Here is a 288358-nt window from a genome sequence, read left to right on the forward strand (position 1 = left end):
ACTCAGTTCTGCTCATAAGGCTTTTTGATATGGAAAACATACTTGCATAACCAATGCATGTGTGAAATGTAAACAAAACATGTAAGTACAATAAGTAAAGATTTAGGTGACATGTAGTTCATATAGCTGCTGATTGGGAAACACATGTAACACACCCATCAAACGGTAGAAAGCTTGTTGTACACTGTTTCAAGGAAACCAAAGCGAAACAGTGCAAAACATTTTGAAATTAAACGTTTGCCACACTCTGCTGTGTTGACTACTTTCAGTTTAATCTATGTGCGTACATAGTGTCTTAAGGTGCAGAATGAAACCTGTGGGAAGAGGGAAGTTGGGTGGTGGCTGTCTATGTATTTTAACAGCAACTGCCACTTTCGACATTCAGTCAGGGTCAGAAAACTCTGTTTAAGATTTTTTTGTTCGCCAGAATCAATATATACGCACACAAAGAAAAATGCTTCAATACTGTTTTTATTTTGCAGGCAAACGTATAAAAAAGGAACAGGGGCAAAAGTGTCCTTCTCTGTGTCAATGATTTCATTTTACATTTCAACCAGATATCAGAAGTGTAATAAAAAAGATTAGATGTTAGCAGATCAAAATTTATTTCATATGTGTCACTGTACTATCTGATGGATTTTTTTTCTATTAGCTGACCTGAAAAGATGATAAAAATCACATTCAAGCAGGAAACTTGCAGATGAACAAGTTCTGGCCTGTCAGTTATCAAAATGAAAGTAGATACAATAAGATAAGAAAAGAGAACTGTAAGAAGGAATTCAGACAAGCTTGTTTTTTGCGGAAGTTCATACAGTGTGAAAAGAATAAGCAAACAAATCGTTATTGTGCCAGTTTGAAATGTACCCTGATGGGGGAGCATACCTGCTGTCAAAAGCACAAGAGAACACCTATTTTATATGCCATACTAGAAAAATGGTTGGATTGAGTAGGAATGACGTGCTATGACCCCTCTTAGCAGCTCAACTGATCATCACAAAACAATGCAATACAATTTATATGCATATATACAGTCAAAATATGTATTGCTACACGAGATATGACTTTGTGCTGACATGAATGCAAGAGGCACTCAGTGAGTTGTTTTTTTAAGTTGCCAATTATTTTAAGATTTTATGTTGCAAAGTTAGAAAACAAATCCTATTTCCAATTGTCTGAACATTTTTAAGAATTTTGAAAGTTGGACTTGATGAATAATTTCAGTGCATTTTAAGACTTTTATTGGAACCATGCTTTCAAATAAAAAAATATTCAAACTTTATACAGGAGTGAGACATGGGCCTTTATTTGGCTTAATTTTTTTTTTTTTTTTTGATACATATTATGATATTTACAAAGTCTAAGTTTACCTTTTGTTCTTTTTTAAAGACCCTATCAGACCCTAAAATGGGTGTTTATTATTTGGGAACCCTCAGACCCATATTTTCAAAACTGTATGTTAGCCTTATCTTTGACAAAAGTTAAGATTTGTTCTAACATGAAATTATTGGACAACATGTATTGCATGTAGCCAGCAGGGAGTATAGCTCTATTTAGTTATACATCTAATGTTTTCACAAAGATTTGTGGTTACTTTAGTTTACAGAGGTGAATTGATCCCTCAAGTAAATTGAAACCAGGATGGAGTGGCTCAGTGAAAGTTGTACAGACTGTGTACAGGTGGATCACTGTTCCAGAGGAGACCTCAAAAAAGGACAAAATACCAGCTGGCCAGTCCAGATACACTCCTATGGTATCTCTGTATGTTCTTCGATCGAAGTGCTGACAAGAATTGTTGTGATTAAAGGAGCCGTTACCAAACCAGCACCAAGACTTTTCATTATGTCCCAAAGTATAGTCTCCTGTACAGTCTCCCATCCTGTCTATACTTTTGTACGCCACTCCAACATTAGCTTTAACACACTCGACCTCCCAGTAATGGCGCCCGGTCAGACCCTCCTCACACAGCACTTGAAAAGTAGCAAATCTGTCTGGATTTTCAGGATATGGCTGCTTCTCACTAACATATGTTGCCTTTTTGTTCTCTTCACTCAAAATTATAGTCACGCCCGCTGTGTTGGGGTCCAGTGTCAGATCACAGGCATCTGAAATCAAAAAGAAAGAGCAGTTATTTAGCGGAGTATTTTTGCTGTGTAAGTGTGATCTCTGATTGTTTAAGTATCATTAAATAAGAGGTGTCTTACATCACAGTCAACAGATTAAGACATTGGAATAGAGTCAATACAACTATCAAAAGACCACTTTCCCTTTCTATTATGCTGAAAACCACACGAGTCACGTAGACAAAATCCGCAAGACTTTATGTCTCTAAATGTGCTGCAGCTAAGCCGCAGCCAAGCTGCTCTTGAGCAGCGCTGCTCTTGCAGGCTGTGTGGCTGTTCTAACCTGTAAACACGACACTGCAATAAAAAAAACAACAGGTTCTGGGGCGCCTGGTGGCTCAGTGGATAGAGTGGTGCCCCACATATAGAGGTAGTGTCCTTGCCGCAGCAGCCGCGGGTCCAATTCCAGCTTGGAGCTTTTGCTGCATGTCACTCCCTTTCTCTCGCCCCCTTTCACACTTAAGCTGTCCTGTCCATTAAAGGCATTAATCCCCAAAAAATAATCCTAAAAAAACCCTAACATGTTCTGTGATAAAACGGATATCTGTGATAACAGGACAAAAGTCCACAGGTAATCAAGCTAATCCATGAATGTGCTACTGCTATTCAACTCCATTGTGCATTCTCTTTTTTGTTTTTTAACATTTGAAGCTTTTATTTAGGTTTTCAAATGAAGCTGTCAATTTATTTCATCACATTTATAATATCATTATAAAATATATATATATATAAATATATATATTCTTACACTTTCTCAGTAGCTTTGGGTCAAACCAATATTCTTCATTTTGGTCCACACTGATGGTAAATAGAGAGACAGCAGGGAACAACATCAAAAATATTGTTGCATAGACACTTATACTCAAACAAAGTGAATCTTGAATAATAAAAATGTGTAATATATGAGTAGAACAGTAGACAGTAGGCTGTTTGAGCATACTTGAGTTTTTCCAGACTGCAGCGTGAATCTCTCTGTATTTCGGTCAGCAGCTCAACTCCTCGACCTGTCAGGTGATTAAAGCTCAGGTCCAGCTCCCTGAGGCTGCAGTGGTCAGACCTCAGAGCCGAGGCCAGGGCAGCACATCCATCTCCTGTCACTTTGCAGAATGACAGCCTACAGAAACCAAACCACTGACATTTTAGGTGTGTGGTACATGCCCTTATCAGCAGCAATTTCCACTTGTTAACATGACAATGACCCCTATTTGATTCGTCATTTATCAGGCTCTCCCTTTGGACTTGTAGCACCATGCATCACACAAACTGACACTTTCAAAGCAGGAGGCAAACAATACAAAGGGTAAGCTAAGTGTGTGTACCCTCTACATAGAGAAATTATGTTTAGAGGTAAATTTGAAACTCCTTTTTAAGGCTGTATAGAGGAACAATACTGCTGTGTTGGCAATTTCAAAATGCAGAATCCGTTTATATCAAATAGTAAAGTGAAAGTGAATAAGAGCTATTTATTACACTGACCTGAGTGTTTTCAAAACACAGTGTTGGTTTATCAGAGCGTCACAGAGCGCCATCACTCCTGAGTCCTGCAGGTCATTGTAGCTGAGGTCCAGCTCCGTCAGGCGGGAAGATATGGAGCCGAGTGCTGAGGCCAAAGTCTTACAGCCATCCTCAGTGAGTCTATTATGTCTGAGACTGAAAGACAAACGCAGGAATATATATTTAGTTCAAACTGCTGCCACTGTGATACACTCCCAGGTAAGATGATGATTTTTTTTCCAGGTTTATCTTATTTATTTTTTGTATATATTTTTTTTAATCAACAGTTTTGAGAACAGTACATTCAGTGATCAGTACTAAAATTTACAAATGAAAATATATGAGACAAGTAGGCACGAACCAGACGGACAAAAATCAAATCAAATCAAACCAAATAGACACAGGTATAAACACACACGGGTTACTTAATTAGTTACATAATAAAGCTTTAAAATTTGCAGAAATTAATAGTTTGGGTTAATTCTTTTAAATTGTATATAGTTTATATGATGTTTATCTTTGGGAAGGTGGTACCTCACCTCACAACCCAGAGGTCCTGTGTCCATGCCTCGAGGTCAGAGCCAAGTCTGATCTGGTGCGGCATCTGACCTGTCAAGACATGGACACAGGACCTCTGGGGTACCACCACATGCCACGGAGGCTCAATGGGATTGGCATCTGGGGAATTTGGAGGCCAGATTGATGCCTTGAGCTCCTTGTCATATTCCTTGGGCTAGTTTTTACAGTGTGACATGGTGCATTGTCCTATTGGGGGGCCACTGACACTGATGGGTGTACTTGGTCTCCGATGGTGTCTGAGGGGGTGGTGCATGTTAAGTAAAATCCATATAAATGCCAGGACTCAAAGTTTCCCAGAGAAACATTTCAAGGTACCAAAATAACTGAAGGTATTCACGTCACATCAGTGGTTTTACTGTTTTGGCTGAGCGGTGTATATTTCGGTTCATTCTTTTTCTATTTTGAATGTTTTCAACAATCTTGTACATACCTCAGTACCTCCAGAGTGCAGTTTTCATTCAGCAGCCAAGTAGAGAGAATCTTCATTTCCGCATCTTTAAAAATGGTGTAATTCAATTCCAGCTCTCGGAGGTTACTTGGGTTCGATGTGAGTGCTGTCACCAGTTCCCTGCAGATTTCTGTAATCCTAGAATTTTTGTTCAGTCTTTTGGTGCAGAGATGATAAAAATGCCATTATGTTAAGAAATACAGAAATTGGTTGTACTGTCTGTCTCTACCAAACTGATTCATGATCCAAAATAAGTTGACATCAGCTAGCTGCATAGTGGTTTCAGGATTAGAGCTTTAACAACAATGATACATCTATCAAGAATTACTTATTCAAAGACAACTGGACTGGCATTTTTTAGCAGGACAGCAATTTAACGATGTGGACCATGTTTTTGTAGAGCATTTCTGCCAAATGACATGGCCAAGAACCTTTTATTCTTACTTAATTTTTTGAGGGAAGTTGTGTGAAACTTACCTGAGCTTCTCCAGTTTAGGGCTGCATAGCCCAACAGAAAGAAAAGGGCATAAAAAATGTTCCAGTATGTTTTCACTCAGCTCCAGTTCTTTTAGATTTGGGAGGAACAATTTGACTGCTGATGCCATACTTTCACACTGTGTTGATGAGTGCCCTCTACCTGAGAGACTACACAAAAGCACATGAAATCTGTCACATGAATGCATGTATAAATGTTTCTGGACAAAAGGGTTAACTGACCAACTGACAGGTTGACAGACCAGCCAACATTGCCTTCCCTAAGGCCATGCTGCTGGCATGACCAACACTGACTGAAGGTGTATGCAGTTTAACATTATTGTCTTATGTATAGCCTCATCCTAGGTTGACTATCTGTATGCACATTATCTGTTTTTGTGTATTAATCCTACAGGATAAAACACAGAAGCACAGTTAAATGTAGAAAAATGACCTCTTTTTTATATATTTCACTTTTTACACAAATGTATGGCTAGAATGCACTAAAAAACAACAGAGAAGAAAAAACAAGTAGCAACACAATACAATTAATGATGGCTTTACTCACCTCAAAGCTTCAAGTTCACACTGAGAGTTGAGCAGCCCATCAATGAAGGTGTCTACAGTGTTCTCATAGAAGTTAGTGTTCGTCAGGTGTAGTTCAGTTAGCACAGAGTTTGGCATTCGAAGAGCTGAGGAGATTGTTTCACAAAGCCATCTTTGGAGACACACCCCTGAGATCCTGCAGAGAATTAAAAAAGATCAGGTAAAGTTTTGAAACCAACATGTGTATTAAAGTAATCCTATCATTTAGGTCCCATGGCACACAACATCTGTTTTGCTTTATTGTATGTTTGTTTTTACTAAATTAAACAATTAAAATAAAACATTTCTATTCTATTCTAAAAGTTTGGAGCCCCTACGGCACATGAGAGGAGGAAAAAAAATTGATGGTTGAAAAATATAAAGATAATTACTTTTGCATTTTCCCGAGAAACTTTTGTGTCCGATTTGTCAAGAGGTCTGCGTGGTTATACTGTAGCAGCCTTGTGTCCTTTCCTTTTTAGACAATTTAAATAAGGTGAACCCAAAATATTCTTAGGAGAATGCTTGAGTTTTTTTTTTTTTGTTTTTTTTTTAGTACTTCACCCATCCATTTTTTCCCATCTATTTTTGTCTCCCCAATCTTTTTTCTTTCTCTTTTTTTCCACCCATCTAGGTTTTTCTCCCCTACTTTTATTTTGTTTGTTTTTTCGCTCGTCTTTGTTTTTTCTTTGTCATATTCCCATAGATGCTCTTTGACAGAGTGATTGCATGCAACACAAATATACTACTGTTTGGTAAACATCTCACCTCACTTTTCTGCTGTTCCTCACAGCTGGGAGAAGCCTGAAAATACCTTTTTCTGTTGGTCTGTATTTCTTCATGTTGAACTCATCAAGAGGTGTATTTGACATTAGAATTGCATCGGCCAGAGCTGAGCACTGAACTGGGGTGAGCTGTGTTTCTGGGACGTGATCTGGTTTCAGAAACTTCTGCACAGTATCGTGAAGAGAACTGTCTTTCAGCTCAATCAGGCAGTGAACAAGGTTCAGACATCTTTCAGGTGAGCAGTCCCCTAAATCTATTTCTAACAGACTTTTCCTTATTTCCGCGACAACTGCAGAGTGTTCCTCTTCCTGCTGAATCAGGCCTTGAAGCAGTTCTTGTGTTGATTGTAGGGACATGCCAATAAGGAACCGAAGGAACATGTCTAGTTCTCCTGTGTTTCTCAGAGTTGAATTAGCAATTGAAATTTCTATCAACTCATCCAAAGGTAAATCAACTGGATCTGCATCCAAGGTAGACTTCAGTTCCTCAACAGACCCTCTGAGGAGATAATCCATGAGGCTTACAGAATCAATTTTCTTTCTTGCAAAGCTGCGGTACACAAAGAGAGCAGCAAAGTACTCCTGGACTGTCAGATGCACGAAGCAGTAGAGTTTCTTTCTGTTGAAGACACTCTCTTCTTTGAATATCTCCGTGCACAACCCGCACTGAACTCCAGCTTTGTGTATGTCAATGCCATAGTTTTTTAGATCATTGCCAGTAAATATGATTTTGCCTTCATTCAAATGCTCAAATGCCATTCTGCCCAATTTAAAAATGAATCCTTCATTCGACTCTAAAATCTCTTCTGACTCATCCTTATGTTCGTATTTTTCTGCGGCTACCTGCATTTGAATGCAAAGGAAGTGCGTGTACATCTCAGTGAGAGTTGTAGGTATCTTTATGTCTTCATCTTGATTCTTGTCCATTTTGAGCAGCAAGTACGCAAGAACTTTTGCCGCAATCCAACAAAATATGGGTATGTGACACATGATGTACAAGCTCCGGGACATCGTAATATTGTTGATGATTCTCTCGGCAACGGCCTTGTCCTCAACTCTCTTCCTGAAGTACTCTATTTTTTGTGGATCATTAAATCCTCTGACCTCAGTCCACTGGTATACATGCTTGCGAGGGATGCGCTGAATGGCCCCTGGTCTTGAAGTAATCCAGACGAGAGCAGAGGGCAGGAGATGCTCCCGGATTAGGTTGGTCACCAGAGTGTCCACTGATGATTCCTTGCTGACATCTGTCAGTCTTCTGGTTTTTTCAAAGTTCAGTTGAAGCTGGCTTTCATCGAGACCATCAAAAATGAACAGAACTTTGTGATTAGCAAATATTCTTGCAACTGCTATGCTCTTAAGTTCTGGATGGAATTCTCTCACAAGTGTGACAAGGCTAAACTGTTCTTCTGTGACCAGATTTAGCTCCCTGAATGGTAGCACAAAGATGAAGTCCAAGTCCTGATTGGCTCTCCCATCTGCCCAGTCAAGGATGAACTTCTTCACAGAGACAGTTTTTCCAATGCCGGCAATTCCTTTTGTCATCACTGTCCTGATAGCTCTCACTTCACCTCCGTCTTGCCCAGATGAAGCCCTAATTTCTGGTGTACTTGTAAAGATATCATTGCAATTGATTTTCGTGCCCTCTGCTGTTTGACACCTCGCCTTATCTTGAATCTCCCAGATCTCGTGTTCTGCATTGATACGTTCACTCTCTCCCTGTATAATGTGAAGCTCAGTGTAAATTTTGTCCAATGATTTTGCATCCTTGTGATCTTTATCAGTGCCTTCAAACTCAAATCTGAACTTTTCCCTGAGATATGCTTTGTGCTTTGTGATGACTTCCTTGATGACATCTTCCGCTGCAATGAAAGAGTATCAAAACATAATCAGAACAGTTTCTTAAAGACCACATCAGTATTCTGAACTGTCTACTAGTGATGGTGCAAAAACTAAACACAATAATCTTTTTGATCGACTCTTTTTAGTGTCCAGTACATACAAGGGATTATACATCCGTAATGTGTCATAATGTGGTGCAGAAACAGCACCGAATGAACAAGTGAGGACCAATTAAATCAGCCTAGTGTTGAGACCTCAAGGCCAATAGTGCATTCACACGCTCCTCAAATGACCATTTTTCCAACTTTGGTGTGCTAATGAGCTTTAAGTTGTAATGTGAAAAAAATGGATGCTACAAAGATGTGTTGTATCTTATTGATCAGAGCATTTAAACAACACAGAATCAGAAACAACAATCAAACAAACAGGTTAGCCATGAAATATGAACAGGACCTAATTATTCGGATTATTCTGACACTACATCAGTGCAGCACAAGGCTGTGGAGGGATGTCTACTTCTTGCCCCTCAAAGAACAACAAATCTTGAGCTTACAGAACTAACTACAAACAAGGTGGTTGCTGAATCTATGCATTTAAATTAATATTTTCTCCTTATTAAAGTTTTGTGGTGTGTCAAATGTAATTTTTATGGAGTGTGAGAAATGAATACATATTTTGCAAAAGTATCAAAACTTGAAAGGTTCAAAGGGTCTGATACATTTATATACATCAATTCAAAGCAACCAATTCTGTGAAAAGAATCAGTTCATCCATCACAACATTTGATCTTGTTACTAATGCATTAAATTGCAACAATGTTTTATTACAAAACTGTGCTATCACATAGACCTTGGTCAATGTTTTATGGCTGAATACTATCTGTCATGGTTGCACAAGTCGGGTTATTACGACACTAACCATTCTAAACATCAGAACTGATGAAATGACATAAAGATCAGAGTCCACACACTAGAATATGCTCCCATACCACAAAGGTGACATTTTGAGCAACATGCTCTTCACCTGACACCTGATGAAGACTTAAGCTTCAAAAAGTCACCTTCGTGGAAGCATCTACTGACTGATCTCTTGTCCATCACCTAATATTTTAATTGTCTGATTGTGCATGCTTTTGCATATTTTTTTAAAAACTCTTAAAAAAGACCTCACGTACTTTCACATGTCTCCGGCTGAATGTCCCGGAGGATGTTATAGAAGGCAGATTTGGCTGTTACAGTTGTGAGGGTCTTGTAGAGCTCTCGCATCTGCTGCTGGGTGGTCCTGGCGGCCTTGATGTTGTCGTACATCTCTTTATGCATCAAGTTCTGCTGGAACATCTGATCCGCTATTGTTATCACTAAAGTAACGTTCTGAATAAGCTTAGCCCTGTTGTTGTCCACCCAGTCAGCTTCTTTAGTAAAGATTCAAAAAACAAAGACAATGTCAAGTTATCATATTTTGACAGAATTTAATAATGTGCATATTTTCGTGATGCAGTATTTTATAATCAGCAAGTGAAATCAAGATGTAATTCTCAAACTTGAACTCACCTTTCTCTTCTGTTGTGGCTGAAGTAGAATCACTGGTTTCAGAGTGGCATGGACTGATAAATAGCAAAAACAATGTAAGAGTTAACAGTTAGCAACATTTAGAACTACATGTATTGGTAGCAATTGTCATTTATGTACACATACTAGTACTGTTTTAGTGTCTTACCTCGGGTTGTTAACTTTATCAACAGGGTATTCACGTGCCAGAGCACTGCTCCTCTCACTACGACCGCTTTTTTCAGAGGAAGTTTCTCCTTCTTGCCTCCTTGAAGTCTCCTCTTGTGTTGTCTCCTTTAAAGCTTCTCCCTCCTTCTGCAGAGATGGCGGTCTTTGGAGGAGAAAAGATGTTTCACTACTTTTCACTACAATTTCTCATTTTGAAAGTATTAAAATGTCAACTAGTTTGAACAAATAACATACTCCACTACAAACATAGCTGTCCTGAGAACAGCAAATCTTGGTTTCATTTTGTAGAGGGTTGATAGATACAAACTGCTTTGAAAGTGAAAGTAAAAAACAAGAACATTTTTAATCTGCATCCATTTTGTATTAATAATTAATTTGATACCAAAAGGGCCTTAAATGTGATGCAGTAAATTTCTAACAGTTGCAAGTTTTTTTTTCATGCCAAACACGCAATAACAACCTTCTTGTGTTGCAAGTAAAAGCAGAGTTTGTCTGATTTGTATTTTTATTCCTCAAAACTCTGAAACAAGTCTTGATGCTGTTGGTTTTACCAAAAAGCTATGTTAGATATTTAATTTGAATATTATTCTGCAATTTTCTGTATACATACATGCTGCTCTTTTCACTACAACTGCGTTTCTCAGAGGAAGTTTCTTCTTTCTGGTTCTTCTTGCTTTTCCTTGAAGTCTCCTTTTCTGTTGTCCCCTCTAAGGCTAGCCCCTCCTCCTGTAGAGATGGACTTCTTTTCTCTATGGTAGAAACATCATCTTTCTTTCGGTCAGGTTTGTAACTGTCATGTTCCTTGTGTTTATCCCTCTGGTGCGCAGAGCTTTTGCCCCCCATGACGTTGTTTCTTCAGTGTCAGCGCAGTGAATCTGTGATTTGGAAGATATTTAAATGCCAACAAATTTGGACAAATAACATGTTCAGCTACAAATATAGCTACCCTCAGAACCGCAAAACTTACTTTCGTTTTGCACAGGGTCAATAGATACGCATTGCCTTGAAAGTAAAAGTAAAAAATCAAAAATGTTTTTGATCTGCATCCATTTTGTGTTTATGATTAACTTGATACAAAAGGGGTCTTATACGTGATTCAGTAGATTTGTAACAGTTGTAAGTTGTTTTATTCACATTAGTGCACACAATAACAAACTTCTTGTGTTGAAAGTAAAAGTCTGCCTGGTTTGTATTTTCATTCTTCAAAACTCTTAAACAACTCTTGATGCTTTTGATTTTACTGAAACTATGTAAAATATTTAACTTAACTAATCATCTGCATTTTTCGGGATACGTTTAAATATCTATTTTCACACAAACAGGCACAGATACATTCAATTAGGTAGTTTTACCTTTCTGTCAGAGGTCCTGTGGTAAGCTGCAGCAGGAAATGAGCATGTTGCGTTTCCATTAGGGTGTATCAACAGTGAACAATACTGCAAATACAAAAGACAACTTTGATCAGATACAGGAAGCCCAACAGTTGGTGGGCAGACCAAGCTGTGTGTGAATTTTGAGTGTGTGTGAATTTTGAGTGTGTGTGAGTTGCAGGAAGGAGGGTGGAGAGATAGAGAGGGAAAGGAATGCATCTATTACAACACGGAAACTCTGATTCCAAAGGACTGACTTAAAATGGTATTTCACTGAAAACTGTTTACTTGACACATGATGCAGAATTATTAGTCTTCTTTAAGATTTTCCAAGAGTAGAATTACCTCCTCCGTATTCCTCCAAAAATCAATAGAGGTTACAACTATAGTTTACATCCATGTCTCTGAAAACATGCACGCTTCACACACATCTTCCTACAGCTACAATCGGGACAGTTTCAGGGTGTGCACCCAAGATCAGTGACACAGTACCTGATCATATGTCTCCATTTCTGTTTCTGAGATATGATCAGATGATCATGATCATGGCCAGGAAAGTGTTTTTGCACAACATTATGATGTCAAGGTTGAAGCTTACTTTGAACTTTTGGATATAAAATGCCATTGCTTCATCATTTTATTCTTTTAGACATCTGTGTGAAATTTTGTCAGAATTACCATTTGAATTCTTGAGCTTTGGCCAAAAACATGTTTTTTTGTGAGGTGACTGATCTTGACTCATGACTGACCAAAAATTCTAATGAGATCAGAGTCTATTTGGACATTTCTGCTAAATTTGAGGAATTTCCTCATGGCCTTTTTAGATATTGTGTTTATGAGAATGAGACAGATGCAAGGTCACAATGACCTTTTGACTACCAAAATCTAATAAGTTCATTGTTAAGTCCCAGTGAATGTTTGTGCCAAACTGGAAGAAATTCCCTGAAGGCCTTTTAGAAATATTGCGTTCATAAGAATGGGATAGATGGACGGACGAAAACATAATGCCTACAGCCACAGTTAACAATGATGTGGAGGCGTAAAATCAATGTATGGACGCGTACTGAAGCAGTCCCTCTCAATTATCACTTTTGACCCAGTGGAGGCGTGTGGCAGTGTTTTTTTCTGCAGAGACTTTGCCCTCTGCTGGTATTTTCTTATTTTTTGTGTCCGATATTTTATGGGCAATTAGACCCACAGAACTCAGGTGAGGTTGGGCCTTTATGAGAAGGCAGCAACCAGGTGCCAGGCCATAAGCAGCAGGCATCCAGGAGACACAGCATCGAAAAACACAAATATAGAGAGGCAAACAAGCTGTTGTGAATGAAGTACCTGAAAGCCATACTTGAGTACAAGTACAGATATCTTACCTAAGAAATTACTTTGGTAGAAGTTAAAGTCACCCAGCAGAATATTACTGTAATAATAGCCTTTAATTATCTGATATTTATTGTATTTAAGTATCAAAAGGAAATTAAAGTAATTTTATCATTAAATGCACTTAAGTAATGAAAGTAGAAGTTGAAGGAACTGCTGTTATTAAAAAAGCAAGCAGTCAAAACAAGGTCAATTTGAAGGATTTAAAGAACAAAATCCAATTTTTCCTTCTCTCCTATTACTTTATTCATACAACACCTCTTCCTTTCTTCCTTCCTTCCCTATTTTGTAGTAAGTAACTAACATGCGTAGGGTAAATGGAGTGAAGTAAAAGTAAAATTTGACAGAAATATAACAACTCAAGTACAGATAGTCCCAAAAATACTTAAGTACTGCAATTATTATTACTTCATTACATTACACCATTGAAAACAAGAGTGAATCTGGCTGAGATTGAAAATGCTAGAAGCAAGGGGGCCAGAAGCAGGGAAGGGGGTCATAAGCTGACCGTACCTCCCTACGTGACATTCGCTTGAAATCAAGGATTGCTGTATCACAGCTAGAGTGATCCCATCGCAGGATGGTCTCTAGTTTTAATATCACAGTTGTTTAAGTGCATTAAAAAACCGTAAGGTTGTTATATTTTTGCTCTGCAAAGCAGATTTTAGTGGAGGCAGGAGGCAAAATCACACCATCCTCCCATCATGGATTTATAAGTGCCTATAAAAAGTATCCCCCCTTAGGACTTTGTCATGCTTTATTGTTTTACAACATTAAACTGCCAACCAACAATAAGACCATAATCTCACCCTTGTACTACAAGACACAACAAGTACTAGTAAAGTGTCAGTGGTGCAGCCAAGTGTTTTGAGTTTCAAAATAATCATTGCAAATAGATTAAACATTTAGAGAGGAAAAGTGAAACTATTCAGCCTAGTAGACCAATGTCTATCACTGTGTTTATCAGTGTTTATTTGCACATAGAGCAGGACGTAAGATTGGATCGGAAGTGGTCTCCTGAGACACATGTGGAGATGCATTTTAAAGCGCATTTTTCCACACCTGTCAGCAGCAGTTCTCCTCTGCTTCCTTCTAATCACATGGAGAGCCCTGTCTCTGCTTGCTTGTGTGTCTCTGGCTGTATGTCTGTGTCTGCTCGTCTCTCTCCCTCTCTATTCAGACGCAACTGACAAACATTGTGGAATCGCTGGATACATATTTATCATTTATCACAATCATATCATGTCATATCTAATACAATCTTTACATTGTTCAAAATTGAGTATTCAGTGTTTTTTCCGGCCAGATTTGCAAGCAGCTCATGGAAAAATAGACCAGATGCGAAACTATCGCTGCAGATCGCAAGCCTGTTGTGGAGCTTGGGGCCGCGTCGCGTCCAGTGTCAATGGTCTGATAACTCAACACGGGCACCGAAAGGAAGCAGGCAGCGCTTCATGGAAAACTGTCTGCATCTAGTGTGTAATGCCAGGTGTGAATAGACAGACATAGAGCTGTCCACTTGTGATTTAATCACCCGACACACATGTTAATATTTGGTATAAGCAGAGCCAAAGTCTATTTAGAGGCTCCACAGGCCCTAAATTTGAGGTTTGAGCTCCTGTCTGTCAATCAATAAATGCTATACCGCTGTTTGTGACTCAGACCTTGAGTGGAATATGCTCTCCTCTGATCCTCCTTTTTAGCACAACATTAATTTTAAGAATTAGGTAGCAGAAACTACATTAATTTTATAGATAATCTGTGAAAAAGTAGTAAATTATTAGAGTTTGAAGGTAGAAACTTAAACATAAAAGCTCACAAAAATTACGGTGAGGAGTAGACCTATGTTATTTAAAGTACATATTTATGAAAGGGGTAATCCCACGCACATCATCCATTTTACAGGAGGAAGGGGACTAAGGAAGCAGGTCACCATTCTGCCAACACTTCACTTTAAAACTTTAAGGAACGCATTTGCTCCTTAATCACTCTCTCTGCTCCACCTCTGCTTTTTCTCTCTGGCTTCTCTGCACCATCTTTTTTTTAACCTCGCCCTCTTTTCATAAGCTCTCTCTCCTCTGCTGTCAGCTCTAATTAGGCCACTGTGTGTGCCCGTACGTGTGTGTCAGTGTGATTGTGGGTTTGTGTTTTTAAGTGGTCTTAGGAGGCCCATCACTCTGCTGTGCTTCCCCACAGGGTCCCGCTGGTCGAGGGAGACACACACATACACACAGACTATTGCTGATGCCGGGAGCAGGCTTTTGCTGTGGGTCTAATGACTCCCTTTACAGTTGCACTTCCACTCCTTCAGACACAGCATAATATCAAACTGTGGCTGACCAACGACACAAGCACAACAGCAGACCGTCTCAGGAACCTATAAGCCTAAATGGTTACACATTTATCAGTCTATACAGACTTTATACACACATTCTGGTCTGTGGAAGAGATATTAACTCTGCGGTCATGTGCCCTGTAAAGTAATGCAGGTAAGACAGATGTAACCCAGGTGAGTACAGCTCATTATATGTTGGGAGGAGCTAAATATTGAGTGAAAGAACCTCAAGTGCAACACAATTAAAGTCAGGCAAAAGTAAATTTTAGTTATGCATCACATTTACAAAAGAGGGAACATAAAAAAATGTGTCCCAAGAGAAACTCCTCCTTAGATGAGTTGGTTTGGTGCACTGTTCCTATACCTCTAAGAGAGTGGGATTTAAAACTTTTTAAGACTTTTTGAAAGCTACAGAATTATATTGAAGACAGCGTTTGAGTAATTTTCCATTAGCTAAAACTTAAGGGAAAAACATGACGCCTACTTGAGACAAGAAAGATTGTTACCCAATTATTTATTGCAACATAAAATATGATGTTTTGGTGAGGCATTCTTTATTATTTTGAGATTTTACAATTCAGCATAAATCTTACTTCCCATGTCTCATCATTTTTAAGACTTCTGAATGATCTATTTAAGACATTTTAATTCCAATCAAGGCCTTATTTTTTTAGATGAATTGATTCAATGCCTTATTAGACTTTTAAGGATCCGCAGGAAACCTGGTTTGGTGAGCATCTTAGTCACTGTGTATTTTCCTTCTGTTGAGTTTTCTCTGCAGTTATGAGGGAAAGCCTGTATAAAAAAGCACGATTAGTGGGTCTTTATCAAGCCCCCAGGAACAGTGCCAGGCCCTGAAGCTGGCCAAACTGTGGAATTACAAACGCTGTGTGGCTCACATGATGCAACTGGGCCCAAAAATATTTTAGATTGTGAGAAAGACGACTGTAAATCAGCATCACAGTCACCACAAAATAAATCTTTTCACTACAAGAAATTGATCCATTTGGTCTGATAAAATGTTGAAAGTCTACATGAGCCGCAGGAGTGAATAATTTGAGTTGATAAGTTGATAGCAGGCTTTGTTTTCTGGATCAGTGAAAGCAGGCGACCCTAAGTGAGTAACACTAAGCTGAACTTGCTTTTTGATACAGATGTCAAGACTTAAACTCTGTCTGCACACATTACGTATGTCTGTTTAAGTTGGTACAAATCAAGGTGACTGGTACGGTCCTACCAGAAAGGAGATAGTTCATCGGGTTGTTTCAGAGGTCCTGTTACTGGTTCAAGCTGGGATGCTCGCCTCCTATGGAATCTCCGAATCTTCTAAACTGGATCTCACTCGAACCTGTGTTTAAAAAAAGAGGCTTATAGTCTCTTCCCTGTATTCCTCAGAGGTTTTATTGTGTATTTTACAATACCTGCTCATTCAGTTTAGGGTTGCAGGCAGGTTTGCAGCCATCAAAGCTCCATTTGTGCCAATAGTTTAGACACCTCGACACATGGTAAGCCAGACATTCAATGGACGCGCTCCAAAAGTATGGAGGACCAACCTGCCTTTATAGGGAGAAAAAGATTCAAATGCATCCATAAAAAGATTAAATACATCTGAAAAGTAAAGAAAATTTGACCAAAAAAATGTATGCACATGAAAATTAAAAAATGCACAAAATGAGCAGTAAATCTATCTAAAAAAAAACTTTATCTCAAAGTATCAGCTCACAACATTAAAGGTCAGTGTGTAGGATTTAGGCAGATATACTGGCAGTTTTCACACACCATGGAGGGGCTGCCACTGTAGTTAGCAGCACCTCCATAACGTGCAGTGTTTAAAAAAAACCCCAAAACAACATGAAACTGCTAAGATCAGCGTTTTTACTGTTATTTCTGTGGATAATTTAGCTGCTGTAAAGACCTCCTGAATGTCTAGTTTTTAAATTATCAGACAATAAAGGTGAGTATTGATTAGGAAATGCTAGGTTAGCATCCATCTCCGCCATGCCAAGCAGTGTCAGAAAAACACTGATCTATAACATGAAACTGTTTTCCATTTGTTTTAAAGGAGCAGATGTCTGTGGATAATTCAGCTCCCACTAAAAACCTCCTGAGCAATAAACATTTAAGGAACGCTAACCAGGATAAGTTTCAACTGATTGCAAACTGCAATCCTCACCATTAGATACAACTAAATCCCCCTAAATCTTACACACTGGACCATTAACTCCAACTTCTGTCATGGATTCATACGCTGACTGAACACTATTTGCCATTGTTTAGAGGTTCAGTTTGGAGAAGAACTGGCAGATAAAAGGCTGAATAGCACTATGTATGATTTGGGTGAACTGGCCCTTTAAGGTCCAGCCAGGTCTGTATGTAGGCTCATGCATCTTCCAAATTTTGAGTGACTGTGCCAAGCCTCTGTTGTGACTGATAGGCATTGTGTCCTGTCGTCTTCACTTACACGTACTGAATGTGAGACCTCGAGGCAGAGCGGGAGAGTGAGGAGATTGTCGACAGCTGCCAGCTGGCAAGAAAGCAGAACTCGATCAAGCAGGAAAAGGAAACATCTGGCGCAGCAAGTCAGAGCACAACCAGAGCTTACTGTGTACTTGTGAAAAACAAAAAGCACTGATTTTTTTGTAAAGAAATTAAAGAGTAGGGTGAGGGTGTCATCAGAGAGGAAAGGCGACGGCATTACCTGAAAGAAACCAGCTACATGAAAGCCAGATCCAAAACAGAGAGCCAACACCTCCCTCTGTCAGCTGCTTGTGGGCTGATCAATGGTACAGTGCAAATTAATACACTGCACATGTCCAGTGTCAGTTGTTTAGTGTGTGATAGCAAACTAAAACGCCACAAATGATGTGCTTGTAGTGTACACACTGCTATCAACATAGCTTTCACTGGTTGTTAAAGTCAGCTGGAATTCACCTACAGACAGATATTGTCACCAGACTTTTAATCATCTCAAATGTTGTCGAAAATTCTCTTTAATAGTAAATGGACTATACTTGTATAGCGAAGACTTTTCTAGTCTTTTCGACTACTCAAACCACACAGCAGTGGCAGAGGCTACCGTACAAGATGCCACCTATAGGTAGTAAGCATTCATACACATGCACACTCCGATGATGCGGCATCGGGAGCAAATTGGGGTTCAGTATCTTGCCCAAGGATACTTCGACATGAGGACATGATCCAATCAGAGGACGACCACTCTACCTCTGAGCCACAGCTGCCACAATGTGGTGTGTGGTGCAAAGACACAATTAGCATGCTCAATGAAATCTTTTAGGTTGGTTGTATACACGGCTTCCGTCTGACCAGCAGCAGAGTAAATAATACGAACCAAGTATTTGATTCATTGTATAAAAAAAAGAGAAGCAGGAATCTCAAATTTTGTGAAGCTGTGACATCCAATGTTTGAGTTTTAAACAAGAGGCGTTCCAAAACCATTCTGCCTTCAAGATTACCATTTCCAATACCTGAACTTGCATATTGAGTAATGCCAAGCACCGATCTGATAACAATGGGAAAAGAAAAAAAACCCAGCTGCATACTACTAGCCCTGAAAGGATGTAAATTGATTGATATTGTTATATGAGGCAGCTCAGTTTAAATCCTTTGTAAAACACAGATACATGCATACAGAGAATGAATTCTGTAGAAATTACCAAATTGTGGTTATTTTGCTAACAGTTAACATTACAGTTTTTGCTGGAATCAACTTTTTGTTGTTCTAAAACAGTAGTTATTGCTGGCTGCACAGCGCAACTTGCTGTGTAGGCCACTGTTTTGAAGCAGCAAAAGAAGACTTGATTTCCGCAAAAACACAATTGCTATGGTGCATAGACTTATGAACTAGCTGATGAGCAATCTAGCATTTTAGGAAATGGTGGAGGCATTTGTGGAAACTAGTGTTGTACAAAAATTGAATGAAAAACATACATAAAAACATTGTCAACTTTATTATCTAATTTAAAAAATTATCATTTTGTTATAGATTACTAACACTGCGTGAACTCTGACTTTGTCATATTAATGTGACAACTAATGGTTGTCTGTTTCTTTATGGATTAGTAGCCGTCTGCATTAGTGGCAGACAACCAAAAGAAAGAATTGCCTTAAACATGGCTATATAAGACGCGATCAAGTCTCATATCACAATATCGGTAATGATATAGAAATAATGCCCAGAGGACTCTGGGACACTGTTGCATATATACACCTTATCCTGGTTATTGCGCACTGCAGACTTCTTAAACAGGCGCTGCTTCAGCCAAGTAACCTGACAGAAATACATTGTAAACATACACAAGGGGACATCCAAAAACAACCACACAGTCCCGATGTATCAACCTCAAAGCACCAGGAATTGTTACTTCATGAGAAAACTTGGTAAATCCCACTTGATGAATCCTCATCTATCATCTGTCCTTTGACCCCTTATCCTGCTCCCAACTAGTCCGGTATGGATTTGGTTTCAACTTCACTGTAGGGTCCATATCGGCCAAACTTGTCTTTTCCTATCACAGCGACACACATCTTGTGCCCGGGCTTGTACTTGCTGACCATCACGCACATGGGCAGAGGTTTGGCCTCTACCTCACCGAGGGTGGTCCAGTCTCGAAAGACGCCGCTGCCCTTTTGCTTCTCCATACAAACGAATATGCTGCAACCGGGACAGAGAGAGAGAAAACAAGAATGCGTAAAAATTAAGCAGCTAAAAAAAAAAAAAAGAATAGAAGGGCAAAGAGAGCTGTAGTGGAGACCACTAACTGACTGCACTCTGCTTCCATCTGGTGGTCATACGTTGACATAAGCAGAATATTCCTCATACAGAAGTGTGTCAATCTTGACATCAACCCGACTCAGTGTGAGTGTTAAGTAGGCTTGGGCTTTATCTACTTGTATTTTTTCATACCTTTATATCGTCCTCGAATTTCACCGGGGTATACGGTGTCTGGGGGTATCAGTGTGCGGCGCTAAATTGACAGTAAAAATGGTCTTTTGATAATTATATTGACTTAATGCCATCTGTCACAGAAATGACAAAATAAAAATGTCTGTTTTATTCAACCTTTCCTGTTTTAGTTTCAAAATAAAAGCACTCAAACAAGATTCCTGTGTACAGAATCCCCTCCGTTTTTGACACAAGGCATTTTACAGTGAAATATCTGCAGGACTGTGTTGTTGACATTGCAGTAGCTTGTACAACTTCATAAATAATTGAAGTATTTGCTTTTTAATTGTGGACATACAATAGTGATAACAGCACTGCAACAACACACGCTGTCAATGTGAACACACACAGCCCTCTGCTGCCTCTCACCTGTAACTATCCATGGGCGGTGCAGAGGGGTCTTCCTCCTCTACCTTCCACTGCACAGAGAGGCTGGCAGGTTTCCTGATGAGAGCCAGACGTACTTGTAGTTTCTGGGGGATGTTGTATGAGGCCGCTTCCATGTTCAGGGTGGAGGGGAAGGTGTGGGCAGGGAGAGGAGGATACAGGGGCCGTTGCTTAGGGTCAGAAAAGCAGAGAGTCAGTGGAGGTTAATGCAAGTAGCAAAAACTCAATTGTATTACGACTGTGGGTTAGCGAGAGCGACCGTATTACCTGCTCTGAGTCTGTGTGCATGGGTGTTACTGTTTTGCTTTTGCAAGGTGAGAGACATTCTGCTTTCACCTTTGCAGCCTTTGGTTCCTCATGCTGCTTGGACTCCTCAACAATGTCCATTTGTTCCTGCTCGTCTTCTGGCTCTTTCTTTATAAACTTGTTGATTCCCTGTATTTTACCACATGACACACTTCAGAAATCGAAATAATTCTTTCACTTACTTGGGTAGTGTGTCATTAGTTACACATTACATCTTTATGTGTGGCATGTTTTGAAGAAGATATATCAAATAATGAAGCATCTCACCTCATAGCCAACAGAGCCATGATGGCTTTGTACCGCAGGCGGAGTCTCCTGACTTAAATCTGCTACGGCAGCCTTCAAAACTTAACACGGATTATGTGCAATGACAAGTAACAGGGGAAGGGAAAGGGAAGAGTAAAAAAAAAAAATTAAAACAATGTGGTTATTAATTCATGTACTCACTTACTTACATTATTTAATTTGGGTCATTATAACAGCTTATTGCGTCAGTTTTCCTCACTGCATAGTGAAAGGATGTCACCAGGAGCTACATACAATAAGATGGTTTAAAGTTGAGCTATTAAAACATTCCCACTCAGTACAGAACCATCTTACCCTCATTATCAGCATGCATCTTCTTAAGTGACTTTTTTGTGGTTTCCTGGACAGGAAAGGATAGACCAACTTAAAAATATAGACATTTTTCTTTCTTTTTTCCCCCCGAGCATTTTGAAAAATAATTTCCCAAATCTATTAATTTCTTGCAATTTGTGTGTCATTTCTTGCTAAGTTGCTCACTGACTTTCCCCCCCATTTTTTCAAAAGAAAGCAAGCCAATTTTCTGAGGATTCAAAGGTTGGAAAACTTATAAGGCATCTGGATGCAGCAATATTAAAGTGATGTCGATCCAGGTTTCAACGGGTCAAACAAGGAGACCTTTTCACAATTAACACATCTGTATTTAACCCATTATTCCAAGATAATAGCTGCATCTTTACCATCATTCTGAAGAGGTCTCTGCTCCTGTCCATGCTCTTTTTGTCAACTGAAAAATAAACTTTCAGAAAATAAACACTTACGCAACCCACAAATGCAAATATTCAATAGCATGCACACGCTCACTGAGCTCTTACCCTGAGACACGGTCTCGGTGGTTTCATCCTCAGAGTCTTCCCTGCAGAGTTGGACATCAAATCAAATCGTGTCAGAATCCAAATTAATCCAAAGTACAAATTCACCTCAGGACCTTGATGAGGTCTAATGCGACTGAACCTGGCTCTACATACCTGCTGATCTTGGAAACGTCTGATGGCTGAAAGGCAAACATTTCTGTTCAGATTACATGTGGCAGTTTCATCTCAAACTGAACATCATTATTAAGAGTTTCTACCATTACATTTTCTACTTTAAGTAACCACACAAACCGGACAAAAATGTTATTGTTATATCAAGAATCTTGTTGTGTGTCCCAGCGTGTTCCCAAAAATTGCAACCGTATGAGTCAAACCTTTCTGTGTGTCTTTGTGATTTGGGCAATAGCTGCTTCTGCTCTCTTGGTTATCGTGTTAATTTGAGTCTGAGGAAGAGAAAAACATTCTGTAAAGATTTTTGGGATTTAAATCACCAATTCAGCTGTGAAACATACGCACAATAGATTCATGTTTTGTTCGTTGGGTTCAAAGTGATAGCACTTTAGCAGTATAACAAAAACATCGATTAAAAAAGGTGAGTGTGATGACGATAGTAAAAATCTGTGTACAATTCAAAAGGATTAAATCTAATGGGTAAAAAAACTGAGAAAGAACAATGAACAATGTAAGTAGTAAGACAGCAGGAGAATAGATGCTTAAAAGATTTAACAGCAGCTGTCAAATTAAAAAGGGTCCGGGGAACGTGAAAGGATCAAAACAAAAGGAGAGAAAATGAAAGGTGAATATGTCAGATGTGCAATTACGCTAAAAATGTAGTTCATGCAGAATTAGTTGAAAATGTGCTCCACTATATCCACCGACCTCCAGTTTTTGCATGGAGCTTTCATAGTCGACCTCGCGGTCCAGCTGTTGAATAGTACCGATTAAACCCTGCAGCTTGTTTTCCCTCCTTTTCACTAAAGTTTGAACCTCCTGCTCGATCAGTGTCTGCAGCTGTGGACACACAAAAACACAAGATGGCAAACGCACAAACACAAGCGCATGGAGGAGCTGCACTGATAATTGAACAATATCGTCTCTTACTACAGATTGGGAGTATTTAATGTCTTTATCACTGGTGCCAGGGAAGGCTGAAGTGGAGGACGACCTCTTCATTCTTCACGCATACGCACAGACAAACACACACACACACACAGAATTGCAAGATTTAGTTGGTGTTCAGCGATGATGTCTATAACTCTAAATTGAAGCTTTTTTTTCATTTTGTACTCTGCAATTTGTGGAAATACACCCCAAAGCAAAGCAAGACTGATACATCTCTTTACATGAAAACACTTTAAAACTGCAAGAAAAACAATTACCATCAATTGGGTGAAACCTAACCTTCCCGCCACTGCTCAATGGTTGCAAAAAGTCAGACAAGTTTGTATGATGGCGTGCATGACAGCTCAACTACGACTAAAACTCCCTGTTTTTAAAAGGAGACTGGCATCAGTGGTTGACTATCTTGGTTAGAAACCTTTTTATTTTCCTTACAGTTTTTTGTGTTTTTTATAATTTCCAGTTGTAGATGTTTGTATGTATTTGTGGGTGTGTATGTTGGTGTAGGTGTGTGTATGTATATATACATGTATGTGTGTAAATATTTAAATATGTATGAGTATGTTTGTATGTGGGTATATGTATATGTGTCTGCATATTTTTTTAAACTTTTATCCTTATTGTTTTTAAAGAAAATTATTTAAGTATTTTGAAGTTTGGTCATTCATGCACTCCTGCATGTATATCTGCATGTAGGTACATTATGTAAATCGGCATGTGTGTAGTATTCGATGTGTATACACACGAGTTGTGCTTAGGTGTATGAATATGGATGGATGCGTTTAATTGTGTTCATGGAGGGTGTATACATGGGTGTGTGTGTGTGAAAACAAATCTAATGGCGACAACTCCAACTCCTCACCTGACAAAACAATCAAATCATTTTCTTCACAAACTCCGTGTATCATGAGGTGAGTCAGTAGATTTACAAATGCTCCTTTAAGGGGTGAAGTATTCCTTTAATGTGCTTGATGCACATTTACACTTAACTGCACATCCTTAGCGTCCCTTCAAACAGACATTTGATCTCTGAAACTGCTGTCTGAAGTCTCTACAAGGAAGTTGCTTTTAAAATACTTAAACTGTAAAAATATGCAGTTATTAGGTTTAAAGCTCACATACAAAGAACCAACATTTGTCATATTGATTCTCTTGTACTGTAAAGAGCACTGCGCCATGCTTAAGTGTTTTGTGGCTAACACACAGAGGAATATTTTAAAGCAGTCAAGTGCATATTTATTGCTATGGTGTATGGGGTACGCTGGGTTTTACTGAGACAGATAACGATAGCCTGCAACTTTATGTTTTATATTGTATAACAGTATGAGCACTGGATTAACCAGATGGCAGAACAATGCAGTTCAATTTCTATTTGCTGTGATTTATCATTAATCTTCAGATTTAAAAGGGCTGTAACTCAATTTTTACTTTGCACACAATGTAGAATGGTCAATGTAGAGGAAGGAACAGACAAACACAGTCCTCCCAAACAATTTGGGAGGCAGCCACTTGTCGCTACAGAGATTCACAAGATCTATCTCCTCAAATCCATCTTTTACACAACGCTGAAACCACTTGCTTTACCGGACCAGTGAGAAAATAAGCAGCAGGTCGTGCTAACGCTGGGAAAATAAAAACAGAATCATGATTACAGTCAATGATTCCACATTCCTGCTCAAACTCTAGACCAATTTGAATACATTTGAGAGTGACAAACATTTTTAAAGCTATTCTATGATCATGAACTTGTTGAAGGTTAACTCACACGTCCAGCAGATTCAGAGCCATCTCTGCATCAGATTTCCAACCCTTGGCTTTTTTCAGTTGACGCCAACTTTCACGTGCCACTCCAATGTTCACTCGACCGTCTACGTGCTTCCGAGCAGAAAGTCCGCATCCCCCGGGTTTGCTGGAAAGCTTTACCTTCTTTTCAGACGCTCTTTTGACGCTCTTGCAACCTTGAGTTTTATCTTTAGCGCGCGCCATATTGAGTGCACATGCAGGACGCTGTTGTGACACTGTCCTCAGTTCATCTGCTGGCAACAACAACAACAACAACATCTACCGTTAACTCTATGATGCGATATGTGCTACGACTGAACAATATGCTGCCCACGATAACAGTATAATGATACACACACAGTGTTGTAATGCTATATAGTAAGACAGTTTCCTACTGTTCAGAAATCTGCGTAACGCTTTGAAATCTGGATCAAAATCATTTATCTTGTGCTTTGTTGAGACACCTTTCACAAGCTATTTAACCCTTGGAAATCTAAGCTAATTGGTTGGATAACTTTCAAAAAGGAAGTGAGCAATTTGGCAAGCAATGTCCAACAAATTGCAAGAAATGAGTAAAAATTAGAAGTAACAGTTTTGTTTTTTTAGGGGGGTCGGCGATTAGGATATTATCAAAAAAATAAGGAAAAATGATTTTAAATTATATATATAAATATTCAATTTATATGTTTAAAATTATGCAACAGAAAAAATGAATACATACATATACTGTGTATATATTATATACATTACTATTTTCAATGCAGTTGTATTTTTGTATTACCATTATTATTACTTTTTATTTATTTATCTTATTTTATTATTATTATCATCATAATTATTATTATTAGTGGTAGTAGTAGTGGTAGTAGTGTTTTTATTTATTTTATTTTTATTTTCTTTCACTTATTTTATTAGTATTATTAATTACTATTATTACTATTAATTTGTATTACTTGTTTCTGTTGTATTGTAAGGTTATGTTGTCTTGGACCCTAGGCGTCAGCTCATGGGGGATCTTACAGACACACACACATTTTTAATTTCAGCACTTTTTTTCTATTTTTTCACTTTTCTTTTAAGTGTGCTTACTTTTATCCTGTGCCATCAGGGCCTGCTGTAGGCATGATGAGGGCTGCATGATCTGCATTAGTGTTTGGGTGGGTGGGACTCGAGAAGCATCCACATGAATGCCAGAACCAAAGGTTTTCCAGCAGAATATTGCAATAAAATAAGATGATCAACCGCTAATGATTTTACTAAGAGCGGTCAGCGTCAACACATTAATCACAATGCGATTAATCTTACATAAGTGCGTTAATCGCAGAAGATCCTGTCTAACATTATTTTTCGTTTCATTGTTTTACTTATTTTAATTTTGTAATTCGTACCCATTTCTTGCTAATTTTTTTTCTTTCATTGCTCTTTGCTTGTAATGTTTTTGAACCCATCTGCTCAGGTTTCTAAGGGTTAAAAGCACCTTATAATGTATCATTGTTATTTGCTGCATATGCAACGCTGTTTGTTTCCAACAAACAGATAACTGCACAATTTCAAAATGTAAACGTTTATCTCAGCCGTTTTACTAACGTTAAATGTGAATTCAGAAAAGTTTTCTCAGCAGGCTAACTAACAAATAAAAACCGGCTTCCTCTCGCAGTTTACTGGTATATTTGGTGTTGATGTTGACAGCATTACGCTTTGGCTTGTCAACAACAAGCATTAGTTGCTAAATTAGTTGTCGGTTGGTTTGCTGAGTAACTTAAAGTAACTTCAGAAAACTTTAAGGAGGGTTGAATTACCGTTAGCTGAGGCTTTTAGCAAAACACTCGTATGTCCTGTCCTTAAAAGAGCTTGTAAGCTCGTGACTGGTAAATTATCCAACGTTAAAGAAGAAAATATGCAGCTAGCAGACACTTCTTACCTTACAAATACTTAAAATGCTGTTTTTGTACAACTTGTGACTGCAGTGCCTCAAATGATACTGGTTTTGCCAATAGGTAAAGTTCCGGTTCAATTTCCGCGCGGCTGCAAATACTTCCGGTCGTACTTTCTCCAGAATAAAAGCCTCATCTAAAAAAAAAAAACTTCTTTTCTTTAAAACAAAGCAAATACATTAAAAAAAAATTCCACCGGACCTGTGATTTAACTGTATACTATTATTTAATATATAGCTCTAAAAATAATATACGAATAAAAAAAATACATGCCCTCAAAATCATCCACACTGTACAATGGATACAGTTCGTCTGGATTGTTTATCCTTAATGTGTGTGCATTTATTTTTAATTTCTATAGACTATCCAAGCTATCTCAAAATTCAAAACAGTAGCATGCTTTAAAATAAACACATAAATAAAGAAATTAAAGCATCATCTCCAAAATTGTTATCAGATTAAAAAAATGAAAAATTCCCTGAAACCAAGCAAATCTATGTCAAAATAGTCCTTCTGACATGTGACAGGTTTTTGTTTGTGTTTTATTGCCAAATGCGTGTTTGATTTTGTATTAATTTCAATTTTTGTAGGCGTCCCAGATTTCTTGACACATCACTGTTTTGTTTTATTTGAGGGTTTTTTTGCAACTCAAAACAGAAACTGGATAAAAATACAAATAGAACAGAGAGGAAGGACAAGGATTGTGGGTGACCGAGAGAGGTTGGCAGAACTTGTAAACATCCTCATTGCAATTATAGAAAATTAGTCTCATTACATACTGTGTAATTGCTGTCAGCCAGACTTTTCCCACTGCCACTGAGTCTTTTAGCTTTTAAACACTGAAAATAAGAAAAGTAGTAATTCAGCATCGTAGCATGGAAGAGAGGAAAATATTGAACTTATTGGCTGTAAGAGGGCAAGGGGACACCCACAGCGTATCTTGAATATAGATGGATACTTGACTCTGTGACAGATCTGGCACACAAAGAAAATTTATTCATTGTAAAATACATTTATTGAGATCTACATCTGATTGGTGGGTCAACAGTAAAAAATAAGCACCTTAAAATTCTTGCAGGGGAGATAAGTCTTTGTTCCTGAATCTGTCGGAGGTTTGCCCAGTCTAATGTTTCGAGATTTAAGCAGCAGGATTCACCGAGCCGGGACAAGTGCATTCTTTCCAGGAGTGCCTCACAGGAGCTTGTAGCAGTCTGCTCTGTAGACTGAAACCATAAAACTATTGCCTAAACATTGTGTAGTTTTCTATAAGTCCACTAGGTGTCAATAGCAGACAAACATTTTAGTTTGATGACAAGAATACATGAAAGCACAGCATGGTTTTACAGATAACAGAAGCAGCCACTGATGTTACAACACCGGCCAAAATTTAAAGCACATTGTGATATAATTTGCACAAAATTGTAAAGGCAAATGAGCCTGTAACATGCAGCAACACTCCCATTTAACATGAAAAACCTAAAGCCTTTGTCAAGAGCTTTTGTATAAATCCTATGCAGATAAAAGAAACTGTTATTCAATTTAAGTTCCTCAAAACATTGACCATTTCAACATGTCTCCATCATAAAGCAACATGATACTATCAGTCAATCAATGTGGAATTAATACTTCATTGAGCATTAGAAACATTTCAACAGCAACAAAACATGTTTAAAAAACAAATTCCCTATAAATACAGTTTTGACTTCAACAACTCATATGCTCATTTTTCACTGTGGTCCTGTGGTTATTTGTATAGATCTATATTGACTAAGATACAGTACATCTACACTGACATAAAACACAGGAAAACTATCACAACCATAAACCAAAAACATTTTAAATCCAAACCAAGAGTAGCTCTGATGACTCTTCGAGGTTAATGCTGTGGTGACTCTGCATGGAACTTCAACTCAAGTATTACAAATTTTGATTTCTTTTAAATCATCAAAAACGAAAAAGATCCAAAGTTTACATAATCTGTAATAACCCCCCACAATTGTCATTTCATTATTGCAGCAACTTACTTTAAATCTAAATATAAGTTAAAAATGGATTTTCTGAAAGACAAAAACTTGCATGCGAACAGGAGGCTTATTATTCAGTGAAACACTCTTTAAGATGACAACTTCACAAAAACCTACGAACAAACATCACAATCTTGGCCTCCAATATGTTGTTTTGATCATTTTCAAGTATCATCTTGAGTTAGCAGAGCAAAATTTTCACCTCCATTTCTTTTCCCTGAATCTTCATTATTGGTGAGATAGTAAATTATGAGGCTCTGTGGTCCAAATGTTGCCAGACATGAACACATTCCCATCACAAAACAACCCAGTGCACCTCGGATGGACCCATTGAGTCCAAGCTGAGTGCATTTATACCCCACTGGTCTCCCTTCACTGTTAAACACCTATAAAGAGGAAAACAGCCGCTGTGGGATTAAATATTATCTTTATATTGCCATGATGGATGAAATTAAGTAATTCTGGGAACTGATGGCAGGTACACTGTAAAATTGAACAAAACTGAACAAGTTTATTTCATTAAAAAAATGTAGGTAGGTAAGTAATTATAACTATTAATCATGGGTTATGGTGACTCTATATCTAATTGTTAAGTTTACTTAAAATGTAGTTGTGTTTACTTATTTTGTAAAGTTGTGCAACTTAAAAATGACAAGTGAAATTAACTTAAACTTTCTAAATGTTAGCTACTTCAGTAAACCAAGTCGGTCTGACTTAACCTCATCACAATGAAGATTTTGCTCATGATGGAAATAGGATATGCAAATTCTGTTTTGCTGACTTGTTAACAACAAATACAACTGACAAGTTTGCAGTGGGGAGTAAACAGATATATAGCACAGTAAACTTACTTTACTAAAGTTGCTAACACTTTGAAAGATTGTTAATTTCACTGTTCATGTTTAAGTTGCAACAACTTCACAAAATTAAGTTGTTGCAAGTTAAAAATGACAAGCGAAATTAACTTGTTCATTCTGAGTGTTAGAAACTTTCGTAAACCAACTTAGTCTGACTTAACCTCCTCAAGACAAAGAAGACTTTGCACATGATGGAGTTGGGATATCTGCGAGATCTCTTTTGTTGACATGTTTAAGAAGATACAAATATGATTCACTAGTTTGCTTTGGTTTCTTAGGTTGGTTACATTTAAAAAGGTTACATTTATTTAACTTGTCAGTTTCAAGCTAAAACAACTTAACAGTATTAGGTTGTTGCAACCTAAAAAGGACAAGTTTGAACAAGTAAAAGAAGCTAGAAAACAAGGTAGAGCAAGTCAATTTCACTTGTTTATACATTGCAACAATTTCACAATATTAAGTTGTTGCAACTTAAAAATGATAAGTGCAATCATCTTGCTATTTCTAGAAACTCCAGTAAACCAAGTTAGTCTGCCTCAACCTCATCATGAAAAAGATAATTTTGCAAACAATGGAGTTAGAATATCTCCCTGCAGCAACTTATCAAAATTATGTTGTTGCAATTTTAAAAATGATCAACAAATTAGAACAAGTTAAAGTAGTTCGACAACAGGGTAGAATGAGTTCATTTCACTTATTATTTTTAAGATGCAATGTAAACATAACTTAAGATTAATAGTTATATTTAGTTCCCTTTTTAAAAGGTAAGTAACCTTTTTCTTTTTTATAAAATAAGATCAACTTGTCAGAATCTACAGTGTGCAGTACATTAGGACATTTATTGTTGTTAAACGTCAGAGCACTATGTGCAGGGGGTTGTTAGAGATGTTTCAATTATGGACCAAAATAACAGTAGCCCGGCCAGAGAGGGAAAAAAACTTAATTACTTCATACATCCTCAGTCACATGATGCTAAGACACACAACAGTGTTTTTTAACAATAAATAGCTTTTGTCTTTTTCTCAGTGGATCCATAAACAAAGAAGCAAAATAGTAACATAGAAATGTTCATTCTTAATTCAAGTTTGCGTGATCCTATGTTGTCATCTGAAATCCCGAATATCACAGCACATCATTGGTTCCTTTTTCACCATTAAAACACAAGTCAGTAACAGAAGAATACAAACGAGTTAAAATCCTACATATTATACCTAAACTAGTAGCTCACTACACATCCTGTATGCTATGGTTAACATAAGATTCTCTATTTTTTTCCTTTTTTAATGTATAATTTTAGTATTTCAGTCTTAGAAATAAGCTTTTGGCAATTACCTGAACTATACATACACAGCAAATATGTACAAAATTAATTCCATTGACTATAGCTTCACAAAAAGAGAAGTATGGACCTCTTGGAAAGTCCCAGAAAGACAAATCTCCCCACTTGACTTTTAAACTTTGTGATCAGATATTTCGGACAGGTTCCTATGAATGGTAGGAAGCAGGACGAGGAGGAAAATCAGTATGTAGGAACACTGCTCATGTCCTGTGTCGTGTCTAAGGGAAATGTTGGAAAAGGATAGTGAAGGCATGTTCTCACTTAATGCAGCATGGAGCCTCAGGGACATTTTCTATCCAGAGCAGCGAGTGTGTGCTGAATGCAGCAAGGCGTATGTGCGGTGCATTTTGCACTTCATGCAAATGAATCTATCCAACACATTTTACCTCACTGGCAAAAGTAAAATTACACTTTTCAAACTAAAGATCAAATGTAAACCATGGTGTGATTCTTAGATTAATTGTTTATGGAAACATGTTTTAGGCTGGTATGCAAAAACAAAGACCACAGAAAATCACAGAGGGTCTATCCAGTCGACTGTTTGCAGTGTTTCCGAGGCACTGATCTGGAAAAAATTGTATAGTACAGCCTGTGAACTGAACACACTCCTGCGTGAGTCCTTGCCACATTCTGTGAGAACCATGTACCATCAAGAAGGAGAAGGGTGTGTGACTACTTGGGGTTTTTAGTATGTGTGGTGGACAAAATATATGTTGCTGAATGCTTTTTTGGTGAATTGTCTGGTTCTGAACCTGAAATTTGAAATTATTGTGGATTTGTGGTTATTCCTTTATCTCCAGTGGAATAATAAAATCTTAGGGTTAGAAAATGTGCATGCGTGTTTGTTGAGGAAAAGTGTGTGTCTATTTATGTCCAAGTGTTTCTGTTTGTATTTTATAATAACTGCATCAAGCCCATTGGATCTATTTGCGCTTCCTGAGCACCAGGTACATGAGGCCGCTGATGAGAGTCATGGGGAAGCTGATCCAGGCCAGGATATAGGAGGAGCCGTAGGAGCCTTGCTGAAGACTGGCCACATGGAAGCTGTCTTTCTGAGCTGTGTAGATGGACGCTGCGATCATCACACATAGCGCTGGGAGGAGAGGAGAACGGAAATTACACTCAGTAGTTGAAAAAGGACTTATTCATATTCTGAAATATTCAGCCATCTTACTATCCTGCCAGGTGGTGCAACTTGTAAGTTTATTTTATTTTATTTTATTTCAAAGGGACCATGTACAATTTAAACACAATTGTTACCATCTGATGCACCGTACCAGATTCTAGCTTTCAGCTGATTCACATCTGCAGTCACTCGGCAGGTAAGAACAAATACACAGCTTTGATAATACAAAGTTGTACAAGGAGAGGAGAAAAAGAAAAGACACACACGACAAATAATACATATAGCACACAATAAAAAGTGATACAAAAAAGAAGACACAAGACAGACAATACAACATAAAACTACTATTGTCTACAACTTTATTACTGGGTGAGTGCAATAGTGTCGTGTGCAATGTGTGCAATTTGTACTAATTGAAACTGTGACTACGTGCAGTTGCTTATCTGGTGTTGTTTCTGTTCAGGCTGTGCTTTTAACGTCATGGTGCGAATATTGTTTTTGTTGTAAATGTGGAGGCATTATCTGTGCAACACTGAGTCCAAGACAAATTTATTTGTTTGTTAATTTGTTTTCTTCTGTTTGGCACTGCTTTTTGTCTTGTTTTCCCAATTCTTCATCTGTGTGTGCGTGATTCTTACGTTTTCTTATGATATTATATATTTTGACAGTTTGAAATAAAGATTTTTTTTAAAAAGGGAAGTGGAAAGGAGACCATAGTGACAGAGCACCAGCTAGAAGGATGACAGAAGCTACAGTAGCCCCTGGAGTCGGGAAAGATGCTCACCTGCAGGCATCAACTATTACATGTCAACAGTTTTTATGTAATTCCTCTCACTGCCAGAGAGGGGAGACAAACATTTCATATTCCAGCTTTACGGATAACAGATTTTACTCTTTAACACTTGGACTGGGACTCAACATAGTCCTCAGCTAAATGTGTACATCAAGTGTGAAAAAAACTTAAAAACACTGCATTTAAATCAACAGATGTTTCCATGTTTTGGGACCTTTGCTGATCTTTAAATGTTAAGTGTGAAGTATCATACCAAGCCATGTGTGTACGCTCTCAAGCCAGATTCTAAAATTTTACATTCAGAGATTGCATTCTTGTCTGACCTCAGGAATGTGTGGACGTAAATCGAGCCATAACTACAACACTGCGCTGGATTAGCGCTCATTAATTGGATCCTGGCTGATGTGCACACTCAGGAGAAAAACAAGTCACTGATGTCTACTGCCTGAAAACAACATTCACAAAAGCTGCACTGACAAGTTGCGTGTGTGTGTCTGTGTGTTTGTGTGTCACTCACAGGCCAATAGCTGGATAATAGCGGTGAAAATGAATCTTTCTCCCTGTTGGAGCCTGAAGAGCTGAAGGATGAAGACGAAGAAGCTGACGCAACATAAAATGGTGGCCAGGATCATGGTAGCCTGGACGGCCTGCAGATAGGCTGAGGAGAAAGGAGAGGAGGCGTTACACACACAACACAGTAACCAACCAATTTCTAATAAGATATAATGATGATAACATCTTATATCAAACAGATAAAAGGTCAACTTCACTGTGATATCATATTGGTATGCAATTTTTCTGTCTGGCCATTATTCAGCACCATAAATGAGGAACAAAAGGGAAGATGTTTGGTTAGATAGTGAATTGTAGACACTAATTTTGGCTGGCCACCTTGAAACTGTGCTGACTGTATAGATCTTTTGTGCTGCTGGGAGAAGATGTGCGTAAATCATCCATGTTTTCACAGACATGGATGTAAACTGTAGGTGCAACAACCACAAGGCAGTAATTCCAGCTTTCTTTTAATTTGTGATCGTAGCAACATGTGGCACAAGAGATATTTATTCTCTATTTACCTACTTGCTATTATGTTATTTCATACGTGTGTTTAAATCGTTGATATTTTTAAAATGCCTACGTCTGCTGTGATTCGTGGGTGCAACAAACACACTGTCTTACCTGCATCAGCAGTATGGCTGTTCTCCACAGGATAGCAGGTGGAGTTACAGGAGTACCAAAGGTCAGCGTAGATCACATCACGTCCGGGTGGCGACACCACCCACCACGCCTACATCAGGAAGGGACACAGATATGGTTCAAATGATGACAATATCCCATGTGGCCTTGCTCTGTTTCAAATGTATGGCTTAAACTCACATTGTGAATGGTTGAAACAAAGAGGAGGATGGCTGCAGCCAGGTGGAAGAGGATGATGAAGGCTAAGATGATCAACATGGCTGCACCTCTGTCTGGTCAGGCCAGGTAAATATCTCACAGTCAGTCGCTGTCTGCGTCTCTCACTGGCTGATTTGGTGGATGACAGTCCTGCTGGATGTTTGCTTGTGTTTATGCTTGTTGTCACAGGCTGGTTTGCAGGGGAGGATCAAGGTCCTTCACATGAAAGGAATCTGTTGGGAGCAACATATATGTAATACTTTAATAACACACACAAATACAGGAAAGGTTAATCCCCTGTGTGTTTATAGCAGACATCAAACACACAGATAAAGCTTCCCAGTGCTCGGCTGCCTCAGATGTTTTGTATGAATTTGTACATATACCTACAACTCATAAGAAAAAAAGTCACTCATTCATCACTCATCATGTGCTGTTTTAAAAAATGATTTTGTCCAAATGATTGATCTAATAAGGATGAAACAAGACTAATGAATAAACACTGGTCTTTCTTTGTACAGTTTTGCAGCATTTGTTTTGCTCAGTATTTCTAACCATTACAGCACTGAAAAGTTTAAAAAGAACTGCTGAATATGTAATAGAAATGCAGCATTTATGCCAGCTTTAATATGGAATTTTGTCAAATTTAACTGAGGGAAGAAGGAAATAGTGTAAAGACAACTCAAGTTGAGTCCATATGCACTTTAAACAACTATCACATCTGCAACCAATTACCACAATGCATTTCCAAACAACTGCCAAGAACGCAGGGTTAATGAAACAGCCAGAGAAATATTTGTAGTCTCAACGTCTTCCCTCAAATTACAGAAAATGCTACTGAGATGTGATGAAGTGTGTATGTTGTGTCTATATGTATGCCAAACCATGTGTGCGCTTGAGAGTGTGTATGCAAGAGGACAGTTTGTGGGAGTGTTTACTCTGCCGTGATTGAAGGCCTTAATCCTGACTATGACTTGTTGATAGAAGAGAGGAGTTAACTGTTTACATCTTGAAATGGTCAGTCGGCACTCTGTTCAGTCAGTGTAACGCAGAATATAAGATGCTATGTAGCATGGCGACATTAGCAGACAATTTGATTCAACAGTCCAAAGAGTGCCGGTGCACTGAGATACTGAGAATGATGCATGAGAGGTTAAGAGTCCCTGAAAATGAACCAAAAACACTTAAAGCAACATCATGCAACTTTATGTTGATTGTTGAGTCTCATTCCCAGATTGTCAAATCCCGACACATTTGGTTGATGGGCAGACAGAGGCATCAACCCAAATCGTTAGTATTTGGGAATGACACTCAACAATCAACTAAAAGTTGCTTAATGTTGCTGTAAAGGAGCAGTGTGTAAGATTGAGTTGCATCTAATGGTCTCCAAACTCACGGTTAGGATTCCTTCATTGGGAGGTTTTCACCGGGAGCTGAATTATCCACAGAGGTTTATTTCTCTTAAAAACAAATGAACCAGTTGATTAGAACTGGTAAAAACATTAAATAAAGCTGTTAAAAATACTCTATGTGTTTCTCCGATGCTGTTTGGTACATTTCAGATGTGCCGTTGGCCCAGCACCTGCAGATGTGTGCTCACATTTTTTCTTTGATAACTTAAGATGCAGAACTTCAGGAGGTTTAAATGAGGCAAATTATCAGCAGAGGTCTCGTCAAAACAAATGGATTGCTCATTTAAACCAGTAAAAACACTGAAGAAAGCGCTTTGACATTAAAAATATGTTTTTCAAATACTCTTCAGCTTGTCAAAGAGGAGCTGCTAACTACGGCGGCCAATGCAAAAACGGAGATGTCCCTATCTAGAGAAAGTGTTTAGTTTGTCTGTTCTGGGCTACTGTAGAAACATGGTATTGCATCATGGCGATCTCCATAGAGAAGGACCCCTTCCCTATGTAGACATAAATAGCTCATTCTAAGGTAACAAAAAACACTACAATTCTTATTTGTTGAGTCTCATACCCAGGTGATTATACTCTAAAAAAATACTCATTGTATTATATACTCATTTTCTGCCAATATATCCCCCTAAATTCCGCATACTGGACCTTTAAGGTGCTGGGTCAAATGCTTATCCTTTTACTTTTCTTTTTTTTTTTTACAACATGACCTTGTGGCATTATAACACAAACCAGATGTCCAGAAGTGTATGTCTTCAGGCAACACTGTTGACAGTCATAACAGGTGTGTGTGTGAGCCTCCGCTTAAGATACGATCGTCCCTTGAGGCCTTGATTTTATGCCTGCACTCTTTCCGTACGGATATCCAATATTTTTGTTTGTTTGTTGCTTTCCTGTTTGTGTTCACATACACTACCAGGAATTGTCTTGAGGGGGAAAATCCATTAAAAATACTAAATACATCCAGAAACTCATTAGTTTGTTTGTCCAGGAAATGGCTTTGCTCAGCATTTAAAATGCTTTGTCAGCATCATTCTGTTTAACATTTATCCTGCTACAAAAGACATTCTTAAATCTAGAATAAGATTTTCTATGACAAAATGTTTCCAGCACTACTCAAAAGGCTGTTTTATAACATCACATGAATGCAGAGTAAAGACTACATTTCTGTCTGTGTACACATCAAAGTCAGCTCAACAACCCTGTGGGTATAGTGTACATTAAATGACACGTGTGCACATATATACACATATGAACTTCATTTCAGTAACTGGCTTAACTCCCACCAAAGAAGCTGAGCAGGCAGGGACACAAACATGTTTAAAAGCACATATGAGTGCATGCACGCACACATGTACACATACACACAGGGAGCCAGACAGTAGTGGAATTAGCCCTCTCCGCCAAAATGGAGTCGCAGTAAAAACAGCCTGTCCCCGCCGACAGGAAGCAGGCCACGGGTTTTTGTGTGTGAGCATGAGGCTGTGGGGTGTGCCAGAGGATAGGCCCTGTCTGAGAGGAGGGGGGGTAAGGAGCTGAGCAAGCATCAAAAATTAGCTTTACACATTGATTATAAGACACGGGGGATAGGGTTTAGATGGCAAACAGTTTTATCTAGCCAAATGCTCCTGATCATAATTCTCAGAAAATGAAACTTAAGTAGGCAATAACCTGCCAACACACATTTTAATTTGCACCTGAACCTTGTGAGGAGAAATATGACTATCACACAAGCTCAAAAGAGCGTGTGCAAACCTGCATATAATGTGAAATTATGTTTTAACTGTCCTGCTGCACATTGTGGATGTATACGGTTTGTATAAGTTAGAGCACTGGTTCCCAAACCGTGGTCCCAGTGCCCACTAAGGGTTGCCAAGGATCGTGCGGCCTTCTCGATTTTAAGGAATGTAAGAAAACCTAAAAAAAAATATATATATATATATATATCCATTAGGCAAATATTTCAGTACTTTTTCATTTCTGTGGAAAAATGAAAAAGTTTAGATACTTATTTAACATATACAGTTAAAAAAAAAATCTCACAGAAAAGAGCAAAGTGTAGACCTGAACACAAGCTACATTCACAGAGCCTTCACAAACCCTCTTTACACTGCCTGTTCAACGTGGGACTATTGTGCCATTATGTTGCTTTGGCGTTCTTTACATAAGTTGTGATCGCAGAATGGGGGAACAGAGTTGTCTCACCTCTGAGATGGCAAGGGAGGTGTTAACCGTGCCTATTGGCAAAGCTGGTAGGATGGGACCATGGACAGCATGGGTGTGACATTTTGATGGCATGTTACTCGCGCAACCTACCGTAGATTTAATGATGCTGGCATGTTATCTAAAATCACGCACTGGAGCGGCATGATGCTGCTGTTGTTTGGTTCTGTGTAAAAATGCAAAAGGCGGCATGAATAAGGGACTTTGTAACTGCTCTATAGCGCGATCTCTGTGTAAAAAGAGCAGTTAAAACAACTAAATAGCTAAAAAACAATTTCCTAGCAAAAGGAAAAGGAAAACAGAAAATTTGTAAATTAAATAAATAATAACAAGCTTTTTAAGTCTGTATAATAGCTAAAAAATTACCCCAAAAAATTCTAATGCAGAGAATCCTATAAAAAAAAATCCTACAAATATCAGGAAAAATAATCTCTGATGCATTTTTCACAGGAAATAATCTGCTCAAAATTCATCATAATTGCTCATCTCCACAAACTTTCTGCAGGTCAGCATTTGAGTTTATGGTTAAGTTCATAAATTGTTCTTTACTGTTATTGTAATGCATTGAATATAATCTGGAATATCCATAAAAATGTTACCTAATCAGGGGTCGTCAGGTGCTTGTTAGGTAAAAGGTTGGGAATCACTCATTAAGAACTCCATAAAGAGACAACATCTACATTTTATATTGTTAAGAAAGTGTGTGAACATTGAGTATAATGGTGTGTTAGTGACAGGTCACACTGGGTTGAAATGTGAGACACAAGCTTATTTTTAGGACTGGCAATGGCATGCTGGAGGTCTGACTTCCCAGAAAAATGGCCAATTATAACATTTCAATCCTGGTGTCTCTAGGGTGAACGATTAGACATTAGGCCTAATGTTACAGTGCAGCGTGAGACCAACAAAAATGGAGCGGCTAAGGTACGGTAAACACCAACAATTTATTCTCTGCATCCACTGCAAAGCATCTTTCTGGTATTTGAGTCTAATCTGACCTGCAGGAACATTCTTTGGAGCCGCGAGTAATCTCCGAGACACGTACACACACACTCGCGCGCACACACACACACACACACACACACACACACACACACACACACACACACACACACAAACACAAACACACACACACAGCTGGATCTGATTCCATCTGCAGCTGCTTTCTCATCTCAGTGGAGAGAAGACGAAGGGAGGAGCGAGGGAGGGAGGAGACAGAGAAAGACGAGAACCTCATTGGAGGGAAATGGAGGGAAGCGAGAAAAACAAAAACAAGAGCGTAAACACACCCACGTACTCTGATGTACACAAAAACATATAAAGCACACAAAACCGCATAGATATATAGCCTGCCAAGAAACTCACAAAAATGAGAGACTCACAGACACAGCTCAGATGATTAAAGTAAATCCAAACCATGTAAACCTCAGACGTAAAAGCCTGGTGATGACTGACGGAGCCGACACAATGTGCACCGCTTGTGTAAATTACATGGATATATGATGCCCCTTTGTGTGTGTTCTATTTATAGATTTTCCACTTTAATTGTCCAGCTGTAATGATCATACGGCAATTATGCTGATTTATGATTGTCATTACTTTTGGTCTCTTGCGTTCAGGTCTAAAAAAAAAGAAAAGTAAAGAAAATAAGGTAACACTTTATACGGGTACGGAGAAAAAATTGAATTGTTTACTCTCAACAAACAAGAAATGATACATAGACTCTACAAACCATTTGTAGGTGGACTATTCGAATAAAATTTTACTGAAAATTAGGGGTAGACCGATAATGGTTTTTCAGGGCCGATACTGTTACTGACTATTAGTAGTTAATGAAACTGATAACTGATATATGGAACCGATATGCATTTACAATAAAAATGAAATCTTCCTGTCAATATTAAGAATTTGGAATATGACAAACTCCAACACAAAGCTTTGTTTAAATGCCTTTAGCAAATGTTTAATCAGAATTGAAACTTTCAACATCATATACAGAAAGTACCCACAAACTCTTTTTTTTTAATAAAGTCAAAGTAAAGGTTCCTCCCATGCTGACACTTTCTTTGCCATTTTTAATTAAATAATTTCATTGCCAATCATTAAAATAAAACGCATGTGCAGATAATAGGCAAAATGCCAAATATTGGTCTCAATAATCGGCCAACAATTATCTGTTGACTCCTGCTGAAAATAGGACAACATATGGGTGGATGATGAACCAGTCATTCGTCCATTACTTTAATTTTATTGAGCAAACTTAAAACAATACTGCTAAATAATAATTAGGGATGCATCAATTCAGAAATACTGAAACTGATATTTAAAATTACAATTTGTCTGATAGCGGATAATGATGTTCTCTTGTTGTTACATATTGCTGTGACATCAAGAAAGTTCTCCTCTAAACAACTGGATATATTCATGTTTCTCACCAAATACAAATTTTAGAACACATTACATTAGAACACATCATGATATGGTGATAATTCATCTTTGCTTAATACTCATTTTAACTGAATAGCGCTTGAATGCATAATAATGTAACTTCGTAATGTGACCTCTGTGAGCTAACGCTCCCTGAGGCATCTTCGTCATGGTAGCGGTCCGGGGAGAATCTCATCGTCATTGGCCACTGCCATCGGTCAATGCTATCTTATTTGCTGATAGGCCAATGAAACACACACTTTCAACACGCAGACAAACGCACACACACACACACAAACATTGACCTAAATGTGGAGCCTGGTTCTCCCCGGGGATCCTTGGGAACGGTGTTGCCTTGCAGACGTGTCACTCAGCACTGATAGTAAAGTGTGAAAGCACTGATACTCACCTCTGACACCAGGCAACAGCTGCACACACACACACACACACATATGCACACAGGACACTCATCCACATGCATGCTGTATACATTAGCCCGCTACCTCTGGTATGCATAACAGAGATATTTCATGCCTTATCTATCATAACAGAAGTATGCACACACTGAGGGGTATCCCACAGTTGTGGTGTCAATCAGCAGAACAACAGAGTCCTCATCATCCAAGTTAGAGATAATCTTTATTCACCTTACATCACTGAGGTCATTGATCACTGAATTTCCATGCACTGATGTCTAACTAAAAAAGAGCTACTGGCATTGGAAGAGAAAGGTTGCAAACTTTCATTTGTCACTGTGCACTAAAATAACTTAAGTTTTTCTTTACAAAGAAAAAAAGAAACCAAACCTGAAGCAGTGCTTTTTTTAATCCACTGCATAAGCATTACAGCACATTTCATGTCACTTTACTGCAGGGGTGGGAAGTTATATTTTCTGGGGGGCCACACGAGATACCCAGATTTTTGCTGGAGGCCAAGGAAATTTTGTCATGCCATAACCTGTAATTTTATCACTAGATTAAGTGATAGAACGCATACTGTGCACTTATTCTTTATCATTTATTACAGTGAAAGTCACTCTAAACAACATTTTATTCAGGGAATTAAATGTAGGAGTCTTTAATCTACTGTACAAGACTGACTGTATCCGTTAATAAAACTAAACTGAACAAAAAAAAATCTCTCAGCATGCAAAAAGATTGAAAAAAAAACATGCACAGCAGGTCCAGAAAAGCAAGGTTAAACATGATAAAAAGATTTTTTGAAAAACCAAACAAACATCCAAACCAGTGCAAACCTGACCTAAACACACATGCACATGTAACTTATTTCACAATTTATCAAACAATCAAACATCACTTTCTGTATGCTTATTATCCCAAGTTTTGTTAATGCTTGATATCACAGACATCTTGGCACATGGCTACACACACAGGAATAAAAAATTAAGATAACTATACTTTTGTGTAATCACACAGATAGACTGATGGATTCTGTCAGACTTCAGCCACCTTTCCTGACACACACTGACACTGACAAACAGGCTGCCATTCCTCCTCTCCACTCAGCCTTATAATAGGAGGCTGGGGGACTGCAGTGCAGGAGTGCAAGTGTGTGTGCGTGCGTGCGTGCGTGCGTGCGTGCGTGTGCGTGTGTGTGTGTGTGTGTGTGTGTGTGTGTGTGCCGGCTGATTCCCTTGACTGGTGGAAAATGCTGACTTTTAATGTCCTTTTTTTACTCTTTTCATAAAACACAAAGCCACAGACTTAACTGGGCCTCTGAATCTCACTCCCCCGTCTCTCTCACTGTCCCACTCTCTCTGTCTCTGTATGTCTCTCTTTCTGTCTTTGGCCATGGAAAAACTAATTGAGGAAGAGAAAAGGGGATAAAGCTTCCAGTGGAGCCCTCTGGCCCCTTGTGAGGTCGCACAGTTTAAATTCTTTATTCAACATTTCGTCCTCTTAACTGTGACTTCTGAATAGTTGTTGGGATTCATGAATAGAGGACACTTTGTCTTGAGTGCCTCATTAATTTTTCAGGAATCCTTACCATATAATCCAGTTTACACTAATGCAACATTTAACTGACACCTTGCTGTGTATTTGTTCAGTGAGGTCAAGAGAGCTTGAAAAACTAAATATTAATGTAATTGAAGTAATCTAACAAAAAGGACCAACTTTGAATAATAAGTATATTTTTTTTTAAATTCAAACACTCTGCTCTCTACTGTCTTTGCAAATGGGATCAAATCTGTGTTAGTAACACACAGTTTTAGAGGAAACCATAGAAGTGACACTTTGCAGCAACGCCCTAGAAAAGTGCCAAAATCTGTCCCTGTTCAAGATCATACAACAACAGCATACAACGATGGAGGCAGGGCCCATTCATTCCTATTAAGTTGTTCAAAGGGACATGAAACAAAAACCAACCTTCCGACTTCCAAGGTAAAAAAAAATCAACCTGGATCTTCTGGATCATTAAATCCCCAGAGCAAGGGCACTTGAGACTTCCACAGGCCGAGCGGCTAACTTTAAGCCCTGCGCTAACTTGAGTGTAGCTCTTCTAGTCTTTCCAAACATTATTAGACTTAATGGATCTCATCTCAATTGTGAACGAGTCATTTCACAAAGGGTTTGGATGGTCAAATAACGTACCTACGGATCTACAGACATCTTTTTCCACAATGACAGTCTGTAGGAAAAAGTCTGGCGTCCAACATATTTTCATAGACCATCTCTTATGATATGCTATGAATTTGCAACACTATGTCCTTAACATACAGTTACATAATTAACATGCCGTTACAGAGGTCATGTATGGTTAGGTTTAGGCGTTTCCATGGAAAAGTCGTGGAGGAAAGTTTTTTGTGTTCGATCCACCACAGCAGTATGCTCCATCACTGCTCAGGACCACTTTCTTGTTAACTCCCGTTACCACATTTATCACATGATAAATAAAATAAATTCGCATTCATTTTTTGCGCAAGCCAATTGTGAGAATAGCCTGTGGCATCACAACCTGGACGGTGTCAATCCAAAGTTTGGCCACTAAGTCAAACTGGCATTAAAGCTTGCTGCTGTTCCTGGGGGCTTGCAGGGCTATTAAATGGAGGCTAGGACGTGCTTTTTGACCCCATGGTAGCTATGGGGTAAAGGGATGGTGACCACTGGTGCTGTTTGACTGCACTCTTCTTAGCCTTCTTGGGTGCGCTGAGCCTGACAGAACTTTTTGGGCACACTCGAATGGATGGCGGTCATAAACATTCCAACATTTTCATATAGAAAGCATTTGTTTATGGCCTTTTATTAAGGATCTTTTCAATAATTGCAGAATTGTAATTCTCACTTGTATCTTTCTAAATCTATTTCAGCCTCAGGGCAACTGTGGACACCTCAGTAAAACCAATCAGTCTTTCATCTAGTAAAGACCAAATTTTAATGTACATGTTGTACCTCAATGATATGATGCAATATGATGCTGTTACTTCTCCTTTTAACCTTCTTGCCAGCCACCAGGGAACAATCGAGAGATTTTTGCTTCACTTTTGGTAAACTGTCATGCCATCCGTCTTTATATACAGCCATTGGTTTGGACAAAAATGCATTACTTGAAGCTTGACGAGATAGATTTGCATGTAATCATGATCATGATCCCGCAGTTCTTGTAGGATCTTGTAGTAACTCGAGAATCCAGCTACTGTACCAGACAGAGCAAGTGCATGTCGAGTTGAGACTCAGTTTCTGAGGTCAAGAATGAACCCTCATGCTCATTTTCGTTTTTGTTTTCCCCAGGAATGGCCTAGTGTGTGTGTGTGTGTGTGTGTGTGTGTGTGTGTGTGTGTGTGTGTGTACACAACAACAGCCAAGCTAAGGCTTATTTTTAGAGAAAACACAAAGGCACATCTTCCTTGGAGCAGCGCCAGTGACCAAACAAAGCTTTGTTAAGGAAAAGCACACAGAAACCTATAGACACCTACAGGCACAGATGTACACACACAGTTTGGTTTAAGGATGTATGACAAGTCATCTAAGTGGCAGTGAAGCAAGTGGAGAATTATAAATATAACCAGATTGCCCAGTGCGACAGCTACAATCCTTTACATTGTGGATTCACTTGAGCCCTTTAACAAACAAGAACTGGCTGCCTCTGAAAAAAGCTATCAGCCATGTAAAGCAAAAAGCGAAACTGGATGAAAGATGCAGACACCTTTGCTATTTGCTCATCTTTTTTACAAGTAAGCCAAATATTTGACAGTTTGGCTTGAGGGTGTCACCAGAGGATAAGCCATGTTGGATTTGTTCCAAGTCAGGGGCTAGATACAACAACGTTACATTTCTGGGCCATATGTTGTATCAACACTGCTGTCACATTTCATTCATCTCTTTCAAATAGTGACAAAAAATCCAACCTTTTTTTTTTTAAACTAAATTTGGGGGGAAAAAAACATTGTATCCCATATGAACGATAGTTTTGGTGTTTGTGAGGTTAGACCGTCACATAAGGGGAGGAGGCTAAGGCTAACCGGCTTTGTATTTGATTTTATATTTTGGAACAGGAGCGTTTATTATGAGTGCTATTAGAATATATTTACAGATGGAGCAGCAGGACACCAGCCACAGTGAATCCAGTGAGTCCATCACTGACGATGAGATGGAACTATTATTGAACGTGACACATGAGTATAAGTGGGTCTAGGTGGTTGAAAACAGAGCGTTGCAAAGCAAAAACGGCGATATGCCAATACTTCATCAGTGCGGTAGCAGAAGCAAAATCACCTCGGAGCTGGATATGTAGAAAATGTCACGTCACCTACACAAGAAAGATGAAATCGCACAAGGTATGTAAGTTAAGTCTAGCTTTCATGTTTTGGCTTGACCCATTGTGACTGGTAAGACCCAATTGGGAAGCAATTGCGGGTGTCTCATCATTTCCAGAAGTCTTTGTTTCCAGCCAGACTAAAACACAACCCTGAGTTTTAAAACTAAAATGGGGTCAGCAGCATGCTCTATGTTTTGGGGGTTCTGGAGTAGCATTTGGAAAGTTCCAGACTTCCAGATCTAAATTTTTTAGACTTTGCTGTTCTTATAGTCTAAACTGTGCTATGGGCTTCATGCTTACAGTATCATGCTCTCACACTTGCATATTAACATGCTTAAAGTTAGCATGTAATGTAAAGTTTGGGTGGAAACCGAACATTAGGTTTGTCATCCTGAAAGGACACTCACATCCTAATGCAACAGTGTCACTTTATTTCTCACATTCCACACTATAAATAAGAGAGGAGTGGAATGTCATCTCTAAAAGGGGCAGTGTGCAATTTAAATTGAAATTCAACATGTGGAAAATGAATTATAGGTGCACACAAAAGATGCATTCACAGCCTAAATCAGTAACAACACTGTTGCTTCAAAATGATTTTTTTTTTCATATTGGTCATGAGGCTGTTTTATTACTGGTAACACAAGCCTCATAATTTACTTGATCTTTCACCATAAAACCAAAATCTATCATTTTCTTCACATGAATTTATAAAACACTGGCTGCTTTGAAATAAATATTTCAGCTATGTTGAGTTTTGTTAAATACCAGGAGAGAGAGGCGAATCATTGTTCTGCAAAATGAAGCCAAAATTGTTGCAAAGGAAAACGATGTGTGTGAGGGTGTGTGTGTGTGAGTAAGACATGCCTCCGTCAGGACACAGGAACCTAACAAACTGACAAATGCACACACAGATATACACACACACACACACACACATAACTGCTTTCCTGCTGGGTTTAAAGACTTCCCTCTGACGCAGGAATTCTTTCATGTTGGACACTAACATGGTCTGTTAGGTGTGTGTATAGGAGGTGCGTTTTCACACACATTCCTAAACTGACAGCGCTGAGTAATGACTCCCACATGGCGGAGAGATGTTGGGGGACACCTGATGGAGAGGTAAAAAAGAAATCTAAATCCTCATCTGTTTACTATCCCCTCACATTCTCTTCATTTTCTATTCTACTCTCAGTCACTTCACACTTGTTCACTGATAGTTTTCATCTGTCAGCACCTTTTAAAACCTCACACCCTCGACTAATCCCCCTCCTATCAAATATCACACACCTCCCCTCCTGCTGCATTCAGTGTGACTGAAAATACTTTCAAATTAACACTGACACTCTGCCTTTAATACGCTCAGGCATTGTTGTCACATTGCATCCAAAACAGCGAGGGTGAAGAAGGCAAAGGGTTGCAGCTCTGTCCAAATACTTCAGATGGAGAAATTTGTTCTGCTTGAGGAGAATTTAACCTCTGCATGAATCAAACTGCAGTTACAGACTGATAAAGGTTTCGTGTGTAGGATTTAGGGGGATATACTGGCAGAAATACAATATAATAAGGATGTTAGTGTATAATCACCTGACATAAGAATGTATGTGTTTTTGTTATCTGAGAATGAGCTGTTTATTTCTACATAGACAGCAGGTTCTCGTCTATGGAGATCTATGTTGCTACTATGTTTCTGTCGATCTCCAACATACCAAACAGCATCAGAGAAACACTGATTTGTAATGTGAAAACTGCTGAATTCAGTGTTTTTTCATTATTTTCTATCACCTGGTTCCTTTGTTTTGGAGAGGAGGATATCTCTGTGTATAATTTGGCTCTTGGTAAAAACTTCCTGAACATTAACACTGAAGGAATCCCAACTAGGAGAAGTGTCAGCTGGTTGCAATTTTCAATCCTTGCCACTAGATGACACTAAAATCTCCCTACATCTGCCTACATCTTACACATTGTTCCTTTAACCCTTTAAAACTTAGCCTTATTAGCTCAGCTTGGCTGCAATATTCACTGCATGTAATTAACATGTAAACGCAGACAGTCCTACTCTAAGCATCTATTTCTGTGTCATGTTCTGTTAAAAACAAACTTTTCATATCATGCACACTGGACAACATATAAGCTGATACCGATATATATTTGTGATAGGACAATATCGCCTGATAAAACTGGCTGACTGATATATCGGTCAGGCTGTACTGCTAGATGCTGCAAACTCTGCCACTAAATGTGCCCTCTGTAAATCGTGGGAAAAAGCTTCCACATTACACGCCGCACGTTTTAACTGTCATTCATTTAGCGGCTCATTTGTGGCTCTTTAACACTTTACTTCACACATTTGTGTGTCTGATGACTGCGGGGTTCATTAACTCAATTAAAAGCTGGGTGAGAAGAGAAGTTAGATGGGCTGCAGATTTTTTAAGACTGGCTCCAGTCATTTTCAAGTTACAGTTCATAAAATAGAAAGTTTGACATTCTATAGGACTTAATGTGACGTGATATTTAAAAAATGAAAAATTTGGAGGTTTTTCACTTCCAGTTTTTGTATAGGCTCTAGTCATTTTCAAGTTCCATTTCATGAAATAAAATGTTTGACTAAATGTATGTAATACAAAAAAGGATTTGGAGGTTTTTCATTTTATGTTTTTATGAAGTGTCGTGTAGATCTTGACCGCCAGCATCACATGAACAACATGTGTGAAATCAGTGTTGGATTAGATTACAGTTTCATGTTTAGCACCAGCTTCCTATAGAGCAACTTGGAGAGATCCAAATTTCACCATCTCCCTTTTATTTCGTATTCAGTTATCTCTGCTTTTATTCGTGCACTGTGTGCAAAATAGTGTTGTCAAAAATATCAATTTATCAATACATACTGATAGGCTACTGAATATTTAAAATGGTTTCATTACTCATTTTCTGCAGAATCAACGCTCAACACAGTATTTGCTACAGCCATTCTGCTGTTCTCTGCAACTAACCAAAATAAGAAAAGTTGCTGTCATGTTATCACTTTGTTGAATTTATCTTTGATAAAAATTACAAATTTTAAGGTCTCAGTGTTAATTTCCCCCAAGGCATCGAAATTGGTATTGAATATCAGTATCTTTCAAAGTATTGTATCAAAGTTCGACATACTAGTATCGTGACAACACTAGTGCAAATTAGTTTATGGCTGCATGACAGCTCAACAAGGGGATGCAAATTAATTTCCAATAGTTGTGGAGTATTTCTAACCTTCCCGCTTCAAATGGCATTTAATCTTCATACTGTTGCCAAGGGCTTTCCCCAGAGTGCATTATCCGTCATGCAAACATTGCATGAAGAGAATCAGTCTCCATTTCTGCAGTTTATTTTATAAGAAATTCTCTCACCATAAAAAAAAAACATAGACTAAATTGTTGTTTTCAACCACAAGAGGGCGCCAACAATGAAGTGAGAATGCAGAAGTTATCACCTGCCTCATCAGTCAACAATGCAAGACAGGAGCGGCGGTATTCAGCATTATAGTGCAAATAAAAGTATTTACATGGGACCTGAATGTGATTTAAACAAATTCTGTTCAATAACAAACGGACACTCACATAATCCTACAGAGTCATTTAGTGTTACCATATGGGCATGTTTACAGATACAAAGTAACATCAATTCAGTGAAAAGTCTACGAGGAGACGCATTTCCTGTGTCCATTAAAAAAACTCCAGCAATTTATCGTCCCTCCAAACACACTAAAACATTTCATTCACAGCACTCAGACACACACACGCACACATTGGTGGCTGACAACGCCCCTTTCATTTCCAACGTTTGAAACTTCAGCAGAAGTTATGATGTGTAAAAATACCCACAGGGGGAAAACACGGCAGCAAAAGCTAAATAAAACCACTCCATGATGATTTTTCAAAATAACACAACTTTTCATAGCTCTTACTATACAAATATCTAAGCATAGTACCAAGTATTTTAGGAATATTGTAGGCTATCTTAAAATACGCCAGAAGTAACGTTAAATAAATACAGTTGGAGGCTTAAAACTCACTATAAAGGCATTTACTAAATATAGGCTAATAGTGTTTTTGGTATATTAAAGATACATTTCAAAGTCTCGTTGGATTTGAATGGGACATAAATCTCTCAGAGAAAGTTCCGTGCAAACAATATGCAAAACTAGAAAAACTAAGTTTACTTACCGAGTTTGGACCGAGAGGGAAGCAAAGCTGTTCCAGGTGCTGAGGGTTTATGTGAAATGAAGGGAGATTTAAAGAGAAAAAATGGCAAAAATACTGGGGGGAAATCCTCCAAACTTGGCGACACAGCAGCTGGAGATCTCGCTGGTAGTCCCACAAAAAAAAGTAAGAGACGCACGCTCTCTGGACCGGCTGTCGTGAGCGCGCGTGGGAGGGGCTCGAGGGCTGGACCTGGGTGTAGTTTGGGATTTAATGTGCTGTGAAGTGTGTGTGTGTGTGTGTGTGTGTGTGTGTGTGTGTGTGCGTGCGTGCGTGTGTTTGTGTGTGTGTGTGTGTGTGACTGGTGACAAGAGTTAAGACTCGGCGGGAAAAGTGACTATAAAAAAATAATTATGGCAGTCAGAGGGGAAGTTTAAAAAGTCTGTGTTTCCTCACATGGCAGACAGACTGAGTGGGAGAAAAAAAAAACAAACGACAGAGGTCAGACTGGAGAGGGAGACAAAGGAAATTAAAGGATTAAAGGGGATGAAAAGTCATGAAGAGGAAGGCATGACGGTTGGAAAGAATAGTGAAAAGGAGTGAGAGGGGAATAGTGCTAAAAAAAAGAACAGTGAGAAGAAAAGCAGCCAAAAAGTGATTTCACACTGTTGTATGAATTAATATTTCTATTTCATTCATATTAAAGGCCCAAGTGGAGATGTCATCTTCCTGCTTTTGTATAACCCTCACCCTCTCTTTTGTATTGTTATTGTAATTTGTGACTTTTATGGTAGATTACAACAAAGAAACACCTAAAACTAAAAAAAGTGTTACTTTTAGTGCTTGTTATGTATCTGCAATATTTCTATAAAGAAAATGTGTTGCCAAGTAAAATACTATAGAAACTTTGGATGTTCAAATGCATAAAGAACTCCTATCACAGAGATGGTAAAATGGGACAAACATGTTTGTTTGTTTTTTTAATGTTTAAATCAATTCACCAATTCAGTCCTTAATTTATTAAATTATCAATGTAACCTAACTATTAAATGAAAAAAAAAGTTAAACTTTTTTGCCATGTTTTCTGTTGCCATTTTGCTGCCATTTTGCTACACGCATGAGTGCTTTTGTGCATGTAACAGTGATGGCTAGTATTTAATTATTTAGGATGACACAGTCCAACTGCATCATCTTTAATACTTTTCATACTTTAATTACAAAAAAATAGAAAAAATGCCAGTAAAAATATTGGGCGGCACACAATAACATAAGTCATGGTAGCCTGAAACATTATGGTTTCACTACAGAAAAATGCCCCATTCTACCTTAATTTTTTTGTCCCATTTTACCTGAATGTATCTTGAACTCACTCAGAACTATTTACCATAATAAGGAAACTGGATTGGTGGAATTATTTGACTTAAAAGTCAAATGCAACATCCTATAACCGTTTTTTGTTGTTTTAGTTGCTGTGACCTTCTCACCAAAAACAGAAAATCAACATGACTGGCCTTAAAAGCTCTGGGGCCAATGATTATTTAAATCTTTGTTGTGCCCATCCAGGTTATCTCAGACCAATCAAAATGATTGTTTCATGTAAAGAAAATTTGTATTTAAATACACTGACATGTTTGGCGATCGGCTGCCTATATTTAAGTGCCCAAAATTGAAAACCTTATATGTCCCATTTTACCTGCCTTCAATACTCCTTTTTCATTGTTTAGGTTTTTCTGTGCCACGCCTCCCAAAACAGGGTGGGTATAACACTGACAAGTTAGATTTTCTGTTGATACATTTGAGGGTTTCTGCAGATGGCACTCCTTTCTTGGCTAGCTATCAAAACTCAATGTAATTTAAACATTTCCTCTTTTCATCTGCTGCCAGAAACGCAAGACACACCACATCTTACATTCATGGCTTTCATGTCTACAAAAAAAAAAAAAACATTCATAAAAAGGCTACGGCAATAAGCATTCAGAAAATTAGAAAACATGTTTTTCTGTCCCTCTTTTGCTTTCATCCTGTTCCTGTTTAACAAAAAAGGTTTCATTCTTTTTCCACTCAATGTCAAACCCCAGCTGTTGCACTTAACTTGTTTAACTTCATTTTCTGCAGTCATTCTTGTGCACAAGAGCATAATTAGTCAGAGTCCTCAAGTGCTTCTATTGCATCATTTCATCCCTGAACTGTTACAATTTTGTATTTTTATTTTTTTGCACAGTATGTGATGCTTGTGTTCTGTTGTTGTTTGTTTCTGTAAGTTCTGTGTTTTTAAGTTATTTAAGTTGTTCTTCAGAATTTGAGGTAGTTTCAGGGATAGTTTGCTGTTTTGGGAAATACATTTTCTGGCTCTCTTGCTGAAAGGTAGATGAGAATATTGATACCACTGTCATGATAGTTTGGTAAGTGTGAGTCCATCAGCTGGTTAGCATAGCTTAGCATTAAATCTTGAAACAGGGAAAACTGCTTGTCTGTCGCAGTCCAAAGGTAACAATATCAGCTCGCCACGACGTTGATGACAAGACTCCAGAAAGTCACTGTGGCTTGGCTAAAAATAGTCAAGAGTAGTTTGCATTAATTTACAGCTGACGGAGTGAAAGGCCTGTGTTTATACAATGCCACACCCATCTTTACAGGCATATCAGCTCTGGGGCTGAGTCAACAAACAACTCTCCTATCGAGGCTTTCCATTAGCAAATAATTGATAACTGAAAAATAAACACTTTACTGAAGCTTCAACAATTATCCAACATACAAGTGTTTGTTGTTATCAGTGTTATAACCTGATTGGCCAACATTATGACGACCTCAGGACGTCAGGTTCTTTGTTTGTCCCATGTGCTCGGTGGTTCGATGTCACCATGGGATTCTTTTGTGGGGTCACAAGGAGACAGTTAGTTAGGACAGGCACGAGGTAATGAAGAGGACATTGTTAAGGCTTGTCATGCAGCAGATAATTCTCTGCATTTTCCAGGCGGCCTTGGCATGGGACTGCCAATCCAAGGGAAACATGAAAATCCATCCATCCAGTCTGATGGAAACAGTCTGACATCACATCTTAAGTTCATCTTTGCTTGTGCTTACATTTGCCTAATTATATTCTTGGCATAAACCTGATTTGTAGTGTGTATAGTCTACTTACTGCAACCTAAATTAAAATAATTTAATACGGGACACATTTACTATGGGTGTGAGAGCTGCTGATGACTCAGTGGGTGTTGAAAAAACATCCACAAAAAGTAGGTCTCACGTCTTGTGGGAACCAGTGCTAACGTTAAAAATTTAACTAGGGCTGGGCGATATAGCCTAAAAATAAAATTTCAGATTTTTTTCAAATTTTGCATTCATTTTAATTAATAAAGGCAAACTGAAAAATGTAGAGGGATTCATGTCAGTATTATATATAGAGAGAGTGGCATTGGTTCGAGCCCCCCCCCCCCCCAGTGCTAAAACTGTCCTGTCCATTAAAGGTGATAAAAGCCCCAAAATATAATCTTAAAAAAAAAAAAGAAAATTACCAATTCTGAAATTATACAACCCGTCACTCATTATTAGTTTCATGTTGACAAATAATGTTATTCACTGTGTTCAAATTACTGGACCACAGGTCTGTTGCAGTTCTCCGCATTAATCTGTCAGTCTATTGGCAATGGGCAATATATATATATTGCTTTACTCTCCCTTCATTGGCTGGATTTTCTAAAGCCTAAAACCAGAGCCAAAGCGATGCAGTTTTGGTGAAATTTTTCCTTGTGGCACCAAAATTAAATTGCCTATAGCCAAGCTTTAAATTTAAAAAATAACCAAAAAAGGACACTACACCAAAGCTTATGTCCATAAAAGATTAAAAAGTGCCTGTGACTCTTGACTTTTCAGTGATTGGCATACATATTTCACAATTAATCTCCAAAGTTGCATGCAAAATTAACCCTTAAGGCTTTTTAAGAAAAAATCCATCAGTTACTATGATACTGCTTGACTCCTCCATGTGTTCTTATAGCAGACAACAGAAAAAAGGGCTGTTATGATTCTTAGAGAAAGCCTGAGGACGCCCCGCTCGTGTTGCCGTGTGAGAATAGCAGGTTACCATGGACAAAAATTCCCGTTAGACCACAAATTACTCTCAGAGTGTTTGCACACATTCACGTTTACACAGTGTGTGTGTGCGCACTCATTCACATTCAGAGTTATCACGTAACATACATGGAGTGTGCAGGCAGGAGAGGAATGGCTGGAATCTGAATGTTGATGATGCCTCATTGTAACACCGATTACGATGAACTCTCACCCTTTTTCGCTCTCTGTTTTTTCTTCATCAGATTCCTTGGCAGAAGACAAGCATGCACACAAAGTCATACATCTCTTGCAATTTTTGTCTCTCTTCCACATGTTTTTATATGAGGAGTCTTTATTCTGAAAGGTCATACCTCAAAATTTCAAAAACATTTTAATGAGATCCTGGATTTTTAAGAGCAAAGCAGTCTTTTGCAGATTAGCATCATAAAACTAGACATCCCTGTCTTTTCATTTTGTCTGTCACCTGTGTGTCACCCTTCTTGTTGTTCATTTCAACACCACATCGCTGCACACAACAGTGATCACACGTACAAAACAGGCCGACAGCGAGCGCCTGTTTAAACAACAAAGCAATCCATCCAATCCTCCGGCGACTGACCCCGTGTATCACTGCTCTCATCCAAACACACTTTATACACAGGGACACACACACAGGAGTGGTGGGAACAGGTTTAACCTCTCTGCCAGGTGTCAGGTGTCCAGCACACAGGTATACACATACAAACAGAGGAGACCCACTCACACTGTACGTCACTGTAGACACGCATCAGTTACCTGCTATTGTTATAGACCTATAGATGGACACAATGTGGTATACACAACTCCACCCATAATAAGGTCTTTTAGTCAGTGCAATATCTCACCTGGGGCAGAAATAGATCATTCTGCTATTCATCACCTTTAAGAGAATTTGCAAATATAATGCATTTATCATTATAGAATCTCTGGTCATGTATTATTTTAAATATGTCCTGTTGTGGGAAGGTTTTTCTAAACAAAAACTGCATATACATTTTTTTGATAAAAACAAAAAACAATCATTCAATTAACAAACTTAGTTTCAGAAGCAAGTCAGGGCCAGCCCACATTGTGAAAAATGGTCTTCGTTCATGCATTAGTCATTGAACTTTTACAGTTCCTCCTGCAGTGACATCCTGTGCAGTGCAGCAGTTCAGCGAGCATGTATAAATCTGACTGGTGCATAGTGGGGAAACTGTCTGTCACTTATAAATATATTTGTAATGTGCACATTTAAGGCAATTAAGACATCAAACTTATTCAGAGCTTCCAAAGTTTTAAAGCAATGCATTTTCACAAAAGTCTGTTGTGGCCCCTGTGTGACCATTAAAACTCAGAATCCCTCAGTCTCTCCTTCCCCTGCACTTCTACCACCTGGACACATGCCAGTCCCACACACACACACACACACACACACACACACACACACACACACACACACACACACACACACACAAGAAAACACACAGAGATCTTCAGCCAGACAGGAAGCAACCCCCCACCTCCCCTGTTCCTGTTTCTCACAGCATATGTGTGTGTGTGTGTGTGTGTGTGTGTGTGTGTGTGTGTGTGTGTGTGTGTGTGTTTCCAAGCTCACTCTGCAGAGGCCCGCTACTGTAGGCAATCAGCAGGAGGCAGATTGAACCGTGCAGGAAAAAAAAAACACAAAACGACATGAGATAGAAGATAGTGGAGGATAAAAGCAATATTACTGGAGAGGAAAAAATATACAGAAAATTATACAGAGAGAAAGAAACGGCGATAGTGACTGAGGCTGAAAGATGTGACTGTGGAACAATGTTGGCGGTCAAACTGTTTTCTACACCAATCTCCTCATTCCTCCTGCCAGACGAGAGGAAGGGAGGGAGGAAAGAGGTGTAGAAAAGACAGCGTTCACACTGATGCAGATAAATGTGAAAACACACTTTACATTTTGGGAACTTTTTCTAAATGTTTTCCATTCACACTGCGAGGTTTAACATGCTGATTTTCTGCTGCTATCCAGACATTTTGGACAAAAAAAATGTGAAAAAGAGGCATCATCACAGCAGCATATGTTCTGTAGATGTCTAGATGTTTTCTGTAGATCATAAAAGATCACGTTTTGGTGGCACAGTCCCCTCTTGAAACACAGCAATGTCTTGTTAAAAACTGACGCTTGTCTCCGCAAAAAATGCAGCATTGGCGCCGCAAAAACTGCCACTTTTCTTGGCATTGTCATGGCTTTTACTGCAGTGATATCTCTGTAAAAAAACTATCACCATCATGGCTTGAAATGCAGCAATTACTCAGTGAAAAACAATTGTTTTTTGTGACCTAAAAAGCCCCTTGCCAAAAATAAAAATACAACAATAACCATATACAGTCCTGTAAGAATGTTTCAAAAACTGCAATTTTCCCTGCACATTACAACACCAGACACACCGTCAAATCTTATCTGGTGGTCAAAGCTACTGTCAAAGTGTGGCTTCTTGGCTAAAAACAGGCTGAAAAGAAGAAGACATGCTCTAAAAATGGTGTACATTACAGTGAAAACAGTCTGGGAAAAACAAAGAGAAAAAGCATTTAGGTGATACTTGTCTTATTTAACTAAATGAGGAAGCTGACATTCGTGTTTGTATCAACAGCCCGGGGGAGACGCCACACTGACAGGAGCAAACATGAAGAAGTAGAAAATTCAGCTGCTGCACACCTCTTACCAATTTTACTTCCACCTTTGCTTTTGCCTCCTCTCTTCAACCCCCAAACCTGGTCAAACGGGTGTGTGTGTACCAAGATCAGTGTGGTAAAGATAAAAGATCAACCACAAACACATGCTACTTTCCATTGCATTTGCATCCTCAGATTTTCATCCATTTGCCTAAGCAGCCAGCCACACGAGATGATGCTGGACAGAGAAAGAGCCACTGGAAGCACACTGGAATTCAACTGAAAATTTCAAATGGAAATAGAAATGAAATTGGGAGTGGACTGGAAGATTTAGGTCAGAAGCCTGGCAATATCAGGGTTTGTCCCTTGGAAACACACACGCATACAAAAGGGCAGAGCCACCCAAACCCTGCAAATCAACAAGGAAATGATCACTGGAACAAGTATTACACTGATAAGAAGGCCGCCATTAAGGGTCTGTAATTTACACGCTGTTAGCGTTTTATCAGCACTCTCTCTCTCAGCTGATAAACTCACAACACAGACGCACCTACAAGAAACACATGTACAGATTCAGCCAGACACACACTGTTTAAGCATATAGTCTAAATCAAATATTTTATGATGAAGATAAGATTTGTAACTGTATGTGTGTGTGTGTGTGTGTGTGTGTGTGTATGTGAAAATTCTTTCCATATGTATCTATATATATATCAACATATTATCAGCATTTTTATTTACATAAAAAAACATCAATTCATCAGTTTTATGGTAAGACAATAAATACATTTAAAAATGAATAAATAAATAAACAAGATAAAAATAGAGCAACAGAATATTGGTGAATCTAATGTTTATAATAAGAAAAACTGACAGTAAAATCATATTTACCATGCTTGCTAAAACAGTTATATACAGTATATGGAAGCCCTGAGAGGTAAGTGAGGTTTTTTTTTCTGGTGATATTTTATTTTTGTGTTTAGTCCCAAATTTTTTCACCTGGTTGCCAAAAATGTGTTGATAGATAGCACTGAAAATGCATTTGTAAACTAGATTATTGACACGACACGTGATTGTGTCCTTTGACCATTCAAAAGTGATTTCGGACAACTAAAATTAATATTGTTATTCCAGTTCCAGAGTTGCACAGCTTAATCCAAGTGCTCAAAGTCTGAACAGTCTCCACTTGATGGCTAAATAACTCCACATTTTACTGATTTGAAGTCTGTGAACACTGTGAAGTCACATCTGCCAAATGTCTACAGCTAAAAATGGAAAATTGAAAAATTACATTAAGAATAAATAGCCTCTCTTTTCTGTTTGTGATCATCTGTTTCTTGATGTCAGAGTTACTGCTCAATCACAAACAACATTTTTTTTCCTCTACATTGCAGAGGAAACACTTGTATCTAACACTGCATGACAGAAATAGACGGCTAGCTTTGCTAATCTTCCTTCCTTGACATAAACACTCTGACGGTCGAGGACACGCACAACTGGCTTCCCTTCCTTGGAACAAAGATGTTTTCATTGTCAGTACAACTGCCCCTCCAACTGTCAATTCACACACACACAAATACAAACACACAAACACACAAACACACACACACACACACCCAGACTGAGAGATAACGACGGTTATTTTGGGGTTATTCTGTTCAGGCAGCAAGTGAGGACAGCTGAAAGGAGAGCTAGGGACGACGCCCGCACTCCCATCAGCCAACACCCAAACTCACCTCTCTCCTGACCCTGGACCTCTCCAGACTGCGCGTGTGTTAGCAGAACACACGCTCTCATGCCTTCAGCTCTGTGATGGAGGCTGTTTAAAGTGTAAAGATTTTGGTAGGTTAAAGGTCAGGTGAGAATACTGTTACCACACAAACACACCACCATCTCACACTCACACACACCAACATCACGCTGTCCCCGACTTCAAAACATCGCACTCATCAACCTCGGCACATTCTGAGGTTGAGTTGAGTTTTTTTTGGGTAAAGGGAGGGGGCTGGGGGGCTGTTTGATGCGTTCGGTCCAGGGGAGCAGGGTGAGGTGCGGTCAGTGGTTGGAGTTGCTGGAGCTGGTGAGGTAGAAGTTGGGGGCTGGAGGTATGAAGATGGACGTGATGTCTGGGATTCCTTTGGCTGCAGCTCGACCAGAATAACTGCGAGAAATATCTAAAATTCCACTTGGACTGCATGTGTTTGCACATATGGTATTGCACAATATCTTGAGAGATACTGCATTTAGCTGTTAAACACAAACGATTTTCCATTTTATTGACAATGAACTTAAATCATTTATATTTTCAAAAAAGAACAAAAACAAATAAATTGATAAAACAAGATTACTGCCAAAGAGAGTGTCAGCTTCTCCTTGCATTAATATTTCTCTTACCTTTTACTATTGTCGTTGTTGTTTCACCATTACTCACTCTTGTTGAAGAAATAGTTTGACATTTGATTAGATATTCTTGTTCGCTTTCTTTTCCAGCAATAAGAAGATAGATACCACTCATGTATCAGTCTGACTCTCGACAAGGAAGCAAATTATTCCCAAAATATTGAACTTTTCCTTTAAAACTTCCCACAGGAAACTCTTCACACATCACAGGAAGCCTGTTACTGTCCAATGTGTTGTCTGCACCTTCCAACAGAGGGAGTTAGCATGCAGGGGATTAAGTGGTTTTTGCAATTACATTTTTTTTTCAATATTATTTGTTTTCTGTGCATTTTATCATCTGTGATCAAACTGAGAGGACACTATTGTGACACAACTTTTAGCTGATCGTAGCCTCGAGTGCCTAATATATGACTTTCATATCCAGAAATCTATCACTTCTCTGTCTGTGTGCATTTTCAGGACTTTGAGTCTCTAATCCCTTTTTTTGTTTTGAAAAATAAGCACAAAGCAAACGCTAAAGCTTGATGTGGATCGGTGACTAATACAGATTTGCATTATCACTCAGGCAGCGTCCACACACAAAATCCTGAACAAAGATGCACAAACACACATGTGCACAATGCGCTCCTTATGATGTGAGCAACTATTTTGCATAGTCTATGCTTACTGGGTTACTTTGCATTATCGTTGGGTGTGGACTGTGTAACAAACATTCCTGTTTCTATGGGGAAAAGGGAACCTTATTGTCAAGCACAAATGTCAAGATCTTTGTCGCTCTCTACAGACACACACATATTGTGCAATCACACACCGGACTGTAGGCCAATGAGGTGCAGTTAAAACAGCTAAAATAGTCTCCGAGGGGATGACCTGAAGTGACTGGAGCAGCTGAGAATTTCATGAGAGAGGGAGGAAAGAGGAGGATGGGATCAGAGGCAGAAGAAAGATGGAGAAGAAAACCCAAACCACACAGAAGTGGTTGTTAAAGGAACTGAACCTGTGACGGTTTGTCATGCTGCTTCTGGAGCCGTGTCTCTGACCACCAGACCACCCTGACTTTCAGTACACAGCAGGAGGCTGCTGTAGACATCTCGGCCAAAAAAACTTCCTTTACATCAAAAAAAAAAATGCTGAGTTTGTGATTACTGTCCAAAATGACAATACAACATTTTGACATCATGTTGGCATCATTTTTCTATTTCAATTATGATCTTACAACACTAAGATTGATGTTTGGTCAGATTAAGATACGGAAATAACTTGATTAGGGCCAAGAGAAAGACTGCGGTATGGATTAAATTAAACCATTGAAACCTGGATCGTCATCACTTTTCTTGAGCCGGAATCACAGGCCTTTCAAACGTTTTTAAACCTGTGAACCCTGAAAAAAAATTGGTTTGACAGCCCTAAAAAACCCACATGTTTCATCCTGAAAAAAAGTTAACATTTGTTCAACTTTTACTGCAACGCAAATATGTCAAACTGCACATTCAAGTTACTTCACACACACCCACATAAGCTGAAACATTTTTCACATGTGCAGGACATCTGAGGGATGAAGCCTGTGGAACGTGATGAACAGAGATGCTGTATCAGTAAAACTAAATGAAATCCACTTTGTTTCTTTCAGTATTTATTTTTGTCTGGCGCAGCTCGTTGACAGCACCCTGTCCAGATGACACCCATCATTTTTCCATTAACGACTCACTTCCTCTTTCCTCTTCTGTTGTGTCACATATCTGCCCAGCCACACACTTTCTCCCAAACACACACACATACACAGACTTCCTCTGTTAATCCTAATAGAAAAAGTGTGAGTTATGTTAAGGCTAGTGTGTGTGTGTGTGTGTGTCTGTGGCATTGTTCCCAGTGTGATGACTGCTTGTGCAGCCAAGGCTTAACTTTTGTGCTGAGTAACTCTGTGGCCAAAATCTGACCTGAGTCTATTAGTGTGTGAGTGAGTGTGTGTGTGTGTGTGTGTGTGTGTGTGTGTGTGTGTGTGTGTGTGTGTGTGTGTGTGTGTGTGTGTGTAGACCACTTGCTGAATGGACAGAATGTGCCTGACTTCATGATGGACTATCTAGTCCATAGTGTGTGTGTGTGTGTGTGTGTGTGTGTGTGTGTGTGTGTGACAGCTTGACAGATGATGTCATTGCTCTAATGAACTGTGTGTACTTGCACAAAACTAGCAAAATGTTTGAAATGTCTGCATCAGTTAAGGTTGATAGTACGCAATGCTTTTGCAAATTGTGCACTTTTGCACACTTTCTGTCTGACAGCCCTGAAATGTATCAAATAGAAACACTTCATATGTTTTTAATTCTCTGTGTGCGTATCCTCTCTTGCTAAACTTTGTCCCTGACTGCACCAGAGAAAAAGATGAACACTTGTTTAAGGTACAGATCAATCCTTCCAAATCAGGGTTAATAATATGGCCTCTTGTTTTATTACATTTATATTTATTACAAACAAGGACTAGTGAGAAATCAAAACAAATACACAACTAAGCTTACAAAAAATGATATAACTAACAATAAAAGAATACAGTATATGCAAATTTGGAAATTTTGGGCACCTATGTTCCTGTCAGATCACTGGTGCTAATAAGCAAATGTTAGCATGTGATTTTGGATATATCATGTTAGTTTTATGGTAGTTTTAGAGGTATCTATGAGGGGATTTTGTTACAGGGGCTTTTCAGGATCCTACCAGTTCATTTTCAGCATCTAATGAATTTGTATGCACTAATGTGCGCCTTTTCTGCATCAATTTAAGGAGGACATGTCTTTATCATCAATCAAATAAAAGTTCTCTGCTGCTTCTATAGAATCTTTAGGGGGGTTGGGATAGGTGCTAATAAGAAAATGTTTTTGTATTAATTAAATAAACAGGATATAATATGTTTAGTGCAAGCTTTAAGCCCCTTTCCCATTGCACATAAACAACCGCTAACATCTGGCTTTTATATGTAATGGGAAAAGTTACAATTGAAAACACAGCAAAAGCGAATGCACCAATTTTCAGATACAATGCCGTGTTAACAAAAAATATCAGACATTTCTACCAAAGCAGCCCTTGAACATCAAAAAGAGACCAAAGGATATATAAAAAAAATAAGTAACCACTGTAGCATTTTCATTGGCCTACATCGTGCTTTCTACTGTTTAATAACTAGTTTTGCAGCAACAAAACAGAAAGACATCCTCATCTGCTGCAGAGCTTTGTACACGGCTCTGGTCTACTAGCAAAGGGAAGGGTTTTTAGCAGGTTTACCCTGCATTCAGGTTGTGCACATTTCAACACAAAGTTCTGAAGAAAAAAATGTTTACTTTACATCCAGAGTCGTGTTTTCAATGTGTGCTCATTTCTTTACTTTCTACCTGTATTCTAGCAGAGCATTGTACACAGGGTGATCTCAGCTTTGAGTGTCTTTTCTCTCCATTCAAAGAGCTAATTGAGCCTTTTTAGCATTTCCATTAAAGGGTGTGGAGAGAGATGGGAGGGGTAGCAAGGGAGAAAGAGGAAGGACATTATAGCCATTTCACAAACTACTCCTCCAAACTAAAGTCTCCGGCTGCACTGTTGTTTTTCTCTGCTTAGACTTTCATGTAGCCTTGAGGGACCAATTACACACCTAATGACACCCCTGTCTTTGCTCTCCTGCTCTTTGTGCTGCACCCCTCTCTTTATGTCTTTGTATATGTCTCTCAATGTCTATCCCAGGCTCTCTTTTTGAAGTCTATTTTTATCTATTTTAACATTTTCTCCGATGTGCCACTCAAAGAATTTTGATCAATAACATCTCCATCTCAATGTCCATCTATAACAGCATCATCTGCATCTACAAGTCCGAGACAAGTTCATAGCGCCATCACACACCAGACATGTGATTTTTTAATCTATTATATATTTCCTTTTGTTCTGAATGCCTTTTTACAATCTTTGAAATCCTCTTTGATGTCATATTTATTTTCCTTTTTTTCTTTTGGACAATATTTATCCTCAAATCAGTGCCCAGACAACACTGCAAGAAAGTGAAGTTTTAATACACGGGCCAACTGTTGGTTAACAGCCTACCGTGTACCAGAAAGCAGTGATGAGCAGCAGTGAATAAAGCTTTTTAAAGGTTTGTGTGAATACGTTTGTCAGTTAATGACGGATGGGCCAACACAAAGAAAATATCACGTTTCACAGTCTCGACAGGGCAAACAATTGGGGGAAGGGTAACACACACACACACACACACACACACACACAATTCTCCTAGTTCTTCGATTGCAGATGCCGACAAATGATACTCTTTCAACCAATCAGCTTTTCCCGTAATGACCGTGAGCCAATAAAACAACTTGGTCACAAAGTTTAAATTTATTCAAATAGAAACAAACTGTGGGTGAGAAAGACCCACAAAACAATATATGCAACACATTTCCTCTCTTCTTTCTTTTTAAAAGAAGGATGTTGGGACCCATTGAATTTAAGGCCCCCCTGAATCTCTGAACTAGCAGAGCGAGGGTTTATGAAACAGCTTAAACTACTACCAAGGTGTCTCCAGCAATGCTGTAGAATTTAACAACTTCATTGCAAGACCAGTGCATTTCAGCATTTGGCCTTCACCGGGGTCCGGTGAAATACTCACCTTTATTTTGTGTTACACGCAAATTATGGTAACATATCAGATAGAATGTGCTTGATTACAAAATACTTTTTTTCAGCAAACCTTGCAGTCAATAGAATGTGCATTTAATGAAACCGAACGTCAGAAATGAACTCAGATCTATTTATTCAAGCAGCTTTGATTAAAAGTTATAGGAAACTTGAATACAAGCCATAACTCCCTGCAGCTCTCTTTCTCTGTCTCCCTCTTTTCCTGTGTGTGTGTGAGTGAGTGTGTGTGTGTGTGTGTGTGTGTGTGTGTGTGTGTGTGTGTGTGTGTGTATGTGTATATATAACTAACATTAACTTTTGCTGGTATTACTCAACAGTACCACCTAGTGGACACAGTCAGTCACCAGAGCTTTAAATACATTAATGAAGACATTAATTAACTTAAGCTGCTAATTCGGGTTGATTTTTATTTACTATTATTTTTATTTGTGCTAAAGACAATACTGAGAAATACTGACGCTCAGTTAATGCTAAATATTGTTTAATGATCAGAAACAGTAAATACTTTTCAAACTTAATGACATTCCCCAAAAAGTTGGGAAGAATTTTAGATATCAACATTTAGATATAATGTAGCAACATTTTGGTTCAATATAAATCAGTTTTGCAGTGACCTTGTTTGGTACTCTTCTTTAAATAAGGCAGCTAAGATTTGAATGAGTCTTATGAAACTTTGTAGATTAAAAAAAAATACTCGTTTATGTAATAGATGGTTCGTGTTCAGATATTTTGTAGACTAACTGTAAACTTCCACAACCACAGCCCGGTGGATATATAATAATATCAAGTAATGTGCTGTTTATGTTGCAGTTTGATGGATATTACCCAGGATACACGATATAAAAACAGTATCAAAATCATTTGAGATACTTGTCTTAGGAATTAGAGGATTTTTTTTTCCTCTTTCCCGTCCACGAAAAGTGCGTCACAAAATCACAAAAAAATAGCATACCATATATATACATATAACAATAATTATTATTATATTTTTATTTTCGTAAAAATTTGGGGGGAGGGGCATCTTGGCAGGAACCTTTATACCAGAGCCCTTTAAAAGATATGTTCATTATTATTTTGTTTATTCTAGTGCACTACTTTATCCAAGCTACTGCGCGGTCGAGGTTGTGTTGTGCGTATCCGGAACCTTGGAAGGGGGAAGACTTAGAGGTGAGGACACTCGTGTAAAGATGTCAGACGTACCGGATAACGCTAATGAGCGTAAGTTTTTAAAATATCCCAAATATTTTGGGACATTAAGACAATATAGCCGATTCTGTATTCGCAATATTGACTTTGCTAAAAGGTTGTGGTCGGTTTTAAACAAACGTGTCACTGTTGCTGTTGGCAGCACTGCGCTTGAAATGTTCCTGTTAGCTTGTTTTCAGAGTTTTTACATCCTAGCGGGGAATCAGTTAGCTAAACTATCATTAAACGTGCACATGGAGTGGTACTTTTGACATGTTTTCAGATAAATGTGGACAGAAATCGTCTGTGAAGGTCAGTGACGCCGTTACTGAGGAGGTTAGTAAGCTGACAGTCTTTAGATAAATGGCAGCGGATTTATGTCAAAGCAGAAGTTGATCAATTTTTGCTCGAATACATATAAATAAATACAAAGGTGCTACTTAAACAGGACTAAAATGGTTGTTTTATGAAATGCCACACCGCTTAAATATTGCTGAGTCATTGTGACACAGGTTTGAGCCTCTAGAATCAGTGTGAAAAATGACAGCAGTTACTATCTGCTATTTACTGTTAACATACTTCACTTAGCCAAATTGTTCTGCAGTATTGCATGAATATAATTATAAAATTCTTCACCTTAAAATTACATTTAAACTCACAAACGTCCAGTTTTAGTTTAATTCTCTGTTTAATCATCTTTAATGTTGTTAAAATCATCTTATTCATGTCTTTATTGAAGCTGTAGGATATTTAAAGTGAGTTAAATATCCAAACCTAGGAATTTGAGGGTTTTTTTATGGTTACGCCACTCCAACAAAAGGAAATATTAAAGATGCCTCATGTGACATTTTATAACCAAAAAAATTAACCTTGATATATTTGGTATATTTGTAAATGTTTTGCATCTCTACTAGAATCTAAAAGAAAGACATGCAAAAAAACCATTAAACCATTAAACCATGTCGAGGTTAATTTCAGCAACCAGAAGCAGAACACGTATTGAGCTCTGAGTAGCTTGAGAAGGTCTAATAAAAGCCACACATAAGAAAATATCAAGCATGTGATTACTGAGATATTATTTTTGTTTTGCAATCCTCTAAAGATTCTCAAAAACACTATTGATTTTTTAAAAATTGTTTACACTTTTTTATTTCTTTACTTTGTTCATGCAGAGAATCCTACAAGCATTTTTTTTTTTACTGATAAAGGCAAATATTATTTGCTTTGCTCAGATTGCATGAAAAATAGCACTGTTTTGTTTAAGATTACCCGGACCGTGATAAATACAAATGCAAATTCCAGTGTTCTGATTGCACAAAAAGTAAACCTTTTCATGCATATGTTGTTATGCTCTTTATACTGTGACAGTTTTCCTAAAATTGAATTTTAGATAATCACAATAAATTGCCTTCCTTACAGTGTCACTATATAGTACAACATACTGAATCACAACCCAGTGTAGGACTGCACAAAAAGTTGTTATTATATAGGATGTTACAAGGATTGCAAAAAATAAAAATGCAAATCCTACTGTTCTGATAGCATAAAAAGTTAAAATAAATAAATATAGTAAACATTTTATGCATATTGTAGTGTGTTATATCTCCTCAATATATCTTCTTGCAGTATTCCTTACAGTATTGCAATATATCACCATATATGGAATTGCTTGAACATGACACGTGTCATATCGCCAAATTTTTGCTTATACACTGCCCTATTAACTAATCTGTGTTTAATCTTTTCAGACTGCCCAGGCACACAAAGTGAGCAAGCAGGAAAGACGTCGTCATGTCAGGGCTGTCCCAACCAGAAACTCTGTGCCTCCGGAGCCACCAAGGCCCCCGACCCTGGTGAGACTGATGTTATTATTATTATTATAATACAGTTAAGCAAATACATGAAGGATTATTGGAATGATTCAAATTGTACCAGACGTTGGTAGCTGTGAAAGGTAAGGTAACTTTATTTATACCCGTAGGTAGATTTAGTAAACAGTTAGTGAGTCGGCCTCCTTTTTACACACACAATCAACAGCTTAACATGATAAAGTGACAACAGTGCTCAGTACTAAAAAGGCATTAAACGAGATATATAAAAGCCAGATGAAAATAAGAGTATACCACGAGTCACATAGTAAGTGAAAGCCAGATAAAAGTAAGAATATACCATCAATCAGTAAAAACAAGAGAAATGAACCATCAGTAAAAACAAAATTTAAAAGTGCAAAGATCAATAAATACTCAATAAATAATACTGAATTTTGCTTTTACATCATCAGAACTGTATAACTGCTATGACTCGTTGATGTCAATGATGGCTGTGGGGACAAATCAACACATATATTTCAGTTTTGCCCCATTTGAGAGTCTTCATCTCCTCTCACTGTTTCATCTGCAGCCATAGCGCAGATCGGAGAGAAGCTGTCGACGGTCAAACACAAGATCCTCGTGCTGTCCGGTAAAGGAGGAGTGGGGAAGAGCACTTTCAGCGCTCACCTGGCTCACGCTCTGGCCAGTGACAGCGCCACAGAGGTAATATTTTCAATTTCATTTTGATTTTCAGGGCACAAACCACAGAGACACTAACTGTTTGTTCAAAAGTAAAACCTTTGAGACAACCAAACTATCTGATTAAACTCATATACCTCTGATTATATTACCTATTACCTCTGAGTTGATGTTTTTTTCAGGGGTACTGCATGACGGTTTTGCCTTTCATGGTTTGAAATGTGTTTAAGCTTGTTTTGTGTGGAACAAAATAATTTGGTCTCTTGCTGTTTGCTCTGCGGCTGTGGTCTAGTCTAAATTGTCTAAATTCACCTTCTGTTTCTTGTGGAAATCAACTAAACACCGCTATAGATCACTGCAGACATGAGTTCATGAAGAGGTCATAAAGTTCACTTTAATGACAGACTTTAACTGCTCAAATCATCGCACTAGTTCACAAGTCACCACGTTCCAGTCTTTCACTACTTCATCTTCTAAAGGTAGCACTATTTCAATGATCAGACTAACACAGTTGTGTATTTTGTTTTTATTTGTCAGTAGTTTAGCTGTTTTCTAAATATATGAAATGTTGTTTTGATTTTTCTCGATGTTTACATTATTTATGTTGGTTTTAGAGTGATAGTGTTTTATTTTGCTATTTATTATTTTAGTTTTATTATTATTATTTTGTTTAGCATATGTAGTTTCCACATAAAAATATATATATTTTTTTATTTTTTGTGGTAGTAATTTGGAAAATATGAGGCACCAATGTTTATAAAGATAGGTAGGCAGATAGGACCAGCATGCACCTGGGTGGGCAAAATGGTTTGTTATTTTTAACAGAGCAAGAGAGTCATCGGGGGTCATAATTCGTTTGTTTGCTTACTTGTATTTGGATATTTAAGACAACCGCAACAACAGCTTTGAATGTACACTGGATTTCTTTTGCCTGTGCTGCATCAGTGGCCCTTTGATTGTTTGGTTTAAGTTTGATTTAGATTTTTGCTTACAAACAGCCGCTACATACAGGATTACAAAACCGAGTCTACATTTCTGATCAGGTCAGGCGGTCACTGTTTTCCTTCTCTCTCTCTGTTTTTAGGTCGCCCTGCTGGATGTGGATATCTGTGGTCCATCGATCCCTCGGATCATGGGTTTAGAGGGAGAACAAGTGAGTTTTTGGCAGAAATGTCAACAGCAATAAACAAACACACTATGAAGGAAACAGTTAGTTTTGCTTTGGCATTAATCATGCTGATGTTTTACTTCTGTAGATCTGTAATCTCTCGTCTTTGCACAGGTTCACCAGAGCGGCTCAGGCTGGTCTCCTGTGGTGAGTCAGTTCAAACGATGCTGCTCTAATTTTTTATTGTTTTATCTTTTAAAAAGTTGGACGTATCATAAATGTGTCTATGTATTTATTTTGCAGTATGTGGATGACAACCTGGCAGTCATGTCTATCGGCTTCCTGCTCAGTAGCCCCGATGATGCTGTGATCTGGAGAGGACCCAAGAAGAATGGTATTTTGTGTGTGTGTGTGTGTGTGTGTGTGTGTGTGTGTGTGTGTGTGTGTGTGTGTGTGTGTAAAACTTTCCCAAATGTCAGACCACTACAACCTGTGTTGCATTTTTCTAAAATCAGGAATGATTAAGCAGTTTCTGAGGGATGTTGACTGGGGCGAACTGGATTACCTCATCGTGGACACGCCCCCTGGCACCTCTGATGAACACCTGTCGATCATCCAGTACCTGAGCTCCACGCACGTGGATGGAGCTGTCATCATCACCACACCACAGGTAGCACACAGACGCACGCACACATACACACACAGCAGGGTTCCCCGCAGATCCTTAATGTCTTCTTGAATGAATTAATCTAAAAATAAGGTCTTAAATGGTATTAAAATGACATAAAGTAATATTTCAAAAGTCTTAAAAATGCTCACACATGGGAAGTAAGATTTTATGATTTTTTTTTCTGACCTTGCATTGTAAAGTCTCAAAATAATTGGTAACATCTTTTTAAAAATTTTTTTTGCTAAATAGTTTAATGAATTCTTTTTCTTAAACATTCTTAAACTGATGGGAATCCAAGAGGTGGAATCTTACATGCAGATTGAAAAACACAAAATCGCACAGAAAACCGTCCAGAACTGCTAGATATTTCCCACTTCTATTGGTTAAATTAATAGATACCTTTATACTAATATGATATGCTCATTGTCTTCCATGTGTTTCACTCTAAAAAGGTTTTTTTTTTTCAGCATTTGACATAAATAATCTTACATTTCCTTTCCCAAGTTTGGTTATTAGGAAATTGGCACGCACGCACACAAATGCTCACACATATAACCTGTACATAAATGGCTTTTACAGCAACTTTAAAGGGAAATTCCGCCCTCAAATGTCACCTCTGTGTTCATTTTCACTCCACCTGATTTGACTACTTGTTCATCAGTTCTTACATTTCCCAGAATGAACTTGAACCACCTGGAGTTGTTTGTTCAGCCAGTCATTTATCTGTAACTCTAATTAGTAATAACGATAGTGACAGTCACACTAAAAGCTGCAACACTGTTAACAGACAGAAAATGAGAGAATAGCACCCTTTACTCAAAACGCAACATAGATGCAGCTGCTTTGCATTATACAGTGCTGTTAGTGCTGCTGGGGGAAACTGGTGTCTCCTCCTCCCTTTGAGAAATATACTGGGATAGTGCTAGCACGGTTACAATGCTATTATTCTCGACAATGTATTCTTTGCAGTCAACATTAGGTTTTGTTCTGATGTCCCTAAAGACAGAACTTGTGTCTACAGTATTCAACAATCAGAAGAGAGAGAGAGAGTTCACAAGAGTCCATCATGCAAAGTACTTCAGCGTGTTTTTAAGGAGTGGAATCTCATTTTATCTCAACTGGAAAACCCCCCACTTTGATTACGGCTGTGACCATCACCGCTCGTCTCTCCACCTACATGCTAACAGCCAAATACAGCACCACCGCCCACTGTGGGGGGGGTTTATGGAAAGTCGTGGGGGGAAATGTTGTAGTTAAGAGACAGTTGCTACACAGAGACAGTGCGTTTTCTAATCTTAGCCAAAGAATTCTCTCAGCCTAAAACTTCACCACACTGTATTTACTGTGTCAGTATTGTAGAGATAACCCAAAAAATGTTGGAGCAGTAAACATGTTGCAGATACGAAAGTTCTTTCTGGGATATTGAAGACAGTGTATGCAGTGGGCGTGATGTTCCCTCTAGATTTGTTTTCTAACTGCACAACAGTCGTATAATCAAAGGAGAACTATCGGCAGTAAAGTAATCCCGGTGCATCATAGTCACAGCTGTCGTGTCCCTCTCACTTTTTTACAGTGATATTAAAAGACAAATGCTGCAGAATGCTACTACTACACGGTAACCAACAGAGGATGCTATATTATCATAAACACATAAAAAGCAAATGATACGATGTGATTACACAAGCTGTCACAGCACCATATAAAATTGTAATCCAGTGACTTTAGAGGTTATTTGTTTATACAAAACACAACAGAAGCAGCAAAATGTGAGCAAGACCATTCGTGAACTACAGAACAGTTGTGAGAAAAACAAAAATGTACCCAATATATTTATATTCGGCGTCCTCTTATAAGGTGCACATTATGTAATATCTATTGATGGTATTAAAACTGTGCATTGATTTGAAAGACTAACACTTAAACAAAGCAATGCTAGGAAGTTAATTTCTTACTTCACATTCTTTCACACCTGATAAGATAATGCCACCTTAGCCTATTATAATATATGCACACATATTGTAAACTAACCCATATGATCTAACATACAGACAGTATAAAGACAGAGCTGACTGTGTGTTGCAACAGATTGTCATTTCTTTTACCTCTGTACAATATTTGTAACAATGAACTTTTGTTTCTAGGTTATATTTCCCTGTATCCATCAAGTTTTTGTGTCTTTGATTGAAGACTTGATCTCAGCAAATACTTCCTGATACTTAAAATAGGCCGGGGCCTGTGAGGTCAGACAGCAGTGGAATCACTTCCTCATTCCTTCTGCTCTCACTTAACCAAAACTAACCACACACAAGGTGGAAATTTCTCAAACAAAGCAGCAAGTCTGCTTTAATATCAAGTGTAAAGCTGCTGATCTTTTGAAATTAAAGAAAAGATTTGTTTTTTAAAACACTCGAATGTTTCAACACATTTTTCATGTTAGAGCTGCTTTTTTTAAGAGAATCACTTCTGAAGAAGGAAGGGAAAACGATAAAATACATTAAAACCTGACGAAGGCGCAAACTGATATGCATTGGTGTATTTTTAATGTTTCTAGCCCGTTGAAATAAAGTCCTTTTATATTCTTCAAACCATCTTGAGAGCCTGGAGCTGGATTAGTTATGCTCCATTCCTCTTGGCAATATATTTTATTCCCCTTTTTTGAAGCAAAAACATTTGCTCATTTCACCTTTATTGTGGCTTCCTCCCTGCCTCTCTCTCTTCCTCTCATCTTGCTTTCTCTTTCTCTCTTTCTATTTCTGTTTCTCACTATCTAGGAGGTGTCACTGCAGGATGTGCGAAAGGAGATCCGGTTTTGTCAGAAGGTCAAGCTGCCGATCATCGGAGTGGTGGAGAACATGAGTGGCTTCGTTTGCCCTTCATGCAAGGTGATTGACAGATGCACACGCCCATACACTGAAGAAAACACGACCCGACCACAGAGCTGTCACTTCATCTGTTATAGCAAAAGAAATACAGTCTGCAGTCTGAATTAGATCAAAACACAAGCTGACGTGTGACACACAGACTGTGAGTCACAGAAAGAGCATGCAGCTCAACCCGTTAACCCATTAATTAACCAAGATCTGTGTGTTTCTTTGATTCATCATGTTGAATTTTTCTGGTATTCTTGGTGGGTGGCTTCTGGATCAGCCTCTTCCCTGCAGAACACGTAATATATTAGATGATTGGAGTTTGAAAATATTAATAAATTATAGAAACTGAAGTTTGTTGGATGTGACAGGACTGATTTTCCATCCCGTGGTGACATCATCACAGTAATCTCCGATTTAGCTTGGATGCAGAAATCTTACAACAGAAAGCCTGAGCTCCAAGCTCGGGATGTGGCGTTTGAAAGATGCCATTATGTTGCATTATGGGAAATGCAGTGTTGTTGGAGTTGGACTCACACTAGGGACTAAAAATCTGATATTTCAGCCTCGCCATTATGATTTTGACCACCAATTTCTTAATGTGTCTCTCATGAGTAACCCAACTTCAGTGCTAAATTGCTGCTTTAAGCATGTGTGCATCTTAATTTTGGCACCTAATGTAGTTTTAAGTTTAATCTGATAAAAATATATAGGCCTTTAGGTTTTAGTCAAAGTTTAGTCACTTTATTTTTGTTGATTTATTTCATGGGTCCACAACAGAGGGTCCTGTTGATCCCTGTGTCTTCCAAATTAATTTTTAACATTAAAAAAAAAAGAACTGAAGAAGCCTGTTGGATTAGACGTGAACCATCCTCAAGAAACTATTTTGTCGTAGTAAAATTAATACTGATTTTGCATCTTGGAAAAAAGCCTTTCTTAGTAACAAACCGCTTCAGTTGGTGACCTAAAAATAGCTGAGAACGCTATACGTTGTGTCCTGTGATTCCCACAGTATCGGATATAAACTAGATGTTTAAAAGTCAGACTTTTAAACAGAAGTAACGTGATGTGTCACTGTTTTCTCAATGAAACCATCCACACACCGTGATTTCATTGATTTCTGTCATATTAAAATGGTATTGATGAAACTGAGTACAATGAAACAAATTATGGATTTTTTAAAGTTATTTTAGGATGCCTATTACGATGAAAACTTGCTCCCCAGCTAACTCATGTGCATTTACATTATTTTAAATGTGGATTAATGTACATTGTCCCTTCTTGAATAAATAAATTACAAATTTCAATAGAGGTCAGTTTTCCACTCTTCCATTCCTGAACTCAGCATGTACAGAGTAGCACAGATTATAAAATCTGAAAGTCCACACACTGATTTTTCTTTGTCCTCTCTCTTTTAGAAAATCTCACAGATCTTCCCTCCCACCACCGGGGGCGCCGAGCGAATGTGTGCAGATCTAGATCTACCCCTGTTAGGAAAGATACCTCTGGACCCGCGGATAGCACGAAGCTGCGACGAGGGCAGGTCCTTCCTGAATGTAGTACCTGACTCTCCTGCTGCTAAGGCCTACCAGAATATTGTGCAGAGTGAGTGTTTTACAGGAATACAAAACAACACGCATGCACGATCATCTTTGATGTCTCAGATGTTTCGCCACCTCACATCATATTGTAGATTTCATTACATTCCAGAGAAAGGGAAGTCAGACAGACATGGCTTCCAGTGAAGTCCCTCGTTGTTTTTGATGACTAGATTTTTTGCTTGACGTCCCAATTCCCGATTAAATGTAATGAAAGAAGAAGTGATCACTTTGTAAATGGGAAGCAGTCGACCAAAGCGGAAGAAGAAGAGATCGAAATTCAATCTCCGTACTTAACACAAGAGATTAAAGTATTGAGGAATCAAATGTGGTTTACATGATTCACAGTCATTTGAAGGCAGATAACAAAAAGCAAACGCGCGCGCACACACACACACACACGCACACACACAGATCTTCAATTACAAATGTTATCCTTTGTGTCCTTTAAAATCCTCATCATCGATATCTGGTTTTGCTCTCTCCTCCGTTAGGTATTAAAGACTATTGTTCCAACCGGGTGACGGAGGAGCAGAGCGCCGCCTGAGCTCACTGTGACGTGGGCTATAATGGACGAGAGCACTGAGAGAGACCACACGATGAGAGAGTGGTAGAAATAATTAACTACTGAAAAAGAAACACACATACAAAAGCTAATGTCATTAATGATGCAACATTCACAAGAACCTGCCAGAATTATCTCAACACTTTGGTGAGGTGCTCGAAGTATTGAGGAGTCAAAAAAATCTGAAATATTGGGTGGACTTATCCAAATAATCTCAAACCACCACTCTGGGGATATTCTATATATAACATTTTTATACTTGACATGAGATAAATACAATTTTGAATTTCTGAGGGATAATCAGTGATTGATGTAAGGCTATTTAAACTGTTTAGCTTAAAGGATAAAGCTGATAATATTCTTGTTGATGTTATTGTCTTACAAATCCCACGTTACAACCAAAATCCAACAATGTGTTGTACTGTTTCTTAACAATGTCAGCAATACACAGCTTCACTGTAAGAGGTTTAAAGAGACAGAGATGCCTACAACAGCTTGGCCCTGTAGGGTTTTTTTTTTAGACATTGGTCAAACAAGAGTGAATATTGCATTTATTTTGGGACTAATTTTAGTTGTGGATTTATACACATTTGGGGCCCTATCTCACACCCAGCACAATGTGGCGAACAGCATAGCTGTCATTGCTAGTTCCAGACTGACACAGTTATCACTTTCACGGCCAGCGCCCATGTTGTAAAAGTAGCAAATATGCTTATGCCAATCGGTGTGTCCATGCCTGTCTTAAAATGAGGTGTGGTTAGGCGCATTGTTGGCACATGCTATTTTGAGGTGACAGAAAGTGACTGCGTCATTGACCAACAAAAACCTGGTCTAATTTCACCTAAATGCACTTCAGACCATGCATTATGGGTGATGGTATGATTTATAATGTAAATAGGGCCCTTGGTGGTCATAGCAGCAGGATGGGACTGCATTAAGCATTGGATTAAGCAAACCCCTGTTCATTACAACAAAGGCACATATCTTTCAGTGCAGCAATGTCTCAAATATGTTTTTACTGGAGCTTATTCTTTCATGCTGAATTACAGTAGGAAACCTAAGCAGTACCAGAGCCTCAGAATGGTAGGGCCCCACATGTCATGAAGACATGTTATATTATGTATTATACACACATATTGTCTCCTGTGGATGTCGTGGTGCATCCAAAGATACCAAATATAGCCAGTTAGTTCCTTTAGTAAGTGAAAAGAGGTAGAGATTGTGCTGTAGTAAGGGAGACACTATTTGGGGAAGTTAAATCTGATCATCTAGTAAATCAAGCAGTAGTGTCAGACTTTTAACCATTTCCTACAAGGACATCTTGCGGCCCCAAATAGTGTTTGTGGATCTATAGACCTTAATAGTCTCTGGTTAAAGTGAATATGTTGTAAGTGGGGACAGAAAGTCTAATGATCGTACCGTCTTTGGGATTTAAACCCAGTCAGTCAGTCATTGTATTCATTCCACATTTGAAATAATGAGATGCAATATGTTAACCTTTCAAAGGATGCTTGAATCTTGGGGATCTACATAGATAGCTTTGATCTAAAAAACGCAAACTGTGCATATGAGAAAATTTTATGTTCTTATTTAGAGCTCGGTGCAACTGACCAAATAGTGCAGGCCTCAAAAAAGGTTTTCAAACATTAAAACTTAAGGCTAAATGTACCAGCATTTAATCTTCTTCACTGACTAGATCTACAGCTCAGATGTAGTTGCTGGTTGAACAACTCAGTTGTTCCTGATTCACAGTGAATATAAGTTTTGATTAAAGTTAATTTGTCATACACACTTGTTTTAGAAAACACATTGGTTTGTGTGATGTATTTGTTTTTTCTCAGATTTTTGAAATAAATGACCAAACATGAAATAAGCTTTAATTATTATTCTGTCAAAGTTACAAAACTATTGCAGGATACTTTTGATTTGCGATAACCTTGTCTCATATATATATATAGAAAATTATTTTTTGGCTTTCTGCCTTTATTATATAGGACAGTTTAAGCGTGAAAGTTGGAGAGAGAGGTTGGGATGACATGCAGCAAAGGGCTGCAGGTCGGAGTTGAACCCACAGCCGCTGTGGCGAGGACCGCAGCTTCTGTACATGGGGTGCCCACTCTACCAGGTGAGCTACTGGGCACCCTCACCTTGTCTTTAATATTAAAATCCATGCTTCAAGGATTTTGCCAACATTTACAACTTCAAATGATGTTATCATCACATGTACTAACACTGTCCACAAAGCTAATACAATGTCACCAGATCTTTACTGCCCCAGTCTTGCCACCGTGTTATTTGTGTAAGTGTCTACAAGCGTTCTCGTGTGTATTTTGCCATACATGGTCGTAGTTCCTCCAGGTTTCACCAAAAAACACATGTGAAACTGGATCTGCATCCTGCTAACATACAAAACAACAGCAGCCACAGCCAAACAGACACTGTGTTTCCCACACATAGCTCTACTTTGATTTTATGATCTCATTTGTTGCAGCCTGCTGAATTATGATTTCAATCACTGAAATATTATCCTTGATTTATTACACCTAAAGGATTCAAAACACACAGAAAACCTTAGACAGAGGACCCAAACTGAGTTTTTCATTAGGAAAAAACATTGAATGCAATGCACTGAACTGGTTTAATACTGAAGATTAATATGAATTTTTTTTTAGCCTCCTTAAATTAACGTTTCTTAAAACCTATGAGCACCAACAAATTTTAAAGTCTTGAAACTCAATCCCTTCAACTAATTTCCTTTCCATCACTAAAGGGACAGTTCACCCCAATATCCAAAACACATGTTTTTCCTCTTACCCGTAGAGCTGTCGGTCACTCTGGATTGTTTTGGTGTGATCTGCCAAGCGTTGGAGATATCGGCAGTAAAGACGACTGTCTTCTCTCAATATAATGAAACTTTATAGTTCTTAGCTTGTGGTGTTCAAAGAGCCAAAAAACATATTTGGAAAACTCAACAGCAATGCTTCACTAGGCAGGTTTCCATTATAGATTTGTGTGTAATTTAAGCAACATTAGGCGTATTTTAAATTTGTAATTTCAGTTTGCTCAATTTGAAGATTAATCGAAACCCACCTATTATCTCTTTCAAGAAATCATGATCCTGTTACTCAAAATTGTCCACACACACCTTGTTGTAAGCAGTCCAATGTAGGAACTATTTTCTTTCAACTAAACTACAAATTGAGTGCCATCTATTTCCATGATATTCAAGAGAAGGCAAACATTTCTTTGGCCGTTATCTCCAATTGATAAATAGCACTACGGGTAAGAAGAAAAATGTATTTGATTTGCAGTTGAACTATCCCTTTAACTTTACAGAGCTACACTCAACTAGTGCGGAAGGTGTGGTCCGAATGATACAAAGGAAATAAAGCATGGTGAATACAAGTCCAGGCAGTTAGGTGTTCATTGTTTAGCCAAACCCCTTCCAGTCCTTAAAATAGACAACAGAGTGGACACATTTAAAAGTTCTGGTGATGCAGTTTTGCACAGGTCATGTCTCTGACTGCAACCAATAAGTGTGTGAAAGCATCAAATCTCTTATCATGGAATGGGGAAGGGAACTTTGATTAGAACAATCAAACAAATGTATTTCCTTCTTTGTTATATTCTTTCACATGAAGAAAAAGTCCCTAAATCAGTGACAACAATGACTCACCAAACCGGATTTCTTTCAGAAAAGTAGTGATCCTGTGAAACCTTTATTGTAGACATTGTTTAGAATTATAAAACATCTGTGAAAAGCATTATAAGCAATGGAATAATTAAGTATTTATACACAAATGGCTATATGTCACATGTAACTGTGTTGAAAATAGTTTCGGCATATGATGCTGCACTGATAATTAAAAGTGTAAGCAAAAAAAGCATTATGTTTATGCTGTAGATTATTTTTTTTTAAAAAGTAGAACATTAGTTACCATTAAACATAATAGATGCTTATTAATTATACTTATTAAATATCAGGGGTGGTTTTGTAGAAAGATTGATGACAGTATTCAGTATGTTAGTGGAAAAAATGCTCCTCTTGTGTAAACAGAATCTAACCTCACTTCCTAATAATGAAATCTCTGCCTACAAGCCATTAAAGTCTCTCACACGCAGAAAACTGAAACAATACTTCAAACTGACCCCACCTCCAAATGCTGAAACACCTCCTTCTTTTAATAAAAACACCTCCTGAATAAAATCATTGTGTCCTTTAAAAAACACAATCTAAACATCAAATATCTCTACCAGCAGCTGTCAGTGCCCCGGGAGTGGACGCCGTCAGCATGGCCCAGTTCGAGGAGGTTCTGGACGGAGTGCGACTGGCTCTGACTTGGGCCTCTCCTGCTGAGATCCGAGCTCTGCTGGAAAATTTGGTGGAGGAGCAGATCATCTCGGAGGCCTACGGCGAGAGCTTGAGTCGGCACCGACTTACTGCAGCATGTAAACCGGGATCTGTTGTGACAGGATTGACCACTTACGGGCACCTCAACCAAGATCAAGTCAGCCAGGTGAGGAAATCATCAAAGACTAGAGAGGCCGACTATAACCAGATTAGATCTCAGTTTGTGTCATCAGCGGATGAACATGAGAGCTCAAAGTCCTGGCCAGAACATCACAAAAATAATCTGAAACTAAGTCAAGAATTGAGGGGGGGACCAGCGATGGACTCCTTGAATCTCTTCTCTGCCCCAGTGGTACTTGACTTTCACTGCAGTCTTAGTTTAGATGATGAAACAACAGATTTGCTGAGAAGTGCAGATTTAATGCAGAAGCCAGTTAGTGATAGTGAAAGAATGAATGAGGGGAATTTGGAGGATGTGAAGGAGTGGTTAGAGCAGGTAGAGGAGGCAGCTAGAAGGATAGCTGTCCCTTTGTGGCAGCACTGGGACAGAGGACGGAGGATGTTGCTGCCTCTGGTTCATGCTGGCATGACTCCTGCTGGCGGTACAACAAGTGAAATTACAGTGAGAAAAGGTGAAGCAGAATGCCCTGTTTCAAATATGGAAGAGGAAACAGAGCTTGCAATGGCTTGCAGGACTTTAGATATGTACGCCGACACCTTCAAGTGGACAGAAATGGACATTACAGACCCGGGCTTCACACTGAATGCTGATGGAGCAGCAAAAGGCCTCTGCTGCTCCAATTTTGACAGTGTGACAACAACTGGATCAAATCATTTGAATATCGCTGGAGCAAGAATGAATGCCTCACCTGTTGAAGCCGATCCAGCAACAGACACAAACTTGACAGACAGGCTAGAGGGCGATCTGGATGCCTGCTGGGGAGCTGACAGGACAACAGACGACCTGTTTCAGTTGATGAGAGAAGTACAGTTTGGCACAGATGCAGGATTTGCATCACATATTGCACATTTGTTTTCTCCCTGTGCACCAACTGATACTCAAACTGATGCACAAGATCACTTTTTTAACTCCAGCACAGATCACAGCATGACATTAGACAGTGCAGAAAATGTTTTCAAGGCTGCTTATAGTGCAAAAGTATGCACTGATGACATAACAGGCTTCCCAAAGAGTACAGAGGACGAGGAAAGGGTCGATTCACAAGGGGGTGAGTTTGCACTTAATTATTGTATCATGTCTCCTCCTAATGTGTGTTTCTGTCTTTTCTTATTTACACAATGTGAAATACTATCACCATAACACTGGAAGAAAATTATTTTCTGTTCAAGATTTTCAGGTACTTTCCTTGTTTCCTTTAACGCTTCGTCTCTTAGAATTAAGTTCAGCACCTGCATGGCAGGCAAACGCTTGTTTGTTTTAGGTGAATGCCTGGACAGGGTTTGGTTGTTCAAGCTGGTACATACTTTCAGTTTCACTTTGAGTGATCGTCAGGAGGCAAAACTATCAAGGACATGGGAACAAAAGCGTGGAAAACCACCCAAGCTACCACACCAAAAAAAGGCTTTGTTGTTTCTTATGACAGAGTGATAGTTGGCAGTGCTGGAAGAAGTATGCAGATCCTTTACTCAAGTGAAAATAACACCACACTGTAAAAATCCTGCATGAAAATGCTACTCAAGTAAAAGTATTCAAGCACAATCATGAAAATGTATGTAAGCATTTAAAGTAAATGTTTATTTTTTATTTTTGCACACGAATATCCATCCATCCATCCATCCATCCATTTTCTTCCGCTTATCCGGGGTTGGGTCGCGGGGGCAGCAGCCTAAGCACACGAATAACACTGCATAAAATCCAGATAGTAAAAAAGGAGAAAAGTTAAAAAAAACAAACAACTAAACTATAAATTAAAAAATGAAGAAAATATAAATGACAATAAAAAGCGCACTGAGCTGAAAATTTAACCAGTAAGTTAACAACAATCCAATAAAAAATAAATGTACTCACTGCAGAAAAAGTGATAAATTTAATCATTCAAATAATTAAAATAATTAAAAGGAGAAGAACAATTCCTTATGTTTGAGAAGCTGACATGTAATCGCTCAAAACTTGGCTTTAAATATTATCAAAATAGTTACCATGAAATGTTCTAACCAATCACCTAAATGTTTCAGCTTTTACTTGCATATTTTCATATGGCGTGGTAGCCAAAATCTTTATTTGTAACATAACTAAACAGACAATTTAGTTTCATTTGCTATTTACGACATCTATTGCTTGTCTGTCCGTCCTGGAAGAGGGATCCCTCACTATCCTCTACCGCTCTTCCTGAGGTTTCTTCCTCTTTTTTCCCCGTTACAGGGGTTCTTTTGGGGGAGTTTTTCCTTGGGTGATGTGAGGGTCTAAGGGCAGAGGGATGTCGTACACTGTAAAGCCCTCTGAGGCAAACCATGTTTTGTGATAATGGCCTCTATAAATAAAACTGACTTGACTTGACAATTGTAATGGCATAAAAAGTACAATATTTCCCTCTGAAGTGTAATGAAGTGGAAGAGGAATGTATCATGAGTTTAGATACTCAAATGAAGTATAAGTACCTCAAATTTGAACTTAAAGGGACAGTTTGTAACTTTTTGGCCTGTATGAGGTACTTCTCTGTAGCCAGTGTATTACATGGTCATTTGTCAGTCGGCAGGCCCAAGTTTGGAGAAGCAAGCAGGAGTCCAACATGGAAGCTAAACAATGTACTGCTGTGGATGGGGGCCAGCAACAAAAACTGTTTAAGCTACCTAAAAAAATTCCAACTAAAAAATCAATATCCGTTTATGTGTATGCTATATTGAGAATATTTTCACTGCTTTACCTTTCTGTCCCGAAAGAGAAGCTTTTAATGGCTTCGGTTCCTCATCTATGCTCTCGTCAAAGTTACCAGACTCCATTGAGAAAAACAGTGATTTAAGCTTGTTACACACAGGAGCTGCTGGTCTACCACTGCTTAAATCAGAAAGAGAGTTTGTGTTGTTGTGTGACTTTGGTGAATCCAAACTAACCATTTTAAACACCAAAGTCACACAATGTCACAAACTAATTAACGGATGGTAGACCAGCAGCTCCTGTGGTCAAATTATTAAATCACAGTTTTTCTCAGTGGAGTTTGGCCTTGAAGTGAGTGATTTAACGACTTCATTTTCCAGCGGGAAATCAGTGTCTGACATTAAGGTAAAGCGATGAAAGTGTTCTTAATACAGCGTACACTTAAACTGTTAATGTTTTTTTTCTATGGATAAATACACCATACAACCCCATTTCAAAATATTTGAACCTTCCGTTTAAATACAGTTACTTGAGTCAATGTACTTAATTATATTCCAACATATATAAATGGTAATAAAATACAGAGCAATTTTAGTGAAACTGTAGCTTTAGATAATAAAATTAGTGATATTTGTTCAATATTCTAAAAATTGATGTCAATCTCACATCTCTGCTGCCTTGAATATAACAGTTTGAGCTTGTTGAAGCTTCAGTAATCCATTGGAGGTATTAGACAGAGAAATTAAAGGGGACATAGAGTATGATATAGAGATATTTGTTATGCAAGTTGAGGTGGACACTGAGCAGCCACAGATGGCCATGAGAAACCTGCTGCCAGTGGGCATAACACAAAGTTTAGGCAGAGGACAAGAATGTTAGGCAATTTTAGGCTCTGCGAAAACAGAACCATAACATGACTCAATTTTAAGGGCGTAGCCTGACCTTCATACATACGGGTGTGACCTATTGTGATCTCCTGCGGTCAAAGATAATTATCGGAATTTATCTACTAGCATTTAGTTAACAGTTGTTGCATTATCCCCCAAGTTTCGATGATCAAGCTTCAGAATCACATCAGTCCACATTTGTGATTTTGTTAAAAAGAGAAAAAAAAAACATCTCTGAGTCAGCTTCAAAAGAGTAGACACCCATCATAAAGACTTCCCCTCTCTTTGTCTTTGCTTCCTCCCATCTTTGGCCATCTTGCTCTCCCTGTCCAGACTCTTCTTTTTTCTTTACTCTTTCAGGATAGATAGAGTACCATATTTCTCAGTGCTGACTGTGTGTGTTTGTGTGTGCATGACAATACTGTAAATCCACGCACAGTCATTGTTTATAAAGAAAATAGTTTGTTGGTATCGGGTATTAATTGTGTTATGTCACATGTGTGGCACTCTGGCACATAATAAGTGGTTTATCTAATCAGCACTGAGAAACAGGTGGAGCAGGTACTTCCCACGTATAACCAAAACTCCCTGTGTTTCCTTGTCCGTGGTGAGAGGTATAAAGTGCAAGGTGTTTGTTTTTCACCTTTTGTGTAGCAGTCACAGGGACGCAGGCTCATGGGTAGATTTTAAGAATAGTAGTATTTTGAATAATACATGGATGGCTGAAAGTACCTTTGCTGGGAAAAAAATGCTCAAAAATAAAATGGTTAATGTAGAGCCAGAGCCAGACGACAGCTCAGGTCAAGCCTATGGAGGCATTGGAGGGACATAGTCCCCTGGAGAGACTGTGGCCTCATTTATGGCACCTTTGTGCTCCATTTTTAAAGCTGTTTGACATAATAGAATGGCCTAAAAATGTGTGCATCAAGGAAAAAAATCATCCTGTAGAGCCTACAAACTATTTAATTGTTCTCTTTTTTTCAATATTCTGAGACCAGCAAATGTTGAGGATGATTGATTTTCACCTAAAAAAGGCAAAGTTTGTCTGCTTTAATATTTTCTAGTTAGAAAACAAACAGCTTTGCTAGGTTGAAACCTATTTTTCTTACAGGTTGAATGTTGAATGACAAATCTGCTGCATTTATCCATGCTATAATAGTCTGGGCTGCATAAATTGCAAATCAAAGATCACCCACAATGCCTAGTAAGTGGGATCTTTAATACTATGTCCCTGGCTAAAGAGGAACCTTAGAGATGGAGGGACATGATAGAAATGAGAGGAATGAGTGCACAGACCACCTAATAACACTAACACAGTGATGATAATTAGACGATAAATATGATACATAGTTTGGGGACATATCCCCAATATTCAAATATGCTTTGAAAAGTTTCCCCAATATATTGATAAGAAATACAAAGAACAAACTGCAATGACAGGCAATCATGCAGTGCTATCTGAAATGATCTGCAGCAAATATGCATGTAATGATAATCATAATTAAACAAAATTGCCATTAATATAAAAAAAATTCTAATATTATGTTGTACTGCAGTTCTGTATTGCAGCACCCCAATGGAAGCTGATGCTCAATAGCTGTTTGCACAATCAATGTCAAACACTGTATTGTCTCTATTTCATCGATGTCAAACGTGTTAGAAAGTGGAAAACTAGAATGTAATAAGAGTGTTGCATCAGCTATATCACCGGCAATCGTGATAGATTTTGTAAAGTGTTAGCATGTAATAACTACTGTAATGAAAAGCTCACAATATGACCAAGTCATATGCTGGCTTCCTAATATAGCACTCAGTCATCATAACTTTAAGAATCCCTGATTTAAAACAAAATGCTGTAAAATGGTCTGTTCAGTTTCTAAAAAAGTTCTCCTGGGGGAAATTCATTATGGCCCTGGATGACGATGATGATGATGATACCAATATCCTTAGATAACTGGGACTTCATTTAGTCCATGCCAGGAATATACCTTTAAAGATGACTTTGGAGTCAGATGCCGGCTGTCTTCACATAAATGAAGATTATTTTCAGAGCCACAGAAATGTGTTAATACTGGCCTGTGTAGTGGAGTCCGGGGTCTGCTGAGACATATTTTGGTAGCAAATCTGCAAGACAGTCCTGGATAAGTCCATTAATAGATGTATAATGAAGTACAGAGAAATTTCTAGAAACTGGATCATTAATACCAGCAGCAGAATTCTGTAAATACTGGTTGAATAATCTTTTTCACCTGATTTCTTTTTAGTAATAACCAGCAACACCTGCAGTTGTGATTAATTTCAGCTTTGACTGCGCTCTGTCATATCAGTAACAGCCTCTGCGCCAAACTGATCATTTCAGGAGTGTTGATTTTAAAACTTTTTCTCTAAGCCGTTACACAAAGACCCAACCCAAAACTGCACCTTGTTGCGCAAACAAACTACTGCCCCTCTAATTTCGGAAACCTGCCTGCCACAGCTTGGCGTCTCTGGATGTGCAGCAACGCAAAGTGAAAGTAAAATAAGGGGTTTTTGTTAGACCGAGTGGGTTGCGCGCACTGGCTACAGCTTCTGTATGTGTCATTGGCGCATGTATGCAGCAGTTTGATGTAAACACAGCGACTGGAAGTTAACGCACAGATACCACGCAGCAGGAGGTCAGCATCATCCAGTGACGCCAGGCAGGTAAATGTTATCCAGCTTGTGATGGGGCGACTTGGGCGCGTTTATCCAAAGTGCGCATGCATTGGCAGGAAAGCATGTCGTGTCGGAGGTTCCACTTTTATCTTTATACCTTTATCTTTTTTGTACATTAGTGCCGTTATGTAGTGATTTTAAGTTGTTTTAATGAATGATGTACAGAGATAAAAGTTTTATCAGCGATTTGCATCTTTAATTAAACATCATAAAGAAAATAACGTTTCTAAAAACATTTTTTTCTATATGACATTGTTAAATAAGCTTATTTATACCACAAAAATGTAAATGAGCTCAATTGTTTACAGACATATATTAAGATATATTAAGATATATTTTATGACTTTGTGCTCCGAACTGGCGAGTAAACTCCATTACGCATATGTAAACTGCTCGACAGCCCCCCATATGCAAAATGGAGCGCGAGCAGATGAGTTGTTGGCAGAGGAAGTTTGTGAAAAGAGGTGATTTGGGGGGACTTTCAGGAATGAAAAGAAAGTGATTTCATTTCATTCAGTAGTGTGTGCAGGAGTAAATGCGTGAACAGGCACAGGGAATTTCACTCATGTATGATTAACATTTAGCAACATTTAAGACTTTTCTCTGCCTCTCTAGATTTTCACACTCTGGCCATGTGTTGTGCAGCATGTAGTTGTGTGTGTGTGTGTGTGTGCGCGCGCGCGCGCGCGCGCGTGTGTGTGTGTGTGTGTGTGTGTGTGTGTTTTCTTTATGAACTTGCTTTGGCACAGCATGCCATATGGTGCTTTACCTGCTGTATTTAAGTTGACAGGTTCCTCATTCTGTAACTGAAGGCTTTTGTTTTGTTTGTTATTATCAGGCAACAAATAATTCCCAACCACCTGCTATGTCTTTCAATATCTTCACCTTTAAAGGGACAGTTCACCCCCAAATTAAAAAATCCACATTGGTGTAAGTGTTTGAGGTGTTGGCTGTATGTCTGTCTTTTCGGCTTGTGGTGCTCAAAGTACCAAAAAAAAGTACTTACAAACACTCATCCGAAATGTTTGTTTCCAGAAATCACTGAAGGTAATCTAAAGACTTCGCTGCGATAATTTCGTGTAGGAACTTTTTTCTGTCTACCAAACCACACCTGTAACTGACCTAAAGGACTTGGTGCCCTGGGCAAACTGCCCCGCCCCCTCCAAAACCAAGAACAAGAGCTAGTGAGAAATCAGCCCGAATCAACAACTAGTTAACTAGTTAACCAATAGTAATTATAAATAACAAACAATAAAAGAACACATATCTGTGTTTGATAATATGGAAAACATTCATTCAGTCAATTAATCAGTCAATCATCAACCAATCAGACTTTATTTGTATCGCATTTTTCATACAAATTGACTTTAAAACAAAGTGCTTCATACAATAAAACCGAAATCGCCCTCGCCCACAAACACATGCACACATACATGCACACCAGCATGTGAATAAAAAACACAAAAAAACAAAAAAGATCGTAACAGTACTAATTAAAATCAGGAACTGAAGAAACACCACCACCAGAGGCAGGATAAGACCTATACATATAAAAATAAAAATAAATACATAAATCAAATGATAATACCAATGATAAAATAAATAAATACATAAATAAAATACTCAAACTGTAAATAATAGGTAAAAGATACCAGCACTAAGTAAAATAATAAATAAATATGTTGTCAAAATAATAAAATATGGAAAGTAGTAAAACTGTGAAACAGACTGAAATACATGAAAAAACAATCAGCAGATAAAACGAAATTAAAATTAAAAGACAAACTAAAAAGGTAGGTCTTGAGTTTGCTTTAAAAGGAAATCAACCAATCGAAGGTTGTGAGTCAGAGTTATGCTGAGTTTGTGTGTGTGGCAGGAATTTGGTCCATCTATTAAACAACACACCTGGCAGGAAGTGTTCTTCTGTCATCTGGTCCCCAAGTCTGTCTTAAACTGTGGCAATTTTTTAAAAAATGTTTTCGACTGGTGGGAGTTTGATGCTGCAAACAGAGTCCTTCAGACAGACAGAAAAGTTGGCAGTAAAATCAAGGTGCACTCAATTTAGTGCTTGTTTAACCCCTCAAATGTCACATGACAGGGACCAGATCAGAGCAGCATTTTTTGGGTCATCTGTTTCTTCGATGGCTCGGCTCAAAAAAACGAAACTGTGTGCTAAGTTACGTGACAGGAACCTCCTAACATCCTTTGTGGTGTCTAAGACAGCATTTGCTGTTGTTTTGTACACTTCATCTGAAGTGGGTCATTAGAAAATGTTTCATTATACTGAAAGTAATAAGTTATCAAGACAAGCATTTGCACGTTGGTGCCAGCACTGATAATGTCTCCTCTCCTGCCCAAGTTTTAAAGTTCATTGTTTACAGTTTGAGCCTTATTATAGTAAAACAATGATGTCTTTTCGAGCTGTGTCAGGACTTAACTGAAAACAAATCAAAACAGCAAAAGTGAGTCACAATGCACCCCTATTTATCCCTATCTTTGTGCAACGTGCTAGCTCAGCCTAGAAGAGAAAGATGAGAGAAATAACTTCCAGGTATGCATTTTTGTATTGCTAAGCTAACAGAATTTGTGCAAGATGAAGCTGACAAACTAAAATCTGATGGAACTCGGTGATCTAAGTCTAGGAGGCAGGTCAGGACCAGTCTCTGAAATAATCCTTTCATTACAACCATAGCGGCCACATATGTCCACCACCCACTGTACAAAGCTGCACACCGTATTATGTAATGTGACCCGGTCTTAGATTATTATCAGCACGTGATATCATGCTTGAGTTTTCAAGTTTATACTTAAAGAATGTTTTCTCTGGTTGGTAATATGACATCTAATCTCTCTCACACTTTATTTGAAAGATAGCAGCTCTTGCTGTTTCACAGAAGAGCTACAGTCCCACAGGCTCAGTTGAACAGGTTGAGGAATTGTTTTGTTTTTCAGTCTGTCAATTAGGATTGCAACGGTATGTGATTTTTAAGGTGTATTTAATCGGACAAACTTTATATAAACTGAAACATTTTTATGGTAGTACATGTAAAAAGGCAGTCGAGGGGGTAAGGAGGTGCACATGGGCGAGAGAGATTCTCCATTGATTGCATTTTTTTAAAAAATAGTGTATATAAGTAAATGTACACGATACGGTATCTGTCAACTCTCACACCACAGTATAGTGGTACTAGGTTTGAGCACTGAATGTGAAAGGAATGACTCGTTTTCTGCACTGCATCCACCAAGATACACCATGTCCTACATTCATTAAAACACACTTTTAACTTGTTTACAACTCAATCATTTTCCAAACACACAAAAAGTATTGCAATAATGGATTTCTACTCTAAATGCACTCATAAATCATTAGAAAAAAAACTCTGATAAGGATTCTTCACTATGTGTTTTTTTGTGTGTCCATTCCAAAGGTCAAAGAATCTCAACATAAAAATTACTTCATAGTAAAAATGACAATAAATGGCCGTAATATAGGTTTTTTTGTAAAAAAAAAACAAAAACAAACTGAGATTCATGCATTGATATCTTGGCAACATTTTTAATTTTATTAATGTGATTGTGTGTTCTCAGGTGCCAAGATGCAGGAGGTGGAGCAGGACCCGCTTTTGAGTTCTTATTTGGGAGATCTACCAGGTTTGTATTGTTCGAGTTTGTTACCTGTTAGACTGTAGAGAGGTCGATCTAAAATAGAAAGTAGACAGTGCTATAGCCTACTGAAGGAAAAGTGAAAGTACACTGCAAGTGCTATGATGATATAGCATTAAAGGAAATATTGTAAGGCAGTCTCCAGGATTTCGCTGGCCTTTTTGGGGATTATTGCTTCTTAAAATGCCAGATTTCACATTGACAATGTTCAATTCTTTGAGCACTTTCAGTAGATTTGGATGCAATAGCTTCTGTCTGGGTCATTTTTCTTGTCTGCTGTGAGTGCATTTTAGCCAGGGTGTTTTTCAGTAGGAAAGTTTACTCAGTGTCAATACTTTATCTCCACTTTCACACAGAAATATAAGAAACTGTTTTGCGCAGTCTTTAGAAGTCATTTTTGTCTATAAATAGATGTTGGTGTCACACGTGTCTGTGTCTTCTTAACCAAAAACAAAAGTGAGTTTGGTGATTGGGGGAAATTCAATGACTGGTGGAATTTACGTAAAAGTCACGGTGACTGGATACATTCACAAGGACTGGTTGTTTTTGCGTTAATTGTTGTGATCGCTGCGCTGCAACGTCCTGGAGAGGCAGGCAAGTCTGACGTTAACTGCAACAAGATTGTCAGCGAGTCACACCCGCATTATATGCAGCAACAGAGATGTTTATTGATGAAATATTCTCACCTAATGCGCAAATTCAACAAGACCAGATTAAGGAAAGCCACAGAAGAACTGAAAAGAGATGAACAGATGAACATCCAATGAACTGGAAATTTTATTTGCCATTAGCAAATATGAGCAAAGGTAGGAAAGCAAACTGTTGCAAATGTTTGTTTGTTTGACAATGCTTTTTGTTTGTATTTTAGATGATTTAGAGGACTACCTCAATGATGATTTCCTAGGGAAGTATCTTGGTAAGTTGCAACCAAACTTCTGCATACATGTTCATTCATGTACAGTGGATCAAGTGACTTAAACATAAACACACATATTAAAGTATGAATGCAATGGTGATCTTATGTCTAATTTCCCTCTTCACGTAGACAAAGGTGTGCTCTTTGACGAACCGTTGTTCAGTTGTGAGATAGAAGAACTCAGTACCTGCTGTAAGTAGCTCTTCTTTTCATTGTGCATTTGCTGACACAAACAGGCTACACATGATAGTAAAGGAGGGGAAAGAATTATTAAAAAAAACATGTTCATACATGGTGGACAAATAGACAGATACACTGAAACGTACAGATTAAAAAAATATTTATGAAGTGTCAAAATCAGGGGCAGTTTAATAGACAATTAATCTGTGTGTTTTTGCAGTCATTTTTTGTTTCTTTGTAGTAGTTTTGTGTCTCTTTGAGGTTGTGTTATGTCTATTTGTAGTTGTTTCGTGTGTCTTTGTGGTTGTTTTATCTTTTGCACTAGTTTGTGTCTATTTGAGGTTTTGTCTTTGTCTCTTTGTGGTTATTTTGTGTTTATTATGAGTTGTTTTGTCTCTTTGAGATAGTTTTGTGTCTCCGTGTGATAATTTTGTGTCATTTTGTTGTAGTTTTAGATCTATTTGAGGTGATTTTGTGTCTCCTCTATAGTTTTTTTGTGTCTACTTGTGATTGTTTTGCGTCTCTTTGAGATAATATGGTGTCTTTTAGGTTGTTTTGTCTTTTTGTGGCTATTTTCCTCCTTTTTGATGCTATTTTGTTCTACATATTAATTAATTCACACTCCATATAACATATTTTCTTATTTTTTTAATAACACGGCTGTATGGCCACTCTTTGTATTTTTGTCACCTTTAGTAAATGTGCAAGCCCAGTTTGTGGCAGAGAAGAGTTATCAAATCAAATCTGTTCTACATATTGTATTTTAACAAGGTCAGTAGAAAACAAAAATATATATATATTTATTTATTTATATATAAAATTCAAGACATTTGTCAGTAATGTCCATAAGACCCCAATCGCCAAGGAAATAAATCTCCCCAAAACAAGGTACAAGATAGATTTAATGGTAATTTTTATAACAAAGTTTAAAAAAATAAAATAAAAAATTGTCCTGCAACATCATTTGGAGGTGAAACACAAGGATTAAAAATCATTTTCTTTGTTGCCCCGAGTTTTACCCTGTCTACCATTTCCTGTTTCGAATCTTGAAGATGAGAAATGTTCCACTGCTGTGATTTTCGGTTCACTACCGAAATGCATGAGAGCCATTTCTGGTTACTGTGTCTGTTAGCTGCTTCACTGACTCTGCGTCTTCCTCTTTCATGCACTTTAGGTGAGCTTCCCATGCCGATTGAGCTGCCTGGCCCAGACAGCCAGCAGCAGACACCAGAGGACAACCTAACAACCAAAACAAATAACAGGAGAAAAAGATCCAGAGGTATATAACCAGCCGTTAACTATGAAAACTGTTCTGATCAGCCCTTTGTCATATAAAGCTTAATTTAGGCTGCAGTCAAAACATTCTGTAAGCCTGAACTACTATATCAGTTTTACTTGCTGACTTTTTTCCACGTTATATTTGTATTTCTCATCTCCAGCTTCCCGATCACAACAGTGCACTGATGAGGACACACCATCGAGGCCGAAAAGACAAAGAGCAGCAGGTGACAGACTGTTTGGTTTCTGTCCGTTACCTATTGATGGCATGGCTGGGAAATCTATAACCTGCACAGTGTCATGTCAGCCTCCAGCCAAACTCATGGCCATGGTTTTATTTTCCTACAAACCATGCTGGCATGTTCTTTGTTGACACTTGTATTGTTTACCATTCCAGACAATCATTGGTTTCATTCTTATCAGTATGTTTGGAAAGTCATTTATCAGACATTTGAAACTTGCTTTAGGTTTTTCAGTCAGTGAACATTAATCAGCAGCAAGGATTTTTAAAGCTATGTTACTTTGAGGAGTTGCAGTGCAGATTTTCATTTCCATGCAACAAAAGCGTAACAATGAAATAAATTTTCTTTAACTGCTTGTAAGGGCAGTGGGAGGGCTGGTGGCTTTCCCAGCTGGGTTAAGCCTGAACGGGTTGGCAGAGTATCAGAGGGCAGGCACTTAGAGACAGACATTTTTTCATACTCACATTCACACAGGCAATGTCAAGTCAACAATTAACTTAACTTGGATGTTTTTGGACTGTGGGGAAATCCCAGAAAAAAGCCCATGACACGGAAAGAAAATGCAAACTGCACACAAAAGTGCCTGAGCCAATGAGCAGGTCCAAACCTAAAATACTTTTGTGGAGTCGACAGTGATAACCACTGCACCACTTTGCATGTAAACTGTACATGATGTGTCCATATGGCAAGCTGAAATGCTAAGATGCTAGCATAATTTGTAGTCAAAGGGATAGTTCACCCCAAACTTATGTTAGGGGTGAACATGCACTAATGTTTTAATCTTGCGCTGTAAAGGAGACCCCAGGTTGGTGGGTGCAGTTCATTAGAAAGAAAATTATTCCTACATGAAACCGCTCACACCCAGTGCTGTGGATTATCCTGTATAACCTGGGTCATAATTTCTGTAAAGAGACGTTTCCGTTCAGTTTTTCAAACGTATATTTTAGTGTTTTGAGCATCATGAGCCGAGTGCCATCACATTTTCTTATATTAAATAGAAGGCACACATATCTATAGCCAATCTCTTCATCACTTGTCAACCTCACACCAAAACAATCTAGACTAATAGACTGCGCTACAGGTAAGATTCATGTATAATTTTGGTTTTGGCGTAAACTTTACCTTTAAAGAGCTAAAACTTGCTAACACAATTATATATTCCAGGCAATTCTGGTTGTTCAAGCCATCTTTTAAGGTTGCCCTCATAAAAGGTTATCTAAGAATTGTTCTGTAATGTTGGTCCTTTGCTAACTCTTGCAGGTCGAACAAAAACCAAAGAGGTACAGGCTGAGCCAACTGTCACCCAAGGTTAGTTTCTAATCTGCTCTAAACTGATTCTGTTCTTAGGGGAACAGTAAGACACTGTATGTTGTTTCAAACTTTTAAAGGGGCAACAAGAAAAAACATAGTAATTCAAGCTAATGTCAGTAAAGGGTTAGCTGATGTATTAATGTATTAATCACATAAACATCAACTAAACAGCTATGACAATGCCCAGTAAAATGCTAATGTAATATGACCAAACCATTTGAGCAATAAGCACCGGAGAGTTTACTACATTAATAAAATGGCATTTTACCAATGAGGCAAACCACGAGGCTACAGGTGTAACGTTAGACTTATGGGTTAAAGGGATGTTGGCTGTTTATGCTTGACTTGATGCCTTAGTGGCACTGGCATGCAGATGAAGAAACAGGAAGTTTAATTTTGAAGTCGCCATTTAAGAGGTCACCAATGAACCAAAAGAAGAACTCTCTCCTCCCTCGACTTCCTCCAGATCAGTTTGGTGCATTTCAGAGTTTGTTCGTGATGAATGCTCTTGGCATGCCAGATGAGTTGATGATTGTTACCTGCTGTATACTTTTGGAAGCCAAGTGCAGTCATTTCCAAAACTTTCAAGTCTGCTAAAAGTAAAAGTCTCAGTTGTGACACAATACCTCTGGAACTAAATCCCTTGTTATTTCCTTGCAGGCTAAACTATGTGCATGTTTTTCCTTCTCCAAACTTTATTTTAGATTCTCTCAAGGTTATCAAAACCTGCTGGCAAAGACAGATAAGGAGTGTTTTCTCTGTTTCTCTTGCAGACATTGACACAGCAACAGAACCGAGTTCAGCAGAGATGGTTGTCGTCCCAACCACTCCACCAAAAATCCTTCATCTCCATCCCTCCATTCAATTCATCACCATCCCAGACACTCCAGCATATCAGGTTGTCCAGACAGTGAGGCTCCCTCCCTCGGTCATTGGACTTCCACTCCCCAATACAGCTGCCACACCTACTTACATATTAGGTGAGTAAAGTTATCATCATCAAACCATTGTTTATTCAGGAAAAACTGACTGAGCATCAAGCTCTTTTACAGCATTGCCTTGAATTCACATTGAGTAAGCTAAAAGGATATATAACGTGATAGCAATAAATTCAATAAAAACAAATAACTAGCAGCAATGGCTGTCAAAAGTTATAAATAGCAATAAAAATAGAAAAAAGGGTAAAAAAAAAAAAAAAAAGACTAAATAACAAGCAATCTACAACTAGTGAAAAAATGCATAACACAAAAGAAGAAAAAAACAGTAAAGATGATGACAATAAAAACAGAAAAAACAATAAATAACGATCATGAATTAACCAAAGCAGGAGCACTGTGCAGGAACTGTTTTTATTCATTTAAAATGATCTATAGATACATACCAATCTAATTTTAATACCTCTTGTAACTGGTTCCATTTATTTGGTGCACATAGGTTAAAAAATACTGTGAATGTGTGTGATGAGAGGAGGATTTATTTAAAGTATTCACAAACATTGAGTAATAACCATTTTCAGAGCAATAGTTTTAAAAAACAACCTGTTTGTGAATACTGTAGTGCTCAGTTTTTGTTGTGTCAGAGTTGATCTTGTAGAGGAAATGAAGGCTCTCTTGGTATGCAGTTTAAATGCACTGAAAACAGGATCATCAAGCTTCTTCTAAGAGGTGGAGCCTAAAAAGAGCTGTAATAAGCAAACACCGACTTAAACCAAATATTCTGGTTGAATATAAATTACACCTGTAATTTTTATATTTAGATACTTATCTGCCAAGATTTCAGCCCTAGCCCACCAAATGGAGATCTTATGGTTACCCTTTGATAAAGGGATGAAGGAGCTCATTGAAAGATAAACAAGCCAGTAGTTCCTCATCGTTGTAATTGTTTCTAGCACATGCATGCATTTCCCACACCCTGCGTTTTACATGTCCACACAGATAAAAGTAACTTAAGTTTTGAAAAATCATCTTAGAAGACTTTTTTAAATCCATGTTATCCTGTTTAAGTTTCTGTATGTGACATCCAGAGCATTACTACAGCAGCAAACCACTATTTGCTATCTAAAGATAAACTGTAGTGGAGTAAAGGTGCCTTGAGCAGAGAATAAAGTCATGCTACCTCTTTACCGTCGAGCTTCTTTGTGGTTTGTTGTGGTAAGCCAGTCTGGCCATGTGTACATGTTAGTGCATGTGTGTATCCTATGGCTTAGCTCATTGGTGCCGCTCTGCACTGTGTTCATGCAGCAGTTACCGCTTTATATTGGGGCGGTGGAGGCACAGAAGCTTCTGTTCCCCCTTGGTTAACACTTTTAGCTCTGTCAGCATTGTTGCTGTTGTTTACTGCTATTTATGGAGTTAACACTGGATTATTACCATGTGCAGACAACTCATATGCTTTGAATTTTGCACAGAGCCCCTATAAATGTATGCTATATTATCTTTTACTACCTAATGTATTCTATCCCCTGTGTAAAGCACTTTGTATGAACTGTGTAAAACACATTAACTTGCCTTGTCCCCACATGCATGTCTGTTTATTACACTAATACTGTATCAGCGGTACATATTCTAACACCTTTTTCTAATGTAGTTCCTGCTACATCGCCACCCTTCAACCGCCAAATGCCACCTCTCTCTCCAAGTGAGTAAAAAACTTTTATCTTCTATTTGTATGTGTATGTTTATGTCTGTCTCTACTGTGTGTGCAGGTATGCAGAGATCTCAATCTGGCAGGGTTGTGTAGTTTATAGTTCCACATGTTCAGTTTTAGTTCTGCCTTTTAAGCAGCAAAATGGAAACCACTCTCTGCCCATTGCTGTATGTGTGAATGCAGGCTCACTTGTTCTCCTTTTGTGTTTGTAGTTGACGGTGCAGTAGCACCAGTCCAGATGAGTTCATCCCCATTAGGATCTCAGTCAGAAACTGCTAACAAAGCCATGTCTCCCACTTGTGACTCACCCTTGTCCCCAAGCAATGGTGAGTATCAGCATCTTTCGGATTTTTATCTTTTTGAGTTAAATCACCTTGATGAGTTATTGCCATGTTACAGTTCTTCTGACATGTTGCATTTTTAGAGATGTCTACATGTAAGGAATCACCTCTTCCTCAGTCTCCCACTGCCCTCGATATTCCCCGTAAGTTACTGCATGCTTTTATTCCTTTGTTCTGCTGTTCTGTAAAATTTCTTGAAAAATCATGTCTGTGGAAAAGCAGGTTCGAAATCAGTTGTTTTCATTTTCCAGAAGTTGTAAAGGACTACATCCAGGGAGCCAAAGTCCACATTAGTCAAACCTGCCAGGATATGGAGGCAGGCCTTAGCCTGACCTCTCATTATGTGGATGTGCCAATGAGCCAGAGAGAGATGTGCTCTGGAAAAGGCACAAACAAAGTCCTGGACAAGGAGCTAATCATCATGGGAGACACAGATCGGCAGAAGAGCTTGTTGGGACGTAGTCAGGTAATATTATTGGATAGAAAAAAAGTTATCATCTAGTGCTTTTTAGAAATAGCTTATACAACAATTCGCATGTTATCCTACAAATTTGCGCCCCACAAAAGACGTTATGTGCTTAATTTCAAGTTACATACTTAACGTTAAGTCACATAGGTATGACTTAGGTTAGTAAAGTTATTGTGGTTAGGTTTAGAAAAATAAACATGGTGATAGTGTACCTAAAAATGACTCAAAGTTCACATGGTTAAACGTCACCTTCTAGGGGAAAGTCCCTTGTATTGTTACCCATCCACCACCCTAACCTGCCGCCTTATGAGACCGTGTCCTTCTCTAGTCCCATCAATGCATTGCTCACATGATCGCAGCCTACCAAAAAAATGGTTTATATATGAATTAGTGGCTTTACTGGATTATGTGGGATACAAACTTTGGTGCATTACTTTTTGTAGTAGAACGTACAAACAGTGCTTGAGAAGGGACTGAACTGCTCAAAATGTTGCATAAATCACTGGCTATAACTCACTGGTACCTATTTGTTTGTCTTTTCCATTTAGATATTCGAAGGCCAAAATGGGGACAAACCCAAACGCTACATATTGTTACTCGGCAGTGCTGGGATGGGAAAAACCAGCCTGATCAGGAAGCTGTTACTTGACTGGTCCAAAGACTGCTTCCCACAGTTTGACTTTGTCTTCCTCTTAGACAGAAAATCCCTGTCTTTAACAGAGGCAGCCTTTAGCCTTCAGACCCTTCTATTAAACCTCTCCTCCTTCACTCCTTCCTGCATGGACCCTGAGGCAGTGTACACTCAAATCCTTGCAGCCCCTAAACGCGTGCTTATCATTTTTGATGGCTTTGGTGAGTTGCGGGACTATGAAATTCTTCTCCAGACTCAGGAAAAAGACTTGATAGCATCATTGCAGAAAGACAGTAGAGCACAGAACTTCACAGTAAGACAGTTATACTCTGCCATCCTTCAGAGGGTGGTCCTTCCAGGCTGCACTCTTCTTCTTTCGACTCAACCAAGAGGCACTGCCACCCAGCTACTTCGGCGGACGGACAGCCTCTTGGAGGTGTGTGGCTTCACCCCCACAGATGTAGAGGTGTATTTGTCCCAGTACTTCACTGATCCTGACCTCAGAGCTTCTGCATTGGACTGCTTAAAAAAATGCAACTATCTACATCTCCTCTGCTGGAACCCTGGACTGTGTCGGTTGGTCTGCTATGTTTTAGAACAGTGCAAAACTTTGGAGGTCCTACCGAGAACTTTGACCGGGCTTTGTCATCAAGTACTTCGTCTGAAAATGGAAGACAGTAGGAGCAGGCACTCACAGGCTGAAAATCAATCAGAAACACCTGTGCAGTCAGTAGAAGAAACCCAGACCAGCAGTTCTCAAGTGAAGAGGCATCACAGAAGCACTCGAACAAACTCCAGAGCACAGGTTCGCCCTCACTCACAACGAGCAAGGAGGGCAAAAACACAAAACCAAGAGGAGAACGACAGTGATGGAGAGGAGATGAAGAGTGCTGGCGTAGACAGAAAAGAGGAGAGAGAGTTGCTGTCCCAGTTGAGTTCTTTGGCCTGGGAGTCGGTCAAAGCAAACTCCTCCATCCTCCCAACAGGACGGACAATATCTGACAAACTCAAGGCGTTCGGCCACAGGACAGGGCTCTTCTCTTCTCACCACGTGAGGATGAGGCAGGTCGTCTCAAGTGGTGAGACAGAGGGAGGAGGAAGAGAACAAACGGTAACAAGGGAGAATGGTGCACAGAGGGGAAGCAAAGGGATGGACACTGAACATGCTGCTGCTGGTGATGACCACATCCTGTTGTGGGCCAACCCATTCCTCCAGAGTTACCTGGCAGGAGTCCATTTGTCTCTGTCAAGGTAAAAGTTTCTTATATCATTGAAAAAAAAAGTCCTTTTTATGTTTTCATTAGAATTATATGGGTAAAACGATATTATGAGACATGATTGATTGAGTTTTAAGCCCTTAAAGGAATATTTCACCAATTTTCAACCAGCTTTGCATCAAAACAATGTAGGTAATGTGTGTAGATGAACTGTGGTAAACCTCTGTCCATGTAACCTGTGCCCAGACATCCCTCTTTCTCCCCAGCGAAACACCTCCAGATTATGTAAATTGCATCATTTGGAGGTTTTCACAGGCTGTTGCAGCGCTGATCAAATATCAACCAAGATTTTGTAACTGCTCATGTCCCTTGACTGAAAATGAAAGAGAATATCTCTCTCCACTCCCAGCCTCCTTTCTCTTTCCCTTTCATTGCTCTGCCCTTTCGTCCTCTGACTCTCTCCAAATTTCTATTGCCAGGACTGTAACAGACCGTGCCTTCTTCCCGACACTCCCTTTCCAGTCAAGCCAGAGGGGACGCAGGCGACCCCAAAGGGAGGAGCTCGAGCTCACTCAGCGATTTGCAGTTGGGCTCCTGTTCAGCAACAGAGCAGAGCTCCAGAGGCTTCACTCATACACAGAGACAATCTTTAGAGATATGGTGGCTGCCAAGCAGGCTTTAGTAACAAAGCACCTTGAGGGTCTTTCCTACAGTGACCTGAGCCCCGCGCAGGTCCTAGAGGCTTGTCATTATGTTTATGAGTTGAGTTCCACATGTAGTGATGGCAGCAGAGACACTAACAGCGCACGATTAGTCACTCACCTGGCAGTGAATCTTCCAGAAGTCCTGACGTTTCATGGAGTGCCACTCAAGCCATCGGATGTGTTTGCTGTCCAGAAAGTTCTCGAAAGGGGGGGAACTGAAGGTAGAAGATTCTGTTTGGATCTGGAGGATTCTGGGATACAGATTTCGGGACTCAGAGCTCTTGTTGGGCTCAACAACATCAACACATACAGGTACAACTGATTCTGTAAAACCCCCTCCACAAACTTGAATTTGAATTTCTTTGGATAGCAAAGGAATGACCTGCCCTACTCTGCCTCTGATTGGTTTACACTGATTTTTATTTTTACTCTAACCTTAACTTATCCCACCACTCTTGCCTCAACACAAGTAACCCAACTAACAGAGGCAATGAGTAGTAGCCAATCAGAGGGAAAGTAGGGCTGGTCATTCCTTTGCTATCTTAGGATACTCATATTTGTGCACCAAACAGTGAATGTCCAGTTATAGCTTAGCAACCCCAATAAAGGGCCCCAGGGATGACATTTTTCCTGTAGGCTAACCCGGAAGCTAACGTCGCCCTGGTTCCCTCGTGAAAAAGCCTATGGGATTTTTCCATCGGATTCTGGATCACTGCAGAAAAAAAGCTGTGTGGGACATAAATGTTTGTGATACTTGCTTGTTTTGTTCAGTAAGATAATCCTCACAAAAGAACACAATTTTCATTAGTTTTGAAACCTAAATACAATCGTCCGAAGTAAAAAGCTAATGTTAAGCTATAACAAACATGTTGCCACTGCTACAACGCTATAAAGCCATGTATTGCGCGGTTCAGCATAGTAACCTTCTTCAGTGTAATTTAAGCACTTGTTAGCAATCACTTTTTTTAAGACATATAAATGCTTTGAAGTTCAAGATTGGGGTACTTACTAACGTATTTTATGTTGTTGAACAAAATAAGAAAGTGTCTTCAGCTTGTGTAAACCACAGACCTTATTTAAGGCCTCTAACCAAAAACCCATTCAAAAACCATTGACTTTTCTGGGTTTTAGGACTCATTACAGGGGTTCTCTATGATGGTGTGTCTGTTAAACTTAAGCAGTCCAAAGCGGTAGGCATGGGGCTGCAGTAAGAGTGATACGCAGCATTTCAAAAGTTAAAAATTGTGTGGTTTTGTCATTTTTTATGTCTGGCTTACTAGTAAACATGTTAATTTCAAGGCCAAGGGACACATAATTTAATTATGTTTTTAAAATTCAAAGTGAGCTCTGTGGTGAAATGCCATTCCATACTAATGTCAACTTTTTGGTGTCTTAGGGCATGCATTGCTGATGTCATCACCTTATGGGAGCAGTTAGAGCAGAGTGGTGAAGAGGAGCTCCTACAAGGGACAGTGTCCAAATTCACAATCCACCCTCTGAAAGCCACACAGGTGTTTCACATAGAGCACCTGGCAAAGCTGGTGAATATACATGTGCACAAGAGGCTGTCTGACAGGTAATGCGCCACACATACATACACAAACACACACGCACACAGTTATGTTTTGCAACATACGAATGTTGTGTGCCTGGCCTCTGAAGTGTGTCTTGTTTGCTTGTAGTTCCAGCCAGTCAGATTCGATCCTGGCCGAGGGAATACCAGCCGTCAGAGAGCTACACAAGCTGGAGTTTGAGTGAGTAGCTCTGACATTTGACATTTGAACTGATGATGACGATGACAACCATAAAGATGATGTCAATAATGACTTTATCTTCTCTCTAGACTTGGTCCAGAGAAAGGTCCCCTGGCTCTTCCACAGCTGTGGGAGCTCCTGCCAGGTCTACAAAATCTACAGCACTTAGAGTAAATATATACACCTTTACTTTGAGTTTTCTCTCAGTGAATCTCTCTCTCTTTGTTAATTCAGGAGACACTGCATGTAAAAACACAGTTTTTTTTCTAGCACTAGTCCATTTTAATTTTGGGCTATATTGCTTCTATAATATGTCTCTGACAAATGGAAAGAAAACATCCCAAAAACACATTTAGGTGTAATGGAAATCTCTTCTGGAAAACTATGCAAAAAGTGCATATTTAATTAAATAGTTCCTCATTTGCATATCAAAGCATAACCTTTCTGAAAACTGAATAAGTGTCATGTTCATTATCTGTCAGTTAAAATCTTTACCCTACCCACCTGTTTTGTATTATTTTTGGTCTGAAAATGTATTAATTTTTACAATCTTTAAAGGCAGTTTTCTCAAAATGGTTTTTTTTCATACTCTGAGCCAGGCACTTTCAAACTTTTCAGTTTTATCCTTTTCTGTTTTCTGTTTTTACAGAGGGGTTTGTTCATATCGCCTTCATAGCCCGATTTATAGAACATTTTATTTTATTTCTATAGAGTGAGTTAAAAAAAGAGATATCCAAAATTCCCTCGGTTAACACCTTTGACCCTAACGTGTCCACAAAGTAAAACAATAACATTTTACCCGGCTTTATCCGATGTTAGATTTCTATTCTGGAAATGTATGTTAATAACCACATATTTAATTAGATATTGCCTCATTTACATATTTAAACATAATTTTTTTTTAAAAAATTGTTGTAATGCAAGTATTCAACTATGGAAATTTCATGATTATTTGTATATCTATTAGTTAAAAAATATACCCTTTTCACCTATTCTCCTACAGTCTAGAGAACTGTAAGATCGGGGACAAAGGAGCAGAGAAACTGGCTGATGCTTTGGTCTCACTCAGTTCCCTGGAGATACTCAAGTAAGTGCAACATGCAACATTTTTCAGGTGTTTTAAACTCCTCACATTAGTAAGATCTTTATGTGTCTGTGTTGGGCCAATAACCGTGAGCGCTCTTCTTCTGGGTTATAGTCTGTCACAGAACTGTATCGGAGACCAGGGGGTGAAGAAACTGGCAGCCACACTCAGGGATCTGCCCAAACTGCACTGTTTAAGGTATGTAATGTGACGCACATACATCTACACACCAACACCCACCATGGCACTGACTGTAGACCCACATAATTTCACTTCCCTCTCCTCCCTCTGTTTGTTCCAGTCTCTACAGTAACGTGATTTCTGATGAAGGAGCAGAGAGTTTAGCAGCTGCCCTCCCACATGTGGCTTCGCTCACTGACCTGGAGTAAGACTTTATTTGTCACATTTTCATGAGACATTTTCGATTTCTGTGCTTGTATCCACTTCTTGTCCTCATATCTGATCGTTCCTAATTTAGTTACTAAGAAAATGTTCTGTGGTATCTTTATTTTCTACTGAAGGTACTTTTCACAGACAGAAATTTAAACTCACACACATATCAAAAGAGGAACCGGTGAAATTGATCAGCTGATCTATTCATGGGTGGATTATGAGACAGTGGGACCCAGAAAAGGCTGCAGCACTTCATAAGAGCAAGACATACACACTTTGCCATGGTGTTATGTCATTTTGTAGCCGTTATACATATTTTACATGGTTTTTGTAGTTTACTGAGGTGATTTTTTTTCTGTTGGAGGTAATTTTGTGACTTTTTTTGTTGTGTCACTTCGTAGTCATTCTGTATCTCTGTGTAGTTGTTTTATGTCTCTTTGTATCACCTTGTATTTCCATGGTGTTGGTTTGTGTGTTTTTGTAGTTGTTTGGTTTACTTTTATATAATTTTTTGTCTTATTGCAGTATTCTGCATTTTGTTTGTCTTTGAGGTAATTTTGTCTTTTTTGGTTGTCTTTTGTCACTATTTAGCATTCTGTGTCTCCTCTTTTTGGTTCTTTTGTCAATTTTTTAAGCTATTTTGTGTCTCTTTGTGGTTCCTTTGCATCTCTTTTTGTGTCTCTTGGTGGTAATTCCGAGTCTTTTCCTGATCAGTACGTGTTAATTTGGGTGGCATTTTACAGATGAAGGCCAGGGGTGCCCTCAGACTTTGGGCCCTTGGTCCTGTGCCCAGTAGGCCCTTTCAAGAATCCATCCATGGATCTCTTGTCTAATACGTTGATAAAATGATGTGTTTTGCATGGATTTGTCACTATTATAAAATACAGTGGCAAACATTGAAAAGACATTTAAAGTGTGAACTATTTTCTTTTCAACAGTGTGAAGTACAACAAGCTAACAGATGTTGGAGCACAGACCCTGGCAGCCAGTCTGAGAAACTGTAAAAAAATGAAAACTCTGAGGTACGAAAATGTGTGTGTGTGTCATTATCATCATGCCCCATCCCACTTTATTTTAGCCAAGATGTTTAATTGCTGCACAACCAAAACCAAAACTTAAGTACTGTTACCTAATTTCCTTCCCTTGCATGCCATTTTTCATCATATCTATTTCCAACTCATGCCATCACAGGATGTGGAACCAGTGTATTCCTTATGGAGTGTTTGAGAGGCTTCAGCAGCAGGACAACCGGATCCTTTGGCAGTAGAACGATATGAAACCTCTACGAAGGCTATGAACTTTTCATTTTGAAACTCAAACATGCAGGTTTTACACTACACAATACGTTCTCTAAAATGTGCATTTTTAAGAAATGGCAACAGGAACAGAATCAAAAATATGAAAGAGAAAGTGCACTAAAAGAAACCAAAAATTGCTGCTTTAGTCAACAATTCATCAAATTCCTTCCAAGATAAAAAAAAAAAAACAAACAAAGGAATTATTCTTCCTTCGGCATTACACAGTACTGCATGTGTGTACTGAATGTGTGTGTGGTGATTTTTAGTACAATTTCAGTTAGCTCATTTGCACTATGTTTTTTGTTGGTTAGTTTTCATGTTACTCGGTAACAGTTATAAATCTGCTACCATGCTGCATTTGATGTTTGTTCTTTTACTGTGACATTAACAGTATTTTTGTTTGCACTCTGTCTGGGGCTGTAATTGATACATTGCTGAACAATCAGCTGACACCTTAATACAAATAAAAATGTTTCATTGTCTCAACAGTCACATTATTTTCTTTCCCTTTTCTTTTTACTTATCATCTGATCTGTTTACTGAATTCACCGGTTTATTAATAACTTCTTTTCACTTCTTTCCCTACAGGTTTCTGTTCTCTTTTTTGTACCAACCTGACCTTTACAGTGTTTTTGTGTCTATAACTCTTCGTGGTTGCTCATATTACTTTGTTTGCATTAAGCCATTATTTTTCTGCAAAAAAATTTGCTGACAGTACAGATATAGAGCAAACTTTCCTTTATTATGATATTGTGGTAAAAAGGGGAACAACTCAAATTTACTGAAAACATAAATACCTGGTTGTTACTTGCAATGTTCCTCAAAGGGAAATTTTGTTATTTATTAACTTAGACCCTATTTTCCCATGTGTTTTTGTCTAAGAGGGGCATGCTTTCTGTCCCTACATCTGTCACATTCTTGTAAATGCGATATCAAAGAATTTACTTCAAATTTGCCACAAATGTCCACTTGGACTCAGTGATGAACTGATTAGATTTTGTTGGTCATAGGAGAAGTTTGCTGTGACATTTCATCTGTTTGACTGTTGTGAACATATTTTTATTAGATTAGATTGGATTCATTTTATTAATCCCAAGGGAAATTGACTTCCTTCAGAGAATTTATTCCAATTTGGCACAAACGTTTACTTGAACTCAAGGATACAACAATAAGATTTTTGTGGTTGCTGTGACCTCACAAGACATGTTTTTGGCTGTAACTCAAGAATTAATAATCTAACTATAGCCCTATTCACAAAGGACAAGTATTACCCGGGGACGTCATGCAATTTAGAAACTACGTCTATGTTTCATGTGGCACATTCGCACCTGATAAGCAATGTCTGTATTTTACTTGCAGATATTATTTCACAGATATGATGTCAAGGCTCCTCATACCATTCTGGGATCCTTAAATGCGCCCCAGCTCTTAGTTCGTTGAAAGGTAGAAAAATGTTTCTTACTACGTACTGCCATAAATGTCATCCATCTCATCAGCTATTGAGATTTTGCTCTTCTGGTGGATTTGAGCTTGCTTTTTATGGGAATGGGCCTCCATGTTAGACGAGCTTGCCGAAATTCTTCAAAACATTCATTTAAAAAACCAGGACAGGGGTAGAAAAAGGCGCACAGAAAAAAAATCACCAGCAAATCGCAGAGATGGCTGTGATTCAGACCCTGCCCATCCACCAACATAGTGTACCCACCTATACAGAGAGAGAGAGAGAGATTAAAACACTTGTCAACCATAAAACCATCAACCATAGGCCTGAGAGAACAGGTAGGTCTTAAGCTTGCTTTTAAAAGACAATGCAGTAAGTTGTGCATCTTATATTGTAAAGGAGTTTGTTCCAAAGACAAGGACTAAAGTAACTGAATGCACCTTCATCAGATTTATTAGTTATCATGAGTACAGTTAGGAGGCTAGTGCCCGCACTAGAGCTGCAAATTGGGTTTATGACAGTCCAAAGGTTGCCTCGACACCCTTTATCATGCCCTGATGACCAGCAGCAGTTCCTGTCATCAGGCTTGATCAGGCCACCTGCGCCTTGTTAGAGTGGAGTTATCAATTAGTTGTCCTTCCTCCGCTTTTATCCATCTATACCTAACAACCTAGGTTTCTTACTAATCAGGTTTTGAGTTTGATTTATGTATTAAGCTGGTTTATGGACTGTAATGATGATTTTGCTCTTTGTTCAGCGGTGTCATCGTGGTTGCTGGCCGTCTGGGCGGAGGAGAGAGGGGGAGGGCTCAGTAGTTTGAGTTCCTTTGCTGTGTGATCAGACAATGGTGACTGATTGAGGATGTGGGAGCATCACATTCATGCTAGAGAGAGATATATTCATTCTTGTTCACCTTTAATTTTTTTAGTTGTTGTTATTGCAATTTGTATGTTTAAATTTGCCTGTTAGAATCAGGTTTCAGCTTTACTTCCATGCTGGTTTACCATCCCCCCATGTAGTAGTTGAGTGTGATTAAGGTGGAGTCAGGAGGGGTTATAAAAAGCCACCTGGGCATTGTCTGTGGGGAAGAGGCTGTCAGTGGCAGCTTGCTGACAAGCTGAGATTTTTTTCACCTCAGTTGCTCATTATTATTTTTTTTTTGTTCTCCTCTGTTTCTTTATGATTGAACACACTCTGTTTCTTTATGATTCATTTCTGTTTCTTCTGTATTCTTTATTTTCAAAAAAATGTTCCTTCAGTCAAAACCACCACCTTTTTTGCATGGACTTCTGCATCCTGAGCTATTTTTTAACACTAAAATCTTTTCCAGTGGTGTTGTTACCGTACTTAAGTACTTTTTGGGAGCATCTGTACTTTACTTGAGTTTTTATACTTCCTCTCCACATTTCCCCTATGCATCTAAATTACTTACTACAAAATAGGAAAGGAAGGGATAGACTGATGAGTGAAGGAGTGGGAAGGAACGAAAAACTCGACAAAAAAAACACCTTGTCTTTCTTAAAGCGCAATGTATGCTCCACTTTTAAGGTGATGTGAGTTATGAAGAAATATACTCAAAATTTCTCACAATTTGTTTATCTATTGGCGGCTTTTACTTGTGCTTTTGCTTTCAACACTAAAGTAAATTTAATATAAAATTACTGATGACACTAAATATCAGATACTTTAAGACTTTGACTCAAGTAATACTGTAAAGGAGACTTTATAATTATATGAGATGTGTGTGAAGCATCCATGTTTTAGAATTGTAGCTTCTCTGCTGCAACATGCATATTTAAATATCTCTTGCACCCACATCTCTGATTTGTTCATCAGTTCAAGTGAATGAAAGCAGTGAAGCGAGATTTGGCTCATTTTGGCCATGGTTGATTACAAAATGCTGCTCTTCATCTTCTCGGCATTTTGCATTTCGTCACATAGGTCACAGATGTGAAACACTCAACACAATCTAGCTTCTTCTTTTGTATTTTTAGACTCTCATTTTGGCTGTGTGAATGGTTTTATAATACAAGCAGCAGATTCTTTGAGGGTTGGTGCTAAAGGTCTTCTCTGCATGCACTTATTTTTATGAGCCCTCTAACAATTTACAGTACAAATTAAATGTATTAGGCCATAATGTTTATTTACACTGTAAATGGACATACTTGAATATCCATAAATACAAAATAAAAATAGTTGGGTTTTTTTTTAGATTTCTTTTTTGCATTTTTGCCTTTTATTAGACCAGACAGCTATAGCGAAATACATTTAGTCAACTAAAAGTATTTTATTTTTTGTATGTGAAATTGTATCATGCCTGTATAAAATCTGTACCTCATGGATGCATGACAACTATCTTAAATATCAGACTCAAGCAGACATTTTACTAAAATACATGTCATACGGTGCAGCTTCTAAATAAGTCTGCTGAATATTTTCTTTATCAAACATCAGCAGCATCAACACTTTCCAACAAGCTGCGGTTGTTGTCTGACAGGATGGCGCTCTCTTGTGGACAAAATGTAAAGTGACACCAAAAAAGCTCATGGTAACATGTAAACTACCTGACATTACTTTAACCCTTTCACACCTGAGCAAATTGGCTTGAGTTCTTTCAAAACCACTAGAAGAAGGAAATGAGCAACGAAAAAAGACATGACCCAAAAATAAGCAAATAAACAGACAAATACAAGAAAATGACAAAAAAAGTTTTAAAAAAACAACAAAGAAATATTCTGGAAAAAACGCTTAAAAATAATAATGATGTTGATACATTATTTTAAAAATATGTTATTATGATCATTATAAATATGGTATCCCCCGCCTTCTCTTTTTCCCTAGACATTTTACCAATCTCTTTAAAAAAAAATCTAAATCTACTAATTTCTTGCAATTTGTGGAACATTTTTTACCATGATGCATATTGCCTTTTCCTGCACCAATTTGCTCAGGGTCAAAGGTTAAATACTTGTGAAAGGCGTCTGAAAGCAGCACAAGAAAAGTGATGTCTCAAAGGGTTAAAATGTTTTGCTCTACTGCAAGATAATCAGAAAGCACACATCAACAGTGACAGTTGAAGTTAGAGACAACACAGATATCATTCGCTCAAAGTTTATTAAATACACATTGGAAAATAAAACTCTGTTACGATCCATAGCTTATTATAGCATGTGCATGTCTGCAAAGAAGCAGATGTGGAGGGATGACACGAGCACTGGGTAAAGGCTGTATGCAGATGATCTCTCACAGTCTTTGAGAAGTCTCACGGGTTTCTTAACTAAGATGCTGTGAGCAGAGTTGATCAGAACCTGACCAGCACAGTGTGGTATCATGCCTGGAAAAATGGCACAGTCTTATACCTGCAGCTAACACCAGTGATTTATTAACAGTTTTCATACAAAATTAGGACCCCCCCTATCTAACAGTTTCATTTGCAAATGATTTTTAGAATATGGATACATTAATTTGAATTACCCAACTTACTGTACTGACATCAATGTGTTAAAGGGGACAGTCAGTATCTTTTGAAGTGGAGTTGTCAGAGGTATTTATCTGTTATCAGTGTGTTGCGTACAGCAGATGTAAGGTGGCAAACCTATAGTATGGAGAAGCAACATGGAAGTTACTCCTGCCACTTCTCCAAACTGGTGACATGCCAGCTGACTACTGTTTGTAATACGTGGACTCTGGATAGGTACCATACAACCCCACTACAAAAAAACTAAAAAAAAAATAACCCAGAACTATCCCTTTAATGCTTTCCACCTCCAGCATGATGCAGTTTGATTACACACAATTCACTGTTCATCCACAACAAGCCCTTTTTTGTTACTGATCCTATGATCTTTTTTAATCAAACTCCATACATACATGTTTTATAATATTTAATGAATATTAGCATCCTGAGCTTTAGTGTCGAGTGATCCCATGAACATTTATCCTGCCAAAAATAGACACACCCATTCATATAACTGCATTAACAATCCAATCCAAACATTGTAAAATGTCACCACAATATATTGCTTACAGGCAGCTTTAATCCATAAGGAAGAAAGAATTTGGTCATCAGCCATCATTATTCAATACTCGTTGAACTCTGGTGCTCTGAAAAACAGTCTTGCATGGCATAAGAAGTCTCTTCAGTTTCCTGCAACGTTTTTGACACAATTCGTTTTTAACTTCCCTGTTCTTGAGTTGTGGACAGTTAATATCTAGTGAGCCATTGGTGAAAGGTTGTCTTGGAGAATGTTATGTTCAAAACACTGACAGCCAGGCAATGAAATGATGTACTAAAGCTTGTTCAGAGTATGAAATGTGCGTGCAACAACCACACTGTAATGATTATTTTGCACAGTTTGGTTATTCTGGTAGACGGGTGCTGTATGCTGTGAGAAAATACTGGCTCCTCTGCATCCAAAATCAACGTTTAGTTAATTAGCTGGGCTATAGGTACTCTTCGCAGACCTACAGTATGTACAGTACTTTCAATGCTTACAAATAGATAGTAGCTTAAGTGAACTATCTCTTTAGAAAGCGTCACTGACAGGAGGCGCTTCACTTCCATCCATCCACACAAACCAAACAGATGGACTGTAATTGTCTAATTATGTGCATGATCTCATTCAGCTACTGAACTGCCTCATTGCTTGAATCCAGTTTATTATTGCTGCCAAGAATATACATTTTATTAACTGAATTCTAAATTCATAACAAAGTAAAACAGAAGAAAGTGCAATAAAACAGTACTCTGACAACAAAAGCTAATCTTTTTTAAAAAAAACCCACAACCAATATCATGCATCGAGTCTTTTCTATGCGTCTAACACACATTTATAACATTAAAAGAACAAACACGAATGCAACAAACGGAGGATGAAAAAGTCAAATGTCTGAAGCACTTCTTCTGAGGCTCTCTTCCATGAGATTTCAGCCGTTGACACGACTCATACTGGCAACAGCTGCGAACATAACTATTGCTATTAACTTTTGAGTGGAAAAATGAAAATTATGTGATATGGATCATCACAGGACGTACAACTCTCTCTAGATACTTTTAGAATTTCTACATAACAGTAAAGAGTGAAGCACATGTGGTACAATGTTTCTGATACATAGGAGAGTTTGAAAACATTATTTCTCTCCTATATCCTAAAGTTTCACATCCTGTGTCCAGTGTCAGTGTCTTGCCAGTGCACCCAGAGTTCCTAACTGTGCTCCTGAGAGTGTGTGAATCCCTAAAGCAGACATACAGTATTGGATGACCTCAAAAGACACAATTTTAAATTACACCTCAAGGATGAGCCTGCAAAAATGCATTGTGAAAACTTAAAAGGACAAACACTTAAAACAAGTTGTTCTGTGAGTGATTCAGTATTCAACAGACCCAATGTGGACATTGTTTTTGCGCTGTTTGCCAGTTCTTCCAAGATGTCACACAGCGTAGGACATCACACTATGACTGAGGTGGCAAGTTTCAATTCAGTTCCTTCAGCAGTCGGCCACCAGATCTTGCACAAACTGGGTAATTGTTCAGAGTAAATACCAGTCACACCAGGCTACTGTATCTGAACTTGGCTGCAATGCAGACGACCTGAGTCATGCACCACGTCTGCTAACATTCATTTTACATCCACAGGGTACAACTGTCTCATTGCACTTGCAGCACATTGCACTTCCTTTCATTATGTCCATAATGAAGGACACAGATGTTGGTGCTAAGCCCATCACATTTGAGTAGAGACAATTGCTTTTAGAATGGCAACAGACTGAGCCGATCCACTGCAGAGTGCTCTTCCCATGGGACAGTTGCTGATCATGTGGCCGGCAGGTGCTGAATCTCTTCCTTGGACTACCTTCTTTTAAGTCGTGACAACCTAAAGACATGTGAGACACAAGTGTTAGGGCAAATACCTTTTACATAACATGAAAGGGTGCACAGAAATATATGTTTAGATTCACAAAGCCTCTTGTTCGTATCAGTTGCGAATGCAGATTTCAAAGGTTTTTGCTGCTTGACCTGTGAAGTAAGTAGCCTAATCTTGGATGGATTACTTTACAGGCCAACAGGACACAGGTTTTAGGGCCCAAATTAAAAGAGGCCCCTATGGCCTTCGCCTGCAAAATGTCGTTCAAATTACATTATACCGACCAGGAGGAGAATCAAAATGACAACAAAAACTATGAATAGACACAAGACAACTAAAAAAAAGGGAACAAAACAACCACAAAGAGACACAAAATGACCAAAAAACACACAAAGTGACCTCGAAGAAATATGTAATGACCTAAAAGACATATATAAGGACTACCAAGAGACACAAAACAACAAAAATATTCATTATATTTAAGAAATGGAAAAACAAACAAAAAGAGACACAAAATGAATACAAGACACAAAACAACCAAAAAAGACACAAAATGACTTCAAATATACACAGAACTACAAAAAAAAGAGGCAAAATAACACAAAGAGACACAGGATGACCTCATAGAATGACCTGAGGACTACAATGACACACAAAAATACAAAATACATGCATAACAACTACAAGGAGATGCAAAACAACCGCAAAGATACACAACATGAATACAAGACGACACAAAACAACCAAAAATGACTTTGAATTTGGCTTTTTGCATGTCTGTGCCCTGTATCTTATGGTCTATAGTTTTAGTTCTGAGCATGAAACAGACCTAAATACACAAAATATCTAGTATGCACTTACTTTTTCACTGATATGTCTGTGTGAGAAAAAGGCAGCAACAGCATCTGCTTTGAGGCGTTTCTTCCCCACATCACTGACCAGGGAGTGTTCACGCTGGACCTCTGCATCATCTCCACCACTTCACTTTCTTTTACCTCCTCCAGGACCGCCCTGTCACTCAAGATACCCCTCAAACACATCCAGCTCCGTGTCCGTGTCATAGGGGACAGAGGCCGGGTCGGACAGCACCCCGAGGTCCACTAGCGCCTGGTCCATATCCTCAGGCAGAAATACTATCCCCACATTCAGGACGATGTACTCCATCAGAAAGGCATAGTAGAGGATCAGGACGTTCACAAAGAACAGGCCCAGATAAAACATATATGGGAGTTCGTCCAACAGCGATTCCACCGAATCTAACTGGGCATAGATTGGATGTGTCATAGAAAAGAAAGAGAGCCACGGGTTGGGTTCTTGTGCAAGGCCGGGCTGGAGTTACTGGTATCGCCGCTAGAAATATCTTTGGGGTGATGGGGCGTCCATTTCGGCTCGTCCCGATCTGCAAATAGTGGTTGAGATGCAGCTGTTTTATCTGTATGGTCCCGAAGAAAACGACAGAAATGCAGGCAGACTTGAGGGCTCAGGGTTCATAGCTAATAATAACTATCTTGCAGTATCAAAATAACACGTTAGCGAGCTCGACGCATTCTTGACATTGGTTCTTTGCGGAATTCACGCCATGCCAGCTGGCTAAGGCTAAAAACAGTAGCATGCTATGCTAGTGAAAAAAAAAACACGAACATTTCTATAAACTAAGTGTTTCGAGTTTTCTTGTATCCACAGCCATACCAGGTGATATACAATGTTCATAAAAACACGCTTCAGTCGATGTTTTTAAAGCTAAACGTCCCTTCTAACATTTTTGCTAACTGCATCAAAACAGTCCCGACCAACAGCGACATCTGAAGCCTCGGCAGCTGATTGGTTCACCGCCTGGCAGGCTCTACTCTGATTGGCCCTTAAGTTGTCGATCAGCTCAACGGGCCCCTCGCGAGGACGTGTCGCGTGCTTTTATCGTCACCGCCACATAGAAGTGAATGTTGTAGTTTTTCACCATTCACTCTCCTATGCTGTATTATGTGTCCATAATAGGAGAAAAACTACAACTCCCAGACAAACTATACACAAAACTGTTACGCAATGACCCCTCAGCGCTGCTATCGCCGCCTATCACCTTCTGTTTGCTAAGTAGCTATCTGTACGGGAAAGTGGGTGTAATGGATAGATGCGGACACTAGCAAAATAACGTGCCTGTCAAAACATTACACCCCTTTAAAATCACAACCATGTTTGGGCGGTCACGGAGTTGGGTCGGAGGACAGGGGAAAACGAAAAACATCCACTCGTTGGACCATTTAAAGTGAGTAGCTAGCATTAGATATGCTAACGTTAGCCTCTACGATAGCCGGTTGAAAACGGCTGTCAGCATTATCATTAGCTTAGTACTTAATAGCTGAAATAATAGTAGCTAACTACCTGTAGCTGTCCAGTCAACTAATATAATGTATGATTGTCGTGTTGTGTCTATTCTATGTGGTGAGGTAAGAATGCGTGTGAGCTAGCTGTTTAGAGCTTTAGAGTGAAAATCCACCCTAACACAGAATTTACCCTGTACTACTCAAATGATTTTGGACACTATCAAACAGAGACTGTCCATACAAGCTGAACATCGAAGCAAAACGAATTAAAGGGCTTGCACAGGTGTTCTTACTTCTTGTGTCTGATTAGCAGGACCTCTGCTCAGGTTGAAGTGATGATGAGATATGCAGATAATAAGTGATGTCTCCAAAATCTCTGTACCATAAAGAAACCGCAACTTATAATTGTCCCATCACAACAGGTGCAAAACAAAAAAGTGAATAGTAATCAAGCTTAGTGTGCACGCACCTATAAAGTCCCGAGAAGCATTGTAATCAGACAAACCAGGTGAAATCAACTATGTGAATGTACAGTGCAGGGGCCTTAATTTAGTGTTTTGTATGTTACAACATTTGGAGATTGATATGTAGATTATAATTTAGAGGCTACCTTCATGGGCTGATAAAAATTACTCCATTTTCTGCCCTTCTGTCTTAAATTTTTAAAAAATTTGATTTTAAACATCCAGATAGGTTTAATATTATTCTTCATAGCCCTGTAAAATTACCAATCTTGCTGTCAGTGCCCTATTAGTTTCTTGTTATGGTCTATGGAGCAGTATTATTTGATTTTCAATAATGCATTTTTGCATTAAACTAATCTTTATACACTATTCACATGCACACATACAAAGTATAATAACAGTCATGGTGCATAACATAAACTAAACCAAGAAGAAGAAAAAAAGAGGGGCATTAAAGGAAGGTCTATAAAAGAGAGTATAAATAAATAAAAAATACAATAATAATAATTTCATGAAAACGTGATTAATGCAATCTTAACTTTTTTTCAGAGGGTTTCATATAGTTGAAAGTATAGTAGTTATAGTTGTGATCTACAAAAGACGGCCAAGTTTTATGAAAAATTCTTTTTTTTTTCAGAAAAAATCTAATAATCTTTACAGAAGTGTTTCATTTTGTCATTTATGGGATCAGCCTGTATGCCTGAAGGCTGACAAACCATGATGTGTTCCATGCCATTTTTGTAAAACTATGTTTAAGTCTATGACTCCGAGAACCACCATAAGAGGATCTAAGTCAATATTTTATGCTGTCTATCTTTTTGCTCTAAAATTTGGAGATTGATTTGTATGAATTGTATCTGAGTTGTGCTTTTGCTACTTTTTTCCACAAATCTTCCCCTCATTTATGTCTCTCCATCAGGTATATGTACCATGTTCTGACCAAAAACACCACAGTGACAGACCACAACCGAAACCTTCTAGTGGAGACCATCCGCTCCATCACAGAGATCCTCATCTGGGGGGACCAGAATGACAGCTCTGTATTTGAGTAAGAACCAGTCCACGTCTTTTTGCGAGATCTCTCACCTGTAGCTACTCATGCAGATGCGATTCCTTTTGTGGGAATCAACCAAACAAATAGCGACAGTTTTGCATTTACATTTATTTACATTCACAAGGAATTTAAGACTCCTAGTCCTGACGTCTCTCCATATAGCAACATTACTAGCAACTGGGCTACCATGCTGCTCTGCTCTGGCTATAAATAATCAGAACTGTGTCTCTTTATCAAAGGGATTCCTGATTTCCACGCTGTCATGCTGGCTCTACACAAAATAGAAACATCTAGACTTGAGAATTCTTTATATTTGTGCAGAGAAAAGACATATCTCTATATAATAATAGCATTAATTATCGTATTTAAAGAAATATTCTGGGGAAAGAAGTGTCATTTCTGGGGACTCAGTGTCATAAAACCAAAGTGTTTTGTTTGTAATCAGAAGCAGCTTTGCAATTAGAGCTGCATGTCATCGCTTCTGTTTATCCACTTTACCACCTCTGGCTTTATTGTATGAAACAGGAAATGGCTTTGAAAAGCAGAAAAGCCACAGAGGATGTTGAAAGTACTTTGTGTGATCAAGATACGCTTAGAACAAACATGGACATAAACTCTAACTTTCTTGCCTATTTTTGGTATATATATATATTTTTTTCTGTTATATTTAATTATTTTTATTTTAATTATTTTTATTTTTATTATTTATATATATTTTTTCTGTATAGATATAGACAGGAAACATGGGGAGAGGCAGGGGCAGAAATGCAGCAAATGTCTAATGCTGTAATCAAATCAGTGACATTGCGCATATAATATGGTATGGGTTTGAACCGCTTATCCAGTCTTCTTTTTGATAATTATATTTTAAGATCAAGTCATCATGAACTGACTTCTGTATGTGTTTTTTGTGCACTCTTGTGTCTTTGTCCAGCTTCTTCCTGGAGAAGAACATGTTTGCCTTCTTCCTGAACATCCTGCGTCAGAAGTCAGGACGCTACGTGTGCGTCCAACTCCTCCAAACCCTCAATATACTGTTTGAGAACATCAGTCATGAGACTTCTCTATGTAAGTACCTGAATCAACACAGTTAGAAAAAAAATGGAAAACGTATATGCTGTAATGTTTTGCAATTAAATATCCTAATACATGTAATACTTTTTCATAAGATGTTGGTATTTTCAAGACCACAGCTTGATTCCTTTTTTATGTTGACGCATTTGGTAGGTTTTGTGGCTGTAATGGTGGTGGGAACTTCATAATACAACACATTGCTTTTGTATGAAAAGCAATATCTCTAGTGCAGTTTAGGGCTGGAACTAAGTTGTTCACAGTGTTGTAAATCAACATGTACATGTTTTTTGATGGGTTTTGTCGACTAAACAATGCAAGGCATGTTGCACCGCCTTTCTTTGTTGTGATATACAATGCAGAGCAGCCTGCTGCATTTTTTTGTTGTTGCTAAGCAACCACAGACTCACAGCTGATACTGTCATTTATACAGTGGGCTGCTATCTGTCATAAAGTAAGCAAGCTTTGCATTTAGGCAGATTTTAGAGGAATCAAAAATCACAGTCGTGTTATCGTCTCAACAGGAGTCTTTTCTCATGTTCACTGCAGGAGTCCAACCCCACTGATGATCTCATTATAGAGCAAAAATGAAAATAGTGCAGCTCACAAAAGGCCATCCTGCTAAAAACATGTCGTATGAACAAGCATGATCGGATCTCTTCTTGTTTCAGATTACCTCTTGTCGAACAACCATGTGAACTCCATCATCGTCCACAAGTTTGATTTCTCAGATGAGGAGATAATGGCCTACTATATCTCTTTTCTCAAGACCCTGTCACTCAAACTCAACAACCACACTGTGCACTTCTTCTACAACGAGGTGAGGCCGATAGACGGATGGGGGGGGGGGTTAGAGGGAAGAAAGGAAAAACGAAGAGTATCTGTGAAAGTGGATCTTTGAAAGTACCAACAACTTTCACTCTGCACTTTTTCTTTCACAAAGAGGAAGGAAGAGATGAAAGATTAGAGGCTTAGCATTGAGAGAGTGACATAGAGAATGACAGTGTATTGGAACCGATTGGTAAAACCAGTAGGGCAGATTCAGCGAGAAAAATTAGGCTTTTGCTGAAATTCAGCAACTTAACTACTTGTGATATTTCACAGTGGTACACAAGATCCCTCAATGCAATAGTTATTGTTAAAAAAAAAAAAAAAAATTTCACTGCTGGTAAATTTGTTATAAATCCAGAAGCTTTTTTGCATTTTATGCAAGTCGACCCATGTTTGCACTTACCAGGCTGTTTCCTTCCAACAGTCTTTAGCAGCACACTTCCCCTGACAAAACGTCAGCTTCCTGTCTGGATGGGTTGATTAAGCCAGCCTTGTCCTCAAGTCGTCTTTCTCCTCACCTGCTGAAACAAACACACAAGTGTCAGTGTTACTGTCATTCGAGGGAATGTTTCATTTATTGGTCCTTTTAGACCACAGTTTCACAACAAGATGTTGTTTTTCTGAAATTCAGTTTCAAAACTGTTATTATTCTTAATTTAAATATCAAATATTATCATTCAGGACTGTTGCTGTGTGTGTCTGTGCATGCTGTAATAGTGGGTGACACCAAAGAAAACGGATGACGTTGTTACCCTCTAATGTTTCAGCAGTATCTGTAGTCCTTCCGTTGGCCTGTGTGTGCTGGGGAAAGTTATTGGTGTACTGTCGATGGTAGCTTTGCCCCTGAAGCCAAAACCAGACCCAAAGTGTAGATCTGAGAGTATTTATATGTGTGTTTAGATAAACTATAACTATTTTATTTTATATTTATTTATTTTACTTGATTTATTGATCAACAATAAAAGTAAAACTTGCCTTTTTGGAATGCAAAGGAAGACATTTCTCTTTTCTGTGTGTAAAGTTTTATGCAACTTAATGACATTTTGTCAATTTGAAAAACTAATATTTAGAATACAAAAGAACTTCATTGCAACCTTTTTTTTTATAATCAAATGGTCTTGTTTATAAATAATCAGTCACTTCATTTTGTCATAATTTATGGATAGACTTTGGATTCTCCTCCAGAGGGTGCTGTTGGATAACTGATTACTTCAGCCACTTCTGTTGCTGTCAGATCTACACAAGTGACATTTTTGAGATCAGATGACTTACTCTTGGTCTGGGATTGGTGTCAGGGTCAAGTTTCTTCACTCGCTGTGACCTCTACATGTTTTTGGCACTCCACTGTGATTGGCTGGAGGTCGCAGTGACTGAGGAATGGTTGGGTAGTAGGATCAGGCACTGGCACAGAGAGAGATGGCTGTAAGATGCAGAGCAGCTCGTTTGTCATAAGCAGATTTACTAAGTGCAACATGCTGGTATGCTAATACATGTTGCCCATCTAAAGTGCTGTTAGATTGTTTGGAGGAGCAAAAGTCCCTCAAGTTGAGCTTGGTCTTTTTGTATGTCTGTCATGTTTTAGAAAGGGCAATAGACATCCAAAGCAAAAGGATACAATATGTTCTTTTACTTGATACTATATGAAGTGTGTCCTCTACAAGTCAGAGAAAAAGTACGTCACTAATCCATCCAATATTGCACCCATATTGACTTGAGTCATGAGACATTTATGTTGAATTCTGAAGGATTTTAGTTGGTCCACAGGGGAAATTGCCTGTGTTTCTGTATTTTTAAGCAGTGCCCAGATTTGCACTTAAACATTTGCAGAACGTTTTCTCAGTTAAATAGAAATCTAAACACCAGTTTTTACTCTCATTAAGTCATTTCTTATCAAAATGCGATACTGTTAAGAATTGCTCTCTCCACAAGCTGCTTTCTCTCTCTCTTTCGCTCTGTGGTCGTTTGTGGCCAGAGCACAGTGGTGCAATGCCGTGCCTTGCTCACTGGCGCCCCCTCTCTGTCTCCCACACACAGCACACTAATGACTTTGCCCTGTACACCGAGGCCATTAAGTTTTTCAACCACCCTGAAAGCATGGTTCGCATCGCAGTCCGGACCATTACACTCAACGTCTACAAAGGTGAGTGCCAGGAACACGCATGCGCACATGCTAACCATACAAACACACACAAGTGCATAGACACACTCACAAGATGCTGGGACTCCCTCTGCCTTTCTCTGTACTCCTGCCCTCTTGTCACTGCTGCTTCCGGTGCATGAGCATGACTAACAGGTAACGCTGTGATAAACAAACACACAGATTCAGTCTGCTGGAGTTTTGGCCTTAAATGTTTCATTGCCTACTAATGTATGTGACTAATCATCATTCTAATATAAAAGAGTGGCTCTCTAAGGCTTAAGTTTTTCAAGAAGTCCTGCAACCATAGTTAAAAAAAAACTTTAAGAAATTATCCATTATTCACAAGAATTTTAAATATCTCTGATCATGTACCAAAATGGCTACAACTGATTTGAGTTGTTTTTTTTTTTTTTTACAGTAATACTGTCTGCTTTTAGGCATAAAGCAGATATTCTGTATACTGTCATATTCTGTATATGGTAAGATCTCCCTGTAACGCTTGAAACAGCCGTCAGGCAGTAGCTGTGTGGTTCTTTTTTGTTGTGCAAACAAACCACTTTGGGGAATAGTTGGTTACTTTGAGAACAAATGAAGGGTTTTATTCTGTATTATCAAATACTGATTATCTCTGTAATGTCTGCTGATACTTAAATTCAAACATTTGTACTTGTTTTTGTTTCTATCGCAACAAGCCAATTGTGATGTCCGTTGCATGCATTAATAAGGATATTTAGCCAGCATCAGATTTTCGTAATTAATTACATATTTTTCATTTGTATAAAAGATAACGGTATACTTTACTGTATGCATTATAAATCTTTGACCAAAATTTAGATTATTTTAGTTACACTAATTTACAGCCACAGTTATCCATTTATTGTATAGTCATTATTAACTTTTCTTATGTTATTCTTGACAACTCCTGTTAAGTCACTGTCATGCTTTACTTTTACACTTTACTGTATAATAATATGATCAAAGAAATGCTAACTTAATAATGCAAAAACAAATTCCTGCATTTTCTCCAAAAAATACAATCTGTTAGAGACCAATTTTTTGTTATGATTTTTGAACCTATGTACCTGAAACAGCAGCTAACATTTGAGCTTTGCATGTGTGCAAGACGCCAGGTAGCATCACCAAAAGGTTCAGTATCACTGCCTCACTTATCTCAAGTGTGCATAAAGGAACTAACTCTTTATCAAGTCCATTCTGCCCAGCATGCAAAGTGTTGTTGCAATCCCTCCAACAAAAAAATACTGCAACCTGCAGGTTTTTCAAAATAAATGTCCTGTGAGTACAGGAGCAACACAGCAGTGATGCTGTGAGTCTATAAACAGCAGGATTGTTTTAAAGGCTGTGTTGCTTTCCACACTGTGTGTCTTCCTGCTGTCTCTCTGGGCTCCTCCGGGCTCTGTGCTGGTTGATGACACTCCAGGGGAGGCGGGTGGTGCATTTATTGGGTTTGGCTTTTCTGCTCACATCATGCTTCTCTTCACTAACATTTCCTCAACATACACTCACTGCAACATATCAACTATAGCGTCCTGTCTTTCTCCGTACCTGTTTGTATAACTGCATGTAACACTTTGCACAACTTTGCGTCTCACTTTGTCCATAAAGTCTTGATTCTGTAACTCCCAACAGTGACGTCATTACAGTTAGCTCAACTGACTTTAGCCACAGTAGAGGTACAAGTCATTTATAACGTAAACTAGTGGTGTGGGGAACATATCATTGCTGGTCTGGCCATGTGCTATGCTGTAGAAAGGAATCTGTTAAAGAGGGAAGCATCAACTCTGACTTTTTCCAGCATTTTTAAATTATCAGGGTACCACATAGAACATCAATATCCTAAAGTACATTCTGAGACACTGCTGCAATGGGAAATATCCAATGCATTGTGAGTTTATTCAGTGAAAGCTGTTATTGTAACAAAAAAAAGAAGTTCAAATCATTTCAAACCCTTAAATGTAATTATTTTCCAAAATAAACCCATAACTTTAATTGGCAATCACGAGGATTTCAGTCCTGGTTGATCTGGTGACAATTATAGTTAGTGAAGTATCAGAAAATATGGATTAATAGAATAGGTAACTGACTTCATGGAGCAGCAAAGCAAACTATTGTTGTTTCAATAAAGAAGTCAGATAACACATGGACTTTTTCCATCACTCTTTAAACAAGTGTAATCTGAATTTACGCTGCAGATGGCATGATTCTGCAGACAGCAGGGCACAGTGAAAGGAGTGGTTTACCTTGCTAAGTTGACGGTTTGCAGCCTGTCACCTGCAGCTCCTGATCTAACAGCTCACAGTGGCTGCTCCTGGCTGATCTTTACTCCTTGCAAAATTTTAAACTGATCTGCTGTCAAAAAATGACACTACCGGAGACAATACTCCTTCATTTGCTACCCATCATGTGAATGGAAACAGTCAGTTGCAAAAAAAAAAATGCCACCACCACTCCTCCCCCAAACGATTTATACACCAAAACAATAATTTAAAAGGGTGCAAATTATTGAAAATATTTATTAACACTGATCTGCCAACTCCATCAGATACACTGCATTTGACCTAACCACACCACTGAATGTTTGGGTTGTAGCCTCTGTGATAGTGGGCTTATCGCAGGTCACATTAGATTAAAGAACATATGAATAAAGGTTGTTCCCTAGATCTGGGTACAAAAAGGATCAAATGCAGGTGTCATCTGACTGGACATTTTTTGATACTACTTGATACTGTCAATATCTAATAGGTATTGAGCACTGACATCAAGCCCCATTTGTCCAAGAAGTCAGCCCGTGTTGCACCGGTTAGATGCTTTGTATGTGAAGCCCCAGCAGTAGAAAACTTTCGATTTGCATTAGAAGTAACTAAAAATAAATAATCTGATACTTATCTGATGTTAGTGGGTCATAGGCTCAACACCTTTGTATTACCTCATTCAGCGATAGATGGTGACTTAGACATTTAAATGACAGTCTTTGAGATCAGCACTTGCAGTGTCACCACACTAGAAATGGGTCTGTAGTTTCCAATAAAACTTTTTTCCCCCACATCTTAATGTTGAACATGTCAGTTTGATGCTTCCTACTGATTCCTTAGGTCATGTACTGCAACAAATGACAACCTGGAAAAGGATTTTCTCAGCATCTAAGCTAGCATGAAGATATTTTAGTCAACTTGTGCTACCACAGTAGTTTTTTTTCTGTGGTAACTCGCTGCTTATTTCTGTTCTCTCTTGTTGACATATTACACGGTAAAATAGCAATGTGATTTCCTAAAAAATAAACTGTTGAGGTAACGTGTAAACTCCTTTGCCAGATGTGTCATTGTTTGCAGTTAATTGGTTAAGATACCTGCGGGGTCCTTCCCAGCCTCCACCCCTTCACAGCCGCCCCTTTACACACATTAACCCTGTGTCTGTTTCCCCCTCTCCCTCCTCCTCCTTTTCAACAACCACTCCTACTCTTCCTCTCCTTGTCTCTCTCCTCCTCTCCCCCCTCCCTCTGCGCGCCCCATCTGCCTAACTCCAGTTTCATGTAAGTTGGTTCCATTCATTCAGTCTTTTTTTTTAGGGCTGGGTATCCTAGAAACATGTTTTCTTGTTATTTTCTTTCCTTTTAATTAATTAAAGTTTTCAAAGTTGGCTGATTTTATCAGTATAGATGCTGGCAATGACACTTGTCATATATAGATTTTAATGCCGCCAATTTGAAATGTTTACAAAAGATGGTTTAAAATGAGTAATTATAATCCATTACTTGTCAGTGTTTGTTGATACCCAGCCCTACTTGTACCTGATGATGTATTTGTTATAAATGTACTGTTATGAATATCCTAGCAATTCCTGTTTTTGTAAATCAGTCTGTATCACCACCTACACACATGCGGAAAAACCTGCATGCTTTTTTTTACAATTTGTTTTTGGTTCAATTGTACCACACACTTAATTCAGTTGAGCCCCACTTGTTGGTTGTTATTTTGGTGATGGGTTTGACAGTTTTGGTCACTGTGGTTATTTAGTCAGTGTCACCCTCTGATTTAATTATCACTTGATCCATTAAATGGACAAAGCTGGAATGACACTGACTTTGAGTAGTGGCAGCTTGTGATTTGTCTATTTGTTTTCTGCTATTATGTAATTCATTGATGTGATTTGGCTGCTCATTCATGATTTGTCTCTGTTTGACCCGTGTGGATTGGCATTATGAGATTACGATCAGCTTTTATTTGCATTTATGACATGAGAAAGTGTCGCTACACCAGCACTGTTTGCATCTCAAGTCAATTAAGACGTCCTTCACGGAACAGATGTATCCTACAGTGATCATCTAAAATGTCTTGGTTTCCCTAAAGTGCCCTGTGTGCTGAACTAGAGTAGGCTTTTATTTCAAACACATGAAAACTGATCATGGAAATATTTGCAAATACTGTGTAACGTATTTGTCAGATTTTTCTGCTCTGTATTTTCTCTTCCAGTTAAATAAGACTGCTTGCAAATACGTATTTTTCCTCTTTTCTGAAGTGCTATTTATCATACTAGATTGTTTTGGCTTGAGTTGCAGAGTGTCGGGAGGTATCGGCTGTAGAGATGTCTGCCTTCTTTCCAATATAATGAAACTAGATTTGCATTCTGCTTGTGGTACTCAAAGCGCCAAAAAAAATACATCTGAAAATCTCAACAGCAATGTCTCCTTCCAGAATTCATGACCCAGTTACATGAAGATAGTCCATAAACATTGTTGTTAGCAGTTTCATGTAGGAACTATTTTCTTTCTACTAAATGACACCCAACAACCATACCACTGTGCAAAAGGAAGCGTGCATCTACTGCTAGTTCACTTAGCATTACTGAGCAAGCTTAGACGACTTTATTGATTCCCGGAGGGAAATTTAGTAAAAAAATGTCCGAATTTCCAAAAAAACATCTTGGCGTTGTGGAGTGCCCAGATGCACAGAACAGTATACAATAAAACACTATAAAAACTTTATAGAAAACAATAAAAAAAAACACATTCAAAGAGCTGCTGCAACAGGCTGCCACTCTCACGGCGCCATCTTGTACTTTCACAAGACAACACAACACAACGTACTTTACGTTACAGCCCAGCTGAGGAGTGCGCCATTAATGTTTACATTTCACACTGTCACAGGCACAAGCCTCTCAGCCTCGATTAGACACCGAAATAATAATAATTGATAAATAGAACTACAGGTAAGAGGAGGTATTTTTGATTTTGGAGATAACTGTCCGTTAAAGAGTACTACCCCGATCTAGCATTGCACTACTGTAATGCTGACAGACTCAAAATGGACAGTTAAAAATAAGAATTCAGCAGAAATATTGTCTTTTATATGAAACCTGGAACCTATAATGCAACTACTCACAATGCAGCTTATAGTTAAGTCAGAGATTTGCATGTGTTATGCTCGTAACAGCTAATGTTGCCTTGAGCCTCAAGCTGGGTGGAGTTCCCTTGTGACCTTTTGACATGAATGAAATTTTTTAAGTTCTTTTTAAAAAAGTTCTTTGACTAATCTTGTGACTTTCATTACTATTAATACAAACTGACAAAATCAGGCTCAGATCTTGCACTGTCTAAAGATAACTCCTCTTCAGAAAGCATCAATGAGCATGACGAACTTGTGAGTGCAGGATCAGATCACAGACCTAGATTAAAAAGACGTAAGAGCGGTTCAAAAAGATTTTTTTTCTTGGTTTACAACAGCGAGAGTAGCCCCATTCACACTGTTGCTCTGATATGAAACTGAACTGGCTTCCCTCTTAATCACACTCCAGTAGTATCCCCATTAAAAAAAAAAAAATAGTAACAATAAGCCAATTCATGTACTTAATTTGACTTCACATGGTTGTTGTTTTTTTTAATTGTCCTGTAATCTTAATGGTTTTTGTTGTTATTAGAAAATCATATTTAACTGTCACAGTCTGGTAATTCTCTGGGATCACAAAATATGTGTATATGTGTGTGAGTGTGTGTGTGGGTATGTCATATCAGTGACCAGCCTTGGTAACAATCCTAACCTCTGTCTCGTTCCTGACCCTCATCTCCAGTGGACAACCAGCACATGCTGCACTACATTCGAGATAAGACGGCGGTCCCATATTTCAGCAACTTGGTCTGGTTTATTGGCAGCCACGTCATCGAGCTGGACAAGTGTGTGCAGACAGATGAAGAGTAAGTGCCGTCTTGCTCAGTGTTTATCAGAGTGATTCTCACTTAGGCCTCTAGGGGTCAGGTATGTCTAGTTTTTGCTCCTTAAATGATGATTCTACTCTTGGGCATGATGCATTGTATACATTGCATTATGAAATACTTAATAAAAATAGCTGAATACAACCTGTAAATTTCCATCTAAGCAGCTTTTAGGCTAGAAAAATGTATTTATCACTATACATCAGTGTCGTAATATACATATTGTGAATCTGTACATACATGAAAATGCCATTTGTTTTAATAACATACAATACTACTACTACTACTATTATTGTTGTTACTATTATAATTATTGCAACCTAATTTATAGAGCATCTTTACAAAAGTTTTATAAGCAAAGCAAAAGCAGAAATAGGATACTAGGAAGGCAATACAACAACAGAAAGCCAAACAGTCCTACTGTACACAAGCCAAACAAAACTAGGGTAGAGTTAGATAAAATTACATAGATAATGCAAGATGCGGGACGCAAACTATCAATATAAATTAATACAAATAAACAGACCATAAATAACAAAACTTTAAAGGCTATTGCAACTTAAAACAAAAAGAAATTAAATAAGTAAAACATTAAAATAAGTTAAATAAAATAATTTAAAAGGCAACATCATATAAAATCAAGTCTATAAAAATGGGTTTTAAAATTGTGATTTAAAAGAATAAATTAAGCATCAACGCCATGAGTTTTTCATGCCTCTCGTTGTGTTGCAGACATAAAAACAGAGGGAAGTTAAGCGACCTGGTAGCGGAGCACCTTGACCATCTGCACTACCTGAACGATATCCTCATTATCAACTGTGAATTCCTTAACGACGTCTTGACCGACCACCTTCTCAACCGTCTGTTCCTACCCCTTTACGTCTATTCTTTGGTTATCCCTGAGACGGTATGTTTCCTTCACCTGATTCTCTACATTATTACATTTTATTTTAGTTTGTCGTTTTCTGTTGATCACTCTAACTAGATCCTCTGATGGCAGGCGCCTGTGCTGATCAGTGGGCTGAGGCTATATAGGCAGGACTCTTTGTTTAACTGTCTTTCTTTCCATCTTGCTACAGGAGTCCCTTTGTGGTGCTTGGTATTTGGTTCTCATTTATTCATTCATTTACTTCAGTAATTCACATGTGGTAAACTTCTCTCCAGATATTGTGACCATTTTGATGTTAGCTGTTTGAGCTAGCCGTAACATAAGAATAGGGGCTCGTCTTTAGTTTGTGTTTAGTTTGTGAGGTCATCTGTGTGAAGGGTGACATGAGAACTTGTAATAATTTTACACTGACGTTAACTTGCTTGAAATGGAGAGATTTTGTTGTTTAAAACCTGCTTCCTCCGTTCATTACTAAGAAATGTTAACACTAAAATGTAAGCACATGACATGTGATAACACCTATGCACGTATATTTTTCCTGTATGCTAATGTGTTAAACACTGTCAGAGAAACTATGTGTGTGTACATTCAGCTCAGTTGCAGCCTTATATGGGCTAAAAACAAAACAAAACAAAATATATTTTAAAAAGTAATAATTCTTTTCATTATTAATTTAATCTTCTTTTTTTTTCAAATATTCAATAAATGTTTAGTCTGTCTAATGTCTGAAAACTGTGACAATGTCCTTCACAGTCCAAGGTGACATATTGAAAATGCGTCAAGATATTCCATTTACATTGATATAAATTCATATAAAACTCACATTGACAACTATTTCCAAATTCATGCAAGCAGTGCTGTCACTATTGAATGTGGTTTTCATTTTAATGCGTTATCAGAATGACTTAAAACTTGCTCAACATAGATGATGCATAATGAAACACCCATCCCCCCCAAAGTTACTTAATTTTAAAATGTTAAATGGTTGAGTATTGACAGTGTTAAAATGACGAAGTGGAGGTGCATTCAGATGCTGAGATGGTCTGATGACAAATTATCACCATTCAGATGCCATATAGTATTGCATTCATAAGATACTGTGTTTGGAATATCATGAGGGATAACAAATAATTATCAACCATGGATGTTGTAAAAACTTGTCATACATTTGATGGGTTGTATTGTATGGTCTGTCAAATGCTTTTGAAAATAACAGCACAAAAGGAAGGTTTAACAAAAACAACACTGGTACGGCCTATTAAACTATTGATTAATGATTATCAGACTATTAAATCATTCCAGGTCTTTACTTTGTCTTATCTCAACGTATTTCAGGATACCTTTCCTTTTCCATTAGGTACTAGCTATGCACCTGCTACATGTATGACACTGACTGGTCTTTAATTGTTCTGTTTCTTTAGTCTGAAGAGCGAAAGATCAACCCTCAGGTGTCCCTCTACCTGCTGTCTCAGGTAAGCAACACACAACAGATGGCCAGCTATTGCTAAAAAACTGGAATATTTTAGTTGTGTGGTTTGATTTTAATCTGCAAGTCATTCTGGCCTTTTAGACTATGCAGGTGTTGTTTGTTACTGTTTATAAATGGTATTACCGGCAAAACTGAAAGTGAAAGCCAACCCCAGATTCACTGTTTTTGCATTTTTTCGGCACTTTGTCCACAACGTGTCCCATACGCGCTCCTTGTTGTTCGCTACGTTTTTATAATGACTTGACGTTTTTATAATGTCTTGTCTTGAGATGAGATGAGAAAATACAGATAGAGGGAAAAGTCTCTGCAGATAAATAAACAAACACCTCGTGTGTCATAGGTGATAATAGAGAACTTACTTTTGTATGAATGTATTGTTTTTTTAGGAAACCCCTTCCTAGTATACCTTTAATCCCTGATCAAATGTGAAAAGAAAAGAAAATGAAAAGAAAATTATGCGCACAAAGTAAAATTTCTATGAATCACTTCGGTGAATTTCATGTCAGTTTATTTCCTGCTCTGAAACCCCTGAGGATCCTGAACTCAGTGATATTTCTGTAACAAAAAAAAAAGAGTTTCAGGCACATGTGTGTTGTTTGTTGAGTTAAACCTGTCCAATTAACTGCTTCTGCTTTCAAAGTTTTACTTTAAAATTTAAAGTATCCTGTTCAGACTTTTATTTGACACGTAATACAGTCAAAAGACACAGTTTTGTACAGAGGAAGACATATACGTATATACATACATACGTCATTTCATTTTCGATGAACGGTTCTTCTTTTTAAATATGTTTGTATTATTTTCTTAACTGTGTATGTCTTTTTGTTTTCCAGGTGTTTCTCATCATCCACTATCAGCCAATGGTCAATGCCCTGGCTGAAGTTATTCTCAATGGAGATCTGTCTGTCTTCACACCACAGACAGACATGCCCAGCAAACACAAGAGCACGGTAATTCATACATGTGCACACTCAGAAAAACATAATACCGTCAAACACACTATATACACACACCATACAGACAAACATGGAAAACAGAGCATTCAGAGTGTGAATATAGCAGTAAACCATCATTTGCTTTGTAAAGACATAGTGGAGTAGTGGTTTCCAGAGCAGAGAATGAAGTCACACTACCTCTCTGTGTTGTAATTTGAGCTTCTCTTTTCGTTATTGTGGAAAACGGTCCAGCTGAGAGTGTTTGTTAATGCATGTGAGTTCCTCTGTGTGTGTCCCACCGGTTAGTTAATTGTCGCTGCTCTGCACTGCGCTCATATAGCTGTTACAGCTGATATCGGGAAGGCATCGTCGCAGAGGCATACCACCCTCCGTTGTTGCCTCAGGTTAACAATGTTAGCTTTTTTCGCACTGTATTTATTGTTAGCACTGTTTATGGAATTAGCACTGTTAGCAGCTAGCCGCCAGCTCAGCCACCTCAATCTGGAAAAGTGTGTGCTGACAGTTGCACCGCTGACTCTGAGTCATAGATATGCTCTGAATGCCACATACAGCTCCTTTACAAACCACTAATTGGCAATATACACATGCACTGTACATTGTGATACATAGTCACACTAGAACACTCATATAAACACTGGGACTATAGCGTACAAGCAAGTAATGCACATAAGCACGCCTACGCAGGCGACTACATGGATGCACACAGTTACACGCACATAAGACTTGAGAACCAGAAGTGTGTGTAGGTAGTTATGAGATCGTGGGGTCATCGTTTTCTCCATGATTCACCCACAACATGCCAGCTATATGCTAATTATCGACATTGTTTTTTTCTTCTTTACACTCTCTCCCTTATTTCCAGCCTTGGATTGAAACATCCTGACTTCCCCTGCACGTCTGTTTGTATTTACATCTCTATCTTCATGTTATTTCCCTTCTCTTTGCCTTTTTCTATTTCCCCCTTGTCTCCCCCTCATCTGCCCCATCTGACTCATGTCATTTTCTAACTCTGTCTTCCGCTCATTTTCTTCTTCTACTGTGAATACAGACTCTTCACTTCCCCTCCCTCTCTCTCTCTCTTCTTAATTTTTTGACCATCTGTTTGTAAAGCCAGGTGGGTGTTGTTGAGGTGGTGAGCATTTCTGAGAACCCTTGTGGTTATTCTCTGTGTTGTGTGTATGCGTGTGTATGCGTGTGTATGCGCGCGCGCGTGTGTGTGTGTGTGTGTGTGTGTGTGTGTGTGTGTGTGTGTGTCAGTGTCAGTCAGACCTGTGGCTGTTGTAAGAAGCAGCCTACCTTTTCAGTGAATGTGCATCTAGGCGTGATGTCTTGACAGCGTCGGTCTACCACAGCAGACCCAAACAAGTCCCTACTACCAGCTTTTCATTGGGCCATGCTTTTCCCTGTCTCTGCATCTTTTGGACTTTAAAATCTGCCACGTTTCATTTTTGAAATATTGTGTTGAGTAGCTTTTTTTTTCTAAATTTTAAGTATGAATATATTAAGTTTAAGACAGTATCTATATATGTACTTTAGAAGCTACAGAAATAGAAAAAAAATAAACTTCACACTTAAAATAAACTAGAGAGATATGATTGAGATAGGCTTTTTTTAGACCAGTAATCCAGCTAATTATCTGAGTTAGGTCCTGTGTTTTTTCACTTTATTTGTTTTCTGCTGTTCTGCCACTAATCCACTTGATAGTTTGCCTTTCTTTAAGGCACAACAGCATTCAGCATGGCCCATAACTTGAATTAATATTTTTTCTACTTAAGAGTCAAATAAGCTTTATTATTCTAAATAAATGACTGGTTACTTATTCAAACCACTGAGTTGCATTAACCTGAAGTTTAGTTTTATTTAGGATCCCTATTAGCTGCATCATAGCTGCCGCTATTCTTCCTAGAGTCCGCTACATATAATGTACAATAACAGTGATGTATACATAACAGTGATGTGTGCATCTTTACTTTACTTATTGCTTATTGCTTGTGCACATACCTGTGTTCAAATGTTTGTTCGTTCTGCATGATCCCAGGCACGTAAGACACCTGTGTTTGAGCAAAATGATTTTTTATGGGAAAAAAATCTTTCTAAATCAGATGTGGCCTAAGAGGTGATTAAATAGTTGTACAAAAGAATATTCTTTTCTTTTTTCTTTTTTTAACATGCGCTGGATTGCGGATATGAACTGTTTCCGCCACATCAGATAGATGTGACAATGTGTTATTGTTTGATTTATTGTAGATGAAACAGCGACAGATGAGGCATGGGCCCTGTTTCTGCTCAGGTGGTCATATGCTTCCTGTTTGTCTGTGATGTGGCAGGAAATTAGGTCACATGATGAAACACTGACAGGGCTGGCGCACCTAACCCAAATCTCTTTCCTGGAAAAAGTATCTCTCTCTCTCTCTCTCCTACATGTGTTTACTTGCAAGTGCACCAGTAAGATACATAATGTCAACATCTGCATGTCTGCATCTTTTTTTCGCTAAAAGCACATGCAGCTGTTTTTGTTGTGTGCATTTGAAGTTTATCTTTATCTTCTTTCTGCATGGTGCCCTATTTTGTTGTGCTGTTGGGTGTCTCTGTGTGTGTGTGTGTGTGTGTGTGTGTGTGTGTGTGTGTGTGTGTGTGTGTGTGTGTGTGTGTGTGTGTGTGTGTGTGTGTGTGTGTAGGTTTGCCTTGCATGCTCCATGACCTCCATTAATTTCTCAGCATAGGCTCAGTGTGAGCGGTTTACCAGAACATAGTCAGCAACAGGTGCAACACACACTATTGCTGGTCTGTGGTTTGTGTCTGACAGCATACACACCATTTTTTAGCAGCAACTATAGTTCAAGCCTAGGACATACCCAGCCATACAGATGGATGATACAGATATCAGTGTTTTTGTTGACTGGCTACAGGGAGGATTACAAAGACATTTTTAATTATTCTGTGGAAATTAGTAGAATTAGCGGAGAAGGCCTTTAGCTTTATCATGTTTTAGGTAATAGTCAAAAACTAGGGCTGACTTCATCTGAAACAAACATTTAAAAGGCAGAATTTAATCTTAAATTCCCACTTTTCTGTATTATTTTGTCTCAATCCCATTATGGAATTCCTCTGTGAATACCTCGCCACAGAGTGCGCTGAAACTAAGGCGTTCTCAAGTGTTTATGCCTAATAAGACCACCTTTCCTCTCATGGAAACTTGAAGACAAGCCAAAAAGGAAGACAAGAGTGGGTGTGGGAGAAAGGGATTACAGAGGAGGGCGAAACAAAAATTAAAACTTTTAGTTTTGATTAATTTGACACACAGCTCCTTTCAGTAAGTGTGTATGCTGAGAAACTGCAGCTGTTCGTGGCACATAAGGAAGAGGGGCCTTCATCCTCTGACACTGCAAACCACGTATATGTGTGTACCTACATGTTCACGTGTTCACGCTTGGTGGTTTGTGTTAGCGTAAGAAGCGAAGTGAAATAGGGCCACCTAGTTTCACCTTGTCTTCTTCAACAAAATTTAACCTCTGTATAGAAACAAAACCACAAAAGAAGGATCACCGTGGTATTCAGTGGCCCTTTTTTGCCAGCACCATTGGACTCTGTACAGTCTTGATCTGTTTGTTACTGTTGTAGATGGAGATCCACACACCAGGGAGCTCCCATTAAAGGATTTTTATTCTGCAAACACAAGTGACGTTTTGAACCAATATACTCTCCCTCAGACCTTTAGTTCGTGTTGGATCCAGCACCCACTACAGGATGTGTGTGTCTAATTTTGAATTTGTGTTTGTTACTGTTAGCTATTACTGAGTCCATATAAACCTGAGCCCAAGCTCCTCATTACTTTCTTTTTTAGATATGTAGTACGGCCGTAGTTATTCATAAAGTTTATTAAATTATTTTAATCTGAAGCTTTGCAGCAATTTTATGATCAGAATTAGCAATAGAAGTGCGCCTCAGTAGCTCAACTGGTAGAACGTGCGCAACATATACTAAGGCTGTTTCCTTGTTGCAGTGGCCTGGATTAATTTCCAACCAGGGGCCCTTTGCTGCATGTTGCCCCCTCTCTGTCATTCCCCCCTTTCCTGTCACTCTTCACCTGTACTCTCCATTTAAGACAAAAGGCCCACAAAATAACTTTACAAGAAAAGAATTGGCAGAAGTAGTTATCATTGTCATCATGATCACTTAGTTTTACTGTAAGTCGGTGTTGACGTCTCTGCGCAGCATCTTATCATTTACCAACTGCACCAGTTTCCTGTGTGCATATCTGCGTTCGTTTTAAAGTTGAGGGCTGTATGTGAGAATTTTGGTTATTTCTAGCTCTAGTACTGCCTCTCTAAAGTGACCTCAGAGCCAGTTTGTGTGTGTGTCAAGTGGTCATTTTTGACTGATAAAAGTATCAGGGAGGAAGAGGCTTTTGTGTGTTAGCAGACTTAGATCAACAAGATAGTGCAAGAAGTGTTTGCCTTGTGGCTCAGTATTTGTGTGCATGTGTGAGACAATCATTTGCACATCAGTGGTGTTTTGTGTATTATGCGTGTTTATGTGTGTCAGTTTTTTGCACGCACTTCTGCCAGTAAAAGGGTGGCAGTAATATCGCTTCCTGGAAACAGGAAAGTTAGTTTCTTCTTAGTATCCTGCTTCTGAGTGTCTTTCCCTCAGAATATCACTACCTAACAGGTTACACTCCTCCCATTTTTTAATCACGTGTTTAGAGCCTTTTCTGAGCCTTTTATCTGCCTTTTGTATTCAGCACATACTGAGAGGTACGGTGCAGAGTTACTACTGTGATACCACTATAAATGTCAAAAACCAATAAGCAAAGTTATGGAGTGGCAACTGCTTTATTTTAACCAAAAGCACATGATAAAAAATGCTTTCACAATTTCATGATCACCAGAAAGAATTTTGACATATTGTCAAAATAATAACTTGTCACTCTCAGTCATATGTTGTCTTGCCATCTCACGCCCTTGTCTCTGTGTTCTTCTTTAACCCCCAGGCCAGTGCAGGAGGTGTACGTCGCTTCACCAAGCCCCCTGAGTCTCTGGAGCGCTCCCTGGAGCTATCCCGCCACCGCGGCCGCAAGAGACCTCAGAAGAGGCCAAACTACAAGAACCTAGGCGAGGAGGAGGATGACGAAAGGGCTGGGGGAGGGGGAGGAGGCGGCGGCGGAGTAGGAGCAGAGGAGGGCTGGGACGACGACAGCAGAGGAGGAGAGAGGGAGGGAGGCCGAGAGAGGGAGAAGGGAAAAGGTACAGAGGGAGTAGGAGGAGGAGGAGGTGGGAGTTCTAAGGGAAGCAGAGCAAGTGGGGAGACGGCGGAAGGTGAGTGTGTGTCTCACTGGACACAGCAGTACGAGACTGTTTGTCAGTGTTTCTTTACTCCCATCAATCAGACACAGTCTCCCATGATGCACCCTGGTTACCCAACAGCCACCACAGCAGCAGCCCTTGTCTCCAAACAGAAAAGAGAGAAATTAACTCTTTAAAAGTCAGAATAACTAAAGATGACATCAGACATTTTGTTTGCCTGAAGGGATGGGAATCGAAAGACAGTTTTACGTTGTCCAATCCATTGGAATCGTATGCCTCCAAGCTTATCAATTCCTCTTAAAGATGCCGGCATGTTTTTCTGCAAAATAGTGACGTCAAACTCATGCATCTACGCTGCTGGAAACTCGCAACAAGAAGTCATAGCGTAGAGGAGAAAATTGCCCAAAGTGTGACTTAATTTCATGAAGAAGCTTGACAAGAGTACTCTAGTGTGACATTAATGTTACATGTGCAACACAAAATCATACTGTGTGATGAGTTAAATTACCACAGCAGTACCCGTGCAATACAGCTTTGTGCGTGTTGTGTATTTTTCTTTTTATTATTATTGTATTTTAACTGATAGTTGTACTCTTTATTACGCAATGGTGAAACGGCGCCTGGATACAAACAACAGATGTATTTTTAATAAATGCTGCTCTGTAACACAGACCTGTCGCTGCGTATTCAGCCTGCATCAGACCCGTTCATATGAGTCAGCCGCCCTGTCACTCTGTTTGTCTCTGTGAGTCAAGAATCCAGTCTGCAGTGTAATTCACACACTTGCTAATCCAGAGAATTATAGAGTAACTCTGGGCTACATGATCAAAGAAAGTCTTTCTCCTTTGTTATAAGAACATTTTCTTTGTAGATTTTATGTGACTAAGGAAACCTAAATGAAAGATAAAAACAGACATTAAAACAGTGAAAACACCCTTTCCTCCATACAGAAAATTGTCCAGGTATTGATCAAGAAACAGAGCAATCAGTAGAACTGATAATAGCATAATGAAATCTGATCAATTCCCATCCCTAGTCGCCTAATTCAGTGTGCACATGACTGTTACTGTCACCTCTATGCATTTACAGTTTCATCAGTAAGAGGCATGAATGATTCCTGAAAAAGGAAAAGTGTGAAAACCAACAACATGTTGTTATCTTGTTGAAGAACAGCGTTGAAAGTAAAGCTAAACAATGCAGAAGAAAAACTGCAGAGAGAAAATGAATAGATTTGAAAATTCCTCTTTGCCTGATTTGGAGATGAGGCCTCCCTCTTATAGCTGCTTCCCCTGTTTGGCACCTTTTTAATTTCCCCATGGTTACCACTGACCACACGCCCAACACAATCTCCATGGCAGCCAATTGTCCATTTCCACGGTGACACACCATCCATCCTGTGCTCCTCACCTCTCCGCCTGTCTCACTCCTGCTCCGTGTGCATGTGTGTGTTTGTTAGTGTCTGAGTGTGAGTGTGTGTGTTAGGTCAAAATACCATTTCACTCGTCTGAAGTGATTCTTTCTTTGACTGAATAGAGACTCTTTTTGCAGAGAGTCTGTGTACAGACCTTCACAATTGTAACTGCTTCTAAAGTGCAAATGCACATATTGTTTTTGGCTGCATGGGTTTTAACACCAATAACATTGTGGGCGACAGAGGAACAGTTAGTTTCAAAATCAGACATATGCCACTGAAGGTGGTAACAAGACACCCACCCCATTTAACTGATTGATAAGAAAAGAGATCAAATGGACTTTTTGAAAGATAGACGGTAATTTACTGTAGGTGACATTCTGAACATTTTAATCCTATTAAATAGTACATTTTATGCACTAAACAATGCATTTGCAAATTTATTCCCTAATCAAAAGTACACAGACACTGATGCTGTGATTGGCTGATCTCTGCTGCCTAAAACATTTTAGCATGTTTTTGAGGCTGTGAAGGTTGAGAAGGAATCACCTCAGACTTTTCACTCATATTCACTTGGTGACAAGACCTAATTTTGTCTTTAAATGATGTGTGTTTTTGTTCAGGAAGTGCGATGTGAATATAAATATGTTTCCCAAAAAATGTTGCTTTTATGGACAATTATGTAAGTAGGTCCAAAGTATGCGTGTGTGTGTGCACACAGAGATAGAGATGGTGGTGATGGAGAAGTGTATGGTGTCGGAGCTGACGGAGCAGAACATCACTGACGAAGAGAAGACGGCTGCAGCCACACGCACACACACACAGAGGAGCAGGTACACGTACACACGCATCTGAACACATCAAACTGTTATTTTAGCCTAGATGTGGAAATAATGAACACAAGGAAAGACACAATTGTTTCTGGATTGATTATATCTTTTCTCTCTGCAGACCGTTCTTAGACATGGTATACAGCGCTCTCGACTGCACCAGTGATGACTACCACGCCCTGTTTGTCCTCTGCCTGCTTTATGCCGTGTCGCACAGCAAAGGTTGGCCTCTCTTTTCATTTATACACATGTACATGATGTGGTTGGTTATAGTGGGTTGTTCTAGATACCTGCTAAATGAAGGCAACTGGCATCTGTATAGGAGGTCCATATAAGCTGCGCACAGCTGCTTTTATTTCTAAAAACAGAACTGACTGAGGATGCTTTTACACCTTGCCTGCTTCATTCAGTTGAGAAACTAAAGAGATTTTTTCCTACTTAGTCCAGTTTATTTGGACTGGTGGCAAAGCAGTCATTCAAACTCTTCTGCAGACCAAACAGACTGCTTAAAACAGCGAGTCTTTTCGCTGTCAAGGGGACTCACACTTTTAGCATAATTTTAAAGCTGATCTACAAATAAATCAATCTACAAATTATGAAATCTGTTCAGGAAGCACTCTTATAATAGATCCTGTAAGACCAAGTACGCTGTGCTTGTATCCAACTCAACATGTCTCTATAACAGAGGGATATGTTGTTTTACGTGAGTCCTCATTTTCCTCATTACTTCAATGAAGGTGGCGAGTACAATCTTAGTGTGCAACTCCAGGTTGAAATATATTATAATCTGAGAACCCAACTTTATTGAAATGAGGTCACTTCTCAGGTTTTTTTCTGGATTGGACACAGACCAAGACGGTGTACTATCATCACAGTGTTCGAGTTTATGCCAGCAAATCTGTTTGCAGCTTTTTCCTGACCCTGTCTGCCTGCCTGTTCGCCCATTTATGTGTAGGCATAAACCGAGATCTTCTGGAGCGTTTGCAGTTGCCGGTTCCTGACCAGGAGAGGAGCTCCTACAGCCTGGTACTGGTGGAGAGACTGATCAGAGTTATGAGCCAGGCTGCACAGCCAGGTAACACACACACACTTATCTAAAATACTAATACAAACCAGTCCTTGGTGAATTCCTGTTTGGATTTCCTTTACCTTACATTTGTTTGTTTATGTATGTATGTATGTATGTATGTAGACACATGCTTAAGAGAAATATGATCTTACTGTTTTCTCCCTGCTTGAAAAGTAACAGCAGCTGTGCTCGAAAGAATTAAAAATCAACTCTATTTCTGTGACTGTATCTTTAGCCCTTTGAAATTTGAGCAGAATTGGTTGGTTTTTTTCCGTCCGTCCTTCCATCCGTCCCTCTCCCCCATCGCTGGTATTAGACAATAGAAATAAAGAAAGAAAGAAAGAAAAAGGGGAAAAAAAGACATAAAACAAGAATCCAGATGCATTGATCCTCTCCTGCTGCCTGGAATGGATCTAGACATGGGAGACTTCGCCAAAACAGGCGGGTCTCCCATGTCTAGATCCACTAGACATGGCTGTGATGACTATAAAATTAACATGTGTTATTCCATAGGAAAAGATATATCATTCTGTCATATGATATTTTCTTTAAGCTGAACATATGGACAAGGACACATTCTGTATGAACACTACTTGTATTATGAAAAGTTATTTTCAAGTGACTGTAAATGTAATAGAGCATGTTGTTAGACACGTAGCTCGTAAAACATTTCATGTTATGAACACATTTACGTCTTTTCATTACATATTTGATAAAAAATGTACTTAACTTTGTAGAAACAAAATGGAACTACAGTGTGTTATCTTCATTAGTTATTCATTTATTTCTTGTGTGTGTGTGTGTGTGTGTGTGTGTGTGTGTGTGTGTGTGTGTGTGTGTGTGTGTAGATGGTAAAGTGCGTCTAGCTACCCTGGAACTGAGCTGCCTTTTATTAAAGCAGTCGGTGCTGTCTGGAAACAACTGTATTATCAAAGACGTTCATCTGGCCTGCCTGGAGGTACAGCACACACAAATGTACACGCTACACTCATGCAAACAGTTCCATCTATGGTTGGGTACTGAACTCTGTGCTTTTCAGGGTAACAGCCATATTACTTGGTACTACAAAATACTGATTCATGTTGAATTCAATCAGTGACATATTTCAGTACCTGAGAGCACACCTGGCTGAGAACACTGGGTTTAGACAGGAGGTGGAAGGGCTTCCAAGGATCCCGAAGCCTCCCGGCAAGATGAAATAATTATTTCAGCACAAATAGTTTCGGTGTCTAGTCCATTTTCTTTTCAATTTTAATTTTAGAAATTTCCTAGCAGGCCTGTCACTGCTGTTTTTGATTGTGTTTTTTAAATTGCACATCTATTCTACATATTTCACAGTTGTCGCTTAACAGAGAGCTAGAGAGACAAGCAAGCAGACACACAGACAGACTGACAGACAGACAGAGACTTAGCTCTACATGTGAATTGAAAAGAGCAGAGGGGCCAAATCACCCTAATGATGTGAAGCATACAGAGAAAGAGAGCAAGACTATATCACCCCCAGAGCTTGTTCAAAAATTATGTTTTTGTTATTACAGGGAGTGCAATACCACAAAAAGTTACCGTTGGGTACCAATACAGAATTCTAGGTATCAAGTCAAATGTGAGCAATATCCAACGTTTTGACATCCATAGCAGTAAAGCATCTCCTTTACACTGAACTTCATCATTTCCTCAGAACTAGTAGCTGCAGGGTTTCTCAGTGAGTACTACTTTGTGGTAATGAAGGCAGACTTTCTTCAGTAGGGACAAACCAGACTTTAACTCTCATCCAGCACTCTTCCCAATCTCTACATCTCATGTCATTAATTGTCTTCTCCTCCTCAGTCACTCCCTCTGACTCCTCTTCCTCTCTTCACAGCACAGCACTTGTTTTTTATTATCTTCACTCTTCTGAGAAATGTTTTATTTCCTCTTCTTACTTGAGAGTAATTCTCCACGCCCCCCTCTCTTTCGCTCTCTCTCTCTCTCTCTCTCTCTCTGTCTCTTTCGCTCTCTCTGCATTCCTGTTCTTCGGGCGTTACAGAAAGTAGTTGTGCTACCGTCTGTGTGATGTTATTTTGTTGGGATTTGAAAAAAAATCACTATCTGATGTAACAGAATTTCAAAGTGAACTGAAACCTTCCCATAGTCGTATTTTTCTGAGACTAGATTTCACCTGCGTTTGATATTAGTCAGTAAAACATCACTAGGGGTTTGTGCTTTAATAATTTCCCATTATTGAAAAGCACCTTTCAATTATGACGGTGCTCCTTTGGCTGGAACTGTAAAATGTTGAGGGTTTTTTACATCATTGTTTTAAGTCAAAGTTTATTTTGCCTAACTTGGATACAATTCTAGAGAACCAGCCTTGAAATCATGTTATTGACATTATTTCAAATCAGCCATGACTCCACTTATTCCCCTTCCTTCCTGCTATGGGGAAATAGCTGACTAGTCCTGTTACTATTCCCTGACAGGAAATTGGCCAGCATTTCCGGGTTTATTTTGTTTAATATTAATCACACTCGACTTCTTTCCTTGTCAAAGGATTACTGTAACTAAAACTACCTCATTCTAATGCAACTGTGGGAAGAGCCCTGATTATAAGATAAGATAAGATAAGATAAGATCAGATCATCATGAAGGGGAGATTTTGCCTCTGTGTTAGTGCCACACACAGCTGCAGCAAATAAGTCAGTACAGTGGTACACCAAGGACACAATAATGATGTAAAATATTGCAAAAGTCTTGTGAGATAAAATATATGAATACATAGGCATCATAAAAACCAGGACAAAATTATAAAAATAATGCATGAAACTAAATGCAATAATGCCTCCTTGCTTATGAACTACATACCTAAGGATGGAACTGTTGTCTTGTTAAGTAGAGTCATAGACATTTGGAGGAAAGAAAGCTTAAAGTGGTTGTTAGAACTTTCCTTCCTCCAACTCTTGATGTGAAATGGGTAAACCAGGGAGGCATTTACTGATGTTAAAGGAAAAGGCCTCATGTAACAGCACTGGAATGGCATAATTGTAGACAGATGCAGATTCCTATCATGTTGTATCACCAGTAGTTAGATATGACAGGTCTCACCCTTTCTCAGAAACAGCAGTTAGACTGTTAGTTGGAATTACTCAGTACGTTTACATGCACAGCTTAGTCGTGCCACAGTAATAACTCAATTAGGCCATTAAATTGGACTTCTGTTCTTGTCCCAGTATACAAGAACTGCGGGAGAATCAATTTATTGATGGAAGTATGTACAACTCTGCCACAGAAGGTGGAAATATGCCCTGTTTCAGCTAGCTGCAATAAACCTCTAATATTTATACAGTCTAAGATATAGACTGAATCACAGTTTTAACTGTTTATTTACAATAACTTAGAGGTAGAAAATCGCTGCATCACGTACATATAATCAAACGGCGCTGAGCAAACTCTGCCTTCACTGATTAGTTTTAAGCCACCTAAAAAATCAGTATCAGTCTAGCAACACTAGAATATTTTAACTGCTTAACCTTGACATAAGAAAACCCTTACTGATGGGGATTTGACACCATTATATCAAAAACACCACACTCCATTGAGGAAGTGCACAATTAAACTGATATTGTTTTTTTAGGTGGCTAAAAGACACAGAAGTACATCGCTTTAATTTCCATTTTGGTGTTGTGGGACTGTAGTTTATTTTTTCAGTATAAAAGAAGTATAAAAGTATAAAATAATACCATTTAAACTTCTTTGTCCCTCAGATAAGCCAAAATTAAAAACACAACCCTCTTGAATATGTTACTTGTGTGTGCGTGCGTGTGCGACATGCCTGATCAGACCATGTATTTGCAATCATCTCCTACTGTTTGTCTTTGCAGGGTGCAAGAGAAGAAAGTCTGCATTTACTGCGAAGATTCTATAAGGTGAGTGTACACAGTAACGCGTACCCTGTCACATAACCAGATATTTATCTACCCAGTGCACACAAACATGCACCACTAACCTACATAAATATGTGCTTCTCTCCTATCCACCAACACATACTGTATATACTCTATATATATATATATATACACAAAAACAAGTTAACTTAAAAACACACTGTAACAAACAGACTGACTCTGTATTACATATGACATTAATGCAAAATATGCAGCATTTTGCAGAGTCAAAAGGATTTTAGCTGTCAGTCTTACCATGAAAAACTTGCTATTGTTGCTGCTCAGACAGACACTGCTGCTGGGACAGGCAAACAAACAATAATAATACAACAACAATAATAAGGAAAATAAACCAAAAGATTAAAGAGGCAGAACGGTAAACAGAGAATCTTTTGTTGCTACTGGTTCTTCCTGAGGGGCATGTCACAACAAAAGCTGATCACAATCTACCTGTTAAGTCTCTTTTGTCTGTGTGTGTGTGAGTGTATCCACTTATTATAACTGAAACCGTTTCCCTGAGGATGTAAAAGGTAAAACTGAAAGTGCTCTCCATGTATTCTATAAAACATCAGATTTATACACATAGGCAAAATGCTTTCGGTGCAGTCAGTGCTTTCTGTTTCTCTTTGAGTGTCTTTGGATATCAGTTTTGGAATCAGTCAACAGAGTCAAGTGTGCTTACCTCATAATACGACCTCATGGATCATGAAGGACAAACAGAGGCAGACAAGTTCTAGTTCAGCATTTGGGAAAATGTCACTTTGATCAATGTGCTGACTTTAAAAATATATATATATTTTTTTTTTTTTTTAAAAAAAAGGGCTTCCTGATGAAATAAATGCTCATTTGTTAACTATCTTTTTGTTCTCAGCAGATCATGGGAAAAAAAAGTTTAAATGATTTTCAAATCCTGCTTTAACTAATTCTTCCACTCCGACTTATCCTCTCAGTTTGGATGACAGTGAAACAGTATAGCTACTTTCTTTAAGAAGAGGAAACAACATTTGACTAATAAATCTCATTAAATGAAACATTTATTTGATTAAAGTTTATCTGGATTAAAGGATCATTAATCTGACAGCTGAAATCTGAGAAGTGCTTCCTAATATAAATAATGACGATTATTTCTCGATTAATAATTTCTTTTTAATATTAAACCATATTATTACAATTTCATTTAGCATTGCATTCACTAATTCAAGAACACCTTTACAAGTATTGTGTCAGATTTTAGTTGGAATGTTTTGGATGTATAAGTGTGGTTCCACAAAGACAGAGAGTTTATCATTAATATTATATAAAATTCACATTAACCTATAAGCAATCATTGTCTTGTATGCTTAGATGCTTAACTATGCATGCCCAAGCTGCTTGTCTTATCTGTCAAGCATTTCCTGTTTTGGATACAAACATTGCTTTGTTGATGGAACGTCATTTAGGAAAACCTCTCCCAAGGTTTGCAAGAAGGGGGCCAGCAACAGTTTCATATCCCCAGATAAAAAAAACTGTTGTTTAGTAAGTCACTGGTTTATGTGCGTCAGTAGAAGAATGTCGTAACACTTGAAGGCTGTCCAGAAATATGACCATGAACACAAACAAAAAGAAAATTAACAGCATTCTTCCCACAGCAAACAGTACTTATTACAAAGTGCTGTGAGAATGTGTTGACTCCCATATACTATTTTTCAACAACCTGCATGCACAGAACTGCAGACAGATGAGTCAATTGTGAGTATATGATACTGGCATGGGTTATGAGTCATGTCGTATGACCTAGTGGTGAAAAGTAGGAAAAGTTGAAAGAAGTACTTAAAGCAAATGAGTCTTTTTAGTATACAGCGGTGGCTTGTTAAGAAGAAGATCCATCTGCATTCTTCAAACACAGTCTGTAAGTCAGATCCATCTCTCGCTCCTCTATAGCTCAAAACTGCCTGCTAAATATGGTCTCTTCTGGCTCCAAAAAGTCAAGGTGGGGACGACTGAAATGCTGAATTCAACACTTTAAAATGCTACTCCAAAAACCAATGGGTGACGTCACAATAGCTACATCCATTTTATGCAGTCTACTGGGCTTATATATAGCAGTGACATTGTGCAGAAAATACATCAAGTCATGTGGAAAACAAGTTTTTAGAAGGACTTGGGGAAATAGCAATTTAGAGGCTAAAACATACCTGCTTGGATCAAAATTTGAGTTTTCAGGTTTGAATTCTTAAGCAACATTACTGGGAAGCTACGGAATGATATAAAAACCTAAAAAAAATAATAATAATAATGGAGCCGCTAGTTAAGTTTCATCAGAGTTTTAGTTGATAGAGAATGTGTACAGAAACATTCCAGTATGGCCCACAACTTTAAAATCAGTATGTTACGACTTTTACTATTTAGTATTGGCTGCTTTGGCACTGTTCCAGGATGATGGTTAACAAGAAAGGGTGTAGAGGAGTGAGTGGGTATGCATGCATGATGTGTAATATGTATTTATCATACAGAACAGTGTGTCCATAGAGATTATGCATACACACTTATTGTGTGAATGCATCTAACATTTTGACAGCTGAGTTCACTTTATGCAAAAAGGCAGTGAAACTCTGAAAATCACGAGCCATCTGAAAATTCACTGTAAATGTTTTGTCCACACATTTTCTGCAGTATTTTTAATTTACCAGTTGTTTCATGTCATTACAGGGCGAGGAGATCTTTCTGGACATGTTTGAAGATGAATACAGGAGCATGACGGTTAGTTGGCCTTTTAAAAAATGTAGCATGATTGACCTGAGCTTACAGAAAAAAATTCCAGTGTTCGTAATGTTTGTGCGGTGCTGTGCGTGGGCTTGTCTGGACTTGTGCATGTGTGTATGTTGCAGAGTAAACCGCTGAATGTGGAGTATCTAATGATGGATGCCTCAGTGCTGCTGCCACCCACCGGGACCCCTCTGACTGGCATTGACTTTGTAAAGAGACTGCCCTGCGGTGACGTAGAAAAGACACGCAAGGTATGTTCACACACACGCACGCACGCTTAAGCTTAGTCTACATTACTAAGTCTATGCATCTAACACTTAAGTCTGAAATCAGTGACTCTCAGAAATGTAAGATTGTGGGAAAGTCGGGTCTTGTACTATAAATATGAATTTCGTCTTGATGCCATATGCAAATTTAAGTAGAACTATTTTTACTTAGAGAATTGTTGACATTAAAACATCAGGGTAATTGCACTGTAACACACATACCAGGTGCATCTCACGTCACATTCCTTTGGTTTGGTGCTCTGCCAAAAAAGCATCCATGATGCACACAAACTGCAGCACTACAAAGCTCAGATGAAAGATGAAACGCATTAACCTGATTCTGACAGTGACAAAAACACTGTAAGGCTGACGTATCAGCCTCACCTATTGTTCTCTAATGGCATTTTTTTTGGAGCGTTGTCATGCTTAAATTCTTATATTGGCTTGTTGTAACTGTATGTTTTAGACAGGAAAGTGGATTTAAATGGACAGTTCACCCCCAAATCAAAAATACATATTTTTCCTCTTACCCTTATTGCTGTTTATCAGTCTAGATTGTTTGGGTGTGGGTTGCAGAGTGTTGGAAATATTGGCCGTAGAGACGTCTGCCTTCAGTCTAATATAATGGAACTAGATGGCACTCGGCCAAAAAAATACATGAGAAAACTCAACAGCAATGTCTCTTTCCAGAAATCATGACCTGGTTACTCAAGATAATCCACAGACCTTGTTGCAAGCAATTTGATTTTTTTCTGTCCAAACCACACCCGCTTATGGAATCACCACGCAGCAGGAACGCATATATCTATTCATGGACGAGAGGCTTGTGCTGGTGACTGCACGAGATGAATGCAAACATTAATGGCATCCTCCTGGACTGAACTGTAACATTAGTTGGTGCTTTCCTTCAGTGCAGTGATAAGGTTGGCGGGTGTAGTTCAATAGAAATAAAATAGTTTGTAAATGAACTGCTCACAGCACGATCTGTGGATTATTTTCAGTAACCATGTCATGGTTTCTGGACAGAGACATTGCTTTTGAGTTTTTCAAATGGATTGTTTTTGTCACTCAGAGCACCAATCTAGTTCCATTATATTGGAGAGAAGGCAGACATCACTACGGCCAATATCTCCAACACTGCAACTCACACCAAAATAATCTAGATTGAAAAATAGCACTACTGTTAAGAGAAAAAAATATATTTTGGATTTTGAGGTGAACTGTTCATTTAACATAACATCTCTGTTTATGCGGGACCTCTCTGCTCTCTGCACAGGCGATCCGTGTGTTCTTCATGTTGCGGTCCTTATCGCTTCAGCTCCAGGGAGAACCCGAGACGCAGCTGCCTCTGACGAGACCTGAAGACCTCATCAAGACAGATGACGTCCTAGACCTCAGTAAGACACACACACACACACACACACACACACACACACACACACACACACACACACACACACACACACACACACACATACACACACAGAAACTCACACATGAACACAAACCCACAGAGTAACAGAGGCATACTCTATACTTGTAGACCACATGCTTCAGGAGGGCTTGTGTGCTTATTTATAATTTTTACACTTTTGGGAAATAGGGTCAAACTTCAAGGAGGGACACCATAAAAGACATAATTTAATTTAATTAGTTCAATTAAAGTGTAACCTATGAAAGGCAAGGAAAGAAAATTACAGGCACTGGCCTCTTTACCTACGTGAGAAGGATAAACAACTCTAAACTACCCCACCAGTTTACAGTTTCCGCAAAACAACTTTCATCAATCTGCATTTACAGCATGAATGTCTGCCTCACATCAGACACGCTTTCTCTCTGTCGAACACACTCTCTCTGCAGAGGACAGCATTCGATGTACAACACGGACGGTTCAGTTCAGTCTTAACCCACACACATGCACATGCCAACATTCACAACCACAGACGAGTATACAGACACACTCACACGTATGTGAGCACGCAGCTTCCCACACGCCGAGATAACCTGAACAACCTTCTCTTACTGTACACAGGTGTGTAGATGATGTGAAGGAAACTTGCACGTGGTTAGCTCTGCCTCGTCAGATATCACACATACAGTGATGTGAACAGGAGTGATGTCACACACACTCAGTGCACAAGCTCTGCAAAGTTGTTTGTGCCTTTTTTTTTGCTGACATGTACATGCATACTTTTGCAGTACCAGTGCTATGACACCTTTAAATAATACAAAATGTATGTATATATTCAACTTTCTGTCAACGCAACCTTACAGTGCTCCACTTGTCAGTAACTAAAAGTAGGCTGCAACTCACTTATAAAGAATAACGTGTTGTTCAAGTGTGTAAGTTCAAAAGGTAATTTCAGAATCATTGTTCTCACAAAGGTGCTGCATCAAGGCTGCACGCCAAAGTATGTTGAAGGTTAAGCCATTTGTATTTCTTTTTTTATTATTAAATAATGCCCACAATGTGGGAGCATTTTGGATATCTCCAAAATGACAAGGGAATCACATAGGATTAAAAAACAAACAATTACTGTTCATCTTACGTAGTGTATAAGTCCAGTTTTTTTCTTCATGATCTGTGGTAAAAGATGGCTATCATATTTGCAAGGCATGCCGTCACAATGTGACCACAGCTCCCGCCCAATGTCAGCTATCAGCCCTGCGCTGGATGAGTTGAAATAGACATGGATAGATGACACCTTTGACGCAATTATATTATTGTTTTATAGTGTGTTATTACTACCTTGTAAAAATTAATTTCAGTGTCACTTACATAATAAAAATGAAAGGATAGAGTTTATACCGATTCAGTCATGGCTTTCGATCTGACTGCGGAGTGGAAGTGTAGACAGGAAGGACACCTCTCTTCTTTGAAATGGGCCTATTCCCTCGTTTTTATTTTATTTTAAGTTTATTTTGATAAGCAAGGCTCTCAGAAAGAAAGTAACACTGACCACAAACTCCGCAATATGTCATGTAGTATTTATATTAGGTGTACCTTATGATGCAAGCAGAGAAAGTTTCTTCTACAGTGTGTTTTCTTTTCCTCTTTCACACTTTATTTACACTATTTCTTTTCTTCTCTCATTCTCTGCACTGATCATTCGCACAACTATAAGGATGAAAAGTTAAGAAAGTTACACAGTTTTTTGCAAATTACATTTCATGCACCACTATACAAGTAAAATGTTCTGTATTTGGGTTTGTTTTACCTACATCATATATTTAATCTTATTTGTGATTTGAAAGAATGGAAAGGCTACAGACGTACCATTAATATCATTTCTTAGAATTCTACTCGAAGAGAAGAGTTCATTGTAAATTCCATGGGGTTGTTTACTAAGTAGTGATGACTGTACAGCCTGTGGCAAATCTTTGTAGCCATGGCCTTTTAAGAGTTATCATATCATCTCTGATGACTGATCAGCAGTTTCGGTACTTTTTGAAAACACATTTGCAGAACGATTAAAGATTTAAACCTGAAAAAAGAAGCCTGATGAATGGATGAAACCAATTACGCAGAATCAAGATGATTTTTGTAGATGTGTTGTGGTCATGTTGCCATTGGTTTATGCATCATAATATTTAAAAATATATGTATTCTTTTTTTTTTATACATTTTGTCCCCAGACTGCATGAAACAGCCATAATAAGCTGACATTCATAGCTGACCTAGTTTTCATTCTTGAGAGACTTTTCGCTTTTGTGATTGATGTTTTGTGGTGAAAGCTAGACTGGTAATGGAAACAAACTTAATTCTGGTATTTCTTCATTTCCCTTTTTGTGGAAGGGCAAATTATATCTAAAAAAAAGAATACTTGATGGATCTAGATAGAAACATACTTATTGAAACCAAATGTCACCGTGCAGTTTTACTTTCAAATTGAATTCAGTGATTGAAACTGACTGTTTTTACATTCCAAATGCCTGTTGAAAGAGTCTGTGGCAGATAAAATTAATGATAGTCTATAAATGTTATCATAACATATATGACATGATTTCCAGTAAAATTCTGTAACTTGAAAAGATTCAGTTAAAAATTATTTGTTATTATGGTTATCCATCTTGCATTTAACTTTACACATGTATGGTTAAAAAATATGTTGCTTTAACATTTTGGGGTTTACTACTTTGTTTCCTTTTCTATGCATCTGCACCAACAGTCATGGCTGGAAGCATCATTTTTTCAGGTTGTCTGTCTGTCCCATTCTCATGAACGAAATATGTCAAGAACATTTTGAGGGGATTTCCTCTGATTTGGCACAAACGCCCACTTGGACACAACCATGAAATTATTAGAATTTGGTGGTCAAAGGTCAAATCTCAAGGTAACTGTGACCATGTGTTAGAATAGAATAGAATATTCCTTTATTGATCCCCCATTGGGGGAAATTCCAAATGTTACAGCAGCATGAAAAAAGAAAAGTGAAATGTAACAAAGAAAATAACAATAACAAATAACAATAAATAAGTAATAAAATAAGTATGTACATAGAGGAAATAAGGTATGTACACATAATAATAAGTAAGTAATAGAATAGTATGTACACAAAAGATGTGTTGTTCTCATTCTTGTGAGCACAATATCTTAAAAACACCTTTAGGGAATTTCCTCAAATTTGGCTTTCAAACTTAAACTTAAATTTTGTGGGTCAAATGTCAAAGTCGACCTCACAAAACAGATTTTTGGCTAAAACTTAAGAATTCACATGCTAATTATGACAAAATTACACAGAAATGTCTAATCTGATAAAATGAAGATGTGATGACATTATATATCCTGAAGGTCAAAGGTCAACTCCACTTGTGATTTGTAATGGTCTACCAAAACACTTCTCTGGCCATTACTCAAGGCCATACCTGAGGAACAGAATGGGAGGCATTTAATCAAATACTGAATTGGTGACACTATCCTAAGTGCCCACCTTGAAACCACCTTTTTGGCGTGCTGAAGATGTGTGAAGCATCCACATTTCAGAATTAGTAGCTTCTTTACAGCAACGTGTATATTTAAAGCATTGTCTGTTGTCATGGATACATATGAGTCTAGACAGACATTGATGTGAACTGCTATTTGACTGGTTAGCTGAGGCATACAACCACAAGGCGGTAATTCTAGTTCTTACTAAGTCACTGTCACTTTCATTTGAGCAAGGTGGTTTACTAAGAACACTCTGGCAGAGTAATTGTGGAAAGAGGGAGGGTTTTTCCTTGTGGGTTGGGGGATTTGAACCTGCAACCTTCCACCCACAAACTCCTTATTTTGACCATTAAGTTGCCACCTCCTCCATTTCACCACATCCTTGGGTAGCTGTTGAAACACAGAACATTTGCTAATGTCTGTACCTGTGTATTGTGTCAGTGCAGTAGTAGTCTTGTGGTTTCATACAGATGGTCTTGCAACTGGAAGGTCATGTTGCATTCCCATCAACAGGAACCTTAACAGAAAAAGTGGAGTTTAGTAAGTGCACCTACTCCTAGTTGCATATATTTGTGAATCACATGACCATGCAAAAACGGTAATCCACAACAATGAGTTTAAAATTGTCACAGTTGTTCAAATAGTCACTTTTGAAGATTATTGATGACACTGACTTTGTGTTATACGGACATGATCAGGTGTAACCAGTCATTTCTGTTATCGCAGCATGAAATGCTCAAGGGATATGAAGCGAGAATCTAAACTGGAGTCACATGTTTTTTGTTTTTTTTCTTGTACCTGTGAATACAATCACTCCATTGTCTACCTTCAGTAATGTTTGGGCAACCTGGCAAGTTTATTTAGTGTCACTTGATAGCTCCAGGGAATACTTGAAAGGACGGGGAGTGTTGAACACGTAACAGAGAGCTACACGGCGCCATCTTGCTCACTGGCACTTTGATTGTAGTTAAATGTCCAGTGTGTAGGATTTGGGGGGATATATTGGCAGAAATGGAATATGATATATTAAGTATGTTTTGTTTAGTGTATAATAACCTGAAAATAAGGATTGTTGTGTTTTAGTTAGCTTAGAATGAGTTGATAATATTCACACGGGGAGCGGGTGTCTATGGAGATCACCACGTTGCACTGTAATATTTCTGAAATAGCCCACAACGGACAAACCAAACACTGGCTCTAGATAGGGCCATTCATGTATTCATGTGGGCCAACTTGGCCAAAGCTTACACACTGTTTTTTAAAAAAAAAAAAAAAAAAAAAGGCAAAACACAGGGTGTATTTCTTCTTAAGCAAATTTCTGAAGAATTTTATTGCAATAAATAGCATCAACAACACATTTGCTGAATGACTAATGATGATAACCGGCAAAAAGGACTGATAAATGTAACACGTGACACAGCAGAATGCCTCCAGGCACTGCAACAGTAACTGCTGAATAAACATTAATATTCCTTTTGTTCTTAACAACCATCTTCTATGAGAGGGAGGGTATCTAAGAATTAACTTGAATTGAATTGAGTTTTGAATCTGAATTATGTTTAATTTCAAACATGTTAATAAAATAATAATTAGAAAAAGTAAATTAAAAAAGTGTGTGTGTGTGTGTGTGTGTGTGTGTGTGTGTGTGTGTGTGTGTGTGTGTGTCTAATTTTTTTCATGTCTGAAAAGGAGAAGGTAGAAGTCTAAACTTATTTAATCCTATCCCATCTTTTAGATTTAAAATCTATGTATCCATACAGAGTTGACTTTGCTAAAAGATGGAAAGATACTTGACACCAAATCTTAAAAAGAGAGGTGCTTCCCTGCAATTTGTCCAAAAGTACTTTCAAAACAAGTTCAGTCATAGAAACTTTTAAAGATCCCAAAGTCAAGGTGTCGTCAATTAAATGATCAAAATTCTCATGCCTTTATGACCAAGTGGACCCACCCCCACCCCCGCCTTCGGTAGCTCAAAGTTAATAAGAAGTCAGGGGTGGGAGGGTTTTTTTTCCAGCTGGTCAGGGGATTCAGGCCATCAAATTTCCCCTAATTTCTCCGACCATTTTGCTGTTAGCGTCACTTTGCTGGCTTAGTGAGTCGGGGACTACCTCTGCAGCTGCAGGTACTTTTCCCTTCACACTGTTTCAGTGTGTAAAGGCAAGTTCCTGGTAACCCTCTGTATCGTTTTATATAGGAAAGAGAGAAAGTCATATAACCAAAGGGTGCCACTATAATTTACACCACAAGCCACCATGTAGTATGTAGTCATCATCAACAGCTGTGAACATGGAGGCAACTTAAATGAACAAACGTACTTCAGCCAATTTCACATGTTTAACATTAGCCACTCACAATGTAAAGATGAATCAAGGAACAATAGAGCATAAATAGTTGAAAGGACATGAGTGAGACTCTACATGCATAATAGAAGTTTCCTTGGGGGACTGTACATTAGTGAGGTGTTACCAGTTTACATTTATAATCAGTTGCGTTGGGTGATATTAAAACCAAAACCAGCCTTGTCAAATCAGATCAGCATCAGTCCCACATTACGTGTTTGCCTCTCTGTAGGTGTTGTAGTAAACTGAAGATGTGGGCTTATCATTTCTTTACCGCCCTGATATACGTGGGAGAAAAGTCTGCTCTGCCCTTTAAGTGTGTGTAAGAGTGTGTCTGTTTTGACTGTGTGCTTTGTATCAGTATGGATGTACTTTAGTGTGTGGACACAAAAGTAATTTTATAGTCAAATGCAGCTCAACAGTAAAAAAATAAAACTGCTTTATTAAGAATAGTTTAAGTAATAATAACTATACACTTTAGGTGTTTTAGGAGTAGCACTACTGTACTCTTTCAGTGACTGGCAAGTGACTGTATTTTTATTTTTGCACCTTGGTGTTTCTAAAGAAGATGACTCATTGTTGGGTCTGAATTTCAATTGAAGAATAAAACAGAAGCTCACTGTTAAAGTTACAGTATCTTCATTTTATGTGGTTTGCATTAGTAATCAAGTATATTCCAGTGAAATATCCATGATGAATCATGTGTGTCTCAGTCTATCATCTTAGTGTTGTGTTTTAGTGGGCGATATAGTATTTTTAATCTCCATCATCTGACAATTTATTGTTGTATTTTATTTTATTGAAACTTCATTGTTTAATTAACAACCTTTGTCCTAAGAAAGTGCTCCATGTCTACTCTGTATGTTCATGATACATTTTATGTACCCTGTGCTATAATTTTTACAGCATTTAAAGTGGAAATGTCTATTATAAAGCTTACTAAAGACACGGTTTACCATAAAATCAAAAATATATATTTTTCCTCTTACCTATAGCGCTATTTGTCAATCTGTATTGTTTCAGTGTGAGTTGCTGTGTGTCACAGATATCAGCCGTAGAGATGTTTGGCCTTCTCTCCCATATTTAATGGAACTAGACGGCACATGTGGTGGTGGTGGTGTTTAAATCACAAAAAAACTCAACAGCAATGTCTCTTTCCAGAAATCATGACCCAGTTACTCAAGATAATCCACAGACCTTGTTGTTTGCAGTTTCAAGGAGGGACTATTTTCTTTCTACCAAACTGCACCTGCCAGCTGTATCAACATTCAGAAGGAAGCGTGCGTCCACTGCTAGCTGACTTTGACCATTTAGCTAGCTAATGTTACAACTCAGTGTAGGAGGACGTCATTAATTTTTAAATCTTGCATTGTCATGAGCTTCTCGTGCAGGAGTATATGCATGTCTCCTTCTGAGCAAAGCTTTCATGATACTCAAATGTTTTGGGTTTTTTTGTTTGTTTTTTGATGATGATGATTTGTTTTATTGAACCTAATTCAGCAAAGTTTGAATGCTAATATTAATACGCAGTGACAGCACCATTTTGCAAATGAGCGCATGACATCATCTAAAGCTGTAGTCACTACTTTCAGTGGAAAAGAGGTGGCAACACTGTTCACAATGTGTCAGGGTCTTCCTGCAAAAGTTCCTGCAAAGAACAATGACACTCACATCAGCTGTACTCTATGTTTAGCGCCTGATGTGGAAAACCTTTTGTCAATCTTCACTTTGACTGATATAATAAACTTGAGTCTTTACTTTAATATAATGCATGTTTATGACATCAATCTGACATGACCGAAACTCTTGGTACAGCATGTATGCATGCACACAGATTTACCAAAACATTTAAGTAACATTACATTTTATCAGCTTTTTACAGTGTGTCCCTATGCATACAGAATCCCTTACAATAACACCACCATGGAAAAGGCAAAACATGCTGTGCAACCGTTGCTTAAGACTATTTATGTTGGGACAGACAGAGGTCTTTGTCTCATCTTAACCTCCAGATGTCTATAGCCTCCTCTCATAAAATGTGCCAAGTGTGAAGGACTCTGAGGACTGAATACCAAACCAAGACAAGACACAAACCATACATTTCTTTATGTCTGATACTTTTCAACTGCTGTGCTAAATAGCAGACGCTAACATGCTAATGTTGTAAACTAAAATTGTGAACATGGTGAAGAAAGAAATCACTCCAGTGTGCTTCAGGTTTCAAAGATTTAAATACTTGGAAAAGCAGCACAAGAGAAATTTCAAGTACCACTTTGCACTGTAGTGCTGCAGGACAGGCCTGGGCCTGCAAAAACACTATTTTACATTCCTTTCATCACTTACTGTACATATTTTAACTCTATGGAGATGACTCCTGTCCTGGCTGCAGACTCTTGATCTTTTGTGTCTATTGAAATGGCATATTTCATGATTTGAGTGCATAATATTGGTCATTAGAGGTGATATTGTGTTTGATAAAGGTCACGGACGTACTCGAGGCACCTATTCAGCCATACCTGGAGTTTAGTAACATAGCAGTAATTCACTGTCGTGTCTTGTCGTTTTTTTCAGATAATAGTGACCTGATAGCCTGTATGGTGGTCAGTAAAGATGGCGGCCAGGCCCAGAGGTTCCTCGCTGTCGATGTGTACCAGATGAGTCTGGTTGAACCAGAAACCAAACGCCTTGGATGGGGTGTAGTCAAGTTTGCGGGCCTTCTGCAAGTAAGAGAAAAGTGCTGTGTTGATGTCTGTGTGTATGAATATTTGTGCTAAAGAGTGAATGAAATGCTCAGTCAATAGAACAATCAATTTATGTTTTTTATTTTTTTATTTTATATTTTAACTACTTCTACTTTCCTCTTCTTGTATACTTTACACATATTTTATTTTTTTCCCTCTTTTCTAGCTCCAATTCATCCACATCAACTTTACTGTTACTGAGTCAAGATCTTATGAATTTACAGAATATTTTATACTATGTCCCATTCCTTTTTTGTCTCAGTTTTCTCAATCCTCCCTCTCACTCCCTCCAAGTTCTTGTTTCTCTTCTTTTTTTCTTTCTCCTCTTAATTTATCAGATGTTGACTTGTTGTTGTGTGAGCCTTTTTTATTCTCTTATACCTGGAGGCATTCTAGAAATCATGACTGAGCATACAGTAACACATTTACGTCATTTCTAGGAATGTTGATGGGTCAAACATGTTAAATCATGCTGTGTCAGTATGGTTTCAGATAAGCTAAAGTGATTTTGCATTTAATTTTTCTAGCGAAGTTCCAAAATATGAATAACAGAGCATACAGTATGCTGTTATGAAACAGACACAGTGGAAGTCTTTTTACAATGTGTTTCCTGATTATTTGAGTCTATATCATATAACATTTCCTTCCTTTTTCTTCTCTGTGAATGTGAACTGCTGTTTTTTGGCCTGAACTTGCAAATCCATCTAACATTAACATTAACATTAGATTTATCTCCCCTTTAAGTCACTTTTTTATCATTTTTGCTTCATGCTACTTTACTCAAATTATTTTCTTGTTTCTGTCTGTCTTTGTTGCACTGTTTTATTCTTATTGTCACTTTTTCATTCCCACTTTCTCCATTTTACTTTTTCTTTACATCTCATTATTTAATCTGTCCAACACTATCTCCCTCCCTCCCTCTCTCAACAGGACATGCAGGTGTCTGGCGTTGAGGACGATAGCAGAGCGCTGAACATCGTCATCCATAAGCCCAGCTCCAATCCCCACGCCAAGCCCCTGCCCATCCTGCAGGCCAACTTCATCTTTGCCGACCACATCCGCTGCATCATCGCCAAGCAGAGGCTGGCCAAGGGTCGCATCCAGGCCAGACGCATGAAGATGCAGAGGATCGCAGGTGAGTAAACAGGAAGTCGTTTAAAGCTTCTGCCTTCGCTTAATAGGTCAAACCCCCTCAGCATTTGTAGTGTGGTTGTTTTTTTTTTCACGTACAGGTTGAAAGTTTTTAAGAAGCCACTTTGAAAATACGGTAAAGTGGATTTTAACTGAAATTATGAGATGTCAACCACGAAACAATGAGTTAAAATAAAACTCTTTAAAACAGTAGTACACAGCACCGAAAATATAACAATAGACAATTAAATAAAGTTTATGTTTAAGTTTAACTGCTCCTAACAGATGTTTAGCAGGGCTTCACTGATTCATTAAACATTATTAAAAAAGCGTAATCAAAAGGTCAATTAATTATTAGTCACTTTACTAAATTTAATTGAAGTGAAACTGCTCTCCAACAGAGTTGATAGCTAATTTCTTTAAGAGCTATCATTTCCTTGCTCAGTTCTAATCAATTAGTCCATTTTTAAAAATGACATCCCCCTCCTCTAGTCATTTCTCACTGATGGATTTGCCCATCAGTCACTTGTACTTCCCCTCACGATGTTCTGTAGAATTACACACAAAAGTCATAACAGAAATCAGAAATCTTGCCAATGCAGCAAATTAAAAGAGGATGTGAGTCCTGCCAAAATAGCCTCTGCAGTTACAAAAAGTCTCATTGACTAAACAGTCATGCATACAAAAACATTTCCTAGTTACACTGAAACTAGTGAAAAACAAATACAGGGGACACCAGTGAGACACGCTCTTGACTAAGTTTGAATTTAGTCCCCCTCTGTGACGTAAGGTAGACGCTCTTCTCTGTCATTTGACGCCATAAATGTGCTCTTGCTCTCTCTCCTTCCTCCGTATGCAGCTCTGTTGGACCTGCCTGTGCAGCCCAGTGCGACAGAGGTGTTGGGTTTCGGTCAGACATCCAACGCTTCACCCAGCGCTCTGCCTTTCCGGTTCTACGAGCAGTCGAGACGGGCGCCCAACGATCCCACGGCAAATAGATCAGTCTTCGCCTCTGTCGATAAAGTACCAGGTGAAATACAGAAAACCAGAGTCCACACAAACCGTCTACACACTAAGGCCTAAACACGACTTGACAGATCCAGAAACTCATCTTTTCGTGCTTCTTTCTCGGCTTTAAAAGTAAACATAGTAGACACTAAAAAGAAAAATAGCAGAGCGCTTATAATCTAGATCTGAATGATCATACAAACATAAAACAATGGCAGTAAGCTCTCCTATGATTGACACACTCTAGATACTCATATATTAATCATTATAATAATCAATAATATAGCATCAGGTAATTTAAAATATATTAAGACCTTTCTTTTAGACTCTCAGAGAAAGTTTTCTCTGAAAGTTGCCTTGACCTTCAAGCAAAATAGTGATAGTATCTTAGGTGGAAATAGGTTTTTGATTTGACTCCTGAGAATGCTGCTGAAAACTCCCCTGACCTTGCTGTCATTTATTAAACATGTATTTCCTTTTTATTTTAAATACCATCTGCTGTACTTTTACCTCAGGTTCACTTGTGTATCCTTTTTAGTTCCTGAAAAATCCCTTTTCATGGATTCATACAACCTGCTGCAGTTACTGAGTAGAACATTTTGTTTGTCTCAGTGAAGAAATCTGCTCTTATTTAAAGCTGGGGCAGGCAGAAATCTAGAAAAGGCACCAAAAAAGGCCAAATTTTACAATACTCTCCTTCAGGTCTCCCCTCTCTGTCCTAAGCCCCTCCCACCAGACAATTCTCATGCATTGATTTATTTAATCTTATTTCAGTGTAGAGTTTTCTCTCTGTTTATCAGACCACAAATAAGTGAAGAACTAGCAAGTTACCCACCCTGGCTCCCTCTGCCTTTCTCCCTGCCACTGTGGGCTTCTTAGCCAGGAGGAGAGGGGGCAGCAGTTCTGGTTACTGGTCTTCAGTTGGCAGCTGAAGTGGCTCAAATTTGGCCTGTGGAATCCCCCCAGTGCTGGGTGTTACAGCAGGCTGGTGACCAACAACAGCACAAGTTCGCACCTGTAGCGACAGCAACAGAGAGTTTGCTGATCCGTCGGTTAGTCAGGTTTTTCTGGACCGTTGATTTTTCTGCCAGTAACTTTGGGTCCGTCTCAGCAGCTGCTGCCCACTCTCCTCTCGATGTGGTGGTCTGTAGCAGTGAGGAGTGAATTGGAAGTGTCATGCTACACAAACTTAAAATTGAAGCAGCAGGCGTAAGTCTTTGGCCCCAGTTAGGAGAAGGCTAAACTAATATTAGCATTCTCTCTCCATCTCTGAAATGCTTTGCCAATATTGACACCTGTTTTGTTTCGTGTATTGTAAGGCTCTCTTTTAGACTCTTGAAAAGTCCGTCTTCCTTTTTTGGGTTGATTTACACAGCGTGGGCAGTTGTTGGCAAAGTTGGAATAGCAACTTCTTTGTGGGATTCCCCGCCATTTAATCTGAGGGGACACGCAAGCACATCTGTGATTGGCCAAACTCTCTTTTTACAGCCCTGATTTCCCAATGTCGGGAAACAGAACCAAGAGGAGATGCAGAGTTCTAGTTTTCTCTTAGTCTACTTGAATTAAAATGTGCTTAAAGATTATTTGGGGATTTTTGTCCAAAGATGGGAAGATAAAACTGTCTGCCCCAGCTTTAACACGTGCAGGTCCTGGAAAAAAAGTGATAGCAGGCTTGTATTTGAGTCATTCATTTAGGTCCACATGTTTTCACATGTTTTTTCTGATTAGTACTTAACTGCTGTATCTTTTGGGTGAACTGCAGTGGTTTGTAGTTCATATTTCTCTCAGAATATGAAAACACACATAGGCATACATGTGCATGTAAGCAAAAAAACTGCACCTGACACATAAGTCTCTTACTGAAGGTACATGTTGTGTATGTGTGTGTATATATGCTGTGTACCACACAATAATTCAGACTCAACTTGAGTCATTAGAGCAAGATATGGTCAGATGAAATAATTTACCAGCCATGGTAACACATGACTGTATGTCTGTGCGTGTGTGTCTATGTTCATGTGCGCCGTCTCCAGGTTTTGCAGTGGCTCACTGTGTGTCTCAGCACAGTCCATCGCCCCTCTCCTCCCCCTCGCCTCCCTCCAGTGGGAGTGGGAGCACAGGAAGATGTGACTCTGTTACTGCAAGCACTATTTCAGCTCAGAGCCCCACAGGTAGCTCACACACAGTACATCAACACCCCCTAAATGCATAAATACACACATAAAGACGCACATATGCTACATTATAAGGCACAGAATCTGGACTGTGATGTTAATCAATCTTTTTGGTAAAGAGAAATTTTACTGGCAAAGAATAACTAACATACCTCGTAGCTAGACTGGAGCACTGAGGTGTGGTCAACGCAGTATATCTGCACACAGCACACACATACCTCCTTGACACGTATCTAGGGTATAGGGTGTAACTGTGGTACAGTTACATATGCACACAAGACAAAAACCACATTAGTTTGCAGTATTGTCAGTTGAGCCGTTAGTATATAAGAACTCTTGGGGTCATACACAATATGTTACTAAGTTTGTTGTTTGCTGTAATTATGTATCCACCCTTCAGAGTACCTGTTAAACTGGTTTACAGAGTTGCAGCAAACATAAGTAAATTCCTGCTATAAGTAATTCAGGGCGTATGTTTCCAAAGCTTTGTTGCTCACTTTCACCTGAACTCACCTCAGCTGAATACTGGAGCAGGTGAGCGTTACGTTACACTGAGTGCAGTGAGAGTTTAGGAAGGTTAAGTACTCTGGTTAGGTTGATTCTAGCTGTTTATTCACCATTTGAGTTTTCACATCAATAGTGTTTCATCTCATACAAGCGTTTCATACGTTCAGACTCCGCTCTTTTGGTACTGAGTCTATGTTTACAGTTTAAGGTTGTCAAAGGTATCAAAACTTTGGTACTTTTTCAATAACACACTTTGAAAACTTTGCAATTTTAGTTAAAGTTATTTTAAAAAAAAAACAGCTCTTCAATCAGATTTTCAACTCAAGGCTGCACAGATGAAACGAGGAAGAAAATCAACTGGTCCTCAAGCATGTCCAGCAACGAACCTACCACGTGACTGGAGGTGTGTGTTCAGTGACATTTTCTGTACCAGCACAGACGAAAAAAAGTCCAAGTTCGTGTGCATAGGAGTTTTCTTTCTTTTTGCTGTGATACTGAAAGACATATAGAATATTGTTTTTTTTTCTTAAAGTATTGCATAGCGTGGCAACGTCGGTATAGACAGTAAGTGTTTCTTATAACTGTAGCTAATATTACCAAATGTAAACAGCACATCTTAAAAAAGCTTTATTTAATGACTAAAACAATTCCGGTACGAGGGTGCATTTGTGGAAACAAGCCAGTGTTTTCAGATATTGTTGCACAAGTAAATCAGTCTAGCTAATTACATTCACTCAGTTTACAACTCATAGGCCCAGAAATGCAGAGACCTCCAGAGTTACATTCCCTAAGAAAACTGTAATACATCATACAGTGTTTTTTCCATTTTTCTACATCTGACGGTGATAATTGTAAAAACAGTTTTGTTGTCTTTCATCTTGCATTCTTAAACTTGTACAATGTAAGTATGGTAACATAGTAGTTTACATTGTAGTGCTGCACATAGCTTATTTTGTAGGTAGTGTTTCTTCCGCTACTTATAATTACATTCCTGTGTTCTGTGTCCATCCGGTACCTCTTCTTTCTTTTTAAAGCTGTTCTGCACTAATGTTCAACACGTGAAACCAACCCAACATTGTAAGAATGAAAACAAAAGGAGGTGCCTGGTGAACACACTGTGCTGTGTTACTTCTTATATGCATAGATCTATGTAGTTACTACATGTAGTTACTCCCGTGTGTGTCGATGTTGCCATGTTCAAATCCTAAGGGTGTTCGGTATCCCCCTGGTTACAAAGTTATCATGAGGTTTTTAAAGTCTCTGCTGGGTTCAGCAAATATTGTGAAATTTCACTAGTTGGAGATATTTCATAATATTCTTGTTGAACTTTATGATATAATAATTGTAAGCTACACTGTTTACCTTTTTAGATGATCTTTATTCAGAAAATGAACGTTAACAAGCAGGACAGACATTTTTTTAAGGCTTTCTTAAAGAAAAGCCACATAGTTTCATGTCTTCCACCATGCCTCACGCTCTTCCTCACTCTTCTCTAGATGATGGTACATTTCTGGAGCACACCCCGCCCTCCTCCTCAGGTGGAGAAGGGGAAGGAGGAGGTGGAGAAGTAACACTAGTGTCCTCTACTCCCTCGGCCCCAGTCACAGCCTTGGCCCCGAGCCTCACCCCAGCGTCCCAGCCCACCATCTCCCTCCTCACCGACAACAGCGCAGACACCCTGAGCGTGGAGTCGCTCACACTGCTGCCCCCCGCAGACTCACCGCACCTGCATCCCTGCACCAGCCACATTCCCACAATACACTCCCTCCAGAGACCAGACGCCTCCATCGCAGAAGAGGAGGAGGAGGAGGAGGATGGTGGCGAAGAGAAAGAAGACGAAGAGGGGTCGCCGACAGATGAGACAGAGACTGATGCAACGGTGAAAGAGGAAACCACGACAACAGAATTGGTCACTCCCACTGATGAAGCACTGGAGAGACCAGAGGGAGAAAACGAGCATGAAGGTGAAGACACGTATAAAGATCATGTAGAGAACACAGACGCCACAGAGACACGCACTGAAACGCCAGAGTCACCTGAACTGGATTAAGCAACATACACACAGTCACGTTCATGCACTTAAACATGTCTCTCGCGCACTAAGAGGACAGTGAGGTGTGATAGTTAAACTATCCGGTTTGACCGCAGTATATTTTCGTGTCGCTACCTGTAGATAGTGTATGATGCGAATAGTCATAAGAGGATTTTGGAAGCATCTCAGCATTTGTGTTTGCACATGAAGAAAGACTCTTTTTACTCAGAGAGGATGAGACAGCGAACTCGAGGAAGGTGTAAAGCACATTTGATTTTCTGTGCACCTGAGCGTGTCCAATCGTGTTTTTAGCAAGCGCGTGTAAAGGCGCACAACCAGCAACGTTTTTTACTCATTCTGATCGATTGTTTGTCAGCTCAAAGACACACGCATACGCCACATGCTGCTGCTGTGAGCCGTTTAGACCTGCTCTATTTTTCTGTCTTACGTTCACCACTAATGTTTTAGGTGGTGGTCACTTCTATGCTAACACACACACACACACACACACACACACACACACACACACACACACGTGCTTTACATACAGTCAGCTGCACTTGCCTTTTTGCCGCTGCATGTCAGACCCGATAGCAGTTACTGCCACCTAGAACTGCCATTGGGTGTGTTTGAATGATTCAGCCACCTTGGTTGTGTGTGTGTTTTCTACATTTTGTTTAGCTGGTATTGTAAAGTAATGATCCGTTCATTTCCCATAGACTGATTGGTGTCTATTGTAGAAAATGTGTTAAATCATCTTCAGCATCTTCAGCATCTTCAGCGAGGAGGGAGCAGGTCTGTAAGCATTCATTTGGTGTTAATGTTACGTTGTAGCACATACTTTTTTTTTAAAGGGACGGTTCAACCAGAACTCAAAAATACATATTTTTCATTTCACCTGTCTTGTTATTTATCAATCTAGATTGTTTGGTTGTGAGTTGCTGGTGTAAGAGCCCACAGAGATGTCTGCCTTCTCTCCAATATAATGGAAGTAGACAGCACTGAGATTGTGGTGTCCTTTTCCAGAAGGTCCAGTTAATTGAGATAATTCACAGAGCTTCTGAACAGTTTCAGTAGGAACTATTTTCTTTCTAAATTGACAAATAGCACTCCAGCTAAGAAGGAAAACATGTATTTTTGATTTGTGGGTGAACTGTCCCCTAAAGTGTATGTCCCCTGCAAGTAAACTTTTGGACTAATTCATCTTGAGGTGCAAGATGAGCTGTGTGTGAAAGCAGCTTTTTGATTGTCATCACAGTTGGTTTCCATCATTGCGATCGTTGAGCTTGTGGCCTGACAGGTCAGTGTGGGTTGCTTGAGTGCAGTTTAACAAAGCATTTCTGTCAGATATGCAACAATAATCAACAAACTTTGACCTCGTTGAGTTTTATTTATAGCTTCAATTCTCGGTCACTAACTGACCTCCCATATCCATGCCGTAGTTTAAAGCCAGCAGGGATTAGATAATGTGTGTTTATTCACAGAGCAGATTCACAGATAAGCAACCTGACTGACAGAATAATTGTTTTGAAAGACCTGAATGGAGCTGAATGAGTGGTGCAGGTTATACATAATGGATAGCAGTTCACTGAGTAGCAGTTAATAATTCACTTTGTTCATGCAGACATTCATTCACTCTCTTCTTGAAGCATTTCAGCCTGTAGCAACACAGGCGAACTCCTGTTTTTCTCTTTGAAAAGTTGAGTATTGTTTGATATATTTAGGACGATAGATTCAGAGTTACTTTGCTTGATTAACTGACAGCCTCATAGGGTGACATAGAGCTGATAGATAGAAGTGGTGTTAGCGTGCCAACTTTTAAAGAGTCATGAGACACCGTTTGAAATATGATCCGCGTCTTCAGGTCTGCACACTGCCACAGCAACACTGGGTTGAATGTATCTGCCGGTTGCCCCTCAGGCACTGACCAGAGCTCAGTTTAACCCTCCATGTATCTGGATTAACACAGACAGAGTACATCCTGTCTGTAATGAGATTTAATGTCTGTCAAAACAGAAAGATGTCCAAAAATTAAAAAAATCCCCCATTCATCTTCTTATACAGCATAAAATCTAGATTCTCAAGGAAAGGCAAAAAACTTAAAGCACCTAATGTTTAGTAGGGTCGGTTTAAAAAATTATGACACCAGTACCAATACCAGTGTCCTTAAAGAGACACTGCACCAGTGAAGTACTTCATTCATACTCATAATGTGAATGGAGTGGTTTATCTATACTTTTGAACATTTTGGTGGCATCTCGAAATGCTGGACTGCCCTTTCTGTCTTTCAGTATTAGGACTGGAAATCGTTTAAAAGATGATGATACCAATACAAGTACCCTTAGTGATACCAAAACCAAAAGCTTATTTAATTCGATACCTTTACTTTCAAACACTTTGTTAGAATCTCAGCACCCTGAATGCAAACTCCAAAACACAGCGCTGGACTTCACTATACTGCACATTGTGTGGGTTGTAACCACTGTGGTCTAATCACGTGTCGCATTGAAATGTACAACGCTTGCTGTGATTGGCTGCAAGCAAAAGCAAGAATATTTTTTTCTCAATTTGGGAAAAAGAGGATAAATGCAAGTATTTTTTGTCTGGAGAAATTTTGATACTACTTCTTGGTACTAGGTTATTTTGCTAAATACCTAATGATATCAAGTACCCATACCCAGCCCTAGTGTTTAGATTTTATTGTTGGTTGCGTTAAAAGCGAGGAAATTTACAAATAATAACCTCAAAACCCAAAAGCAAGTTTTGGTACTGACATGAACTAACATGAAGGGGCTTTTAACACGGCAACGGTTCCTGCATGAAATATTAAATGCAAACACAAACTTTTGAAGCAGGGTTCCAAAGTGTAATCTTTCGGAAACGTAACCTCTTCTGTTGCGGTGTAAATGGCAATGTGCGGATCCTGTGAGAACGCTGACGTCACGGCCGCACTTCCTGCATGCATTTATGGTTTACCATGACAAAGTTGCACCGTCAACTACTGGCCTGGTTGTTTTTGCGGATCTGCGTACATGAGGATCGTTCTCTCAATGTTATGAGCGAGGATATTTTCAAAACGCAAAGGAAAGAGTTTTTTAATTTTTAGTTGGGGCGTTCTCGTCTGAATGTGGGCTATGTGCTGCTCTGAGGTCAGTGTCGAGGGGGCGAACCCCTCCTTTAATCAGCTGAACAAAGCTTTACTACTGCAATAATCTTAAGAGCTAACCAATGAGAGATGAATGTAACAGACAAATTATCTCTCCAAACTGCAGTGTTATTGATCATGTTGAATGGGATCCGTGTGTTTTATCCTTAATTCATGATTTATGACTCTATTTGTAAATCTTAGGAACAAAAGCAGGATTCTGTAGAACATATTTTCTCATTATCTCCTCAGCATTTTTAATTATTAACTTCAGCCCTCCCTATTTTCTCTTTCTTTTTTGTGCCATTAACTTACAGCTCAAGTCTTAATGCTCGACCACTTTTATTTGTAACTGTACAGTCATCGAGTTTGTAAAGGAGAAATTCAGAGCAATACTCTTTTGTTTTTGTCTCTTTCCATCTTGCTACTGTAAATAGCAGAAGAATGATAGTGATGATCACTGGCGTGCTGAAGAGGCTTGGCACAGTTTGTAGAGCTGCTTCTGATGGGTTGACTGAACACGCCGCCATGTTGAAAGACAACGCGGCAGCAGGTCAACCATCGGCAACCTCTATCCAAACGTCATGACACGCTTCCGTTACTCTCTGATTGTAGTGTGTGTGTATGTAACATGTTTGTATGCTCTGTAAATGCTTTTTTGCTTTTAAACCTGTAATTATTGTTAATGAACTGAAACAGAGGAATAAATAAAGAACTGCAATAAATTATTCTACTTAACAACAGTGAGGCCGCTGTTTAAATGTTGTGTTTGCAGGCAGACGAGGGTTTGTTTCGTTTTTCCGCTCTTGCTTGTGATTTTTTTTTTCCACCCTCTTCTTCACAGAATCAACTCCAGTAGTAACAGGAGGTTCTCCTCAGTGTTTGAGCAAGAAAACCACAGGAAATATTAGAAAAGAACTGTCAACCCAAGAAACACACTCACACACACCCTTACTACATTACTGTGTGAGAGAGCTTTAGTTTTTCATGGCCGTATTAACTCGAAACCCCTGACGTACACTGATAAAGGTAGACGATAAAGATAAACACTGCAGTTCCACACACTGTTGTGTGAAAACCTGAATTCATATTTGTGTTTTTCTGCGAGACGTGTTACCTTTACACTTTCCACCTTTGTTGCTGCGGCTGCTGCAGGAGCCCTCAGTCGTCTTGTGGTCTGTATGTGTTGCTTTTATCGCGGTTCTTGCTTCAGGGAAGTCTGGTTACATGTGCGTAAACATGTGAATGAGTTCCTGGTACTGCAACCATACTAGTGTGTGTATGCATGTGTTTTTTTTCTCTGTTCTAAACCACACATGCAGCGTTAAGCTGAAGTTCTGACTGTAGAGATCTTACACAGATTTGAATATCTAGGATGCTTTTAAGTTTGCATGACCTCCGAGTTAAAACTAGATGGTTCTTTACAGATGCTGGTTCTGGGTATTAACCATTAAGCAAAGATTAATAACGTGTATATCTTATTTTGTGGTTTTTCTCCAATATGCCATAGTCCTCCTTGCGTCTCATTCGTTAGTTCAGTCACGTGTGTCTTAGAAACAAGGAAGTGTTGTTTTAGTGAGAGGGGAGAACAGTAAAGTGCTGCTTAAAGTATCTGTCTTAAGCACAACATATCAAGCCCTCACAATACACACTTTTAAGAGCCTTGACCTGTTTTTTTAAAGTCACACCAAGCTAGCCCATTATTCGACCCAATTCTTTCTACCCTTCTGTCTACATGTTGGCTCTATTTTATGTCATTTATAGTAAATAACCCTGCAACTGGCTGTGCCCCTTTATTTTCTACACCTACAGCTGTGGGTCATTTGTGAGAGTTTTGAGATACAAGTTTATGAATTCTTGGAGCCATGATCTAGCAGCTGTTAAGAGGAACTACTGTATTACGCTGTATTACACATCCCAAGTGGACTTTTTTTGGAGTTTGTCCAAACATTACCCTGTTGTGTGATTAACATCAGTTCCTCATGATAGCATAAATTCTAAGATATCCCATTAACAAGAACTGGTGAGTTAAAAATCCAGTGAAGAGGCGTAAAGAAACAAAGGAAATTGGTGACTAATGTCAGACTTCAGGGAATTTGGTTTTTATATCTTTTCTCAGTGACAACTCAGGAATTTGTGTTTGGTTTATAGAAAAAAAAAAACAAACCAAGATCACTGAGGCAGCCAGATTGTATGACTATATAAAAGCTAACGACCTTCATTCTTATCAACGATGAATATCAAGCTCATTTTTGAAAGAACATCCCTGCTATTCTTTCTCATTGTGTCTTCTGCCTTTTGTGTGGACCTTTGTCTGGGTGTCGGTTTTTAATTGATTTCTCGAGAAGGGTGTGTGTGTGTGTGTGTGTGTGTGTGTGTGTGTGTGTTTGTTTAAAGGACATGAAACTCCGAGCGGAGGATTCCATAGAAATCAGCTGATAAGCTCACCGTCACAGAACACCTCACTTCACCTTTCACTTCTCAAAATAGTCGGGAATGTCCTGAAAACTGTGTAGCTATGAATGAAACTGCTACGTATGATTCAATCGCTGAACCGCAATAACAGACGCACACACAGTTTGAGTTTAAATCTGTGATCTCTTTTTCTACGTAAAGCCTCAAAAGTTAGGATTGGTCACACATACACACTATAAGAGTTAAGATATTACAATCAACGCTTATATCACTGACTCATCTTCCACTGTGGTGTGTCTTTGTATGTGTACATGTTCCACCCCTGCAGCCTCTTCCTCAACCTGAGATAATTATATCCTCAAACTAGTCAGGCTTTACTTGAATTAAGATGTGAGTATTATATTCAGTATGACTCAACATGTGTGTGTTTGTGTGTGTGTGTGTGTGTGTGTGTGTGTGTGTGTGTGTGTGGCAGCAGTTGTCTAGACCCAAGAGATTAAAAAAAAAAAAAAAAAATCCCCGAAAAGATCACACAGCCTGATGGTAAGGTTTGGTTTGAGCGTTGGAGTTCTGGTTTGGTATGAGGAAGAGGTTGGAGGTTAGTTAAAGTTACAACCAAATTAGAAATGAAAAGTGAGCCACAATGTCTGAAAAGGTGACACACACTCTCACAAATGTCATGAAACTGCAAAATATGAGTAAATGATTCTGCTTTCTATAAAAAATGCCAGTCATAATGTTCATGTTGTCTGTCTACATCTAGTTTGTGTTCCCATACATTCTCTTTTTAATTTTTACTATTAAACGTTGGCACCAAATTAACCAAACTAAAAGAATACTTTGAAAATGTGGGAAATTTGCTTTCTTGCTGAAAGACAGACAAGAAGATACCCTCATGTTTGTGTCGTAAATATTTTGAATAGCAGGTTAGCTTAGCTTAAAGAGCTAGCCTAGTCTAATTCTTGGCAAGAAAAGGGAAAATTACTTTTCCCAACCTGTATATTAATAACCATAAAACAAACCCTGCAAATAATAAAGCAGGCTGTGGAGTGCTCTGTGAAGATATTTTTCTGTACGGTGATGTAGAAGTTGTCGTCGACTTGGTTCCCTCCTTTAAAGTCCTATAGGATTTTTCCATTGGATTTTAGATGATAGCCGAAAATACGTTCTGTGGCAAGCTAACATTTCTGATTATTTACTTGATGAATGGGGTATTAAGTGATGGATTTTATGCCATAGAAAACAATCTGAAAGTCTCTTCAGTTTGTGTTAACCACAGAACTTGCACCTAACCAAAAACCCAGTCAAAAACCCCACTGACTTCAAGACAGAGAACCAGAGTTTCTAAAATGCTAATTTATTTCTGGGTTTTAGGACTAATTCCTGGGCTACCCCCCTCAAGGTGACATTTTTAAGATATCATTTCTTGAAAAAGACTTCAGTGTCTTCCCTCAAGTGTTAGGCTGATTGATAGAAATTGATAGAAAGCACCTACGGGCATCATGAAATGTTTGGCAATGGGAGGGAAACCTGTCAGAAAGGGAAAAAAAAACACACTGGTGTTATTCTTGAAACAATGTCGAGAAGTTTTGTCATTGTTGTTTCGCAGTCTGATAATATTTTCACAACCTGGATACTCGTCATTTCACATTTTACAATCGGTTTGTGTTAAAGTTAAACTCTGGGTTCGGACAAAGAGACGGTTTCACCAATTTTCTGCTGCAACTTCCCAACAGTTTGGATGAATGCAAGAGCCCTTTGTTAGAATGTGTAAAGGGTGTTCCTATTTAATCACCACTGTGTTTCACATGCTGTTCCCATTTAACCATGGCATTATTTCTCAAGACTAGACTAGTCTTAAGAAAAGCCTGTGTAACGTCATCCATATAGTGTTTGCAGTTTGTCTGTCAAACACGCAGTATGAGTCATGCATTCAAACCAGGTATACCCACCTGTTTCAGAGTTGCCACACCCACTATGAATGGGTGACATGTCAGTCAGTATAAATAACTTTAATATGCAAATTCATCTTCTAATCTCTGTGTGCATTAGCCAGACATAGTATTTTGACTTTCTTTTAACCTTTCACCTGCTTTCTTCTGTTACTTTTATTCCACTCTGCTTCTTTAAAAGTGTTTTGAATGATTGCTGCATATAAAGTGTTTATCATAACTCTAGACTGAAACATGAACAGTTACTCTAATCCTAATCTTGATCTAACATGCCTCTATAAACCACGAATACCCTGCCTAAATTTCCCACTTCCTCTTGAGGAAATGTTGTGCACTGGGTCCTCATTAAAAGTACAACACACACACACACACACACACACACACACACACACACACAATCACACACTTCATTATGTGTCACCTTTGCCCGTTTCTGGTAAGTGTGTGTGTCTAAGCGTAACAGTCCATTTTCTACCAATGTTGCCCCGCCCACCTGTCACTTTATCCTACACAGATGAATCACTGTGGTGACGCTACTGTACGCCACCGTGTCACACTTCCTGTCTGTCTGTCTGTCCCATTGTCTGTAAAATAGCATGGACAAAGTGTGTTATTGTAACTTTGTATCTGTCCAGGGGGGAAAAAAAGTGAAAAAATAACTAAAAATTCAGCAAAGTTAGTTTAAATATGTTTTATTTCAAATACATTAAAAAATATAAAAATATTCATATATATCAATATCAGTTAAGACAAATTTAATATCTGCCTGGCAGAAGTGGTTGAATCAGAGGTGAGCTGCCTCTACTTACAGTACAACTTAACACCAGACCTTGTGACTCCAACACTCTTTGACGTCCTCTACAGTATCTTATCTGCATGCGAGCAGATTTTAAGAAGACATCAAGTGGTATTTGAGCCATCGATGCTGGCAAACATTCATTTGTTATGTAAACATTCAACATTAGAGTATTAAAGTCTGCTACAGAAGTAAATCCTATTGGTACCACAGCCTGGGATGGTTTCGGCCTCCAACAAGTCCACTCTGTTGATGCTCTAAAAGTCCTTCCACAATCCATTTTTAAATACTTTTGGGCCTCTTTAGGCCACAAACAGTCAACTACAGCCAACCCCATCAGTTCTTTTATCTCTGTAAAAGCTCCATTACGTCTGTAGACTTCTCTTAATGCAGCGTTTTCCAAGTTTTCGTGCAACCTCAAGACCAGAAGGCGCTCTGTGCGTGTGAAAGTTGAGTCTCTGGAGGTTCTGTATGTTGAAATGTCACTCCCAGTCCAGCCAGCCTGTGCTTTACTGTGGCGAAAATGTCTCTTCTGGAACATTTTGCCGCAACATGGCGATGCAGTCTTAACTTCCATCACTTGATGGACAGACTTTACCAAACAGTCTTGTTTACCATCACTTGGTAAAAGCTGCCGTCTTGAAAGTAAAAATAATACTATCAGAACTTTACACTGCAAGCTAGTCATAGTTTGTAAGGGAACTCCAACAGGAAGTCTTGCACAACATGAGTAATCTGCAGCTTTGGCACCTGGCTTTCTCCGCCACACAGCTCCATGATGCGCTTTCTGCACAACTCTTGCAGCGTCGGCTCCCATTTCCTGTACGGGATGCTGAGGCTCTTCTTGGGAGAGTTGACGTAATGCTCCAAGAGGGCGAAGAGCGTCGGGAAGGATCGCTCGTTGCCCGCCAGTGAGAACTTTTGCCGCTTGTAGTCGATGCGCACGCTGACCGGCCCACTCTTGCCGTGGTAGGACAGCGTGAAGAAGACGTCTTTTTGGCGGCTGTCACGGATGAGGAAGCTGCCCAGAGGAGCGTCTCGTAGCATGCGATGGGCGTCCTCAACTCCCAGCGGGCCCCAGTAGAAGCCGCTGCGCTCGAGCTTGGCTGCAGTGTCTGTGATGATCTTGCAGTCCTCTTTGCAGGAGAAGGTGGGGAAGTGGGTCAGATACACAGAGGGGACGGACACAGATCTTGGGTTTGGATCTGGAGCGGCTCGATGCTGAAGCTGATCTGACTCTGTGCGGCGAGGGCTGGCCAACGATGACGATGAGGACAAGGAAGATGATGAGGACGATGATGAGGATGATGAGGATGATGATGAGGATGACGAGGACGACAAGGATGACGAACTTGACAACTGGATCTTGTCACTGCCTTCCACCGTGCTGTCGGCTACCATCCTACAGGGGAGAGCGGCCCCAGACCCTCTCCCATCTCTAACCACCACACTGACATCCTGCCAGAGACAAGAAAGAAGAAATTATTATCTATGTAAACAAATTACATTTTTCAAAGTCAGTTGCCACAGACTGCGGCCGTGAACTTTGTCACTCACATCAACAACACACAACCTTTAGGAGATGCTATGTAAGGTCCTAATACTCTATATGGACCTCTGTGTGTGTGTGTATGTGTGTGTGGGTGGGGGGGTGGCGGGGTGACACATAACTCAGTCTCTTTGACTGTAGGTTAGAAAGAATTTCAAGTTTCCATGGAGCGCCACAGTCTTTGATGTGAGTGGAATCTGCGGTCAGGCCCGAATACAGTCAGCTATGATGTCAGCCACAGTTAGGTTAGTGTACACTGGCTGCACGCGCACACACACACACACAGTTTATAGCAGCAATTTTTCTTTATAGCTTCTGCTTTGATGACTGAAACACCATTTTTTTTTCAAACAGATTACAAAAGACAAAAAATAGTTATCTCTTACACAGTCAAATTAAAATATGTGTGAACCTACTAAAGTTAGTCCAGACTGCCTTACAATTTTAAGTTGACTGAACTTGAGTTGTTATTTTGTTGTTATTCAAAACAAACTTTTCTAGTCAAATAAACTTCAATTGTACTTAAATCTTTCTGTTTACCTTAATTCTTTATTTTATGTTATAAAATGACTTAACTACAACTGAATTAAGATCAAGTCTATTTTATTTAAATTTATTTTTAAATGTATTTGTTTTTAATCATTTCAAAAGTACTCAAGTTCAGTCAGCTTAAATGTTTAAAGCTAACTATTTTAAGCATACATGCATACATGAGTTTCTAATGACATAAATGGTTTGAAATATCAAAATGAACTGATGTGATGAAGTGATGACCATCTGCAGATACTCATCCGATAAGTACTCAAGACAGTTTGTACCCAAATCTTATCACATTTCAACATGTCTATCCTGTGTGTGCTTCACCTTCTCCCATTGTGAATTACCTAAAACTTGTGCCACGAGTTAATGAAAAATAGCTTCACATTCCAGGAAAAGGTAATGACTAACAGGTGCTGACCTGTGTTGTAATTTTGGGAAACTTAGGTTCCAACGCCAGGCTATCACAAACAGATGTTTGAACCATAAAAATGGATCAAATTCAAAATATAATCATATTTATTTTTTTTTTAAAAATCTATTTATATTTAGAGCGAGTGTTTCTTTGATAGTGTGCCTGTTTTATTGACTGCATCGCCACATGCAGTTTAATTGTCCACAGCGAGCTGATGTTGAACATCTGGGCAGATCAAACAGGAGGAAGACTGAAACTCCACAGTGCGTTTTTGCACCAAAAAAGTCCGTGTAGCCACAGTTAAACATTTGAATCCATTATTTTTTCCATTGCACAAGCGCAGAAATGGGCAGCCATGACTGTTGCATAGCATCATTTTTCACCTCAAATACACACAAAAGAGCATAACTCCAGTTTGTATAGTCTTACCGTTTTGTTCTAACAACAGCGGCTGTTTAAAGATCCCTTTGTCTGTATTTCCAAAGTGCAAACTGCGTTGAAATCAGTAAATATCCTGCAGGTAATCCGTGCCGCAGCGCGGTGTTGGACGGCAACGTTGCATTTGACAGCTCGGGAAAGACTCAGAGTCGAGCTGCTGGCCGTGATTTCCAGCCGTCAGGTCGTTGTCTGCTGTGTGTTTGCGCTGGTATGGTGCTTATTTCTCGTGTCTTTATAAAGCTCCTTTGCTCCGCCCTTGTTCATGTCCTTTCTGTCAGAGAGGACCGGCTTACAGGCAGACAGCCAGTTTCTGAGAAGCGAAAGTGAAACTCGTTCAGTTCTTTTCAACGCAGCTATTATTATTAAAGGATTTCGAATAAACCGCAAAGCCACATGATAGCAGGACGTTTACAGAAAGACAGGTGACATATCCGAGTAATGACAGCTGCCATTACATATGCTTCGAGTCTTTTAAAAAAAATTTTACGAGGATTTTCTCTCTCTCTCTCTTTCTCTGTATGCCTTTGATAAGATCTATTTTATTGAGTCATGACAGATGCATTGTTGTAATTCAGGCAATTAAACATGCAAAAGTCAAAAGTCATTTCAAAAGAGCACAGGGTGTGCTCAGTATATTCTGTGGGATGGCCCTGTCTGAAACGTTTTGCATATCTAATGACATATCAAGTTAAAAGTCTTTCATGTCTGGTTTTGGCTTTAGTCTCAGTTGACATTTCAAACAGATCTTGCAGAAGTTCCCGAAAAAATTAGAAACATCAAGTGCTTTAAAAAAAAAAAAAAAAAAGATAAGCACGGAAAATGATCTTTGTAGTCAGATAGCATACATGTGTGATCATAGGTGAACATTTTTGTGGCATTGATGGATTATTGCAAAAACTAAACTAACATGTGTGACCAGAAAGAGATTCAAAATGACTACTAACAGACACAAAACAGCACAAAGAGATGCAAAACAGCTGCAAAGAGACTCGCAACAACTACAAAAAGGGGCAAAACAACCAGAAAGAGACTCAAAATGACCACAAAGACACACAAAAAGACCATAAATAAACACAAAACAACAACAAAGAGATGCAAAACAGCTTAAAAGAAACATAGAGACTCACTACAATAACATAAAGGGGCAAAACGACCACAACAAAACATGAACCGGCTACAAAGAGACACAAAACAACTACAAAGAAATGTTAAACAGCTGCAAAGAGACTCACAACAACTACCAAAAGGGACAAAACAGTCACAAAATGATTAAAAATGACTACAGAGAGACTCAAAATGAGCACAAAATAGCATAAAATGACTGCAAAGACACACAAAAAGAACATGAGACAGAATACTTACAAAGAAATATAAAACACCAGCTATGAGACACACAGAGACTGACAACAACTACAAAAGGGGCAAAATAATCACAAAGAGACACAAAATGACCACAAACTGATGCGAAACAGCTGCAAAGAGACTGATAACATACAAAAAGTGGTTAAGCAACTGTAAAATCTCCATGTTTTACTCCTATGTAGGAGAGTTGGGGGGGGTTTCATGTCTGTGCCCGGAGGCCCATTGTGTCTCGTAATCCACACTCATGTTTGGCAGAGGGGGGACACAGGACATGTCCCCCTCAATATTTAGAATATGTTCAGCAGTTAGGATTACAAAAAAGCAGTAGTGAACAGCTGACTAGAGCCATGTGGGGAACCAAATCTGGCCTCTTCTGGACTTCTTCATTTGTTGTCAATAGCTCTTCTGCAGAAAATGTGTCACGTGGCCCTCACTTTTGGGCTAATTCATCTCAGAAATGCTCATGTTGTGACATCCTGGCAATCATTTAATTGTTTTGTCTTTCAACATTAAGCCACATCAGGCTGATTCTACTGTGAGTCCTTGTGTGTGTGTGTGTGTGTGTGTGTGTGTGTGTGTGTGTGTGTGTGTGTGTGTGTGTGTGTGACACATGATAGGTAGTATCCCTCTTTAGCTGTGGTTAAATGGTGGCTGTTTCATGACCAGTGAAACTCGGAGGTGTGTTGTTTCTGAGTAAGTGCCGACTGTTTCACATGAAGCCACATCACTCTGTGCCCCAATTTATAATTACATAATTAGAAGTAAGTACCAAAATGACAGCAGAAAAACTTTAAATTGAAGATGGACATTTTTGAAATCTCACCTTAACATTATTCTGAGAGATTCTTTGCTTTTGTTAGCCTGCTGTGTTGTTTATGCAGATGATTGTAAGTGACTTCATGACTTTTTCATACCAAATGATTCATGTATTGGGCATTTAGCTTACACGATAATTCTATATATAGCTGCACTAATATGCACAAATAAATGTGGGAATGATAGGTTGAGTGGTGTTTTTAGAGAGTCAGATGAACTAAGCCCCAGACGGCCCTGCTGTTAGGTTACTCAAGAGCAAACAGAAAGTTAAGGAAAGACTTGCGGTCAGCTGGCATGGCTTAAAGAGGCAGAGAGACAGGCAGGCAGACAGACAGATGATAGCAAAGAAATGCTGTTGGTGAGGTCATGGTGTGTGTGTGTGTGTGTGTGTGTGTGTGTGTGTTTATGTGTGTGTGTGTGTGTGTGTGTGTGTGTGTGTGTCATGATTAGTTTCATTTTATCAGGACTAGTCTGACTCAACTAGTACTCAGATTAGTTTGTTTCAGTATATCTGCTGGTGTTAAGCATGCCCACTCTGTAGCACTGAGATAAGAAATTTGGGCTTTGTATCAGTCTTGCATCACCCATCTTCCTTATCAGGCAATGGTTAAAATGTGTTTACTCCTCCACCTCCACCACACAGTAAACAGGCATGCAACCTGTTTTGTTTTTTTTTGTATCCAATATCCCAACTGTTAAAGGGAAACTCCACCCATTTTACACATCAAAGTCTGTTTACAGGTCTTGGAGAGTACTATATATATATATATATATATATATATATATATATATATATATATATATATATATGTGTGTGTGTGTGTGTGTGTGTGTGTGTGTGTGTGTGTGTTAAAGGTGCTGTCAAATTCTTTCAACTGAGTCTCTCAATTGAGTCAATAGTTACAGTTTTAATTTGGCCCTGTGGAAGTGGGATATTTGTAGTGGCCAAATGGGGTAATTACATCTGTCATGTGATGCCCTGTCATTTTATACACAGCAATTTAACTTTTTTGGCTTTATGTGCCCTCAAACAACTATCATAGGAAAAAAAGGCTTTCCCCTCCAATGCTGTACCCGGTTTCTTCATACATGCATGGTTTATGTTCACAAATATTCTTTTTTTTTTGCTTTTTTTTTCCTTTTACCAATAGTTTTCAGGTTTTTGCCTATATTCTGAAAAAGTACCTATTCCTACTGAGCTGTTTGAATGAAAATGATTATTCCACCAATATTTCTTTGCACATGCAGCCAAGCATACTCTGATTAACGTGCCCTTACATTGATCAAAATATGGAAAAGTTGAAGAGCTGGAGCAGCTAGTGCCATTTTGCTGCTTTACATCAAAGTAGGATATTTTTTTTAAGTTTTCCACTGACGTCAGACATGTTGGACCTTGTGACCCTTGTGATCATAGCCTCCTTCTTTTATGTCTACATTGTGATTTTTGACGTACCTTGCACAAGTCTTTCAAAACGTGTAAAAGTAGGAATATTTTCCCCTCCGACCAATAGTGTGGGCTTTTCTTTTGGCATGCATCTCTACCTCAGAGCCTTGCAAACTGTTGACAGTTTGTTCTGTGTACAATGCACAGAGCTTTGAAAATGAAAAAGACTCTGGGGGTGTGGAGTTAGAAAGAAAGTAGCTTTCCTGACTTCTCTGGCCCTTTGCTTGAGGCTAGCAGCCCTGGCAACATTAATTACTACTACCATAACACACCCAAATCTCCACCCACTTGAATATCACAAGGAAGAAGAATGTGAGCAATATAAAAAGATGATAAGTGTAGTTCTGCTTTGATACGCCCCAATGTTGTAAGAGTGCAATGCCAAATTACTGGAGCATTCTTTTAATGGTGCCCTTTGACCCTTAAACAACTTTTAAAAAGCAACCACTACTTCTAAGAATTGGCCTCATATCTCATGGTGGACCAGCACTGTTATTGTTACTTTTTTTAAACATGCCTTTGTTTCTACTCTGAAATTTGACAAATAACATTTTTATCTGCACTTTATAAGCAAAGAGTTCATCCTCTGCAGCAGTGTGTGTTTTAAGGGTGGCACTGAGAATAATTGCTGATACCGGAAATAAAGTGTATTTTTATTTCTTACTAGGGTGTTGAATGTTATCTGCTCGAGTTGGCGCATGCAGTATGCATTTAGATCTGTGCAGCAAGATGTGATTCAAGTACGGAGAGAGGTGAGGCAGAGAGAGGGAGGAGTGGGTTTACTGCTCTCTGCTTAATCAGAAACACACTATCCCAGCAGCACTGGATGTCTGCTGCTGTCTCTGCATGTGTGTCTGTTTGGGATTTCTTGCGGTCATTGCATTTCTGAATCACTATTATCACATACTGTGCAATTCGGTTTGTAACAGTGTGTTATGTGTGCATGTGTGTTGCATACATTCAGTGTTTACATGCATTTGCACGTGCACACGCTACTCCATGAGTTTCATTTCTCTGAAAGGGGGAGAGAAGCTAGAGACTGAAACGTAGCCAGCTCAACAGAGTGCCTGTTGTGTCTGATTACAGATCCTTACAGACTATTCAGAGTGTGTTGGTGTGTGCATGAATGAATGAATGCAGCAGTTCAGCAGAAACTACATCCAACACATGCATTAATATAACAAAATTACAAGGAGTGGACACTGTGTTGCAGTAAGAGTTATGTGGGATCAGTTTTAGTTTTTAGAAGGTATTTGTCGCTGTATCCATGAAAATGTATTAACTACAGCTTATTTTTTGTTGTTTTTCATATGCATGAGAGTTTGCAGTGTGGGAGGACTCATTGATGGATGACACATGGATAAAAAATGTAGAGTAGGAAAAATCAATGTTTTGTTTTCCTGCAGGAGCCCTTTGTAGGAAACCATATGAGCTTTGTTTGAGTCTGTATCCTGAATGTTTAAAGTTTGCATGTTTGATTGAAGATGCTGACACATGATAGCTGATTATTAGTGCTCAATATAAGCAAAATGAATCAACATATCACGGCACATGCATTCAAGTTTGTGCAGGATCAAGGTGCAACTGTGGTGCTGCTGTTTTCACTTCTAACTTTTGGGATCTGCGGAGATACTGGGAACTATTACAGAAAAAATGTACTAATATATTACAGACCTGCGCTTTTCAGTTTAATAAAGATCACATGCTATTTTGAATTGTTTTGTAACACCTGGAAATTTGACACCTTAGTCATTTTGTGTCTCTTTGGCGTTGTTTTGTCTCTCTTTGTACTTGTTTTGCCCATTTTTGTATCATACTTTGTGTTGTTTTTTTTTTTTTGCATCTTTGTTTTTATTTTGCGGTCTTTTGGGGTAATTCTTTGTCTCTTTTGGTCATTTTGTGTCTCTTTGTGAGTATTTTGTTCATTTTCGTAGTTATTTTGTGTCTCCTTGTAATCATTTTGGGTCACCTTGTAATTGTTTTGCCCATTTTTGTACTAACTTTGTTTCTCTTTTTAGTTGTTTTTTGTCTCGTTGTGCTTGTTTTGTGCTGGTATTGACTGTTTTAGTTGTTATTTGATTCTCTTTGTAGTCATTTTCTGTCTCTTTGTGCTTGTTTGGCCCCTTTCTCTGTGGGTGTGTCCTTATATGTGGCTTTGCGTGTCAGGTGAACTCAAACTTGCATATCCCTGTGGGTTTTTGTTGAAAGCTACTCCCTGCCTCACTTCACATGTCCACAAACAAAACTCTGCAAGTGATTCTCTGCAAACGGGAGCTCTGTTTTCATCAAAGCGTACAATTTATTTGTTCTCCTAGTTTCTACTGGCCATGGTTATCATTTGCACAGTTGCCAGAAGTGACTAATTGAGTTACGGGAGGGAAATTAGTGTGTGCTTGTTATTCTCTGCCATCCATGTCATTCTTCCTTTCGTACAGTATCTTTTGTCTCACTGTGTAATTTCAATCACCATTCTTGTATTGTTGCATCCAGGGAGTTCCATGCTGCCTCATTGACATAGAGTTTATTTTAATTTATATCTATTGTCTTGCAGATAATCACTGGTTTTACTGTAAGTGCAACATCAACGCTCCCACCCCCTCCCCTCTACATGCAGTCATCAGGTCTTGCTCCATAGCAGAATGTACTTTCAAAATGAGGACAATCTGAAAATGAGGAAAAACATACCTTCAATTGTCTTCTCAGCTGCACTTTCAGCTTTTTTATGCTTTCATTTTTATGTATTGTGTATTTAGTGATAAGGATTGCTGGTCATTTCTCTGCTGCTGAATAGACAGTGTCAGTGATAAGACTCGAATGGCGGTTACAGTGAATACTCAGTGTTATCTTAACATACAGAGCATACATACAGTGTGTCCTGATGTGCCCTGGTGCACTAAACCAATCTAAATAATATTTAAATGGGCTGTCTAACCTTTATTGTGTGTGTGTGTGTGTGTGTGTGTGTGTGTGTGTGTGTGTGTGTGTGTGTGTGGGTGTGTGTGTGGTTTCATTTTGTATGGTTTATTATCACACACTCGTTATTGGTTTATGAATGGCCTTACAAGAAGACATAAAACAAAGGCGGTAGAGGAAGAGAAGAGAAACACAAAGTATAACTAAAGACACATAAAAAAAGACAAAACATTAATAACTGTGATCATCTGTTAAAAAACAAGACTAGGAAAGTTTGTGAGGAAGATGACGTCTTACACTCTGGGAGATTATCATGTTTGGATGCTAGTTATTATAAAAACAGATATTCTACCTTATCACTTGGAGGAAAAGGCAGTCATGTTTTTGCGCTTGCCTGTAAGTGATCTCATTTGGCTTCCTCCTTTTGAAGTCACCAACTACCATAACTAATTATTATTCATTTTGGCATTTCCCAGCCTCTTAGGCAACTATCTGACCTGCAGCCAAAAGTCCTTAAAAGGACTGTTCACCCTAAAATCAGATAAATATATTTCTCCACTTCTCTGCCATGCTATTTATCTGTGGTGCTATTATTTTGATTTTTTTGGTGGAAGTTGCCATGTGTTGGAGATGTCTGCCTTCTCTCCAATATAATGGAACTACATGGCACTTATGGTACTTACTTGGTTATGGTGCTCAAAGTACCAAAAATACATTTGAAAAACTCAACAGCAATGTATCTTTCCAGAAATAATGAGCCTGCAGTTAAGTTTGGCAGAGAAAAAATAGCTCCTACATAAAAGTGCTCACAACAAGATCTGTGGATAATCTTGAGTAACCAGCTCATGATTTCTGGAGAGACTTTGCTGCTGACTTTTTCAAATGTATTTTAATGTCTCTTCGAGCACCACAAGCCGAGTGCCATCGAGTTGCCACTCTGTTAGAGAGGAGGCAGGCATCTCACACTGCAACTCACAACTCATCTAGACTGATTAATAGCACTACAGGTAAAAGGACAAATGTGTGATTTTGATTTTGGTGAACTGTGCATTGAATGTCAAACTTGTAACCACTTCTTTTACCTTCTTTCTGAATGTTGTGTAAGAGTTGATCTGAGGGAAAACATAAACAAGCAGGAACTCGGCAGCTCCTGAAAAAGTTCCAAACCAGTAAATTTGATCCAGTAGTTCCTGTATTCGCCTGTCAAAACACAATTCATTCGGGATGAAAGTGGAAGTAGAGCTGCTGTGAAATGAGAAGCTGCATTTCAGTGTAGATTGCCTAATTATAGTAAGAAGGTACTATTCAGTAATTTCTGAGTCACATTACAAGTAAACTTTGCCATATCTACAAGCAGTTGTGAAATCTAGATTATAAGAAATCATAATAAGTGACCTAAGGTTATTCTGCTGAATGTGAAAGCCCAATGTCTTCTGTGAATATCTGCTTATTGGAAGCACAGCAGTTCCTTTTAACTGCCGGCCAATAAAATCCCTCAGGGATTTCCTGAGGCTCAACTTTATGTTTTTTTTTCACAGAACAGCTGCTTTCTGAGGAAGAAATTCACAAGGCCAAATTCAGTTCGAGATCTGAGAGATAAAAGCACTCCGAAAATGACAGAAATGTTTAATTTTAAAGTTATCTTTGTGCCCTCATTAGTTGTTTTTTTTTTTTTTTTAAAAAAAAACCATATTTAACTATAATTATAACATGTTTGTTACTTTTATAAGTTTTACATTTGAATATACAACACAATGTACAAACAACAGAACTTTTCCCCAAATGAATATATGGCAGTGTGGAAATAGATAAATAAATAAATAAATAAATAAATAAATAAATAGATAAATAAATAAATAAATAAATAAATAAATAAAAACAGGAAGTTTGAAACACAAATTTGACATGAAAAGGCCAGAAATACATAATTTAAAAGAAAACAAATTGCAGTAAATGAAATGAAAAAGTATGTAAATACTCTCATCCCTCAGTCATATTTCAGAAACTGATGTGTCTGTGTTTCCTGGGTGCTCTGACAGAACAATACCATGTTATTGTTTTCAGTTTGCTCTTTCCAAAAAGTGGTCAGTGCAGAAACAGCTCTGGAAGAACAACTTGCTCCTGACCACCAACTCACTCAGCCATTGTTAACCATGTCTGTCAACACCCTTCTGCTGAAATACAAAGTTCATTCAGCAAGTGAAACAGTTTACAGTAACATAGTTACAGTAAGTGAATCAACAAGTTTACTTGAGAGGCCAGAATCGCTCTGAGAACCAGTCTGACAGCTGCACTGTGAGAGTCTCTATAGGAGCTCACCCATGATGACATGAAACTTCTGGGGAACTGTGAGGAAGAGGTCAGTTTCCGACTAATGTGTTGTTCACACTGATCCAGAAAAACACATCATCTTGCTGATAGGGTTTGAGATTAACTGTTTTTAGTTGGAATCAGAACGTAATTGTTTATCAAAACATGGCAGTGTTTTTTATGCTATAAAAGGCACATGAAACAGCCTTTATAAGTGGCAAAGAAATATAAATGTTGCAAGAAGAACTCATTGAAAGCCTTTCCTAAATTAGCAGTTTGGTCACAGTTGGGTACACGATCAGGTTTAGGCAACAAATCTCGAGTCAGTTTAAAAAAAAAAAAAACATGATGGTTCGCCTTTAAATAATGTCAAATAACAAGACCTACTTAGACAAACTATGTTTGGTTATTGAAACAACTTTACATTGACTTTTAGTTTTGCACGGGACACAGAATAATATCTTGTACTCTTGATGAACCGATGAAGTAAAATTAATAAATAATAATAATATAAACTTGATGAACAGTTAAATAAACTTAACATGAAAAGAAGTATAGTTGTATAATGAAAAGAACATGTGCATGGACAGAGACATACCAAAACCTTAAAAAAACAGAAGAGTCACTCATCTTTATCCAGCACATTTCACAATTCACACAGCTGTGCCTAACAAGGCTGACAAAGCATGTACAAGGTCTCGCTCGTGCAGTATCTTAACACACAGACTTACTGGAGACAGTGAAAGACAGTGAAGGACAGTGAAAGTCCTGATGACATTAAACAATGATATCACACCACAAAGTTACTCATGATTACATTTGCATTATTAGAAAATTATTATTTTCTCCGACTCTCCTGGATAAAAGTCAGTGGTGGTTTGATCCATCCATCTGAGCTGACTTTCTTGCTCTTTTTACTGAGTCGCTAACTTCCACCTAGGCTCCCGTAATAATGACTACAGCCACTAAAGGCCGCTGACCAATGATAAAAACAAACAAAAAAAAAGACATGGGTCATAATTTTTGCATCTTTGCAGCTGGTATGTGTTTAAATTAGATAATAGTGTATGCATAAATTTGGCACAAAATTGGCCCCTTTCTATGCAAATGAATCACATTGTAAAAACATTTATATATATACATATATATATATATATATATACATATATATATATATATATACATGTATACGTGTGTGTATGTGTGTATATGTATATGTATATGTATATATATGTATATATGTGTGTGTGTGTGTGTGTGTGTGTGTGTGTGTGTGTGTGTATATATATATACATATATATATATATATGTATATAAATGTTTTTGCAGTGAACTGGATGACTCATCATGTGCTAGAACACGCCACAGTGCTTTTTCATGTTAGGAAGAGAATGATTTAAAACTATGCAAAATTAACATCAACACTCATTCAGTTCTCTCTGTCCTGGACCAAACATTATTCCATTTACCTCACAGTTACTTCGGTTCATTTAGAGGCCCAGAGCCTGTTGGTCAAGTTTCCTACTTTACTATTCCTGCACTGTTAGCCAGAGTCCACTCAGCCAAGAATCATGTGTCCCCTCGTCTCCTGTCAGCACCTTCAGCACTCTAGAGTCCATCATTCTCAGTTGCTAGCTGTTGCTGAATCTACATTCCAGTCCTTCCCTTTCCATTCAGTCAGCAGTTATTGGCCTTGTTTGCTCAGTAAATAAAATGTGCTAATTGGAACTGATGTAGGCTACTGTGTAACCAATGTGGTAAGAGGTTCCCAACATTACACAGAACTGTATTGCTTCATTTTTTCTCCGTATTTTTCTTGTGAGGAAAGTTAAAATTCAGCATTATTATCATTATTATTATTATTATTATTATTATTATTATTATTATTATTATTATTATTATTATGGTTATTATTATGGTATTTATCATTATTATTATTATTATTATTATTATTATTATTATTATTATTATTATTATTATTATTATTATTATTATTATTATTATTATTATTATTATTATAGGCATGAATACAGCATGCATGATCTCACAGTCTGTAGTGTGACAACCCCTCTGCTCGGTTTCTCTTCTTCATTAGGGGAAAATAACTGAAAACATATACTCAATTACTGCACTTAAGTATAAAAGTACTTGTATTTTACTTTAATATTTCTATTTTATGCCACTTTTAAATTTTACTACTTTGCATTATAGGGTACAATTAATGTACTTTTCACTCTACATTTATTTGACAGCTTTGTTTACTGGTTACTTTGTGGATTTTTTCAAAATATAAATCGACTACTACATTACAATACAAGTTAAGACAAGTTAACAGGTTAACAAATTCATGCATCAAGAATTTTAATCCAGTAATATATATGATTGTGAAATTGGGGTTTGTTTGTTTTTTTAACTTTTGATACTTTAACCCTTTGAAACCTGAAGCAACATCACTTTTAGTGTGCTGCTTTCATATTCAATCTTTGAACCCAAAGCAAATTGGTTTGATTTCTTTTAAAAAAGGAAGAAAAAAAAGGTAGCGAGCAACTTGATAAAAAATGTTCCACAAATTGCAAGATTTTTTTAGATTTAGAAAATTATTTTTAAAAAGCTAGGGTAAAATGTCTAAGGAAAAAAAAGAAAAAAGCCAGGGAAAAACAATATTTTTCACGATATATAATCACATATTTAAAATGATGTTACATAATTATTATAATTTTTTAAAACATTTTTCCCATGTTGTCTCCGTCTTTATTTATTTTTTTGTATTTCTTATTAATTTTTGTGTCATTTGTTTTTTTGTCAGTTGCCCTTCATGGTTTTGAAAGAATTAAAGCCAGTTTACCAAAGTTTTAATGGATGTTTTAATGCCAATATTTCTGTACTTTTACTTGAGTAAAGTTTTGATTGTGGGATGTTTTACCTGTAACTGAAAATTTCTAAACAATGGTACTGCTACTACGACTTAAGTAGAAGGTCTGAGTACTTCTTCTTCGCTCTGATTGTGCTGTGTTTTGCATACTTAATTGAGTGCAATCAGTGTAATGGGGAGCAGCTGGGTCCCATGTGCTCATGCACACGTAAAACGGATCCGCCGTCAGTCTGTGCTGGCAGACCTCCTCAACACACCTCTTTGCTTTGTGTCCTTTGGTTTTCTTTCTCTTTGTTTTTACAGCATGTTTTCACTCACCACAGTTTTCTCCACTCTCTTTATGACTTGTTTAATTTACTTTTTTGGTAAATTTATCACTTTATTTGGTTGTTACCTGTGCATCTCACACTTTCCTGTCCAACCAAAGAGCCTGGCTGCGACAGTTAGCTCCACCACATTTAAAGTCTGATTCAAAACTAATTTGTGAATGATCCACGTCATGCTGTGTATCTGTGTTATCAGCTACTACCAACAGTTGAGTCTGTTGATGACCTGGCTTAGTGGCATTACTACTGTTCATAAAAATTTTGGCCTTCTGCCCTACTCCTCACAGTTCTTGCCGATGATAAACAGACAGTGTGCAACAAATCCTCCCCTTGGTGGAAATTTATTTCCAAAATTGCTGCATGTGGATGCTATTGTGCACACAGCTGTCAGCATCAAGACATCTGCCAAAATGAAGTCTGCCCAGATTTATATTTGGTTCTGAGACTTTTGCCGCCATGTGCTCTTTGTAAAATAGCAATCTGCAGTGGTGGCAGGAATCAAGGAGGCCGTCGTCAAAATGAAACTGAAATCTAACAGCCAGATCAACCTGAAATTAAAGGTCTTCAGATTGTTGAGATGAGAATTTGAGTGCTGTTGAGTTGTTTTCCTGCAGCTCCTCCTCTTTCTAGGAAAAGGAGCTAAAGTTAAGAAATGAAGCGAGGGCTGGACTAAAGGGAGGAGTGAAAAGAACAGTTTGTTGTCAACAGAGCAGCTATCTGAACCGTCATCAGTGTGAACAGGCAAACACACGTCAAGTTGACAGTTGGAGGACAAATTGTTATCATGCCAGGCACAAAAATACACTCATGCACACACACACGCACACACACACACGCACACACACAACTGCAGACAATTATTGGCCTACACATATGCAACACATAATGCTTTGTATCATTGTGTAACTGCATGCCAAAAAATGTTGTGTGTTCATAAACAAGACAGAGTAAACAGTCTATTTGTGTGTGTTTATCTTCTTTTTGTGGTCCATGTCAATTTCAGTTGCTGCATTGTAACAAGAATACCGCTGTTTCTTAGGAACCTGAAAGTGAAAGTAAAGTCATCAGTCTCTTATCTGCATGATACTGATTGGCTATTTTTCTTCAAGCAGCCCTCAATAGATTTTTTGTAGATTTTTCATCGTAATCTTTCAGGCAGGCTTGTAAATTCAATTTATTATTTTATTTTATTTTATTTTTTAATTTAATTTTAGTTTAGTTTAGTTTAGTTTAGTTTTGTGGCATAAAGGATAAAACCAAAAATTAGCAATAACAAATAAGAAAAAAAATGTACCAGAGAAGTAAGAATCCTAAAAGGCTTATAGTTAAACCAGCCCTCTAAAATGTATAATTTGTCCTTATACAATGAAAATTTGATATTTTAACATAATGAAATAAGAAATTAAAGGGGGGAAAAGCTCTAGTAAGAGTATTAATGATAAATAAAACAAGCGTAAACATAATAGATATATAGAACCTCATTTTGGGTATTTCTCCAAAACATTCACAGAAGATCTACCTAATAATTAATTACTTAAACCAACAATTAAAGGTGTGATTGTTTATTTCTTAACTGTAAGTGCGTCTTGATTTCTTCAGGGTCTTCTTCCAGGAAACACAAACTTAATCCACAAACCAATGATAATTCGTACTCTAGAAAATAAGGATGTGAATCAAAGGGAAATATCGTTGGGCAGGTTCATTTAAAAATTAGAAAGATTCTTCCTTAGAATAGTGAGTTGACACTGAGGTAGTTTTGGGGAATTTATCATATCTGCGCAAAGTGAAAGACCAAAGGACAAGGAAGAATTTCAGGTTCTTGGAAAAGTTCTCTTGAAATTCTCATTTGCCAGAAACACTAAAGAGAAAGTAAATCTGTTGAAAATGGTTATTGGAGTGTATCACATGCCCGCATGCACCCATCAGTTTTTCTACACACCTGAGTGCTAGAATCCCTGCTGTAAAGAAAGTCTTGAACAATAAGCTGTTTATTTTATGGCATGTCTTAAATATCTGCGCTGCTCTTATCCCCACTGTTTACGAAAAGGTTCATTTCCAATATAATATCCAGATATATATTGCTCTGCCATGGCACAGTCTGAGGCATTTTCTTTTTAATAAAAAGTGAAGCAGGTACACATGTACGAGTCAATAAAGCAGTGTGGTTCTTTGTTTATTCCTTGCTGTAGTCAAAGCGAAGTTCTGCTCATACAAAAAGTGATGCCAGAATCGTGATTTTAACGCTTCTCTTTCTACATTGCTTTGTTTGAATGCTTGTTTTTTTCAGTGACTCAGCTTCTCTCAGTATTTAATCTGGAATTCCTCTGCAGACTATCAAGTGTAACGAAGCCATATGAGTTCATGAAACCGAGCAAAAGTGCTTCTGCGGTGTGAGGGAGTGATCACACCCACAGTGTGCTGTCTTTGTTCCAAACTATTGTTAAAAGTTTGACTTTTTTTAGTTGGTTCAATCAGATGTCTCAAGGAAATGAAAGAAACTTGCAGCTCACTTACTGGTTTAAAAACTGTCGTCCTCTGGAAGTGGAAATGTTTACAGAAAGAGTGCAAAAATAAATCTGACCTGACATCCTGTGAAGCTGACCCAGAATGACTGATGCATGCCACCATTCATATGAGGTGGTCTTTGTGCCAATAAGGAAAACAGAAAACAGATGTTTTATTATAACATTTACATAAACACAACATCATCTTTGCGTTTGTCAAAGAGGTCATGTTTATCTGCGCTGTTTGTACGTTTGTGTGTTCGTCTGCAGGAATACAGAGAAACTACTGACCCAATTTTTATGAGACTTTGCAGAGTGAAGTATGAGCCAAAGAGAAAAAAAACATTACATTTTGGAGCAGATCCGAATCACGGGATAAACATGGAGGTGGCTCAGCTGGAATGACGAGTGTCAGCAGTGTAGCGCTAACAATGTTGATTGAGATTAGCTCACACTTAGCGGGGAAACCTGAAGGGACAATTTTTTCGACAACGCTGTCCCACCACCATGCGTTAGGACAGTGTGGTCCTCGGTAATGGTGGATCCAGTGGATTCACCATGAAGTTAATAGATCCTCTTAAATTTCTTTAGAGAGCAAGAGTAAACCATTTGCTGTATCTAACTTTAACTTATCATGCCTCAACCTAAAATAAATGCAAACTTCATGTGCTGGAAAATCCTCAAAAGGTTGTGATATACAGAGATTGTATCCTTGCCACAGCAGCCGTGGGTTCGATTCTGGCCTCGACCCTTTGCTGCATGGCACCCCCTCTCGCTCTCCCCCTTTCACGCTTAAAACTGTCCTGTCCATTAAAGGCAATAAAAGCCAAAAAAAATAAGATTTAAAAAAAGAAAAAATAGACACTCCTCAAAAATAGAAGAAAAAAAATGCAAAAAAAACTATATATATATGTACATACATAAAATAAATCAAACCTAAAACTTCTAAATTAAAAAGGGAAAAAGAAAATAACCATTTTTAAAAACATTTTTAAAAACACAAAAAATTGCAATGTTCTGTAAATCTGCTAATCAACCAATTGCTGCTGTGCTTGCATAAACTCTTTGATAATTTAATTTATAACAAAATATCATATTTATTTTTTAAAAAACTGGAATTTTTGAAGTAACTAAAGCTGTCAGATAAATGTAGTGAAGGAAAAAGTAAAATTTATCCCTGAAAAAAGCATAAAGTAGCATGAAAAGAACAGACTCAAGGAAAGTACAAGTACCTCAAATTCACACTTAAGTACAGTACTTAAGTAAATGTACTTAGTTACATTTCACCACTGCTGCTGCTTTTTCTGCACAATGTGTTATCTCACACATTTGAGTTTACTCTCCAATGTTTGTTGCACCATCAGTGTTCAACAAAGTGTTCAACAAACACACACACACACACACACACACACACACACACAAACAGATACAGGTTTACCGTACATCGTCCTAATCGAAATTTAGATCTTTCCACTAAACATAGTCAGATCCATTAGTCAACCTATGATATACACACAAACCCACATTCAACAAATACACCTACACACACTCACACGCACACCAACACACCACAGATCTGTGGTTGTCCCCTTTTCGCACTGACTCAGTTTTATGAAGTCATGTGACCTTTTATAAACTTGGTGGTATCTGGGACTTGGTACACTTTACTCAATAAAGCTGTCAGGAGCGTGCGTACCTTGACCCATTAAAGGAAACACAAACACGCACACGTCTGCGTATACACACTTGAGTTGGGAGTTTTTTTGCTTTCGCCAAAGGTGCTGCACATCTCGTCCTTTCAAGCATCATGTGGTGTTGATCTATTTCAGTAACAGTGTCTGACATGTTAGCCTGCTTGATGCCATGTGCTAACGGGTCAGAAAACTAATCTGATGCTGCTGGGATTACGTAGCCTTTTTTTTTAAGAGTCTCACTTTCAAAGAAATGAAATGATGAAATGAAAGTGATGTCAGCGTCACCATGTTAGTCATTAAACAAAAAAAAAAGGAATAGGCTGCTGCTGTTACTAAAACAATGACTCTTTATGGTGTTCAAATATTTGCTACTTAGTCCAGACTGTAAACTGCGTACGTGTGTGTATGAGTTTGTTTGTGTGAAGCCAATAAAAGAGGGAAATGTCACTTCTCCATAATAATTTAGCATTTCAGCAGAAGCGGATCTATGTAAACCATTTACAGTAAGTAGACTCAAAAACGCACACAAACAGAAACCCGATTTAATATTGAAACAACTCCTGCAAAAGTTCTTCTAAAGTTTCACTTGTGTTTTGGCATCATCAAGTGAAAAATGGCTGCCAAGCAGAGAGTGCGTGGTGACAGAAAAGTCATAGCTCATTAAGCGCTGACAGTGTGTTTGTATGTGATTAGACTCTTGATTGGCTAATGCACGGTCTGATCTATTACTCAACACACAGTCATGATGATGGGGTAGGGCTAAAATAACAAAAAGACTAATAATAACGATGAACTTTAACACTTTTCCAGACATATTAAAAAAGTTCATGTGAAAATTGTCGAGCACTGTTTCAGGCTGAGAAAAATTCCCAAAAATCTCATGGAAGGAAAAGCACAGGTCTAAGTAATAAAACTGGCAGCTGGAGCAGGTCAGGTTTCAGGGTCTTTGTATTGATCTTAGGCACAGTTTATGGTCCTATGGACTCTGAATCACACTGCCATAATTTACTAATGTGCTACAAAGTGACACCCTGTTTAGTGACATTAGTCAGCGTATCCTTGTACAACGGTTCATATGATGGATTTACCGGTTAGGTTAGGTTTAGGAAAGGAAGCACAGTAGGGCATTTTCATGCTCAGTTCTCAATTAAGGACGCCAGCGCCAGTCTCCTGACCTGTGTGCGCATGCTGGCTTTCAGTCTGTATACTACCTCCTTCTTAACTCCAGTCAGCGCAATCATGATTTGAATGCACTTTGCCTTCGTGATTACATGGATTTTATTCAAATTACTGACTCATGATTTTAGGAATTCTGAGGTTATACGAATTCTGGTGCATCGCTTTCCTTTAGGTCTACATACAGTGCATGAGAATTCTCTATATACGTAGCAGCTGTGCATGTTTATCGTGGTGCTGTGATTGGACTTTTAATGGAACAGTGTGACATTTTTGGAAACGCATTGGTTATACTAAGTTGATGATTGGAGTTGGTGGAGTTGTCCTCCAGGCAACATGTCAAAGTATCCTTGAGCAAGATACTGAACCCTGAGTTGCTCCCGATGCCACATCATCGGAGTGTGAGTGCGTGTGAATGATTACTGAGTAGCAGGTGGCGGCTTGTACGGTAGCCTCGGCCACCAGTGTGTGAATGTGTGTGTGAATGGGTGAATGTGACAATGTAGCGTGAAAGCGCTTTGAGTGGTCGATAAGACTAGAAAAGCATTATACAAGTACAGTCCATTTACCATTTATCATTGCTGACAGTTAGCTTAGCATAGCACAAAGACTTGAAATGCGGAAATAGCTAGTCTGGCAAACAGGCAAGAAAAACAAATTCACCCTCCAGCACTTTTCTCTATGTTCACTAAATAAACTATTACATCTCTTTTGTGTGATTCATACAAAAACTGAAGTAAAACAACGGGCAGATTGCCTGCTATGTGCCAGGAGCAATTGCAATACAATGGCGGAGGACAAGAAAAAGTTCTTCCCAAAACCCCCCATGAAATCACAATGTCTAATTTAAAACACTTTATTTTTACTATCTCTTGGCGAGAAATGAGTTATTGTACTTCAAAAAATATCTAACTTTTCCCCTAATTATTTCATAGTATGTCTGATTATAATGAAACTAACTATGACTTTAACATCTGCTGACAAAAAAATCCAAATCAAATTTACCTTTTTTAATTTGTGTAATTCTCATTAAAGGTAAATGTGTGTCCATTAAATTTGCCAGAGAAGAAGAGGGTTTTTTGGGGGGGATTTTTAAAAATATGTTGGTTGACAAAAAAAACAGCTGTGGAACAAGAGTGAGTTGCATTTTTTTAGATGACATAAAAGCATGTATTTTTAACATATGCAGCTGCATCTTCATCCGTCATCTGAAAAATGCGTATGTTTCAATTTCATTTTGATAAGGTTGGCATCTGTTGTGCTTAACAATTGTGGGTAAACTGGTTTGACTTCTTTCAGAAAACATGCGAAGACTGGGATGAGCAACTTAGAAAGAAAAAGAACAAGAAAATTACCTAAAAAACATACAACCAAAATCAAAATGCAACCCTCCTGCCCCAAACCCCGCCTCCCGCAACAAAAAGTAAAAGTAAAAAAGTAAATTAAAAAAAGAAAGCAATTGACCCAAAAGACTGTTTAAAGAATATACTAATTCTGTTAAATAATTTTAAACATTTTATATTTAAATATTTATATTACATTAAAAAAGTTCTTATACATATATATATATACAACTATTTGTATATTTACTTTACGTAAGGCTTGTTTTTATTTAACACTTGTGAAAGCATATGGATGCAGCACAAGAAAAGTCATGTCAGTCCAGGTGTCAAAGCGTTACAGGGACATCATTGTATACTTGCAGTTTGATTACAGGTCATGGCTGATTATAGGAATTCATTCATTTGGGGTTAGGTGGTTGTGCTGTTCTTCAGTGAACAAACCCCATTGGAATAAGATAAATAAAAAAAATATTGAGACTGAGCTAAAGGGCCCATGTGTTAAATCTAGGAAATCCCTGACAAACAGGAAAAAATGGTAAAGTACAGCCCAATACAACAAAACAGACTCTGGAATATTATTTATCACAGACTCAGGATATCGAACACATATGACAGGCGTGTCCTCATAGCACATTTATCCAGTGGGACCAGTCTCAACAGTGGAGTCTGTGTTGAGAAAAACAAATGATTGCAGGTCATAACTGCAGTATTTACTGGGGATGTGATTTACTCTGGTTTGGGTGGAGCTCCTATTTAAACTACCAGACGGGTTTGAAAAACAGAGCATTCCTACTGGTCTGAGAATGCTGAAACACAGGTCCAAACGTCTACTGGAACTACTCACATCCAAACAGTCATTTTAATGGTATTGGTAATAATATAAATATTAAATCATAGATATATATTTGAAATGACTGTAGTTTAACACTGTGATATAACTGCACTTTGTGGTTTGGTGGGAATTTATACTGCAAATGTGATTTCCTCAAATGTTAATATGCAGTCCAAGATCAAGAGACAAAACCAGTTTTTATTGCCATTTTACGGCTTTTGGTGTATAATTCTTTTAACCCTTTAAAAGCTGGATCAACATCACTTTTCTTGTGTTGCATTCACATGCCTTTTACAAAGATTTCAGCCTTTGGTTGTATTTGTTTTAAAAACATGGGGGAAAAGGCACTTGGTAAGCAACTTGGTGAGAAATGTCCTGCAAATTGCAAAAAATTAGATAATAGATAATAATAATAGATAATAATAGATAATAGATTTTCATTTTTTTCTTGAGGACTATACTTCAGATTCTATCTATCCATCCATTTTCTTCCGCTTATCTGGAGTTGGGTTGCGGGGGCAGCAGCCTAAGCAGGGAAGCCCAGACTTCCCTCTCCCCGGCCACTTCGTCCAGCTCTTTTTGGGGGATCCCGAGGCGTTACCAGGCCAGCCGAGAGACATAGTCTCTCCAGCGTGTCCTGGGTTTCCCCCGGGGCCTCCTACCGGTGGGACGTGCCCTGAACACCTCACCAGGGAGGCATCTGGGAGGCATCCTGATTAGATATTTCAGATTATCATGGTTAAATATTTAAAATTATTTTACAGAGGCATTATGTTTTAAGCATTTTTAAATTAATTTCCCTATTTTGTTTTGTTTAATTTTGTTTTGCTTGACTTTCCCAATTTTTTTCTTTTTTGTTTGTTTGATTTTTCCCCATTTTTCCTTCTAATTTTATAATTAGAATTAGATCATTAGATGATTTTATTGTATATTTTTTTTTTTTTCAAATTTCTTGCTAATTTCCAGGTCATTTCGTCTTAAGCCCAGGTTTGAAAAGGTTAAATAAACAAACACGATAAATAAGTGCACAGGTACATTGCTAAAAAAAAGTTTTGTCCTGCATGCATCTATGTTGGACTTTGCTTTAATCTGGAGATTTTATGTGATTTTATGGATATTATATGTTAACCTCTGTCCTGTCACCTCAGCAGTGAGAGAGCGCTCAAGCTGAAGTTTGGACTCAAGTCACACGATTTGGACACAAGTCAGACTGGAGTCACAAATTTAATGACTTTAGACTTGACCTGACAAAATCAGAAAATTACATGCAACTCCACCTTAACTTTGACACCAGTCACTTGGAATTTCACTTGAACTTTTGCCTTTTGACTGGAAAATACTTGATACCTTCCTCCAGGGTGATTTGGGAAGAGAAAGTTTCAGACACTGTTTCCATATAAGATGATCATTACTGGAATCCTTCCACAGGTTTATCTACCGAAACCTTGTTAGGACTTTTACTTCCTCTAGATAGTCAGGTTTGATTGTGGCTTTTGTAAATTTGATATTTAATATATTATCATTCTATTGTTGTTAAAATGGCATAACATTTGTTGAAGGGAACATTATTAAGAAATCTAAAGTCAAAGTTTAGGACTTAGGATGTGACTTGGACCTTGTCAGTCTTGACTTTGGACTTGAATGCAGACTCTAGACTTGCTTGTGACTTGTGAAACAATGACTTCTGCTGTCAAATGTTAATATGAATACATTAGTGTGTGCAAGATAATAGAGGAAACCCCAATTACTCATATAGGAATAATAAAATTGAAACCAATCACACTATTGCAATGTAAATATATATGAAATTAGTATCAACATGTCAGTATGACAAATGCCCTGTTGACCTTTTGCATAACCTCCCACATGATGTCAGGCACCACAGAGTGTCTGCATCAAGAATGCAACAAGTATGCAGCTCTGTCTCCCTCTAGTGGCAGATGAGAGTTTAGACACTGGTCTCAAAACCAAGAATACTAGTACTCTACATTTATTATATTTTATGCATTATTATGTGAATAAATACATGATAAAAATTGACAAAAAATAAAAACAAAAAAATACTTCACATGTGAGGTTTATCTGAAATTAATTGCAAATTTGGCCACTGAAAAAAAAATCTATGACAAAAAAATCTATATGTTTTATGCATTCATGAGAAAATAAATAAAATTTAAATAATTAACAAAAAATTAAGTAAATAAACATCCACATGCAGGCTCTTTCTAAAATGGTTTGAACATTTGGTTGCTAAAAAATAAAATCACATTTATGACCCAAAATAAAAATAAAAAACATGCTGTAAAGAAGCATTATAGACTGGCATGAGGTGCGTGAAAACTGTGAGGAAATACAAGTCATAGAATTGAAGATATGGTGGGTGTGGGAAACTGAAAAAAACAGGAAAAAACAAAAGGTGGTGCATGGTAAAAGGTGAAAAGTAAAAAAGCTACAGTATATGAGAAAATAAATGCGGCAGGCGAAGACAAGATTACTGTACACTGGCTCAGGTCTATAGCTCGTGGCCACTAGAGTGCACCGTTTTGTCATTTTGGATCAATTCCTGTGCTTTAGTGGAGAGAGAAAGCAGAGAGACCCAGTGAGAGTGAAATAAAAGAGCGAGAGAGAGGTCATAATAAGGTGCAGTGTGGGTGTGTTTTGCTAGATGAGAGATGGAGATCGCCACCAGGCTGGAGGTAGAAAGTCTCTCACTATCTTCTCCCTCTCTCTCTTTATTTCCCTCCCTGTACATCTTTCTCTGTCTCTCTCTCCCATGAAATCCAGTCTTTCATACAGTATATAAATAGCAGTACTGTACATTGTGTAATGAGTGTTTTTTATTTATTGGTTCCTTGTTGCTCGTATGATGCTCAAAGATCAAGGCAATTATTGTTAGTGCACATGTTTATTCTTGAGTGGGCAGAGGATATGGTGGGAAATGTGCTCTTTATCACATTCACCTGCTTAAGACGGCTGCAAAATAAGCAGCTAATGTGTGACTATTGCATTGTCATTGTGTGTATTCATATACCTGTCATATCCCTCCTACTGTGAAAAGGTCAGCATGCATACTTCCTCCCCGGTGGGAAGCCAGCGGGGGATTGTGTTCTTGTCACTGCACTGTTGACTCCCGCAGGGTCATCTGGATGTGAAAGGGTTAATCTGCACCCACATGCATGTGATTTTTCTCCTGGTGAAGCTACTCTCCGACAGGTGAAACCAAGCAGCTGGCACAGGTCCACCCGCATCTGAGGAGAAATGTTGTTTACACCATCCCCGGGCCAACAGTGGGAGTTAGCAGCAACAGGAAGTGCAGTGTGAGGGGAATTGGCTGTTCCAATGTGGGAGAAAAAGGGAAAATGTGCAGAAAAATACATGAATAAAATGTGAGATGTCCTCCAGCAAATCACTGTCTTGTGTGCTTCAATCCTGAGCAGGTTTGCCTACTCAGGTGTGCTGGGACACACACACACACACTCACATACGTAAATTATTGTGGATTATTAGATTGCATTTTGCATCTAGAGCTTCTCAAATCTAAATAATTATTTCAATGCCTGCATATTTATATCATACATAATTTGCGATGTTGTTTTTAATTGTTTTTGTGAACAAAAGTCTAAGATAATTTTTAAAATGGTTTACTTTAGAGCACAAAGAAAGGAAGCAAGAAGGAGCACTGTGCAATATTATAAAACATTCATTCTGTAACCCCACTGGCTTTAAAAAACTGTAATGTATAACAATAATTCCCAAGGTTCTTAAAGGACCAACATAGTCCTTGAGACAGTTTGAGGACATTTTGCTCGCTACTCTGACAGCAGATAAAAAGCCCTCTATATGTAGCTTTTAAAAGCCACACAAGATGACCTAACAATACAGTCTTCTTAGACAGATTTACCTGAAATGGGAACAAATTAAAATAAAGCTGTACAGTGACTCACCCATCTGTCATGTGTAGAGTGTCTTTAGCAATATTTAAAGGTTTTATTTATAAAAGCTGTACGTCCAGTCTGGAGAAGAAAAAAAATGACCCACCTAAGATTCATCATCATCAGACAGATGGATTGTACCCTCATAAAGACGACTGTTATGTAAGCAAAGGTCTCTTGATGACTCATGACTTAAACAACGAGCCAAATGTGCTTAACTTTCATTTCCAGCCGTCATTCTGTAATAGACTGCTGCACATATGATGTTAGCTGTTTTTAAACTCAATTTTGCTACAAATATTAATTTAGTTTTACTTTAGATTGGCTGAAAATGAAGCTGCCTTTTGCACTTTAATCAAACAGTCCAGCATTAACACTTTCTATCCAAGAGTTATGGTGTTACACATTCATTGAAAGTCATTTTATATTCTGTATGCCGGAGTGGCTAAACTTAATACAAACGCTGTATGTGGTGTTGATCCTTAAATGTGTGCATGCATTTATGTTTGGATGTGTGTACCTCTGTGTGTGCGTGTGTGTGTGTGTGTGTGCTTATGACCTGCCCTCATGTTGTACCTTGTTTGACAAAAATAGTACGCGATTTTAGTCTGGATCACAGATCCAGAGCTGACCTGTTTGTGCTGCTCTGAGGGAGAAAACATAATTTCTTTGACCTCATATGTAACGAAGATGTCAATCTTTGCCAATGACTCTAAACTGGGGTGTTGTAAAGAACCACAGCTGCCTCTCTGAAACCACGCCACCAAATGTGAAATTATGAATGAGTCTATATGAAAAGGAGGGTTAGCATATTGATAAAACTTATTGAGGTATTCTATGAAAATTTTGTCCTCATTGTGATTTTTCACTTTGAAAACACACGATAAATTGTCTTATGGGGCAAAATACCATACAGTACAGTGTTTAACCCTTCAAAACCAGGATCGTCATCAGTTTTCTTGTGCTGCATTCAGATGAGCAAATTGGCTTGATTCCTCTTGAAAACATGGGGAGAAAGGCAACCTGGCAAGAATGTGATCAGTGGTGCTGCTTGCAGTTAGTCAGACAGGTATGTGGGTGGGAACTTAATATGAGATTGCTACTGCGCAGACTCTGGCTCCAAATTATGTCACCACTGAAAGAGGGCAGCAACTCTTTCCATCTTTATATACAGTCTATGGGGCTGGCACAAACCCTCAATTGAATATAACTGGAAGCGCGTTCAAGTGACTGCAGCTTTCTGCTGACATTCATTGCAGAAAGAATGTTCAAGCCTTTTTATGTTCACCATTTATTAATTGCTATATAGAGTTTTCCAAAATATTATCATTTAAGCATCCAAGGACAATACACCAGTCCCTGATGTAGCTATTGTCTGTATTGTCTGTAAATGTCTAAAACTTGCCATTACCCCACAGAAGCACACACAAACTGCAAATGGTCCATTACAACTCTGCCTTTAACATTTTTACATATATCACTGTTTACTGGAACACACACTATCCACCCCTGTGCTGCTCGAGGTGTCAAACACAACACACATGCAGAGACAATCACACAGCCTCAAACATGTTATGTACAATAAACACAAAATAGCACACACAAGCACACACTCCTGCACACAGCCAAAGAGAGAGCAGGAAAGAAAGAGAGAGAGAGAAGTGCAGATATGCAAATGTCGTGTGAAAGCAGCAGAATGAGCTTTCTGCGGTTTCAGATCAATGATGTTTGAGCTGTATTCAACAACCCTTAAAATGACAGAGACGGGGGGTTGAGGGGCGCAGAGAGGGAAACAGACAGAGGAGAGAGTGAGAGAGAGCGAGGCAGGAAGGACCAGAGTCATTAGAGACACACAAAAGTTACATAAGTGTAGTAATTGTGCTCGTATGTGTGGGTTTGCCACATAACCTACCTTTGGCTAAACATACTGCACCTGTGTGTGCATGTTTGTGTGTGTGTGTGTGTGTGTGTGTGTGTGTGTGTGTGGGCTATGCAATATATCCCTCTACAGACCAGCTTGTATAGGACACAAAGAGTGTGTGGGAGTAGGTAGATAAAATGTGTTTAAGTGTGTATGTAAGGGTTATAGCTTTAAAGTGGCGTACTTGTGATAATGGCTGGCCGTGTTTGTGAGTTTGTGTACATTTCCGTTATTTTTTAACAAGAAAGAGATGCAGGGAGAAAAAGCTTTGTGCATCATTTGAAGGTAAAAAAAAAATAATCAAAGAACTGAGTCAAGACAAGCAATCAAAACTCTATATAACAATGCACCTATGAGGGTCTGCACTTATGTGACTATTTGTGCGTCAGAGCAGGCTCTGTTCTGTAGTCGCTGGATGACGGAGGAAACAACAGGTTTATATAACGACTCCCTCCCTTTGTGGAGGAAAATGATGACAAAAAAAGGACCATGGGATTGGAGAGGAAATATGCTTGGAGAGAGACAGAGGCGGAAGATGGAGCATTGAGACAGAAAATGAGGAGGTAATGGTGGAACACAGAGACAGAATATAGCAGAGAGAGAAAGAGACAGAGACAGGGGAGTCTTTTGGAGGACTGGATGCATGACAGAAAGAAAGGAACCAAGAAAAAAACAGGAAGCAAGAGATAGAAAGTTAAAGAAAAACAGAAAAACACCTGCACTGTGCTGCATTCAGTTGACATGATCAACTATTGAAGAACATTTCTGTCAGTGTGATAAAAAAAATAGAAGATCCTGTAAGTTGTAATAATGAGAAATTCTCTAAAAATGACTTAGTATCTCAAAATGATGATTACCTTTCTCAGAAAGAAATGGCTTAGAATCTCAAAACAAAAGCTTGCATGATATTTGATTTTTACTATACAATTATTGTGTTCAATACAGTTTGTGATAATTATACACATTGGTGCAATATTTTAAGACTTTTTTGGGGAAAAAAGCTATCCTTCCAATTCAATTTATTTATTTATTTTTATTTTCTTATTTTATTTTCTTTATACATTTTGTCTCTTTTTTGGCAAATGAGTTACATTCAAAATATGAGTGCAGGACAGGGAAAAAAAGTCTGTCACTATAACTGCACAAAAATGTACCAAAAGATCAATTACAATTAAAGCATAGTGAAAAGGGAACCTGATGGCATTGGGGCAGGAAGACAAAGCGAAAGATTTCAAGAGGCGCTAGATTATTTACACAATATTATCGCATGTGTATTATTAATACAATATAAAAATTTAATTTTTAAAAAATTTTAATTATCGTCAGTATTGGTATGTTTCTACACCCCAACTCAAAATTAGGAGAAAATTCTCAAATTATTTAACATAAGGTCTCAAAATAACAAGAGGCTTTTTCAAAATAATAATAATGATGAACTTTCTCAAACTTATGGTTAATCTCTGTATTTTGCAATATAACAGTAAGTCAATGTTTTGCTAAACTTTCTTATTATCTTGAAATACCAAGTCATTACTTTGAAATTCTTTGAAAGTCAATATTTGTCATAAAATGATAACTTTTTTGGATAAAGTTTCACACTGTTTTGTGATACTAAGTCATTATTTTGAGAAACTTTCTCACCACAATGAATATCTATTTCTTCATTACATTGGTAGATAAGGGTTTCCATACTAATCAGGCTGTAGTTAATGGAATATAAATAAAAAAAAAACAACTTTAACAATCCTCATTTATTTTCAAGATTGTCACGCTTTTTTTGTAACTGTTTTCCTACATTTCCCAGAATGCTTCTCAACAAGCACCAGGAAACAGCCACGGAGGCAGAGGGGCCTAATACATCCATGGGGCCTACACGTCTCTCCTGGCAGGCGTTTGGATACATCAGACACAGGTGTAACTGGTCATTTTATGATGGTGCTTCTGCAGCACTGAGTTAAATGTTGAAGAAAGGTATTTTTAAGTTATAGGATAAATGGGAGTGACAGTGAAGCTAAAAATATAATTCACAGTCTTAAGTAACCATTTTACAGCTTGCAGAATGGTCAATTAAGGCTAATGGTGTTGGTAAAGTTGGTTTTTGTCACCCATTTTTTGGATTTTAATAGCAAGCAAAGCACAGATGTTGCAGATAATGCTATCGGTGGCTAACATGCAGCAGGCCGCTTCATTAGCCTCCTCAGTAGCTCCTCTCCCACGGACTCACTGTAACATCACTGCAGGTCCACACACAATGGTGAGTTTCAGACACATTCTCAGAAAAACTCTAATATTTAGCATTAATATTACAGTTGTAAAAATGTTTTAGTGGCAGCAAGTAGAAAAACTATTAACATTTTTCCATTAACAACAAGAATATTTAATGTTTAATATCTAAAATATACATTCAGACAGGAGTTTATTATGTGTAGCAAGATGGTGATGCATAAACCAACACACTGTTGTTAGAAATAAATTGGAAGAATAGCCAATTTTGTTTTAAATACCACAAAATTGAAAACATTTAACCCGGAAAATGAACAATCTAAAATCCTTGTAGATTTCCTTCAGGATAACTGTTTTTATTTCAGGATGTTTTCCTATAGCAACCTTACAAAAAAATACTGTAAAGTTAATTCTCCTCCTCCTCTTCAGACTTTTTAGACACATACATGCCATTATAGCGAGGGCTCAATTTGATGGCTTAGATGGATGATGCACACCGACAATGTTTTTCTTGCATATTGACGTTGAAGGATGTATGTCGTAGCCTGTGATTTAGTAGGTGATGTCACTGAATAGTGTAGCTTACACTAAACTTATAAGATTGCAAAAACCTCACAGTCTGCAGGATGCTTTTGCTGCCATGCAGGCGAGATGCTGTCGGCTCTTGTTATAGCTCTCCAACATTTTTAAGAAACTTAAAAAAATGCTCAAATGTCTGGCTAACTGTCTCATTTGGAAACTGGAGTTTCCTTGATATCCTTAATGCTATGAAACTAAACTCTTGCTCCTAGGGTGATTGAAATGCTTGTTTGCACTTCAGCTCAAAAAAATTGTCTTTGTCTGCCATTTTCTTTCGAGCGCCTGATCAATGGCGCGTATACGTAACTCTAAACAGAGATGAAAAGCAAGCGAGATGACTCACTCCCTGCCTACTTTCATCATCAGCTGCAATTCTTACTGTTGAGTCCTGAATAACTGAGATTTATTGGTAGCAATTCATCAGGGGAGATTTGTGATGCACAAGTCCGATTAAAAGAAATTTTAAAAATATACATCTTTAAAAGTAATTTGATGAGATTTTGTTAATGATAAAACCAGTGAAATACCTGCTGCCATCCACATCTTGTCGGACATCCAAGCTGGCTTGCCGGCATAGATGCTCGCCCTAGTTCAATAGCCCGGGGGAACAGTTACATCACATCCTGTATATTGATGAAATTGAAAGAGATCAGCGGCTTATGGTGCGAAATGATGGGTCACTGTGTCACAGTCTATACATACACACAGGCCCAGTCAGGTACGCTTACGTCACCGTCTCTTGATGCCTGGTACCATTGTAAACTAAGACGATCTTATCGCCTCGCAGACGTCGAGACAGACGATTATGTAAGAGTGTATGTGTGTCTTTAATGTGGAATGAATAAGCGAGGTAATGTGGACCAGAGAGGTTAAAAACTGAGATCTGAGCTGGAAGCTACATCTACAGTAAACCTTGTATTGATGAGCAAAACTGCACACACTGTTATATGTCCTGCAGCTAAATCAATCTCATCTAGGTCATTCACTGCCAGCTGACTGCCATGTTGTGTGTGTGTGTGTGTGTGTGTGTGTGTGTGTGTGTGTGGAGCATGTACCAGTTGGGACTATGGTTGTCACTGTACTGAAATGAGATTCTGTGGCCTTAAAACAGGTGGAACATCAATATTATTACTGTATCAGTTGCATGTACATCTTGTTTTTAACGTTTGCTGTATGTATATGAAGGATCATCGCCACAGCAGCGATGTCCTGCTTCACACTCCTTGTCCCTGCATGACTGTCATCACACCTCTCACATTCCTCTCTCTGCATTTACTATAATGAGAGATGCAGGTGGCTAAATAGGTTTCTTGGCTCTTTCTATGAAGCATCATATTCACAGATCAAATGACTCAGGAAGTCATATAATTTAATACCTTAAATGCATCTTGGGAAAACTTTGTGACATGAAATTCATCCAACAATCGCAGATGATGATCCTCCAAAATCCCTTTGAAAGCAAAAGTCTTAAGATGAGTCAGAACTCAGCAACTGTGCTTGCTTTCAATGCCAGCACTCAGACTTAGAGAGTCTGCGTCTATTTTCCCTTCCCCAAATGAGAGATATCTCTTTTTGGAAACGAGCACTTGAATTTCAAATATTGAATGTCATTCTTTGTGTTTACTGTTGGCTGTAGTGCTGATTTAAGAGATGGCGTTTATTCTGCTGCTTCATATAACAGCGTTTGCATAACTTGCTCCAGATAAATGTGAATCTCAAAGTGGAACACATCGTTCTACATGTAAAGACGAGACGTTAGAGCAAAAAATGGACATTTCAAACACATTTTAACTGTGGTTTCAGACTGAGGTCCTTGACACCATCTGCAGATGGAGCTGTGTAACGCAGCTGTGTTTGGAGGTCTGAGACAAGGCAAAGTTCACACAGAAAAAATCTGACCTGGTACTTGTCACGACTTTTGCCATCTGAATGCCAACCAGTTCTCGACTTTTGTGCGGAAAACATGAACTCACAGGATCCAGCTGAAGGTAGCGTCAACTCAGTGGCCACTTTATTTGGTTCATCTTGCTAGTACAGGGTTGGACCTGCTTTTGTCCTCAGAACTGCCGTAGTTATTTGTCTAGTGCTTGGAAAATCCCTCAGAGATTTTGGTCCATGTTGTTGACGTGATAGTATCATGCTGTTGCTGGAGATTTGTTGGCTGCACATTCATGATGCAAATCACCTGATCCACCACGCCTAAAGGCGCTCCATTAGATTATGAACTGGTGACTGTGTAGGCATTTTGAGTATATTAAAGTGGACAAGAAACCAGTTTGAGATATTTAAACTTGAGTTGTGTTATTCTACTGGACATAAAGAGATTCAAAAAAGTCTGAGGAAGTGTGTTTTGCCTTGAAACGTCACTTATTTTGCAGAATAAATGAACGGTGGAGTGCATTTTAGCACAGACAGGACTGTGTATATGGTGATATATGGTGTCCACCAACAAACTGTAGTTACTGATGTTTCATATATAGAGATTGTCGCTATTTGTAGTTTCAAACTCCTGTCCCTAGTTGGGCTTTTTGTAAAGAAAAAGGGCAAAAAATATCAAGGTTACATACAAAACATCCATACAATAATGGTTATGGTAAAAAGACAATAAAAATGTAAACATTTATGTCAACATTACATAGAATTACAACATACAGTTAGAGTATAAAAAACAAAAATACCAATGTTACATACACTTACCACACTCAACTAAAAGACATTATTAAATAGTTAAAAATGCTCACATCTCCGATTTTGCTTAAGCCAACCTTCAACACTTTTGTTAAAAATCTTAATATCTTGCGTTTTATTTCGGTTGGTAGTGTGTTCCACATTTTAGAGCCTTTAATGGAAAAGGCTGACCTCCCTAAGGAGGTCTTCAGATATCACATATCACATGAAAGTAGCATTAGGGGAGGATTTCTTTGCAGTCAGTGGTGAACTGGAACAACTATCAGCTAGAAAACACTTTTTGAGCCATGACAAAGGCCAAAATGTGGCATGTACCTTTTTTCCAGCCTAGTTGATTGCCTGAAATGCCTTTTGCTCTGTGCTTTCGCCTGCAGATCGCCATCGGCCACTTAAGAGGAGTGAGGAGTCAGCAGTCAATGCAGGTATAAAACGATCAATAAAACATGTTTTTGTAACAATTGTAACATCACTGCAGCCATTTGAGGTCCTTGAGCATTCAGTCATGAATGTGCAAAAAAACCATCAGGCTGATCGGTCCTGTCGTTTTTGAGATTAGTTGCAGACTGAAAGACGCACACACACAACCTCAAGCATTATACCGCCTGGCTCGAGCCTGATGGGGATAATGACCATTTCAGTGAACATAGACATGTCTGTGTTGTTTTGTAGACTTGTGATAAAAAATGTGAACCTATCCTTTAATTTATGGGAGGTTACAATTTGAGGAAGTGTATTGATTTATCAGGATTATCCCACAGCAGTCTCATCATTTAATCCATTACAAAGATTTTTTTTTTTAGGAAATTTCCTTTGCCCCAATGTACAGCCCATCAGAATAACAGTATGGAGTGGTTCTCAAGCTTTTTCATGTCAAGGACCCCTGAAATAATACACCTTAGGTCATAGGTCCCTATTTGATAGTATTGTGCCTCAGGGGAATCCATCTGAAAAGATTTGTTGTGATGGTGATGTAGTATTTTTGACAAAGAATGGGAAAAAAAATGAATGAAATACAATCATTTCACATTAGTTACTTATTCTAGTGTTGTCCGGTAATTGTCCAGATAGCCCATGTTTTCTCCTCGTGTGAGGGAGCTATGCAACATCTGGTTTAATACTTTTATTTTTGCACACTTAAAACACTTGTGGCCAAAATAAAGCGTACAATGCAGGAGAGGCAAAAAACTGAGTTGGCTTATTGAAAGCCTCCACCCAAAATAAGGTTCTTTTTGTAAATTCTGTCGTAGAGGACGGCAAAAAGTTGAAATGTTTTAACTTCGGTGCGGTAATATCTGCCGTTACTGTTGCTGGTGTTCTCTGCTGGCCTCACCTATTTTACCGTCCTGCTCTTGCCCAGAAAAATTATATCCAGTTTGCCGTCGCTGTCTGCCTGATTACATGTGAAGGCAGCATAATTCTCCTAAGAACCCCTGGGGGTCCCCGGACCCCTGTTTGAGAACCACTGTGCAAGGCTACGGCGATAGAAGATTTCAACCAACCTTTATCGCCCACTCTCAGGCAACATAAACTCACCTCATAAACAAAAAACAGCTGTCCACCAACGCAGATGATCTTCAGCTTAACACTTTAAATTTTAGCATTACCTTTAGTATGACAAAGGACACTGAAAAGCTAAGATGATATTATTTTAGAAACATATTTTGTTTGAATATTTGACAGACAAAACACCAATTCAGCTTTGCAATGCTTGGTATTTTAAAGTCACATTTAACCAACTAATTAAACTGCACTTTTAGGTAGAAAGTGTCAGGCCACAGAGAGGTAAATGAGCTTTTACAGTTCAGACTCTCCAAATAACACTTAAATGTCAAAGAAAAGAGAGGAAGTTAAATCTCTCTCTCTGCTCTCTCTTTCACTCTCTCTCTCCCCTCTCTCTCCTCTCTCTCTCTCTCTCTCTCCCTCCCTCTCCTCTCTCTCTCTCTCTCTCTCTCCCTCTCTCCTCTCTCTCCTCTCTCTCTCCCTCTCTCCTCTCTCTCCCTCTCTCCTCTCTCCTCTCTCTCCTCTCTCTCCTCTCTCTCTCCTCTCTCTCTCCCTCTCTCCTCTCTCTCTCCTCTCTCTCTCCCTCTCTCCTCTCTCTCTCTCTCTCTCTCTCTCTCTCTGGTAGTCACCGGCTCTCTGTGAGCTCAGAAGAAAAGGAGGAAGCGGAGTGAGAGCAGCGCAGCTCGTCTATTAACTGCAAAAGGACGAGATCACAAGAACCCTCAAACAAACTAGTTTTTTTAAACTCCTCTAATCGGAACAACGCGCGTGAGCGACTTTTGCAACCCGCAGAGCCGCTTTCAGCCTCCAACAACTTGCGTCGGTTCGCTTAAAGTCAAAATAAAGACAGTTGCACAGATAGTCGGAGAATGGCAGACTCGGCCGCGGCCAACAGCGACGGGGAGGACGGACCCCGCGAGCCCATGCGGGGCTTCGCGCGCCAGGGAGCCCTCCGCCAGAAGAACGTGCACGAGGTGAAGGACCACAAATTCATCGCGCGCTTCTTCAAGCAGCCCACCTTCTGCAGCCACTGCACCGACTTCATCTGGTGAGCAGCGGGGACGGTTTTTGATGGAGGGGGATAGTGTTAATTAGGTTGATGCTTTTTTATGCTGCTGTTTAAGAATAATGTCGAGAAATTTAAAAAATGGCAAGAATAAACTGATTTAAAAATAGATATTTAAGTTTAGCCATTAGTGCGTGCACCAAGATATGGAACATAAATAAGGGAGAAAATGACAGGACAAGTTCATGATAGAAGTCCAAAGAAAAGAAGAGATGAGGCCCATTGTTATGAAAAACACAAAATGGCTGTGGAATTTGATAGTATTACATCATTAAGTTACAGGAGGAATAAAGAAAGTGGGAGGTCTGCACTGGTTGCTCCTCAAAATAAACATTGATTTCATCTTATTCTTGCACTTGTTGATGCTATATTTGAAAGGTAGGGCAGCAGGGAAGACGGAGAGATATGTGGGCTGCAATGATAAGAAAGGAATCGCTGCAGACCGTTCCTTGTTTGATGGTATTAAGTAGGCAGAGGAACTGGGAGGCTGAGCAGCAATGAACTTAAAAAAAAGCAGTGAATTGCAGCCAGCAGGAAGAGTGGTAACACATGGGGTCAAACCGTGACATAAGTGCTGACACAACTTCAGCCTTCCTCGTCCTCCTCCTCCTCCTCCTTCTCTCATTATTTTCTTCTCAAAATCACCTGTGCAGACATGTCACCATGCAACCCACCAGGGCTTACGAGACAGTTACTCCGCTTGGGTTATTAAATGAGTTTCCGGCTCTAGGTTGGCCTAATTTGTCCCGCTTATTATCTTGCGCTGTGCACTACTCCCAAAACGGCCATTATTTAACTCCTGTGATGGGCTTTTTAATTTGTGAATGGCTAAATGATTTGACCTAGAAGACTGTGTGTGCGATCATAGGAATCTAAAGGGATGGTCTCACTGGTTGTAAATACCCCTTAAATAGAGGAACATTGTGCACCCGGTGTAATTGCTTGACCTGTTTAGATTATCAAACATCTTTCTGTCTCTCTCTACCTCTCTCTATCTCTCTCTCTATCTATCTGTCTATCTATCTGTCTATCTGGGTCAATATGCATAATGAGAAAGCATAATGATAGGAACAATATGTGCACTGAGTGATTTCACAACCCTAGAGATTATCTATTTGTAGCCACCATATGAAAATGAGCAGGGCTAAATGTGTGTGTGTGTGTGTGTGTGTGTGTGTGTGTGTGCGCGCATACGTGCACCTGCAGGCAATCTTCCTCATATCATTGAGTAGGTGTGGTTGACCATTATGGCCTGGGGCAGCTGCAGCCCTGCCTAACTGAATTGTGAGCGAGTTTCCAGACCCAGGTTGACCTCAGTGCATGCACTATACTGTACAAGCAATGATCGAATGTCCTCGCCGCCTGCAGACTTCATTGTGTTCTTTTTGGATGGAAAGCTTTAGTACTGCACACAAGTGGCAGACAGTGTTTGACATTTGCTTTGACGCAAATGTCTTGAGGCAGAGAGAGAGAAGGTTTCAGAAATCCTTTTCCAAGTTCTGTGTGTGTGTTTGTGTGTGTGTGTGTGTGTGTGTGTGTGTGTGTGTGTGTGTGTGTGTGTGTGTGTGTGTGTGTGAGAGAGAGAGAGAGAGAGAGAGAGAGAGAGAGAGAGAGAGAGAGTAGTAGTAGTAGTGTGTGTGTGTGTGTGTGTGTGCACATCTGTGCCTATACACTGTTCAACCTGTTTTTTTGTGTATGTTCTCTTTACAGGGGGTTTGGCAAGCAGGGATTCCAGTGTCAAGGTAGGTGGATTAAACACACACACACACACACACACACACACACACACACACACACACACACACACACAAAGAGATGTGCAAAGGTGGTGCTCCACTGATTAATCCTTCAAAGCCTGAGCAAATTGCTCTGAATCCTGTCAAAAACATGGGAAGAAATTGAGCACATTAACAAGAAATGACCCAAAAATTAAAAAAAGGAAAAATTTGTAAAGAAAATAAAGAAAAAAAAAGAAAATAATCCCAAAGCAAAACAGAAAACAAGGAAAAGACCAGAGAGAAGTGCTTTAAAAAACTTATAATAATTCTGTCTCAAAATAAAAAAAATAGAATCCTTTAAAATATAAAATATTCTAAATCTACTACTTTCTTACAATTTGGGGAACATTTCTTGCAAAGTTGCTCATTGCCTTGTTTCCCATGTTTGTCCCTTGATGCTGATCCAGGTTTCAAAGGGTTAATGTTATATTTGTCCACAGTACTTTATCTTGTTGTATTCCTTTTTTTTCTGCTCAAATTGTCTCTTCAGTTTTCTCATTTCCCCACTTTCCAGCTCCCTGTTTTTGAGGTTCAGATTGTAAAACCAATCTTAGATTTAATCTCTTTAATCCTCTCCTCTCCTCCGCACCTTTATCACCTGCTTCTTTTTCTTTCTCTCTCCACCTCAGTACTCCTCTCTTCTTTATTTTCTTTTTCCCCAGAGTGCTCAACTGAACACGTGCTCTTAGCTTGTGTTTCTGATTCAAAGGAAAAAATCATTTTAAAAAAGCACCAGGAAATAGTCAGTCATAAGTTTTCAGTCGTTGCACCTAAAAAATTGACCCTTTGTCATTTTTTCAGCATGCGGGTTGTGGTAACACTAGCCATAATAGCTAGAAAAAAAGAATATTTTATTTGCAAAATGGCTAAGCTGTTTCTAACAGTTTTCAGGTGATTTGCCATGCTGGTTGTAGATTTGCAATATCTGTCACCTGACATTTTGAGACAGGTGACAGATATTGCAAATCTACGCATCCACTGAAGCGTTAACAACACGGCCCCTACAAACCCCGCCAACCACCAGTACAAGGCTTCATCAACTATTTTACATATTTTCTTTCTTCCCCTTTGTAAACTTTATTTTAACTTTTGTTTGGGTTTTTTAACAAGCTTTTGAACCACATAAACCCTTTCTTGTATCCTCAATGACTGCAGTTTTATGAAAATAAGGGCATTTCATTGTTTATTCAGTGTTATTATTTCAGAGTAGGTTTTAATGAACACTATTTCCAAAGCTCAAATCTTGATTCAAAACATCACTAGCTTGACAGGCCAGGCAGCCTCCCCGCTGTGAGATTTATTCAAAGCATCGTAGTTTTAAATAGTCTTGCAACTCCATGAGATTTGTTGGGAACAAAGAACAATATCACAAAGCTCTTACTCCAGTCTGGGAGTACAATAACTATTGCTGAAAAGAAAGAACAGACAACTGATTTCATGTCAGATGTGTTTGTGTTGGATACTAGAAAAATATTCTGCACCTTTTTAAAGATAATGAGAGCTGAAGATGAATGCATCTGTGGATTTAGCTTTTCAAGTGAACAGAGCCATTACAGATCAGTGGAAAAAGTCTCTGTGGGGAAGCACACGGTGCAGCAGAAACAAGTCTGGAAGTGGAGGCAGGACTTTGGTGCTTTATTCACAGTGGAGAACACTGTAGGTGTAGATTTAGGTATTGATAGTTGGAAGGTGATCAAGGATGTGGAAGGAAGTGAGTCAGCTCGAAACACTGCTGTATAATCAAAAGTGTATTTATTTATAAAATGTAAAATTAGATAATAAGATGTGGGCTTTTTTTCACAACAGACATCTTGAATTTATAGTCATAGTAGGAAAAGACTCAGGTGTTACTAACGATGGCTCTTTTCTGTTCAAGTGTGCCAGTAAGTCATGACAGTGGGACAATGAGCCAGCATGCACAATACCGGAGCCTAAAACTAAAGCAGTTAAATTGAATTCTGTCGTCAATCATGTCAATCAGGAGAGACAGGAAAATAAAAGAAAGATAATTGTTTAATTGCAGGTGTATGGATTAGCAGTTGATGTTATGATTAAGGTTTGACAGAAAGGCTTTGGTGCTTGGACTCCAGGGGGAGATCTGTAATCCAGCAGCATCTAAGCAGCAGCGAGATAAATCGCCCCATGGAGTCCAGACACTGGTGTTGGTGGTGACCGATGAATCTGCAAAGATTAGGCAGGTATGGGGAGGTGGAGGGTGCCGACTAACTGCAGCATGAAAGAAACACAGGCAGAAAGGGAACCATATTTAAAATATGAAGCAGTGAGATATAGGGTTGCACCAAAGTCGGGGACTCGAATCATCAGTCTGAGACCCCTCAGTCAACCAATAATGCTTCAAGTCGAGCCGTGGTTTTTCTGCGCAAGTGTACTTCGAGGGACTTCTTGGTCTCCAGATTTTGCTGCAGAGTGGGAGCTCTTGATCTTCACACTACTCTTTGCGGATGCGGACATGCAGCAGGAGCACAGAGGAAGAGAAAGACTGCAATTCATATCGAACAAACAAATCCAATTCCACTGGCATAATTATGAATCGGGTAGAGCCATAGTAAAGTAATAGGCTAACAGAGAGGATGCGTTACTGTGATATTGGTTAATGGTGATCAGCTAATGGAACAGCTGATATCTCAATTTACATCCCCTGACCATGTCATTATGAGTGAGCATGCATGTCAAAAGTAAAAAGCAGATATGAGAAATAAGCATGCAAAAGTACAGTCTTCTTTTTACATCAGTACTTTTCCTACTGTGTGAAAATATCTTCTGAAAAAGGCCTGTTTTGAACATAATTACTTGAAGAGACAAGTAAGCAAGAAATCCGTCACAGCTCAAAACGAGGCTGTGTGCAGCTTCTATGGAGGATAAAGTTAGAGGTTGAAGTTTGTTCATTTTGGATCACTTCATCAACATAGACAGTGTTCACTTCCTGAAATGATAAAGTGTAGAGAGGCATCTGATTTTGTGGCTCTAGCTGGTGTCATTTACTTAGAAAACACAGATGAAACTCACATGTCTTGTAGTGCAATTTAAAACGCCCAACTGATGAAGGAACCCTGATCTACTTTTTCTTTTCTCTGCTCTCTTTTCCCTCTGTGTCTTTTATCCACCATCCACATACAGCATCAGCTCTGTGGGTGTTGTTACAGGAAATGACATAAGCAATCAGAAAAACACATCCAGTCAACAAAAATGTTGTGTTGCTCTGGGCTTTGGTTTATTTTTTAATCAATTTGCCTGATGTCTTTTCCACTTGTATTAACAGCCAACTAGATGTGTTCAAGAATTTTCACGTCTCCTAGCAACAGTGAAATATTTAGACGCAGCCAGTTACAGTACATTATGCTGTAGGATGGACGAGGTGCTGTTCAGCACAGCAGTGGGTTAGCTGGTAATTGGCCCATGTGTATATGTAATGGGTCAATGGTGTCCTTTAGAGGATGCATCCGCTGCACTGTGGGGACCCTCGGTGCCTCTGGAGAGGAAGAGGGGAGGTTGTAGGTGTTGGGGTGTGTGTGCGCTCTGACACCAGGGCTGCAAGAGCGCACTGTTAGATGGATGGAAAAAAGGAAGAGGAGTGAAGTAAATGGTTTCACCTAGACAATTTCAGATCTCATTCCAGCGGGTGCCCAAAATAACACGCATATGTGTTTGAGTGTGTGTGAGCGACTTGGTAACAGAGGTTGCGGTTGCTTTCTTGTTGCCCTTCATTTTGACAAACGGGGTCATAAAAATCTCTCATAATGTTTTATTAACTATCATTTTAATTTTTTTTAGAATTAGACATAAAAGTGTACTCTGCAGGATTTTCCTAAAAAACATTTTTTAGACTACAGAAGTAATCCCTCTCAGTCTAGTCCCCCTAGAAGTGTGTGGTGGTGTATGCTCAGGTAAGGTGGGGGCTTTATGAAAAGGTCGTGACCAGGCACCAGAGCATAAAGCAGCACACGTCCAAGAGACACAGCACCAAAAAAACCCAAATATAGTGATGCAAAATGTTATTTTGATTCTGGGATTGGCTTTTACTTTAACTTTCACTAGTCAGCATGTTCACATACAGTAACCAAAAATCCTGCATAGCATACCTTTAGTCACATTTAATTTTCAAAAATCAATTAAATTGCCATGTGTAAATATGTATTTAAATATAATTTCAGTAAAATGGTACAAAACAATCTCATGCATGTACTGTAATGGTATGGATAGAGAAGATGAACAGACACATGCAAAGGAATTTAGGAAACTCAGCTGCTGTGAAATTTTACAGTGGTAATTAGCGATCTAACTGACCAATGAGATTGCTTAAGCAAACTAGACCATGAGGCCATGCACGTGAGATCAGAGAAAGACGAGAAAATAGCGAATAGGTGTGCACATGCCACCAACTGGACAGCGGTGTGATTTACTTCAAGTTACGGTAGACTGCCCTCAGTGTTCTTATCTGTCAAAATGATGGACAGCTTTTCTTCATCATTGTTAAAAAAAAATTAAGTCAATGACAGATTTTGTTTAACAGGATCTCTGTTTAGCAACAGTCTGCACTCATCCTCCATCAGGGGTGTGTGTGTGTGTGTGTGTGTGTGTGTGTGTGTGTGTTTGTGTGTTTGTGTGTTTGTTTGTTTGTTTGTGTGTGTGTGTGTGTGCATGTCCTGAGTTGCTCTTTGACTCATTTGTCCGTCTGCAGCAAGGTATCACTTCCCTAGAGCTTGGGGAGAAAGGGAATTCCTCTGCAAGGTCTCACACACACACACACACACACACACACACACACACACACACACACACACACACACACACTGAGAGTGAAGTGAAGTCGTGTTGAGGTTTGCTTTGCCTCCAGGGTTAACATTTTTTGGGTTTGTTTGACAGTCACATAGTTTTCACACAACTAAAGAGAGGGTGTTTTTCTGTCTATGCAGCATGATATATTGTAGCGTAGCCTATTAGATACATTTATATCTGATTAACATTAATGTAGTTAAGAGGTTTTTTATATTAATAATTTTTTATATTTGATATTACGTTTATATTTTTTATATTATTTATTATTTTTTTTATATTTTACATTATTGTATGACAGTTTATATTTACAGAATATGAGAGAAAGTGTATATGGCCTCTGCTGAGTGTTTACATGTCTCTCAATGAAAGGTTAAATCATCACCTGGCAGTCTGTGTTTACTGAAGCTCCTCTGTCTGTTGTGAGTTTATCAGTGCTATTACTGTCTCACATGGTTTTAATGGATTGCTTGTGTGCTTGTTACATGAACCAGATCACTCTGAAATGATCTTAGGTTTTTGTCATCACTTCTCTCTCACCTGACAATTGTTGCATTACAGGGTTTTAAAGTTTTGACCTCTTCAGCTTTGGTTGCTGTAAGTTCCTGTGATTGAAAGGAGAAAGATTATTTTAGCATATGCTGCTATGATTTCATGTCCAAACATGAAAATCATTTATCAAAATGCTTATTTATCGCTGTTTTGGGCCAGTTTAGTTGTAGATGAGCTGCAAAGTAAAGTGTCTAGAGAAAAAGCTAAATTCATTAGCAGCATTTGACATTGTTCCTCCTGGCCTTCATTCTGCCGCGTCATGGGTGAAAAAAAGGAAGCTATTTGTCTCTGCTGCATCAAGTAGATATATATTTTTAGCTGCTTTTTGCTAACACAGTCAGATTGATAGACAATGTGTTACAATAAAAAAATTTACTTTGTTGTAAACTGTAACAGTTTACAGTCAAATGTATAAATTGTTATACAGTGTTTAGTGGTACAGGTCCTTGTCTCTGTTGTATCAATTCAGGCAGTAGACTGTAGATTTAGCAGGGTGAGGCTGGGGGTCTGAGGGAAAACTCAGCCTCCCTAACAGTGCCTTTAACAGGTGTCACAAAGCAGCATCTTGTGGTAGTTTTGTTAGAAGGATGTGGTGTATAGTTGGCAGCTGATGTGATGCATGTAACTTCTATTTCCTGCCTAAATTAATATCAGTGATAAATAGTCTTGTTTGATGGCAGCATTACTTCAACTTTCCATTTCACAACAGTTAATATCTGCTGTTAAAAGAGAACATGCCTCAATGGCACCGGATGTCAGTATGACGTCAGAAAGATGTTGAAGTCTTAGGTTGAACAGATGTTTTTGGTTGGAATGAGAAATGGGTTAACGATATTTTAAACAACTTAGAGTTTCATGTTGGGTAGATGTTAACATTATGATATTTTGCAGGCATTGGGTTTTGGTCTCCATAACTTATGACAGAATGTCGTTATTCAACATTCTGGCAATGAGACTTTTGGTTCATTAACAACACAACTTAAAACCAAGAAAATATCAATATCATTGATATTGGCATTAGACATTGAACTTTGGTCACCTGTTGTCACAACCTAAATTCAATTTTATTCTCTAATCACGTTGGTGGCCTGCTGGGTGTACTCTACAGTTAGAGGTTCAAGTTTTCCACAGAAACTGAAACACAGAAAAAAATCCACTACACTGTCCACATGTTCACGCGCTCAGCTATCAAATATATTAAAAACTGTCCACAGCCGCAATTCCTTATGATGAGCAAAATTTACAGACCCTCAAAGGCCACATTTGAATCTTATAGGAGGTGACTTTTAGATGCTATTTATCCAGATTTAGTTTTAAGTTATTTTCAATAACTTACCTGTTTACTCTGTCTACACTTTTAATTCCTTCTCTGCTTTTCCATTGGTTAAAAGAGTGACTGAATGCTAAAAAGGAAGTAAAATACAGTTGTTTTAGGGGTTGCACAGTCTGACCCATTTTTTGCACTTTTGTATTTTGTAAGTTGGTGCTCTGTTTTGCTGGTCAGAGCTGCTCTCTGCTTCAGTGTTGTAGCTGTAAACAAAACATTAAAATGTCTCAGTGAAATTCTGCTGTTTAGTTTTCCATACACTACAAAGGGTGTGGGACTTACTAGGCATCAGCAGCTTATATTATGTAATGTGGTGTCTCTCAGAAGTGTGTGTGTGTGCGTGTGTGAGTTTTGACCATTATTCATACTTTGTGTGTGTGTGTGTATGTGTGTTTGTGTGTGCATTCACGTGCGTCATGCTTAATTTAATGAGCGTGAGCACTGATTTCCTTAATGGCTGTTTGTTCAGAACTGTGTGTTCTTTCATGCTTCCATGTAATTGGTTTTGTGTGTGTGTGTGCGCTTATGCACCCGTTCCTGAACGAGTGTGTTAATAATGAGTTGGGTTTTCAGTGTGTAACAGGTTGTCAAGTGTCCTCCACTGTCTCCTCACAGACTTAATGGAGAAATTATGCCTTAAGAGTGCTTGAGAGGGATGAACGGAGGGTGAGTGGCAGGAAGTGAGAGTAATGTGGCAAATAGGGCAATAAGGAGGGGATGGAAGAGAAAACAATTTAGATGCATGAAAATATGGAAAGGAAGGAGATGAGGATGGGAGGAGGGAGAAGCAAAGGAAGATGGAAAGGAATTAGTGGGGGTGGAATTCGTAGAGGGAGGAGGGAGAGACAAAAGGGGGAGAAAGTGAGTGGGAAGGGTGTAGGAAGGAGATGAGATTACATGTGATTTTCTTGAAAGTTCCAATGAAAGTAGCTCATAGCAAGCGCAGGGAAAAATAGAAAGAGGAAAGGCACGTTTAATGTCCTCAGAGAGCAATTACAAAAAAAATGCTATTTTCTCTGTGGTCTTGTAACGTTGCATGATGCAAAACATATTGCACAGAGAACATACAGTCTATAGTAAGATGATACAGGGAAGATAAAGAAGGCTTGGCTTGAAAAAAAAAGAGGAATTGATGAAGGCAGAAATAGAAGAGATGCACGCTCTCTGTAAGTTCTCCATAATGTATGCGATCCAGCATTCTGTTCAGCATCCTAAAATATAATCCTTTTATAGTGCATATGAGGCCTGCTTCTGCATAGGATGATGATGCCATCACAACAAACGGCTGAACATTTATTTTTTGCAGTCTGTTCAATTTTAAGGGATTCGATCATGTGGTATGTTGCTGCAGGCAAAGGACAATTACTTATATTCCAAAAAAAAAAAAACTGAATAAATTAAAAAAAAGGTTGAAAATGAATGAGAAAGGTATGCTGGAATGACACTCGAGCAGAGAGGTGGTGGGTGAGATTTTTCTGCCAGGCAGAGGAGATAATGGACGAGGGAAAGAGGTAGAACAGAGACGAGAGAGAGAGAGGAAGAGGCAGAGATAAAATGGTGTAGGCATGGAGTGTAGATTACACCTAAAACAAGCCCATGAAGGTGTCATTTGCTGCAGCTATTAGCAATCTTCAAAAGGAAAGAATGTATATAGTTATAAAAAGCACGAGTCGGGAGTTGTGTTCAAGCCTCCCTTTGACTCATGGCGTCTTTTGTGCTCTGGCTGCTGTTGGGCACGGTGCCCACAGCTCCTCTGGATTCACATAAAACGTTTTCCGCCTTTTTCATGAGCCTATTCAGGTTCAAATGAGTTGGTGAACATTTGCAAACATCTGTGTCTGTTGGCGGTGGTGAACGCAGCTCAGGTGCTTCTGCAATTCCAACCTGTGTGGGCGGGAGGTCTCGGGATCCTAAACCCTCCTCCTACACACACAAACATGCACGCACACACACACAGATCTCACAAATGCATGCACAAAAACAAAATGGGTAGTCATGCATGAAACACACACACAGAGCTGATGAGGTGTATCATTGAGCTCCTAAAGCAAAGAGAAACAGATAAAAACATATCTGATTTTGTCATCCTTTTTTCCACCTCCTTTTTGCTCTTCGTTTCCCAGATTTCTTTGACCTATCAGTCTCTCCTTTCTGCCTCACTTTGTCTTTTTGTCTTGCTGTGCTCCTCATCTTCTCCCCTTACATTCATCTTTCTGTTCTTTACCCTTTCTTTTCAGCTTTCTGTCCCTAACTCTACCCATCAGTCCCTTTACTTACCCTTCAACGTTCTGGCTTTCTCTGATTTCTCCCTCGACGTTCTTCTTGGTCTTCCCTCTCTCCTCCTTCCACCGTTTCTCCAGCTCCCCACTTCTCCCTCCACCCCTCCCTCTGTCTCCCCCTCTTTCTCTCTTGTGGCTGTGTGTTGGAAGCTGTGGGCTTTGATGCTTTTATAAATAGCCCAAGTGTTCCACTGAGAGTACCACCAAATGGGATGGATGGATGGATGGATGGATGGATGGATGGATGGGGGAGTGGAGAGGGGGATGGAAGAGGAGGGAGGGCTGAGTGTGTAGGTGTGAAGGGAGAACATTGAAAAGTGCTAGAAAAAAAAGGAAAGGATTAAAACGCGACAGAGGCAGACAGAGGTGCTTATTTAGAGAACAGAGAACACTGATCGAAGATTAAGGATGTGAAACTTAACCGTTTCTAGTCCTGCACGTCTCATAAACACCTGTAGTTCAAGAGGTCAAAGGCTTAAATACTGTATTTTAAAACCTTTGAAAAATAAGTAGCTTTTTCATGTTATGTGAAATAAACGTGTTTCAAGTAGCTAATATCTGAAATATTGGACATCTGTTGTAACAAAACAGCAGTTTTGGAAAAAAATCCTTATTAGTTGTCTAAATCCCCTCGATCAAAAAATACACACTGTAGAGATTTTTTTAAGGAGATTTCAAATCCCAATTTAGAAACATACAGTTGCTTGTAGGTCATTACTTGGCTCCACCATCGTAAGTGAAATGCATATCTCAGTTTCGTGTCAGCCATGATGGTATATTGAATGGTATATACGATAGTAATATGAATTTGGTTGGTGCCTACAGTAATCTCTCATACAGTCTAGATGGGCGTCTTGTGATAAAACATTTTGAGTGTAATTTTCTTGTAAATTCAGACATCTACTATCATGTCTTGATCTGACAGCAGTATACCGCTGTCTGCCAATTCTTGCACCACAGCTATGTAAAAACAATTAGGAAAAACTTTATAGAAAGATATGAGAAATAGGGAACTTAAATAATGATATATCTTTATGACTGTATAGTAATAGCGAAACAAAAATATTAAGGAAAGGCAAAACTTACTTTAAATTTCATTTCAGGGTTCCGTTTAAGTATTTTCATGTGAAAATGTTGTAGTATTTTATGACATTATATACATTTAAAACTGTTCTGTAAAAAATTAGATTAATGATCCCACTGAGTATCACTAGAGAGAGTTTGTGTACCACTCACCTGTGGTACTCGCCATAGTTTGAGAGCCAGCTGGGATGGAGGACATGACAGGGGTTCAGCAAAGTCAGTTGGACTCATCATAAGGGGACCTTAGATATCTGTGACCAAATTGGTGGACTGCCTGCTTGCATGGCTAAAAATACCAGTTTTGGTTTTGGCTTTCAAAACCTTTTAAAATGTTGCAGAAACATTCTGTGAATTCTTTAAGTCTGTTGGCTGATTACTGCCAGTGAATCATTGACCTCGCTCCAACAGTTTGTCAAGGTCTTTATTTTCAGCATTTTAAATGGATCATGTTACATAACACCATTGTGCAGTCTTCCATGCCATGCCATTGTAGTGTGTACAACAACTCTGATAGTGAGCCTCAGCGGGCTTATTGATGGGGCCAAAAATATTGCAGCATTATAGTGCATTGATTTTTCCTACGTTGCCCTGGTGCTTTTCAGACACAACAAACCTGCATCCTAAACAGCTTGTGCTCACGGCACACAACAACATAATATGAATCATGTGTTTTAGGTGGGAAGGAAAGCTCATTCTGATTATTACTAGTGTAGGAGACGCTGCTATGTAGGCTGTATTGAAATGAATTTTCAATTTTGTTCTACTGACGCATCCATGTGAAACTCCAGATTAGGGCAGTCACTGTGCATGACATGCCACAATTTCAAAAGAGGAATTCATGAAGAAGAATTCTAAGTCAAAACACATTCAGTTCAGTCACACAAAATTTTGCAGTGCAGTCAATGAGAGTGAAAATAATGGCAGATTGAAATGCAACAAACAAATCAAACTAATTAATTATTTCATTAATACAGTAGACAGGGGGATGCACAAAAAAATAAAGAACATGTCCACAAGAAGAAAAAGGTTGATTATGTTTACATTTTTAGCTGATCTTCAGTTTGATTTGGGTTAGTCAGTTTTGATTAATGTCTATATGTGTCAGCCCTGCAATAGTCTGGCGACCTATCCAGGGTGTACCCCGCCTTCCGCCCAATGGCAGCTGGGATTGGCTCCAGCCCCCCCGCCCCGTGACCCTTGCGAGGACAAGCGGTTACAGAAAATGACTGACTGACTGACTGAGTTTTGATTAATGTTGTTTTCAATAGCCCTTTAATTGGTAACTAACTGGTTTATTTTTTAAAGAAAAACAACTATTAACTAAAGGAAATACAAAAGGCCTCCCTTTTAGTCTGGTGCTTTATTGACTCAATCAATTTTCAGTAATTAAATTAGATTTTTTGCAGGGGGTTGTAATATTAAAAAACAATGTATCCCACTGATTTACAGACATCTTTTACAGTGTAAGTCAATGGGAAAAGTTATTATTTGGCCCCATGGCATTGGGTGATGGACGCAGACAGGGTAATTCCACTTTTGGCATCTGTGTTAAATTGGCTTCAAAGCTTGCCGCTGTTCCTGTTGACTTATTTAACGTGATTAATACAAAATACAAGAGTATTGTAATGTAAGTGAGCAGTGGTGCTAGCTGGCTCACACCACACCAGGCTGGTGCACAGTAGGGCTGTGTGATATGACGAAATACATCATCTGATTATTTAAAAAAATCATGTATTGTTTCATATTATGCTATATCGTTTACTTCATTTATGTCATCTTATAACACTTTGTGTCCGTCCCTGTGGCCGAGGGGGCGTCTACACAATGCACGGCACCAAAACAAACAAACATGGAAGAGCTGGAAAGCAATAATGAATGTGGGGATTCAGCACAAAGCACTGTCACTGGTGTTTAATTTTTCCCTTTCTCTCCTATGGCTCTGTGCCTCTCACAGACACACAAAACGAGGCTTTTGCAGAGCTCTGATCACAACTATTTAGTCACATTTTGCAATCACAGAGCACCAGTTTGTTTCGAGCTTGCAGTGGATGAATCCTCATACCGTGGTTACAGTTTAACTGTCTGCCAGAAGCTTTAAGTCCACAGCAAAAACATAAACACTTCTGGCCTTAGACAAGCAGGGTCTTTCAAAATAAAAGCATCATGGGTTTCACTTTGATTTATTTAATAACAATATTTAACTTTACTATAACAGTACTTTATTTAACTTTATACTTTATTCAACATTATAACAGTAGTTTATATAACTTTTTTATGGTAGTAGCTAGTTTATTTGCGACTCTGTGTTGTAACAGTTCATTCACTAATTTTGTATATTAGTAGTTTTCGGTGGTTAAGAGGAGATTTCAAAATACTGAGATATTGTGTTTCGCAATATAGCCTAAAAAAATTGTGAAATTATTTTGAAGCTAAATAACCTAGCCCTAATGCACAGTGCAGTAAACTGAAGAGTAGCAAAATTAACCAAAAGACTGACCTGTGTGACCAGCCAACAATATTCCTGGTGGTCAACTGATTAACAGATGACATCCCTAGTTTGCACCAAACATGCATGTAAACTGAGACTCTAATATGGCTTTGTTTATACTAATAGTTTTTCTGACAGTCACTCGACAGTAACACCCAGTGTGTTTCCTCCCCTAACTGCTTCCTCTTCTCAGTTTAATGCGGAGGGTGTTAAAGAGCTGTCGTGTGTGCGTGTATCTGTCAGTGTGTGAACATGTTAGAGAGTCTAATGTGAGAGACTGTGCATATGTGCATGCCTTGTTCAGTCTACTTTGATATAAAAGTGAATGAGAGAGTCAAACAGCCGCTTTTAAAACAGAAGTTCTCACTGTTTCTGTTTATCAGCCATCAGCGGCGGCTATCTGATGCCTCTGTGTGTGTGTTTGTTGTTCTACAGGTTTGTGTGTGTATGTGTGACAGTCTAATTTTACTTGTCAGTGAGGGCCAACTCCTTTTGCTTCGATCTACTTTCACACATTTGAAGACTCTGATCACTTGCAGTGTGTTTGTTTGTGTGTGTGTTTGTGTGTGTGTGCTTATATTCACTTTCAGTTACAGATTGACAGACTATCTCCTTCAGGGCTTGGTTGTCCTTGCTGCTGACATTAGCAGCAATAGTACACCGGTTGCCACGGTGACACCTTGGAGACATATCGGGACGATCAGACAGGCAATTTGGGTCAAGCTTGTCTGACATCACAGTCTGCACACACAAGCACACACACAGGAGACCACAGAAGAATGGACAGTAGTTAACGAGAATTAAATTTAACCGTGTCCAAATATAAATGATAATTTTACCAGTTTAACGAAAGATTTGATCAAAACTAAGTTCTATCAGATGTCATGAACTTGAAAACAAGACTAAAAGCCTCCACCCATGCGTGCAGCTCTATGAGGCAGTAACAGAAATTGTATAAAAATAAAGGACGTAGCCACCGTGACGCCATCCATTGGTTTGTGGCCTTAAACTATTAAAACACAATGAACATACTAACGGAACATCCGACTCCAAAGTGGGTCCTTTTGTAAGACCAAACGCTGAAAAAAACTTTTTTTTTTATCCGACCAAAATGTTAGAATTAACTTTAATTAACCACAAACCCACGATAGCAACAGCTCTAGCTAAGCATATACTCTGTCAATCTGGGATTACGCCATGGTTACATTACCTAACCAACACTTGCGCCGTGATAGTAGCTTGTCAACAGATGGCACCTCCCTGTAACTCACAGTAGCCACGCCCTTAATTATACCTAACTTGAATCCTTAATAACATTTAAACTTGTGAGTTATATTAAAAGAAATCACCTCTGGACAGTTGTTATGAATGGGAATGTAAGCCATAGAAACCAAACCTATCTTATGTACTAGACTGTGAATAAGTGTATTTCTGTTGTACCGGTGGGGGTCTATGGGGATGAACTCGCCCCTGGAGCCAGTCTCAAGTGGCCCTTAGAGGAAGTGAAATTTTGACAATTCCACATTGGCTTTATTTTTCACCCCTGGAGGGTGCCACTTGTGCCACTAAATGCCAATAATAACAAAGTTAACATGATGATGTTTAACAGGTAAAATATTTACCATCATTTTAATTATCTTTGTGTAAGTTGTGTTCATGCTGCTATTTGCCAATTAGCACTAAGCAAAATGTTTAGCTGAGTCCAAAGGGAATGCCATCACTTTTGCAAGTATTTGGTTATAAAGTACCTACTGCACTAATTAAACATTTGACCTAATAGTTGCGCGTTGTAGAAAATGAAGGGGTTACCATAGTGATTACAATTCATCCTGTTGGTAACATGAATGTCTTTATCACATTTTGTAGAAATCCATGGCATAGTTGATGATTCATTTCACAAACAGAAACCCTATGAATGTGTAACAGACTGATTTTGCCACCTAATTAGAGCCACGCTGCTAGCATGACTACAATTCAACGATCCACATAGCCAAGACCTAATTCTGTGCCATCAAATACACATGCTTTTGTACCGGCTGCCATGCATTTGAGTGTACGTAGCATGCATGGGCACCTGAGCAGACCCCATTTCTTTATTTCTAGCACTGTTTGCTGAAACCCCCCAACACTGCAGCTATAGTTACATTGCCCATTTTTCATGATGTCAAAGGACATGTCCCAGCCTTCATTTAATAACCTTGGTTCTCCTTATCAGACAAAAAAGCTTTTTTTTTTTGACAAGTGACCTCTAGCTGTTCTGCGAACTTTGACTGTCCTGTCTTTCCATGATTTCTTTTCATTTTGAATGTGCTCTCTCTGTTATTGTAACAAAGGAGTTTCAGTTGTCTAAACATAACCATACCCTAAGCAGATGGGTGGTAGATTAGAAAACACTTTTTTGCGTCATTATTGGAACAGTCATGAGTCATTTTGAAAGGCCCTAGGAAAAGACATATTTAGTCATCTAGGCAATCAGCCTGCAGTTGACTAATGACTGTAAGGTATGGTCTCCTGTATTTTAGTTGATCTGTCAGATAGAAGTAACAAGTTTTCTAAAGATGGTCTTATCAGCTCATTAAAGCAATGTCTTGTTGGGTGTTGACATTTTTTATAGCTGTAACACATTAATAGGTGCTAACTCATTGTGAAACTGTGTCAGTTCCACAGAGTGCTGTTGCCTATACTTAACTCTGTCAATAGCTGCCTCTCTACAGCACAGAGGGAAATGGTTCATTCTGCCTGTGGCTGGTATAATTGTGGCCTCCACCAGTTTCTCTGGCAGGTAACCGGCATCACTGAAGTCACTGTGAGTAGACTGTGAAAGGTCCTGACTTTGGGACTCTCAGTTGAAGGATTAGTGGCAGCAGCGTTTTAACTGCACTGCTGTGTTATTGCTAAGAGTAAACCTTACATATTTCAGTATTACTGTGAGTTGTATCAATACTGCAGTACTACCAAAACAACCCCATGTCTGTTTTAATTGCACTGGTCAAATAAAGTCACTCTTGATATAAATTGTGTCGACCTGGCCTTGGTAAGCCCAGGTTGGCCCTCATGTATTGCTAATGTCAAGCAAAAATCATTCTGCGTTGATGATAATTTATATTTACAACAATGCTTTGATCTCTGCTGCTTTGTTTGTACCCAGCAGAAATCAAACCAAAAAAGGAAGTTAGCATGACTTTTTCCTGCTTGTGTCAAACCGGAGGAACTTCTTCATAGTTATTATGGCCCCCCTTTTTATTGTGTCCACACTGCAGTAGCTATGAGTAATGACAGTTCTTAGAGCACTGTTTTCAGGGACCATTTTAGAGTAGGTACTCCTCCAGCACAAGAAAAAATGTGAGATGCAAGTATATGGTGGTTTGTCCAGATGTCGTCAATGTACATTTATTGGTTTAACAAAGCCAATGCAGCACCGGCCACCGCTATTTTACAAAAATCTGCTTATCGTGTAAACAACAGACAACACAAAACACAAACAGTGGCTTGAAAAAATGGAAGAAAACACATACAGAAGGACTGACAGTGAAATCCAGGCTTTACTGAGCATGCATGTGAGCGTGGACATAAAAAGTGAGTTTGACTCATTAAAGCAAAAGTGACATTGCTTTGCCAACTGCAGACCGTCATACAATACGTCACCACAGCGTTCCTATCGGTGGTGCAAATGCGAACAGTAAAAAGACCTTCAAGGTTTTATGTATATAAAATGTTTAGAGTAAATGTGTAGATTATGCAATTGTGTGAAGTGTGTGTTTATATTTAAATACATGTGCATGCAATTCATATGGAACTAAATATTAATAGGAGTTGTGTTTTTTTTAGATAAGAGCTCTGATGAGTGCCTGAAGGAAGTCCTTAGTGAATGATGTTTTAGATGTTTGTGACATCTACTGTAGATCTTGCTAAATTTCCACTTCTGTAAACGCGGCCGTGCTCTGTGTAATTTTAGCACCTTTAAGCTAAGAAAATGGTTGTGGTCAGAATAGGATGTTATGATGACATGACATGTGGTTCAGCTTCTTGAAGAAATAGTTTGTATAACAGTGGTTTTGTTAGATGCATGTTGCACCATCACCTCTTGGAATACTGTTTATGCGTAAGTGTAATTTTGAACACCATTACCGACATTTGTTATTTCTTTTCTATATTATTATTTCCTTTTGCAATGACATAGTGAAAAGCAGCAGGAGTAGAAGAACTGTATGTTGGCCAGTTGGTTTGAATCTGCTGCATTACTGCTGTCTCAATAAAGAAGCCATAGGTGCGTTTTTAACTCTGTTCCACCCACATCGCTCTCACTTCAATAACACCACATACCCCCTCTGCTCGTTCATCCTTTAATTATTTGCTCTCTCACCACTTGTATGATCACAGTCACAGGACCTTTGGCCCACTCTGTATTTGTTGTTTGTATGTAAAGGCGGTGATCTACGAATTGAAGTCGATCAGTTGCACTCAGGGCAATTTGACGAGATGAGCTAAATGTCTAAAACGTGAATCACAGTGTGTAGGTGGGATGGCCCACCTGGATTACTAACGGCTGGGGGAGAGATGCTTCTGTGCTGCTGTTGTGGGTTTGAAAATGTACAGTGATATAATTTCTTGGACAAAAGGTCATTCTGTTTCTTGATGGACAAAAGTTCACAGACTGAATGCTTGTTGAATCTGAAATCTTTTTTTTTTTTTTTGCAAAAATGGATATACAGTCACTGTCTGGAGGGAACTCCAAACGTATACAAGGATGCAAAGGTGCTGCTCTGTATTTACCCAGGCATCTGTTGTGGATCTGTTTTTATTAGGAACTACATAAATCACACGCAGCACTGAATCTTTACAAAAATGAGCAGAATATAATACATGTCCAAAATGTGCTACATAACTAGGACAGTCACCTTTAACAAATGTTGTTGGAAGGTTGGATTAGTGGACTTTTTGTCAAGGTTGTGATAATATCCTGTGTATAACACATTTATAGTGATTTTTACAAGTTTTTCTCTCAATTAAAAATATTTCTCAGACTTAAAGGACAGCTTAACCCCCGAAAATGTTCATTTGTACGTTTCAACTACTTTCCCTGTATAATGTTAAATTCATGAAGAAAGTTTTTCTTGCATGCTTCCACGTTGAATAAAGAATCCACAAAGTACAATCTGACAAGTTGATCTTACTCATAATGATCTTAGAAAGCATTTGCCTTGAAAAAGTAAATATAACTATTAATCATAATTTATGTTTACTATATCTAACTGTTAAGTTTACTCAAAATCTATCTATATTTACTTAATTTTGTGAAGTTGCTGCAACTTAAAAATTGTTAAATTACCTTCCACATTCTAAGTGTAAACAACTTTGGTAAACCAAGTTAGTCTGACTTGATTTAATCATCACAGAGGATTTTGCAATTTTGAAGTTAGGAGATCTGCAAGTTATGTTTTGTTAACATGTGTAAAAAAATACAAATATGACTGAGACTGAAACCAGCAGAATACAGATATATATCGCACAGTATATTTGGTTTACTGAAGCCGCTGAAACTTTTGGATTCCACTCCATGAGTTGTTGGAGAGTTTGTGAACGGATGTTTTGATGTAGTTCTGTTTAAATGCACATCTCCATGACTTCAATTCCTCAAAAATGTACTTAGTTTTTTTGTTCATCATTCACCAGAAGCATGGGACAAAAATAAAGCCCCATCAGCCCAAAAAGTCTTCCACTGGACCAAAAGTCATTTTCTACTACAGCCTGTTATCCCCAAAACAAACACCAATCTCTCCAAATTCCAATTTCACCAAAGCACACCCTTTAGTCAGTTTCAGTTTTCCAGCAGTGTTCGAGTCACTGATCCTGGCTGTTATCACAGACCCTTTGCGGTTGTTTTCCAGCAGCATTTATCCACCGAACCTGGATAGTATTTACTGACCTGTCCCTACTTTTCCAAGCACTTTTGTGCCACCAAGCATTTCAAGCCAACACATGATGTGTTTCTAACCATAACCAAGTAGTTTTTGTGTGCAATCTTAAACCTAACCACACATTTACCAAAGCGTTGCTTACAAATGATATATATGGGTTTACAGATTGGGTTGTCTAACTGCAGAGAGTGTGTATTTTTGGAGAAACATGACCTCAGAGCAATGGCTGTTTGTTGTGGGGATGACTGCAGGATTGGAAATGAACTTTTTTGTACACAGGTCACTCAGTAGTTTATCTTTGTCTATTTGATTGAAGCAAATCTACCAGCCACATGCATATTTGACCACCATTTGGCTGCTGACTGGTGCCAATTTCCTACCCTGGATGAAAGGCTGATGGGGAAATGGTCTTTCAGTCCAATGGGACATTTTATGGACCAGTGGGGATTTAACATATTGATTCTTTTCAGTTCTCAGCAATAATGACTCCGACTTTGGGCTTTCTGTCTGTGTGCAAATTGTATGCCGTCTAAATCTGGGCAAATACATTTTCAGAGTTGCTCCATTTCTGTGTGTTCATCTAAGGTTGTGTGTGTGTGTATGTGTGTGTTGTCTGATGGAGATCAGCTAACTATGTCACTGTTGCTCCTGAGATACTTTAACCCATTCATCTATGGATGGTAACCTAGCAACAGGGACATGAGCCGACAGAAGTGCAGTGATCCCAGACCTCTTTTTCTGTCTCTCCCTCCATCTTTGTGTCTCTTTCTTTATTTGACTTTCTGCTTTTGCGTCACTCTCCCTCCACATCGCTTGCTTTTTCTGTCTCACCTGTCAGCTGTCCCTTCCTCCGCTCTTCCACTTTAACTCCAGCAGAACGTCTCCCAACCCTATTCACCCCTCGTTAGTCTTCTCCTATTGTTCCCTCTCCATCAGTTTGTGAATACAATATAGTTGAGTTTAAGACTTAATTCGGTCTATCACTAGAGTGAGAAGGAGAAAGTGTATTGTTTAAATATTATCCACCCACAGTTTCTTCAATTTGACATCATTATCTTTTGTTGCTTCTTCGTATGATGTTTTTCCTGGTACACCCATTTATATTTTAGAAAGACAGAGGGACAAACAGAACTATGGTAAACAAGACTGCATTTGTTTATCGTTAAAATCTGTTCGTGTATATACATAATAATCTGAGTGTGTCTGCACACATTAAGAGGATAACAGACAGTCAGGCAGCATTGGTCTGTTGCCAAGCATTGAGCGAGTTGTTGTAGACTGTCCTGCTTTGCTCTCAAACACACGCACAAATACACACATATACTTTTGCACTCTTTGTTAATTTTCTCCTAACACAATCCCAGATTCAGATTCATAGCACAGAAACACATTAACACACTGCAAGAGTTTACGATTCTAACTGTAAAAAGTTGTTTATGAAAATAATCCTAATCCTATGTAATCCTAATCCTATGTAAAATCAGACAGGCAAGGTGAAATTTTATTTCATTTTTGAGAGCAACGTTTGCCAAAAGTTTATCTCCTATGTACAAAATGTCATCTCTCCTACATACAGGACACTATCTTTTACATAGAAGGCAATCTTTTGGATTAATGAAGCTGTTGGAGAGTAAGAAGCCATGCAAAATGAAGTGCTTAGTGCACGATATACTGGTCCTTCCAAAAATCACCCAAATGCTGCAAAACCAAAACATTTTACCTTCTTACCCAACTAAATGCAATGTCCACTGTGAAAGATAATGAAAGATTTTCACCAGCAGAGAATTATATTGTAATATTTTTAGGCTATGTCTTGATACACCATATCTTGATATTTAAAAATCTCCTTAAAAGCACTTCATTAATGCTAGAACTGGGAGGCAGAATTGAACATAACAATATTTATTTATTTATTTTTAGACCATATTCCCTCTTTTATGTGACATTATTGTAGGAGTGACTATTGGTACTTTCTAACAAATATTAACACAGCTCCATTTTTGATCATTAGTAATGTAGCTATAATGACTAAGTGGGTAAAGGCAAGTATTAAATCAAGAAAAATGTCTGGCCAGTTAAGAACACTTTACTGTAAATGCAGCTGTTAAAATCAGGAAAAAACACCATTTATTCCATATTACGATATAACAATATCCAATATCTAAGATGATATATAGTCTCATATCTTAATGCAATATAATATCTTTATATTGCCCAGCCCTAAATACCACCATGAAACTCTAATTATCATACCACATGGACTTTAAATACCAGTCAGCAGGCCTGGTTTTGCTTAACTGTTGTTTCAGAACCATGGATAGTGCTGCTGTCCATGGTGGATGAGGATGAGGAGAGAGAATATTTACAGTTTAATATTTATGGGGATGGCATTTGGTAGTTTTGATGATATACAATGCGTTTTATCTTTATTGTTTCTTTGCTAACACTTCTTTTTTTTTTTACTAAATCTGTATTTTGAATTTGTACGTTAATACTTTGGCAAATTTTTTTCTTTAAAACTTTCATGCAAACAGCACCATAGAGATGCAATCAAATTAAGAGAGAGAGCGAAAGAGATGCAGGATGCAAACAGATGTTTCTACTTAATCAAGCCGTTCATCTTAGTGCTCCCTCTAGAGGCCTGGAGAACTTCTGCTGTGTTGGCTGGATATACAGCGTTTTTCTTTTGCATTTGTTTCAGGGGATTTTGTGTTTTTGACTTTGCCTTGTTACTATATTTGCAGTGTTTGCTCTTAATGTACAGTATTTGTTCTCTCTTTGTGCAACATATTTTGTTTTCATTTGTAGCATGTTTCCATTGTAGGTATTTAAGGTTTTCATATGTGTTATTGAATTGGCTTGCTTCTTAATAGGGTTGAGTACTGTAATCTGGTGCTACTATGGCACCGGTTCCTATTGAACCGCTAGATACCGGACCAAATCATGATGCAGATTTCAATGCCTCATTTCGGATAATGTTCGTAGTGAGTGTGCGGCTGAGAGAGAAAGAGAGAGAGCTCGTGTGTGACGATGGCAGTGACAGTGAAATGCAGCTTTGTCAGTGAGTAAATGCTACAACTTCTCAGGACCCATGCCAAGCCCCCGTGTTTTGCTTGCCACCAGCTGATTAAATCAAAGGTGGTTAACCCAGAAGTTAGCCTCACATTAAAGTTCCCAGACCCTCTTAAGGTGGACTGTTAAGGTGGACCAGCTATTCTCATTGTAGTGACACTCAGCAGTCCTAATCAGATGGGTGAGACACCAAATGAGCACTTCATTTAAAATTGCTACTACGCAATCCCAAGGACAAAGAGTGTGATTTTGTGTGTGTGTGTGTGTGTGTGTGTGTGTGTGTGTGTGTGTGTGTGTGTGTGTGTGTGAATGCGTGAATGAGAGGGGAATTGTAAAGCACTTTGGATAAAAGCGCTGAATAAAATGCACTCCATTTGCAGCCCATAATGCATCATCTTACAATGTGCCGCAGGACTTTAAAGAAACACCACACATCCGCTGGTTAGATGAGCACGTGGAAGCTTTTGTAAAGTGGACTATTGTTGGTGATAGATCCTGTTGTATCAAAAAATCCACAATAGATTGTTGACCATTAGTATCTGAGAGTTAAGAGCAGGTCCTTCACATTTCTGTTTGTCATCCAGTACAACAACACCACAGACTCTAAAGCCTTAAAAACGACCCCACACTTGAATTCAAGCCCCTCTGACTCAGAAAACATCACATTTTCACAAACAGTGTTTATTGTGTGGTTATTGTACCTGATTGATTGTACATGTCCGTGTTATTGTGTCCATCATTAGTATCTTGCTCAGCAGAGAAGATGTGTGTACATCCAACTGGTTTTGAGACCAGGTGCTGGATAAAAATACATATTAACGTAACAAAGAGCATAAGTATCAGCACACCAGAGTACAGCTCCCAATATTGAATTGACTACAGCAGATAGCAGTGTTAGTACAGTCATTTTAAAATGAGATAAAATTAGCCTTAAATCGTATCCATCTCTGCATCGTTAGTATTTTGTTCTAACAAGTGTCTTGTTCTAATAAGTTAGCTGGGAAGCTGTTAATAGTTATCCTAAAATAATAATAAAAAATACAGTATGAAGATGCAATATGTACAATGATTAAGACAAACATTAAGAAAGGCACACAAAACATGTACAAGGTAAAGAATAACAATATGAGCAGTTAAAATGCAAATAGCAGATGATGCGGGTACAGTGTGAGTACAGTCATTTTAAAATGAGGTAAAATTTAAATTTTTATTAAAATCAGTCTCTCTCTTTGCATTGTTGGTATCTTCCCAGAAGATATAAGTTACTTTATGAGACTTGTGTCAGCATATATTTCCCATGTAATGCATTTTGTCTTTAGTTCATTATTTGGTATCCAAACCTGTTAGTCTCATCGACTCTCCTGTTAATATCTGCAGCTCTTCAGGCTCACCCCTCTGTCCTCGTCTCCCACTCTCTCTCACTCATCCTCTTCATACCACCTCTTTCCCTCTCTCTGAATTAATGAGTAAATCAGTGGATTAGATAAAGCTGTATGTTCAGGATGATGATTATACTCTTAAGCAAATTAAATGCAGAGAACATTCATACATACTTAATGTATGCGCTCAAGCTTTCTATTTCTCTAACTTATTCCTTCCTACCCCCGGTTATTTTTCTTTCTGTCTGGACCAAAACAGCAGGTATTGTTTGCGGGGGAGTTAAGAGAGAGAAAGTGGCAGAGGAGGGCGGGGGGAGGAGGGCAGGAGAGAGGAGAGAAGTTGATGTACAGTACAGGAGATTACAGGTTTGTGTGTTTGCGTGCGTGTGAGTGTGTGTGTGTGTGTGTGTGTGTGTGTTTTGGCTGGACATGTTCAGCAGTTGCCTGTTCAGGTCATACTGTGGAGGTAGATGTACTTCTGCTTTGAGAGGAAAATAAGTGCCCTCCGCACACACACACAAATAGAGACAAAGAGGGAGAGAGAGAACAGACAGCTATTGTTGGTGCAAAGATTAACAATGTAAACGTCTTTTTTTTAAAATAGTGCAGCTTTTCCGCCTCCTGTCTTTATTCTCTTCCAAATTCCAAGCTCTCTGTACAAGTAGGGCAAAATATTGATCCTCTGTAGTCTGTTTTGATAGAGAAAGGTTTCTGGAGCACAGAGTATCGAAAAATCCTCAAGTGCCGAAAACTTGCATCTAGAGCTGAAATGATCAGTGAATTAATTGATTTTTTCAAGGTATATCAATCAGAAAACATGTAATTTGTGATTTATTCAAGAAGGGATAATGTATTTCAGTCTACTTTTAAGCAAATGTAAGTGCACCCAATTTAGTTGGGGTGCTGTTAAAAATAATTTAACATTTAAAATAATAAAAACAATATAAAATAATAAAAAATACAGTATGAAGATACAATACGCACAATGGTTGAGACAAACATTAATATAAAAAGGCACACAAAACATGTACAAGTTAAGAACATACAACACAGTTTGACAATATGAGCAGATAAAATCCAAATAGCAGATGATGCGGGTACAGTCATTTTAAAATGAGGTAGAATTAGTCTAAAATTAGTGCTGACATTGTTGGTTCTCAATAAACCACTTCTGAACATTACATTTCAATGAATGATATGATGGGGACTCCTAATCGATAGTGGTACTGTGTGTTGATGAGATGTGCCAAAGGAAAAGACAGCCTGGCAAAAGGCAGTTTCTCTGAGTGGGAGTGAACAGTCCCACCTAGCTGCACCTCTTGTAACTCTGCTCGCAGCAGATTTAAAGGTGATGAAATCAGAGGAGGAGGAGCTAAACCATGCATAATCTTAGAAACAAGGCAGATTTTTTTTGTATTTCCACTTAATAGCTTGCTTTGTTGTAGCAGGGAATTGAATTTCTGAGTTTCATTGGACAAAGCAAGATATTTCTTAAAATTTGGCGCAAACATTCGAGTAGACTCAAGGATGAGCTGATTTGATCTTGGTGGTCAAAGGTCAAGGTCACAGTAACCTAACAGTCTTATTCTTATGAAAGTGAAATCTCAAGAGCACTTTTAAGGGATTTTATTAAAATTTGACAAAACCATTCCCGTAGACTCCACTTAGACTCAAGAATGAACTGATCAGAATCTGGTGGTCGAAGGTCAAAAGTCAAGGTCATGATGATCTCATGCAGTATGTATATATATTTTTTGGCCATAACCACCTTGAAACTGTGCTGGTTGTATTGATCTTTTGTATATGAAGCACCCATGTGTTACTGTATAAGCAGCTGGTGCGCATAGGCATACAACTTTGTGGCGGTGTATCTAGTTTTGATTCTGTATCAATAGAAGCAATCAATACCGAGCCACAATTACACCATTTCTAACATGATGACGACCAATCCCTGCCTGTCACATTATGCTGAGTTTGCAAGTTTGACTCCATCCATTTAAGCATGAGAGACAGAATGAGAATACAGTGAAGACAGAAAGTGATAAACAGAGGAGGGAAATTGAATTAAAAGTGACATGAAAAGAGACGGATAGAAGAATCAGACACAGAGAGTGGGATGGAAGCAAAAAAGACAAAGAGACAACAGGACGGGACCTGATGGACAAAAATGGAGAGCTGGAGATGGAGTGAATGAAAGACAGCAAGAGGGATGCAGTGAATGAGAGAGAGACATGGAGTGAATGGGAGAGAGGATCAGGGTGGAGGTGTAAGCTGGACCATGTAAAATCGTTTTGTGCCAGAATTCTTTCACAGCGCTGGCACAGCGCTGAAACTGAAATCGAACGGAGCGCGAAGCCAGCCAGACTGTAGTGTCTCCTGTTTTTTCTAATTGAATGTAAGATAGTACACTATTGGGAGGGATTACATACTGTATTAATGATGCTCACAAGCCGAGAACACGCAAAACACTATTAGAAAGTACCGTACGTTCTTATTGCAAGTCTACTGATATTTTAACACATTTTCGAAGGAAGGAGGAACAAAGTATTTCAAAACCACTCTCTGGGCAGAACTTACATATTTTCACTTGAGCCACTTTTCTTCTTTTCCTCCTTCCTCCTTATTCTGTGGCCGGGTTGTAGCTTTTGCCAGCCCAGACTTCAAGGCTTCTGTGAACTAAGTTGATAGTTAGGTAGCGTCACATGAGGACAGCCTTACAGTTGACTCCTCATGTGTGATACCCTGAAAAATCACTGTGATAATTTAGTGAAAGTCTGTGTGTTCTTGTCTGATTACAAGTTGAACCTCATCACTGATTCCTGATCAGTTAGTTCCAGTTAGCTATTTGGCTAGCTTGCTAATATATGTAATAGTAGACACATTTTGACGATTGTTATTGATGTTAGTGATAGCATTGTTTTAAATTTAAAAAACAGAACTAATACTTTTACATTTCTCATTACATTTATCAAAATATAATATTGTCTTACTGTGTAAAGTAGTGTACTTGAGTGATACTGTTAAAGATGGTTAGGGCATCAAGGATCAATTCTGATCAGATTGGCAAAGCAGTTATTTGCCTTGAACCTGTCAAACTACTGCTGAGGAAAGACAGAACTCCTTAAGAGTTCAGCCTATGCTCCGTTTATGGACCTGAAAACCACTCGAATTTAGACGGGGACACAGAAAGATACAAGGAGACAGAAACACATAAAAAATGTAAAATTGGTTGATCCAACCCCCTCACAACCCCTGTTGTTGTCAACTACTGCAAAAGATAGATTCTAATTCTATAGGAAACACTGATATGAGTAATTTATGACCAATTCCTGTAAAGTTTGCCTAATGATACTAATAACACTAATAAAAGAGATTTAGTTAAAAATTATTGGGGTGGTATCAAGAACAAGATTTTTAGGGAATACCAGGCATAAGACACGCTCAACTGTTGTGGTCACAAAAGTACGATTTGAAAACAGAACAGCCTGGTATGATCCAGGCTTGACTCTAACAGGAACCAACAATGAGCAGACTGCATGGGAGCTGTCAGTGTCAGCAACAAACACTTTAACAGAGTGTCCTGAGAGGAGTGAAATGAGCAGGCGTCTCCCTGCACTGTGCTTTAGGCCATTCTGAAATTAAAAAACCCAGCAAGGCCACTTAAAGAACAGATGGACTCTGTTCTCAGTCTCAAAAATAAATAAAAAATCCCACCATGAACAGAGAAGAAAAATGAATAGAATTGTAGTTCTTCAATCTCAGTCGCTTTTAACAATAAATCAGCATGACAGATCTTTTGAAAACCCTGACATCAAAGAGCTGCAATTTAAAAGGGTCCTTTTTGTGAAAGTTTAATTGATTGTTTAGTTTTGTTTACACCAGCTGTTGCTTGTCCTACGATCATCACCAACCAGAGGTCATAGTTTGCCTGCCAAGTGAATTCCTCTGTGTTTTTCCCATGAAAAGACACCCTGGAACAACATGAAAAATTATAGATGTAGAGCTGGAGGAGGAGAAGAGAGAAGAAGAGAGGATGGATTGATGGAAGAGAGAGAGAAAGAGGAGGAGTGATATGGGTGTGCTGACTCACTCCCTGACCCTTCTCCCTGCTTCACCAGAGGCATCGTGGGTATTTATACATTGGCGTAGGCTGTTCATCCCCCTTATATAAGCTCGTACACACACACCGACACACAAACACACACACAAGGGGAGGTGCCCAAGGTGAATGGCATGTTTTGTTCAGATTATTGACTTTCTTCCTCTTGCTTCCTCTCCTTTATCATCTTGATCTTCTTCATGTCGTCCTGCGGTTGCATCAGCTTCTTCTTTGAAACTTTCACCCCACACATCGGGATGTTTCCTTCAGTGAGACAGTAGGAAGAGCAAGAAACAGGAACTGTAGTCTGGCTCGCGCAGACCTCTCTCCCTGCTGTTTAGACTCTGTGCCAGATCCATGTGGTCAGGGAAGAGATCTGATGGAGAAGTTTTGTAGCCAAGTCAGTGAACCCAGTCAGTCAGTCAGTCAGTGTGAAAATCTAATTGTCATCTATTATTTCCATTTTCAGGCAAATAGCTGGTCTTGTCAGTCAGAAAGTAACCAGGCTTTCACATCGAACGCTCATTAATATCAATGGAGAGTGCTGTTATTTCCTGTTGCTGCAGTAGCAAAGTGCACTGATCTAATGTCCAAAGCCCGGCTCATATTGTATCATCACTCAGTAGAAATCAAATCAAAAGCTGGAAGAGCCTCTTGCGTCATTTACACCGATCAGTAGTCTAAATACAACATTTTTGTTTTGCCATTTTGCTTTCTTTTATACACACAAAATTAGGGCTGTACCTGACTGAGTTATGTCAATCTAATCACATTTGGCTGTTCAATATGAATATATGACGATTTGTTTTGGTTTCCATACAGTTTTAACGTCTAAATGGCTTCTATATAGTAAACAAGCTAACAGCGCTAATGACGGATTGCAAATGCACATTTTCGCCGACACTAGATGTCAACAAAAAAAGAGTAGTGTAAAAGTCAAGAGCATTCACTTCACAGCAAAATTTGGGGACCAAAACATTCCCAAAAGTACACTGCACAGAAAAAATTGACAGCTTGTCTTGAAGCAGTCACAGTCAAGTGAGGATCTCCGACTGATGATTTAAGCCTCTGACTATCAAGGGGCAGCCTTACACAGAAGTCTTCTCTCAAAAGTCGGTCACAAATTTGTTAAAACACATGTTAGTGAGCACTTCTCCTTTTCCAAGATAATCCATCTACCTGAAAGGTGTGGCATCTGAGACCAGCCAGTCGAGCAGCTGATGCAACAGTTGGTTTGCAAAAGACATTACTGTTCAAACGGTCAGAAACTGTGTCAGGCAAGCTCTCGATATGTCATACCTGTCAAGTGGGAGGATTATGTTGGAAAAGGAGAAGTGCTCGTTAACAATGCATTTTAACAAGTTAGCAGCCAAAGTTGTAGAGAAATCACTCTATTGTGTGCATAAAAAACATTCTTAGATCTTTAACTTAAACCTGTGAAAATGGTAAAAAACAAGTATTGCATTTAAATGTGTTGTTCAGTGTATATAAGCGAAGATGGAAGGCTTACATTTATCCCGAGGGATATAGCTGTGCAACAGTTGCAATACGTAGTTGAAAGTAGATACAAAGTGTACAGTAATACAAAAAGACTAACATAGCAGTGGTTGCAAAATGCAAGAACTAGATAACAATAAGGTGCAAAATATAACTATAATTAGTTGCAATCCAGTATATACAATTTATACAACGCCAAAAACAAGTTACCAGTATGGATGATAAATAATGTAGGATTGCTCATAATTTTGTAGGTGCAGTGTCAAATCTTAACCCCCTGCTGGGAGCATTATGGCTTATTAGTGAATTAATAGAAACATTAGACGTAATGGATCAAACTCAAATTTTGTTTCGATATTGTTAAAGCCAAGAAATGCTTACAATTCTGTCAATTCTCTGGCAGTAAAAACTGTTAAAAGCTTTATGAGCATCTATTTTGGACAGTTACTGAGAACACAGGATTCAATTTTACTAGGCATTTGGATTCTACGTGAAAAATGTCGATCCAGTTACTTACTTGAATGTCATCAGTCGTATTTAGATCTGATACAGTCATCACAAGTCCCATTCAACAAATAAGTGTTACCCTGGTCCCTGGTCTTCATTACATATGAATCACATAATCAGATAGTCAAGTTTTTATTTCATGCAGACAATCGGTAATCAAACCGTTGGATACTCAGTAATTTACAGCATGTTCAACCTGGGAACATTTTGTGTGTGTGTGTATGTGTGTGAGAGAGTGATATTATAGATGCTGTTCCACAGCTATACATTAATTAATATGAATACCTAGAGAGGTTCGCCACACACTTGTGTCATAGAATTGAACCTGGCTACCAAATCCGAGAGCATCTAAATCTAGGACATCACTGTACAGCGAGTCACTGCATCTCTTTCTTTCTTTCTTTCTGTCTCTCTCTCTCATACACACACACTGGCAGCTCATTAGAGGAAACGGCTGTGTGAAACAGTGTTCTGCCAACATTTCATAAACAGAATATACTGGAACAAGGGGGTGAGGAGAAAATGATGAGTAGATGAGTGAGGAAAAAGGGAGAACAAGAAATGAAAGAGTTTGTATTTGGAAAACCAATGACATTTGGCACGTTGCTTACAATTTAATACTTTTTAAATTCTGAGTGAACCATTACCTTTTGAGAGAAGTCAACCCAAATACAGTAGTAAATGTTGACTCTATTAGGATGCAAATGACAGAAAACATTAAGTGTGTTTGTTTCGGTCCGAGAGTAAACAAAAGATTTATTCTCATCTAAGCGATTGTAAGATGATGCACTCTTGTTGAACTGTAACAGGTAGGTGCTGTCTGTTTGCTGTATTGATGTACAGAAAGCGTGATGAGAGGATGGTATTGATTGACAACCAGTGGTTACATAATGATGTCATGTGACTGCTGGGGAGGGATCGAGGCAACGTGGGACACTTCAAAGAGCTATAGCTGACAAAAACAAGCTTTAAGTGGTAGTTAGTGTGTGTGTGTGTGTGTGTGTGTGTGTGTGTGTGTGTGTGTGTGTGTGTGTGAGTGAGAGAGAGAGAGAGAGAGAGAGAGAAAGAAGTTGTACTGCCTGTGAAATGTGGTGGATTTAAGATACAAACAAGCTACATACAAGTATAACTGCTCTATACTGCACTGAAAAAGATTTGAAATAACTTGATCGTTTAAATAGTTGGTTATTGATACAGGGACTTTTTTTTTCTTATTTAAGTGGTGCATGTTGTATGACACTCATGAATAAACTGTATCATTTAAATTACATAGATAAGGAACTGAACATCTTTAAAAGCAATAAGTAAATCAAATCTCTTCGGCTGCAACTAAAATTTGTTTATATTATATATAAATCTGCTTGATTATTTTCTTGATGAATCAGTTGTTTGAGAAAATCATCACATATTCTCGTCATAATTTCCCAAAGCCTGAGGTGTTGTCTTCAGATTCCTTGTTTTATCGAGGATGCATCAGTCCAAAACCAAAAATATAAAAGGAAGTGCAGCCAGTTCTCACATTTCAGAGAAGGCACAAGGTATTCTTGCTTGAATAATCATCAGTTGTTAAAATAAGTGCAGATTACTTTTTGTTGACTGATGAATTGACTAATAATTTCAGCTCTTAATGTAGAATAACTGTGATCTTGCCTTGCACTTTCACTGTTCTGGTACATATAGGGATGTCAACATGACTGTGCATGCAGAGGCATTTTAACCCCTGGGAAAAAGGCTCAAGAAAATCATTGCTTTTGGGACAACTTAAGAACATGTCAACACTTGCATAGCTGTAATACAAGTCACAAAATGACAGAGAAAGAGATAAAAGTGGGAAAGTTTGAGAGACTTACCAGTGGTGCTGTTTTTTTTCTGCAGAAACAAGATAACTGTAAGGCTGATTATTGAATATTTCTTGTAATTCTTTTATTGCACAGCACAGCAGCCTAATCAATCCTCATCAGTCTAACACAACACTGGCATTTTTTAACCTGTAAAACTTGAAAAAGATGACACCGACACCCACGTTCTCTCTCCGATTGATTCCTTTCAGTCACGATGTGTTAAGCCAAAACAGTGGAACTGGGTCAACATACATTTAGTGACTTTGTACTCCTTGTGTAGGCACTTATTAATTTCTTTAGTAAGTAGCCATACAATAAGCAGGATAATGTACAGCAAGTGGGTTATTTTTTGTGAAAATAAATCTGGGTCCTGTTGGGATTAATTTCGCAATAATGACCCGCTTGCTGTACGTTAATTGTTCCACCTTGTCTTTGGCAAAGTAGACAATTTGCTTCCATTGGCACACAAATGCTCAATCTACATGAATGGTCCTGTGATATACATTTTCCAGTGTGTTTATATGGGTGGAGATTATTTCTGTGACTGCTACATTTTTGTTTTAAAACACCCTTTAAAATGAAAATGTATCAATGTGGATGTCGCATAACACTGAAAAGAGGAGCTCGTTGTTGGCTGAGGGTTTTCTGAGGTGCTAACTGCAGCCTGTAGTGTAACTCAATGCTCTGCCAGTGTTACAGGTGAGCTCTACAGGTCCACTATATGGCTGCTTACCTGAGCAGTAACCTAAGTGCAGGTCACAGTCACAGTGATGTAACAGACTGATGAGAGACAGAAACATAAAGAGAAACTGGTGGACAGAGAAAGACGTGGAGAAACTATAACTGTGTTAATAAGTGTAGTAAAGTGTTTGTGTGTGTGCCTGCAGTGTGTGTGTTTTCCATGGATATTTAATGTACACTATAAATAATGGAGGAACACACGCTCCACCAGGCAGAGTCAGCCTGAAATCAGTACATGAGGGCACCAAGAGGGCAAAGGGGAGCAGGAGGGGAGCACAGGAGGAGGAGAAGGAGGAGTAAGGGACACAGGTACTGACCGTGTGGACGGACACTAGTTTCAGGTCAGAGCGGGGCACCAGAACCTGACTTTGGGAGCTGCAGCTATAAATGTTAATAACGTTATCTGTGTTTTAAGCTTTTGTTTTAACATAAGAACCACACCTTTAATCGTTATGCAAAAATGAATGTTTATTGTGATATAAAATATGACTGGCAGATGGGAATGGAAGTGGGGGTGGCTATGTTGTGGGGAAGGGAAGAATCTACAATGGCTTCCTGGCTCAGCAGACCCTCTGGGAACCACCTGAGATACAAGACAGAAGAGAAACATAGCGGGAGGGTGGGGCACAGAAAAACAGAACAAACAGGCACACAGAGCAGATACGTTTTTACAGACATTTCACAGGAAATGTTTAAGGTGTGGTCCTCCCGAACATTAGCTAAATTATCTAAATTTATGTGGTGCTGTAATGATCTGGATCTGAAACTTTGCCAGGGTGATGAATTAGATTGAATTTGACGATGCCTAATGAAGGGATTGTTGGGTGTAACAGAATCTACAGCTTAAGAAACCTTAATATGCGGCTTTATGCAATATCGTGTGGTGGCCTTGGGAGCTCAACTAGCACATGCATATAACAAAAGAAAAAACAAAAACATTTTCACCAATTTGACAAGAGGTGCAACATTTTGGAAAATGCAAAATGAGAAAACAAAACAAAAACAGAAACAGGCTTCAAATTCAAATTAAACCACCCTATATTGTAGTATAGAACGGCAATGATGAACCGAGTGTTTGTCAACTATTAAATAATCCTCAACAAATTATTCATCGATTAATTGATTGATTAATTAAAAAAAAAAACAGTAATTTAAGTCAAAATTTTCTGATTCCAGCTTCTTAAATTACTTTTTTTTTTTTACTCCTCTATGACAGTAGACTGAATATCTTTGGGTTGTGGACAAAATTAGACATTTCATGACGTCATCTTGGGCTTTAGCAGACACTGACCATTTTCTGTCATTTTATAGAACAAACAACTGATGTACTAATCAAGCAAATAATCAACAGATTAATTTACAATAACAATCATAATTTGTTGCAGCGCTACTGTAGGTTGAAAATAAGTTTAACATGCTACATTTCTCTAATATAGTGTGGCTGTAGAGAACAAATGGTAACTGGTTTTACAATATAAAGCGGTAATATCTGCAAATGTTTATCCACACAAAACATGCATAGTGTTCCTATATTTATTTGTGCTTTTCAATATACGACTTGGTGAAATTCTTTCAGTGTTTATCGGTACTTTTTTTTTTTTTTTTTTTTTTTTTTTTACACTTTCAGCACATTTTAACAATACAGCAGCATACAGCGATAACACTGATAATCATGTTAATTTTTGCCACCAAAATAGTGATATAGAATTTTCATACCATTTCATGCAGGTAACTTTCAGCACAATGAGTACATTTTCCTTTGTTAATGTACATATATTTGATGATAATAATAATAATACTTCTGTTTAGTGCAAGTTACATTTTGAATGTAGAATCATGTATAATTTCACTTTTCTTCATTTAAAAAAATTTGGGCTCAAAAACTGGCTAGAAAACGGTTGAGACAGCAAAGTAATCTGAGTCAATCAAACATCTGTCCCAGGTAGTTTAGATGTACTACTATTATATGTTTTTAGACATTATTCCTCAGCCGGGTGGAAGCATGTCGAGGTGGTCTGGCTTTGTGAGATTAGATAACACCATCATTGTGAATAAGTTCATACTTTACTGACTGATGTGTAAATGGATCACTGAGGTGATTATTGGGGTGGATGAAAAGTTGGAAGTTTGGTTAAAAGGTTGAAACGGAGGACACACTTCATTTCTGGCACGGTATATATTTGTGAAGAGGTATTGTTTTGTTTTGGCCTATGGGTCATATCATTGGATACTGTTCAATTCTATTTTAGTGACAGAACTCTGTGTGTGTGTGTGTGTGTGTGTGTGTGTGTGTTTTGTGTGTGTGGTGTGTGTGTGTGTGTGTGTATGTTTTGCTTAGGGATTTGGCAGTTGCAATACGCCAAAAGAGCAGTTGCCTTGGAGCAATACGTGCACACAACTCCCATCATTTCTATCCCTACCTTTATCCCCAGCACTCTCACTCAGTGTATTCATTCTGCGATATCATTCGAATAAGTGGGTGGTGTGTGTGTGTGTGTGTGTGTGTGTGGGGGGAGGGGGGTATCATTGCAGTGAGTGGGCGGTGTAACCAAAGAGAGGATATTGCGTGGGAGTGAAGTATCATTGAGGTGCATATGATTTGTGTGAGTCTGTGTGTGTGAGTCTGTGTGTGTGTGTGTGTGTGTGTGTGTGTGTGTGTGTGTGTGTGTGTGTTGGGGATAGAGTCTTTGTGTTAATTATAACCTCTCCTATCAGTGCAGGTTTGACAATAGAATTTAATACAATTGTATTAAATAGAAAAGCTGGTCTCCTAATATGTAAATGAGACAGTGGTTGAGGCCACTGAGTGTGAAAATATCATCATGACATTTTTTACAATCCTCTGACTTACTAATTACTGGTAAAACTAGACAAAATTTCATTTTTTTTCACCAAACAAACAGTAGTTCAAATATCAAATACAGACACAATCCATTTTTTCAGGAACCAAGGTAAAATTTTCTCCACTAGCAACATTGGTTAACTATTTCAGAAAAGTCAACTTAAAGTCAAAGTTGCAATATCCTTAAGTCCAAGATGAAATTCTCAGATAGCTTGTTTTGTTTGACCAACAGTCCAAAATCCAAATATGTTAAGTTTAATATCAGATTAAAACAAAGAAAAGCAGGATATGTTCATAAATGACAAGCCGAAACCTGATAATATTTGGTGTTTCTGTTTGAAAAATGAACACATTTTTTGTTGTGACTTTACTCTTCTTTAAATGCAGTTATAATATCGAGCAGGTTGTAAGACCTGTTTAAATATGTTTCATTGGTTTTAGTAGTTGTTCAATAACCTGTTTTGGCTGCTGCTACTATCAGAATCTCTCCAGTTCAGTGCACTTCTCTGTGTTTCTCCCATATACATACACACTATGTAAATATACTCTGGGGCACAATCATGAACACTGTGTGTATGAGATATTTTTAGCCTCCCCTGTTCGTCTTGCCTGTCAGTGGAGCTGACATTGATCAGGGTGGAGATGACAGGCTCGCTATGCATCGGAGCCTTCACATGTTTCTGAGCCGCTGATTGTTACCAACCTGTAAAGTGGAGCCATGTTACGCTTTTCATATCACATAGATCGTGATCGTATCGGCACTCTTTCATCTTTCTTGTGTACTCCTGTATATGCTTATTATTTTCAATAAATCTGTGTTGAGGGAGGAAAGACTAAACCTTGAATTTGTTGTTGATTTTTCTAATTCTGTTGACAGCAAACTTGGTAAACACAGGAAACTCTGGTAATAAGAAGTCTTTTCGGTACAAACTATAACATAAATTTGAGGTTACAATATACGTTGCATTCTAGACATTTAGAAGGTGCTCTTATCCAGAGTGGCTGACAGTGAGTCAACGCTGCGGGAGCGACAATAAGAGTGTGTGGGCGTTATGACAGAAGCACAGCATCCCTCTGTAGATTTACCACCGCTAAAGCTTTTCATAGGTTAAGTGAGTGCTGCTTCCAACAGTTTGGAGACAACAAAAGAAGTCCCCTTTCATCAAGCCTCCCGCTCAAAATCATATCTAATTTTGCTTGAACTTAACGTCTAAAAAAAGTCAGCAAGTCTGTTAGCGGATGTAAGATGACAACCTTTTTGTAAATAGAGCTGTGATCATGTTCGACATTACTATGTATCTAGATAGAAAATAGTTAATGTAAATTCACATGCGCAACATATTGTAGAATCATTTTTGTGTATGACGCAGTCACATCAGATACAGTGCTGCTTCACTTGTTTTGTCCAGATGAATACAGTGTGATTCCCTTTAATACTGAATGCATATATTTCAAATATCCAGATTTAGGAAATCAGGTAATAGTGTTGGGTGATGTCAGCCAAATTGTAAAATAATGTCCACAGTGAAACATCAAGATGGACAAAGACATTGTTTTTGGGTGGTTGGGGACAATTCACATCACCCAACCTGCAAAGTCGGCATTAATCAACCACCCAACCATCTAGTTTTGCATGCATGATATCGCACAATTGTCTGAACTGATGAATGAGACAAGGATTGAGTGCCGGAGTGCATTTGTGTGTGTCTTGGAGAGGAGGAGAATGAGTGAGGGAAACAGGAAAAGAAAGTGGAAGGTGGACTATTGCATGCAATGTTTCTGTAAGTTATTATTAACTTACTTGGACTGCTGCTTTGTCAAATTTTGACCTAGTACTGTTGATATTTATATTACATCATTAGTCAATTAAAAAGAAACTCAAAATTGTGGTTGAATGTCTTTGCGAAGCAGTCAAGTTGTTGTTACAATTTACATCAGTATCTTTTCAGACTCATATGTAGCTCTAAAAGTGGACAAATTTTCAAATATGTTTTAGAATTTGCTGCAAAAGAAGCAACTTATAAATCATGGATGTGTCCTGCAGGATGTGTCCTGAGGATCTGTACAGTCAGCTCAGTTTCAAGGTGGACACCAAAGATTAGTCTATGGTGTTTAGTAATGTCCAGAAAAGTGTTTTGGCACAACATTATGACGTTACAGGGAAGTTGACCTTTGACCTTTGATATATAATGTATTCAGTTCATCATTTTATCCTGTGAGACATCTGTTTGTAACTAGTGTATAAATTCTTGAGTTATGGTCTTTGACATTTGACCAAAAAATTCTGATCAGTTCATAATTGAATCCAAGTGAATGGTTGTGCCAAATTTGAAAACCCTCCCTTGCCGGTGAGGAGGCGTAAAAAATGTCAATCAGCGGATGTCAGTGTAGACTTGGTAGCTAAAAATGTACTACTTCGCCAGTCTGGCATCTTACAATTCATCTGGGAGAGCAAACAGAAATGTTATTTTTTATGCAGTCACAATGCTGGTCTCATTGGTTGATGACTGACAGCCAGTGCTTATCGATGATTGCGTTTTCCATCGGCCAAACCCTCGAAAACAGCTGTGTTGTGCCGATACCTGCTGAAAGTCAGAGTACTTGCCTGTGTGTACTGATCAAGATAATATTAGAAATTTTCTTAGATCATTGAATCTCAGCCAGAGGTCTGGAGACCCACAATCCTTTAAAATGAAAGTCCCTGAAGTGAAATCTTATTACATGGGGGTTCTGTGACCTATTTTGTCTAAATTTAGGGGTCCTTGAGGTGAAAAAGGTTGAGAACCACTGTCTTAGGTTAAAAATATTTTGTGCACTGAGTTAAATTTTCTCTTTCTTCTTTTCTCTCTCCACAGTGTGTTGTTTCGTGGTGCACAAACGTTGCCATGAGTTCGTCACTTTCTCCTGTCCAGGTGCTGATAAAGGACCTGCGTCAGACGTGAGTACAAATAAATGAATCATTTAGAACCTTATGCTTGAGTAAGAGAGCGAGAATGAGTAGTGAAAGACAGATGGCAAGAAAGCGACGGCATAGACACTTCCAGCTCATGAGCCCCCATCACCTGTCAACACCAGAGTTACGGTTGAGCTGCCTCCATCTTTTTCTCTCTTTTCATTTTCCTTTTCCTGTCTTGACAGTTACAGTGTGCCATCACACGCTCACACACTCCACTGTTTACATTTGATCGACTCAATACTGTACAAGTTAAATATAGACACGTAGCACCCAGAGCTGTCCAGTACAACCAATATTGGCCGCTGAGCAGCTCCACAGGCATGATGGGAAATTAAAGTCAGTGTTGACTTCAGATATTAGATCCGCTTCAGCTTTGATATTGAGACTGTAGCTGAGATGATTGGGGATAAAATATGGATATTGCAAAGGATTTTCCTTTACTAAGAGATGGTTTTTACAACAGTGAATCACAGTGTTTCAAGTTTATTTGTTTACCATTACTTTACAAATATCTTTGAATGTTTTTGATAAAATATACCTAATGTTAAGTTAAAAAAGTTTTTTTTTTTTTAGCTCCTGGTATCAGCATGCCAGTGTTTACATGCCACTAAGAAGCTTCCCCCACACACAGTAGATATAATATGATAAAGGGACTTGTTGCTTGCTGCAATAAATATAAGGGGGGCATACGTGAATGTGACTCCCACACTGGGAGCTAAAGGCTTGCAGGCCACAACAAGGCGAAAAACATGACGCTAGTGATGTTTTTCAAAACAACTTGGCACGTCGGGGCTTCAGGACTCTTGGATTATTTCGGATGAGCAGTATGGAGACATTTTGTGGTTTTATTATGTGTTTTTTTTATGTTTGAATCCTGGTCACCAATTGTTTTGGAGATGAGTGCAACACCTTTTCCCCATGAAACTCTGGCAGTGTTTTGTAGACTATAAAACTTCCATCGGCCTGAGGGTGGGTTGATAATGACTGAATTTTCATTTCTGAGTAACCTGTCCCTTTAACTTGAACACAGATGTTCCCCTTATCTCTTCTTAGGTTTCTTGAGAAAAGAAAATCTACGCTCCGCCGCAGCATCGTAAACAAGTATACTCTGTGGTTACAGGTCCCAGTGCCTCATATAAGCCATATCACAGCTCACATCAGCTGACATCAAATGTTTCACTTACGCACTATTTTACAAACATACACAGTATCGTTTGTGCTTAAAGTCATACTTGTCCTCATGTTAGTGATTATCTTTAAACATTCTCTCATCTTTGCATCATCTGTAACAACAGGAAGTGCCTTTAAGTGGTACTTTTATTGTAATCTCATCCACTCCTCTTAAGGAGCCAAGAAGATTTTTCTGATTTATATTCTTAAAATGCAAACCTATTCTCTAACCTATCCTATCAAGAGGGCAAAATTAGTCACCTTTTTTTCCTCTTAAGAGTACTCTAAGGATGCAAACTTCATCCTCTCAAATACCCAGGGGTCTTTAAGTTCCTCAGCCGTGTGCTTACCTGCCTCCGGAGTGCCCTTTCAGTCTGACAAGTACACTTAGCGAGCCGCCTCCAGAGGAAACGCTGGTGTTCGCTCTCTGGCTTCCTGTGGTGTGTTCTGTATAACTGATGCGTCTCCGCAGTCTTTCCTCTCATCTTATTATATGTCTGCTTGTCTGACAGCTACCTCATTTCTTTTTTTGTCCTCGTTCACCTGACTGCTCCTTTCTCTTTTCATCAGTGACATGTTGAGTGCGTTAAATAGTCTCTTCTTTGATAGCTTCAGTTTAAGTCAAGGTGATAATTGCCTGGGCCGTGTTCCCAAACAGCTACAGCTTCTCTTAAACACTTTTTCTATGTTTTTCTTCTTCCAGTATCTACAGTTTCGTAAAAAAAGGCTAGAAAAGTCATTAAATAATTAAATAATTAAAATAATTAAATCCTCAAATAAAAGTATTGAAATGTGTTATTTGGAGCAACAAATGGAGCAAAGCGATGACTCAGGTAAAGCAATGACGTTGCGCTTGTATAAGCCTGCGACTGTTTCATCAGCTGCTTCACAATAACCAAATTTCCATGCACAAAATAAATGAATGAATAAATGACATAAAGAGCAGGGCATGGCCGCTTCCCTACTTTGTCTCATCTAGAGAGAGTCTCGAACAGGGTTCAATCTGTCAGACGATCTGATGGGGAAACTAGAGCACAGAGCAATAACATTCACAGCACACTAGAGCAGGACTTTTTTTCCTTAAAATATTATGACTTTATCCTCGACTTCTCAGATAACACGTGGGATATGTTTTGAAGTGCAGAAAATGAATTGCTGTACTATTTATATTGTATGCATAAATCTGAATTTAATCTGAATCTCACCCTGAGTTACTGTTGTTGTTTGCAAACTAAAGAAATTAGTGACCATTTTTGGTCATTTTTTCTGAATATATGAAGGCACCCTGTTGCATTGATTGTAGACATATAAAACTATTACACCTTTTTTGTTGCGGTTGTATGTTCTTGAAATTAATAATACAATATTATTCCATATTTTTTCATTTCATCAAGAATATAGTTATGGCCAAAACGCCCTGAAATATTGTGATATTCTTTTTTGCCCACCCCATCGGAAAGTTGACCAGGATGAAGATCTGATGCAGTTAGCCATCATGGTAATCCCAGGGGTCAGACTCTGACTCAGACAAATGTTTGAAATGATTCATGTGAAAATCCTATTTGTTTGGAAAGCTGTGGGAGGCTTTGTATCTCTACTACGGAGGTGGTGAGTGCAAAGTTTGCATGACCCATCGACTCTCAGTGGTCACATTTGTTGGTAATATGCCAGGTTAAAATATACCTGAATTTTCCTACAAATCATTCCTGTGACTCCTTTAAAACGTCTTCACAGGCTTTTTAGTTGACTTTTTGAACCTGTCAGATAACCTGTTTCTCCATTGGCTGCTTCAAATGTCATCCCACATCTTTATATATCTTCTTCTGTTTCTTCTGAATGCCCCTCCTCTTTTTCCGACACTGTATTTCTATATTCCGCGTACATATAACTCTCGTCTCCCTTAATCTTTCTCCCACTGTCTCTCTCTCCACTCTATTCTGTACATCCTCTATTTAAATGCCACTCCACCCAGGGGGCCCCTGCTCTTAATTACGGGGCCTCACCACCCCCTCCATGTCATCTCCTTAATGAGTTCGTGGTCTTATGACCTCAGCTCCTGCACAATAGGGACGTCGGGTATCTCAGCTCCAAAGTAGCTGCGCGTTTAAATATAGGAGACAGGAAGACAGGTAGGCTCACAGAGCACAGGTTATAAACACTGGGGGGTTTCTGTTAGTCGTGTAATTCTTTGAACATAATAAGTTTTGAAATTTACACTTGTTCAACTGACGGGGGATTTGATGAGTTCTTTGAGGATGTCAGGGAATATCACAAATATTTACACATGTGCATTATTGCTAGATTACCAAACCAGGAAAACATTACATTATATGATCATAAAAGCTCTCTGACTTGATCATGGAACATTATAAAACACGAGTGAACATTTTCTAATAATGGCGTCAGCTTGACACAGTGTTTTTTCGCCCACGCACACCTGCACAGAACTGACTTCTTGAACTAGAAACTAAGAGAGTTCAGCAGTTATATTTCAGTCATTTCCGCTTGATCACGTAACATAGGTGTCCTCTACTGTTTTATCTGTCAAAGAGCTTATTATAACAATGGTTAGGCCGAGTCATACTGTTTAAAATTCAGCTTCGTTATTCTGCCAGAGGAAAAACAAAGCTGTGTTCTTCTCCCTCTGTGGTTTGCTTTTTCTCAAGATTATGGACATCGTCACTGGCTTATTATTTTTTCTGTATTTCTAATCCAAATAATCACTGCAGGGCAGATTCTTTGTTGAACATTTTCAGCACACTGAAGTGTTGCTATTTACAGTTTTTCTCTGAATGCTTAAACAAAAAAGGACTCTTGAAGCACCATTTCTGAAACCATTAGCAGTTATACCTAATGCTTTTCCCGAGTGTGCCAAACTGAGTGCACACTCTCTGCTGGTTTGTGTGTACTGTATTGACAGAAAAAAAAAACAATTTTTAAAAGGGCTTTGCAGGAATTGTTTGCTTGTGCAAGAGCTGTATAATGGTAATCTCAGTCATGATTTTGGCCTCCCACAATTGAATTAAATTGATCGACTGTGATATTGACACTAAGATGCGTGCTCCGCTCATAGAAAACTCCACAGCCTATCAGATCAAGTGTTTCCTAAACTAACAGCCTCCTCTTTAAGGGAGCTGCTGCTGTGCGCACACACTACGACAGCAAGTGGTGAAAAACTTTGCTGAATATTGCCACCACAGACAAGCTAAATAATCCATTTATCAATTGCTGACATTGTTTCAAAGTCTTTGGGATTCAGGAGAGAACAAATGGTATGCATGAGACAGACAGTAACACGGCTAACTTGTCAAAACGCCTGAAAAAACACCATGAACCGCAATGAATGCATAAGGGCCAAGAAAAAAAAATTACTACCTTTTACTAGCTAAATCCCTGCTCCGTGTCCAGCTTCAACTCAGACATCCACAACAACGACACTGTATGACGTGTCATGCTACCATGACCACTGAAAAAGAATTGATGGATACATCCAAGAAACAATATTTTCAATCAGGTTGCATTCTGTGGTGATATATTTATTTAGCCTATATTTTCTGGTACAATTTTACACATCACCAGTATGGGTGAATTTTGCCTTCAAAATAAAATATCAGAATCAGTCAAAATGCAGATATCTGCCACGAACCAATATTTTTTTTATTGACAAATTGAACATGTACGAAACATCAACCCTAAGTTGAAGTATTTTTCTTATTTTGCACAATGCATGAAGTTTATTTACATTGAAAAGCATTGTATTTTACTGCTTCATCTGCTGGTGGGCCATCACAATAGAAGTATATGTAATATGATGTTAATGCTACAGAAGAGACATGATGATCACTAAAATTAGGTGGAAAAAAAGTGTATATATATCCATATCGGTGTCAGACGAATTAAATGCAAAAAAATTGTGCATTTCTAAATTTTTGTATGTTTTGATTCGAAGAGATGCACTGAATCCAGGGGTAGAACCTTACTCTAAGTCTTATTTTGATAAAAGGTTTCCTACATTGGCAGTAAGTGCAATAAAGATATTTATCACTATATAAATCACTGTAATAACTGAGATCTTAATATTGATCAAAATAATTGCAATTTAAATTTTGCCCATATTCAGGCAGCTCTAATAGGCAGTGCCATAATAGGATTCATCTCCATCAGAACAATGACTCCTCAGGCAACCACCGATCCTGAGCGTTCTCCGAGTCTCTGAAGCTGATAACATCGAGTGAGTTCTTTGTGGGTCACATACATGAAAGAGCAGCCGAGCCGGAGATGTGTCTGAAGGACACCAGATAGATGCAGCTAAAGAGGAAAATGCAATAGACAGCGCAGAGTTATTCTACATAATCAGTAATATTGTCTCACTGTGTGCAGCAATTGGCCCACCACTCCCATTTTACCTCCTGCCAGTCCCTCCCCGTCACTTCCTCTCTCTGACAGCTGCGTATGTTTAAAAGAAGAAGTCAATTATAGATCTGGGTTAATAGAATGGGTTCCCAGCGGGAGAGGTCGAGGGATGAGATCCTCTAATGAAACCTACATTTCGTGCCCACAGCCCACTAATCATGCTATAGAACTCAGCGTGTGTGTGTGTGTGTGTGTGTGTGTGTGTGTGTGTGTGTGTGTGTGTGTGTATCTATTAGAGGCCGAGATACTAACATAGATACATACACAAAGCAGTGCTGCAACAGGCTTAACTACTATATGTGGAAGACAGGAAGACTATGATTATTTATTTCCCATTGGTCCTGGAATTCCTAAAACATATTTTAGGGATAGAAATGTTAAGTCAAGGCAGTTTTGTCTATAAAATCAAAACTGACTCGGCTGTACTGTAAAAATTGTACAGCATATGACACATCTATCCTTAGACTCTTAATTCAGATGAAAAACTCCCCCAATAAACCTTTGACTAGAAAAAATGCCTCTTCCAGAAGCAGCCTAAATACAAGGTGCCACATGCAAAGTAGAATAAAATACCAATCGTAAAATTTAGCAAAGGGTGTTTGCTTACCGAAGCCAGCATCAATTTCTTTTAGTAACAGTCTTTATGCCAAGATAGATTTTCCTCCTCCTTTCCCCTGAAATTCCTTTGCCTCTCAACGTGCACCCGAGCCTCTCCAAGTCAATCCAACTGTCAGAAAAATTGTTCACATTGAATATTTCTGCAAACCATGGACATGTAACATTTTCAATTTATTACGTTACAGATATTTTGAAACTTTCAACAATGCTGTGTTTTAAGTGTGGTTATGTTTTCACCAAAACCACTTTATTATGGTCATGAAAAGCAGAAACGTTTCAGTAAAAAAACAACTGCTTTTCACTGTAAAATACAGCCATAATGTCTTGGTAAAAAATGCTTTCGGGGCAATAATCCTGGCTGGAAAAGAAGCATTTCCTCTAAAATAAAAACAAAATGCTTTTTCGGGTTGCAATCTTTGCCAGAAAAGCAGCTGTGTCTCTGTTAGAAAAAAAACCCAAAACTTCTTTTCAGGCCACATCCCTGCTGGATAAACAGCAATTTTTTGGTAAATTAACAGCAACGTTTTGGGGCACAATCCCTGCTAGAAATGCAGTGTTGTCTTGGAAAAGACTGCCACTTTTTGAGCCTAAAAAGCTACTGGAAAAACGGCAACAGGTTGCTACAAAACAAAACCCAAAACTTGTAATGTGTTCATCCTTTGCAGAAATGTACAATGCCAGCATTCTCTTCTGGACTGCCTGTACATGCAACAGTCAGAGCACACATGCTCTTTATAGCATGCGTGTTTTCTCTTCTCACACACATTTCTGCACGCACACAAACAGTCAATAACTGAAAGGGGAATAATGTATGAACACATTATAGCACATGTTCTCATTTTCAGACATTGATTTGCTTTGTGTTCAGTTTATTGCACACAACTGAAGCAGGGCGGTAATGGCTTCTCTCTGTGAGAGGCAGTTTACAGCCTGGACTCTCTGTCACAGCGCTGACACCCACAGACAGACCCACATCCACAGCTGTGGACATTTTATAGTGTGCATTTGACCTAACCTGTAGGTCTGTGTGAGGAAACTGAAGCGCTCCAAGGAAACGTGCACTGAGAGAGACCTGTCAGGTTTCAGGTTCAAACGTGCCAGTGACACTGTTAACCTCTGCTCCACTGTCACTGCCACGTTTGAAGCATTCACCTCCCTATTGACTCATTGGCAAAAATATTTGACAGCATATATCATGCATTTCAAAGCTGACCTCGGTTTATATTTTGTGCCAGGATGTGACACGCCCGGTCCTTTTCATACATGTTGAGGAGATTTTAATGTTTCTTTTTTTTTAAATTAGTATTTCAAGCAAAACTAGTAGTGTTTGTGCAACTAATAGACATTTTATTTCAATTCCTGGGATTTCAAAGAAAGCAGGGGAAAATTTCCCATTTTGCTTCTTTTGTAAATCAAAAGTGTGTGTGTGTGTGTGTGTGTGTGTGTGCTGCAGCGTTTTTAACTTCAAACAAACAACACTTATTTCTAACGTGGCCCACCGTAAAAACCTCCTGAACAATGAACGAACCAGGGTTTGAACCAGGAGAAGTTTCAGCTGGTTACAATCTGCAATCCCCTCTGCTAGATGCCACTAATTCCCCTAAATTGACACACCGGCCCTTTAGTGTATTTATTTTGGTATTAAAATGATTTCATTAATTGAAGCTTCTGGAAAATCTGCCATTAAATTTTTTTTTACTACAGAGAAAATGCATAGTTTGCTGGAAGCAAAGTTTGCACTGCAGTTGCACAGCAATTTCCAGGATCTGTTCGTTAATGTAGACGTGTGAGAGTCTTAAAAACTTATCTCTAGACATTTTTTAGCATAATGGCTCATATTACAGGTGTGTCACTCCATTTCTTTTATCTGTCATGTGGAGATCCTCCGTCCTGCATCGTTTTTTTTCATGATCTAAATAACTGAAAAAATAAATAACTTGCATATTCCGATACGATGATATATTTAACAGTATGTGTGACCAGATGGTTAAAACCACAAGGTAACCTTTGAGAGAGGAGGAGGGCTAACAAAGTGATGGAGAGATTGCGATCAGCATATGGAGAAAGGGAAGGAGGAGAGGAGTTGCATTCAGGGTGTGAAGATGAAACCACCACCCTCAGCCCTCTTTTCACTCCCTTACTCCTTCTGTTTTTATCACTCATTCATTCTCTGCTGCTCTTGCAATGCCATTAAGCCTCTTTTTCCAAGAGTGATTGCTCTGCATATCTTCCCCAATCAACAAGAAATCCTTTTAATAGTCTCTCACACAGAAACACTTAAACACTCCCAGAGGGAGAATTACCAGCCTGAGGGGGATAAACACAACGACACTGCATTTGTTCTATTGATCAGGATAGAAAAGGCAGCTACTGCAGCCGCTGTATTATTACATTTTACTTTTGATTTGATTGCAGGTATTATGCATCCCTCTCCTCTGTTAAAAGAATAAGCCTTGTTGCAGAAAAGTCAATAATTTTTAAATTTGAAAACCCAATTCTCTAAATTATGATCCCTTGTTACAATGGTTACAGTGCCGTACGTTTCTTATGTCTGAACCAATGGGATGTTGAAACATAACAGACTTAAAATGTATGTCACTGTCAATAGTGTAACAAGCCAAACTTTTTACTTTCAAAGGTACTTCTCTGACCACACGTCCACACGAGAGGACTCTTAACAGTAACAAATGCAGGTTATGTTGTCTGTGTTCTACTATTTATGTATGATTAGAGAATATAGTGCTGTGAAGACCCGGCATGTATGCTCAGCGTTAAGTTATGCAGACTAAAGTAGCAGTGTGGAAATTTCCCTTTCATTGTCTGTCGACTCTCTGATCTAATCTGCTATCCTGGAGCTCCTACTAACTAGTCCATACCACTAGCTCTCTGCACCTTCACCTCTCCAATTACAAAGGGCAGAAGTGCCCCACAGCTGGTCCTTTCCATAACCAAATCTGTTGCAGCTATGTTGATCTGCAACGATCGTTTTAGTGTCTAGTAATAGTTGGCTATTACTAATAGCAGAATGTCACTGTTAGACAAGCAGACATGCAAACATAGACACACTCAAGCAGACGGACAGAGATAAAAAAAAAAAAGCTCTACGTGTGATAAGAAAAGAGCAAAGTCGCCTGTTGACTGCAGCTTTTTTTTAATTATGTATCATAACAAATACATCATTTTGTTCAGTAGCAGGTGGTCACACAGTGAGAAAAAATAAAACTTGTATAGAAATAAATACATCAAGATGCACCACAAATTGTTTATAATCTTATTGTAGTCCTATAGAGGTGCCTAGAGATTCCCACCTCTAATCACCACACAGTATGAAGTGAATTAAGTAGACAATGGATCTCTCAAAACGTTAGTCTTAAAAGATTAAGTCATCAGTGAGGGACTAATCTGCTGGTTTATTAGATATCAGATGATTTTCTACAGCCCTTATTGCTTTGTCTGAACAATACTAATAAGTCCAAAACCCAAAAATATTCAGTTGGCCATTCATTTTGGTAGCAAATGTGCACATTTGTAATATTAAATAGTTTGCTGGACAATGGGCATCTTTTTATTTGAGAAACTGCAGGTTTCTGATAATATTTCTCGGTACAGTAGATGATGGTTGCCACCGTAGAAATGTCAGAAAGTCAGTGAGCTCTAACTGAAGAAGAGTGAGTGGACTGAAGACAAAATCAATAAGGAAAAAAATCGAAAGAGTTTTTGTGTCCGTGACTGAGAGCCAGGACTCTGTGTGATGTCTGCTGTGAACCTGCCTGTCTGTCGGCCTGTCACACAGCATCATGAATGACATGACAGGATGCATGAGTGTGTGTGGGGAGTTGACTGATGTTGTTGGCAGGCAAAATAATGGACAGCAGTGTTTTAAAACAACAAAAGAAAAGCAGAGTGTGAGAGAAAACAGTCAAAACAAAAGTGTGTGTGTTTGTGTGTGTGTGTGTGTGTGTGTGTGTGTGTGTGTGTGTGTGTGTGTGTGTGTAAGCACTGACTAATGGCTGCTCTGGCATCGTGTGCTGATGTTATGAGCGGGCTTTCAGTTTGGACACCCAGTAACACAACATATGCCATGCAATACACTCATTTGTCCAAGAGCACCACGCCGCACCATCTGCCTTTAATTAGTGGGGTCTTAGTGAGTAAAATCCAGTGAAACAAGAGGCGGAAACTGTTGGAAAAGTTGGCAACATGCAGGCAGGAAAAAAGAAAATGTCAAGTGTGCACAAGCCGGAGTGTGAAATAATAATTTAAAAAAAAACAACTATTATCACATTACATTGTTTCTTAATTTAAAAGTCCCCTAGAAAGAAACAATCCTGGATTTGCTGCTAAATCACACAGAGTATGTCCCAGCTAATTTGGCTCATGTGTCCTTTACCTTGTCCATGTTGTTATTGATCGGACAGTGTCAAAGAACTGATTTATATTCAGTGCTTTGGTTTCAGAGCTGTTTTTCTGATGATAGTTTTGCAATATGTGCAAGTAAGTCTCTGCATGTGTATCCCACTTGCTAGCTCACTGTTGCCTCTCTGCACTGTGGTCATGCAGGGGTTACTGTTGATAACGTGTCGCCATGGAAGTGCAACACGATCAGCTCCGTCAGCATTGTTGCCGTTGTCAGCACTGTTCATGCTGTTAATACCGTTAGCTCCTAGCCGCTGGCTCCATGATGAGAACCGTGTGCAGACAATCGTAGCTCAAACTCTGAATCATAGAGATATGATCTGAATGTCGTAAACAGCTTCTTTAAAGTCGTCTGCTTTTGAACAAGTGAAACAATCTGCAGTTTGGTGAGAATATTTCTACTTGATTCCATAATAAATCAACTTGTTTAAAGTATTTTCTAAAAATCAATTTGCAATTTTCTTCGACCTACCTTTTACAATTTCTGGAAAATTCCTTAAACAAGTTGAATCTGAAATTGAAAACTGAAATTCCCCCTGCTACCTGCTCTTTTGTTCACTTGAAGTTTTGATTTTTAGGACTTAAATATAGACAGAAATGACTTGTTGAGATGGAGACTGTTTAACCACAGCGAAAAAGGCATAAGAAAGACATTTTTTAAAATTCTGCTTTGTCAGATACTGGATACTTTTACCACCTCAGGCTGCTAAAATTCTTCAGATGAAACAGTTGGAGAAGAAAAGCTCATGTTCACTGAGGTCAGAACCTTATCAGAAGGGGGTCACAGACATCTCAAATTTACAAGCCCTGAAAGGTTTGGAACATTTATGCACTTCTTTATTCAGGCCCAGTTCAAGGCTTTAGAAAAATAGACAGATGATTGACAGATGGATTGGCATCATACCATTTACTCTATTATCTCCTCTGATATGACTGATCAGCCATTCACAAAAAGATCACATGCTCTAACTGATAAAAGGCTGGAAAAGTGATGTCTTTTTGTCCCTATTCACTGTTTTCTTTCCTGTTTTCTGCTCTCTGATCAATCCTCGAATTTTCAAGGTGGATGTATTTAATCAACAGTGTTTGTAAAGAAGCTGGCACCATCGTCTCATCAGCCCTCATATCACTCTCTGTCTGCTGTTGCTCATCGCTGGAGCTTCAGCAGCACAATGTTCTCTTGTTTTTTCAGAGAAACAAAAACAGGCAGGAGGTGGTCTTGTCCTTGAGAACCAGCAGAGGAACAAACACGCACAGATGCACACGCACAAATGCAAGCACACACACACACACAGTTGTGCAAAGAAACCCACACACCTACGCGCAGGCGATCACAGGCAGCCGCACAATCATTCAGACTTAACAAGCGCACACACTTCTGAAGACACCTCGGGGACGCTTGGTATAATTCAGGCAGTGGCAGCCTAAATTAAACATAATTTTTCCAGGACAGGTGTGCAGGAGAGGAAGAAATCAATCAGCACATTTTTCTGGCTCAACACGAGGTGAAAAGACAAACACGCATGTGGAAGTAATGTGTCTGCACACACCAAAGACTACATGTATTTGGCGACGTCAAAGCACTGTAACATTATTTGGAAATCATATTTAACACTGTAGCTGCATGTTTGGTAACTTTGATGGATCCCCTTGGCAGAAATATTTTATTAACTCCTACACTGAAGCATCCCCGCTTCACCGCGCAACCTGGATCACTCTCAAGTGGTGGATTGGACGTTCTTATCGTCCGTGGGTTCGGGCTGCTGGGTTTGTGTGTGTGTTTGTGAATAAGCATCCCTTTGTGGCCATCAGCTACATGTCCTGAGTTAATATGTATGTGTGTCAAACACTGAACCTGCCCACTGAGCTGTGGTTGCAGGTGTCACTCACTCAAACTCACACACCAGACAGAAATACTGTGCGCTTCTTCTGCCCTAGTTACGCTTTAGTTCCAAATGTTCATAAAAGAGGAATTGCTACATGAATATCCTCTCCTCAATCTAAAGGCCATAATTTACATTAAAATTGAAAAAAAAGTTCCCCTAATGGTGAATTTTTTAGTTTTAGTTTTTAACAGAGGTGGGAGAAAGTCACACATGCAAGTCACAAGCAAGTTTAGAGTCTTTATCTTCAAGTTTCTATCAAGTCATCAAATGACTGTGGCGAGAATCAAGTCAAGTCCCTGTTTTGCATCAACAAGACAAGTCAGGGTTTCCAGCACATTTATTTGTTAGTGGCAGTGTGTCACTATATCAACATCTGCTGACACATCGTGATATATTTTGGAACTGGAACATTCATTAGGAGTGCTGTAGGAATATATATACCATTTTGGTATTTATTGCACCATCTCTCGGGGTGCAGAGCTTACTCTGGGCACAGACAGAGCAGCAAAACGCCAGGTGCAGATAAAGTGAAACTTAACCGCTCAGCCGGTCAGTTGCTCCTCATCTGATCTGATTAGGCTGAATATTTATCCACCCTGCCACAAACTCCACAAACTGCTGCTTAGAAAAAGAACTCATAATTTCTTCCACCTGCAAGAGAATGTGCCATTACATTATATTTTCTAAAAAAAAGAGTAATTTTCAAAATTTTTAAACTTAAAACAAAGCTTCAAAACTTTAATTTCAAAACTTGCAGTGTTCATACCACCAGGATAAGTTTTTGTAGCCTACATCAATCTGTAGAGTTAATCTATGGAACAGTTTTAATGTGGAGCTAAACCAGTACCCAACCACAGACCAGTTTAAAATATTGTATAAAAACATGATTTTCACAAGGTAGAGGGATGAAGAGGTGGGTTTGACAGTCATTGGCTGTTTACAAGGGTTACTGTTTATTTAATTAATTGTTTATTCAATTTTACAATTAAAATTGTAGATATTTGATTCTTGGTATTTGGGTGTATGCATATATGTTTAATTAATTAGAGTTTAGGTTAAACTAATAAGGAAGCTGGTTAATAAAATTCAGTGACTTACGGAGAAGTAGATTGAATAAGTTCTTCTCACTCCCTTTTGAATATGTAAACCAAGACATCATGTGATAAAAAAAAAAATCTTTATGTTTTTCATTGTCTGTAAATATTACTTTTTTTCGCAGTCTACTTGTTTGCATAATAATTTATTTATTTTATTTTTATATGTTTGAAACATTTTTTTAATAAATCAAAGATAAGAAATCAACAACATCCCTGAATCCATTTTTTTACTTCTGGATCAGCCCACTCCATGATAGCAGCTTGCATTGGCCTCTGCTGTTATATTGTGTCCTAGCAGGTTGCCAGGTTTGTGTGCAGCGCACTAGAAATCACCCAGTTATGTTTCAAAAACAAAATGTGACATGGCTGTTAAAAAATGCAAATATCTAAGAAGAAAAGTCAAGTTTTTTCAAGGTAACTCTTTTCAATTCTGAGTCAAATTGAGTATTATCAGTGTTGAGCAAGTCTCAAGTCCTCAAACTCAAGTCTGCCTCAAGTTGTGATGTAATTCGAGTTGTCGACTTCTGAGTTATAGTCAACGTTATTGAGGAACATTTAAGCAAAGAGGCCTGAACCTGTGACCTTGAACCTAAAATACAATCAACTAGGTCGCACCACATTGTGTGTGTGTGTGTGTGTGTGTGTGTGTGTGTGTGTGTGTGTGTGTGTGTGTGTGTGTGTGTGTGTGTGTGTGGTTAATTGATGTGAACTCTTGCACTGGATCTCTGTTTCTGTGTGAATTCAATGGGGCTTTTACATACTTCATGGAAGGCTGACTCTATACAGAGCTGTACTGCACACGCACGCACGTGCGTACACACACACACACACACACACACATACACATATCCACATCCACCCAGGTCATGCATGTAGCTGTCTTTCTAAACTGTTGTGAACAAAGAGATTGGGATAAAATTTACCTTTGTCAGATTACAATTTCAGATGCTGATTTAAAAACACAAGTGGAGTCGCAGGGCTGAGTTATGAATGCTACATTGTCCAAAATGTGGAGCAAAGTGGAAAAACAGAGATATAGAAATGTGCATTATGGTAAAAGATTACTATGAATAATATTCAGTGTGATGGAAGAGCATGGAAACTGAAAGTTATATGTCTGGCAGACATTTATTCACTATTTTTTAACAGATAGATGCACAGATGGCACTCAGACAACGTTTGTACGGCACAACAAACGTTTGACAAAATGTCCACTGCTTTATTCTGGATGATGCGTCCTTCTGTCTAATGCACTAAGGAGCAGAAGGCAGGAAATGTGACTGAATAAAGATTTTAATGATTATGATCATAATCCCCTGCTTTTATTTATTCTCTCACTAACCTACTTACTTACTCTCTCTCCTTCCTTCCAGGACCCGAGGGCAAAGCATAAGTTTAAGATCCACACCTACTCCAGCCCGACCTTTTGCGACCACTGTGGCTCTCTGCTCTACGGCCTCATACACCAGGGCATGAGATGTGACCGTACGTGCTCTACAACACACATATGCATTCATGCCTAACTCGTTTGAATTGATCACGTTGCCATTAGCACACACATCACGTTTAACTTTATTTTCCATATAACTAATGGTTTCGGTGATGTAAAAGAAAAGTATATTATTGTTAGTAGTAGTATTAGTATTATTGATTATTTTATTGTGTTTTTAATTAATTTATTTATTTTGTATTATTCAAGTGCTTAGGTGTTATCCTCTTTTGTAACTGGCATGCATGTCCATGTAAATAAATGCTCTTTTTGGAGGGGTTACTCTCTTAAATAATGTTAAAAATACATCTTTTGTGCGTCTTTTCTAGACTGTATGATGAACATCCACAAGCGCTGTGTGGCCAATGTGCCGAGCCTGTGTGGAACAGACCACACTGAGAGGAGAGGTCGCCTCCAGATCACCGCTGAGGTCAAGACTAATGTACTCACTGTTACCAGTAAGTATATCTCAGAAACACACTCACACTGTCATCAGCTCTTAAGACATTAATACCAGTCATCTGTCTCCCTCTACTGGTGAGCCTGCAGAGGTGAAGGATGGATGCAGCAGAAGTTCAGTGTGAGATTAGACTCAAAAAAAACATTTGTTTATTTTGGGCACATTATCAATTTTCTTCCCTAACTGATGCAGAGAGTTTTGACCTCATTACTGTGTATCTGTGTGTGTGTAATGTGTGTTGATGTTTGACGTTTTTATTACCATCTCGTACGTTTGTTTATTTTTCTGTCTCTCCCCTCGTGTCTGCCAGCTACCTAAATTTATGCTTGGATAGAGTTTATATCTGATATGATTAAAGAAGCGTTAGGCTAGTGGGACAGACAAGAGCAATTATGATGGGTGCTTGGAAAGTCATAGGAAAGTTTGGAAATTTTGTCCATGTAAATGTGTGGGAATCCTGCATAAATCGATACAATGTACTCCAGAAGGGCTAAATTTGTGTGACAATTAAGACAAATACAGAATTCATGTTTTGGTGCTTACCAAAGTGATCATGAGCATCAGTTATAATTCTTGATTATTTTTGTATGAAGTGTGTAATTTGGTGATGTGTGCATGAAATCTGGGGTACGCAGTTTTCCGATAAAGGCAAAAAAAAAGTTGAAAATACATCCTCCTGCAGCTTTCCTCTCTCTGTAATAAGCTCTTGCACACACTTCATCTAGTAACTGGGGTTGCAGTGATATGAGATTTTCATGCGGTTTCATGGTATTACAGAAGTATTATTATTATTATCGGTTTGCACTGTCTGGATTTGGGTCGCTGCTGCTGGCTGTCTCTGGTCTGTAGCAGCGAGGTGTGAGGTGGACGACACACTGTGAGTCCAGGCTGTTGCCAGAGTTAGCTACATAAATGTGAACTTGAATTAGCCACAGCCATGAGCCTTTAGCTCAGGTTAGTGTATGGCTAAACTATTAGCAAAATTCTCTCTATCTGAAACACTTTGCCAGTATTGACTTTTATTTCTTCTTTTATCAGCCTCTCTTTTAAACACTCATTTTAATAAGTCCATCTCCCTTTTTAGAGGGTTGCTTAGCAGTGTAGACATTTGCTATCACTGTTGGAATAGCAACTTTCTACAGGATTTTACCTTTTACTGAAGGCAGGCTGAAATGACCTTTGATTGGCCAAAGTCTCCCGTCATGGATTAGATTTTCCAAAAACTGAAAACAGAGGCAGGAGGAAGTGCAGAAATCTAATGTTTCAGTCACTTTGAATTACAATATGCTCAAAAGTTATTATGGATTGATGCCAACATAACACTGCCTTCCCCCGCTTTAAGATGACGTCTCCCAGTGCAGTCTTTGTGTATCGAATCTGCCTACTACTTCTACTACTACTACTACTTCTACTACCACTTATATTACTAAGACAACCATTGGCCCTCCCTGCCATTTTTTTACATCCGTTTTTTAACCATTTGACTGTAGAAATGAAACAAATATGAAGCTAAAGATATACTTCCGGTACGTGATGATTATTTCCATGGTTACTCAAGGCTGATTGAGCTGTTACTTCACTGTGTGTCTAATCAGCAAGAGGCAAACACATTCACACATTCACCCACTAGGGCATGCATGTTTTGCTGTTGGGGTGATGTATGAGAGGAAGCAACACTGAGCAATACGAACAGCCATTAGTCTCATCACTAATACGCCACTTAGTATATGACTAGCTTCATGCACAGTGTTACAGTTGGGAGTTTTGTTTCAAAGCAGTATCACAGCTCAGGCTTTGTCCACTTTTTACGTGTACAAAACCAGAAAGCTTTCTCTGTTTCAAGATCCATGATCCATTTTAGAGCAAATGTTTCCCACAAATAAAGATCATTTTACTTATTGCAAAAAAACTCAGACTTTATTGTTACTTTATCTGTTTGAAAAAGTTGTTTGGAGTTGTTTAAACCCTTTAAAACCTGGAGCAACGTCACTTTCCTTGTGCTGCTTTCATACACCTCCCACTAGTATTCAAACATTTGATCCCTAAGCAAATTGATGCAGTTCCTTTCAAAAACATGGGAAAAAGAGCAACTTGGTAAGAAGTGTTCCACAAATTGCAAGAAATTAGAAGTTTTAGAAAATATTTTTTTAAAAAGCTATGAAAAAATGCTGAGGGAAAAAAAGAAAAAGGTAGAAAAAAATGCATTTATAACTATTACAGAATTATTGTATTTTTGAGCACTTTTTCAAAATTCTGGTTTTTTTTTAACTTTTTTCTTTTGTTTAGTCTGCTGTTTTTTTTCCCTGCATCAGCGGATTGTGTGTTGCCATCTCTTCCTGTCCTTAGCATCTTCCTCTGTCACACCACCAACCTGCATGTCCTCCCTCATCACATTTATAAACCTACTTTTTGCAGTTCCTCTTTTTCTCTTGCCTGGCAGCTCCATCTTTGGCATCCCTCTCCCGAAATACTCAGCATATCTCCTTTGCACACCTCAATCTCCCCTCTCTTCCTTTGTCTCCAAACTGTCTGACCTAAGCTGTTTCTCTTGTATGCTCATTCCAGATTCTGTCCATCCTCCTGAGCATCTTCAGCTCTGCCTCCTTTCATCAGTGCCACCACCTCAAAACCATAAAACATACCATCCTATAAACCATTCACTCATGCTGGTACCCTTCAGTCGCAAATCACTCCTCTCCACCCACTCCATCTTTCCTGCACTCACTACTTACCCTCTCATTCTGCACTCCGTCACTGTCGACCCCAAGTATTTAAACTCCTACCCCTCTATTTGTCACATCCTCACCTACCGTCCTCCTTTTTATTCATACACGTGGAATCCATTTTGCTCCCACCAACTTTGATTCCTCCTCTCTCCAGTGCAAACCTCCACCTCTCCAGGCTCTCCTCAACCTGCTCTCACTCTCACTGCAGATCACAGTATCAGCCACAAACATACAGTCCGCAGAGACTCCTGCCTGAGCTCATCTGTCAACCTGTCCATCACCACTGCAAACGAGAAGGGGCTCAGAGCCGAGCCTCGATCAGATGCTTTGAGAGTGTAGACAGATGTTTGTTTACAATAATTTCTGGGTAGAAAACCCCCACATCACGTACATAAAGTCAGACTGCACTGAGATTGGTTAGTGTGTAAGGTTAAGCAGCGAAAATATCTAAAATACTCAAACTTAGATTTATTTTTTTAGGTGTCTGAAATATGCTTTGCTTACAAAACATTGCCGCACATTACCTAGCTTCTAATCAGTAGATTTGGTTTATCAAAGCAGCACAGCACGTAAAATAAGCACAGCAGAAACTAAAGATAGGCAGGTTTTAAATGATTATACTTAAGTTACAGTTTCAGCTGAAAATGACAACAGAAATACACAAGTTTCCGGAGTTCACGTTTATCTTCCATTAAAACTACCTGGAGGTGATTGTTGTTGTTGGCGCTACATCAAAGTGATTTGCGCTATTACGTCTAATTTCATTGTACTTCATTTACTTATACTTCGCAAAGTGATTTTCAGCAGTCTGCTTTCAAACGCCATTTGAGGATAATGTTTAAGGCAAATTTCCCAGAATGCCCACTAAGAAGGACTTGTTGCTCTCAGCCAGAGGTGGTGGCATCTGCGGCTTATAATGTGAATTGAGAGCAAAAGTGATTGATTCGGTTTATTTGTGGGTTTGTCTGTTTGTCAGCAGGGTTATGAAAAGTGTACTGGCCCGGTTGTCATGAAACTTTGTGTAGCATAGGGCCAAGGAAGGATCCATTAAATTTTGGAACAGATCTGAAGATGCAGAGTTATTTTTACTGTGGTTCACATTGCGAGATAGAGCATTTGTCCTCGGCATGGGTCTGTGGGTCAGCAATTCTTGCTGTTGACCTTTTGCATTATGTACATTGAGGATATTGTGGGTGTTTATAAGTAGTCAGCCTTTGTTTTCCCTGTGATTTCTTCATCTATGTTGGTGGTTGGATGTTGGCTCAAGGTAGGGGGTCACTAATGAGATGTTTACTATTATTTAGAGACACCAAATTTTACTATAGATGTTTTAGGGCAGCGTTTCCCAAACCTTTCCTTGAGCACCACCAGTCCTGCATGTTTTATTTGTCTCTCTGCTCCAAGACAGCTAATTCAAGTCGATATGAACACCTGAAGCTGCTTGATGACAGACTGATCATTTAATTCAGCTGTGCTGCAGCAGGGAGAGATCTTAAACATGCGGGGCAAGAGGTACTGAAGGAGAGGTTGGAAACGCTGTTTTAGGGATGCTATAATATAATGTAATGTAATGCTATGTCTAGCCAGTCATTTGTCAAAAAATACTTTTACTGACCTAATTTCTTGTCTAAACAGGTATTTTAAAATGGGATCCTGACCTGCCTCATGTTTTATTGAACTGATAAGTGGTCGAGGACAGTGTCCTCGACCTGTTTTCTAGTTTCATGTAGTGCCTTTACTCACCTGCAGATGCCAGCAGAGGTTTACATTAACTTTGCTTTGTTCCTGTCAACTAAATTACAGCTGTGCCCCTTACTGAACACATCAGACTTTCTTAATGAAGACTTAACTTTTGGCTGAAATGAGACTTCCCTCTACTCATTTCTCATGTAGAGTCCAAACAAGTTATATTGTCCTACACCATCTAATCAAGGCAAGGAAATTTTATTTATAAAGCACATTTCATACACAGAGGTAGGTTCAAGATGCTGAACTCAATATAAAGTTACAAACAAACAGTGTAATTAAAAATGAGAGAGATAGAGAGATATAAGAGTAAAAGAATAATTTTTAAATCAAACAATATAATGATAAGATCTTAGTTTTTAAAAAAGTTAAGTTAAAAGCACTTGTGAATAAGGTTCGGTTTTAAAGACAACAGCTTCAGAAATGTGTTACTGTAACTAGTGTGCATACAGAAAATATTCCCAGTCTGACCACATTTTACTGAAGTTGGGTGGAGTGCAGGCTCAGTCTTTATAAATCTGCTCCAACTTCAGCTGTGCCTTTATTCATCCTCAAGTGGTGGATGACTCACTGATAATAAGTGTTTACCCAGGAAGTGGAACATTTGTATTTGCCAAAAAAAATTTGATTTTCTTTTTGCCCATGCTATTTAAGTGCTGAAAATAATTACTATAACTAAATGTAACTGACTTTGATTGCGGATCTAAGAGGGTAAAAACGATTTCTTCCTGTTTCTGCTGTGAAAGAAAGACATGATTGACTCCTCTTGGATTGCACAGCATATAAAATCAATATAAAGGATCTGTTCTTCAGTGAAAAACAAAGTGTCCAGTAAATCCCACGAAAACAGTTATTAACTTTTTGAATGTCCTGAAAAGAGAAACAAATACAGTTCTTTTGATGTGTCCATTTTTGCATGTAAACGCACTCTCCCTTCATGTTCTTTTGGTAGGTTTTTTCCCTCCTTTCTTCTCTCTTCTTGGTTCCCACGCTCGTTTGCTGATCATTAGCTGGGATTTACTGTGGGAAATGATAAGAGAGCAGACTTATCGCACAGAGACTGCTAGGACAGCAGGAAAGGCAAACCTCACAAGTGCTACAGAACAGAATAAAATAGAGCTGGATGTTGGAAAATGTTAAGAAAAATTTACAGCGTGCGATTTTACTTAGTCCCAACTGTCAATCAGTCAGAGTCCATTGATATTGTTGTCTAGGCCAGCAATTGCTGTATTTTTAACTCTTTACAAAGGAAGATGCAATTTAAAAAAAAAATGTTGTTGCGCTCCTGTTTTCAGACAGCTATTCTTATTTTCTTTGTACTAATAATTCACAGGCAATAAAGAGACATTAATGGGTGTAGTACATCTTTCTGTCCACAGGGGTCAGTGTGGAGCCACCGATAGCTTCCTCCGTCATTGCAGTGAGGTGAAATTTTAAAAAAAACACACTGAGAATGAATTGTAGAACCACTAGAAATGACTCCACAGCTTAACATAGCAGGAGCTGGTGGAAATGGCTGCCATACGTGAAAAATGCATATGTGCTGTGTGGACTAGTTGTCGATTTAATCAAAGGAATTGACATGGGTGTAAAGTGACGCTTTATTGATCACCTCCCTCCCTTTTCACTAAGAGATCAGAGCTCAGGGTCAGTGGCAGAACAGGGCCCATGGAGAGGGAGGATCAGCGTCTAGCTCAAGGACACTCTAGCAGAGAAAATGCAGTGGGATGTGGGATTTGGGCGTTGGAAGGTGCCCCCTTTCTTTGGTACTGCAGATTTTGCTTAATATCTTTAAATATTATTGTCATGGAGAAGGGTGAGAAGCTATAATTGTTAAAATATTGGAATAATGGTGCCCATTTTCATTCAGTCTCTCTGAGAAGGCATTCATGGTGTTTCAGTTGAAAGATAAAATAATGAAAAATGGCGCATGCATATGTATGCTATGACACCACTAAATAAGACCTGGAGCTACCAATCACCTTCAAAAGTCACATAATTTGTTAAATAAAGTCCATCTGTGTGCACCTGTGTCCCCCTGTGTGCATTTAACAAATTATGTCATTTTTGAAGGTGATTGAAGGTACCTCCAGGTCTTATTTAGGGGCGTCACAGCAAATGGGGTGAATACATATACACGCACCACTTTTCATTATGTATTTTTCATAATTTCATTTCACTTCACCAATTTTGACTATTATGTGTAGGTCCTTAACAGAAAAAGTCCCACAAAAAAATCAATTTAAATTACAGGTTGAAATTCAACAAAATAGGAAAAATGCCAAGGGGGGGGTGATTATTCGTGCAAGGCCCTACAGTTGTGTGAAGAATGAGAGAACAGATCTTGAGAAAGGCAAACTCTAAATGCTTTCTCACCTCCACAAAGCTGAGCGGCTGCTGTATAAAGACGTGAATGTCGGATTTTTGCTTTTGGAAAGTTGTAGGATGCAGCCCACCATCTCAAGTCTAAAGTGGGAAAGGTGTTCAACCATCTGGCAAGCACTTCTGTCGGAGTACTGGAGCCTTTCCACATAAATGATGACTGGCTGACTGTGCATTGGCTCAAATGCAAAAGAACCCTGAGAGAGTAAGAAATAACAGTTTCATTCATTTTATGCACAGCCATAAGTGAATCATTTGCCAAATCTTGTCTTGATATTTTCTGGATGGCCCCATTGAGAGAATGATCACTTAACCCTGACATTCATGCCAGCACCACAGACACCTTTATACTGCACTGAGCTTTTTTGTTTGAAGGACACTGCACTCACACCAGAGCTCAGGAAGAGGACTTTTATTCAAAGTGAGCAAGGGATGTTAGAGCAGTGGACTTATACATTTAAATTCAAAATCTAATGTCAGGCTCAGAAATGTATGCTGAACCAATTAGTCATGATAAAGCTTGTGATTCTAGTGGGTTTTTTTAAAATATTTTTTTAATTTTGCTAAAATTAAATAAGACAATGACTCAAGATCAGCAAGTTGCCTGTAAGTGCTGCACCATCATACATTACTGAGCCAGAATTTAGTCGTAGTTTAGTACATTTCCTCAGACTAAAAGCTGACCACTGCTCCTCCAACGTGCAGAGATTATTAAAACTCTTGTTTATCCAGAATTGCTCGTTTTCAGGCTTTAAATGAATCTAACAAGCGGTGGGAGACTTTGGCCAATCACAGTTCATTTAGGAGAGGACTGTCCTATTGGCTGTTCTACAAATGCAGAGTCATGCGTGTACATTACTTCGGTGAAAGGCTGATTCAATGGCGGAGAATCCTGCAGAGCAAGTTGCTCTTCCAGTGTTGGCAATCACTGCAAAGCAACTCGAAAAAGAAGACAAACTTATCAAGAAGAGAGTCTGACATTAAGTCAAACAAAACAGTTGCCAATACTGTGAAAGACTTTCAGAGATGAAGAGAAAATATTGCTAATAGTTTTGCCAGGTGGAGCTAATTAAGCATGGCTGCGTCTTGAAGTTCACGTCAGCTTCACTGCCCGCCATTACAGACCACCTCACCAAAAGGAGAGCTACTGTAGCTCTGGAGGTGGGCCCCAGGTCAGCAGCCACAGCGACCCCAATCCATCAAGCACAAACCCCAACTCGGGGGACAGGACATCCCAGATTTGCAGCATCGGCAAACTTTCTGTTGCTGTTTTTACACAGTGAGGAACCAGCTGCTGGTCAGTACCCTGCTGTGACACCTACTGGCCAAATTCAAGCTGCCATGGCTGCTGACCGAAAGTCCGTCTCCCAAGCTGCTCTCAGCCTGGGGAAGCAGTCCACAGTAGCAGGGAGCGCGGTGGAGGGACCGTTAGGTGACTTACTAGATAATCCTTGTCTCATTTATCATCTGATAAACAGAGAGAGAGCGGGACAAGGAGGAACTGAGTGAATGTTCTGTGCTTAACTATGCAGTGAAATAGGATTAATTAAACCCATGAATGGTAAACAGTGGGTCACTGTATATAGCCGTCCATATGCACATGGCCGTCTCATGGGAGGAACTTTGGACAGAGAGGGGCAAACTGCAGGAGGAGGGTGTATTCTCAAATTTTGACTTTTTTTTCCTTTAGATTTCTTCCTCCCCCAGCTTTAAAGACTACTGAATCAGCCCTGCTGTAGAAATGATTGATGGTGATGTCGTACCTGTCAATACTCAGTGCCATAAATGAGCTAGTGTGCTAACTGAGTGCAGATTGTCTTTACATCCGATTGAGATCGCACTCACCTAGAGTTCTGATCAGCATTAATCAGCAGATTATTATCGAAGGTGTGAACCACAGATGAGAAAGTTGATCTATTTCAGACTTCGGTTAGTCACCTTGGCAACTAAACAGAGTCAAAACAAATACAACTCCAGTCCCTGAAGTAACAGTCCTGCTAGACTGTGCATCTAAATTAGCCTCTCTGGTGTTGGCACCAGTTAGCAGCACATGTAGGAATACAGTTGCTTAAACAAACATCAAGTCAACTTCTGTCTATTTAGACCTATTAAACTCATTCCGGGGTTGTTTGCTTTAGTTAATACTGATGTTGATCTCACACGGGGAGATCTAGACGTTCATGTTCAACATCCGTGAGATGAAATTATTTGGAAGAGCTTCACTTATTTTTGAGCACACATGAAGAAAAGCAGCAGCTGGATCGAACATAAGAGTCCTACTAAGACTCTGGTGAGGCTGGTTCACATGGGAAAAGGTGCACTGCCAACACCCACGCTGCTCAGCACATACAGTATTCTGCTGTTACTGCACTCTTATCTGCAGTCGCCCTCCCTGTAGACTCAAATACATGTGTTATCTCTCTCTCTCTCTCAAGCACACACACACGCACACACACCTCTGTACTCAGACCCTTACATGCTCTTTGCAATTAGCAAATACTGTATAAAAGCAAAACTTAAACACACACAGTCACATTTTACACCTGTGCATGTGCATGCAGATGCATTCACTCACTTACGCACAAACACAGAAACACACACACCCTCCTCTATTTACTGTAAGTGTCCTTGGAGACCATTTGGCATGCTACCCCTCTTTATGGCTCACCTCAACCAGCATTTGATGGTCACTTTAACAGGCATCATCTAATATTTATTGACCTGCCCCACTGAGGGTTTAATGCTGCCCATTGGGTCTGTGCTGCGGTTAACCTCTCGGAGCTTAGCGTAGCATATAGCGCTTTAACAGCACAAAAAAACCTAATTTCTCTCACCTCATGAGGTTTTCTCTCACTGCAAGCTCGCTGGGAAGCTCTACTTTCACTTACGGTTTGAGAGGACGCTACATGTTACCGCAGCTCTGAGACCTTTGCATCTTAATTGTTTAAAAAAAAACACTTCTTGCAAAAGTGTGCAATTCAGGAGCTACTGAGGAAAAGCTTTTCGATCCATTTCAACGTCATGTTAGGTGGAGGCAGTCTGAAAAGTCTCAGTTTCAGGTGATCTCCGGTGAACTTCATCTATAGTGGCAATACACGACTGAACTGCTTCAGTTTTATGTGACACTTGTCGTTTTCAATTTTTCTATGATGACAGCCATTCCTCTGTCATTTTACTTAACATGGTGTCTTCCCTGTTCTCTATTTCAAGCTGCCCCTCTTTGTCATCTTTCAAATAAAGTCCACCTGCAGTTTTATCTACTGTACTTTCAATCCAATCTCAGAGCCCACTGGCTTGGTCTGACTATGATAAAACCCTCAGGGCAATGGCAAATATTTTGGGGGTTCCAGTGGGCTCTGTAAATATCCAGGCCAAGACTTGCTCCTGCATGTGCTCATCATTGTTTATAGTTTGATGAGCAAATTAGACAAACGGATACCTGCATATAAATGCAAAAAAATTGCAAAATGCTAATAAAAAAGCTACATCATCATCAGACAATAGCTGATGGATTCAAAGATACAGACTGTTCACCTGCACTCAGCCTAAGTCAGCTCAAACGTTTTTGGGCAATACTACTCGGACTACAAACAGAAACCAGAACACTTCCAAAAGCTTGTCTCATTGCCTTCAGATTTTGAATACATATCCTTAAATCATTGTTAATTCAGGGAAAATTGTCTGAACATTAAGCTCTTTTACAGCAATGCCCTCAATTCACATTACACAATTATACGATAAATTCCATAAAAACAAATAAGTAGCAGCAACTTCTGTCAAAGTTTTAAACAGCAATAAAACAATAAAAAAGATGTGCATATGCAGACATCTGTTCATTTGGGATAACTAAAATCTGTTCCTTCATTTGCTTTTTGCACATGAGAATACCTGAGATTCTGATGTTAAACATTTAAAGGTGCAGGATGTAACTCTGGAAAAAAGGTAGCTGATTGTCGAGTCTCCTTCTCAGGTCATCAAGGTTTTGGTTGATAGTCAGACCAAACCACCAACCCAAAGTGTTCAACAATCTGGCAATGAGACTCAACAATCAACTGTCTTTCTCCAGAATCACAGGCAGCATTTTTAAGTGCAGTAAAGTGCGGTATAACCTTTCCAAATTGCAAACTTCACAAATTATTTCAATAAAAGAAATGCCTTAATCTGAAAGGGACCCCAAGACAGATAGACTTGATTAGAAATAGACCCAAAAAGGCTGAAGTAGGATGATTAGACTAGAATCAAAATAGTGTCAGACAAAACATACCCAAATTGAGAGAGAGCCAACTAACGCTGTCTGATCAGAGCTGATACAGAGTCTGCAGGGGTGTTAAACACACTGAGGCCCTGGCACTAACTGACGTGTAGACACAGAGCAGCTCGGGTTCTGGATCAGATCTCAGTGAGAACCTCTACACACCAGAATACAAAATGGTCCAATGAATAAGTAACTTGTCCGTCCACGTGGCTGCATGTGTATACGTCCTGGTTTGTTTGTAAGAAAGTAGCGTGAACCCTAAACTAGCTAAACGAAAGTGACAAGAGGCACCTTTTTTAGGAAAGTAAACCACATTGTTAGTGTTACTCACCCGGTAAATTGAGCTACCCAGAGACACAGTTTTAGGTTTCTACTCGTAGATGGATCTTTGGGCACTCGACAGAGTAAGATCAGATTTTAAGTGTTCTTTAAAGGTCATAAATAAGTAATGTCACCTCTCTGGCGGGGAGAAGCCTGAGCTGGTGTGTGAGTCCCCAACTTGAGCTAGTGAGACGGTCGCTTCTGCAAACAGCAGTGGCTCATGAATGTCGTTTGAGTATTGAGTAAGAGAAAAGAAAAATCAGAAACTAAAACGTTTCACAGTTTATTTTTTTACATGTTGTGACTGTTTGGTCCTATGCAGTCCACATGCAACATTACACCTTGTACCTCAGCTTATTGTGGCTTCCCCCGCCACTCTGTCATTTTTCCGTGGATTACAATAATTGAGCTATATCAGCTAAGTACTTTGTGCAGTGTGTGTGTGTTTGTTTATTTAGGGGGTGGGAGAGGTTCTTTTGTGTGTGTGTTCTTGAGTGCTTCCCTAGCGAGCTGCCTAAGACACAGCAGCACCAGCCCGGCTTCTGGTAATTGGATGTGACCTCACAACTTGACCAGCAACAATAATTGTGCACACACACATACACACAAATTCGCACACAGTCCAATCGCAGGGGATGTAACGCCACTGGAATACAATTACAGCCCAATAACAGACGGCCACAAAAGGAGGATTAGTGTAGGAACTGGCAACCTTCATCCGTCTACATGGTCATTACAGACAGATCCGGCGACCTTAAGGTTTTAACCCCCAGTACAGCTCCAGGGGTTCTTGTGTATGTGGGTTTTTTCCGCCCCAAGTTTACCATGCTTAATTTAATTAGTTGCTTTCAGGAGAGAAATCTCCAAACTCACACACATGCACACAAGGCTTGAAATGAGCACCTGCCAACCTGCTAAATATGGGTTAAAATTGATTATAATGTTCCTCGCGAGTTCTGAATAAAACTCTTAAGACCCTCATTTGATGGCACAATGTGAAAGTGAAAGTCCTCTTGTAGCTTTTGAAAGGGACAGTTTACCCCCAAATAGAAAATACATAGTCTTACCTGTAGTGCTGTTTATCAATGTATCAATCTAGATTGTTTTGGTGTCAGATATCGGCTGCCTACTCTCAAATTGAATGGATCTAGATGGCACTCGGCTTGTGGTGCTCAAAAAAACAAAAAGAAAAAAATATCAATGTCTCTTTCCAAAACTCATGACCCAGTTTTGACATTTTAACACTTAGCATTTTAAGGTAACTCAATTTGTGCCTTTAATAGTTTTTCTCTCTTGTGTTTCTGTTCACCTCAGTTTGCCATTAAAATGTTATATATTTAATGTTGTGTCCTTTTCTTTCCCTATTGGACATTTTAATAGTTAATTAAGTCATGTTTTGGTTTGCTACAAAATATATGTGTATATATATATATATATATATTTTTTTTTTATTTATTTATTTTTTTTTTTTTAATTCAACCCATGTTTAGGTTACTTTGGTAAATATTTCTCGTTTTTTAAGATTTTTGGATTTTGCTGTTTACATACTTTTTCTATTTATTTATTTAATTACTTATTTGACAACCCAGTGTTTTATTTATCATATTGTTATTATTTAATGATCACTGAGACCTGAGTACTTAATTTTGCTCTTTTCATATATTGCATGGCTGGAATGACAATAAAGAATCCTTGAATACTCCAAATTTAAGAGCGACCTGGCCAAGATGACAGCATAAATTTGGCTCATAGAAAGCCAGAGTCTTATGTATTTTTCATTGGTGATCCTAAAAGTAAAACTCCTTCATTTTCCATTTCTGTCCACAAAATATCACGGATACTTATGTGAAATTAAATGGACACTGACATTTTTTAATCCAAATTTCCTCTCCCTCTCTTTTCCTATCTCCCTCCCTCTTTCTTCCCTGCTTTCTTCATCCCTCTCCCTGCAGTCAAAGAGGGCAAGAATCTGGTTCCTATGGACCCCAACGGTCTGTCAGACCCCTATGTCAAGCTCAAACTGATCCCAGATCCCCGTGGCGAGAGTAAACAGAAGACCAAGACCATAAAGTGCTGCCTCAACCCCACCTGGAATGAGACCTTTAAATTGTAAGGCTTCATCACATCATGTTTGGTTCCTCTTATTTTATTTATCTGCCTGTCTGCCTCTCCCTTTTCCTCTGTTCTCCTTCATTCAGTCGTGTTTCTTGTCTTACATTTCTCTCGCTCAGCCAGTGAGCCTTTTAAGAGCATCAATTTATGCTCCTCTTTCCAAGCATGTGTAACCCCTGGCGCTCGAATAAAAACATCTGGCTCCTTATATTCATAAAACCTTGCTTCCGGGGTCATTTCCTGCAGTTGGCTCCAATTACAATTTTAATAAGCTTCATCACAGTTTTCATGGAAGGAGACTGAAATTTGCATTTTCAGGCATCTGGGCGCAGATGTTCCATTTGAAAGGCACTTTTTAAAAATCTATCCAACAAAATGAAATAAGATATGATAGAAGAGCTTTGATACACTTCTCCAAAAACATGCATGATCTGAATGCAGCTTGGATATAGCACGCAGGTTACAGACAGCTACTACTTCTTGTGTTTGGAAAATGAGGTGAATCTGATTACCAGAGGAATTATACAAGGCACGCTTCAGAGGCTACAAATTGTTCTGGCAGGAAAGACGAATCTAAGACTGCTCTCCTGTGGCTTAAAAGTTAACTTGAAATATTAAAGGTGTCACTCAGAGCCATCACCCAACTGTTGATTCTTCTTGTCTCTCTCACAGCCACCTGAAGGAGTACGATAAGGACCGCCGTCTGTCGGTGGAGGTGTGGGACTGGGATCTGACCAGCCGCAACGACTTCATGGGATCGCTGTCCTTCGGCATCTCAGAGCTCCAGAAACAAGGAGTGGATGGATGGTGAGATGAAAGGAGGGATGGAGGGAGGGTGGAGAGACGTGAGGCAGAGAAACAGCTCAGGTAGAGGAGGAGGGAGAGTGAAGGTGACCTTGTTCATTACTGCACTGTTGGAGAAATACTTTAGTTGGAGCTCCTCTTTTTATTCTGGTGATACTCGGTGCCAGAGCATCTCTACCCTGTCTCTTTATCTCAGCTTCTTTATCTCTCCGGCTCCCTCCCTCTCCCTCTCTCCAGCTCAGTCTCTATATCTCTCTATCTTCGTCTCTTTTTGCTGACGCTGCCCTGTCAGGGTTTTTAATGAGATGCCAGCGTTTGAGGTGGAATGGTGGAGGTGGAGAGATGCCACTAAAAAAACCTGATATCCAGAGTAAAGAGAACCTGCGTTCTCTGTGTGTGTGTTTTCCACAACTTCATCTGTGTGCGGCTCCAAAGCCTCACACCTGCTGGCACCAGCAGACGGAGTGAGAGTGACATGAACAGCTGAAGCTAACCTTCTGTATGTTTCTGTATGATTGCCCTCTGTAGAGAACCCCAGTAATGAGTCCTAACATCCCGAAATCCATTAGCATTTAAACACCTCCGGTTCCCTCGTCGCAAAAGCAGCAGGTTTTTTGAATGAGTTTTTTGGACAGAAGCTTTAAATAAGTTCTGTGGTTAACACCAGCTTAAGAGACTTTCACATTTTGTTCAACGACATAAAATACGCCAGTAAATAACCCTCACACAAACCTTGAAGCTTTTATGTGTCTTTAAAAAAGATGGTTGCTAACAAGTGGCTAAATGTTAAACTAAACTAAATGTTTAGGATGTGAATTCATATCAGATCCTACCCGCTTTTTTGTCAGTTTTATCAAAAGTGAACCTTAATTTTAAACATGAATATTACATCATATATACATAATATTTCCGCCCTAATATTTACCTTGATCAAATCAAACAAGAATTAACACAAAAAAAGAACAGATCAATTTCAAACAAACACTTGTTATTCGAGGTATCACTAACATAATATTATGGAAAGAGATAGACCTTTTTGTTGAAGAGTAAGCTCCTTTGTGTTCAATAATAAACAGTAACTTTATCATCGTAAAACATACTTCATTCAAAGTCAAGAGAAGCACAATCAGAATCACTTATTGGGCCAATAAACAAAAAAAGAAGAATAAAACAATAATGTTGCCAATTTAAAAGTTCTCCCATTCAACAGATTTCACATTTTCTAAGAAGATGAAAATAATTAAAAGTTGAGATCTGTGTCACTAAGTCTTTAATAATCAGCACAATCTTATTCACCATAATATAAATACGGTGGTGATGAAGTGAGCTAAAAGCTTATGGCGTCAGTTATAATGGGGCCAATGTAAAAAATAATATTCTATTGATTTTGTTAAATAAGCATCTCAGCCGTGTTTGGGGCTCGTCTGTGTCGGGCTTTGCTGGTTCACCATGAAGGAGAGTGAATTACTAAATAATCAGCTGATTATTCTTCAGGTCTTAAAATCGGCGCGCTAACAGTCCGCAGCTTCAGCTAATGGTGGCAGTTAAACGCTCAAATTGTATAAACTAATTGTGAATTGATTTGACTGGAAATATTCTCTCTCTTCAGGTTTAAGCTGCTCTCCCAGGAGGAAGGCGAGTACTTCAATGTTCCCGTTGCTCCGGAGGGGGAGGAGGGCAACGAGGAGCTACGGCAGAAATTTGAGGTGTGTGTTCTTGTGCTTTTATTGTTTGTGTTTTTTAAGCAGAAGCATTTGCAAATGTGTGCTTGCATGTGTTTGAATGTGTCGGTATGGCATGTGAATGTGTGTGTGAGTGTGCACACTATGCATCTGTGTGTGTCTGAGTGAGAGCCTCTCTGGGAGAGCTGTTAGCACTTGGCAGGCACACTTATAGTACCATCCGGTCTGGCACACTGCAGGTCCAGGCGAGTGTGTGTGCGTGTGTGTGGCTGACCAGTAGGCCCACTCATTAACACATTTGGCAGTGGAGAGGATAACCCCGCTCTGTGCATTTCCTCTTTTTTTTTTCTTTCCTCTTCCTCTCCTCCTTCTGTCGAACTGACACCGAGCTACAAAATATCAGTCATGCTGAAATGTGTTGATCACAGAGTAAAGTGGAGCAGTTTGGGGACAGTTTTGCTCTTTTTTTCTCACCTGTCCCTGCTGCAGCCCTAGTTTTACTTGGAGAATCGCTGGTTAACGGTAGCATAGACTGGAGTCAGGGGGAACAGCTAACCTGAAGGTTACGAAATCTACTAACCAGCACCTGTAAAGCGCTTTAATTAAAATGTTGTATCCTGTGTGTTTAATCAGCTGTCATGCGATTACATATTTTAAGAGCGATTAATCGCAGTTTCTATAATTATTCATGATTAACCACATTTTCTGTATCACATGTTTACAATTTTGCATAACAAAACAGTTTTGAAGTCCATATTGACTCGCTAAAGCAATCAAATGACAGCAAAAAACTGCACAAAGTGGGCATGTCTGTAAAGGTGAGACTCATGGGTATCCATCAAACCCATTTTCATTCAGATATCTTGACGTCAGAGGTCAAGGGACCCCTGTTAAATGGCCATGCCGATTTTCCATTGCCGAAGCTGGCCTGCCGTTGGTATCGCTGGATTCCTTGAGTCTCTAAGTTTCATGTGATACCAGTCTCATCGCTCTAGCTTTACAACTCAGCTCAGTACAGCCTCTTAAAGATGGAAATGTTTGCCAGCAATTAGTGCAATTTAAAAAAACTTAACACATTAATTACTGACATTTATAGGATTGCGATTAACGCATTAACACTGACAGCTCTCATACATACAAAAACCAAACCAGGCTAGATGTTAGCCTAGTTTCCAGTTTTTATGCTAAGACGCAAACGTATGAGTTGTTTTGATGTTCTCATCAATCTCTAATCAAGACAACAAGGAGATCTGCTACCCAAAATGTCAAACTATTCCATCTATTTTGAGTAGCTATGATGCAATCCCAAAACAAATCTCACACGTATGCAGATATCTTTTAACTTTTTTTTTCTAATGCATTTTGGCCTTTTGTCCACAAGCAAACTGTGTCTTGGGCTACTTAAAACTGACCCTTCGTAAAACTATGTCGATGGTGAATATTTTTACACTTTATTTTCAGTCTTGACATACAGAGAGGGAGAACTGAGTTTTTTGCTCGTAATGTCAGAGCATGTTCTCTGTCAGGCGTCAAAAATGAGAAAAAACGTTTTGTGCAATGGTAAACACAACTAAATAATCTCTGACTCTAACCTGCTAACAGGACCTTTTACATGTTTACACAATAATGTACTCTTTAACTCTGCAGAGTAGGAGGAGCCAGAATGCACTAGAGAGGTTGCCAAATATTTATTTGTAGGATGGCGAAGAAATCACCTGCCCTTCTCTCCTGTGATTGGCTCGTACTTGTTGCCTTTGGCTAGGTGTAGGCATGGGGAGTGAGGGTTTTTAAGGTTAACATAAGAATATTGGGGTAAGCCTATCAGAAGTAGGGCAGAGTATGGTGGGTCATCACTTCTCTATCCCTGGAAAAAATCACATGGAGGTCACTGCTTCAGGTGGCCTTCCAGTAATCGCTCTGTCTCAGCGTTCGGATTGGCCAAAACCTTCTCTTTCTGTGAGTGGCTTAAGGGTTGGAGTTATATCGCTGCCTGTAGGGTTGGCAGATTCTTGATAGTACTGCAGTTTCTTTCCCAGTTTCATTTGGACCAAGAGGTTTTATAGCAGTGCTTGTGTGGACGAAATGAAGGAGGGGAAAAGGCCGTTTTCAAAAATGCCTGTCTATATGCAGACTAGACCTCAGCCTCTTTTTCGGTGGTTGTTGCAGTGAAGGTCTCACAGTCACTTTTGGTTCTCTTGCCTGTGGATAAAGTATGTTATTTAGGAAACACTTCCCTGAAATATTTTGATTAAAGCTTTTCCTCCTGTGACTATAGCTGACTGGGGATGAAACTATTTCTTCTGCTGCAAGCCAATGTGATGATTGAGACTCATAAACCAGGCTTGATTTCCCTTTTCAGTATCTTAGTGCAAGACATTACTTTTTTTGCGATGATTTCTTTGTCATTCTTCTTGTTTTCTCCCACAGTTTTTTCGTAAAACTTGCCCAGTTTTTTTTTGTTTTGTAGTGTACAATATGTTCTGAACAAATTCAACTTTTAGTGCCGTGAAATGATATTCTTTAGCTCTTCCTCCACTCTAAGAGTCTGGATGTTGACTCCATGGGGAGGTATTGTCGCCTCCTATCCTCCATGTCTCTTCTCTCTTTCTCTTCACTCTTCACTTTGCTTCTCTTTCTCTCCTTCACTTATCTGTTTTGTTCTCTGTCACCTTCGGTGCCCCCCTTGTGTGTTTCTCCCTCTTTATCTGTTTTTCCTTCCCTCCGTCTCCTCAAGGTCATGGTCTTCAGACGTTCACTGAGACACATTCTCAGGGGGACCAGCGATCCCACACACACACACACACACACACACACACACACATGTTGCCATCTTCGAGCGTGAAGCTCTCAGGGAGATGGCAGAGAGAAGAAAAGACACAGAGACAGACGGTTGCAGACGGGGAGAGATTTCACTTTGGTTACATGACCTGCATGCCCCCATTTATGCCATCCAGAATAAAACAAGTTAAGGAGCAGAAAGCAAGATGTACGATGAAGTTATCCTCATATTAGGCTGAGACACATTTCTCTCTCTAAATTCAGTTCATTTTTAACGAAGATTTATTGGCATCAATTTTGCTCAAAACAAAAATGAGTTCATTAGTTTTTACTGTCTGGTAGAAGCACAGCCATAGATCCCTAACAAACAACCAGCTTTGTGTTTGTTTGTCTTAGACAGTGGTCTCCAGCTTCTGTGTCCTCTACCTCCCGATTACAACGTCTGCTCTACGATGTTAATTTAGAAACGCTTACATCATACATATGAATGTATTCATGGTTTTCAGAAATATACGTTTTGTATGTCACTCAGCAGAGGCTCCATTAGGATGGTAACTGGGAAGAGACAGATGATAAAGATGATTGTACAGATGTATTTTTATCATAGATTAAATGCATAAATACTCTATTTACAAAAGCAAAAAACACCTCAAGTAGATGATAAAACTTTTTTTGTGTCATATTTTGCTGCTGCCATTCTACCTTTTTTTTTACCATTTACAGTGTGCACAAAAATATTTAGGCACATGGCTGTAGACAGAGAGCAGCATTGATCTCTGAAGGCTCTGAGATTGTTGCCTTCAGCAGGCTCTGCTGCTCACAAATACCTGCTCGTGTGTGTGTGTGTGTGTGTGTGTGTGTGTGTGTGTGTGTGTGTGTGTGTGTGTGTCTGTGTGTGTCAGAACAGATGGAGACAGATAGAGCCTTTTATCCATTGATGAGTCTGGAACCGTATGGGTTGCATCACACACACACACACACACACACATACACACACACACACACACACACACACACACACACACACACACACACACACACACACACACACACACACACACACACACACACAGAGTGCAGGGAGCAGCAGAGTACTTGGATGCTTCACTCTGACAATTTTCCAGACAAGGCAGCGGAGAAATTACTGCACAGGACAGAAGAAGTGCAGAGAGCCTCAGTGCGGATCAGCAATTTAAGATAAGATAGGATAAGATGTACTCATCCTGCACCTCTGTGTCTGGGTGTGCAGGAATTTTATTAATGTGTTAAGACTGTTTTTAAATTGAAGCATGGCTTAACAAAATGGAGATTATAATTAGATTAGATTCTAAGATTATAATAGTTTCTAACGACAGAGACAGGACAAGGGAGCGTGACAAGGTCGAGGCAGAGACAAATGAACTGAGAGTGAATGGAGGAGAGAGACGGGGAAGTGGTAACAGACATGAATAAATGGAGAGTCAGAGACACGGTACACATTTATAAAGATGAAGTAGAAATGAATTATAGAGAGAAAGAGAAATGGTACAGAAACTTTGAGAGTGAGTGGGAGTGAGTGGTTGAAGGACAGAAACAAGGCAAAGTGGTGACAGTCGTGATTGAATAGAGTGGCAGACTCACAGGGAAGCCATATTTGTTATGGAAAGCCTGAAGTGCCTGCATGGAATAAATGAAACAGAATGAACCAAAAGGGTAAAAACTTTACCCTTTTAACACATTTATCACTTCTACTCTAGTGTCTCCAACAAGGTGATATTAAAATGTCCCAAATTTTGAAAAAGCATTAACATTCAGGGGAAATTTGCAAGTTTTAAGGCCTTCGTGTATTTTTATTAGACCAGTAGTATGAAAAATAAATGTTATTGCTCCTATAATAAGTATCTATGTTTAACCCAGAGACTTATTTATTTTACAAACATATAAGATTTGTCTGACTGTGATTTTTCTTCTCTCTTCTCTCTTGTTTGTAACTTTGATGTGGCTAATTTGTGTTACTGGCTAAAATTTCACTATAAAATTAAGCTTCTCATATCATTATTTGTACGTTGTAGTGTTGGTATTGATCTTGGATGACCTTACTCTCATGCCAAAAAAAATCTCCTACAATCCAAAATGTAGCATTTTTAAAGGAATACTCTATCCCCCAAATTATTATTTGTTTTTCATTTACTCATCCCATTTTACATTGAATTTGCTTTAAGTGAATGTAGAATCCAAAAACAGAAATTTGGGGCCACATTTAATGTTGTTATCACTAACCTGTTGTCTTAAAAATGCACATTTCAAGGTTGTTATTTATGAATATATTGACATCAAACTACTTCTCATGTGTCAGTGACATCCTTTCACAACTTTCACAGCTGTATCGTTGTGGAACCAACCCCCTAGAAAATCCCTTTAACAGCAGAAAGTCTCATACAACTCTTACAGTATAATGCAAGTCTTATTTATCCAGTTGTATGCTCAATACTTCCAAAATAGACAGCTTTTTCTGATGGAGTGCTGAACTAAAAGTTAAACTTATCTATGCTTTCTTCAAAGCCATGCTCCACAGACAAAAACAGTGATTTTACCTCACTGAACATGGGAGCTGGTGGTCTATTGCTGCCTTGGTCTGTGTTATTTTGTGACTCAATGAATCTGAACTAACCCTTCAAAACAATAAAGTCACAAACTAACTGATCGAGGCAGCAGCAAACCAGTAGCTTCTGTGGTCATGTAGATAAAATCACTGTTTTTATCAATGACGTCTGACTTTGAAGAGATCATAGATAAGCTTCACTTTTAGTTCATTCCCACATGGAGATGACTGTCTGTTTTGGAAAGCATCCGACTGGATAAATGAGACTTGGATTATATTGCATGAGTTGTGTGAGAGTTTTTAAACTGATGTTGTGATATAGTTCTGCTGTTATTAGGCACAGACCCCTATGACTTCAATTCATTAAGAATTTTCTCTGCTTTTGGATTCTTTTTTCACCTGAGGCATGAAAGAAAAACAAAGTTTTCTTCACAAACATAACACAGGGTGGGTCATTGATACACAAATGATCATTTGGGGGATGAAGTATTCCTTTAAGCAACTGTCAAACATCTTTTGATATGAATGGCATATTTAGCAAATTTGCCATAAGCAATGAGACTTGGGTCCAGATAATTAGTAGCATTACTAATAGGAGTTTCTCAAATGATGACAACATTTCACATAAATGATTCACAAGAAGGATGTTATTCTTGGCCCCAAATTCTTGGCACGCAAGAGAAATGAATGTTTCACTGGTTCTTCCTTCAAGGCGTTTTTCTCACATCTGTCATTGTGCAAACCTCTGAAAGCTGTTTTAATACTGAAACAACAGCCACCATCCCCTTTTTTATGCCGAATCCAGTGTCACGTAAGGTAAAATGTAATCACAATGATACCTACAAATCTGTTGTTTATGGTACCATATGCATAGTACATAATTGATGTTGAAATGTTACAGATAGCTCCTTGTTGGTTCTAATCTCAGAACCAAAGGAACAAATGCAGTTGTGAAAAGTGAACAAGTAAAAAACTTATTTTCCTCAACAAATACCAGTAAAAGGCCCTATATCATCATGACTTTTTAAACAATATTTTTTGCTTATATATTCTTACATGCCGACTGAACCCTCTACTGGTCACAGCTTGTAGTCTCTTTGAATTTTGGTGGTTGTGTTTAACGTACGTTTCCCTTCTTTGCTCCTTGTTTAATCTAGAGAGCTAAAATTGGACCAGGCAAGAACACAGATGGCAAGTCAGCCAACGCTGCATCCCGGTTTGACTCCAATGGCAACCAAGATCGCATGAAGCTGGCTGACTTTAACTTCCTGATGGTGCTGGGCAAGGGAAGCTTCGGCAAGGTAAGGGCCATTTATATTTGCATCAGGTGTGTATCTGCATAGGGCACTGTGATGCGAGCAGCATTGTTCACATACCTGGAGCATCAAAATTTAACCACTCAGCAGCAGATGAATTGTTACTATACTCCATGACACCAGAACATTGAGGTATAGAGTGTTTTGCACAAACTAACATAAAATGAACACTTGAGGAGGTTCATATATTGTTTGTGCTAAAGCACACCCATGTTACATAAACTGAAGAACAGCCACTGTGGCCACAAGAGTGGAATTAAAGGAAAATAGTACTACTATGTATCGTTAGTAGCACAAGAGGGGAATAGTCTGAAAGTCACTCAGTTGACTCAGTAATGTGAGTTGAAGGGACAGTTTAGAATTTTTGAAGTGGGGTTGTATGAGGTACTTTTCCAGTGTAATACCTACAGTAGATGGCAGTCAGTGGGACCCCAAATGGAGAAGAAGGGAAGAGTAACACCATGGAGGCCAAGCAAGAAATATATTATGACCACCTAAAAATATTGTAAGTGCACGCTGCATATAGATTATTTTTATCACCATACCTTGCCTCAGACAGCCCTTTCCAATGGGGAACTAAATCAAAAGTGCAACTTATCACTGCACTCTTGAGCTTGCAGAACACAGGAGCTGCTGCTCTACCACTGTTAGGTCAGGTCTACCGCAGTCACACATTAACACAAACAAACTACTGATCAAGGCAGTGGTAGACCAGCAGCTCCTGTGTTCTGTGAGGTAAAATTACTGTTTTTGTCAGTTGAGTCTGGCTTTGAAGAGGGCAATATAATGGCTTCAGTTCCCCGTTTGATAGGGCTGTTATGGCAAGGTAATGAAGTGAAAATATTGCAAAGTGTATAAAAGTGTAAACTTTGATACTGATGTTTTTAAGTGACTAAGATATGCTTTTGCTGCTACCTGCGTCCACAGCAGTATACTGCTTAGCTTCTGTGGTGGTGCTCCTTCCTGCTTCTCTAAACCAGGAGGTGTGTACAGAGTTTGCCAGCATTGTTGTCGTCATTTTTAAGAGTCTGCTGTAGACCATACTTCACATCCCGATATACCGCCCCCACTGTTTATGGGCTTAATTTTAGACATGTAGCTTTCATTTTTATAGGTGCACTCGTGTCATGCTCTCAGGAAACCTATTACAGGCATAGTAGACATCAAGCAGGGCCGCAGATAAAACAAGCTCTAATTGTGTGATGTGATGAATAACTCTGTGAGCATTGTGAGCATCAGCACTCTCCATCCATACACACAGAGTTAAGCAGAAAGAAAAGATGGCCAGAGAGAGAAGACTGAGATAGAAGAAATTAAAGAAAATGGAGCACAGGTAGACAAAGATGGATGAAGGGAAAGAGACGAAATGGGTGACATGACAACTGGAGAGAGTGATGAAAGGAGAGAGAGACAGAGATGTGAGAGCATGGCGGCGAGGTTGACATGAATGAATTGAGAGAGGTAAGAAACGTCAGACTGAATGAAAAGAAGGAGAGCGAGAAAGGAGGGAGGGAAGCCTTGGAGAGGGAAGACTGACGTGAATGAATGAAAATTAAGGCAAGAAAAGGGAAGAATGGGGAGATGTGGCGAGAGAGAAAATTGGGTAAACGACGGGTGGAGCAGCAGGGGTGGAGAGAGAGAAAGTGACAGAAAGAGAACGACAGAGAGAGAGAGAGACACCATTGTCTGTGTACCAGACCTGTATGCCAGCTGCCTGTTTCCATGGTAACAGGCATTTAAAGCAACACTGATGCGTCAATGTGGAGAGAGTCGAGGGTCGATCATTACTGGAATACCCAACACACACATGCATGCACGCACATTCCTAAAACATGCACAGACACAGAGAAAATGTACACATATTCCTTATTATGGCCTTTTCTTTGTACACACATATTGGAGTATTTTGGTAATACAGGCCCAGAGTATTTGAAAAGAGGCACACACACTCCATTAGACAGAAATAGAAACACACACACATGCACAAACAGGCGTTCACGTGACGTGCGTGTCATTTTAATGGTTCCTGAGTTTGTGTGGGAGGCGGGTACCTTCAGAGCTGCTTTTTCTGCCTCAGTGTCTGAGGACATCTGCATCACAATGCTGCTGCTAACATTTCTCTGTGGACATGCTTACAGTGTGGTAATAACACACACACACACTCGGATCTCATGGAGTGTGCAAGTGCATGCCTCAAGCTGATCTGTAATGTCATGTCTCTATGTACACACACACCACAAGCATACAAGCAGAAACACACACGTATGAAACTGCATAATCCTGATATATTACAGGATATGAGCATTTTGGTCAGTTGTGTGTGAATTACAGTCGCATCTTAGCACCATTGACAGGGCTGCTCAGATTCTACGCTCTCCAAAGCTCTGACATTTTTATTGACTTTAAGTGGAAAGAAACTTTACAGTTCTAGCATCTCCAAGTGGTACTTCTGCTGATGCACTGTCGCAAAATAGCAGGATCGCTTCCCCTTTTCCTCAGTTTAGCAACTACCCACAGAGAAGTGATTGACACAGTGCAACATCATCAACACACACAAGATTGAAGAGAGAAAGAATAAACATGTTCACTGAAGAGGCAAAGTAATTTTATAATTACTTTAGATACTTTTTTATTTTTTAATGAAAGAAACCATTAGTTTCTGTAACCTAGTATTCTACCATTGTAAAGGACTCCATTTGTTGCAGATCATCTACATTCAGTTGCTTCAAGAAATAAATACCAAAATAAAGGTTTGAATTGCAGGATAGAGGTTTTACGCAAAATGCAAAATTTTAGTTATGTGGCCTTTTTGCGTTCTCCGTCAACAGGATTCTTTTTCTTTTGCTGTGCAGAATTTCTGCATTTACTTTAGTTGTTTTACACTCTGTCATTTCTACTACTACCGTAGCCAGTAATGACAACTGCAGAATTACACCTTTGCTGCGGATAGCTAGCACTGGACCTGGGCAAACAAACAGCACAGTTCTGATCCTGCTTTTGTTGCACAATGTTTGACACACTTCCTTTTGAGCCATAAATCGAAACAAAATAAAACTCTCCCAAACTGTCTGGGTAACTCTTGTTAGTAATCCAGCTAGTAAGTCCACTCTTTCAACAATCACCAGCTTCGATTTAGTCGAAATAAATCCTTAATTCACCAAGTTAAATGTAAAAAAACATGCAGTTATTCCCTACAGTCTCTCTCTGCTGTTGCTGGCAGCTGGCTGTTTACAGTTTGCTAGCTTCTCCCTCCACCACTAGGTGTCATGGTGTCTTTTAGCTCAGCTGCATGTTCCACCAGTAGAGACAGGAGACTGAGCTATGGTGGTGCGTGCTGTGCACTACGTACAATGAATTTAATAGAAAGACGAGTGCTTATATTTGGGACGGTATTGAAAAACATACCTTGGGAATTTCTTGGGTACACTGTTATATCATGATAGTGCCCCAGTGTACCTTTAGCACACTCACATCCGCCCCTCTGAGTCCTACAGTGATCATCTGTGTGGGGCTAGACTGACTATATAGACTCTATGATATATGAGGGTTGAGAACAATACAACACAGCCCACTGTAATACAACACAGAGCAGTATCAGGCTGTGCAGTGGAGTGGGTTCATTTGTTTTCTCTGGGTAAACTCACTCCGCAAGGTCAACAGAGAAACACAGTGGCATCATTTACGACACATGACAGTTAATATCCCGAGGACTGCTTTTCTGTCAAATGACCCAGAACAACTTTCTTGGATAAAAGGGCGTTGCCAATCGTGACAAACGCCATGGTTCATAGTAGAGCATCCAGATTATGAATGACACTGTGACCAAAATGCCCTTGAATAAGACACTGCCGTAGATGAGATCACAAAATGAAACTCTGAAGCTAAATGCATCAGGTGACTGCTTCATGTGACGTGTATTAAAGAGTGAACTTGCACAGTAATGATTCCACAAAGCCCCTGTAGTTGCTTTGTGTCCTGAGCATCTTTTGATTTTCGATGAAACCCTGTGGTTTCATGTCTTTGTGCTCTTGTGTTGGTCTCGTCCTTGTCCTTGTGGTTGCATAAAATGAGCTTTGGGCCAGATGGTGTCCTTCCTCACTGTTTCAACTTTATAGAGTTGTATTACCATAGAGTCACACTGCCACCATATGGGACAAGACCACGCATTCACAACACACGCACACGCTTTCTCTCTACACATCTGCTGTTGTCAAAGGATACCACCAGCATAGATCACACTTCAACAGATATCTAAACTTTAATGCTAAAAATTGTCTTTATCTGTGGCTGCCCTCTATGCAAACACATTCACACCCTTACTCGAGGTGTTTAGCAGAAAATGCCTTCAGTATTGTCTTAAAATGCTGGATTGGGTATCAGCGAGTTCGCTATGGTACCGCGAAATTTACTAATAAACTTCAGAGGTTGCAGATGTTTTATACAATATCAAAGTGCTAAGCGTACTATTTTAAGAATATCCACAAAACACTGCAGTGACTAGAAACTTAAATTTCCTGCACTTCATCAGTGCGTAGCTTTTTGAACAAACGCTCCAGTGATGAGTTTTTGTTGTAGTTAGGTGTTAGTAGGGCTGGGTATGGTCTGGGTTTTTTTCGAAACCGGTGCAAAACAATACTTTTAAAACAGTAACAGTGCCTACAGTACAGTAACAACTGTAACTTAACCGATACTTTTTTTTAGAAAAGCATAAAACAGTATTCATTTATATAAAAAGAACAGCTTTTTATCATTTATTTGAACTCGAAATTGAGCAAAATAGTAACTTTCAAACTACAAAAATTTACTCACCTAATAGAAAAACCTAACTTAAATACAATAACTAAACACTAATAGTAACATAGCTTAAAACAACAATTTCTTGTTGGAATATTAATAAATGAATAACCATCAATAATAATATCAATAACTCAAAGAGACTAAGCAGCCAGACATTTCTCCATTTTATGGTTAGCTGCAGCTTGTCACTACAATGAGAATAATGGATTCGATAGTTGCTGTTTCCATTTTTACACATTTTATTTGTCTTTGTGACACAGAATTGTGTTAGTAGTATCCAACAGTTCATTTTTTTCTGACGCACTTGCATTGGATTAGTACCTGGTATCAGCTGATACTCAAGTTCTTGTATTTGACTCGGTATTGGGAAGGAAAAAATTGTGTCAGAACACCTCTAACCCCTGCACACACACACACACACACACACACACACACACACACACACACACACACACACACACACACACACATATACCTGTGTGTGTCTTTGCCCATCTGTGCTGCACTCCCTGTAGTATCCCAAACCCAGTAACCCCTCAACATTATCATACCTGAATATTCATACGGCATAAACAGCAAAGCGCCTAAGTTTCTAATCTCTCAGGGAAAAAGAAATTAGGAAGTGGATATAAGGTCACTCCTGTTGCTCTGTACTTGGAGATATTGGAAAGAATATTGAGTGTGATATGTTTCCCATTTACATCTTTAAGCTGACATACACAGACAGCAACTAATAACAAGTGAGAGGGAAGTAGTCCCCGGCAGCACATGTTGCTGTTTGCAGACATAGAGCAGCTCATAGCGGTCTTTTCTTTACGCAGTGGACTTTCTAAGATTCAGTCTATCTTGCTTCCCCAGAGAAACTGTAAATTAAAACACATTAATAAATCAATCAAACTCCGCTTAACTTGAGTTTGCAGTTGCAAAATATTCAAGTCACTCGGTTCACCCTGTGTTTCATGCAAATTAACCAAAGAAAAAGTTTTTGAAAGGAAATACGATTGGATGAAAGATCTTTTGTTGAGGTCCCAAAACTCAATTAGCCCTGTGGGAACTACAAACACAGCATGCTAGCCATGTAATGTAAAGCTCAGCCGTTTCTCTCCCACGTTTTTCTCGCTCGTTCTCTGCCTTGTTTTAAGATAAAAGTACTTTTATTAGTTTTAGAGTGATAGGAAGAGGAAGGCTGTGCAGTCAGTCGACTCGTTTCAGCAGAGCTGTCTCACATGTGGAAAAAAGATACTTTATCTGTGCTGATAATTTACATAAGTTACAAGTTTCCTGTTTCTTTCTGAAGCATAGAACCTTAGAGAAGTTTTTGCTATCAGCTCACTGTCGTAGCAACAAAAAATAGTCAGGAAACATGATGAGCTTGAAATTGTGAGCTTTGATATGAATTTTTAAGATCTAAATTAGGTTACCTAAACATTTTCACGCTTCACTGTTACTTTCTCACATGGTCTTATGTGTCTGACTTTACTATCTTTATTCTTTGCACCTAGCAGGGGCTGTACCGAATATCATGTACTTTACATTCAAAGCTTTTGTTGCGTTTTTTACGAATTGAGATTCAAATGTCTGGTGTCATATTTTATAAAATCATCATGATAAAAACATTCAGTACAGTCCTAGCACTTTGCAGCTAGTAATACCTATATTTATTATATTTGTGTGCTGTCTTTCCTTCAATATACATGCCATTTCTTGAAATAAACTTTAGAGAAATAGTTCAACATCTGGGG

The 288358-nt window shown here is 38.8% G+C and overlaps 9 protein-coding genes across 19 annotated transcripts in view; 4 read left to right on the plus strand and 5 right to left on the minus strand.

Moving 5' to 3' along the window:
* Positions 1-453: 453 nt before the first annotated feature.
* On the minus strand, positions 454-11551 carry LOC121957024 (NACHT, LRR and PYD domains-containing protein 3-like). Of its 2 annotated transcripts, none has more exons than XM_088069238.1 (13): positions 11416-11551; positions 10674-10938; positions 10044-10205; positions 9878-9930; positions 9502-9735; positions 6469-8347; positions 5684-5857; positions 5119-5286; positions 4624-4797; positions 3597-3770; positions 3061-3234; positions 2869-2918; positions 454-2102 (listed from the first exon to the last, which is right to left on the minus strand). In XM_088069238.1, the coding sequence occupies exons 2-13, from the start codon at positions 10904-10906 to the stop codon at positions 1588-1590; spliced, it is 3990 nt and encodes a 1329-aa protein (XP_087925364.1). In that variant the 5' UTR covers positions 10907-10938; positions 11416-11551; the 3' UTR covers positions 454-1587. The 2 variants fall into 2 exon arrangements, with proteins under 2 accessions (XP_087925364.1, XP_042361446.2); XM_042505512.2 differs by having other exon boundaries at positions 9502-9738.
* Positions 11552-19090: 7539 nt separating this feature from the next.
* Positions 19091-26876, minus strand: atf7ip2 (activating transcription factor 7 interacting protein 2). 2 transcript variants are annotated; one of them, XM_042504150.2, is made up of 13 exons: positions 26742-26876; positions 24804-25071; positions 23021-23093; positions 22799-22930; positions 22294-22362; positions 22073-22098; positions 21920-21960; positions 21785-21831; positions 21402-21447; positions 21069-21148; positions 20763-20930; positions 20478-20665; positions 19091-19817 (listed from the first exon to the last, which is right to left on the minus strand). In XM_042504150.2, exons 2-13 carry the CDS (start codon positions 25022-25024, stop codon positions 19607-19609), a joined length of 1302 nt encoding a protein of 433 aa, XP_042360084.2. In that variant the 5' UTR covers positions 25025-25071; positions 26742-26876; the 3' UTR covers positions 19091-19606. The 2 variants fall into 2 exon arrangements, with proteins under 2 accessions (XP_042360084.2, XP_042360081.2); XM_042504147.2 differs by having other exon boundaries at positions 21785-21843.
* An 852-nt stretch (positions 26877-27728) lies between these two features.
* On the minus strand, positions 27729-49502 carry emp2 (epithelial membrane protein 2). Its single transcript, XM_042505261.2, has 5 exons — positions 49335-49502; positions 34271-34521; positions 34073-34181; positions 33411-33551; positions 27729-32067 (listed from the first exon to the last, which is right to left on the minus strand). The coding sequence occupies exons 2-5, from the start codon at positions 34346-34348 to the stop codon at positions 31898-31900; spliced, it is 498 nt and encodes a 165-aa protein (XP_042361195.1). The 5' UTR covers positions 34349-34521; positions 49335-49502; the 3' UTR covers positions 27729-31897.
* A 14727-nt stretch (positions 49503-64229) lies between these two features.
* On the plus strand, positions 64230-75498 carry nubp1 (nucleotide binding protein 1 (MinD homolog, E. coli)). The gene is made up of 10 exons (XM_042505704.2): positions 64230-64340; positions 66056-66160; positions 66708-66841; positions 67902-67970; positions 68100-68132; positions 68229-68319; positions 68441-68595; positions 71367-71477; positions 72881-73067; positions 73555-75498. The coding sequence occupies exons 1-10, from the start codon at positions 64310-64312 to the stop codon at positions 73605-73607; spliced, it is 969 nt and encodes a 322-aa protein (XP_042361638.2). The 5' UTR covers positions 64230-64309; the 3' UTR covers positions 73608-75498.
* Positions 75499-75610: 112 nt separating this feature from the next.
* Positions 75611-103012, plus strand: ciita (class II, major histocompatibility complex, transactivator). Of its 4 annotated transcripts, none has more exons than XM_088090998.1 (23): positions 75611-75750; positions 77886-79205; positions 87982-88044; positions 88925-88972; positions 89102-89164; positions 90327-90431; positions 90592-90657; positions 91933-91980; positions 92757-92963; positions 94570-94620; positions 94842-94955; positions 95054-95113; positions 95222-95436; positions 95988-97321; positions 97767-98303; positions 99388-99567; positions 99674-99745; positions 99835-99915; positions 100749-100832; positions 100944-101027; positions 101131-101214; positions 102161-102244; positions 102414-103012. In XM_088090998.1, exons 1-23 carry the CDS (start codon positions 75657-75659, stop codon positions 102487-102489), a joined length of 5070 nt encoding a protein of 1689 aa, XP_087947124.1. In that variant the 5' UTR covers positions 75611-75656; the 3' UTR covers positions 102490-103012. The 4 variants fall into 4 exon arrangements, with proteins under 4 accessions (XP_087947124.1, XP_042360912.2, XP_087947125.1 ...); XM_042504978.2 differs by having other exon boundaries at positions 75613-75750; positions 77883-79205; XM_088090999.1 differs by lacking the exon at positions 75611-75750 and having other exon boundaries at positions 78030-78142.
* A 4046-nt stretch (positions 103013-107058) lies between these two features.
* dexi (Dexi homolog (mouse)) lies at positions 107059-112595 on the minus strand. 2 transcript variants are annotated; one of them, XM_088069472.1, is made up of 3 exons: positions 112437-112595; positions 110687-111224; positions 107059-109834 (listed from the first exon to the last, which is right to left on the minus strand). In XM_088069472.1, exon 2 carries the CDS (start codon positions 111107-111109, stop codon positions 110840-110842), a length of 270 nt encoding a protein of 89 aa, XP_087925598.1. In that variant the 5' UTR covers positions 111110-111224; positions 112437-112595; the 3' UTR covers positions 107059-109834; positions 110687-110839. The 2 variants fall into 2 exon arrangements, with proteins under 2 accessions (XP_087925598.1, XP_087925597.1); XM_088069471.1 differs by lacking the exon at positions 112437-112595 and having other exon boundaries at positions 110687-111665.
* Positions 111879-163558, plus strand: clec16a (C-type lectin domain containing 16A). Of its 4 annotated transcripts, none has more exons than XM_088069469.1 (23): positions 111879-112085; positions 113527-113655; positions 114596-114729; positions 115404-115552; positions 117598-117703; positions 123785-123908; positions 124659-124833; positions 126237-126287; positions 127138-127254; positions 132254-132578; positions 134699-134810; positions 134929-135029; positions 135763-135882; positions 136725-136834; positions 139734-139778; positions 142485-142535; positions 142664-142792; positions 144084-144204; positions 152645-152796; positions 153745-153949; positions 154805-154975; positions 156987-157124; positions 159236-163558. In XM_088069469.1, exons 1-23 carry the CDS (start codon positions 112012-112014, stop codon positions 159682-159684), a joined length of 3288 nt encoding a protein of 1095 aa, XP_087925595.1. In that variant the 5' UTR covers positions 111879-112011; the 3' UTR covers positions 159685-163558. The 4 variants fall into 4 exon arrangements, with proteins under 4 accessions (XP_087925595.1, XP_087925596.1, XP_087925593.1 ...); XM_088069467.1 differs by having other exon boundaries at positions 111880-112085; positions 159131-163558; XM_088069468.1 differs by having other exon boundaries at positions 111880-112085; positions 132254-132506; positions 159131-163558.
* Positions 163559-168517: 4959 nt separating this feature from the next.
* socs1a (suppressor of cytokine signaling 1a) lies at positions 168518-171174 on the minus strand. Its single transcript, XM_042505066.2, has 2 exons — positions 170905-171174; positions 168518-169432 (listed from the first exon to the last, which is right to left on the minus strand). Exon 2 carries the CDS (start codon positions 169373-169375, stop codon positions 168659-168661), a length of 717 nt encoding a protein of 238 aa, XP_042361000.2. The 5' UTR covers positions 169376-169432; positions 170905-171174; the 3' UTR covers positions 168518-168658.
* A 27060-nt stretch (positions 171175-198234) lies between these two features.
* prkcbb (protein kinase C, beta b) overlaps positions 198235-288358 on the plus strand; it is a 134000-nt gene continuing 43876 nt past the window's right edge. Inside the window, exons 1-11 of one of the 2 annotated variants that reach the window (XM_042505737.2) lie at positions 198235-198612; positions 202223-202270; positions 203974-204396; positions 206125-206156; positions 243467-243549; positions 258541-258652; positions 258986-259114; positions 272499-272655; positions 273331-273465; positions 275072-275168; positions 281661-281804. In XM_042505737.2, coding sequence (XP_042361671.1) covers positions 204218-204396; positions 206125-206156; positions 243467-243549; positions 258541-258652; positions 258986-259114; positions 272499-272655; positions 273331-273465; positions 275072-275168; positions 281661-281804 — 1068 coding nt within the window. In that variant the 5' untranslated portion in view covers positions 198235-198612; positions 202223-202270; positions 203974-204217. The remainder of the gene's footprint in view (positions 198613-202222; positions 202271-203973; positions 204397-206124; positions 206157-243466; positions 243550-258540; positions 258653-258985; positions 259115-272498; positions 272656-273330; positions 273466-275071; positions 275169-281660; positions 281805-288358) is intronic. The other variant, XM_042505736.2, reaches the window with a different exon arrangement.

Source organism: Plectropomus leopardus, chromosome 18 (assembly GCF_026936395.1).
Source record: "Plectropomus leopardus strain MGB_pleo_1.0 chromosome 18, ASM2693639v1, whole genome shotgun sequence".
Taxonomy (NCBI): Eukaryota; Metazoa; Chordata; class Actinopteri; order Perciformes; family Serranidae; genus Plectropomus; species Plectropomus leopardus.

Excerpts from the sequence above, each read along its gene's own strand:
- LOC121957024 (XM_042505512.2), bottom strand. The coding sequence starts at position 10,906 with ATGGGGGGCAAAAGCTCTGCGCACCAGAGGGATAAACACAAGGAACAT. Across the intron at positions 9,739-9,877 it reads AGCCACAACAGAAGAGAAAG|AAGCTGACTGGGTGGACAAC; the intron begins GTGAGTTCAAGT and ends TCTTTACTAAAG. Across the intron at positions 8,348-9,501 it reads TCAGCCGGAGACATGTGAAA|CGGAAGATGTCATCAAGGAA; the intron begins GTACGTGAGGTC and ends CTTTCATTGCAG.
- atf7ip2 (XM_042504147.2), bottom strand. The coding sequence starts at position 25,024 with ATGGCGCGCGCTAAAGATAAAACTCAAGGTTGCAAGAGCGTCAAAAGA. Across the intron at positions 22,363-22,798 it reads GCTCCATGCAAAAACTGGAG|ACTCAAATTAACACGATAAC; the intron begins GTCGGTGGATAT and ends TCTCTTCCTCAG. Across the intron at positions 21,448-21,784 it reads GAGACCTCTTCAGAATGATG|GAAACCACAAAAAAGTCACT; the intron begins GTAAAGATGCAG and ends TTTCCTGTCCAG.
- emp2 (XM_042505261.2), bottom strand. The coding sequence starts at position 34,348 with ATGTTGATCATCTTAGCCTTCATCATCCTCTTCCACCTGGCTGCAGCC. Across the intron at positions 34,182-34,270 it reads TTGTTTCAACCATTCACAAT|GCGTGGTGGGTGGTGTCGCC; the intron begins GTGAGTTTAAGC and ends TTCCTGATGTAG. Across the intron at positions 33,552-34,072 it reads CAGCCATACTGCTGATGCAG|CCTATCTGCAGGCCGTCCAG; the intron begins GTAAGACAGTGT and ends CTTTCTCCTCAG.
- nubp1 (XM_042505704.2), top strand. The coding sequence starts at position 64,310 with ATGTCAGACGTACCGGATAACGCTAATGAGC. Across the intron at positions 66,842-67,901 it reads CCAGTGACAGCGCCACAGAG|GTCGCCCTGCTGGATGTGGA; the intron begins GTAATATTTTCA and ends CTCTGTTTTTAG. Across the intron at positions 68,596-71,366 it reads TCATCATCACCACACCACAG|GAGGTGTCACTGCAGGATGT; the intron begins GTAGCACACAGA and ends CTCACTATCTAG.
- ciita (XM_042504978.2), top strand. The coding sequence starts at position 75,657 with ATGACATGCAGCAAAGGGCTGCAGGTCGGAGTTGAACCCACAGCCGCT. Across the intron at positions 94,956-95,053 it reads ACCCTTGTCCCCAAGCAATG|AGATGTCTACATGTAAGGAA; the intron begins GTGAGTATCAGC and ends TTGCATTTTTAG. Across the intron at positions 102,245-102,413 it reads AAAAAAATGAAAACTCTGAG|GATGTGGAACCAGTGTATTC; the intron begins GTACGAAAATGT and ends ATGCCATCACAG.
- dexi (XM_088069472.1), bottom strand. The coding sequence starts at position 111,109 with ATGACACATCCAATCTATGCCCAGTTAGATTCGGTGGAATCGCTGTTG.
- clec16a (XM_088069467.1), top strand. The coding sequence starts at position 112,012 with ATGTTTGGGCGGTCACGGAGTTGGGTCGGAGGACAGGGGAAAACGAAA. Across the intron at positions 135,883-136,724 it reads GAGCCAGGCTGCACAGCCAG|ATGGTAAAGTGCGTCTAGCT; the intron begins GTAACACACACA and ends GTGTGTGTGTAG. Across the intron at positions 157,125-159,130 it reads TTCAGCTCAGAGCCCCACAG|ATGATGGTACATTTCTGGAG; the intron begins GTAGCTCACACA and ends ACTCTTCTCTAG.
- socs1a (XM_042505066.2), bottom strand. The coding sequence starts at position 169,375 with ATGGTAGCCGACAGCACGGTGGAAGGCAGTGACAAGATCCAGTTGTCA.